Source organism: Vulpes lagopus, chromosome 8, assembly GCF_018345385.1.
Source record: "Vulpes lagopus strain Blue_001 chromosome 8, ASM1834538v1, whole genome shotgun sequence".
NCBI classification, from domain to species: domain Eukaryota; kingdom Metazoa; phylum Chordata; class Mammalia; order Carnivora; family Canidae; genus Vulpes; species Vulpes lagopus.
In genome coordinates, this window is record NC_054831.1 from 108,441,831 (window position 1) to 108,686,184 (window position 244,354).

General features: G+C 46.0%; 6 protein-coding genes across 12 annotated transcripts in view; all 6 read right to left on the reverse strand.

Moving 5' to 3' along the window:
* Window positions 1-3,469, reverse strand: part of HERPUD1 (homocysteine inducible ER protein with ubiquitin like domain 1) — an 11,329-nt gene extending 7,860 nt beyond the window's left edge. The window contains exons 1-3 of one of the 3 annotated variants that reach the window (XM_041767299.1): window positions 3,204-3,469; window positions 367-444; window positions 203-274 (exon numbers count right to left, since the gene is read on the reverse strand). In XM_041767299.1, the coding sequence (XP_041623233.1) occupies window positions 203-274; window positions 367-444; window positions 3,204-3,356 (303 nt within the window). In that variant the 5' untranslated portion in view covers window positions 3,357-3,469. Of the gene's footprint in view, window positions 1-202; window positions 278-366; window positions 445-3,203 lie in introns of all 3 variants that reach the window. The other 2 variants (XM_041767300.1, XM_041767298.1) reach the window with 2 other exon arrangements.
* A 13,678-nt stretch (window positions 3,470-17,147) lies between these two features.
* Window positions 17,148-52,685, reverse strand: SLC12A3 (solute carrier family 12 member 3). 2 transcript variants are annotated; one of them, XM_041766261.1, is made up of 26 exons: window positions 52,365-52,685; window positions 51,814-51,957; window positions 50,388-50,463; window positions 49,602-49,697; window positions 49,196-49,335; window positions 48,712-48,822; window positions 47,596-47,707; window positions 47,273-47,403; window positions 43,046-43,130; window positions 41,973-42,127; window positions 41,649-41,756; window positions 41,148-41,271; window positions 39,375-39,476; window positions 38,336-38,491; window positions 37,444-37,543; window positions 36,628-36,739; window positions 36,105-36,245; window positions 34,994-35,100; window positions 32,988-33,070; window positions 31,773-31,844; window positions 30,983-31,084; window positions 29,958-30,069; window positions 27,190-27,276; window positions 23,982-24,117; window positions 22,527-22,594; window positions 17,148-17,569 (listed from the first exon to the last, which is right to left on the reverse strand). In XM_041766261.1, the coding sequence occupies exons 1-26, from the start codon at window positions 52,644-52,646 to the stop codon at window positions 17,428-17,430; spliced, it is 3,084 nt and encodes a 1,027-aa protein (XP_041622195.1). In that variant the 5' UTR covers window positions 52,647-52,685; the 3' UTR covers window positions 17,148-17,427. The 2 variants fall into 2 exon arrangements, with proteins under 2 accessions (XP_041622195.1, XP_041622194.1); XM_041766260.1 differs by having other exon boundaries at window positions 51,814-51,960.
* Window positions 52,686-68,464: 15,779 nt separating this feature from the next.
* Window positions 68,465-178,143, reverse strand: NUP93 (nucleoporin 93). 3 transcript variants are annotated; one of them, XM_041767374.1, is made up of 22 exons: window positions 178,004-178,143; window positions 158,472-158,664; window positions 146,886-147,003; window positions 108,642-108,704; window positions 103,204-103,332; window positions 91,391-91,465; window positions 89,298-89,387; window positions 87,596-87,735; window positions 83,139-83,271; window positions 81,720-81,877; window positions 80,382-80,547; window positions 80,027-80,120; window positions 78,914-79,105; window positions 78,177-78,303; window positions 77,990-78,062; window positions 77,653-77,697; window positions 75,858-75,974; window positions 74,975-75,093; window positions 73,784-73,901; window positions 73,198-73,281; window positions 71,683-71,811; window positions 68,465-68,737 (listed from the first exon to the last, which is right to left on the reverse strand). In XM_041767374.1, the coding sequence occupies exons 2-22, from the start codon at window positions 158,648-158,650 to the stop codon at window positions 68,627-68,629; spliced, it is 2,460 nt and encodes an 819-aa protein (XP_041623308.1). In that variant the 5' UTR covers window positions 158,651-158,664; window positions 178,004-178,143; the 3' UTR covers window positions 68,465-68,626. The 3 variants fall into 3 exon arrangements, with proteins under 3 accessions (XP_041623308.1, XP_041623311.1, XP_041623309.1); XM_041767377.1 differs by lacking the exons at window positions 146,886-147,003; window positions 158,472-158,664; window positions 178,004-178,143 and adding an exon at window positions 123,591-123,705; XM_041767375.1 differs by lacking the exons at window positions 146,886-147,003; window positions 158,472-158,664; window positions 178,004-178,143 and adding an exon at window positions 109,831-109,850.
* Window positions 178,144-207,230: 29,087 nt separating this feature from the next.
* LOC121498126 (metallothionein-1) lies at window positions 207,231-213,186 on the reverse strand. Of its 2 annotated transcripts, XM_041768146.1 has the most exons (4): window positions 213,140-213,186; window positions 208,220-208,275; window positions 207,581-207,646; window positions 207,231-207,470 (listed from the first exon to the last, which is right to left on the reverse strand). In XM_041768146.1, exons 2-4 carry the CDS (start codon window positions 208,245-208,247, stop codon window positions 207,379-207,381), a joined length of 186 nt encoding a protein of 61 aa, XP_041624080.1. In that variant the 5' UTR covers window positions 208,248-208,275; window positions 213,140-213,186; the 3' UTR covers window positions 207,231-207,378. The 2 variants fall into 2 exon arrangements, with proteins under 2 accessions (XP_041624080.1, XP_041624079.1); XM_041768145.1 differs by lacking the exon at window positions 213,140-213,186 and having other exon boundaries at window positions 208,220-208,372.
* Window positions 211,552-213,238, reverse strand: LOC121498128 (metallothionein-1). Its single transcript, XM_041768147.1, has 3 exons — window positions 213,089-213,238; window positions 212,450-212,515; window positions 211,552-211,798 (listed from the first exon to the last, which is right to left on the reverse strand). The coding sequence occupies exons 1-3, from the start codon at window positions 213,114-213,116 to the stop codon at window positions 211,707-211,709; spliced, it is 186 nt and encodes a 61-aa protein (XP_041624081.1). The 5' UTR covers window positions 213,117-213,238; the 3' UTR covers window positions 211,552-211,706.
* A 3,907-nt stretch (window positions 213,239-217,145) lies between these two features.
* LOC121498129 (metallothionein-2) lies at window positions 217,146-218,130 on the reverse strand. Its single transcript, XM_041768148.1, has 3 exons — window positions 217,984-218,130; window positions 217,626-217,691; window positions 217,146-217,412 (listed from the first exon to the last, which is right to left on the reverse strand). The coding sequence occupies exons 1-3, from the start codon at window positions 218,009-218,011 to the stop codon at window positions 217,321-217,323; spliced, it is 186 nt and encodes a 61-aa protein (XP_041624082.1). The 5' UTR covers window positions 218,012-218,130; the 3' UTR covers window positions 217,146-217,320.
* Between the last annotated feature and the right edge of the window lie 26,224 nt (window positions 218,131-244,354).

A 244,354-nucleotide genomic window follows, 5' to 3' on the forward strand; every position in this document is an offset into this window, starting at 1 on the left:
AACATTGGCATACTACTGTGAGAGTAGACATGCACTTGTATTGGTAAGTTTCTAATTCCTGATTCTCGCTGGGGAAGAAACAAAATATTACTTGATAATAAAAAGGCACTAAAATCTCTTAAGAATTTTTTCCAACTCCCCTTATTTCTACCATGAGAGTCTGAATGACACAGATTGTTATAATCTGGAAAAGCAGACATACCTTTGCGCTGGTGTCTGATGTTTTTGAAGGACCCTTCACATTGCACACCAGATGCAAAACATGCCGTTTTTCCTGCTAACAATAATAAGGAGGTACTTTAGGACCTGAATTTAACCTGGTAAGTGCTTTTAAAACATTCAAAAGTTAACGTGTAAATGATGTACCTTTGGAAGCAAGTCCTTGAGATACTGGTGATCCAACAACAGCTTCCCAGAATAAATTAACCTCTGGTCCTCTGGACGCTACTCATGGAAAGAAAGAGTACCACAGGTCAGCATTTAGCTCCCACAAGTTCCCAAATACAGAAGAAACTTTGATAGAAATAACTTGAATATGGGTGTTTTTCCCTAGAATCACAGGAAAGCATTTTTTTTTCAAAGGTTTCATATACAAAACTCCTCTATAGAAAGTACTGAACTTTGAATTTCTCTTTAACATGCAAATAAATTTAGGATGGCAAATTATCTCCAGTCCACAAAATCTATGGTGACCTACTTGACTTTTAAACTCCCAAGGAAATTCCTTTCTGCCACTAAAAACACAAATTGTATTTGGGGATCCCAGAGCAACTAACTTCAAAACCTGGTTTGGTCTCAGAGAAAACTCAAAGTACTCCCAACCAAGGTCAGCCTTTACCAAAATCACCTAGTATTGTCCTAAGAGAAATTCTTTTTTTTTTTTTTTTAATTTTAAGATTTTATCTATTTATTTGAGACAGTGTGTGTGTATATGTAAGCAAGGGGAGGGGTAGGGGGAAAAACAGACTCCCCACTGAGCAGCTCTATCCCAAGGCCCTGAAATCATGATCTCAGCCCAAGGCAGACACTTAACCAACTGAGCCACCCAGGACCCAAACATAAAGCAATTCTAAATTAAGCTCTCAAAGAGACTTTTCCCAACATACAAATCCAAGTAGAGAGGAAATGGTACGGAGGTAGTATTTCAGAGAACTCTGAGGCTTACTACCGCTATTGAAGGGAGGAAAAGTCTGAAACTGACTTGTCCAAGTTCACCCACCCCGCTGAAGAGTCAAGATTCCAACCGTCATCTCCATTCCAGTGATTTCAAAACCACAGGGACTCTACACATTTTCATATAAATCTCACTTTTAAAATCAACTAGATTTTAAATTCCTTTAAAAACCATACTTAAAAATAACGGCCTCAAATGATACATACCAAAGCCAGTACTCTATAGAGATCACCAACCCAAGGCCAGAACAAACAATTATGCAAAATCTGGAATAAAGCTGCTCCTGCCAAGTAGCTGGAGATTATAAAGCAAACTGTTTAAATAAATCAAAACAATAATTGCATCTATTTATCTGCATAAATCAGGATTTTACACCATGCACCTTGAACTACAGAACCAAATTGGATACTATTCTTCACCATTGTTCTGATTGACTTTACAGGTAATGCTTTGCACATAATCTTGTTAAATGCTAGAGGTGGGGTCCTGCATTACATAAAGAGTTCCACACTAGTAAAGGTTTTGAAAACCATAGATGCCTGTGTTTTTCCCTTTAAAAGGCCTGACCTGACATTCCATCAAATCAGAAGGCTGATTTGAAAAAAGAAATCAAATATGCTAAGCTATTATAAAAGAAACCAAATGACGAGTGCCCCTCCAGTCATAATTTTTATGCACAAATTTACACACCTGAGAGATCTTTTATTTACAATTTTTGGGTCTTCAGACTTAATAGGAGTGATGGTTGTCACCCAAGGAAGCCCTTAAGGGAAGCTCTCCTCCAAAACACTTTTACCAAATGATGCAACTAGGGACCACACCTATCTGTGGACCTAACAGCTACTCTCACAGCACCTCAGCCACCGAGTTTCTTGGAAACAGTTGTGGTGAAACTACGAATAGTCCCAAGGGAATGACAGCTTTTTAGATAAACTAGCAAAATTCAAAGAATAACTCGGAAGGAAAGCTCACTTCTACATTCCATATTCAACAATTAAGGGATAAAAAGCCTGACAACCTACCCCCTCCCCCGCCCCCCCCCCCCCCCCCCCCCCCAGCTACCACACGCTGCAAATTTTCAGGTAAGAGGGAACAATTTCAGTCTTTGTCGCCCAGATGCCTTCTCCTGTTTAAGGCAGAATCGCACTTGTGGGCAGCGGAGCACACGGCTGACACTTACATAATATCAGGGTACAAAGTAAATACAGGAAGGTCCGGCTCGCAGCCTCCGTCACGTGGTGGGGAGGGAAGGGAGGGCGGTGCTAAGGGGGATGTTGACAGATGTGTCAACCAAAACAAAGCGAGGAAGTCTGTAATTGAGGAGCCAAAGTCTTAACGCCCAGACTCTGCCTGCTTCCTTCTAAATCCCTCTAAGCAGAGAGTGCGCGGGGCTCCTCCCCGGGACCAGGCACCGGCCGCGGAGTCCGGCGCGCCGGGCAGGGAGGGGCCGCGGCGGAAGGCGGCGGGCGAGGGGAAGAGCCACGTCTCGCTGCCGGCTGCGGCGCCTTGAGGACACACACACTCCTTGGGCGCTCCCCCGTGTCCCTAGCCACGGCCCGGGGCTGGCCCCGCTGGCCCCCGCCCTCCCGCCCCGCACCGAGACGCTGCTTCGGAAGATCCACTTGGCAGCATTCCTGCGTCCTCGCTTCTACCCAGTCCCCAGTGCGGAACGCCTGTCGCCCTGCTCTTTCGGGGAAACGGAGTTTGGAAGGGTGCAAGGACTCACCCAAGGTCAAGCCGCGGTCTCGGCGGCGGGGCCAAGGCCGGAAGCCAGACCCAGGGGACGGGGCAGTGGTCTGGGGGGCGGGGCGGGAGGGCGACAGCCTTAGGGGCTGGGGGACACGAGACGAGGGGACGGGGGAAGGCAGCCCGTCTGGAGGGCGGAGCGATGGCGGCAGGGCAGGGCGAGACCCCAGCGGGGAGGAGACCTGCGGGGGACCAGCCGTCGGGGCTGGGGGGCGATGGGCGAGCCGCAGGGATGGCGGCCGGGCCGGGGGACGCCGGCAACGGGAGTCGGGGCCCCTCTCACCGGGCGCTCGGGGTAGACGCGGCTCAGGTGGGCCTTGAGGCGGCCCACGCTCCAGCTGCGGTCGCCGCTCAGCTCCAGGTCGCGGTGGCGCTGGTTGGGGCTCTTCACCAGGAGCGTGACGGGCTCAGGCTCGGGTTCGGGCTCGACCTCCATGTCGGCTGCGCTGTGGGCTCGGCGGCGCTCCGAGATGCCAGGCAGGCGGCGTCGGAGCCGCCCACAACCTCCGCAACGACCGCTCGCGTCTCTGGGGCGCGCGCCCCCGCCTCAGGCGCCTTTTATAGGCACCTCGCGCTAGGGCTCTGCGGCGAGGACACTCTGTGGCCGCCGCCCATTGGCTGGGGCGGGGGTCACGGCCCTAACGTGGCCCAATCGGCGCCCGGGTTCGTGGGCGGAAGGGCGGGCCGAGCACGTGGTCGGGGGCTGATGCAACCCGTCGCCCTTGCGTCACTCGGAGTCCCGGCTGCGGCCCCGGAACCCGGGTTCGGCGGCCATGTTTGGGTGCGCTGAGCCCCGCCGGGGCGCTGAGGCCCGGACGGACCGGGGTGCGGCCTTGCTCCAGGCGCCTCTCGGGGGCACGGGCAGGCAGACCCCCGGCTTGCAGGTTTCTGCAAATTGTGTCCTCACAAAGCAGCTCTCCCCGCCCTGTCTGGCCCCGGGTGCCAAGGCTCTCTGCCCCTTTCCCTTCCCCGCGGTGCGGGCGTGCGGGCGGCCTGGACGCCAGGCCCCGCGGCCTGCCCTACGGCGGAGGCTTCCCCACGCCTTCCGCGGCCTCCGCCCGGAGCACGGCGGGCTGGGCCCCGTGTGCGAGTCCCGGGGCCTCGGCAGGGGAGGACGCAGGCTGGACTCCCCCAGCGGCCCCCGCGGGTGCGGGCATCCCCTTTAGGCCGCGCGGTCCAGCTCCGGCCGGGAAGCCCCGCCGCGGCCTTTCACTGGGGCGGAGCCCCGGAGGCGAGGGTTCTCCGTGTTCTACGAGGTGGAGGTGCCGCTGAGGTAGGCCAACCTCCCGCCCTCGCCTCTGTAGGAGAAAAGGTCTTGAGAAACAGCAGTGACGTGGTGCGGCCCATCCCCATGCGGGCGCCTTGGGACGTCTGTCCATGCGGGTGCCGGGAGCCCGGCAAGGGCAGGCGGCTGACGCGAGGAGCCTGGTCTGGGCGGAGGCTGCAGGCCGCGGACCGCGCGGCCCGAGGGACAGAACGTGCTGTGCCCTGGGCCAGGAGGCCGGAGCACACATCGAGGTGCTGGGCCGGGGTTGCTGCCGATGAGCGCTGTGACAGGGAGTCTGTTCAGTGCGTTTCCTGCTTCTGGTAGTTTGTGGCAATGTTTGCAGTTCTGGGTGTGCGGCTACAGCATCCCAGCTCGGCCTGCGCCGTCAGAGTGCGTTCTCCCTGTGTGCGCGCTTTTTCACATCATTTTCCCTCCATGCAGGTCTGTTTCTGCGTCTCAACACCCCCCTTTATTATTTATTTACTTATTTGTTTGTTTGTTTAAGAGAGAGTGTGAGCACAAGTGGGGATCAGGGGGCGAGGCGGAGACTCTCAAGCAGACTCCATTCACTCAGCAGAGCCAGACCTGAGGCTCCATCCCACAACCCTGAAATGATGACCTGAGCCAAAATCAAAAGTTGGACCTCCAACAGACTGAGCCACCCAGGCACCCCCACACCACCCTTTTTATTAGGAAGCCAGTCATACTGGTTTAGTCCACCCAAATGATTTCAGTTTAGCTTGATCTTGTGCAAAGACCACATTTCCACATTCATAGGTACTGGGGGTCAGGACTTGAACATCCTTTTACACAATTCGATCCATAACAGTCAGCCTTAATGTAACACAGAACTAGGGTGGCTTCTTTTTCAGCAGTCTTTATGTTAAGAAGAGGAAGTGGAGGGCTTTACAATTTATTTTTTTTAGATTTATTTATTTATTTATTTATTTATTTATTTATTTATTTATTCACAGAGACACAGAGAAAGAGAGAGGCAGAGACACAGGCAGAGGGAGAAGCAGGCCCCATGCAGGGAGCCTGATGTGGGACTCGATCCTGGATCTCCAGGATCCTACCCTGGGCCAAAGGTGGCACTAAACTGCTGAGCCACCCGGGCTGTCCCAGTGGAGGGCTTTAGAGATAAAGTGTGCCCATGCTCAGCTTTCTGTGATTGGTTTTCATCTGCTGAGGAGGGCTGTGTTGCTTCTCATCACAGGTGTGGGACCTGTGCAATCACACGGGACTCCACTCTTGCTTTAATGCTCTGCTGTTACCATCTGATATTCTTATACATTTTGAACAAGAAGTTTTGCATTTTCATTTTTCACTATGTCCTCACAAATTGTGTAGCTGGTCCTGCTTTTCATATATAAGATGGGAGGAAATGACTGATTATGATCTGGTAGTCTTGGAACTAGCTAGAAGCTGACCAGTGGGGCCAGGCCATATAAAAAATAGCAGAAGCTTTAAAAGAGGCAGCCAGACAGGAGATAATGATGTTACTGGGAAATTAAATATGGCACATGGCATGGTTTCCTCTAGCCTGCAGTGACAAGCATCAGATGCACGTCCACTTCCACTCAGTAAAAAAGTAAAGCGGTGTGTTCTTTTCCTTAATCTAATTTCTAATTTTTTTTAAAAAAAGTTATCTCCCAAGAAGAGAGCTCCTTTGTAAGGACTTTGGTGATTCTTCCCATAGCATATTTAGAAAAACATTATATTCAAGTCCACAAACATTCCAGGAATAGAAAGATGAACATGGAGTGACCCTATTCTCAGTAACCTTACAAATATAAGGGATGGGTGATAAGACAGTACCAAAATACAGGAATAAAGGACATTTCTGAAGGATGCTATTCTCAGTAACCTTACAATTCTCGGTAACCTTACAAATATAAGGGGTGGATGATAAGACAGTACCAAAATACAGGAATAAAGGACATTTCTGAAGGATGCATGATTACACTGAGGGATTCCATAGCAGCAGGAAGAGAAGAAGGGGAGTCAAAGATAACTTGGAAAAGGTGAAATCTGAGCCGAACTTCGAAGGATGTGTAGGATTTGAATTACAATAATAATGTCAGCAATTACTGATTAAGCCCAATAGGATGACTGCATACAAAATTTGTATGGGCAAGTATAACTCAGTGGTTAAATGTATGGTCTCAGAGCCAGACTGCCTGTTTTCAAGCCTAGCTTTTGCCACTTATAAGCTATGTGACCTTTGGCAAGTTACTTAACTTCTCTGTACCTAATTTTCCCCTTCTGCAAAATTAGAAGAATAATAGTATCTATCTCATAGGGTTGTTGTGAGTCTTACATGATAGAACATTGCTGAAGGTCTTGGGACAGATCCAGATAGTAAATGTTCAATAAATGTTAGCCATTAGTATTTAGTAAACTGAAACCAGTCCAGGCCAGTGGCCCCTGAACCTGGCTGTAAAATGAAATCACCCAAGGCACTCCATTTTTAAAGATCCTTGGGTTCCTGGGTCGGTTAAGAGTCTGACTCCGGATTTTGGCTCAGGTCAGGATCTTAGGGTTGTGAGATTGAGCCCTGCATCGGGTTCGGTGCTGGGCATGGAGCCTGGGCTTAAGATTCTATCTCTCTCTCTCTCTCTACTCCTCACTCTACCTCCCCCTCCTCTGAAAAAAAAAAAAAAAAAAGTGAAGATCCCTATAACCCTGAGTATTGGCAAAGTTATGGTGCAACTGGAACTCTCATGTGTGGCTGATGGGAGTGTAAAAATGGTACAATCCTTTTGGAAATCGGTCTGGCAGTTTCTCATAAAGTGAAACACCTACCTACAACCTAGCCATTAGCATCACCAGTATTTACCCAAAAGAAATGAAAGATTTGCACAAGAATGTTCATGGCAGCTTTATTCATAATAGCTCTCAACACTGGGAACAATCCAGGCGTCCATCACCAGGAGACTGGATGAACAAACTGTAGAACATTCATATAATGGAATACTACTCAGTAAAAACAAAAATGAAAAAAGAACCAACTACTGATACATGCAGCAGCATGAATGAATCTCAAAACCATGCTGAGTGAAAGAAACAGAGTACTGTATTTTAAGATTCCATTCACATGAAACTCTAGGATAAGTAAAGTTAATCTATGGTGAGAGAAAAGAGCTTCATGGTAGCCGGGGGATGGGGGCAGAATCAGCAGGAATTGACTTGATTTGGAAGGGGCACAGCAGTGGTGTGCTAAAGTTGGCTGGTACTGACTGGCTCACAAGGACCAACTGGGAGCCTCTTCAGTAACAACTCTTTCAGTGACATCATATCGATGGCTTGAAACTGGCCATGCCGGGAATACTGCCACCACAGAGACCAGTAAATGCTCCAAAGCAGAGCTTTGTTTATCCCAGAGCATCAGTTGTTAAACTTTTACCAACACACCACTGGGCATGAAGAAATCTTCTGGGGTATTGAAATGTTCTAGCTTGGTAGGGTGTGGGTTATGCAGGTATAGACATTTGTCAAAACAGATCAAGCTGTTCACTTAGGATTTATGCCTTTCCCTGTGTGCACGTTATGCCTCCACTAAACACGTAAATGAGCAAACAAAAAACCCAGGATGGGTGTCTGGGTCCCATTCTGTCAAATGGGGCCTGATGCATCCAAGTTGGTACTCGTTCAAAGGCCAGGTTTGGAAACCAGTGGTCAAGTTTGACAGTAAGTACAGGGTTTATTAAAAAAAAAAAAAAAAAAAGTGATGAGGGGCACTTGGGTGGCTCAGTCTGTTGAGTACCTGCTTTTGGCTCAGTTCATGATCTTGGGGTCTTGGGATCAAGCCCCGAATTAAGCTCCCAACTTAGCAGGGTGTCTGCTTCTCCCCTTCCCTTTCCCTCTGCTCTCCTCCCCTGCTCATGCACTCGCTCTCTCTCTCTCTTCCTCTCAAATAAATAAGATATTTTAAAAAATAAAATAAGGGGTGCTTGGGTGGTTCATTTGGTGAAGTGTCTTTCTTTGGCTTAGGTCATGATCCCAGGGTCCTGGGACTGAGCTCCACATTGGACTCTGGCTCAGTGGGGAGCCTGCTTCTCTCTCTCCTTCTGCCTGCCACTCCCCCTGCTTGTATTATTTCTGTCAAATAAATAAGTAAAATATTTAAAAATAAAAATTGTAATGATAAACCTCAGCAAGAGGTTAAGACTGGAAAGAATTCTTAGGACCACCTCAGGAAAGACTTTATATAGTCACACTTGAGAGTTGGAGTCTTTTTTTATGGGCAGTGGGAGGTTTTTGAGCAGTAGTAGAGATATGATCACAATCAGTGTGGATCCATATCATCATGGAGGCTGCATTTGAGGGGGAGAGACTTGGGGCCAGAAGACCAACTGATTTATTCAAGGAGAAATTCAGATTGGCACTAGGATAGACCAAAAAGGGAAAGATGGGAAAAATGGAAAATAAGACAATGCAGAAATAAAGCAGGGGGGAATGAAGGTTGGTTCATGAGTGGAGCTGATGGTGAACACTGTGGCGTACTTACAACATGCCACACACACAGCTTCGAGAACCTTGTGTGATGTATTCACTTACTCCTCACAGCGACCTTATGAGGTAGGATGCTATCATCATTTCCATCTTACAGCTGAGGAAACTGAGGCATGGAGAGTTTAAGGAATTTGCTCAAGGTCACAGAGTTGATAACTCTTTGAAATTATTAGCTTTTAATGAACTGTACTGAGGTATAATTTACATACAGTAAAATACACAGATGTCAAGTGCACCATTCAAAGAGTTTTGGCAAGTGTATTTGCCTGTGTAACCCACACCCAAGTGTATTTGCCTGTGTAACCCACACCCTAGCAAGATATAGAACATTCCCGTCACTCCAGAAAGTTCCCTAGTGCCCTTTCCCAGTCAACCACTCCCCCGTCCCCCACAATCCTGGTCCCTGGCATCACTGATCGGCTTTCTGCCACTCCAGGTCTGTTGCACCTGTTCCGAAGTCCATACAAATGGAATCATACAATACAGATTTTGTGCCTTTCAAAGATAGAAACTCAAACCATTCAGAAAAAGAAATACAATGAGCTAAAGGGAACTCCATATTCTTCAATGAGATTTCTCGAAGTGTGGCAATGAAAGGACTATGGAGGTTTTTAAACTTGATTGTAGTAGCACTTCTGTGGTGCTATGTCTCTGCTGTGATCTAATTCACCTTTAAATTCTGAGAAGGGGAAATGGAAGAATGAGCCAAGATAAGATCTGATTTACTTTACAGTCGGGATGTGAAGGTCTGGAAGGGTCCTTTGCATATCTTGAATAGGCAAAAGGTCACTGATAGAGCACATGCTTTGCTTTAAATAAGCTGCTGGTTAGGCCCTGTTGTACCTCGATACTTTGTTCTTGAAACTCTTATTTTATTGGGTTTTCAGAGCTCCCCTCCCCCAAGCTCCAGCCAGAAATCTTGCCTTTAATGATCATTTCTGAAGTCCCAATTTGGCCACACACACTCCACCTTCTGCCTTTGCCCAGGAAATGGACATCCTGTTTTATACTCATGAAATCCATCCCACAGCACCTCTGGTACCCATGCTGGGCCAAGAGAGAAGCAACTGTCTTTCTTCACCAGAAACATCCCCCAAGGCAAATCCTCCCCTATGATGTGGCCAGGGTTAGGGAAGAGTCTTTGCTTGATCAAGAAAAGAGGTATCTCAGACTGTGGTTCTCAGCCTTTGAGGAGTGTGACACCCACTTCCTGTTATTACCCAACCATGTGTCTGATCTCTTAAAAGTGCTCATTCCATAACTTTTTTATTCAAAGAAAATTGAAACAGAGCTGGTTTTTGAAAACCCCAAGTGTCTCTTGAATAAGAGACACCAAGGGGTATGGCCAGCCAAGATTGACAATTGGAGCCAACAACGGGCCTGATAGTTAACTGCATGATGGATGCACTTCTAAACTTGGCCCTTACAAGGTTAAAAATGTACCCAAGCTTTATTTACTGGATAACTTAAACATACAGTTACTATATGCCCCAGCAGTGCCACTCTTTTTTTTTTTAAGATTTTTTTAATTTTTTATTTATTCATGAGAGATACAGAGCAAGAGAGAGAGAGGCAGAGACACTGGCAGAGGGAGAAGCAGGCCCCATGCAGGGAGCCCGATGTGGGACTTGATCCCGGGTCTCCAGGATCACACCCCGGGCTGCAGGCGGCACTAAACTGCTGCACCACCAGGGCTGCCCAGCAATGCCACTCTTAAGTATATATCCAAAGCAATTGAAAATAGGAGTTTAAACAAAAACTTGTCCATGAATATTCATAGCAGCACTATTCACAATAGCCAAAAGGTAGGAAAAAACTCAAATGTCCATCAACTGATGAGTGGATAAACAAAATGGAATATTATTCTGCTATAAAAAGGCATGAAGTACAATGCCTGGTGCCACATGGATGAGCCTCGAAAACATTATTCTTAGTCAAAGAAGCCAGACACAAAGACCACATATTACATGATTCTATTTATATGGAATATCCAGAAGAGTCAAATTCATAGAGTCAGAAAGCAGATTAGTGGTTGCCAGGGGTCAGTGGGGAGGGATTGCTTAAGGGGCTCAGATTTCCTTTTCAAGATGGCGAAAATGTTTTGGAGGTAGATGGTAGTGATGACCACACAACAATGTAAAGGTACTAGATGTCACTGAAAGATACACTTTAACGCCAAGCCCTGTGCTGGGTGCTGGGGTGCAAAGATGAGTCAGACATGGTGGCCATTGTGGCTGACATGCACTCATTCAGCTCTCTCGGTAGTTAGAATATTGAAATATCCCACACCAGTTGGTAAACAGCCACCATCCTGAGTACCCTCCAGCTGCCCTGGCCCCTCCCCTGAGACTTCTAGATCTCACTACCATCTGATAACCCAAATGTTCATCCCAGTTACTACCTTCGTAGATGTCATAGTCATGGTGGACACTCTAGATTTTGCTCGAGAATGATTACCTCCTGCAGAATCTCACACCTTGAAGTGCACACATACTGACCACAAACTACCCCTTTTCTTCTCTGTTTCCCTCTCTCCCACTCCCACCGATCACCCTTTCTGTCCTCACACTACCAGCCCTGCAAAATCTCCTCAACTCTTGCTGTTCACTTCTGGCCTCTCTAACCACCTTGGAGCTCATGGTCAGCCATCTCCGTGTATTTTTATCATTCTCCTTGACTCCCTCTTGCCTTGGCCTTCCATTCTTTTTGTTGGCCAGCCCCATCGCTGGGGAATGTCTCACCTGTCTTCTGCATGTTTGTTTTCTGCCCTGGTGTTCAGGAGTCCTGCTGGGAAAGTCACAAGGGCAGGCGTCCTAAGAGTTTTGCACCCTCAGGCTGGCAGATGTCAGCTCTGCCTTTCCTGCTGACAGGCAAAATATCTCCCATATTTTGTTGATTCCCCATTACTACCTCTTCGTCAATTAATTTCCTTCTTGCATCCTAAATCTTTCTGGTCTGACCTATAAATACTCCCAGTCTCTGTTACTCACCCTTACCTCGTAATAGAGATATTTATTGCTCAATGAATATTCAAATGTTCCCCTCAGTTTCCCAGCACTCTTGCAGTTAGGTGGAGCCATGAGATTGATTTGGCTAGTGGACTTCTAGTGGATGTGACATGTCACTTTTGGGCTGAAGCATTTGGAAGCCAGCACATGACATTCCAGCTCTCTTTTCATTTCCTCAATGAGTTGGAAGCTACTGGCTGAGGTGGTGTCCTCACTAAATGGGAGTAGTTTTGATCACGGGGTGTTGACGAGGAGAAGAGAGGCATGGAAGAGTTGCCCAACCAGCCCAGAGATATTTGTAAAAGAGAAATCAAACTTTGCCACATGAATCACTAATATTTAGGGGGCAATTTGTTACTGCAGCATAGCCTAGCTTTGTACTGCCTGATACACACTCAAGATAATTATAATAGGAACACATAGAATCTGCTTCTCCCTCAAGTTTCCAACTCATTTTTCCCCCACTTTATTTTCCAAATGTTCTCTCCATTGCTGGGTTTCTTGTATGTAAGTTCTGTATGCACATATGCTGCTTTCAAAATCTCCACAAATTATTCCTCAATCCCTGGTTCCTGATTCAACACTATTCCAAAGTATTCTCTGCAAAGCTCCTAATGATGTCAATACCCCAAAATTCAACAGCATTCTTAGCAGCTTCAGCTCCTCTGCAGACGGCTGCTCTGAGAATCCACTCTGTTTCTTCGTCCCTTTCTCTGGTGTCTTCTGAGAGCTTGATTACCCAGGTTCTCCTCCCCCTATCCCATCAATGCTGGTTTTTAGGTTGCTTTGCTGGCTGCCCCTCCTTCCTGCCCCCTAAATATAGCCCATCTCAAGGTCTAGCCTGAAACCCTCTCCACTCACTGTACTTTCTCTCTTGATGAGCTCACTCAAACTTTGGCTTTAATGTTTCTGTTCATGAGTGTGACTCCCAAATCTATGTAAGGTCTCTGCTCTTAGAGAGCACCCAGCTCACAGTAGACACCTAAAGGTGTCTCTCTGAGCTCCAGGACCACAATTCGGCCCACTGGGATGACTTCGCACTTCCAAGTATCCTAAAACAGACCCACTTACTCTCTCTCCCTCCAGCAGGAAGCCTGTTACCTTGCCCTCCACATTACATGGTTTCTCCATCTTACAGCTGCCCAGGCTCATCCTTTTTGGGGCCCTATTTCCAAACACTATACATCTAGGAAATTCCTAGTTCTGGAAGGTACAATTTCTTCACCCTCTCCTCCACCTCCTCCCTCTTTTCCATGCCCTCTGCTACTCTTAAGAGTGTTGGGCCTCACTGATTTACCTTTGTAGTCTACACAACTTCCTCCCTGGGTGCCCTGCCTTTTCTATTCCAGCCTCCTCCATCTCTTATCCAGTCAAGCTTCCTAAAGCTCAGATCTGCCCCTTCACCTTCAGTGGCTCCCCAGTGCTTCTGAGTCAGTTATGAGCTCCCCAGCCTCAAAGTGGGGGCTTTCCACATTATGGCTCTCCTGATCTTATTTACCCACCTATACAGCCCTCATACTCCAGGAAAACTAGCTTTTTTCTTGTTCTCCAAACAAGGGCTTTCCTTATTCAGATCCTTGCTCAAACTACTCCTGCCACCTGTCTGTAGAATCCTACCAATCATTCACACCTATTCAAAATACCATTTTCTCTAGAGAGACTAGCCCAATTCCCTTGATCTTATGTGTTTGCTCCCTCTTTCACATCCTTAGAGCATTTTATTTGTAACTCTCTTATAAGCTGGGACAAAAACCACATGTTCTCTCTTGACACCATCCTTCATCTGTATGACATTCTGCTATCTGTCCTTTAAGCCAGGTGGCTCTTCTCAAGACTCTACCCACATGATATTTTTAGAAACTGAATATATTTTGGCTCCATTTCAGGAAGTGGGGCTTATATGATGCTTGTTCTTTCAATCATAAGATTAACCTTCACTTGAAGTGGAGAATTACCAATGAAGCAGCACCTGGGCTTTCCCACATCCCGCTTCTATGAACATTTCTGAATTTTGCAGCTTTTTTGGTGACTTCCTGTGCTAACCGTAGCTACAAGCCAAACCTGACTGCTTTGCATGTGCTAGGGGGCCTCCCAGTCAGGTGGTTCTTCTGGAACATTCCAGCTAGTCTCAGCCCTGTAAAAGTCACCTCTCCCTCACCACACAAGAGAGGCCAGGCAGATGCGTAAAAGAGAAATGTGGACTCTCCATGTGATAATGAGGCCCACTGTTTTGTGCCTGGGAGGTAGAACTCAGCAAGCCTATTGGGTGAAAAATAGGCCATACTATGATTACTTCAAAGCCACAAGTCTGAGCAGGAATTGAAGGAAGATGTGAAATCTGGAGGCTGAAATGCTGAGGAGAAAATTGAGAGCTGACTAGACAGTGGCTCCCAGGGGACATAGGTGAGGTCCCCCTGCTGGGGTGGCCAGTGTGGCTGTTGGCTGCTGCTGGGCCCTGTTCCATGCACCATGCAAGGGAAGACTATATGGGAAATACTTCGCACTGCTGAAACTCATGAAGGTGGAGGATTTTTAGCACCCAAAGGGAAAGAGAGAGAGAGATACAGTGGGGATTGAAATCTGTTACCTTTTTGGTGCCCTATAGGACCAACAATGACTGGGAGAGCCTTCAAGAGCCCCCAGCAGGGCAGTAGGAAGTAGCAGCCAAGCGTGGGGCATGACTGCAGAATGTGTTCTCCATCCTACCCCCAGCACCCACCAGTTTGATCAACCATGTGTGGGACAAACCACAGTCATCAGCAGGCCAGCTGGCTATTGACACCTGTTCTGGCCTAGCTCTCTCATTTCACAGACAGAGGCCCAGAGGGGTGAAGAGGTATCTGAGGCTGCACAGCCAATTTTTAGGGGAGACAGAGATTCAGGTCCAAGTCTCTTGGTGGCGAGGCTGTGACTCTTTCCACTTAACCCCTCCACCTCTCAGTTTGAGACAAACTTGAGAATACTCAGGCACTTTTATCAAAACAGAAGAAAATGAGTTCCCTGTGAGTCTGCAAACACATGAAAGAGAAGCAAAGGGAATATAAGTGGCTCCTATGAATGTTCATGTGGAAATCTGGCAATATGACCTAAAGAACCAGTGAAAGCTCAGGGAAAAGTTCCAGCCAGGGTTGAGAAAACAACACAGTTAATTTTTTCAAAACACTCAGCAGAGTTGAGAAACAGTATGTTCCAAAACAAATAAATTCTGTTGACTGAGTGAACATATTTTTTATTCATTGTTTTTGACCTTACTGTTAACTCAAGCCTTTTTTTTTTTTTTAACAAAGCTATTATCATTGTTCAAAATGTAGTTTCCAAGAGAGCAAAAATTGGTGGGTTTTTCTGTTTGTTTGCTTTTAATGCCCTAAGCTGGAGCATTCTCTGACCTTGGATCAGGGTCTCATCAATCTATTTATAAACTATTTGTCAGGAAGCAGTTTTCGATGTGGCTCTAGAAAGGCAAGACTTCCCTGAGTGAGGTTTCACCTATCTGGGGTTGGGAGTTGGTCGCAGGTCTATAGAATGGCTCAGAGGCAGGACACTTCTCTGGTCTCTCAAGAACAGAGGAGCCATCCCTAGTGAGCTCAGCCAGGCACTTGGTCACTCTCAACATGTTCTGATACGTGAAATGACCTATAACAAGCCTGGGGGCCCAGAGCCTTTGGTCTCTGCAGCGAGAGCGCCTGCAAGACACTAAAGTCCTTTGCGTCTGGACACCAGAAAAGAGATTTCTGCCTTTGTGACTAAGTGGGCACTGCAGTGGGCTTGGAGGTGGCCTACCGGACCCAAAGATGCCTCCTTCCTTCATCCACCCTGAAGAAAGCGGCTATTGCAAGAAGGCCTGGCCAGTGGTATCCCTCTAGGAACCCACTTGTCTACTGCTGGGGTGCATCTAGAGCTGAAATGCCTTTTCAGTGAGCCTTGCCCACATCTCCTAATATACATTCTGCTCTTGTGTCCCAGCTTGGTTGGTGCAAAAACTCTGAGGGTATCCAAACATCCTTCTTCCCCAGGTTCCCTGCAATCCCCATGCTACACTCACCCCCACTGCAGCCTCTTCTGCCTCCATCTTTTGCTGGTAGTTCCTCCTCCCCTGTTCTTTTCTCCAGCCTGGGGTGGGCTGTGGGCATTTCTGATCCTTTGCCAATCTGGTCACCTTTATGCCCCTTCTCAGCTTCTCCATTCCTGACCCACCAGACCTGCATCCCTAACCATACCTCTATCCTCTGTCTCCACTCAAACTTGAAAGTGAGCATCCTTCCATGAGACACCCTAAATCTTGCCCCTCCTTTGAAGCTCTTTTTTTAAAGATATTATTTATTTATTCATGAGACACACACACACACACACACACACACACACACAGAGAGAGAGAGAGAGAGAGAGAGAGGCAGAGACATAGGCAGAGGGAGAAGCAGACTCCATGCAGGGAGCCTGATGTGGGACTAGATCCTGGGATTCCGGGATCACGTCCTGAGCCAAAGGCAGATGCTCAACTGCTGAGCCACCCACGCATCCCTTCTTTGTAGCTCTTCCTCAGTGTGCCCACCAACCATACCCTGTCCTCGCATATGCTATTCATTCCCTTTCCTTCTCTGGAGGACATGCTGGGGAAATGACAATGATCCCTAACATGGCCTTTCTACATATCGTGAGTCACCAGCCATTTGTGGATTGCAACCAACATTATAAAGAAAAAAAGAGGGGCACCTAGGTGGGTCAGTGGTTGAGCACCTGCCTTTGGCTCAGGTCGTGATCCCAAGGTCCTGGGATTGAGTTCTGCATCGGGCTCCCCACAGGGAGCCTGCTTCTCCCTCTGCCTATGTCTCTGCCTCTCTCTGTGTCTCTCATGAATAGATAAATAAAAATCTTTAAAAAGAGAAAAAGAAACAGCAAAATATCAGAGTGCATCACCCACAGTATTGTTTTGTGACACGTTTATCATTTCAGTATATGTTTGTTTCAAGTCTCAACATAAAAGATATTTCTTACCATGGGTTGCGACCTAAATGAGTTTAAGAGTCCCTGGTTTACCAAAGAACCAACCCAAACGCTGAAGACACATTATGGAAAGTGAAGAGAGTGAGAAGTGGTTAAAGAAATTTGCATCATGGAGGCTCAAAGGGCTCTGTGATTCCTCCTTTGTAAGGGCTGCAGGGGTCAGCCATCCTCCTGACTGGCAGCCACATGCACACTAAGCACTCTAACTTACATTTGCATGTAAATCAAAGACTGGGGGCACCTGAGTGACTCAGTTGGTTAGGCATCTGCCTTCTGCTCAGGTCATGATTCCAGAGTCCTGGGATCAAGCCCCGTGTTGGGCTCCCTGTTCAGTGGGGTGCTCTCTCCTTCTTCTCCCTCTGCGTCTCCCCCAGCTCATGCTCTCTTTGTCTCTCTCAAATAAACAAATAAAATCTTAAAAAAAAAAATCAAAGACTGGAATCTTAATTCGTTGTAATCAAGATCAAAAGAAAACTTAAAAGGAAAATGGAACCACCAGAGAATTTTCCACACAATTTCATCTACTACTTCTCTAGCCCATACAAACAAAGCCCAGAGGACAGGTCCACTGGGAGTGGGGTCCAGCCAAAGTTTGGAAATCTATCAGCTTCTTCAGTCAGATCATCAGATGCTTAAGCACAACAGGACATGTATCTTGTCCCCACGGATGGGTGGATGTCCCAGGCACCCTCAGCTTTGGGCATCCTAGCCTGGAATTACTGGCAGTAAAAGGTGAGCACGTTTTCCTGGTTTCCTCGGATCAGGATGACCGGCGGTCTGAGGTCTTGGGACAGCGTCTCCAGCCAGGCCATGTACAGCGAGCTCGGGCACTTCCCCTTCCTCCCTATAGGCAAGGTACTGCAAGGCAGGAAGAAGCAGCAGATAAGACTTATCGGGAGCCCTTCCCCACGCAGCCCAGCTTTCTGATCAGGAATGCTTGTTGACTGACTCCTTCACTGCTCCTTCTTCCTAGCTACCCTAAGAATGACCTCTTGCTCTCCTTAAAAGCACGACTCCAAATGTACCTTCAGCCACAAAGCTGGTGGCCAAACAAAGCCATGGCCTGTAAGACTCACACAATCTGGTCTCCACCAACACCCACAACCTCTCCTCCTCCTACCCTTGTCCTCGCTCACAACCCGACAGCCATAATGGCTTTCTTTCCATTCCTGAAAAAAAGAATGGCAAGCTTGCTCCTGCCCCAGGGCCTCTGCGGTGATGCTCTCCCCACCCCGAAGGCAGTGCCTCCCACTCTCCACCTGGTTGGCTCCTTCAGATCACTCAGGCCTTGGCTCACCGGTGCCTCCTTCTCGGGTCAACCCCCGCGGAACAGGCTTGCGCCAGGTGTTCGCGGAGGGGCCTTCCAGAGCAGGCCTGCTTGTCTCCCTGTCTCATTGTCCTCACAACCCTTCCCACTCTCCAAACTCTTTTCATTTGTTTGTTGTTGGTCTCCCCCTGCGGACGGTATGTCCGGGCCAGGTCTGTCTCGCTCGCCACCCTTTCCCTGGGCCTAGAGCACAGTCTGATGGAGTGCGTGGTCTTGCCCCCTCAGGCCACCCGCTGACGCCGGCCTGTGGCCACCACGATGTGATGTGTGTCCCTGCCCAGCCTCCTGCCATGTATGGGGGCCCTGGGAGCAGCTCTCCACCCTGGGGGGCGGGCCTGGTCCACACTGCAGTGCCGTGCAGATCACGAGGTGCCTGGGGCTGCCGTTCGGCCACATAATCTCGACCTTTCAGGAGGTGACTTTCTCACCATCTTGCGATTCCAAAAATGCTGTTCAGGACGACCGACCGCAGCCGCCCTGCTCCTGACTGCGGGACAAGGGCAGGATCTCACAGGCACCGGCACCTCCCTGGGGCTGCACTTTCCAGGCTGTTCTCCTAGCGGGACACCCCTGGCCACTATTTCATCTGAAGCTCAGCACAACCGTGGGGAACGGGGCGGTGCCTGCAGGACTGGCCTTCTTCCCCGCCGAGGGCCCGGGGACAAAGGACGGCGCTGGGTGACTCTTGCCGCAGGGAAGCGTGGGAGAGGCCCGCCCCTCCTCGGCCACGTGGCTCTGGCAGGTGGCTCCCTGCCTTCAGCTTGTGTCTTCTCCTGCCTGGAGTGAGGACATACACACCTCCCTCCTAGGGTGTTGGTGAGCCCTAGAGAGGACAAAGCACACACAGGGCATGGCGCAGGGCCTGGCTCCTGGCAAGGTGGCAAGCACCTCCCCTCCGTAAGCTGTTGTCACACTGACTGCTGTTTGGCAGCAGGACATAAGCTGGTGAGCGGCAGAGCTGGGACTCCACCCAAGGTCCTGGGATCCTCCCTCCCCGGCCACCTCTGCTCACAGTGACCCTCATCTCTGCTGAGCAGGCCAACAGGGGTCCCTGAACTCCTGTCCCTGCCTTAAAATTCCATCCTTGAAGCCTCCCCTGGGATCACCTCTACCCTCCTGTAGAAAGGAAGGACCTAGGGGCGCCTGAGTGGCTCAGTCGGTTCAGCATCTGACTCTTGATTTCAGCTCAGGTCGTGATCTCAGGGTTCTGGGATCGAGCCCCACATCAGGCTCTGCGCTCAGCATGGAGTCTGCTTGTCTGTCTTCCTCTGCTCCTCCTCCCCCTACTTTCTTTCTCTCTCAAATAAATAAAATCTTTTTTTTTTTTAAGAGCAAGATCCCCACGACGGGGAAAGGCCACAGGAACGGGGGTATTTCATTAAGCTAGTGTCACCTTAATTAGAACATGTTTGTGTCTGGTGACTCTCAAGGAGAAAGGGAAGTGGAAAGATGGAAACCAAGCTTTCCTGATTTCACAGTGATGCTGAGGTTTCGGTTACGTTGACAAAGCTCTCCGGGAACTCCTGCCTCATTCTCAGACATTGAATTCAGAAATTTCAAAGGCCGAGAGGGGGCCAGTGGCTGCATTCTCAGGGGCAGGGGACACCCATCCCTCATGCTGTGGCCTTGCAGGCTTCAGCATCATGTTCCCTTCCTCAGCTGAGCCTATCCGCCTGTCCACCTGTCTGCCTGTCCACCTGTTCACCCGTCCAAGGAAGAGACTTACTTTGCACTCCGCCCCTGTGGCAGTCAATGACATTCGACTCCTGCTCCCAGGATGTGTGCCCTGGCAGCTACTAATCTTCAGAAACAAAGCCGCTCCAGAACAGAGGAACATTTTGTTCAGATTCGCAACTCTTGGCCACAACTCTTGGCAGCCTTGGACCTAACCTGGACCCAGAGCTTCAAAAACCCAATCCCCACTTCACGGCTGTAGGATCATCCCAGGCAAGTTGCCTGACTCCTCTGAGATTCAGTTTCCCTCTTTCCAAAGTGTGTGTGTTGTGGGCGAGGCGGGGGGGGGGGGGTGGTAAAACAGAACCAACACAGAGAGTTTTGAAAATTACTAAGGCCTGATGCCTCAAGTGTGGCTCAATCAGTAAAATGTAATGCTGATTTTTATTATTTCATTACTAATATTTGCCTTTGAAGAGGGCATCTTTATAGAAAAAGAGAGGGGTCTAGACCCAAAAGTGAGACCAGAAATAGGTTGTTCATCTAGGCAAAGGTTGTTGGGTTGGTTTATTATCTTACAAGGCTGGTCTATCAGCTGCTCAGATTAAGCTGAACTCAAACACGGGCCATTAACCAGATAAACTGCTGATGGGTAGACAACAACCAACCAAGTTCTGCCCCAAACCTGCTCTAGAAAATGGTCTGAGTACACACCTCAAAATGCCGCAAAGTGTAATTTTATCTTTCCCTTCGAGGCTGGGGAGAATTTTTTTCCTTCCTCAGAATTTCTGGGGAATGCAATTTCCTCCACCTCAGACCCTGATCTGGAAGGAACTGAAGAATTTGTTAGATCCTGGTGCCAATGAAAGTGATCCTGACAACTTTTAGAAACACTGGGTGGGCATGTCTCTGGGTTGGAGACTGGCAATGCAAAGATGCAACTGCTGTGCCCTCCTGGTGAAGGTGGCCCGACAGCCGGGGCCTCCTCGGGCAGTAGCTGTAGTTGGTGTCATGACCATGGGGTGGGATGCCGTGTGCAGGCCTCTTTCTAGAGTGACTAGACTTGGGGCGCTTGGGTGGCTCATTTGGTGAAGTGTCTGCCTTTGGCTCAGGTCATAATCTAGGGCTTGTGAGACTGAGCCCCACATCAGGCTCCCTACTGAGCAGGGAGTCTGCTTTTCCCTTTCCTTCTGATTGCACACACTCTCTCTCTCTCTCAAATAAATAAATAAATAAATAAATAATCTTAAAAAAATAGTGACGGACTCATGATTATTTGTGTTGACTACTCTCCCAAAGGCTGGTAGGTGGGGACTGGCTTTCTGTCTGAAATCTGGGGGGTAGGGGAGTGGGGTGGAAGAGGTCCAGCAGATGCTCACCTCTCAGGATGAAATTTCTCATCTTATGGCTTGAGAGACTGATTTACTTTAGCGGCAAATAAACTTAAAATCACAGCATGTAAGAGTGAAGGAGAATCTTGGAAATAATTGGGCTGAACTCGTCTTCATAATCAGGGAGACTGAGATGCGGAGAAATAGGATTACTTGCCCAAGGCCACACAGTGAGCAAAGACAAAGTGCAAACCTGCTTCTCTGAACATGGGTGGTACTCAAGAAGAGGCTATTTGGCACATTCCAGGTACCACACTCAAGGAAAGTTCTGGAGAGTCGTCCCATCTCGCGCTCTGACCCAGTCCACAACCTAGGCCAGCCTTGCCCTAGGAACACTCTGCTCACAGAGAAACGCAGCCCTTTCTCTTACTACAGTTCCCACATCAAGGGAACATGAGGTACTTTCTCTACAAAAAAGTAATCTCCCTCCGAGCCCCAGGGAGCACTGTTCCGGCAGAGCCAGCTTCATGGGGGTGCAGGCTATGCAGTCACATGCCCCTACCCCTTCCCCTGGACTTAGAAGGCTCCCGGGCTGGGTTCAATCCTCTGCTGCTGCCATCTTGCCATTCTTAGTAATTTTTTAACAAGAGGCCCCACATTTTCATTGTGCACTGGGGCCATAAATGGTGAGCTTGATCCTGGTTTCAGGGTAGGAGGAAACAGGTTCTGCAGGCTTCTTGGCTGTCCTGAGGAACTCCCAGGTGGCCAGCCCTCAGGAAATGTAAGCCAGGTCAGGAACACGCCTTGCCAACTACCCCCGACCCCCTGAGCTAGGCTGCTCTGGGAGAGGGGCCTCAGAGGGCTTGGCTGACCGTGGCCTCTGAGAATAGAGCCACCTCGAGGCCCTCTCCGCCACTGCCACCTTTAGCCTCACCTTGCACCTACCCAGTTTCGGCCCGTATCCCCCTGGAGTGGCTCAGAGCTTGACACAAGGAGCAGCGGTGGCAGAGGCCGGAGGGCCTGGCAGGCATGGAGCCTGGCACCGCGGGCCTCTGCCTCTGCTGCCCAGGCTTGGCGCCAACATCAATCAGGGCTGGCCCGTGGCCAAAGAGGGCTGGGTGATTCCCAAATAACCAGGAATCAATTTTCTTCTGGAACAAGCGGGGTCCTCCCTTGCCAAGCTGAGTTTGGCAGGAAAAGGTGGTGAACAGAGGAAAAATGGTGGTGAGGAGGGTTGGTGAGGCCTGGGTTGTGTGAGGTCCTCGACCTCTGCCAGCTGGCACTCAGGCGAGGGGTGTGGAGCCGAGCAGGCCCGGCCACTGGCCAAGAAGCCACCTAGGCTGTCTCCTGGGGCTTTGGGCCCTTCGGCCTCGCGGGGAAGGGCTCGGGTTCTCAGCCGGGGAGCACTTCCCGAGCCCCTTCCCAGAGTGGACATCCTGGGCTTCTGTGCTGGGCTCCCCCCGCCCTCCCAGGGGCTACTTACATGACCACCAGAGCAGCATCCCGGGAGGAATCCAGTAGAATCTCATTCAGCCTCACTTGCCGAAGGGACTGGAGAAATTGAGAAGCCATGTGGTCACTGCCCACAACGTCAGGAGGGGCCCCCGATAAGTCTGGGGGCTTCCTTTAACACGTCACACCAGATGCCTGAACTGTTCCCCTAAATTGTCACAGACTCTCCTTCCTCCGAGATGGAAGGGGACCCCCAGAGTAACTGAGTACCAAGTTCACCTCCTTGGGAGACCCTCCTTGGTTTTTCCTTATTTCCACGACTGGGGAGCATAGTTGGGAGAGAGAGCACCTGCCATGGTGTGGGGTGAGCTCACAGCCCCGATAGCTCACAGCAGAGGGAACCTGAGCAAGGCACGTGGCCTCCCTGAGCCTCACTGTTTTCACTGTAAAATGGGTACAATAACCTCCCCTCCAGGGGAATTTGGGCAGCATCGAGGGAGATAGCTCATGCAAAAGCCCATGGATGTCGAGGGCCTGGCACATGGAAGGCCCCGGATAAGGTCGACTCAGAGCAGAAGTGGGACGTGCTTCCTGCCCCACCCCCACCCCCACCCCCCGCAACAGGGCAGGCCACAGCCTTCTTTGGATGCTACCCCTGAATCCAGTATTTTCCAAGGGCTGTGAGCCCTCAAGGGCAGGGCCTCAGGGCTGACGGATCAGAGTTCCCCAAAGCTTTGTGTGAGGTTGGGCTGTGGGGGAGACTCCTTCCCACCCTAAGGCCTGTTTCCAGAGTGTTCAGAAATGACTGATGCTCGGAGTCTGATCGTGGGAGGTCATCCCCTTTGAGAGAAGAGAAAACTTTGGGGAAGCGAGTTCACTGAGATCACAGGCTCCAGAGCCTGTGCTGATGACATTCTAGGGGGAACAATTCTTCATGGTGGAAACTGCCCTGCAGGTTGTAGGATGTTTAATAGCGTCCCAGGGCCTCTACTCACTAAGTGACAGTAGCAATCCCGCCTTCCAGTGGTGACAGCCAGAAATGTTCCCAAAGCTGCCAAATATCCTCTGGGGGGTAAGGTGGGGTGAGGGGATCACTGACCTGGAGCACACAGGGAGTGGAACTGTGACACACACACCTCCCCCAGCTCCCTAACCACTCGCCTCATCTTCAAGCGGCCACAGCAGCCACTACTGTTCTTGTAGGCCTTAAAGAATCTGGAAGACAATGTCTGGCCAGGGGTGGCCATGGCTTCAGGCTACATATAGGGTGGGGTCCACTGGCTAAGGACCAAGAATGGCTCTGAGTTCCACAACCAGTTTACCCCGCATCTGTGGCTGGAGGTTACCTCAGAGGCTGGGGCATGGTGGAGGGGGACGGTCAAGGGGAAGGCGTTAAGGAAGTTCAGGACAGATGGGGCACATGGCCCTGACCCAGAGGAGCGCCCTGACCCCCATCCCACCCCAGCCAGGCCCTTCTCTCTCATACCTTGACTCTGTTCTTGTTAATCTCCTCATCTGAGATCTTCCAGGGACAGTCCCGCCTCATCTCCGAGACAGTGGCCTCGTCTTTGAAACCGTCATTCAGGCGGAAGGGTGCAATCATGTCCTCAAAACGCTTGGTGCTAGAGACAGAGAGAGCAGCTGAGACCGGGTGAGATGGCCCAATTTCCAGGGAAACCAGGTTCCCTGAGGTAGATGGAGATGGGCGCCACAGGGAGGGACACCCTTTTTAGGCTGAACCCATTCTGCCCCTGTGGTTTCCATCAAAGCAACTTCCATGTAGAAATCAGCACAGGCAGCTGGGTCTGGCATTCAACCGGACTTGCACCAGTTGTCCGCAATGCTGCCCTGGGATCCACCTCCTCCCACCCAACCGCTCCCTGAGTAGTGCCTGAGCACGATCCTGTGCCAGGCTCTGTGCTACACACCAGTGCACAAACCCTACAATGCCCCCTATTTACGGCGCTCACAGTCTGCTGGGCAGTAACTAGGCAAGTCCAGATCACAAGTTTTATGAAGGCACAAACCAGGTATCAGGACATGAAATATTTGGGGCAGGGAAGGCCTCCCTGAGGCTTGAAGGATGCCTGTCTTTCTGCAGCTAGCTCTTCACAGGCCAGCAGGTGCTGGGCCACACAGAACTGAAGGTGCAAAGGTCCTGGGGCAAGTGTGTCTGGTCTATTTGAGGAGCAGTGAAGGAGCCAGTCTGGCCAGAGCAAGGTGAGTGCAGAGGAAAGTGGGGTGAGGTGAGGACACAGAAGTGTGAGAGCCCAGACCAGGCAGGCTTTCCCTATTTGCCCTGAGTGAGATGGAAAGCTGTTGGAGGCTGTTCTGTGTGACTTGACTTCCATGATTAGAAATAGGAATTTGAGGGGGCACCTAGTGGCCCAGTTAGTTAAGCATCTGCCTTCTGCGCAGGTCATAGGTTCCTGGGAGGGAGCTCTCCAAAGGGGAGTCTGTTCCTCCCTCTCCCTCTGCTCTTCCCCTCACTGTGTGCTCTCTCTCTCTTTCAAATAAATAAGTAAAATCTTTAAAAAATATATAGAAATTTGGACTGGTCGGCCTTCAGAGGAAGGCACCTGCAGCCACGTGGATGGATGAGCTCACACTGGGGACAGGCATGAGAAAAGAGTCCAGGGCCAAATCCCAAGGGTCCTGGCAAGTGTCGGTCAGAGAAAGGAGGAAGGGCCGGTAATTGGAACCGAAAGAAGGGCCACTGCCTCAGGAGGAATCCTGTGGAGGCTGAGGGCTCTGGAGCCAAAGGAAGAGCTGTCTCAAGAAGGATTGCTGTGTGGGATACAGCGGGGAGGGAGAGGGAGGGACTCTGCAGGTGATGACGCCCCAGTGAGGGGAGCGCGGTGGTGGGGGCTCCGGGAGGAAGTGGCCACAGTGGGTGTGGATGTCTCTGAAGAAGTTTGCCCGAAGGAAGAGAGAGCAGGCCAGGAAGTGGAGGCAGGGAAGGGCCAAGGCCGGGGTTTTAAGGATCAGGGCTGCTGGATGGGGTTCTCGGCTCCCTGGGCCTCCCCCACCCGGAAGGTATTCCCAGCTGCCTCTGTTCCGGGCCTGTCTCCAGCCTTTGCTCCTAGGCCAACAAGACAGCCGCATCCTCTCGCACATTCTAGTGCATCTCTGCAGCGCTCCCCGTGGCTCTGGACTTCCTCCAGCCTGTGTGGGGCCTGCGGAAACGCTGGTGGCCCCGGGGCTGGGATTTACTCATCCCCCCCCCACCCCCCCCACCCCCCGACCCTGGCACAGGGTAGGAGCCCCAGTGTCCATCACCACTGACGAGTTCCTTTCTTCTCCTCTTGAGTTCCTTCCGTCTCCAGATAATGGGGACTATAAGGGAGACGTAGAGGTCAGGATAGACCTTATGTTATGGAGGAGATGGAGTCCCGGAAAACCTCGTTCACATGGATTTACATAAAGCAAGTCCGATTATAAATGTTAGTTTCAGAATAGGGATTGAATCATTGAGCAAGTGAGGCGTCATCCCTCTGATCCTGCCATTGAGCCTAGCTACACGTTCTCACGGGGGTTTGCTTAAAGTCCATGCGTAGAGGGAAGAGGAGAGTTGTGGCCCAGACCCTCCAACATTTTTCCCACCCCTAGGACCCGTGTGTTCATATAAATAACATCAGGACTGTAGCGGCCACGCTTCTGCCTCAGGGCCTTTGCACGTTTGGTTCTGTTTGCTCTAGAACCCCTCAGCCCCATGGAAGGGACAAGCCTGTGCCATGGCCCCTGACCTCCAGCCTTGTGTCTCTGAGCACATGACTGTGCCAACCCTGGCCATGGCCAACTGCAGCAAAGGTAGACATGAAATGGGCTTTGCCGCAACCTCTTCGTTGACCTAGCAGGAAAGGATGAGCTGGGCCAGTCACAGTTCCTGTTTCAGGAACTTAAGTTGGGCAAGGCTCAAAGAAGGAAGCAAGTCTGTAGTGGAGCCGAGACCTCACGAAAGGGTCAAGGTCTAGAGCTCAGAAGCCACAAGTAGACAGAAGCCATCGATGCAGCATTTACTCTGGGCTGGACACTGTGGCACTGTAAGCACTTTACACGGACTGTCTTTAGGACGGTGGTTCTCCACGTGAAGTGCCTGGACCAGCACCTGAGAGCTTGCTAGGAATGCAGGTTCTCAGGCCCTGCCCCAGACCTACTGACTCAAGAATCTTGGGGTGGGGCGGGAGGAGGGGGACTCAGCGAGCTGTTTTCATAAGCCCTCCCTGAGTTTCTGACACAGGCCGAAGTTTGAGAACCACGGCTTTATGAAAACCTTCAGGGTGTTGGCTAAACTCTAGAAATGTTTGAGTAGCAAGCAAGACCCCTCCCCCACTCCCCACAGGTCCAAGGGGTCCCTTGAGGACGAAACACCTGCCTTCACTTGAGCAGCAGAACAGCCCAGACGAGCACCAGCTTTAAAACACTTGCTCTAAGAAAAGCACAAACGGGAACTTTCCTTGTCCCTGTCAACCAGCCCAGGTGTGTTTCAGGCAAAGGCCAGAGCTGTGATCTGATATGCAAAGGAAGAAACCCCTAACAGGAAAATAAAGGGCTGAAAACTCCTACCCTTCCCCCCCGCCCCCCCCATCTGGGTGGCTGAAGGACGAAGCCTTTGCCTGGCTCCGCAGACAGACAGAAAGGGGACACACAGCTGGCCCTTCTGCCTGGGAAGTACATCAACACAGAGAACTTACTGCTCAGCCCGCGGCTTCTGGTTGATGTCGGGAAGGACGTGAACTTCATGGAATCCCAGTCGGAACTTGCTCAACAGGGAAATGATCCTGGAAGATGGAGATTTTTAAATACTTTTTTTTTTTTTTAAGATTTTGTTTATTCATTTGAGAGAGAGAGTGTGTGTGCAGCAGGGAAGGGAGGGAGAGGGAGAGAGACAAGCAAATTCCTCGCTGAGCAGGGAGTCCAACGAGGGCCTCAATCCCGGGACCCTGAGATCATGACCTGAGCCGAAGGCAGACACTCAACTGACCGAGCCACCCAGGTGCCCCTAAATACGTATTATTCCATTCAATGAATTTGTGCTGTGTCTACTGAGGATCCAGCAGGGAGTACAACAGATCAAATCCTGGCCTCAGGGAGTTTACATTCTCTCCTGGGCGGGGGTGGACAGAAAACGAATATTGATAAAGTAGATCAGAGGATGACAAGCGATGTGGAAAAGTAACTGAGCAGTATTTCCCCCAAGGACCTGGTGGCCATCTCTGGACTAGCACACCTTACATCCCGATGTCTATACGTCTGCCGGGGACCTGGTTACAATACAGTCTGATTCATCTGCCCTGGGGTAGGGCCTGGGATCCTGCATTCTGACAGGCTCCGAGGCGGTGTGATGCTGCTCATCCATGGAGAACACTTTGAGGAGCAAGGGTCTAAGGGATGGGAAGGTAAACCACAGGAAACTGCAGGGTGGACCGCGGAAACAGAGATGACACACGTGAACTAGGTATAGAACGAGGAGTAGAGAGCCACATGGCACTGACTTTGCATGCAACAGGGGAGGAGATGCCATCTGCGGGTGGTGGCAGTCAGGAAAGTCTTCACAGAGGAGGTGGCAGTCTAGCTGGATGGTGGATGGTGTGCAAGATTATTATAGGCCAAAGAGGGTGTGTGGGGGGGTATCCATGTGGAATGAGCCAAGGAGCCTTCTAGATGATAAACCTGCCTTGGCTCTATCCTACCCAGTGCATTAGAATGACTGGGCAGGACATGGCTTTGGGGATACCCCCAGAACAAGTACGTAGGGTTGAGTGTGTGGGGGTGGGAAGTCCAGACGAATGAGGGGATGGGGGTACAGAAGGTAGAGCGGGAGCAGTGAGGGGCTGGCCGGGGTTGAGGGGTGCAGGAGCTGGGGATAAACCGTAAGGACCAGGCCATGGCCAGCCATCAAGCCATGGCTGGTCCTCCTGAACTTGAGAGCAAAATTAGGAAAGCAGAGCCATGGGCAGATGTGCTGGTATGCAGCGTGGGGGTGGCAGGCCTGGGCAGGGCCCGGGCCAGAGGCAGCGCCAGCTTGGCCACAGAGTCACAAGGAGGCCAGAGGGCTTGGCCTGGCTGTGGGACAGTTGGGAGGCAGAGGACATCCCACAACCTTCACATGCGGGACACCCCAGGACCCCATGGTGCCATGGCCTTGAACGAAACTAAACCTGCTGAGCCCGGCTTCCATTCAGGGCTGGAATGGAAAGCTGAGCCAGCAAAGCAGCCCTCCTGACTTCTTTATCTTCTGGAGATCACAGAGAGGCCACATGCTGCTTTTCTCAAGCAACGCTTTTCTCAGCACTTGCTGAGAAGGGCCTTCTGGGCCAGAGGTTCTCCGCGGGGGTGAGGGCCAGGAGATGGGATTGCTGGTCGCCCTTAACCAGCAATCGGTCACCAGGGGGTGACCGAGAAGCGGTCCCGGGGATGTGCTCCTGGTGGCACACGCCCTAGGGTCCTGACCCCCGGCATCATGGCCGGGGTTGCTGTAGAGCTCACCCGGGGCTGGGCAGAGCTTCTTCTCTTTGGCTAATTCATCCCACTACCTAGAGCAAGCCCCGCCCCCCACCCCCCCAGCAGTCTTCCATCCTACAACCTTCAAGCTCATTTGACCTTGCTCTAAGCAAAGCCGTTGGCCAGCTCCAGACACACATGGGCCACCTGCCCGACCCCACACCTGTCTACCTGCCTTACCGTTTCCTTCCTTTTCAGCTTAAATCAACTCACATTCTCACTTAGCCACATCTCGAAAGGAAATTTCACGTGGCAATTTTCAACAGAAAACCAGCGTCTCTTGCCAGAAAGAAGTGATCCATGGAACCCAAGTAAATAAACCAATGCGACTACATTCTGGCTGGCTGCTGTTGCCTGCCAAGCTCCCCGCCTGGCCCGTCCTCTCTGGTTGAGACAGATCAGCATGGGTTCCCGAGCAGAGAGCCCTTCTGCAGAATGAGCTTCACGGTTGGAAGAGAATCAAAAGTCACTTCTCACCTACAAATTCAGTGGGATTTGCTGCCCCAACCCCTGGCCACTAAAGTCACCTCCTGTCTCACCAGGAAGAGCACCCCAAGCTCCCTAGGGGGAGGGGGAGGACATTGCCCTGAAGGATCCTCAGCCGCACCTTGTTTTGCAGCAGGAAGGGCATTCTCCATCCTTCAAGGTTTCTCTTGAGCAGATTTCAAATGGTGGTTTTAAAATTTAACACTCCTCTCTGTTGTGGCTGGAACTAGGGCATCTGGATCTTATTAAAGGTAGGATGGGTCAGCAAAACAACTTCCAGAATGAACAGAACCTGCTCCTGCCAAGAGGTCCCTCACTACTGCTGTGACCTGGAGAGAGCTGAATCTGTCATGGCCTGGAGTGGGGCGGGGGTGGGGCGGGTGCAGGTGGGGGAAAGCAGGAGGGGACACACTTGGGCAGAGCTGGGATGGCACTGGTCCTGTGTGGCCCCCCACCAGTACTCCCCACTCACGCCTTTCTCTCCTGGTCCATCCTGTTGATCTGCCCCCCCACGAACACGCGGATCTTGCATTTGCTCCATCTCTTCTTGCGGCCGAGAAGATAGGGGATGAGGAGGGTGAGGCCTGGCAAGGAGGGTCCCCATCAATCACAAGGGAGCTGCTCTCAGGACAGAGCACCCTCTGGGTCCCCTCCCCACTCTGCCATTGGCACACCTTTTCCCCTCTGTGGGCCTCTGTTTACCCATCTGTGTAATGAGGGTGCTAGACTATACCTGAGTGGCACACAGGCTCTGCGGGCTGGGGTTCATGTGGCCTGCATGATGTTTTTAAATAAGTGAGCTGACATTTAATAGCTGGGGGGTTTTCATGTGAAAATCTGTATTTCCAGCATTTTTTTTTTGAAGATTAAAGATTTGACCAGTGGGTAGGAACCCTCATCCCTCCTTGTCCTCTCTCCAGATGATGTCAAAGCTGTCATTTATCACTATGTAACCCAGGACAAATTACTTCACTGCTCTATGCCTCAGTTTCCTTATTTGTAAAGGAGTCTCATAATAGTTCCTGTCTAGCGCTTGGACTTAGTGTCAAGTATATAGTAAATGTTCGGTCTATGTAAGCTGTCATCAATGAGATACATGCTACTGGAACAGAAGCATTTTCTGTCTATGTAGGGCTCTCTCAGAGGTAAAACGATAAAGCATGTGTCTTAAGAAAAATGCGAGAGGGCGTATTTTGGGGGAAAGTGAAGAACATCCCTACAGCTTCCCCCATGTATGGGCCTATGACCCTGAGGTCCGTCTTGACTGAACGTTCCATCCCATGCTGGCCTCAGCTCTTCCTATAAAGTTCCCCATTTTATAGCCAAGCAGAGGAGCTCAGCCAGGCTTCCCCCAGCCCAGAGGTGAACCCAAAGGCCCCTCTTCTGCTTTGCTGGGCCTCAAGGTCCCTCCAGGTGCCTTGTCCAGAGCGGCCAGGAAGGGCAGGCCGTGGAGGGGAGACAATCCCGGGGAGAGCTGGTGACCCGGGGGCCACTCACCTCCATCATCAAACAACCAGTAGATGTCTATGCTCTTCTTGCCCTGCTCAGACTGGAAGATGGTGCTGGCCTGCTCCTCCCTCACCAGGGCGTCGGGGTCCACTGCAGGAGCAGAGGGCCGGGTCACCGTGGAGATGCCTGATCCTGACAATGGAGCCAGCTTCCCCGAGAGGTGCACTCGCTGTCACCCAGGCCAAGCACACAGCAGCAGGAAGCCCCCACTGCAGGTGTGCGTGGGGGGGACTGGCCCAGAGCAGCACCACCAGCTCTTCAGACAGTGAGAACCTGCAACCTGGTTCTCAGGCAGTGGACCAGGAGCAGGGCTATGCGCCCCTGCCTTGCTCCCAGTGTCTGTCTCCCCGGATTCTGGTGGGCACTGGAGAGCAGGGACCCTTCTCTTAGACATTCCTCTGTGCCCCTCAACCCACAGGATGCCGCTGGCGCCAGCACTGTTCCCTGCTTCCCAGCACACCGTGGGAAAGGGCTGGAGGAGCTACTCCCGCCTCCCCGCCTGTAACATTTGAACATGGCCAGGCAGCCTGGGAGGGGTGGGGCATGGGCCCCCGCGTCAGCTGGGTGGGTCCCCACAGTGCCAGGACCCCGAATTCCCAAGGAGGGCTAGAAGGCTGAATGCCGCCCAAGCCTATCACCCTGGTTCCCAGTTACCCGGAGCCCAGGGGTCTCGGACACTTCCCACCCGTGTGACCAGGCTCCCTTACGGCCCACCACCAGCTGCCCCACGGGATGAGAGCGCCCTGAGCCTCAGAGTGGGGTGCAGACGGACGCGTGCCTGAGACAGATGGCCTGGCCCCATTGGTGCTGGCTTCTTTGCTGTCCTCTGCTGGGTCAAACACAGGGTTAACTGCAAGAGAAGGGTAGCTTGGCTCCCGAGATCTCCTTGACCTGGGGCACTTCTGGGCTCCTTCTCTGGGCCACCCACTATGCTGTCCTGACTCGTCACCTTCCCCTGATCTGGCCCCTGCCCCTCCCCCCCACCACTGGCCCTGCATGCTGCAGCCCCACCTGGCTTCCTCCTACCCCTGCATCAGTCCCCTGAGCTGGGAGCACTCACAGCCCTCCCCTGCTCCGCAGACGTCCCCCTCGTCCAGGGGCCTGTCTGGCCACTTGCCCTGTGTCAGTGTCCCTGTCTGAAATGAATTATGGGGCCACTGCATTTCCTATGGGAACCCCAGCTTCCCCGGGGGGCAGATCTGGCCTTGTTCCCGGCTGCACCCCCAGCACCTAGCGCAGCATCCAACGGGAGCACAGCCGCTGCTCTGTGAATACCAGTTGCGCCAATTTTCATTGAACAGCTGCTGTGTGCCAGGCATGCTGTCTGCCCAGGGTGACCCGGATCAACACCACCCGGGCCCCATGTGCCAGAAATGTGGCTTCCACGTCTCTAACCCACCTCCCACATCCCACCCCCATTTGTTTCCTATATTATCTGTGATTTCTTTCAGCCACACAGGAGCAGCGCCATCCCAGCTGTGCCCAGGTGTGTCCCTTCCTGCTCCTCCCACCCCCGACCTGCGCATTCCTGTGTGACTAAATGTAAAACACATCCCTACTCAGCAGCCCAGATGGTCTTAGGGACCAAAGGATCCAGGCTCTGGTCTCTATGTATTTTCATGCTCTGGCATCTTTACATGGGCACGCTCCTTTCTCTTCTCTTGTCCTTCCTCTCTATTAGACCCTCTTTATCCCATCTGGTTATAAAAAACCCTTATAGTGGTTGGGGAGCTCTGAGGTCCAGTGTTGATTCTGCCCCCAGATGGAAGCATTACCTTGAACCAGTCATGTCCCCGTTCTGGGCTTCAGTGTCTTCATTTGGAAACTCGAGGAACTCTGAGACTCCATCAAAAGCCAACTTTTTAGGCTTTTATTCCTTACTAATTCCCCCCTCTCTTCCTTCCACCACTTACAAAATATCAGGTTCTAGAACTCTCTGGGATGCTGTTCTGGTTTTGAACAGGGGTGCCAAGCATGTGGGGCATGTACTCACTGTGTGCCTGCATCACCTCTGATATGTTGAGCCCCTCTCGCATCCTCATGACACACACACCATAGTTGAAATCAAAAGCATCGCTGGAAAGACAAGAGATGGGGTCAGGCTCCTCTGGCCCCCAGCCCCTAGACACTAGATGTCTAGAGCTGGCCCCGCCTCCCACCATACCCTCCTCTCTCGGCACCTTGATCTTCCCACCTGTGTAACATGCAAGCAGAGCTGGGGAGGCCCCCAGAACCCTCCTAGCTCTACAGTTTGTGGCACTAGGGATGCTCTGGACCCTGTACTCAGGGGAAACCGAGTCAGGCCAGTCTTCAAGGCAAGCCCTGTCCTCCTGATATGCTCGGATAATCTGCACAGGCCGCCAACAGAGGTGGGATGGGAATCCTTACCCTTATTTTACAGAAGCAAGACTTGAGTTTCACTGAGTAACTTGCCTGTGGTCCATGCTAAGGAAGTGGCCAGCTGGCTTAGAATCAAATAGCTGAGACTGATCCCCGAGGGCCGGCACACACAGGAATGGCCTTGCTCAGGAGGGCAACAACAGCTTGTCTAAAGGGAATGTCTAGAAGACTCCAACCTCAGAAGTCTATTCACTGCCCAGTGGACAGAGGTCCCCAGAGACCAGTCAGGCTTGATCTGATGGGCTAAGCATTGCCTCCATGGCCTCCTTTATTTATTTTTTTAAGATTTTATTTATTTATTCATGAGAGATACAGAGAGAGAGAGAGAAGCAGAGACATAGGCAGAGGGAGAAGCAGGCTTCATGTAGGGAGCCCGACGCGGACTCGATCCCGGGTCTCCAGGACCATACCCTGGGCTGAAAGCAGCACTAAACCGCTGAGCCACCCAGGGATCCCCATGGCCTCCTTTAGCTAGACATCTCTGGGGCAGGCGCTTCTCAGGTCCCAGCATTTTGGGGTCTTGGGGCACTGGAGCCGGGGGGGATGGTGAAGGACAGATGTTCCACCACTGCCTGTTGTCCTTGTCAGAGGCAGCTGAGATGCACGGCTCAGGGTCAGGGAGCTGGGTCATAGCAGACCTGGAAGCAGGTCCCTGGAAGCAGGTCCCAGGTCCCCAACACTCCCTCAGTTTGTTCTTTTTCTTTCTTTCAATTTATTTACTAATTTTTAAAAGATTTTTATTTTATTTTATTTAATTTGAGAAAGAGAGAGAGAGACAGAGAAAGCACACACGAGAAGGTTGGGAGGGGCAGAGGGAGAGGGAGAGAGAGAATCCCAAGCTGACTCCCCACTGAGCGTGGAGCTCGATCCCATGACCCTGAGATCATGACCTGAGCCAAAATTAAGAGTTAGATGCTCAACCAACTGAGCCACCCAGGTGCCCTAGCCTTTGTTCTTTACACGCTACTACACGCAGCCTCTCTGTACCATGTCAACACAGAAAAGCAACTCAGGCAGGCATTTTCAGGAGGTTGCACAGGAGGAGCTAAAGGAGAAAGGGTTTGGGGTGCACCCTGAAATCCCTGGGGAGTTTATCCTCCTGGTCCCCTTCCTCACACTACTGCCTCCTGGGAGGCCTGGTTTTGTTTCTTGCTCAGTAGCACCACCTCACAGCTTGAAAGCTGGCTGTCAGCAGGCCTTCTAGAGTTCACAGGTGGGCACAAGGTTTTCACCTAAAAACCTACCTTTTCAATTTCTCTGAGAAGCCAGAAGATCTGGCAACACTGGGCTCACATTTCTGTGTGCACACAACTGGCTGGAGCCAAGTAGCAGCTTTACTGCAGCTTGCCACAGTCCTCACTGCTCCCTGTTGTCCCACACCTGGTCCCCTTCACTGTGTTCCCTGCCTGTTCCCTGCCCACCTTGGTGTCCACAGGCCATAGGTCAGAGTGGCGAGCCCTCAGTGGGTCTGTTCCTTTCTCAGGTTTGGACCAATTTCTTATAACATCCACTGCTTCCCCTCTGCTTCCCAAGGCCCAGGAAACTCCAAAGGCCCAAATAACAGACCCCAGGCCCTGCCTCCCTCACGCCCTCACTCACTGCAAGATGCCAATGTAATCTTCCACCGTGGCCGGGTGAGCCGACTGCCAGTTCTTCTTGAATCCAACCACCAGAATGTTTGGCTTCATTCTCCCAAGACCTGCGGCCTGCAAAAGGGTGTGGGGGGAGGTGAGGGACTAGGCCTCATGCCCCACAGGGGCGCTGTTCTCTCAGTCCCACCTGCCCTCCTCACCAGGTGGTGAGGGCTCAGGAATCACATCCTGAGGGTCAGGGTCCTGCTGGCCTGGACACACCCATGAGAATGGTGAAGCTACAGCCAGAAGCTACAATGACTGGACTGTCCCCATGAGCTCTGGATTATCCCACTTCCTGCTTCTCTAGCAAATAATTTCTCATCACAAGGGACTTAAATTTGGATACCAAGCTTAGCATATCCCCAGGCCATCTTACCCATACATTTTTCATATTTCTTTTTTTAATGTTTCAAAATGTTAAAAAAATTTTTGAAGTGAAATTCACATGACACAAAATTAACCATTTTAAAGGGTATAATTCAGTAGAATTTTAGTATATTTATAATGCTGTGCAACCATTACTTCTATCCACTCCCAAAATATTTTCATACTCCCAAAAGAAGACCCTGTATGTTCTTTTCTTTAAAAAATGAGAAATATTTGGAATTATTAGAGAGACTTTTGATATGTTGGCTCAGAATCGACAACTGTTATTTTATCTATGCATCCCATTTTACAGCTGAGAAAACTGAGCAGTAAAATGAATTGCCCAATGGAACGTTCTAGAACTTGATCTCAGTGGGGGTTTCACACCGCTGGGTGTATCTGCATACGTAAACATTTATCAGATGATACACTTAATATTTTTCACTTTGCTGTCTGTATATTATATTTAACAATAATAATAAAAAAGAATTGTTCAAGGTCACGCAGGCCTCACAGGCTTCCAGGTCAGTTTCCCCTAGGCCCTTGGGCACCCGAAGAAAGTGCCGTGAATCAGCATATCTGGAGAGACAAGAAAGGCAAGGACCCCTGCTGCAGCAAAAGGAGCTTTAACTAGCCTCTCAGGACGTCCAGCCTTCCAGATTGTCACATCAAGTAATACGTCCTGTGGCGAAGCCCCAACCCCGTGGCACCTGCATCAGAATCTGAACGCCGCTGCGGAGGTCCTCAGCGATGACATCTGAGTAGAAAGCCTTGATCTTCCTCTTGTTCAGCCACTTGGTGTGCCCATTGGCAATGAGCCGGAGCTCGGGCATCCTCTGTTTGCGGGGTCCCTGTGGGCGGTGGTGGCCGTGACATCAGGGGCTGCCTTCACCCTCTGGGCCTGGTGAGATTCAGCAACTCTCCTCCCTGGAGGCTGCCCCATGGGCTCAGCCACCCCCAGAGGTGCCCATTTCCCCACTGGAGTCAGAGCAGAGAGGGAAAGAAGAGGAGGAGGGAGGAGAGGGGAAGATGGAGGGAACAAGCAAGAGGCAGGGCAGCGGGGAGAAACCTAGGGTTGGGGCAAGGGAGGGGAGACGGCCGGGCCCACAGCTTGCTCCACTGCCCCTTTTGCCCCCCACTCCTCCCCACACTCTCTGCCCCCCATGCAAGGTGGACTTCACGCCCAGGGGCGCCTCCAAGGGTACACCTCCCCCACCTATAGGGGCCACTCACAATAAGCACGTGGCCACAGATCATCAGGCTGAGATTCCGGGTGAAGGTGCCCACAAAGTCAACCAGGGCAGGGCGGAAGTTGGGGGGCCCCGTGAGCACTAGGCACTGGGGGCTGAGGAGGGGGAGGCAAAAGCGCATGAGCCACCTGGACAGAGCCCACGGGCGTCTGGGAGCAGAAGGCAGGTGCAGGGGAGAACAAAGACTGGGACAGGGAGGCACGGCACATGCAAGATCCCTGTGCCACGTGGGTGGGTGACTCGGCCTCTGGATGAAGAGGCTGCCAAGGGTCATGGTCTGGGGCCACTACCAGACTCCGTTGGAGCCAGAAAAAAATTGGTCACCCATCAGCTGTGTGACCTCGGGGCAGTTACTTAATCTCTGTGCGTTGGTGTTCTCATGGGTGACGGGGTCAGTGACCTCACCCCCCCAGGGGGTCGTGGCAAGGTGGCCTAAGGCCCTCCGCACAGCAGTGCAACATAAATCCACGCGGCCGACGGTTGGCACGAGCTCTGGTGGGAGGGCTTCCCGGACACTGTCCTCGCTAAGGAGTCAGCCTGGCAGATGACTGCGACGGGACCACAAGACCAGATCGTCCTGACATGGCCCTCTGCGTCTCCAGGAGCATATTCTGCTGTGAAAACTCAGGTACCGAGAGGTCACCAGACTCGCTTGCTCCCTGCGGAGCAACGTCAGCGCTGGCCCCTGACCGCAGGCGCTCCGGCTCTGGGCCCTCTTGGAGCCTGGGCGGGGCCCACCCCGGGGTCTGCCCAGTTGGGGACAGGAGCCCTCCCAGAGCAGGGATGTGGCTGCGCTCACCGGTAGTTCTTGATATGGTCCTCCACCTCGTTGAGGCCAACTGAGTAGCTCAGGGCCAGGTTGTAGGAGCCGGCCTGGACTGAGGAGCCCCAGTTCACCTCTGGGGGGGGGGGGCACAAGATTAGAAAGCCCCCGGGAGAGGGGCACCTGGGTGGCTCAGGGCTTGAGCATCTGGGGTTTGGCTCAGGTCATGGTCCTGGGGTCCTGGGATTGTGTCTCCCTCTGCCTGTGTCTCTGCCTCTCTCTGCGTCTCTCATGAATAAATAAATAAAATCTTGGCGGGGAAGAAAACAAAAGCAAGGCCCCGGAGAAACCAGCCAACCAGCCGTGCAGAGGGAGGGAGCGTTGACCTTGTTTAGAAATCAAGCACCGTGGAAGCGGGGCCACCTGGCCGGTGGACAGCCTGCAGATCTCTTCCTGACCTTTGCACCTATCGTATGGCTACATGTTTAAAAGTTACACTTCCAAGTATTAAACTCTACAAAACATTCTCCTCCCTTGACAAACAGACAATGCCCTGGAAAGCCAGGTTCGAACTGAGAATTCTAGGCTTTCCTGGAGTTCCATATCCTGTCCCCAACCGGGCACTGTCACCCTGGGATCCTTGTTTGCGTGCATGTAGACACCACACCGTGTCCATCTGCCCTTTGGTCAGCCAGGGCTAGGTGCGTACCCCAGTGGGCTGGCCACTTCAAGAGGATGGCCCTGGGCAGGCAATTTCATGGTCGTGGGTGGCAGGAGGACAGTCCAGAATGTTCCCATAGGCTCCTCACCCCATGAGGCTGGAGGGTGATGCAGGCCCCCTGGCTGGGCTGAAGGGCAGGATGGCTGGCTTGGCACCCCCCGGGAAAAGGAGAGCCCAAGCTTCTGGGCGACCTGAGAGACTGCACACCTGGCTTCTTGTAGATCACATAGAGCAGAAGAAAGAGGACGACGCCGATGGCAATGAGGGCTGCCCACCAGGTGAGAAGGAACATGATGACCACAGAGATGACCGCTCCAAATAGTGCCGACCACTTGCTGTAGTATCGGAATGAGGGTCTCCACCCTGGGTGGAGGACGCAGGTCTGTGGGCACACTCTGGAACATCCTTGTGGGCCAGCGCTGCTGGGTGGCAATGCCAGCAGTGCCCAGAGCCAGGGTCCCAGCCTGTGCCCACGTTCCCCACCCCGGGCTCTCCTGGGGCTGGGCCTGGAGGCTCTGGGGAGGACCACACGCCTGCCTTGGCTGGCATTTGGCCACGTTGACAGGCTACGCCAAGGAGGAGGTGTCCAGCTGCTGCCAAATATGGCCATACGTCAGCACCAGCCCCGGGCCCTGTGTGTCTCACAGAGCCAAGGGGGTGAGAGGGCAGGGAAGGACCTGATTCTGCCTGGCTCCCCAGCACAGGGCCATGCCGGGGCCACCACTAGTGACAGCTGCCCCATGGACAACTGTGGGGCATCAGGTCCCTGGTCTAAGGAAAAGGTGGCCTGGGAGACCGACCCATTGACGATTTGGGGGTCATCAGAAAAGAGAGATACTTTACTGTCATCTGCCAGAAAATTTTCAGAATAACATACAAATCGATGGCCTATATGAGCAGCACCCCCAGAGTTGTGCAATGTGCAACCTGCAACAACCTGTGACTTTGGCCAATTCTCTCCCTTTTCTGGGGAGTCAGGAATTCCTGACTCCCGTAAGTTGGGGCGGAGGGCACCAGGGAACTCCTCGCCCCCTGTAGACAGCGTATGAATCCCTGTTCAGGGTATACCGTAAGTGCTTAAGGAATCAGAGCTGCTATTATTATGATTATGACTTGAATGGTCCCTTAGATTGGTTTCCATTGGAGAGGTGACCTTGGTGGGCTCACCTGCACCCGTGCCTTCCCCTCCCTCCTCCTGCCCTGGCCCCACACGCCTCCTCCCTGGAGCCGTGAGGGGGCTGCCTACCAGGTGAGTTGGTGATGGAGGCGTGGAAACAGCTGAAGTTGATGAGCGCGTAGGAGCACAGGAAGAAGTTGGAGATGATGGGGGCAATGGTGTTGAGCTCAGCTTCAGGGACCCGGGGGAGAAAGAGGACAGTCTGTTGGGCAACCCGCCCAGGAGCCGCCCGGTGCCCTTCCTCGCAGCTGGGGGATTCCAAACGGGCTCCAGAGGCTCAGTGCATCTCAACCTTCTCATCTGTGAAATGGGCCCATCATTTTGTGAAACTGATGGGCTGATGTTTTGTTTACCATAAAATGCCGGCTTTTACGAGGATGGGGAGCAGTGGGAGACATTAGGGGATAACCAAGGACAATGGCTGTCACATTTTTCTGTAACCACAAATTACAGTAAGAAATACATTTTACAATGTGACCCAAGACATATATCATCTTTTATCTGAAACCCCAAGACCATAGGACACGCACAGTTCCATCCACAGTGGAAACCCACTCAAGAACTAGTCCCTTCCCTTCCCTGTCTCACTGGGCTGCCACTGCCCCTGGCACCCCAGACAAACTTCTACATGTGTGTCCTTGTCTTGGGGCCTGCTTCTGGGGAATCCCACAAGACAAGCACCTCTCAAGTGTCAGGACTTCTGTGCGTGATTTCATTGAATTGTCACAAGAACCCTGTCCCAGAGCATCTGGGATCATGGTTCTCAGACTGAAGTGCAGTCAGATCCATAAAGTCTGAGCTGGGGGTAGACTGCAGGATGAACAGGAAGCAGAGATATGTTTGGAGAACATCAGTCTAGACATTCCCATCCCCTGGGGGTGGCCCTGCTACCTCTTCATCTGGTTCAGGATCCAGAAGTCTCCAATGTCTGGAAAGGCTCCCCTGAGTGGAAGTGAGTAGACTGGTAGGGTTAGTCCTAGGATTGGTGATGCCAGCATGACTGGGAGGGATTGTGCTATGGCAGGCCCACGGGGCCACCAGCAGCCAGCCCCCACCCTGCTCCTACATAGAGAGCAGGGGCCAGAGGGTCATCATGCTGTAGCACAGCCACTGTCCTTGCCTGGTGAGGCTACCTATCTGCCTTGTTGGCTAAGGAATTCAGGAAGTACTGGGGAGTATGTGCGTGTATGAACGCAATGCATGTGTGTGCGTGTACACAAGTCACTTCCTGCCCACCTGTGACACACCTGTTATTGCTCCCATTCTGCAGACGAAGAAACCGAGGCTCAGGAAGGTAAGGCAACACAGTGGGCATATGGAAATAGCCAGGATAGAAAGCCAATCTAACTAACTGGTTAACTGGGATCCTTCTCCTGGGGGCCTCCTTTACTGTGAAGTCCAAGGAATCTGGCAGCTCAAGGTCTGGGAAATGAGACCGTCTAGTTTATACACCTACGGAGATATCGATCCAGCTATTTGTGTCAGCTCCCAAGAGCTGTCCTGCGCTCTGAAGTTGTCCTGGAGACTAATTCGGACCAGCTTGGGGCCGGGGGGTGGGGGGCAACTTGCCAGGATACAGGAATGGGGAACCAGAAGAGCATGTAGGGTCCCTTCAAACAAAATAGAACGGTCCACCCACCTGGCGTGGTGTGGGAGCCACCCCACCTGGAGGCGGGGGCAGTGGGGACCCCATGACCAGCCCCACTTACTCAGGGATTACTCACTGAGTGCCCACTCCCTGCCTGGCCAGGCTGGGCACTGGGCGCCAGGGTGAGCAGCACGAGGAGGAGCCCTGGCATGTGGCCCCCCGGGCCCCGGCCCCCCGGCCTCGCAGCCTCTCACCGATGATGATGAAAGCCACGGCGATGGCATAGGCCAGCAGGTAGCCGCGCACCGGCTCCTTGTTCTTGCCGTAGCCTTTCCCGAAGAAGCCGATCAGCGGGTACAGCTGGTCCTGGCACAGGCACTGTGGGCACAGGAAGATGTGTTCACTGCGGGCTGGGCCCCACTCCCCCTCCCCACCCTGCAGCCCCCCCTCCCCGGGCCCTGTTTGCTCCCTCCACCTCACCAGGGAGATAGCAAACGGGGTGGGTGTCAACCACGTCCAGGCAAAAGTGGGTCCCCAGGCTGCACAGCAGACCCTCTGGGGTGGGAAATGCAGGTGCTCTTCAAGCACACCTCGGGAAGGGGCTGCTTCCTGCAGGAGTTTGCTCACTGACCCCCTGTTCCCTTCAGTCTGCACATCCATGTCCCATGCCAGACCTCAGTAGCTGTCACCCGGGGACCCTTGCCCCTGGGCCTCCCAGACACCACCTTCCCACCCTCCCCGTTCTGCAGCCTCACCTGGAAGACCTTGGCAGCAGACACAAGGCAGGCCAAGGCAGAAGAAAGGGTGGCCCCAAAAATGCCAGCCGTGATGAGGGGCGCGAAGCCGGACACCATGCTCATGGTCTGCAGGGACACGGGGTCTGGGTCGCTCATGGTGGTGCCCCTCATGCCTGGAGCCCAGGGCACCCCAGTGCCCCCTGTAGGCAGGGGCTAGGTCCCAAGGCCTCTGAGTCCACACCCCTTGCCTGGGGATCCCAGGGGCCGCAGAGGCAGGGACTGGCCCCGGGCCCCCCACCCGAGCTCTGCTGGGGCAGACTCCCCGGCAGAGGCCGCGTGCACCTGGTAGTAGTTGATGAGGCCATAGCGGCAGCTGCCCTGGTGAGCACACTCGGTGAAGTTCCAGCCATAGCCGCAGGCCAGCCCCTCGCAGGCGCCCGAGCCCGCGGTCACCGTGTCATTCAGGACCCCGGAGGCATCTCGAACCACGCAGGAGCCTGAAGGGGGAGCAGGGCTTGGGGAAGCTCCTCCCTCCTCTCCTCCCACCTCCCCAACACTGGCCACTTCTGCAGAGGGCGAGATGCTGCAGAAGGGCCAGCTCCCCCTGTAGCATGTAATAATACTTAATAATAACAATAATAACGCCAATGCAAATAGCTAAATGCAGGAGCACTGACGATGTGCCAGGCACCATGCTAAGGACTTCAAACAACCCTGGGAAGCAAGCCTCCCTATTGCTTTCGTTGTTGCTCTACAGAGGCACAGTGACCTAAAGTGACCTGTTAAGATCACCATGTCGTCCTTAAAGCAGAGGCCAGAATAGGCCACGTCCCTTGGCCGTCTGTGAGCACCTTACCTAACAAGGTGGTTACTGGGAGCAAGAGCACCTGAGAGGACCTCAGTGAGAGGCAAGTGTCAACAGCCCAGGCCTGGGTTCAAAGCCCGGCCCCACCATCAGTGGCTGTGTGACCCTGGGCAGGTCACTTAACCTCTCTGAGCTCTGGTTTAGTCCTCTGTAAAGTGGCGGGAATGGCAGTGTCCCAGATTGAATGTGATGAGGCACGTAAAGGGCTGGGCCTATAGTTTAAGTCCATGGCTGCCATCATCTTCACCACCACCATCATCCTTATTGTTATTATGAGTCCTCAACTCAGAGTATAATTTGTCCTCTAGGATTTTCCCACCCTTGAATCTGTGACTTAAGGTTTGAAGGGACCAGAGAGCCTGGGCTGACCACCCCCACCCCCACCACAAACTACCACCTCCCATGAAGCTGTTCTAGTCACCACCAGTTGTCCCCAGTATAGGGTTTGAGGCTCCACTTCCTGAGGTTGCCATGTTGTCGTGGTCCAGCTCTTCCTGTTGGAGAGCCAAGTACCCTGTGCCCCTTCCAGCGATCTGGGCTGGCTACTCACCGATGGTGGCTGAGATGGCCAGGTAGGAGACAGTGGTCCAGAAAATGGCCATGAGCGTTCCTTTGGGGATGGCTACAGCAGGGTCCTGGGGATGGGGGAGGGACGGAAGGAGGGCAGGCTCTGGGCTTTCTTCCAGGTCCTGCCCTTGTCTGGGGCCAGAGGTGGACCAGCAACCCCTGACCTGGCCTCTCAGAGCCCCCTTCCCCAGGGCCCAGGGAGGAAGGACCCTCACGACTGCAACCCACAGAACAGGATGGGACACAAGAACATGGGGCTGAGAATACATCTAGGCTCTGGGAGCCCAGGTGACTGGCTGGATGGGGGGCATGGTCTCTTACGCCTCAGCCCCTGCAGCCCCACAGGACTGCTGGCTGGGTGAATTAATCTGCATCAGGCTCCTAGATCAGGGCCCGGCTCACCGGCCACGCTGGTTGCAAGTTGATCACTATTATGCACTGATTGGTTTGTGTGGTACCACAGCAATTAATATACAGACAAGCCCCAAATTCTCCCCTCTGAGGAAAAATTGGTCCTGGGTGGAGTAACACAGGCTGGGATTTTTACCTCAGGTTCCTCCCTCCAGGCATAGACCCCAACCCCATGGCAGGCCACATGGGCATTGGGAGTAAACCCATGCACCTCCCCAGCTTTTCCCGGGCCATTCTGCACAGCTGGCAGGTAGGACCACAAATTACAGAGCTGGGGGGACCATGACATGGTTCAGCATCTCAGGCAGGTCCAAACAAGGCTGGCAACAACCCGGTTCTCTGCCTCAAACACTCAGGAGCCTGATTTGGAACCAACAGTCGCTCAGTGATGGCCAAATCCTGGCCCCACCTTGAGGACCCTGGGCCCAGGGGGAAGAGGTACAGGCAAGATCCTGCCAACACAGGGCAGACTGGGGTGTGCTGCAGAACAAGGGCAGGGAGAGAGCACGACAGGTTGCAGGAACCACGGGAGGCCTCATGGTGAAGGAGACCACCAACCAACCGACCAACTGACCGATGAGGTAGCTCTGAAGGCAGGGGATGGGAGGAGGGGAGTGGCAGGCCAGAGCAAAGTAGACACAGAGGTGCAGAGCGGGAGGGAGGCCAAGGTCTCTGCTTTGGGGGCCCTGCAGCCCTGTTGTGTACCAGGATGGAGTGACTAGGTAAAGCACACAGAGTCCCTGGTCCCTAGGCCAGCAGACTGGCCTAACTTCCCATCCCACCTAGAGTGGCTTGAATGGAGTCTCCAAAAATTCCTGTTCACCCAGAACCTCAGAATCTGACCTTATTTGGAAATAGGGTCTTTGCAAAAGTAATTAGTTAATATGAGGTCCTGCCCAGTTAGGCAGGTCTTAAATCCAGAGACCAGTCTTGCTGAAAGAAGAGGCAAGGACACACGGAGGGAAGAAAGCCACAGGAAGGCAGGGGCAGGGACTGCAGAGAGGCAGCTCCATGCCAGGGAAGGCTGGGGCTTGTTAGAGCCACCAGAAGCTGGGAGAAGAGAGGAAGGACCCCCCACCCCAACCCCCTAGACACCCCAAGCCTGGCCACCCCAAGCCTGGCCCTTGACACCTTTGTTGTGGACGTTTGACTTCCCAAATCATATGCCAGAATAAATGTCTGTTGTTTTAAGTGCCAGTGTTCGTGGTGGTTGGTGTCAGTGTCCCCAGGAGATGGCTCCACCCGGCATCCATCAGGCCCCCACCTCTTGGCCTGAAATCTCTGTCCCTGGCTCATAAGTCAGGCACATCTGAGTCTACATCCCAGCATCTCTTCTCAGCCATGAGAGAGGGACAAGCCCCTGAACCTCATGATGCCTCAGGATGACACGCGGCAGGCAATAAGCACCCATAAATGGGAGCACTCAGGAGTGGGAACCGTGTTGTGCTGAGGGACCTGCCCTGGGGCCACACCAGGCAAGGAATTGACCCCACATCACTAGGAAGTCCCTTGTCTCTGAGCCTCAGCCTCCCCATTGTAAAATTAAGCTAGTAAAGCTTTCTTCGGCCATAGCACAGGGGGACGGTCACAAGATTGCTCTGTAAGCACTAGGGGGCTGGGGAGGTGTGAGGGATTAATAGTGATGATGGGAACTCTGACATCACCCCCTTAGGTCCTGGCTCCTATGTCACCTTCTAGGGTGGCCTCTGGCCACCTTGTCTGACTTTGCTCCACGCCCCCAGGGGTGACCTACCCTCCTCTGCGCTCCATCTCCACCATCGAGCGAACGCCACATCCTATTTACTTATTGGTCGATTGTCTCTCTTTCTCGCTAGAATGTCAGCTCCACGAGGGCAGGACCTTGTGTCTGTTTTGTTTACTGCTGTATCCACAAGACCCTGGCACAAAGCAGGTGCTCAAAAAATATTTGTTGAATGGTAAGTTTATGATGAAGTTGAGGCCTCTTTGTTCTAGAAGCTTGCATTCCAGTCCCTCTGCCCACTGTGGGTGTGTGGCCCTGGGCAACCCCCAGCCCTCTCTGAGCTTGGTTTGCTCTGGGTGACATCTGGGTGACGATGGTATGAGCCCTCACAGTCACCCCCGAGGATAACCTTTGTGAAGAATGAGCCACCCTGCAGCCACATGGAAAAAATTACCATGACCTTGACTACCAGCCCTTGGTACTTCCTCCCTGCTAGGCACTGTTCAAAGCAGGGAATCCTCATTCTCTGCTTTGCAATAGGAAGGGATGGTGTCGGTTTTACCATTGGCAAAGCTGAAGCCCCGAGATATTTTAAGGGGCTTGCCTCAAGTCTCCATGGAAAGGAGCTACTCTTCTGCTGAGGACACCCTGTCTCACAGAACAGGCTGAGGGCTGGATTCAGGAGGGAAGGTCCCCTTTAAGGCTTGAGGGCATTTAGGACAGAGCAAAGGTGCACCCCCTGCCCCACCTGCAGCTCCAGAACAGCTGCCTGGCCCCTGACACCTGTACACCCCGATGGTTGGAAGAGGCTGCACGAAGCGTCTGGATGAATCGCGAGGCTACGATGCTCTGTGATAGAGCTGGCAGGGGAACCGGGCTGAGCACAAGGACGGCCTCTGCAGGGACCTCGGGGCAGGCAGGCAGGCAGGCAGGCCTCTGCTGGCTGCTCCCCAGAGAGAAGACAGGAGCCGGGCTAATGTGGCCAGCTCTGATTTCCAGGCCATGCCCTGTTCCCCCTGGGCACACTCACTCAGAGCCAGGTGGGGTGGAGACTGTCTCCAAGGCACAATTCTTAATTCATTTAAGAAAATGAATCAAGGAACCCTTTTCAAGTGGGACTGGAGGCTGGGTGTGGGAGGAAGGGTTCCCAGCACCGAGCCAGGCTCTCCGCCTTCACCCCACTTGCACACCATCTCTCTCCTTGACACTGCCCTAGCCCAGACACCACTGGACCTCTTGGCTTTCAAAGTCCAGCTCCGGCCCCACCTCCACCCAGGAGTTTGGCTGGAGCCCCTGCCAACGTCCCTCTCTCCTCCCCTGCTTTATAGTACTTTTTGCTTCTTCTCTAAATCTCCCATTCAATACATTTCACCACTATTCACTCAACAAACATGGACTGAGCACCTAGTAGGTGTCTGCCTCTCAGCTGGGAGTGGAGACATTGAGGTAGGCCTCAGCTCTCCAGATAAAGAGAACTGGAAGGGGGAAGAGACTCATAAATGGCCTGACGTCCACATGCAAGGGGACCCATGACTCTGGCAGAAGGGCTGGGAAAGATTTTAGGATGGAGGTGTTATTTCAACGAGGAACAGAACTTCTCAAGGTAAAGAAACATCCCAGGGAGAAAGCGCAGCAGAGATAAAAATGTGGAGGAGAGACAGGCAACATGGAGGAAATAGCAGATCCTGGGGGCTGGGGCAGGGGACGTGGGGACAGGGGACAGAGGCGATGGTGGACGGGAGCCTGGACCTCTGAGCAGTGGAGAGGGAGAGCCCGGGGCGGGGGGGGGGGGTGCGGGAGGGATGTCAACCCAGCAAGGAGGTGCACAAACCAGTCTGACCTGGCCCAGTCTTCCCTCTGAGGCTGAGAGACCCTGGGAACTAGGGAGGAGACCCGCCCGCCCGTTTCAGGGTGGTCCTCCAGGCCTAGCCGGTGTCAATCAACAACTTCAGAATGGAGGGGAATGAACAGAGTTGGTTTGCTTGGCTGGGACTGAGTTGAGTTGGACTCGACTGGGGTTTAGAAGCTCTGGCCCCACGGTCTTGGAGATCCTGGGAGGACAGGGCCAGGAAGCAGGGGGACAAGTGTCCCACTCACCTTGAGGTCCCCAGAGATGTTGGCACCTGCCAGGATGCCTGTGGCGGAGGGGAAGAAGATGGAGAACATCCCGAAGAAGCTGCCGTCTGCACCCCGCCAGTCGGGTACCAAGTTCTGGACAAAAATGTCTCCTGCAAGACCAAAGCCTGAGTCAGGCCCCCTGGAAGTCTGGGCCCAGCCGGACAGGCAGGAGGCTCCCCCTCTCTGGCAGCTTCTGTGGTCCTAGGAGTTGGGGGTCGTGTCCTCCCACTGCCCACAGAATGGCCCAGTTGGGTGGACAAGCTGTACCTGTCTCCAGAGCCATGGACCCAACCTGCACGTACCCCGGTAGCTGAAGAAGCCTTTGGAAGCCTTGTCCTCAGATGGGGGGATTAGCGTCCCCACCAAGTAGTTGGCAAAGGAGACCATGATGACAAGGAAGAAAAGCACCTGGGCCTAGGGATAAAAGACCCTAGAGGTCAGACGGCCTGGCCTCACGCTCAGGGAGCCCCAGCAGGACAGGACCTGCCCAGGGCCCCTCATTCATTCATTCATTCATTCATTCATTCATTCATTCATTCATCTACACCCCTTAGGCTGCCAGCCCCGTTCTAGGAGTTGGCAATACAGCAAGGCTTTTGTGTTGCTGATAAATACGGAACATGACTCTAGGGTCAGAACGAGGGTGTGAGAGGGACCGTGTGGGGGCTACTTTAGCAGAGCAGCTGACGAAGGTATCTCAAGGATCCAAAGGAGGCAGAGGAGTGAGCAGCAGAGGGCATAAGCTGGGGACACTCAAAGAGCAGCGAGGAGGCCAGCGGAGCTGGAGGCCAGACTGAGAGAGAGAGAGGAGACACAGGGGTGGGGGGTGGAGGCCAGATCTGGCAAGTCTGCCCACTGACGCCCCATATTTATTCAGCCCTCCTTCTCTGCTAAGCTCTGAATTTTGGCTGGATACAGGTTCCCGTGAGCATGCATCTCTCCTCCCTGCCTGTACCTTAGGTGTGGCCATGAGACCAAGTTCTGGCTGATGGGATGTGAGCAGAGGGATGTGTGCAACTCCAGGGTGGTGCCCGAAAAAGAAAAGGAAAAAGAAGTTCCTCCTTTTTGCCCTCTCCCCTCCCTGCTGACTGGGCGGTCGCCCTGGTGGCCCTGGTGGCCCTGGTGGCCGCCATGGAGCAGGTGCATGAAGGGCACACCCAAGGAGAGAGAGAGAGAGGCCATAGGATGGAAGTGGTCTGGGTGCTTGAGCTGCAGGAACCACACACACCTGGACTGTTACGGGAGAGAGAAACACACCACTCTTGCTCAAGACCCTGATCCCTAGGCCTATTTGTCACAGCAGCAGAGCTGAAAGCCTAGCTGATACACCAAGAAGACTGGGACTCGCTCCTGGACTGGGAGCGAGGCCTCACAACTCCCACCTCTCCACCTCACCACTCCCAACATCCCCTCCTCACCTTGGACTCCCACTCCATGCCAGCCAGGGAGATAGCCAGCAGCACGGTGACGGTGACCACGCCGATGATGCGAATGTCATTGATGGGGTCCACAATGGGTGTGCCATGCTCCTGGGGAGGGGGACAGGCCAGGCTGCAGGCTGCCCTCGGAACAGCCCACCCTCCAGACTCCTCCACCTGGATTCACCCCAACTATGGGCGCCCTCTCATAGCAACACACAAACACAAGCAACTTCCCTGCCAGCAGAGCCTCCACAGTGGCTGCTGTCTCGGCCTGGACAATTTGACCCTAAAGGCAACACACACCCTTGAAGGGGACTCAAGGAATGGTCTTTATTTGATGATATCATCATGGTCACCCACAGTGGATCAGACTGTGGCCTCGGTCCCTGACTAGGAAAATTGGGCAGACGGGAGGGAGGGCCCGGCCCAGTCGGGGTTGGAGGGGAGCAAGGTAGGCTGCCCAGGTTCCCTCTGGCTTCACCTGGAGCAGGTCCCTCACGGTCTCCGCGAAGCCCACGGTGTGCATGGCTACACCCACAGCGTTGGCAAAAGCAAAAATGAGGCCAATGGAGCCCCCTAGTTCTGGGCCAAGACTCCGGGAGATGAGGAAGTAGGTGCCACCTATTGGGGACAGAGCCAAGAGCCATGAAACCAGAGGAGTCAGCTGGCTGGGGTGGGCTTGGGGCAAGCAGACACGGAGGTTAGGAGAGGGTAACCATGGGACCCCCAGCCCATCCATGGGGGCCCAAAGCCTTCACCTGGAACCAAGGGGAGCAAGCTGGGGCATCCCCATTTTGATAGGGAGTGGCTCAGAGGCCCATTCCCAGGGTGAAGACCTGGGGGAGTGACAGGAATGAGGAGGGTCTTTGGGGTGGGGTGGGGCCCACCTGACTTGACCCTGCCGTTGGTGGAGATAGCTGAGATGGAGAGGCCGGTGATGGAGGTCACGGTGACAGACAGCAGGATGATGATCCAGGTCAGGACTGTGGGGTGGGTGGGGATGTGGTCACCAAAAAACTCAGCTGGGGCATTTCCCAGGTGAGGAGTCACATGAGGAACCTGAGTCAGCCAACTGGTTTGCCATACCACCTAAGTCACCTCCCTTCTCTGGGCCTCAGTTTTCTCATCTGAGAAATGAGTCTCTGTCTCCCACCTGGTATATTCTGAACAGCCAGGGAGCTGATGAGCCCATGGGAAGTCACCCTCCTTTAGGAATAAAAAAGTCACCACTCAATAAGCACCTTTGGTGCCAAGTCCTATGCTGTTTTACATACATCATAGAAATCCCACAATAGGTCTGTGAGGTAGGGACACTTATCACATCCATTTTACTGATGAGGAAACTAAGGCTCAGAGAGATTAAGAAACTTGTGCAAGGTCGCACAGCATGAGAGCTAGCAACTGAACCTTGGTGTCTGTCCAGAGCACAAGTTTCTAACCTGGATGCTATGCAGTAGAGATTTACTCCAAGAGGCTGAGTGACCCACTGAGGGCAAACAGAGCTGGGGAGAGTCCCCAGGCCTGATTACTCCATGTCTAGACTCCTCTGTCACACTTCCCTGACCTCTGTCACTGGAGGAGCCTGTGGTCTCTGTACCCCAAATTCAGGATGGAGGTCTGGGAGGATCAGGTCTCAGGCATACCCTCGCCTTCCCTCCAGAGGTGGCACTCACCAATGCCTGCCTGGGCTGTAATCCAGGGGAGCCGTAGGTAGAGAATCACGCCCCAGATGTTGAGCATGCAACGGATCTGGGATGAGAGAGGGGTCAGAGGCCACCTGGGTGGGCTGGATATCCCAAAGTCAAACACACAAGTCCCTGTCCCCAGTCATGGCATGGCATCGGAACTTTGACCTAGGGGACCCTGGGTCCTTTCTTTGCTCTACTTACATCAGTGGGTTCCTACCTCAGTGCCCCTCTAGTTCTGTGGGGCAGGGAGGGCAGGCATACCCAGAGATCCACCTGCCCCTCCCACCCAGGAGGTGGGGATCCTGTGTCTGCCAGCCCCAGCCATGGTCCCAGTGGCCAGCTGTTGGCCCAGGGCCTGGCATCTCTGGGGAGCACAGCAAATGCCAGCTGAGCCAAGGCCCCACACACAAGCAGAAACAACGCTCGTGTTGCTGTGGCTTCAGCTTCCAAATTTAAAGCAAAGACAGAGGCTACAGCTAAGACTGAATTCCAGGGAGGTGGGGATGCTGCTGTGGTCTTTGGCTCCAGCCAAGTTCTTGGGGTGGGGCAGGAGCATGTGGGATTTACAAGGCGGGGAGACTTCTAAGGCCCTCTGTGTGCTCCGAGATACTGAACACGGCCCACAGCCTGGAGGGAAGATCCATACTCCATATATGAGCTGCTGGGGTGGAGGGGAGCTCACAGTTCAGATGGAAACAAGGAAGCACAGCCAGTGGGCAGAGTAAGGTCGGAATCCAGGCCTCCTGCGCCCACCCCTCCCGAAGCAGGACCAAAGCCTTCTAGGGATGCGATCCCCTCTGAAAAGTCCCATAATGCCTTCCAAAGCCAAGTTCATTTGATTCTCTGCTGGTGCTCTACCCTGCAGGACGCCTTCCCCTTCCCATCACCGGGAAGGACAAAACACGCTCCTGGAGTTGTGTCTAGTGCTGCCCCCTGGTGGCTACAGGGGAAAACAGTTTCTTTTAATAATTCCTAGGAAGGCATTGATCCAAGCCGGTCTGGTCTTTTTTTTTTTTTTTTTTTTTTTTGATACGCAAATTTTTTAAAAATTTAAATTCAACTTGCCAACATATAGTATAACACCCAGTGTTCGTCTATTAACTCATTTAATTCTCATCATTTCGCAGGTGAAGAAACTGAGACACAGGTTAACTAACTTGTCCAATGCCACAGGACAAGCAGGTATCCAGAGATCCTTCCCAGGGTGAGATATCAACCTGGGGAATACATGGGGCTGGAGAAGCACAAAACCAGGGAAAATTGGAGGTCGCTCTGCAGATGGGGAAACTGTGGCCCAGGCTGGCCCTTGGGTCTACCCTGGCCACTAAGACCTGAGAGTCAGAGCTGCCCCTGGACAGAGCCATGTCTCCCGCACTTGCATTCCTGGGCATCCCATCCACACCCTACTTACCATCACCCCCTTGACCCAGCCAAAGCGCACGGGCTCCCCAGGCTGCTTCTCACTGTTCGTGCCTGCCTCATCCTCCACCAGCCCGTCTGTCATCTCATGGCTGGGCCGGGTATCAAAGGCCAGGGCATGCAGGTGGCTGCCTTCCTGCTGGAGCCCAGAGGCCACAGGTCAGGCAGGCACCAACAATCTGGCTCCCCATCCACACCCTCCACGGTCCAGCCTCCCCTCTGCTGCAGACCTCCCTCCGTCCCATGTCCCTTTCTCTTTCAGGTGTGTGCAGCCTCTGTGCACTGCCACGCCCGGGAGCTCATTACCTCTGTAGGAGGCCAAGACTGATGATTGTGTTGCCAATGGCTGGACAATAAACACTACAATACGTGTCCGGATCTTTATGGTTTCCATGCCCGCATTTCATTCAGGCCTCTCAACCCATGAAGAAGACAACTGTCTGTCCCCACAGCACAGATGACAGAGCCAAGGCTCAGAGAAGTTAGGTAACTGGGTCAAGGTCACACAGCAGGAAAGTGGCCAGGCTTTGAGATGGTGCCTACCTTGAGGAAGGAGTGCAGATCGGCCAGCGTGGGCCGGACCTTCCGGGGCTCTCCGGGCAGGGCGCTGTTGGCATAGTGCTCGTAGGCTGGCACCACATCGATAGTGTTGTAGCCAAAGGTACGCATGTAGAAGGTGCTGCCGTGGGTCAGGTGGCTGGGGTGGCTGCTATCACAGGCAGCCGGCGGTGGGGGCTCATCGCCCCCCAGCAGCGTGCTGATGATGAAGCGCCCACTGCACAGTGCGGGGTCCCCTGGCATCTCTGACACCGGCAGCTCTGCCATTGTGGCTCTGGGTGTCAGGGGAGGGGGCCAGGGGCGGCGGGGACGTCCTGGGTGGCTTTATAGGCTGGGCCCACAGCAGGGAGGAGGAGGAAGTTTGGTCCAAACCGCCCACGGCTGGCTGGCGAGCAGGGTCCCCGGACAGGGTGGGAGGCCGAGCACGTGCCCACTGCTGTCCTGCCCACCCCTTGATCACGGAGATAGCAGCCCTGCCTGGGACCAGAGCCAGGCACAGAGCGGGAAAGGGGGAAACACGCCTCACCCCCGGGTCCCCGAGAGGCTTTTCTGAGTCCGAGAGCAGAGGACATCTGTGGGACCCTGGGAAGGAGTACTCGCCAGAGGACACTCAGGAAGCCTGTGAGGGGCCCCAGAGACACCTAATGACCTGAGGCTCCACCCTACGTGGTTCAAAAGCCTCTTATTTGAGTACATAGTATTTTGTTTTATTTTTTAGGTACTTAGCACTGTGACTAAATGACTGGCATGACACTTAAAAATGTAGTTTATATATACACACATATATAGGAAAGGTTAGTCTCTCTCACTTAGACCTCTGACTCCCATTGGGCATGTCCTTCCAAAGACATCTCAGAGAGTATGAGCCAGTATGTGCAAGCACCCCCAATCCAGAGTTCAGCATGTGCCCAGTGTGATGTGTAGCCCCCCACCCCGACCCTTGTCGACTGGCAAGGCCCACAGGGCAGCTGGGTACCACTCCCACACTCACAGCACAGCCTCCCAGGCTCTGCCTCCAGGACACTGCTTATAGAGCCCCAGGAGATAGCCAGCACAGGCAGGGAGGCCCCAGCGTCCCTGGCAGGCAGGGGGGCAAAGACCCCACCCTGGTGCGGAGTCAGATCAGGCTCCGATTTTGCCAGCAGCCCTGAGGCCACCCTTCGAATGCATGGGGGGCTGTAGGAGGGACCCCTCTGGTCACCAGAGGTGCCTGAGACATTGCGGGGGCGAGGGTTGAAATCTGAGCTGAAACCAGGCAGGGGTCAGGAGAGAGGGGTTAGCAGTTAGCATGGTGCCACCATGTGATGTGCCACCAGCGGGATGTGCCACCAGCTGATGTGCCACCAGTGGGAAGGTGTGCCTGCGCTCACGATGCTGCTGAGTAAGTGGGGGAAAGGGACATGGAGACAGCCCAGCCCACTGCGTAGCGAGGGCAGCAATGGGAGAGACGCCCCTGAGGAGGGTCAGGGTGGGGACAGCAGGATGGGACAACCCCTGACCAGGAGTCTTGGAGGATGAGCTACTTCTCTGGAGGCAGGGGATAGATGGAGGCCATCGCCAGCGCCAGCCATCCTCAGGAGGGACACGGGAGACACATTTCTTCTCCCCCTCTGCCCTGCCCCTCAGACTTGGGCTGAGATGCCTGGAGTTCTCTGGACTCCATGACTTCTACCGGCAAGCCAGGCCTAGTTGACCGAGGACTTACAGGGGGGCCCGCCTGTCCCCTCTCACTCTGGCCCAGGGGGGCCCAGGATAGGTGTGCCCAGCTGCAGGCCCGGGCAGAAGGGGGCAGCTGGGAATGCTTCACCTGTGTCGGAGCCGCAAACTGCGTTAGGGGCTCAGGCTCCAAGATGAGTGTGCTTGGCCTGGGCTCCAGGAGCCCGCAAAATTGTGGACAAGTTTGCACACCTAAGTGCATTTTTCTGGGAAGGGGGACATAAGTTTTGCCTAATCTTCTAGAAGGCAAGCCCATGGGGGCAGGGATCTGGGCCTATCCTGTCCATTGATAGCCTGAAGCAACTAGAACAGCAGACAGTAGGTCCTCAATAAATGTCTGTTGAATGAATGATGAAGGGGAGCCAGAAGCAGAGGCCAAAGAGCAGCTGCCACAGAAACCCTCGGTGTCACCCCGGGTCAGGGGGCAAGGGGCAGCTCCTGGGCATTCTCCTGGCTCAAACAGGCATAGAGGTGAGCCGGGGAAGACAGGCCCTCGGTGACAGGCCCAGAAGATTATGATCACTGTGTAGCTTTTTGCAGTTTAGATATTCTTCATATGTGTTAAATTTTTAAAAAGATTTTATTTATTCATGAGAGACAGAGAGGCAGAGACACAGGCACAGGCAGAGGAAGAAGCAGGCTCCCCACAGGGAGCCCGATGTGGGACTTGACCCCAGAACTCCGGGATCATGTCCTGAGCCAAAGGCAGAGGCTCAACCGCTGAGCCACCCAGGTGCCCCATGCATGTTAATTTTTTAAAAGACTTTTCTTGGGGCTCCTCCTAATTCCCCCAAGGCCTGCCTACCCCCTTGCCAGGATTTCTAGGTCCCCCTCTAGCTTCTGGAGAAGTGTGTCTGCAGCCCCCACACAGGCTGCCAGTGGGGCTGAGGGCTAGGAGGTGAGACTCCAGGTCAGTGTTCCACCTTCCGGGCAGCCCCCACCCGGTCAGGTTAGGGAGAAGGGGGCAGTTCACTCATTCCCTCCCATGACGCCTCTGGGCAGATCTTATCATTCTCTCACTTTTAAACTGCCACCTGACTGGCCCAAGTCACAGCTGCCCAACAGCCCCTTCCACTAATCCACACACCCTGTCCCCGGAGCAACTGTGGAAATTTCCTGATTAACATCCTGGGAGAGGAAGGGGCCAGAAGGGGCAAGGGCTGATTCCCAGGAGCATGGGGACCACAGAGAGGGAGGAGCCACAGATCTGTCGGTGACCTTGGGCAAGTCATTTCTTCCTCCCTCCATGAAAGCCAGGCCCGGGGCAGCTCCAAGGTCCCTCCCAGCCCCAGAGGGAGAACTGCTGCTTCAAGAAAATTTTCCTGTCCCTCTTCATCTCTCTGTGGGGAGGAGAGAGATAAACAGGACCCCTTAAAGGCCTTAGCAATAGAATAAGAGGAAGAGACTGTCGGCAATACCTTGCGCCAAAGCACAAGCCCCTAGGAACGGGGATTCTTACATGTGGACGGAATATCGTCCAGTTGCAGACACTCTTCAGGATGCTGGCAGAGACACAGTGCTCTCAGGTTTCAGCTCTCACGAGGCTCTCAGAGCCCTGAAGGTCCAGGAGCCAGGACTCAGAATCGAGTGGACCCCAAACAAAGCCCTGAGATTGAGTCTCAAGCTCGCATCTCAGACTTCAGTTTCCATGGGACTTGGGACAAATCCTTTGACTGGGATGAGCCTCAGCAGCAAAATGGAATCAAAGGCTGCACCAGTGTCAGTGGTGACTCACCTTGCCAGTGTCAGCCACTGGTGGAGAGACTCAGGGCTCCTTAAGTCTCCTACTTCTCAGGGGGACGGAGAAGTTCCTTCTCAGCTTCTAGACCGAGAGGAAAGCACGTGCAAAGGCCCTGGGATCAGAGTGCAGTTGGAGCTTCAAGATAGCAGGAAGGCCATTATGGTGGAGCAGAGGGACCAAGGAGATGGGATTTTGGACTTGGGCCCCTTGAGTCTCCCGCTTCTCAAGGGAATGGAGAATTTCCTTTATCTAAGGAACTAAGGACTCAGTGGTTGGGAAATTCCCTAGAAGTGGAAACCTGAGGCCCAGGGCTAACATGGTCAGGACAGGGCGGGGCCTGCTGCAACCTCTGGATCTCAGAGCCTCCTATCTTCATGGCCACAGAGGCATTTATTTAAGCATTCATTGGGCCCTTCCTGTGTACAAGCACTGGAACTCACAACCTTGCCTGGCAGACAAGACAGCAAGGTGACTGTGGCAACTGGCTAGGAGAGAGGGAAGGGATTCTCGGGTACAGGGTCAACACAAGGGAAGAGGTGACCGGGTCTGGAACACAAAATGCCATGGGGTCAGGGAGGAGGGAAGGAAGGGGGGAATATGAGGTGTTTCTTCATTCACACGCATTTATTGAGTGCCTACCACATATTATGCCCCGTGCTAGGCAAGGAAGGCACCATGGAGAACAAGACAAAGACCTTGCCCTCCTGGAGCTCACATTCTAGTGGGGAGACAGTAAATAAGCAAACAATCATTATAATACATTTAATGATAAGTGCTATTAAGAAAACAAAGCTTTAAAAAAAAAAAGTTAGGAGGGGCATTTAGGCCTCTCTGAAAATGAGGAATTTGAGATGAGTTCCAACAGTGAAAAGGAGCTGCCCATATGCAGGCAGGTATGAGTTCAGGGCTTTTAGACCGAGAGGAGAGCATGTGCAAAGGCCCTGGGATCAGAGTGCAGTTGGAGCTTCAAGATAGCAGGAAGGCCAGTATGGTGGAGCAGAGAGACCAAGGAGATGGGGTTTGAGACATGAAAGGGGAAACGTAGGGCCTCAGAAACTAGGGTCCAAAGTTTTTTTGTCCATCATGTGATGATCAGGTTTCTATTTGTCAAAGATCACTTTGGCTGTCGTATGGAAGATGGACTGTGGAGGCAAGGCTGGTCAGGGGCTGCGGCGGGTGCACCGTGGGGTGGTCAGGCCAGAGGAGCGGGCTGTGGGTGGCGGGGTGGTGAGCGGTGTTGGGTGCTGAGGTATATTGTAAAGGCAGAGCTGAGAGAGCCAGCATGTGGATTCACGCAGGGCAGGTGTTTGTGAAGAAGGGAGCACCCTGTGGGGGAAGTGGCAGCATCATCTCTGAGCAAGGAAACCTGGCAATGCCAGGGTAAGGAGCCTGGCCTTCCCTGGAGTGTCGGATACCACCTATTTCTGGAATGCTGCTGAGGAGTGGCAGATGTGTGGTGAGCCGTGCAAGGCAGAAAGAATAGGGCCAGGGAGGGCCAGGTGGGCTGTGGGAACAGCCAGGCTGGACAGACCGCCCCCACTAGGGCTCTTGAGCGCGCAGGCTGGCGCATAGCCCGGGAATCCCTAGCCAGGGCTGCCTCGGTGGCCCCACCCCGGGGACTCCAGGGGCATGCGGCACAGGAGGGGGCGATGGGCCAGCCTCAGTATTTTCGGGAGGCTCGACAGGTGATCCTGAGGGGTGTGCTGACCAAGACGCGGGAACCAGAGAGAACAGTCTTACACACAAACCGCCCGCCTCCCCACCCCATCCCCGCGTCCGTGGCCCCGGTCCCACGAGGCTCGCCTGGAGAGGATGGGTATGATGCAACCCTGGTGTCGTGAAATAGCCGGGTAAGAGGATGCGCTGCTCGTCGGCCTGATTCACAACACCAGCTGCAGCAACACACCAGGGGTCGGCGGCTTCCTCCTCTGGATGTGGCTCCGCGGCTGACAGTGCGGCCCCGCGCACCCCCGCCCGCCCAGTGGCCGCAGCTGTGAACGAGGGGGCGGGCTCCCTGCCCGCGGGGGGGCTCACAGGCTTGAGGGCGGCGGGGAAGGGGAGAGCACACACAAACGCTGTGGGCGCCGGGGCGGGGGGTGCGGAACAACTAGGGAGGTGCCAGGCCCTGGGAAGGCTCTGGGGAGCAACGCCTCCAGCAGCGGGCCGAGAAACGAGCGGACCACGTAAGCGTGCCTGTGGCAGTCCTGCTCCTTCTAGCAGACAACATTCTAGCAGTAGACACTGCTGGCAGCTAAAGCAGAAAGGGGGAACATTGCTTGATATTTGATCGTTAAAGGAGGGAGTCCTTGCTCTTTTCCTTCATGGTCAGACTTGCTTTTCTTTTTTTAACCAATTGAGCCAACATTCATTCTACAAGTAACTGTAAATTTTCATGTTTTAGAAACAGTCTGACTAGTTTGGAGGATACAGAAGGACAAGGCATGATCACTGTCCTCAAGAGGCATATAGTTCATCAGAAGAGGCAAAGCCAACAGTAACCATAACCCAAGGCATGACACCATAAACCCCCGGATTCAGAGAAGGGATGATTACCCTCTGGCTGGGGCAATGGAGTGTAATGTACAAAATAGCACAGTTAGAACAAAGGTAAAAAGAATCATTTAAGGAGGGAGTGTCATACGTCAGCTTGGAGCTTCCCGGCAGGCAAGGCAAAAAGCAGGATTATGATCAGTGGTCACTATCTGATGAAAGAGTGAGATTTCATATCTCCCCTCTTCCCTTTCTCATAAAGAAAAGGAATCTCCATCAACTCTTTACCTCTCCATCGGGTTTAGCTGAGCAGATCACCAATGCAAGGGCAGTCCAAGCTCAGTTTGGCCACACCAATGCAGACTGAAGCTGTGATTCTAACAAAAATTCAGTCCTGTAGTAACTGATATGACCACAATTCCTTCTATCCCGATGGCTCTGCCAGGGTGCTCTCCAAGCAACCAAGAAGCCAAACCCATGGGGTCTCCTGCCCCCAGCCTTTCACTTTTATAAGTGCTCTAACCCCTGAGCTCTAGAGACTAAACTTTCATTTTTCAATACATCTTTAGCTTTCCTAACTTTACTGTAACTTGTTTTGCCTTTCTTGAAAGCAATAGGAGAAACATAGTTATTCTGCTCAATTTTGAAATCCATGGTATATTTCTAATCAGAATCCTTTTTTTTTTTTTCCCAGAATACTCTTTAATAGGCTCTTTCATGGAGCCCAGGAGCTCCCACAGCTAAGATCAAGGGACCTAGAACCACAGAACTGTCTTTAAAAGCGCAGCTCTTCCATCCTGTCCCCCAAGCCGGGCCAGCCCTGGACACTCAGTGGTCAAGGGGAGGATGTGAGCCAAAATCAGCCTGGCTCTGGCTCTGTACCACCTACCTTATGACCACTATCCCTATACACCTTAGTTTCATCATCAAACAGGTTATTCCTCTTAGTCAATGGGTCTTTTGATGATCAAGAGAGGGAGTGAAGGAAGTATTTTAGAGGATATTACTGGCGTTCTACAATGTAAATGATATGATTATAATTTTAGCTCAGCTCTTCCACTATCAGGGAAAAAAAAAGTGGGAGAAAATTAACCCATCCTTGACTGCTTATGACACTGCTTTCTGGTATGGGCAGTTGCTAGAGTTGATTAAGCAACAAAAAAGTTGGGGCAGGGGAGAAGTGGTGGGAAGAGTTGCTCAGAATTAGGAAGCAGAAACCCAAAAGAGCTGGCTTTGGTCTTTTGCAGTCATCAGAGCGCAGGCTTTGACCAAAGCTGTGTATAAAGCAGGACATATTAAGAGGATCCTAGAGGCTCAAAGTGGGACTGGCTTCTCCTTCCATGGTTGCCTCTTCACCAGATACTTGAAATAAGCTGCTGATTGCCTTAATACCCCAAGGTCGAATCCCAAAGGACCACTGGCTATGGTCACCCTGCACCCCAGGGACAAGTGCAAGATGACACTTGCCTCTGAGGTTGCATTTGTGCTAACGTGGGGAAGGGGTTTGGGTGCAAGGGGAATCTCCCCTCCAGATTGGGTCACTCTGGCTGGGTGGTGGTCCCGCAGGGTATAGAGATCCACAGCAGGAAGTGTGAGGGGCTGCATGTAGAACATAAGTTGGGTCCTTATTCCTAGTGGGTTGTTAGCAGCACCACTGAGCACGTGCATGAGAGAGGCTCAGGGCAAGCCTTGTCACAATGTGGGCCTGCCAGTGATGGACACAGAAAGGCTGGGGGCTGGTGGGACACTACCAGGGATTTGGTTAGAGTTGTCAGGTGGTCAATCACTTGTGATTTCCTGCAAAATGTCCACCCAACCCTCCTGTCCCTCCGATAGTGATATTCTTCAGCTGATGTCATTTTTACTGGTTAACCCTCTACCATGAAAGACTGTGTTAGCCCTTGACCTTGGTGGGTACATGATGGGCAAGCTGACCCAATGGGCTTGAGTGCAATGCATACTTTTCCTAATTAGAATTTTTATTTTCCTATTTGGTGCATTTCAGACATTCTGGGATTTTTTGAAAATCTGTGTTGAGAGGTGGGGGAGCGGCTTCTACACTTGGAGACGCCTAGAGACAACTTCTGTACTGTTTTCAATCGGAACAGAGGTTCCTGACCCAAGGAAAATAATCTGGGGAGCTTTTTAAAAAAACTTCAATCGCTGTGTAGGGCCCTCCCCAGGCCAACTAAGACAGGAAGGAGCTCAGGGAACAGGGCCTCAGATACCTGTGGTTTTAAGAGCTCCTTGGGTGACTCAAATGTGTACCAGGGCTGAAACTGGCAGAGCCAGAGCTATAAGCTAGAGGAAAATGTGTTGACCGAGGCTGTGTGCAGCACAAAGTCTGGCTCTTCTTCATAAAGGTAATGATGATTCAGTCTCTTAAAAACCATCTTCTGTGTTGTACAAAGTTTTTAAAGAGCTTTTTCTCCTGGGTGGACATGTGGATACATCAGCAGGCCGCCAGCCCTTTGTGCTGAATTCATTGCCCAAGGCCAGCAAGTAGCCTTTAAATTATTGATTTGTACAGACAAGTGTGTGCCCTCAAATCAGACACCCCTGCCCCCATCTCTCTGCTTTACGGACCACACCTCCCCCAGGTGCCCCACCCAGTCCCACACACTCACCTCTTAAACAAAGAGCTTGGCCAGGAAGGGTTGAACACGAAGCCTAGGGCCCCTGGCAGTTCACCTGGCTCCAGGGTCCCTCAACTCACCTGAGTCCTGCTGTTGCTCCTGCTTCAAGGTCATAGGAGAGATGAACAGCTGCATGACACTGCTGGCGGGGGCCGGGCTAAGAGGGGAGCTGGGGTTCACTGTGTCCTGGGCTAGCATGACAGCCAACCCCCACCCCCACCCCCGCCACCATGTCTGTGGGTCTGAATCCTGGTCACTTGCAGATAGCTCCCGCACCCCTTAGCCACAGGAAATCCTGCCTGGTATCTTCTGTATCTGGCTTTTTCTTGCAGCATTTCTTAGGGCTTCCTATTTTATTATGGTGGGTCTGTGGGTACATGCACACATACCTGTTTATCTCTTTTCCCCAACCACACTGTGAGCTTAAGCAGGGATTGTGCCTCAGTTTCAAAAATCATCCCAAACCTCTTAGCCCCGAGGCCTCTGGTGGGTGCTGAGTGGCTGAGGGAAGCTACAGGAAGAGGATCTTTGCTGTAGGTCTCACTGGCTCCAGTAAAATGTAACTTCCTTGAGGGCAGGGACATGGGTTCTCTTCACTACCGTGTGCCCGGGGCACAGGGTAGATGCTCCCACATTCTCCATTTAGCAGCCACTGAACCAACAGGAATCACAAGCTGAACTTGGCATGTCAAACAACGTCTGTTGCCTAATAGTGAAGCTTTAGCCTACCAATTTGACCTAATTTTGTTTCTTGAAAAAAGAAAAAGAAAAGCCATCCTCCCTGCAGTGGGAGTAACTGGTCTACCCTGCACCCATGTGAAGAACCTTGTGAAGGACAGAAGCCAAATGGCAGAGGACATACCTGAAGCCCCAGAGACTCGTCTAAAGGAGGCTGGGAGCAGGGTGGCCAACGTTAACTTTTATGGAGGGCCACTGTGACAGGCAGTAGGAACGTGACTTCCATAAGCTCTATCCCTGCCTTATACCTGAGCAAACTGGTTCAGGGTGGTCAGATGACTTGCCCTCAGTCATTTGATCACCCAGAGGTGAAGGGGCTTTAACCCAACTGCCAGCCTAGCCCCAAAGTTTGTGGCTGTCTCTCGAAAACGCCAGGGCCTGAGGCCTGGTGGCGCTGCTGTGGGCTCGTTCCATTCAGGGCTCTGTGCTCTACAAGCCTTTGCTCTTGAGGGTGTTTTCCCCTTCTGCCTCGCCCTGCCCTGCCCTCTCCCCACCCACCCTGGTGCAGAGCTCTTTCCCTTCAGGGTGGAGTTGTGGGGATGCGGGGGTGGTGGATCTAGAAATCCTTCTGAGGCCGTTTGTGCTAATGATAGCTGCTGGCCAGTAGAGGGCCACATCTCAAACATCCGTATTGGAGAAACCAAAGTGCCCTTCTATGGTTTGGCTTAATTTTCCTGAAAATACAAGCCAGTTTATCTATCAGGCTGATTAGCATGAAGACACACCCACAGACCCACAGTGGTTCCTCATTTGGGGTGACAAATGGCCCTGTCCTCTTTCACTGCCACCTGGGTGGCGTTTTACAAGGTTTTAATAGAGGGCTCCACTCTAGAGCCTTGAACTCTGAGGCCTGGACAACAGGGCCACACTGACCCAGAGGTGAGCTCTCCATCTGTCTTCACCCCCTAGATATTTTTCCTCGCCAGCCACAGGCTCACTTGTGCCTGTACTGGGAAGTGATGCAGAGTCCTGGGAGAGACCAGTAAGCCTAACAAAGGAATGTGAAGCACTTGTATGAAGGCCAAATTCCCAAGTGATTTATCAGAAAATGGCTTCTCATCAGCCCTAGGGGTCAGAACAAGCTGAGGGACCCCATGCAAAGGGAGTGGGCTAAAACTCTCCCTTCAGGGACAGAACACTCGGGCCACCATGCAGTTGGAGTGGAATCACTTCAGAGCCCCTCACCAGGACAAGGTCCCCCTGGTGGAGAGAGATGAGCACCTCCTACCTCCTCAGTCTTTTGCATATGGATCCCCAAATGGAATCCCAAGCCCAGATTCTGAAAAATGCCCTTCCTGGTCAGAAATGCAGGCAGATACCATCCAAGAGAGCAGGACACATGCGTCCTATGTCCAGGCCAAAGTCTCTCCCACCATCTGACCAATACGTAGCCCCCAATCCTGGAGGCCTATAATTCCCCTTTCCCAAGGCCAATAACTAGCTCTCAATCCCCATTTAAAACACTTTTCACTGAGAGTCTGAAATAAAGCGTCACAGACTGTTACCAGTTCCCACAGTCCCAGAATGCATGCCACATGCTGGGTAGATCAGCAAGGCTTCTTATCATCACCCCACCACACCTCCAGCCAGACTCTGACCTTCCTCAGACCCCTGACCAAGGAACTGAATTCTGAGACCAGGAGGGGAGAACAAGACTTCAGAGCTGGGATGGGAGTCCTGTACTTACACAGACCTGTAGGGGACTTTGCAGACCCAGGGACCTGGGAGGCTACAGCCTTCCTTGCAAGGAGAGGGGGCATGGCTCAATCACCCTCGAAGGCTGACAAGAGGTGCTTCTGCTGCCCTATGAGGAGTCCCAGGCTGAGCCTCAGCCAAGAACATTCCCAGGAAAGAAGACCCAAGAGAGGTTTCTGCTCCACTGAAGAACTCAACAAAGGGAGCACATGGCATTTTGAGAGAACATTCCAGAAATTTACTGGCTATGGACAGGGGTGGTGGTGAAAGAACCATCCTAAACAGAGTAAATGCAGAAGTTACTGTACAAAGAGCAACATGCAGAACACATACACTGACTCCTGCCTGTCCCTTCTCCCCACAAACACCACACAGCAACAATGTCAGAAAAGCAAAGACAAAAGGAAATAACTTAATAAAGCAAAGAATTCTCCCCACTGCATTTCTAATAAAAGTTACTGACCAAGTGAGAAAAGCCTGTATGTATTTTGCCTCCTTGTTCTCTTTATAAAATACACATTTGAAATTCCTGATGGAAAAATACCCAGTAGATGATAGCAGCTGGGGTCAACCGGGGCCCAGTCATCCCACGCAGCCAGCCTGCCTGCCTCTTCGAAACTGAATTCTAGTTACAGCCCTCTCTCAAGTGACTTCATATCTCACTGTCATTTCCACTGCCCACAGAAGCACAAACAGTGCAACAAATCAGGGTAATCCAATTTAGCTGGAGAGCTCCCAGAGCCTCGGCCAAACCTGGATGCCTCTAGGCAGCAAAAGCCAGCAGAGGCTAGCCTGGATAGGGCAGCCAAATAAAAGTAGGACATACTTGTAACTAAGAACTTATTCACTGTTTATGGGAAATTTAAATTTAACTGGACATGGCCCAAATGAAGGGGGCTTTCTTAGCTATAAGCCCTGCAGCCTCGGATACCACCTGAGAGCCCAAGGCCAGGTAGGCCGGAACCACTGAAGGGGCTACGGTATGTCAGCTTCTCTCCTAGTCCTGAGATCACTGGCTCCCTGCTTCCTGCTCAAATAGAAGTCACTGCCTGAAGTACTTTACCCTCTCATCTCTCCACAGATCCTTAAAAACCCCAGGGATAAAGGCAACACGGAGGAGAGTGTGCTAATGCAATGCTAGGATTCTGGCCAGCCATCCATAACCCATTTGTCCCTAAGATCTGACCTTTATTGTTAATAGTGAATCAAAGTTCTACCCCTTTCCTCTCAACATCTCCCTGCATACTGTACAGCTCTGCACCTTTCCTTGAGGGATAAGCTCTGTTTCATCTAACCCCCAGAGATACTCCTCTCTACTTTCTTTCAGATTGAATGCCTATTAAAGGCCTCCAATCTGAGACAAGGAGTCTGAATCCAGGCACGTGGAGCTGGTACTGAGGATGTGGCATAGGAAGCCAAAGCAAAGAATCTGCTTGATTTGCTGAGCAATCCATTGTGGGCTATATACCCAGAAGGCAACCAGAAGCAATTTCAAAAATCAAGGTTAGGACAAAAACTTTTCTATGCTTCTAGGTTAGCAACTTCAAACTACCAGTATTTCCACTTAGATGTGGCAAAGAGGAGTGTATGTGGGGGTGAGGCCACTTTCTTAGACTTGTGAACAATTTTAGAAGGGTGACTTGATACCCCTGGCTATCCCCAGTCACCTAGCAGGGCCCAGAACATGCAGGGGCTCTTTAGCTGCTAGCTGAGCCTGGGCTGGCACATGGACCCTCGGGGCCTGTTCAGCCAGGCCCCGGACTCTAGCCAGCCACATGAGCCATATAACAAGGCAAGGAGAGGTGCAAGTTGTTTAAGTAGTTTTAGTTAGTGCTTTTAAGTTTTTTCCCACTAACCTTTTCAGTTAGAAAGGTTAGTGGCAGGAAGACAGACTTCTTTCCCCTCCTCTCCCTGCCCTGTGATACTAGGAATACTAGTTTACTATGAAATGGTCAGAAGATGGGCTGGACACAGGTGACATCTGATGTCAGCCTAGAATGAAGAAAAGGGAGACATGCAGAACCGCCCCACCCACCCACCCAAAAGCCTTTTTTTTTTTTTTTTTTTTTTTTGATCTCCGGGGCAGACTGATACTGAATGAGAGTCCAGTCATTGGGGGAGGGGGGGGGGGGGCTTGCCAGCACTTTGGCAGGCCTGGGGCAACCCACCAGCCTGGGGTTTTATTCAGGCATCTGGCATGTGGGAGTCACTTCCTGAGTAGTGTGAGGAACTTTGGCAATGATGTGAACTACCTAATTAGCTAGACAAAAGTTCTGATGCCTAATGGAGAAACAAGGACTGTGGAGATCTAGTCTATGGTAGCAGTATGTCGGCATATCCACACGTAGTTGTTAGATATAGTATTAAAAGTTTGGCCCAGAGAGTTTACTCAGAGCAGGCAGGAGTGATAATCCAGAGTGAATAGTCCTCAATTTTTTGGTTGGGGGTGGGTGAGTTCATCAGCAAATACTGGATACTGCGGGGGAAAAGTTTGTAATACTGTGCATTAAGTAACCCAAGCCCCTATTTAAAATTGCATCAAGAGTTAACAATTTAACTGGCATGTTAAATTGTTAACAATTTAACAGCCGTACTGCCATGAAGTCTCTGATGAGACACTCAGTTCTAAAGGGGCAGGGGCAGGGGCAGGACCCACATTCCAGTCCCAGTGTGAACTAGCGCTTCCTGCTTTTTGATGAGCCTGTCCATCTCAGAAGTGATAAAACCAAAGGACCTGCTCTCAGAGAGCTCACCAGTTCCTCTTGTTTTCCCTTTGAAGTTAGGCAGCCAGAGCTGTTTTACTTAAAAATAGATAGATAAATAAAAAGAACAGAATCCTTGAAATACAATCTCAAGGCCTCTGAAAAGGACCCTGATCAAGTCAGTACTTCTCTTTGAGTGTCTCAGTGAGTTGATTATGAGCCATTCTGAGGCAGGCACTAACCCTGTCAATCTCCAACTGCCCTTGATTTTGTTAGAAAGATTGGAATCATCCATGGAATGTGAGACTCCCAGTGCCTTTCTCTGCATCTCTGTATAAATGGTCCTAAAATCATGGATGGCCATCAAGGGAAAGGATTTAGTTCCCTGAATGGGTGAGCTGAGGATGACTTTTACCTAATGGCCTGTCACAGGACCATGGTTTCTGGGCACAAGCTGTAACCATGGATATAGGGGAACCTGTTATATTGCGGCCTTGCAAACTCAGCCTGTTTCCTGTGTCTCTACACCAAACAGGCCACGTGTCACCACAGAACAGGCCTTAGGGCAAGCCCTGGGATTTGCTCTGGGAGTCTGGCCTTTCTGGAATGAACCCAGTTATCTTATTTCTCCTACAGATGGCTCTTACTGGGCAAGTCCTCAGAGCCAACCAGGGACAGCTTTCCTCTCAACTCCATTCAGCTCCCCCATCTGGGCAGTTCAAGGTCTGGTTGCTTTTCTCCTGATATTATGTCTCATCCACAGGTCAAAGGGCTGAGGACCCAACCCCTTATGTGGGGCTCATGGGCAGCTCTCCTATTTGGAGCTAGAGGAACGGTATGATGCAAGGAAAGGCAAATTCACAACGATAAACAAGTGGTGAGGCAGGGAGCAAATACATATTTAAAGAATGTAAGCCCTTACATTGGTGTTACAGGTCTATCTATGAGGAAGATCTAATATTTAAAAGTAGATCACAAAGTCACACTTTATGCTAAGTCTGCTGTGTACTCTTTTTGTAAAGCACTGTTAAGGTGAACTGTGGGACTTGTGTAAAATATAAATCAGCACATATAAACAGTACAGCTTGCTAAATCAAGTTCCCTGCAGGGCTCATCTTCTGAGACTTTCTTAGTGAAGCTCAACTGGAGGTGGGTGCTCCAGGGTGAATAGGTGGGACAGAATGAAGGCAGAGGCAGCCCCTGCCGACCCTCAGGCCACGTCCTTGATGGATCATGGAATCCAACTGACAAACAGCAGATGGTCCCATTATTATTTTGGGGAAGATTGGTGCTTTCCCAAAAGGAAAGTTAACAACTATTTTAACCACCACAGGACAGTGAGGGTATCCATGCCCTGTGGCAAAGAACTTCTAAGAGGAAAAGCACATTTGGAGACTCTGGCATCTTAACATCTTCCTGGGAGAGCTGGCCTCCAAAACAGTCGGTAAAACCAGCATGGCTGACTGCTGCCTGATTTCCGGAAGTTCACTTGGCCCTTTCAGGAACAAACAATCATCCTCATCCTCTCTAGTTTAGTACAGGGCTTCAGGACTGGTGGCAGGAGAAACCGAGCCAATGATGGGGGACAACCTCTGCTCAGGAACCAGGCACTCAGTGCTGATGCCCAGTGGCATCTGGATTCTGTACATCAGCACTCAGAACATGACCCAGGAGCTTGCCTGGCCAGTGGGCCTCATGAGTGGAGCAGCTGGAAAGGTGGGTTGTCCAACAGGAACCAACCACCAGAGAAAGGAAGACTGAGCTTAGAAGTGTTCTGGAGGAGGGGAGTGCACAGGCCCATGCAGGCAATTACAGAGGGAGAAACACAGAGGCCTGCCCTTCCTTACATTCCAGCTGAGGTACCTATAATGTTCCTTTTTAAAAAAGCTATTTTTCTAGGTCTATTTTCATCTCCAGTGGGATTTCACCAGAAGAGCAAACTAATTAATCCTGGAATAGAGCAGATGATTTGGAGGATGGTCTTAGACCATCCAGACCCCAAGGCACGCCCAAGAGAAAAGAGGGGCAAGGCTGAGGGTGGCTTTCACAAATGAAAATGTGAAAAAAAAAAAAAAAAAAAAAAACAAGAAAAAAAAGAAAAAGAAAAAAAAAGAAAAGAACCGTGGCCCTGCCATATGGAATACTCTATCTAAATAAAAGCAACTCCCAAAGGCTTCATTTCCTTGCTCATTTTGGGTGAATGTTTAATCATTTAAGGTCAACTTTAACCAAATCACAGATGCCTATGTAAGCCTATCATTCTCTGGCCCAAGCACTAGTAAAGACATTTCCTCCCACACAAATAAAAATCTAAAAAAAATTTCAAAGTAAAAAAAAAAGAAAAAGAAAAAAAAAAAGAATGTGAAAAGAAATACAAATCAAAGAAATTTATTGGTGCTGACAAAAATACATAATACAAAAAAACAAAACAAAACACAACAGAAACAAACCAGAAACTCCACCCCAGTGGGCCCATGCGCCCGAGGTACTGACAGCGTGCAGTCCCAGAAGCCCCTCAAAGCATCACACTTAATTCATGAGGACCTCCATCTGCACCAGCCTTGCATTGGTGTCCCCAGACGTCCGGTAGGGTATCATCCCAGCAAAGGTGATTAGGGCTCGGGCTTGGCTTCGGAGTTGCTGAGAGAAAGGGAAAGAAGAGAAGAAAACTGATGAACTTCCAAGTGAGGGCACTATACTGGGAGCAACCACCATCATCTTCCATGTTCTACCCCTTGGTGTCAGGGCCAGATTTTTGGTGGGTGGATGACAGTCTTACCCCCAACTGTCATGCCGCCCCCATGGTGCAGAGTTAGCAAAGCTCATCCACTGGGGCCCAGTCTACTAAGCAAAAGACAGATGAGGTTGCCAGACAAGCTGCCTCGCCTGCCACATGTGATCAGTTCTGACACAGCCCTGTGCTTCAGGCAGCCAACTCTACATCTCTGTCTCTCTCGGTCTCTCTCTCTCTCTCTCCTGGCTGGTTTCTGTCCACCTGGCTCTGTGGCGATCTGAAGTTCTCAGGCCCCCACAAAGGCAGCTAATCCCATTCCAGCTCTCTTCCTCTCCTGCTTCTTTTCTTCCCTTTTCCTTTCTTTTACTCCTCCCATTTCTTCCCTCCTGACATAAGTGCTGGGCCCTCTTTTCCTAGGCAGTAGTATTTATGAAATTCCTAGCTTGTTCTGGGAGGAAAAAAGATTTTAACTCAGGTGATTTCAGTAACAGGAAAACAAAAACAAAAACAAAAACGGGACAACCTTCACAGTGGCTTCCAGGTGATAAATCACTAAATATGAAATAAAGAAACTTACAAGAATAGTTTCAGGTTGCCCTATTTTGAGATGTGTTGGGTGCTTATAACAGCTAGGAAGGAAAACTGTATCTGGAGTAGAAAGGGAGAGTCTACAAACATCTCTTAGACCACTAACAACTTTTAAGGAAGGTCCAAGGGTCACTTACTAGGCTTCCTAAGGACTATTCAAAAAGAAAACTGAAAGCCAATTTTTTTTTTTTTACCTGATATGTGAAATAAACTGGCAAGTATATGTCCTAATGACTGTCCAAACCAGCAGGAATTTTTAATTTATGATGAAAATGCCCATTAGATTTTCTTTAAAACTGTATTAAAGTACATGGGTGGGATGCCTGGGTGGCTCAGCAGTTGAGCATCTGCCTTCAGCTCAGGGCGTGATCCTGGAGTCCCGGGATTGAGTCCCACTTCGGGCTCCCCACAGGGAGCCTGCTTCTCCCTCTGCCTGTGTCTCTGCCTCTCTCTCTCTCTGTGTCTCTTATGAATAAATAAAATCTTAAAAAAAAAAAGTACATGGGCTTTCATGCCTGATTTGAAGCTACTTTAAATGAACTTTCAGGGTGTTCAGGCAAAGGGACTCACTCCTTGGGCAGGTAGTTTTTACATTTAAGTCTCTCCTTGATCTTACTCATCCCTATCTATCATAAAAAAGGAGTAGTGAGTGAGAGAAAGATAGGAGAATGGCTTTATTCGTGATAAAACCTAAGTGCCTTTTAAAAAAAGAGAACTTAAGACACAGAGAATGTGAGTTCAGCTGGTCTTAGAACAGTTCCCTTCAAATGTGGGAAAAGGGCCTGCCAGGCCACTGCTCTACTCTCTGTACAAGCCCTCCTCTGGCCCGTGAGCAGCACACGGAACATCAGAAATGTCCACCACTTCAACACTCGCCTGCCAAGGCCCAGGCACAGTGAGTCCACTGCTGGCATGTCTCCTGACATTTAGTTTCAGGCTCGTGCCTGTCCAATGGTGCATGGCAGATCAGTAGCTGCCTGGTGGGTGGATGACACAAGAATAGGCCCACCACTGAGTGGACCCCTCGGAGCACCACCAGCTACACTGCTGAAGGTGAACATTTTCACCATCGCTCACTAGTCAGCAGTTCGGTTATGACAGTGCCTGCGGGGTCACAGCTAAGAAAGCCCACAAAGGACAGGATTTCAACATTAAGTGGGAAGTTAAGGGAAAGGGACTTTTAATTGTGTCAAACCCCTTGGCCCTTCTGTCCAATTTACTGGACAACATATGTCGTGCAAGTCCTAGGACTCTATCTACCTGGACTTGGCCTGCCCCATACAATGCTGGAGGGCCCACAGGCAGCAGAAAGGGGCACTGGCTTCATGTCAGATGACTTTGTTTTCAGATATGGCTCCTTCACCTCCACCGAAGGGGCCCACAAAAGGAAACTGCTTCCTGACTCTGGGCTTCCGTTTCCTCAGTTGTCAAATGGGGATAATGATGCCTGCCATAGGTACCTCTCTGGGGTCACTAAGAGCAGAAACAAGGGTTTGCATCAAATTCATGTGTTGACCAAAAGTACTCATGGTTCTGATGAAAGTGCTGAGCAGAGATTTATAAGATAATCTTCCTTTTTTATTTACTTATTTTTTAAAAGATTTTTATTTATTTATTTGAGACAGAGAGCACAAGCAGGGAGGAAGACCAGAGGGAGAGGGAGAAGCAGGCTCCCCACGGAGCAGGGAACCCAATGTGGGGCTCAATCTCAGGACCCTGGGACCATGACCTGAGCCAAAGACAGATGCTTAACGGACTGAGCTCCCCTGGCACCCCATAACCTTCCTATTTTAAAACGCATAGGAAATTCCTACGGAAACATTATGAATTGGTATTGTCTGATTTTTTTAAAGGTGATTATTTGCATGGGGTGCTTGGTTTGTGCTCAGGTCATGATCTCAGCGTGAGATCAAGGCCTGTGTGAGACTGAGCCCTGTGTCGGGCTCCACAGTACACATGGAGCCTGCTTAAGATTCTCTCTCCTTCTGCCCCTGCCCCCCCACCAGAAGCTCACATGTACTCTCTCTTAAAAAAAAAGTGGTATTTGCAGACTTCACATCTGTTTGTTTTAAAGCTTGAGAAGAACGGCCATGCCATTACTGTTGGACTTCTTCTGAGAGACTCCTGACACAGGGTTTACCCAGCTGCTAAGCAGTAAGAAAAAAAGAGCATCTGGGGCTTGAGCAGGGTCATGAGGTGGCACGGGACGGCAGACCAGAAAGGTGGTTCTCAGCGATGGTTCTGGCCACCGCTGGGATCTTACAGAGTCACGGTCCTCGATGACTCGCTGGGGCCTGGATGCCGAGGATGGACTTGTCCCCTTGAGCCTCTTAAATTGTGTGAACAAGATGTTCATGGTGGCGAGAAGCACTTCTGAGAGGTTGTGCCTGACCTGCACGGAGGAAACACACAAAGTGAGGAGGAGGAACCGGCCTGGGCACACCATGGCTAGGTGGCTACCGGGTCACCAAAAGGAGCCAGTGGCACTGAAACGGCAAGCGTGAGAGCAAAGCCCAGGCTTCCTAGCTGAGGCAGGTCACTCGTCTGCTCCTGTCTTTATGCCATCCCTCCTAAGTGGGGCAGTGGCCCACAGCATGCTGCCATCTGGCCACTATGTACGCAGATCGGCCAACAGAGTGCCTGCCAACACAAGTCTGGACTTCAGAGTCAGCACATCAGTTCTCTAGTCCTCAGGAGCCCCTCTATCTTAGTGCTGCCAGACTGTCTCCATCAGATGTGCATAGCCCTAGTAGAGTCCTTGGGGCTGTCTACAAGGGACGCCCTGGGCACCACTTTAGTCCTGAACGCAATGAATACGTTCCATGGAAGGCGAGAAACAACAAAAGGGCAAGTGGCTGGGGTAGAACTGACAGCAAATAGGAAGGGCAGGTGGGCAAGGGGCAAGATGTTCTACATTTTGAGTACCACAGCAGGCAGCCTCCCCAGCACATGTGCAGAAGGTGGTCTTGCCTTCTTCCTCTAAAATAGAAACATGTTTGCATAAAAGGTATTTGCTTCTGGAGTTTAACAGTTTCAAATGGAAACACTGTTAATGACATTAATGACATCCCAGAAGCAGACAGTGGGACCTGAGTGTCTAGGGTTCCAGAGAAGAGTTTTACACCAGCTGCATGTGGGAACAAGCAGACAAGTTCTGGGCCAGTCCAGATCAGAGAAACTACAATTTCAGGGGCAGGGGGGTAGGGAGGGTCTGGGCATGACGATTTTTTAAAGTTTTCTTAGTAATCCCAGTGTGTAGCTCAAATGAGTACTCACAAGCTAGATGGTGGTGATGTGCTAGAAACCTTTCAGAGACAGTTGCTCTGGGGGTCATGGGCTCATGATAACTGTGTCTATGGTCAGTGCTCTGCTTCTCAAGACAAAATAGTTCAGAGAAGGGAAGGAAGGAAGTGTATCATGGTGCAGGTTTCATATACTCAAGGGAATTACTTAAAATCAGAGTTAAGCACCAAGACCCTCAAGAACAAGTAGACAATACAAAATTAAAACAGATTTCACAGGATCAACCAGAAATCTGTTCCCCCAAGGAAATGTCAAGTAACTAAAGTGACTGTTCTGCATCAGGAATCTGGACAATAATCTGATGGGGATATGTTTACTCACAGAAAAACCAACCCAAGATACCTGAAATTGGACTCGCCTTAGAAAACTCAGTCTGAGTGGTGTGAGGGCTCTTAATGTTATCAGCTACATTAAAACAAAAGCTTTCAGCAGAAGTGGGGAAAAAAATCCGTAAGGCAAGAAGAAAAGGACTCACTTCATCACTGAAATTTCTGAAGGCAGCCACTCTCTCTTCCACACTTTCCTGATTCAGGGGCACGAGCTTCAAACGATCAATTATCTGTTTAAAACAAAACCCCACCAGCCCCATATGATACAACCATCACAGGCATTTCATCTCCTTAAACAGACGGTTGGCATCTAACATGTTAAAAATGGCTTCTTAAGAGAAAATGCTGCTCCCTCATATACACAAAGGCTCTGATTCTAATTTGCTAACTTAATTCCTGACCTCATTTTCTGAGACAATTATAAAATTCAGATATTTCAAGTTACTCTGAGAAACCTCCACTTTCAAACTAATGGGGAAAGGAATAGGGGAGAAAAAGAAAAAAAGAGAAACAGAGAAATCCCTTTTCAATTCCCAGGATCATGCTTGTCTTCTTCGCTTAACAGGTGAAGAATGTGGTAACACTTCCTTTATTTATTTATTTATTTATTTATTTATTTATTTATTTATTTATTTATTTTACTTCCTTTGTTTTAAATGAATCCCATGATGGGCTTTGAATTTCCAAGGGCATATATTAACTTGCACTTCAAACATTCCTCTTGAAACTTACATCAAAGGCTCTGTCGATATGACCACTGTGATACTCGTCAAAAAAGGTGATCAAGTCCAACAGAAGATAGAATGTGGAGTCCACAAACTTATTTGCACTGATTCCCTGAGCCCTATACCTGAAAGACAAAAAAGCAGCAAGGGGGGACAGAAATTATGAATTTCTGTATAAATGTCTAACTTTAAAACATTTGAAAAAAGCCAAAAAGCTCGTGAAATCTCTAGATGAGGTGATTAAGGTGTGGAAAGTAGTTCTTTTTAAATGGCCACGAAGTTGATGGTGGATTTGGTATGACTCCATCTGTAAATATTTTGCATGAAGGATGGTCCTATAGCCCCAGCTACCATCTCAAGCATCCAAATCTACAGGAAGGGTGAAAGGTTCTGATGGGCCAAAAGCCCAGCAGCCACCACTGAAGACTGTTTGCTAAATGGATTATTTGATAAGGAGTGTTCTGTGCTACTCTAGGAATGCATCTCCAACCCAATTTTCTCTGGTTCACTTTTTTAGGAGTATCTGTAGAGGGCACAAAAAGTAGTGACTATTGCCTCAGCCTGGGAGTTCATCAGTTAAAGTCTGATAACTCAGTTATCTCACTGAGGAAGAAAGCCAGATTCTTAAACATTGGCCACTACCACCTTTAAGAATTCCCCCATCCAGCCATCACTAGCTTTGTTCCAAAATGTCTTTGAGACGGTTGCTAACAGTATATTGATGAGTACAATGCCTAGAATTTTTTTTTTTTAAATTTTTTTTTATTTATTTATGATAGTGAGAGAGAGAGAGAGAGAGAGAGAGAGACAGGCGGAGGGAGAAGCAGGCTCCATGCACCGGGAGCCCGATGTGGGATTCGATCCCGGGTCTCCAGGATCGTGCCCTGGGCCAAAGGCAGGCGCCAAACCGCTGCGCCACCCAGGGATCCCGCCTAGAATTAAACCCAATGTGCAGGATTAGAATGTGAGATACGCTTTCATACCCTTCTTTCTAGCAAAACTCTCAAAGTCTGATAGTATCAAGTATTGGTTATGATGTGGGGAAACAGGAAGTCTCAACAGTGCTACAGGGATGGGGAGTTTCTGGGAAACTACTTGATGTGACTGGTAAAGCTAAAGATGGATTTGGTGGGCACTGGCACCCTGGCACCCTGGTACGGGGCCCCCACAGAGCCTGGGAGCCAGCTCTCAGCCTTACCGTTCAGCAATGGAGAGCGCCATGTTCTTCAGCCTCTCCTTGTTGGACTGCGGTGCGCTGATCTGGGGGACGACAGGGCTGAGCAGTCTGTTCATCAGCTCCAGTACCTTGTCAGCATTCTGCTCAATTTTTTTTAAAATTAAGGAAGGACTCAATTAAATAATCAGCAAAAGGCAAAAGGGAAAACCACCAAAAGAGGAAACTTTCTGAGATGATGGATAAAAATGGTTCTGTATCTTGATCTGGATGATGGTTACAGATATATACCTACAGAAAATTCACCAAGCTGTACACTTAATGTTTGTACATTTACCTATGTCTTAATGAGAACTGCATCAAAACATCTTTAAATTCAAGAAAATGAATTATAAATCTTCTTTTGGCCTACTTTTCTCAGTTTATTAAAAATAAAAAAAAAGAACATAATCTTTTTTGGGCCACACAATGATCAGTAGTCACCATATGTTATGTCGACATACTTATTCTAGTTCTCTCCAAACGCCTTAGCTGTCACTCCCTTCCCTAACACACAGTGCTCACTAGCATGTCTGCAGCTACCAGAAGGGTGAGCACAAAGGGATTTTCACCCAAAGCTTCACCATCAAAATGTGATGGACGCTTATTCTGCTGCCAAGTGAGACTAGAGCTCAGTGCCTGCAGGATATCCTTGCAATATGTTCCTCTTGTTTGGCCAGAAATACCTTGTGGCAGGAATAATTCTGTAAAATGGGAATTTCACCCTGACAGGACCATTAGTTGCCTAAGCACTAGGAGAAAAGGCCTCAGCAGGAAAGTGGTGTAGCAGTGGTGTCATCAAAATGTTTGTGTACTGAATGCCAAAAGGCCGACATCTATTAAGGAGAAAGAAAAGGGTATACTTTACCTTGGCAAGGTCATAGAGCTTTGCTGCTTCTTCAAACAGTCCTTTATTTTCTGCCACCGAAGCAACTTTGTTGATAATAGGCTTTGTGTCACTAGTAAACTTATCTATGACTCCAGGCTGACAAGACAAATTATGAAGGGGGAGGAGAAGAGAGGTGCACAGAGATGTTACTTTAAACACAGAGAAGCAGTTGGGATCTGAAAACTACTTTCACTGAAAATGTTTGCTCTGGGCAATGCATATATGTCATCAGTTAGACACTGGCTTTCTTGAAGATGTAAGGTCCTATTAAACATATGAAAGGGACCAAGGAAACGACACATGAAGGAGAGTCAGGGGTGGCACAGAGGAGCCAGCAAATAAGACATCTGTGCTTGCTAATTGTCCAAGATGATCCAAAGGGTAGGAGAAATAGTCAATGATCATACATTTGCTGATGAGTAGGCACTAGGTGGAAAAATCAGGAGGCTCAGAGGAAATTTCTGAAAGATTTTGGATTTGCTTTCTAAGACAGATGGCAAAAGAAACTCAGTGCTGAAAAAATACGTGGCAAGGGGTGTCAGGATATTTTTTTTTTAAATCACCATCCACATTCACCAGCAACCAAATGGTCAGGAGCATGTGAGAGGCCATAGGAAGAATGGAAGAGCTAGGGCGGCCAGAGTGACCTGTCTGGCTGTTCTGATTCTCCCTCAGCACTGGACCTAGTAGGGGTGACCTGTTCCTGCCACCTCAGGGGCACACAGGAGAAGAGTGAAGGGCATGGGCTCCGGGTCAAGAAGGCCTGGGTCAAATTCCAGTTTCCCTTCTTACTAGCTGTGTGATCCCGAAGAAAATAACCTTTCTTGCCTCCATTTCCTCACTTGAAAAACACCTTGTTGGATTATCATTGTGGTGATTGAATTAGAAAACACCTGTACAGCATTCAGCACAGTGCCTGGCAAATGTCACTGCTCAAGAAGCATGGCCACTGTCATCAGTACGGTCACTGGCCTTTCTTCTGAGCTGGAGAGTGTGAGCCCTGTGAGTTCATCTTGAGATTCTGGTTCTAAGCCACCCATATTTTTACCAGTGAGGAAAATGAGTGCCTGAGAGAGGCAGGTGACTTCCCTAAGTCCACATGGAGAATGCCCAAGGGATGTCAGTACTCGTTTCTGACACCTGGGCCTCTGCCCATCTGTAGGCATGTGATACGGCTCAGGGAATCACCAAGGTTCACAGCCACTGCATCTTCAGGGACAGTGTGACGTTCTGAGCCCTCAGAAACTACCTTCTGAAAGAGGTCAAACATAATGCTAACTTTTCTATCTGGAGAGAGTAGGTGCAGGAAACAACTTCTTTTCTTGCATATTTTTGGAGCCAAGAATGACAGAAAGGTAGCCTTCTCAACTCAAAATATGGCAGGCATGAACAGATGGAGTCCTCTGGACATAATAAAAAAGCTATCTAATCAGGCACCTGGCGGGCTCAGTCAGAAGAGTGTGTGATTCTTGATCTCTGGGTCACTCTTAATTTTGAGCCTGTGAGTTTGAGCCCTACATTGCTGGGTGTAGAGATTACCAAAAACCAAACTCATCATAAATTTACATATGTTAAAGAGAAATGTAAATGTGTGTTAAAATAAAGGGCATCAACTGTGGCCTGTGATTTTCATCCTTTGTTTGTTAAACTAAGCCATTTCACTCAGATCTGCATCTTTGTCACCCTGAATCCTAAAGTCTTAACTACACTCTTTGGACAGTTTATACATCCCCCACTGCAAACTAACACATCACCAGGGGCACATTTAACTCACCTTTCTACTTCCATCATTCTCTAGTTTGCCAAGAATCATATCGAACTGTGGAGACAAAAAAAGTTTACTCCATTTACTGGACAAGGATATACACAAGCCACAATTCTCTGGAGATGAAGGAGGGCAAGAAAGTAGGGGAGGCAGGAGGAATTTTACATAAACCAGGAAAGCAGTAAGATTGACACAGTATTTTCAGGATCAGAAGCCAAGAAACCAGAGAACTGAAACCTCCCTGGGCTATATCCACCACAGCCATGTTGGAGTGACCAGAAATATCATGTTAGCATGGATATGTGCACTGCAAATCATGGGTGGGAAAGAAGAGGGACTGACATACCTCTCGACTTTCTATCACGAGCTCACTCACACAGCGCAAAAACATGTTTTCTCCTTGACTATCTTTCTCATCCCTGGAAGGGGACAAAAAGCAACACGGTTTCTGGCATGGGCTTGAGGTCTCTAATAGTCCTCAGGATGGCAGAAATCAAAACCAGCTTAAGAAAACGGTCAAAAGTGAGTTTTACCTGAGGAAGTAAAAATACTGGAGCGCCTCCCTCGGGTCTGTAGACTCAAACTTCCGGGTGTAGAGCATGAGGAGCCGCACAAAGTTCAGCCGCCGTACGCAGGGAGGGTCACCAGGCTCATGGCTGACTGCACCATGGGGGACAGGAGTGGTCACAACCACACTGCCCCTCTGACCCAGGAAACCAGGAACTATGGGAGCTGAATCCAAAGACCCAGCAGTATCTACTCCTGCAGCCTGGCCAACTTTGCCAATGTCAGCTTCACTACCCTATCCTCAATTTCTTTCCAAGTAGAGTGGAGGAAACAGCATTTTGCAGTAAATTACTAGGATGCTGGTCTCTGAATGAAAAGATGAAGACAACTGACAATTATGGCATGTGCTCTGGGGCAATTCTGCTGCATTGCTAAGGAAACTGCAGGCATTCATTCGCATTTATCTCCTGCCCCTCTTCTGACTCTCCCACCCCAGGTGGGCATGTGCAGAAGGTGGCTGCTGGGGTTTCCAGTGAGGACCCTAATAGGAACATGACTCATGACTCTAGAGACTGCATCTTCTGCTCCTCTCTCCAGGCAGTCTGACTGACGGGCCACAGGGCTGGTACTCTACACAGTGCTGTCTACAACGCTCTAAAACGATTCATACCACTTGTCAAAATCCCTGCCAGTGGTAGTTATGTGTCTGCTGCCGCCAGACGGGGAGTGTGTTATGGGGATGCCACTGCCGACAAATACTCACGGAGCTGAGCACTCTGTCCCGAGGATTTTAAAAGCAGCTTCAGCTCAAAGAGCACCAGTGCCACATGGACAGCGTGGCAGCGCAGCCGCTCCATGCGGAAGAGGAAAGCAATGGCAGCCTCGAACTGTGCCGTCAGGAAGAGGACTTGGAAGTACAGGAAGGGCTGCTGGTTCACTGTGAAGTGAGACTCACCTGGGGAACAGGAGACACAGCCGACCATTAGCAGCCGCCCTGACCCCAGGCAGAAGCCCCTGCTGGTGGGACGACACGGTGGGCTGCCATGAGAAGTATGACCTGGCTCTACCACCTCTTCCAGGCCCCATGACACAACTGGCAAGGAGAGTTGTGCTGCTTGCACAAGGTGGGAGAGAAATGGAGTTCAAGACCTTAAAATGATATACTAAAAAGGCTGTTTTCCTTTGCCCTGATAAGAGTCACTCAACAAGGAGAGTAACAAAGATTTCAAAGAAGCTTCAGTTCACTCAGATTCATAGGTGTGTGAATTCCACAAATGCTGACTACTTGGTATCTTTTCTTCCCAGAATTCTTCAAGAGGGAGGAGGGGGGAATCCCTGGGTGGCGCAGCGGTTTGGCGCCTGCCTTTGGCCCAGGGCGCGATCCTGGAGACCCGGGATTGAATCCCACGTTGGGCTCCCAGTGCATGGGGCCTGCTTCTCCCTCTGCCTGTGTCTCTGCCTCTCTCTCTCTCTCTCTCTCTGTGTGACTATCATAAAAAAAAAAAAAAAAAAAAAAGAGGGAGGAGGGGAAGCTTTTTCCCCCTCATCTGTGCTCAGATACAGTATCTTACAATATCCACAAGGAAGTAATACCCAAGTCCTCTCAATGTCTCTCCCTGAGCAGTTCAATGTCTACCAGAGCAGTTCAAAGAACTAGGGAAAAGAGCTTACTGGATAGTACAGTGTATTAGTTACATACATTGCTGAAGCTCACATGGCCTCTACTTGAATTTAAAATCACTGTTTCATTGTGTTGTGTTTTGAAGATCCAGAGTTCAGTGATGAACTCTGTGATGAAGGAATTTCCCAGAGGAAAGCTAAGCTGTGACCTTAGGTGGACAAGACAGAGAGGGTGGTTCTGTTCAGGATATCTTACCATAGTCTTCCAACAACTGTTTCTGGAACTGTGAAAGAGTGAGTCTGTCTTGTGGGGAGCTGGTGCCATCATCATCGAAACACACTTGGTTCAACTAAACCCCCAAGAGAAACACACGCATTGGTACAAATGACTTCCTGAGCCAGGCATGCAGAGCTGTGGCTGCTGGAGGCTGTGCTAATGGCTGTGGTGACTGGTGAGGAATTACATAACAAACAATGGGGTCAGGAGACAGGAAATCTACTAGCCCTAGCACCCTGCTGGCATTGCACATTAAGCAGGTGCGATCTGTGTGCAGGGCACAAGCAGAGGGAGGGGGCTAATGCTCTGCTCAGGCAAGGGAAGCAGTGCCTGCCTTCAGCCACAGGTAGTCCTCGGTTTTGTCAGCCACTTCACTCTGGTTGTCAGTGATGTCACATCTGCCAATGATACAGTACACGGCCCGCTTGTAGGGGTCTGTATTGTTCCTGAGGGCCCTGCGGTAATGCAGTCGGAGCTTGTTTTCAGTGGCTGGGGACAACCTAAAGACACAAGGGAACAGAAAGATCCACACATATACTAAAGACCCTCAAGGGTACTGGAAAGAACCCCAGGTCCCAACCATGTAACACAGTTATGAAGGCTTCCTTCACAGACACTGTCTGCAAGCATACTGCTCCCCTGGGTACAACCACTTTACTGCAGCTACCAGCACCTGCATCTCTCTGTCTGCTGGTTTCCTCCAGTCGAGGCCTTCAGGGGTAGATCAGAAATGCTGGAGAATTAATAATACTCCACCCCACTCCCTAGCAGCCCTCAAGCAGTGATAGACAAGAGTGAGTCCTTCCTTCAACTGTTTCAGCCTCTTGTACATGGAAGATCACCTCCCAGATAAACTACCTGCAGTCATATCCTTGCTTCAGGGTATCCTTCTAGGGGAAGGGAACCCTAAGCCATTAACCTTACTCTAAACTCTCTAATACAAGCAAGACAGGGGCTTATGGTTTAAGACAATCTCTGGACATGGCATTATTCACACTGCCTTAAAAAAACTGCCTTGAAAAGTATTCCTAGTACTCCATAAGAGAAAATGGAGTGAGCACCATTTTTTCTTTCAAATACATGTACATATATTTACTGTGAGTTTGAGTGAATACGAACTTAAGTCTAATTACATTAACAAAATCCAGAGGAAAATTAATCCTTAGCATTTCCCTAATGGAACAGAACTAAAAACAAACAAAACCAAAAAAACTCCTCACTTAGTTTCAATGATTACATTTCAAAATTATTTACTTCTCATTTGAGCTACAAAGTGTGTGACAACATATTTTCATATTGGGCCAACTGGAAAAACACCAAATGTTAAATGAAGTGGAATTCAACAGTTTCATTTCATAAAGTATCCTTGATATGCCTGGGATTTACAGAATAAGTCAAATCATGCTCCCAGCCACAGTCCCTCCCACTGGAACAGAAAAATCCCCAAATACAAACACATGTAAGCCTAGATATCAGTGTCAGAGTGGGGCTCTTTTTTATGCTCTCAACTACTATTCTAAAGACAGCTCTACTCGCTTTGTAAACTTCATTTTTTTTTTCCCCAAGCAGGAACTTATTTGAGCCATGCACAGGTTAAAAGGGCAATGCCAGTGGGGGCCGCCCTGCTGATTCCATGTGGCTTCTTCTGGATGCACCATCTCATTCACCATACCTTCTGTCCTTGCTGTTCATGTACTCCTGGAACCAGGTTTTAAACTCTCCCAGCTGGTGCTGGGCTCGGTTAACCACCTGTGAAGCAGCAAACAGGTCCCCACAGCGCATGCAGTAATAAATTAATGCCCACACAGGATGGCCTTCCACCTCTCCATCCTAGAAGAGGAAAGATGCTCAAATAAACAGGCAAACAAAGCTAAGTGGTGGCTTTCTGATGCACTCACCTCTCCTCACATTAAGTCCCTTCAGCTTTACAACAACCCTGTTATATGGGGACCATTAACAGCCTCCTCTTCCCTGTTTTACAAACAAGGAAACTGAGGCACAGGGATGGTAAGTAACTTGTCCAGGTAAGCAGGTAAATGTAGTATGGCTGTAGAGCTTTTCCTTGGGAGCACTACATGCCCCATGTGACTGACAGCCAACCTGTGGGTTCACCATAGAATCCCAGTAGCCAGTAACTGGGTTTCATGTTCTGTGACAATTCACAGACAAACATTCTTATAACCCCTGCGAAGCCAGGGCTAAAGATGTTTACTGAGCAGTAACAGATCATTATTGTACATGGAGCTAGACACCAGTGAGATGAGAAGGTGGCCCTGTTCCTACTCTTCCTATACTAGAGTTTATCTATCCTCAAACTGGTATTGTCATCATCTGCACAGCAGCCTGTGATTACTTTTCTCTCTGCTTCTCCCCAGCTCCTCCAGAGAGGTGGCCCTGAGACTTCCTTGCATGGTCCCTCAACCCTTCCCCCCACAAGACCCTTTCTAAAACCAGATCTCATTGTGTCACTTCTCCATTTAAACACCTTTGAGCTCTTTACATCCAGAATGCTCACCCTGGTACTTCAGGCCTTCACCTGCTGGCCTCGTGTTTGCCAAGCCCTACTACACACCTGATCTGCTAGATACTCTTTCCTGCCTCCAAGCATGTATTCATGCTGTTCCCTCTACCTGAAATACCCTTTTCTAAGACCTTTGGCAGGTGAGCTCCTATTCTTTGAGTGCAGCGTGAACCTCACCTCCTTTGCACACGGTATAAAAAAGTGTAAGATAATTCACACTGGACTATGAGCTAAAAACAGTCACATTCTGAGAACTATAACTCCAATCTTCCAGATGTTACAGCCAACAATCTCTCAAGAGTCATCCCCAATTCTGCCTGTCACATCCACATCAAAATCATCAAGAACCCAATGACATCCTCCCCCGGACCTTCCCCGACTCTGAGCTGAGCAGCAACCACCAGCTCAATACTAGCCCTTTGAGGTCCCCCAGTCTCTCCCCCAGCCCCACACTCTGATCTCTTTTCCATATAGCAGTTTGCAGACATTCCCTCATTTTAACTGCAAATGCCTATCTGAGAGAGACTGCTGCAGGCGTGTAACTCATCACACAGAGAAAGATGCCAGTACCTGAAGCCCAGGCAAGGGAGCTGGAAGTTTGATGTTCAAGAAACTTCGAACCAACTGGTAAGTCCCAGGCACCCCACCTAGCTGGGCCTGATGCAAGTTTCCAAAGACAGTCACAAGGGTGTAATTCTTGTAACTGGAAAAATTGAAAAGGAAAAAAAAAGGTTGAAAACACATACACATATCTATATCCACATCCATATCATTAGACTGTGAACTCCATAGGGCAGAGCCTAGACTTCCAACTTCACATGGAAGAGGAAACCGTGCATGCTTAGTCAAACAAACTACATCATTTATTCAGTGGGGAGCACACCATTATAAAGATTTCTCATTGCTATGGATACACAAAAGAATCCCTAGAGGGACATAATTGTGGACTTCCACTGTATTAAGGCCTATTGTGCAGACTGCTTCAGCTCACAGCTGAGTGCTTTGATGGATTCTTTTTAAACTTTTTATTTTGAAAAATTTCAGACCTACAGAAAATTAAAACAGCCCACTGAATGGTCTTATACCCTTTACCTAGGTTCATCAGTTATGAACATTTGTGTACATGTTTTTTCTCTAAGTAGATATGTACACACACACACATATACATCCACTTTTTTTCTGAACCATTTGAAATCCGCAAAACAGAAAACAAAAAAACACAACCAAAAACATCCTTCTGCAAAAATACAGAAATACTTCATCTATCTATAAAGACTGCACTATGCATGTCCAAAGAACTAGGACATTTTCCTATCCAACCTCAACACCATTATGATACCAAGAAACTGAACATTAATATATTGTTATTATCTAAAATATAACCCATGTTCCAATTTTCCAATGTCCTTTATAGCTTGTGTGTCTGCCTTCACTTTCAGGATCCAAGCAAGGAAATGAATGCATGGCACTTAGCTATCATGCCACTTTTAGTCCCTTTAATCCAGAGTAACTCTACCACCATTTTTCACAACACTGACCTTTTAGAAAGAATCCAGGCTAGCTGTCTAATAGCATGTCCCACAAGCTGGACAGTTTCCTCATGATCTGATTTATGTTCAACTTTTTTGCCAAGAATCCCGCACAGCTGATGCTGGTACTACCCATGGAGCCCCACCACAAGGCAGGTAATATTTGGATGATCACCTTGTTAAAAGTGTCATTCACCAGATTTCACTACTGTAAAAGTACTTTTCCCTTTGAAACTGGTAAGTACCCTGTGAGCTAATACTTGGAAGTCATGTGGATATCCTGTTCACTATTAATCTTCTCAATTTGTTTCCACTGGTGTCCTTGCTGAACCAATTATCAAAACTGATGGCTGCCAATGATTTTCTATCATTCCCTCTTCACTTATTTGCTAGTATGCTTCTTAAAACTCTGCAAAAATCCTTAAAATCTGTAGTGGTTTTAAAGTATTTCCATAGTAAGATGAAATGGTTCTAGTTAAAGATATCCAAATATGGGATTAATATAATAACTTTCTAAATATGTTTCTTATCCAAAGCAAAACAGGATGACTCAAAAAAGTCAGGTGCCCCATATGCACAAAGATAGTCAACACCAGATTAAATAAAATAACAGAATGAGAGAGTGTGAGAGAGAAACATCTAAAAGTCAATTACAAAAAAATAGACTCAATGGAATGTTACATAAATGATACTGACAAAGAATTTAAAAAGCAAACTACAAAAACCACATACTGTACACATTTGGATCATAACTGTAAAAAACAAAAAAAATATTCATATATCAAAAACAGGGGAAAAGGAAATTGAAAAGGTACAGGAGCCTCTGGATGTGGTACAGGAGACCTCTTCCCTTTTTGTCAGGTCTTTTGGCATTTCCCCACATTTCTATAATGAGCATGTAGTATTTCTGTAGTGAAAAATAAACAAAATTCAATTAACAAGTATAGTAAGTCCCCCATCAGTGAGAGTATTTAAAAGCAGAGGTTGGAAAAGAGATTAGAGAACTGAGTCCCATAGCAGCCAGAACAAACATGCCCACTACAGTCTCTTTCGGCTTGAATTAAGACAACTCGTGTGCTCAGGCCTAAACTGAAGCAGCTGGAATCCCTTCAGGACTTAAAAAATATGTATCCTGTTTTGAATCTGAAATGTAGCAGGGAACACATCAACCAACCCTGTATTTTCAGCCTTATATGCAAAAATCATTTACGTCTCTGTTTACTATGTTGTCTATGGATCTGCATCGGCAAAAATACTTTAAGAGTGAGTACAGGGATCCCTGGGTGGCGCAGCGGTTTGGCGCCTGCCTTTGGCCCAGGGCGCGATCCTGGAGACCCGGGATCGAATCCCACGTCGGGCTCCCGGTGCATGGAGCCTGCTTCTCCCTCTGCCTGTGTCTCTGGCTCTGTCTCTGCCTGTGTCTCTGGATCTGTCTCTCCTTCTATCTCTCAAGAATAAATAAATAAATAAATAAATAAATAAATAAATAAATAAATAAATAAATAAATAAATAAATATTAAAAAAAAAAGAGTGAGTACAATTGGGGTGCTGGGTGGCTCAGTCAGTTAAGCATCTGACTCTTGGTTTTGGCTCAGGTCATGATCTCAGGGTTGTGGGATCAAGCTCTGCATCAGGCTCTACACTCTGCACTGAGTGTGAAGCCTGCTTGGGACTCTCTCTCCTTCTCCCTCTGATCGCACTCCCCCCACCCACAATCTCTTCTTAAAAAAAAAAAAAAAAAAGAAAAGAAAAAGTGAGTATAATTATCCTGAAATAATCCCTTCATCAAAAGATGACAATTCTTAAAAAGCATGCCACCAGGGAGTGACACCACTAGAACGAAAGGACAATAAAGTTACAATAAATATGGACAGGAAACTCCCAAGTAGCTCTAAGTGCTGCCAAAGGAATTAAGGGGGAAAATTTTTTTTAAGACAAATAAATAAATAAAATAAGTGAAATGAAAATAATAATAAAAGACATGGAATGGCTTACCAGATATAAAACTAAGGAATGCTTAGTACCACTGGTGAAGTCAAGCACCAATGTTAAAGAGTAGGTTTACTAAAGAAAAAAGTCATGAGCAGTCATACCTAAAGGTTTTTATATATTGTAAAAAAATTTTGACTCTTTTGCTGCATGTAGCGATACTACAATATACATTAGGATCTTTATGGCTGCAGATCAATATACCCAAAACTTACATTACAAAAATTTAGCAAAAGCCTAATAAAATACGTTATGAGGGATCCCTGGGTGGCGCAGCGGTTTGTTGCCTGCCTTTGGCCCGGGGCGCGATCCTGGAGGCCCAGGATCGAATCCCACATCGGGCTCCCTGCATGAAGCCTGCTTCTCCCTCTGCCTGTGTCTCTGCCTCTCTGTCTCTCTCTGTGTGACTATCATGAATAAATAAATAAAATCTTTAAAAAAAAAAAAAAAAGTTATGAACTTTTTTGTGCCTATGCAAAAAAAGAATAAAGACAAAAAAAAAATTGGAGTTCTAGATTTTTCTTAACCAGGGAATGTAGGCTAGTGAGCTTATGTCTGATGGTGTTCATCTCATGTATAATGATTGTATAATTATTACAGTATTCAGTATAAAAGTACCTATTCTCTGAGGTACAGAGTCTAAATTACCTCAGTTAATTCACAAGGAAATCTTATGGCTTTCTAACACAGTATTATTTTGTTGATAAAGGGCAACCACACTACATGGGCACTAGCAGCCACATGGGCTCATTGGAAAGAGGTGTAATTGAACAAGTGTATTCAACTCTGCTTTCTCTTTTCCACCTAGCAGACGGGAGCCCAGCACCCTGTCTCTGAAATAAAGAGAGTCTGTTGCACATTTGGGACAACTCCTGCTGGCAAATTCAGAGCTGGAAGGAATGTCTGCAGGGAGGAATGAATGGCACAGGTCCTACCAACGAAGGGGACAATAGTTAGGACACAAGCGCCCAACAACAACCCCCTCAGTGACTGAACTCCAGTTAGGGAGGAGGTGGCAAAGCCTCCCAGCACCAACTACAGGCATTAGCAGCTGGGAAGGATCCAGACACATAGGGATTAATGGAATAGAGCCAGAAGGAAAATAAAGGCTCAAGGACTCTTCCTAAGGCTTGAAAATGGTAATATTGCCAGATGTAAAGATTAAAATGCTGAAAGAAGACAAAGCCTAAGGACTCATGGCTAAACCTCACTAGGAAACAGGTCGTGACCTAAGGCAATGGCCTAATAATCATGATGTCTCCATACTAAGGGACAGAGAGAGGAGAAAGAGAAAATAAAAAGTCTAACAATGCTCCCACTTGCCATGATTTTTTATTGTTGCAGAAACAGTCCTAGTAAAGAAGTGTTTCTGAAAACAGGAGGGGATCTCTCAAGCCTTACTCAACCCTGTACTATGGAGCACTTAGACACAAGACTACTGAACACTTGAGAAACAGCTGACTTCCAGGGATTCTGAAGCCAGCCCCACTGTGCCAGGGCTGCCTTACCTCTGCTCGAGGTATGCCAAGGCCTGCCTGACAAACTCCATGCGCACTTCCACGCTGCTGCGGCTCTTCAGGGCATCAGTCGCTGGTACCAACAACACATCTGTCATTTGTTTTACCATGGTCCACATGTCAGAGATGTTCTGCACATAAATGAGACTGTGCGTGACAATGCTGCAGGGCTAGAGAAATGGTCTGGCTCTTCGTGGCTCTGATCTCAAAGGCAGAGAAGGTAAGGTAGAGGAAGAAGTTTAATGTCTTCTGTCTAAGGCCTTCAGGCTTAAGCTCAGTACAGAAGATGCACCTCTGCCCTGCCAGTTGCTGATGAGCACCCTCCTGCCCCAAGCTGGTTTTCAGATCAATTACTATTCCAGGTCTGACATAACCACCCACATAATTAAGACCACAGAATAGTAAAAGAAACACTGAATCTCAGTGGGTTATCCCTTATGAGAGTGAATACATTTATAATTGTCCAAAGCTCTAGGAGTTTAAACTCAAGTAGCTGCATTTCAGTCCTTACAAGGTCATGTGCGTTTCTTAAGGCTTAAAATAAAGAGTTTAACCTAAATAATAAAGGTTTTGTCCTCCCAAAGATTCTCCAAGGGCCACTGCTCTTACCCCATTTTGTGAGTGTCGCAACCTCCCATTTTCCTTCCCACTCATTCCCTTTAAAAGACGCCTCCATGACAGCCTCCCAGGAAAAGAACAGGCATTCTCTCCTTTGTGTTACCACCACACAGATGGGACTCCCTCTCCCCAGAATCCTTCTAGCTGTAAATCTCCCCTTAAAAATGGATCCCCTGAACACTTCGCAATATTCTAAAGTTAAGAATCCTTGGGAGATAGCACTGATTGGAGAAAAGCAGGTTTACTTTTTTCAAAGGAAGAGAGAAAATCCTGTTCTCACTGTCTCCCTCAGAAATTAAAACTAGAAAATCCCCAAATGTGACTCTTTCTAAGTGGTGAGATGGTAGGTGGATTCTTAACTTTCTTCTTTGGATTCATTTGCATTGCCTTATATTTCACTATTAAAAAAAAAAGCTGGATGCAACTTTAAGGACTAAAATCATCATCATCACCATCTGTATATGAGTATTTGCTTCCATTTGCTTCCATCCTGCTCTGTTTTTCCCATTCCTCCTGGTCATTTACCAATCCACGCATCCACTTTCTTTCCCCTAGGGGGAGAAAACTTGCCATGGGTAAGAACTGAGGAAGGAATTAAGAAATAAAAATGAGGAGTCACAGAGGAAGGGGACCAGCAGCATACAAAGAATGCTTCTAAAGATCACACCTGAGTCAAGTTCAAGGGGCTCCCTGATGTGAAAACATCACCTTTATAATTCAGCTTTTGTAAAAGAGTCCCTTAGTCTATCTAAGGAGGAAAACTGGTGAGGGAAGGGTTGAGGCCTGACAGGACTTCAAAGCAATACAGCTCAAGGAGACCTCCTGTGACCATTAATTGATCCTGGCTGGGCCTTCTGAAGATGCATTAAAAATACATGTATGTGGCATCACCATAAAAAAACAAAACAAAACAAAACAAAAAAAACACCTCAAAGTTATTTAAAATAAAACTCTGAAGGACAGTAACATTTTATTCCACAGGGCAGGGTGTCTCTTGAGCACATTTCTGCCCAGTCAGCAAGCTGCTAATCTCATCTGATGGCACATTTCTCCTTGGGTTAGCTCCAAGCACTACCTTATCATCCAGCTCCGCAACCGAAGCACAGAGTTCCACGAGGTTAGGCTGCAGGTGCCCATTTACAATCTTCTCATTATAGATATATATCTGAAAAGAAAAGCAAAATAAGTGGCACAATTTTTTTCTCCTCTTCTCTTTAAAACCTCTTGAGAATGTTCTGAAGCCAGCTTCTGCTCAATGGTCAGCAGCAGCTTCAGCCAACCTTTCCTTCTTCAGTGTGGCTGAGCCATCCATCCTGCCTAGAGGGCAAAGCTTCTGGCCAGCTTCCCAGATGTGCCTTTGAAATTTGGGTGGCAGTATCAATACACCAAAGATAACTGCTGCCCCATCTTCCTAACAGCTGAAGAACAGAAAGAGAGTGGTCCTGGTAGAGGAGGGCCACAGGCATTTCTGCACCTCTCTGCCCAGCATACCCTCCGTCCCAGCAAGCAAGGACCAAAGGGAAAGATGGGACAATGGGAAGATTTCCACTGCTGCTTCCTAAGAACCAGAGGCAGAATCTGGTAATCCTCCTGGCAAAAGGGCTGAATGGCCCTAAGCCACAGCTGGTGAACTGAGTAAGGAGTGTCAGGCTGCAGCCCTCCACATGGGTTAGAAGAGCCATTGCTGCATTGTCTGGAGTATCCATTTCTCCAGGAAAGAATCCCTGCTCCTTAGGAAAATTTTAAGGAAAGGGAACTATGTGATGTTTTAAGTTACGGAAAAATCACTTATTACTTTGATTTTTATTTTAAAATACCTAAAGTAAATGATTTATTTAAAATAGCTAAAGTAATGGTAAGTTTTGTCTTACCAAAACACTGAACAAGGTAGTAAGGTTAGACAAATTTGGACCCTGCTGAACCTTACTTCCCTCTGCTTTATATATCTATCACATAGCCTCCAGGGACATTACAAAGATGAAATAAAATGGTCTTTAAACTACAAGCTGGTGTTTATTCACTAATGTGCATTTCTTATGGGCCTTCCCTTTGCAAAGTATTTTACTTTGTTCAACACAGGACATAAAGATTCTCTCTCCACTGCAGGGGACAGCCCTGTAAACAGATATATGACATAGTATCCGAATCTAGAAACTAAATTAGTTTCATGGAGTCTTAATTTCACAGATACAGAAGAGACAGTTTCTTTATTCACAAGCTTGTCATTGCATTAGGCCTGAACTCTGGTGGTGGCTGCGGCAATGGGAGGAGTCAGCCACATAATGAAGGTGAAATGTAAAGGATGGAGATGTAATGGGGAGAGAGAAATCTAAAACTTGGAGAAGAAAATAAATGAAGGCCACTAGTCAAACACAAGGGAGTTGAAAGGAGACTTAAAAAAAAAAAAAGGCATTTAGAAAATTTTTCTCAACAAGGGGTACAAGAGGGACAGAAGCCCACAACCCTCAATTCTAGAAACAAGACTTTTCCCTTCTTGATATTATTTTGTGTGGAAAAGCAGCAAATTACAATAAAACACACAAGCAGCCAGAACTGTTTTATTCCAAAAGTCAATTCCATGTTTGTATTGTCCCCTCAGGGCAGTTTCAGTCCAACAGCCCCTGTGCTCACCACAGAGTATCTCAATTCATCTCCATGCTACTGCATACCCATGATATGTAACCAGAACCACAACCCCCAAAATATCATTAGCTTCTCCAGGACAGTATCTGAGAGTGGTAAGTACATTATGCTTACCAAGGCAGAAAAACATTTAGAAAATTTCTATCAACAACAAGAGGTAAAAAAAGATTTCCGATAACACCAACAGCCTACCAAGTAATTCAGTTAATAGAGAACTCCATTTGCTAAGCAGTGCAATTACTCGAGGCTTTACTGTACACGGGCTACTGCCAAATGGAAAATGAAATGTCTTGGTCAGTGTAAAGGGGAGATTTCCATTTCCCTAAGTCAAATATGAGTCATTCTATTACCCAATTTGATGGAATTCTCCAGTGACCTACGTGGTAAAATATTAACCAGTCCTCTCAATGAAAATCCAGCTTGTTTTCAGGGTCTGACTTTCACATGAGGTCTTGGTTCTCTTTTACTCCCCAGGGCACTCACATAGATTTTCCTGGGTTCAATCCTCTCTGAGAGCATGCTCACCTGCCGGGCGTAGGCCATCTCAATGCTATCCAGTGAACTTCGACCTGGGAGTCCCACATCACTGATATAACTTGGCTGTAGGTAAACAAACATGTAGAATTATGATTAAGAACAGCATTTAGTCATGTAAAGAAAAAAAAAATCTACAAACATATACTTGTCTTTTAAAAAGCTATGAGAAGTTGCTTTCTTACTAAGATTTTCTCAAAACGATGAATTTAGGGGTTTCATTAGAACAAAACTCTCTTCTCATGAATACACAAGAATGGAGCAGGCATGAGATCCAACTCAAAAATAATGGGAGGCTTGGGGATCCCTGGGTGGCGCAGTGGTTTGGCGCCTGCCTTTGGCCCAGGGCGCGATCCTGGAGACCCGGGATCGAATCCCACGTCTGGCTCCCAGTGCATGGAGCCTGCTTCTCCCTCTGCCTGTGTCTCTGCCTCTCTCTCTCTCTCTCTCTGTGACTATCATAAATTAAAAAAAAAAAAAAAAAAATTAAAAAAAAAAATTCAAAAATAATGGGAGGCTAGACAGGCTATAAGGATATCTCAATGACTGTTCCTAGAAATGCACATCTTTCCAATATTCGGATCAATCTCAAGCCCCATCTCCACCCCATTCTCTCCCTCCGTATCTTCACACCAGTAAAGCTGTTAGTTATGGGCTTCCTGTTTCCATCAGTCATATCAGAGAGCTGAGGGATCGGAGCGTAAAGGGTTACAATTCAAACATTTCCAATGCAAAGCCCACACTAAGAGAACAGCTGCAGATTAACTTTCTCTATCTGAAGATATAAAGCTTGTCTAAGTTGGGCAACCACTGATTCATTGAGCAAACGTATGCTAAGTGCCTGCTACATGCATAGCTGTGTGCAGGTGTATCCCCACAGGGCTGACAACAGGGCAGTCCACAAATCCTGTCTCCAAAGAGTTTACCATCTATGGGGAGAGTGCGACACAAACATATGAAAAAGTTTATTAGACTTTTTTTAAAGAAAGACTAAAGTTAATCTTTAGTTAAGCTTCATTCCCTACTATAAACAAATATGGGTCAAGATTAGGTATGTCTTATTAGGTGTAGTCTTAAGTTTGTACTACATAAGTTAATGCTGTACTAAAGGAAATTCTTTAAGTTTCTGCATTGAAAAAAATGCAATGTTGTATTCTCTAAAACAAACAAAAAGGAGTTTAAAGCAGGCAGGTTTTCTGGTAAACCAACAGAAGACAGAAGCAAAACTTCCTGGCACCACCAAAGCTGGCAAAAGGAATATTTGTGTGCACAAGCCCTGAGAGTAGGTAGACAGGAGTGGGGCAGGAGGCAGAAAGGTGAGATGAAGTCCTCAAGTTCTAAAAAATGAATGCTGAGCTGTCAGGACACCTGGGTTCCAGAAGGGCCACTCCACTCCCTGGCTTTGGGATCTAGGGCAGGGCACATTCTCTTAGAGCCTCAGGTTCCCATCAGTTGAATGAAGGTGTTCTAGACAACCTCAGAAAGTCCTCCGCAGCTCTTATTTTTGAAATCACTGCTCTTAAAAGCTTTAAACAGTTTACTGAGCTTGACAGATGTTGCTAGCTGGCTAACCAATGACCATTTCAAATCGCTACTTCTTACCTCCAATCCCTGCCACCTTTCAGTTCAACATATGGAGTTAAAGATACCTAATGGTGTGTTGATAAATGCTTAACAACGGGCTTGCGGAAGGGACCTGATGTGTAGCGTTTGCTGGTTTCTGTGATGTAAAGACTCCCACCGGGATCCCTGAGTGGCGCAGCGGTTTGGCGCCTGCCTTTGGCCCAGGGCGCGATCCTGGAGACCCAGGATCGAGTCCCACGTCGGGCTCCCGGTGCATGGAGCCTGCTTCTCCCTCTGCCTGTGTCTCTGCCCCTCTCTCTCTCTCTCTCTCTGTGACTATCATAAATAAATAAAAATTAAAAAAAAAAAAAAAAAAAAGACTCCCACCATGGCAGATTTCAAACTATCCCAAGGAGAATGAGCTAGACTGCAACCTTTCTGAAAATTTAACAATAGGCCTTTATGAGCTGACCTCTTCGTGATACTGAATATACCCTTCCACAGCTTCCAATGCAGGTGGGAGTGGTGGTAAACTCTGGTTCTAGCCTATGAGATGAAGTACAAGTCTGAGTACATTCTGGGGACAGCTTCTGCCCTTCCTATAAAGAGAAAATGAAGAGCCTGGCACGGCTTTTCAATCCCCTTCGACTCCCCCCAATATAAACAGGATGCAAAGAGCTACAGCAGCCATCCTGTGAGCCTGAAGCAGGTGATGCACTAAGGATGGTAGTGTACCAGGACAGAGAGGCACTGGGTCACTGATGGCACCGCAGAATCACTGAATGAAGGCCCACACTCTCCACACTCACAGACTTCTTGTTAGGTGAGAAAAATGTATCCTTACTCAAGCCGCTAAAACTGGTATTCTGTTACTAGCAGCTGAAAATATTCCTATCTAAAATACCGATTAGCGAAAACCATCAGTTTATAATAACAGCTATACTTATTGAGCACTACTATATGCCAAGCACTGTCTTAATTCTTACAACCCTATAAGATAATGTACTTTGACTCTCAATTTTATAAATGAAAACACCAGAGCACACAAGAGAACAGCTTGATCAAGGTCACTCCAATAGGAGGCAGTGGGGCTATGCTTTAAGTGCACAGTCTGGCTCCACAATGTCTGTCCGGGAGCCCAGGGCAACTTTCCAGAGACAGCCAGCCATCAAAGAACAAGACAGTAGTGGTTAGAAATCCTAGCTCCACTACTCACTAACCATGTGATCTTGACTGCATATAGTGCTTCTTGCGAGCCTCGGTTTCTTTAGCTGTAAAACGAGTGGTAATGGTATCCACCCCAGGTCTATGATCACTATTAAGGAAGGAGCAAAACAGCACCTACATCACAGCATTGTTGTGAGAAATAAGTAGACAGAACTCAGCACAGGGGCCAATAGTTGGCCAAAAAACACTAGCTATTAACACTATGTAAACAAAAAATAAACCACCATAATTAACAGAGGAATAAACCCTATTACTGAATGACAATGGATGGATACAGACACTACAGAAACATAACCTAAAATATTTTAATTTGTGCTGGCTAGAACCTCTCATCTCATTTTTCTACAACAAACACAGAACTCCCCAGTAGCTCATTCTCTCCTTCTGGACTAATTCTGAGTGTTCCCAGTAACAGAGTTCTATTAGACAGCCAGCACTCTTCTGGAACAGAACTAACCATATGAAAGTTGATGATCCAAAAGTCTTTTTTAAAAAATAGAGCACTAAATCTACTTAACTCCAGTAGCCTACCTAAGGGGAATGAGTAAGAGGGTACAAAGGAGAACATAACACTAAAAACATAGGACACAGGACAAGGACACAGTTGTTTCAGCTACATATACGTAAACAGGCTTGAGAAACATTTTCCAGTACTAAAACCTAATTTTTAAAATAATCCATTTAAAAAGTAGTTGGTTTTCAGTCTCCAAATTTCCATTTAAATTAATTTTGCCTAATGTTGTTTTCAAAGTTACCTTTCCTTCATTTGCCCTTGGCCAAGTCTCCATCACACCACACATAAAGTCAATTATCCCAGCAAAAGGATGTGTACATGCACATTCCTGAGGAGAGGAGCCAGTAAACATTCACTAGAATTTCAAACCCGGGGGCTGCCTGAGGGTTGGGAAAGCAGCTGCCAATATGTTGTGTGGGAGCAACATTCCAGATCCCTTGGACATTTGGGTCTCTCTATACTGGGACCTGATGGCACAACTGGAATGACAGGGGCAGGGAATCAGAGACCAAAAAGGCAGGGAAAATGGGAGGGCAGGGCCAGAGAGGGCAGCAAGGGGCTCACCCGAAGTCTGGAGACATGGTAAGTGAAGAAACAGCAGCCTCTGGGAGCACAGATATGAGAAGAGTCTTCTCAGAGTAGACAGTATTTCCAAAACAGTAAGAAAGCATTCCAGACCAGGTATGAGGTGATGGAGGGTGGCAGCAGAGAATCACAAGCTTTGTTAAACAACTACTTTTATACAAAGAATATCCAGATATAAATAAAACTCTTCTCCCAAGGAAGACACATTCTGGTTAGGAAGAAAAGAATGTAACTAGCATTCTTAGCAAAATAAGTATGGAGTAAAAAATATATATACATTTTAGAAAGAAGAGTTTTCAATTTCCAAGTATAATATTTGGTTTATAGTATATAAGCGAAATAGAACCAAAGTCCAACTGGGGACCAGAATATCCAGGTTCTTTTTTTTTTTTTTTTTAAGATTTTATTTATTTATTCATGAGAGACAGAGAGAGAGGCAGAGACACAGGCAGAGGGAGAAGAAGGCTCCTCACAGGGAGCCCGATGTGGGCCTGGATCTCGCAACCCCAGGATCATGCCCTGAACCAAAGACAGTGCTCAGTCGCTGAGCCACCCATCCCAAGACCCAGGTTCTAAATGCAACCCAAATGTGTGACCTTCAGTAATGACATCTAACTTCTCTGGAGCCTCATTCTTCATAGACATATTGGCAGTGGGAAGGAATTCTTGGGCCATTTAGACAATGAAACCTATAGAGCCACTAAAAAATGGCTGATACCTACACATACTAACCTACAGAAGGCTACAAAATAAGTTTAAAAAAATCAAAACATAATGCTAAGTTGTAGAATCTAATATATAAAATGGCATCACTTATGGAATAAATTGGTAGTGATCAGATGAACTTCTATATAGAAAAGAGCACATGAATACGGACAGGGAACTGGCAGGCCAGCATGTGTGCCACTGTCAGAGGTTATGTTTGGGTGGGAGGAGAAGAGAGGCAAAATTTTAGAAAGTCCATCTACGTACCCCTACTATCAAATACTGTGCAAGAAGGTGCTCATGTATAATACATCATGACATAAAAATGAAGAGTCTGTTTGGGTTTTTTAAACTTCTTTTTGAAAGAAGAGCAGAGTACTTTCTATACTTGAAATCCTACTCACATTCCAATATGCGAAACAAATCTCACTCCAGGAAATGACCAGGGAGCCATAAAGTACAGTATGGAATCATCTAGTTGAGTTTTCCAGTTCAAACTCTGTTGGTCTCTATTTGACTATAATCCACTGAATCTAAAACATCACATATTATAAGACATTTATGTAGGTACCACCAGGAAAGGAAAAATTCTGTCAACTAAATTATGACACTAAATTTAAGACATACTCTGATTTCAGAAATGTTAAATGTAGAAAAGTTTTGTGACAGGGAATTGATGAAATTTGGTCTTAAGTCAATTATCAAAATAAATTATATTCGACACTCACTGTTCATGTATCAGAGGTGAAATGATACCTTCACTACCTGTAATTAAGCTCAACTTAGCTTCTCAATGGAGTCTGTTGCTTGCTAGGCTCCATCATTCGCCAGAGGATGCATTAAAGAACCATCTTCTGGGGTGCCTGGGTGGCTCAGTCAGTTAAGCATCTGATTCTTAGTTTTGGTCAGGTCATGATCTCCCAGATAGAGCTCCCAACTCAGCAAGGAGTCAGCCTCCCCTCCTTTGCACCCCCCGGCTCACGGTGCACACGTGCTTTCTAATAAATAAATCTTTGGGGGAAAAAAAACCTATCTATTAACTATATCTAATACCAACCCAGGCACTAGACTGGACTAAAGTTAGATAAAAATGGACTTTTCAATACTGTTTTAAAAGTTGGCTAAAAAATATCAGGGATTTCCAAGACTCCTCAAACCCCATGTGCTTTCACAAGAGCAGTGCGCACTGGGGGTGTTTGTTCTTCCTCCCACTAACCACATGCAAGGATGGCACAGAGGTTCCAGAAGTCTCTTTTTTGCTTCAAAGCACATGGTTTTTATTCAGACCACAGCTTGAAAAGTTATTAACAATCTTTCAATCCCTCTCTTCCTTTAAAAATTATACCTTTCTTCAATCATATCCTAAGGAAAGCAATTTTCCAAATTGAATTTGTGCTATGGAAACATCATTTCCCTCATTAAAACTTGCGGGAAACGGTTATCACCAATGTGTCATTGCTCTTCTGTTATCATAAGGCTTAGAGGTAAAAGGTTTCAGGAATCCACCATATCTTAGTTCACTTTTGCTTTTAAAAAAAGGTCCCAAGGAGGCACCCGGGTGGTACGGTTGGTTAAGTGTCTGACTCTTGATTTCAGCTCAGTTCATAATCTCAGGGTTGTGAGATCAAGCCCTACAACAGGCCCCACTCTCAGCATGGAGTCTGCTTAAAATTCTCCCTCCCTCTCTGCCCCTTCTCCCACGTTCTTGATCTCTCTAAAATAAATAAACCTAAAAAAAAAAAAAAAGTCTCCAGTGTCTCTTTATATTAAATTATCCAATGTAAACATTTTCCTTCAAATGTATGTAAGGTCAGTTCAAAATGATCAAAAGCCTCCTTCCTAATGACTCCGGATGCCAACAACCTTATTCCGGACCATAAAGTGCCCAGAAAAGAATGGTGTAGATGGCAAGTCATACTTCTTTAATTATTTTTTTCTACCTATACACAAAGATTTCTTTCATTCCTAGAGATACTTTCTTTATAAACAAAGGGAAATCCCTAAAAGGGGTCTCCTAAGGGACATATCAATCCTGAAGTGATTATAAAATTTGATGTGCTTACCACATACTAATACCCACCAAATACACCCACCATAAACACTGCTAGAACGTGCTGTGTATACATTCTTTGCTGTCACTGGCAAAGCACTTCATGTGTTCCACATTCCTTAGGATGCTTCTTCCAGAGAGGCCACTTATAAAAAAGACACCCAGGCCCGGAATTCCAAAGTCTACTATCTCTGGCCTTCAAGCTATGTGGTTTCCTATAAATAGGGTAGAGGAAAAGCCTGCCCAAGTGGAGATAACATTACCTTTCCATTATTTTGAAGAACATTATAAGGAAAAAGCCTGTAGAAATGGTTAAAATTTAAAAAGGTGAAAAATACCAGGTGTGGCAAGGATATGGAACAAATGGAATTCTCACATACTAGTAGATGGTGGGAGGGTACATGGATACAACCATTCTGGAAAATCGTTTGGCAGTATCCACCAACAATGAACACATGCATATCCTCTGACCCAGCAATTCCCCCCTTAGCTGTACCCAACAGAGATGAAAACATATGTTCACCATAAGACACGTACAAGAATCTTCACAATAGTACTATTTATAAAAGCAAAGAACTGGAAACTATCCAAATGTCATCAGACCAAGAATGAATAAGCATATTGTAGTTATACTGTTCACCCATGAGAATGAATGGCCACAAACGATATACAAATTGTTCAGCAAAAGAAGCCAGAAACAAGAGTACATACTGTATGACTTTATTTACATAAAGTTCAAAAAGAGCCAAAATTAATCTATGATGTTAGAAGTTAGGACCATGGTTCCCTTGGCGGTGGTGGTAGCTAGTGGTGAGAGGTGGCAGGGAACATAAGGAGGATTGTTGGGGTGCTGGTAATAATCTGTCTTTAACTCAGTGCGTTCCATTTGTGATAATTCACTGAGCTGCATACTTATAATGTATGCACTTTTCTGTACTTATGTTCTACTTCAGGAAAAAAGTTCAAAACAATAGCAACAAGCTGACAAGGTTCCAGAAAATGGCGATTCCCTAGGTAACCTGAAAAGAGAACAATCTGCATCCCTTGCCAGTTTTAATAGCAAAGCTATCCATTCTGCTAGGTATCACAATAGAGAATAGCAAAAGTATCAATAACTCTCTTCCAAGGGGACTTGAGGTCAAGAAAGAAAAGTCTACTAAATAGACTAATCTATTTTTAAGAGAAGAGCAATCAAAAAAGAACATCTCATTAGCAGCTTATAATTACTTCCAAATCCCAATACAGACCACAACCTATTAACACCATTTCAAAAAATGAAGCTTATAAAACCATGAGCTGTTCTACTTATCTGTCCAAACTCACAGGAAGTTAAGAAACATTGGGCTGGCCAAGGGTTTTATACATTAGTTCTTTCCCAAAGATCTGATCTTAGTCTTTGAAGTCTCTGAGTTTAAGAAATGTGCCACAGGGTCCTTAACAAGTAATTTCCTGAGACAAATGTCTTTAGCATTTGTTTGGGGGCTAATTTAATAGAAAAAAAAAACTGGTTTTTAAATCAGGAGCAGGCACCTGGGTGGCTCACTGGTTGAGCATCTGCCTTTGGCTCAGGTCGTGATCCCAGGGTCCTGGGACTGAGTCCCACATTGGGGTCCCTGAAGGGAACCTGCTTCTCCCTCTACCTATGTCTCTGCCTCTCTCTCTGTGTCTCTCATGAATAAATAAATAAAACCTTTTCAAAAAAATTGATAAATAAATCAGGAGCAGATGTGTGGATACAGGATTATGAAGTTACCCTGCAGGAATGACACTGCCGAGCTATCCACCTTTGACCCACACTTCAACAGAATGATGGTATAGAAGTCAACAGTCCGGGCAGCCTGGGTGGTTCAGTGGTTTAGCGCCTGCCTTCAGCCCAGGGCCTGATCCTGAAGACCCCAGATCGAGTCCTATGTCGGGCTCCCTGCATGGAGCCTGCTTCTCCCTCTGCCTGTGTCTCTGCCTCTCTCTCTCTCCTCTCTCTCTCTTTCTGTTTCTCATGAATAAATAAATAAATAAAATATTAAAAAAAAGAAGAAGAAGAAGAAGTCAACAGTCCTGGGTCTCACCAGTGTATTATATGTTTCTCTAGGTCTCAGTTGTCCTAGCTGTAGTGAGAAAAGAATGCTAGCTAGCCATGAAACAAATTCCAGAAAAAAGACTTACCAGGAAGTGTTGGTAGTATTACTTGAAATGTCTTACACCATAATTTTTATAACACTGTAATTTTTAATCCACTCTCTAAATCATCTGAAATGATTTTTTAAATAACAATAGTAAAGGATGGCCATTATGGGTCAGTTGCTTACATGATCACTAATCTTCCCCATAAAAGATACCATTTCACCAGTAAAGATACTGATAGTCTGCAGGGTTAAGTCATAACCTGCATAAAGTCTAACTTTGCTTAGTCTAACTCTGCTTAAAGTATAACATAACTAGTCAGTGATGAAACCAGGATTTGACCTCCAGATCTCTTCACTCCCTAAACCAGAGTGGTAACTGTGTGACAAGTCACAGCTCCCCATGTCATAAAAGCAGACATGAATGATCAAGCAAGATGCTTTTTCCTGCCAATCATACCAAGATGCAGCCTCAAAGTCCCTCTCAGAAAGATTTCTAGCATACATGAAGTGGAAAAAGCAAGATACAGAACAGAGCATTTAGAAAGCTAACTTTTGTATAAGAAGGAGCGAGAGAGGTAAGAATGCACAATGTCATTAATATACCTGTGTTGATATAAGGAACAATGGAAATAAACACAAGAAACTAATAATAATGATTACATCGGGGGGGGGGCGGGGGGGGGCAAAGCAAGGAGGGAATGAGCTTTTGGAGACAGGGTACTTTAATTCTTGAATCATATAAATAAATACACTGCCTCTTTAAAAATCAGATTTTAGGGACACCTGGCTGGCTCAGCGGTTGAGTGTCTGCCTTCGGCTCAGGACATGATCCTGGAGTTCTGGGATCGAGTCCCACATCGGGCTCCCCCCGCAGGGAGCCTGCTTCTCCCTCTGCCTATGTTTCTGCCTCTCTCTGTGTCTCTCATGAATAAATAAATAAAATCTTTAAAAAAAAAATCAGATTTTAAAGAGAAGAAAACCCTCAACTTAGCACTACCACCAATCAATAAACACTGGCAATTAAAACAAACCCTATTAACATACCCACTCTAAAAATCACAATTTCACCATATCTCTACTACTTCAGCTAGCACAAAGTTAGCCAGAGGCCAAAGATTTGATCAGCGAATATTTCTGGAGCATCTACCATGTTCCAGGTACTCATCTAGGTATTGGAGGTATAAGTAAAATCAAGACATAGAGCAGTCCTTATCTTCAAGGAGCTTACCTTCTACCATCAGAAACAGGCACTAAGCAGTGTAAAGACATAAAATATACACAATAGTGTGTGGAAGAAAATGCTGAAAAGAAAAATACAGCAAGAAAAGGGGATACAGAAGTGTTGAATGGGGAGAGGCTGTGTTAGAGTGCAGGTGTCAAGACCTCAGAAGGCCTCATTGAGATGGCACTCAGTAAATACTTAAAGAAGTGAGGGAGAGGGCCACACAGCTATTTGGGTAAAGAATATTCTTGGCAGAATGCAAGAGGAAGCACAGAAGACCTGAGGCAGGAGCAAGCCTGCAGGCTTTGTTCAAGAAAGAGGAGCTTGCATGGCTGGAGCAAAAAGAACAGTGGGAAGAGTAGTAGGAGATAAGTTTGGAGAGATAGCAACACCAGGTCAGGTGGGGACAGAGAGGTTATGGTAAAGACTTTGGCTTTCAGTCCAGGCAGGGTAGGTGTCACTGGAGGATCCTAAGCAGAGGAGTGACATGATTTAACCCATGTTTTAACGGGGTTATTCTAGCTGCTATGTTGAGAAGAGATTGTACAGGGCAAAAGCAGGGAGACTAGCGTGGTTGACCACCTCTCAAATGGTCTCCCCCAGATCCCCACCTCCTAGGATTCAAGCTCTTATATAATCTTTTCTCCACGAGTATAGGCTGGATTTTATTACTTACTCTGAACAAACAGGGGTAAGATAACTACTTCCATGATGAAGTCATAGAAAGATTGGTTTCTGTGTAGGGAACACTTTAGCTCTCCTTCAGATTCCCCAATCTTGCTCCAGGGGAAGCAAGTTTTATGCTGTGAGCAGCACAACAGAGAGACCCACATGACAAGAAACTGATATTCTGGCCAAAGGCCCGGAAAAATCTGAGGCTTGCTGAGAGCCACACTGAGGGAGCTTAGGGGTGGATCCTCCCTGAGTTGAGCCCTGAAATGAGTATACCTTCAGCTAATACTCTTCAAGAAACCCTGAGCCAAAAATACCCAGCTAAGCTAAACACTTGTTTTCAGCCACTATGGTTTGGAGTAATTTGTTAGACAGCAATAGATAAGTAAAACCAGCAGTTAAGAGGCTAGTTCAATAATATGAGTGAGAGGTGATGGTAGTCTGGACCAGAGTGCTAACACTGGAGTAATAAGAAGTGGTTGGAATTTGGGTATATTTTGAGAGTAAGGTTAATTGGACTTGTGAACATGTGAGAAAGACTAGGTGGGAGAAGGAGAGGACAAAAATGAATCTGAAGTTTTTGATCTGAATAAGTGAAACACTGGAACTGCCATTTAAAAAGATGATAAATTCTGTGAAAAGAGAGGGCTGGAAGGCTGGCATGGAAGGGGGATGGCCGGCAGTTGCTATCATGACACAATTATAGACATGTAGAATTTGAGATGACTATTAAAGACATCCAAGTAGAGCCAAGAAGACTACTAGAAAAATGAGTCTAGGATTTAGGGCTGCAAGGTATGTCTGCCTCTTCAGCATAGAAATGGTATGTAAAGCTATAAGCCCAGATGAAATCAAAATGGCAATGATTGAGGGAGAAAGAACAGATCAAGGATTGATCCCTGGAACACTCAAATATCTAGGGGTCAAGGAGTTTGAGGAAGACTCAGCATAGGAAGCTGAGCAGAAATAACCGACAGGCTAGAGGAAATCCCAGCAAATGTGGGCATTCTGGAGGCCAGGGAAAGCTAAGTGTCTCCAGGGGGAGGCAGTGATCATCTGCACCAAGACTGCCAGTAGTCGAGTAGATAAGTATTCCCTGACCTCACATTTTTATTAGTGGCTTATCTTCTGGATTCAACCTACCTCACTTTCTTGAGTAAAGTCCAGGGCATCTTCTCCTGATGCCAGCAGTGTATGGAGAATTCGCTGTTTCACTTGCTCCCACTCAACCAGCATGGACTCTCGATGGTACTCCTCAGCCATGCCAAAGGTCTGTCAGAAAGGAACAGAAGGAGATGACCCAAATGGGAAAACAACAGTTTCCTTAAAAGTTCAACAGAAAACGAAAGCCCCTCAAGAGCAAAAGTTACTTACTTTAAAAATTATCCTTAGTCTAACCCGTTTAAAAAAAAAAAGTTTTAATACTGGTAAAATACACATAAAATTTACTTAACCATTTTTGACTGTACAGTTCAGTGATATTAGTACATTCAGACTGTCATGTGGCTGCCACCACCATACAACTCCACAATTCTTTTCATCTTGCAAAACTGAAATTCTATTCCGTTAAACACTGACTCCCCACTCTCCTTCCCCCAGCCCCTGGGAATCACCACTCTATTCTCTGTTTTCAACTACTTCTAGGTACCTCACATAAGTGCAATCATACAGCATTTGTCTTTTTTTGTGATTGGTTTATTCCATTTAATAGAACATCCTCAAGGTTCATCTGTTTTGTAGCATATGCAGAATTTCTTTTTTTTCTCCTAAGATTTTATTTATTTATTCATAAGAGACACAGAGAGAGAGAGGCAGAGACATAGGTAGAGGGAGAAGCAGGCTCCACGCAGGGAGCCCAATGTGGGACTCGATCCTGGGTCTCCAGGATCACGCCCTGGGCTGAAGGCAGGTGCCAAACCGCTGAGCCACCCAGGGATCCCCGAATTTCCTTCCTTTTTAAGGCTGAATAATATTCCATTGTTTTGTATTCCACATTTTGCCATCCATCCATGGACACTTGAGTTGCTTCCACCTTTGATTATTGTGAGTAATGCTGCTTATAAACATGGATGTACAATTATCTCTTCAAGCTCCTGCTTTCAATTTTTCCGGGTATAAATACAGTGTTTAATTTCTTGGACTGGACTGAAAACTGTTTCCATAGAGGATGGGCCGTTTTACATTCCCACCAACAGTGCACAAAGGTTCCAGTTTCTCTACACCCCTGCCAACACTATATTCTGAGTTGTTTTCCTTTCTTTTCTTTTTTTAAAAATTTATTTATTTATTTATAAGAGAGAGCGAGAGAGAGAGGCAGGCAGAAACACAGGCAGAGGGAGAAGCAGGCTCCATGCCGGGAGCCCGACACGGGACTTGATCCCGGGACTCCAAGATCGCGCCCTGGGCCAAAGGCAGGCGCCAAACCGCTGAGCCACCCAGGGATCCCCTCTGAGTTGTTTTCTTTCTTTCTTTGGGCAAGTAGCCATTGTAATGGGGTTGAGTTGATTTCTCATGGTTTTGATTTATTTACATTTCCCTAATGATTAGTGATGTTGAACATCTTTTCATGCGCTCATTAAGATAAATACCCTTTAAATCTCTGAAATTAGGCTGCATATTACAAGTGATAGCACATCACAGTTTAAACTGAAGTACTTTTTCTTGGATTACAAAAATCAATGGTTTTTAGTAAACATCTAAGAAAAGACAAAAACAACAGTCTCCCAATGTCTTTATTTTTAAAGAGACAGCAATATTTTCACAGAAGGAAGCAAACCAGTAAAAGAAAAGTGGCCCCTTCTATGATTAGGTCTCCTACCACTCTACCCAAAGTCACCACTGAAAATGTCTGGCAAACCTCAAGCCTGTCTAGAGGTAACAGTGCAGGTTGTTGCCAAAACAAAGGTGCTCAGAAAGAAAAGGAAAAAGAGAAAAAGAAAGAAAGAAAACAAAGAAGGAAGGACGTGAGGGAAGGAAAAGGCACAACAAAACCTTCTGAAGAAATGAAAGCCACTTAACAGACACAGAATCATGACCGTTCTTAGCCTGTTACTCTTTAACTGGCAGACCAGGTTTCCCAACAGCTTCGGCCCACTTTTCCAAAAGCCACTTCATTTATAATCAGACTGGCATCTAATTAGGCAGCACCAAGGGAATGAGTATTAGTAATGCCTACTTTATTTTTGGCAACACAGATAGTTTATACTGATAATATCCATATATATGAGCCCTGGGAAACTGTCAGAAAAACCATATATACTCTTCCTACAAATGGATGTTTGAGTATGGACCAATATTTATTAAAATGTGAAAAAGACAGACACCAGACACATACAAAAAAAATGTTTAGGAAGAAAGCTGACATATCCTGCAAGTGTGATTTTGGTCCATCAATCAATGAATTCCTTCTCTAATATGTATTCTGAAGACACAAAGAGATGGTAATGACAAAAATTTAAAAAGTCTTCCACCTGTTTGCTTCTCACTACAGTCAGGCAGAATGGACCATATTCCAGTTAGTTAGCCTAGGATGAAAAAATACCCGAGGGAAAAATCATTTTCTCTTGTTCCGTTAGTGACCTTCAATATGAGAGCTATGCATTTTGAATGGAGAGAAGCATACTGGAACAGAAAGGCAGCGTCAGGCGTAGGAAAGGGGATGGTTTCCCCAGAAGATATCTAGAAATGGTGCACAAGTGAACTACAAATTCTTCAACACTTTAGTGATCAACCCAAAAATGTCCTCAGCCTTGAACCTCTCCTAGCAAGGGAAAATGAAAGGCTATATAGCACGAGGACCAGATGGGACAGAAATAAGGAGGTGGGGGAAGGCTGGCATACCATACAGCTTTCTGAGCTTGCTACAGGGGGTGAGGCACTGCCTAAGCTGTGGTATTGACTGAGGATTCCAGAGTGTCACAAGATTTTTCTTAAGGATAAGTCTCTGGCTGATAAAGAACGGCAGAAGAATAAAAGCAACTGAAGATAACAGATAGTATACTACCCAGAGACACTGTCGATGAGGACAGTGGGGACAGACTTCCAGCATCATTTAAAGGGTTAGAGTGACAAGAGTGGGAATTAACCAACACCTGTTAATCAGGCTGCCCACCTATGTGCCAAGAACTCCTATTTCAAGAACACAGGAAGTACTCTGAAAACTGGCAGCTTTCTGGGTTCAAATCCTCAGATATTCCTGAGCAGTATGCCAGGCTTCTCCTTTAGAAACAGCCCCACAACCTGAATGAACAGCACTGTGGTTCCATTCATCATTAGTGTGATAAGGAGCTTCAAATTAAAAAAAAAAAAATGGCCCAGCATTAAAATTCTCTTCCTTTGACCTTGCAACCCCTAGCTTATTTTAATTACATTAGAGCTAATGAACATCTAATTTGTGGGCTAATCAGGTATGATCAGCCACCCATCTGCCCTATTCCAGCCTATTCCCTTTAGATCCACAACTGAACCACTGGATTAGGTGCAAAGAAGAATGTCAACAGAAGAGCTAATGAGCGAGAATCAACAAAGCTACCAACAACTAAGAGGAGAGAAAGACAGTAAGGGTCTGAGACAAGGTGAAAGGCAGGAACAGGAGGGACAAGAAGGAAAGGAATCCAAGGGAAGAGAAAAGGGATAACCTGAAGGGTGTGCAGATGTGTAAAAATTGAAAGGAAGGAAAAACAAACTGCAGAAAAAGACAAAGCAGTGGAGAAATTACAAATTAAATTGGACTCTTCTGAGTTATGTGTGGACATCTATCTCTCTGCACACAGTTAAGAAAGGAAGGCAGCAAGGGAACTGGGCAACTGAATTAAAAACAGGTGGGGATCACATGAACCCCATTTTCAAAAAGGGAATAGGGCAATATGCTTTGACTTCACACCCGCATATTATTGAGCTGTTGCTGGCTTTTAGAAACTCTACATATGTTCTGATAATGTTGTTCTGTTTTTGCTGGGATGCACCAAATGGAAAAAGATAGGACATATTTGTGGTTTTGTAGCTTGTTTTCTTGGCATTTCAGCAGGACATTGGCAAGTTATTCAGACATGAAATTACCACCAAAATGCCAGGAAACCACTCACCTTTTGTTTGAAAATAATTCTCGCTCAGTGGTAGTCTCCTGCTGTCCAGACAGGTGAAAGGTCTCCCCCCATGACAGCTCCCAACACCGGAACATCTCCCTCACAAACACATATGCACACATTTTGCACTGTGGTATGTCACTTAAATGTTTTGGCTGGCTGCACATTTAGTCTCAGTATGGCACAATGTTCAGAGACTGCCAATTCCAGAAACACATTCCGCAGGGTAAATGGATTAATAAGGCTCAGTGGCATCCGACAATCCTAATTTAATTTCACTGGTCCTTTACAGCAGGAAAATCAATGTTGGTGAGTTCCTCAAAGTGTGAACAAAAAAGCCGTTTAAAACAATTTTTTTTTTCAAATCTGAATCAAGTGAATTTCTCTAATAAATACTATTGCCAAAAATATACTTAATAAAATTTTAGGGATTATTTTTTTACTCTGATAATTAAATATACCAATCATTTAAATAAATTGCCTTTGGATCATCTTATAAATTAGAGCTCGCAAGCCCTCCTGCTGCCCTATCTCACATCAGCCTTCCTGAGGTATTCTCACCTGCACAGAATATTTTAATAAAGCACACTGAGAAGCAATTTATTTAATCATTTTTAAAATGTAATTTATTTTAAATTACATATTTCACTTGATATAAGAGTTATAAAGTAAACAACAGAGGACAGCTCTGAAGAGGTTTCCCCTTTACCCCTATTCACTTTTGCAGAGACAGCCACTGCTAGCAGACTAGAGTGAACCCTCCCCGGCCTCCTTACTGGGAAGAGCGACATTTTAAAAAATCGACTTCACATGACTGCTGACATTCCTCCCTCCCCACCCCAAAGGACTCCAGGGACCTAAAAAATCTCTTACTCTGTCATGGGATCTTTTGGAAAGGTTTTGATCTTCTAACTCTTGACAGAAACAAATGGAGATAACACATGTTGGGAAACAATGTTTGAATATCTTGAGGGAATGCTAATGTAAAATATTGGTGCATGTATAATGGCAGCTCTGGCTGGCTTCCTTATCATCTTTTGGAGCACCAAGCTAGTTTCTTTCCTTTCCTTTTATTTATTTAAAGAGCCTGGGAAAATTGTTCATATAAAGGGTAACACAAAAAAATCAAATTGTATGATAAAAAGAAAAATTAAGGAAAATTATCAATGATCCTAACTGCTTTTCTGAACTGCTGTTTCAACAGAAATTGAAATACCTATTTTATACGTAACAATGAAACCAAAGAACTATCTGGCCTTCCACTTTAAGATTAATTTAATAATTAATTGGCCATTCGGTTTCAGATATATTTCAGTCCCTAACTACATGTAGAGTATGATATCTTCCTCAAAACAGTTCCTGTAGAACTCCCTCTGGTGAATTAACTAAGTAGGAAAGCTGGGCCTGGACACAGGCTCCAGCTTCCAAAACTTGCACTCCCTGTATAAACTGCTGCCCTCACAATGGTGCACATCCTCATGACGGTCCCTTTCTTACCCTCTTCCGAGACTCTTCAATGGCAGATAGCAGGGCATTGTCCTTCTCGTTCTTCAGGAAGCCCTAGGAAAGGGGGAAAAAAATGACGAAACTTAGGTTAAAATCAACCTTCAGATAATCAAAACTACACTGTAAGGAAAAAAATAACCATAAAGATATCTAGCATCCTCTCCATTTTCACCCTGACAGAAATTTCTTAACTCAAAAACATCAAAATAGATGGTTTTTCTAGGTGTTTCCTAGTTTCTTTCATGCTGGGAGCACATGATGACTCTTAGGAGCTGAAGTCCCAATGAAACAGTAGATTGAGTCACATATCCTATAAACATATAAAACAGAACTGTCAAGATTGGCCTTCCGTATTTCTGAATGGCCCAGATTAGAGACACAGCTTTGCCGACACAACAGTCACAGTGCTTCTAACTCTTCGTTAGCCTATATTTCTCTGTTGCTTTTAATTTGTTCTTCAATTTCTTCCTAACGTTGCAGAAGCAGCACCATCCACTTGTCTGGGTGTTTTCCACTTATTTGTCAATGGCTGGGACACTCCCCAAAACAAAACACAAATAAACAGAAAAACTACACATTTCTTTTGGGGTTTGCACCTGCACTCCCTATTTCAGTCCTGATGACACTCACTGCTTGATTAATATAGATGGGATGAAGAGAAGACAGTCAAGTCTGGTTTAATGTGCACACAGCTAAATGCCTACAAAATGCAACTACACAGTAACATAATGAGACTTAGTTTCAAATCATGGTGTCTCAATTTACTGATGGTATGAATTTAGCCAAGTCGCTCAAACTCTTTCAACCTTAGTTTACCTGTATGTAAAATGAATAGTAAATGAGATAATGCAATCAAGCACTAGACTCAAGGTTCAATTACATGTAGCTCTATTATCAGAATCAATTGGATTTAGGGGCACCTGAGGGGCTTAGTCAGTTAAGCATCCAAATATTGATCTCAGAGTCATGGGTTCAAGCCCCATGCCCAGCATGGGGCCTATTTAAAAAATAAATAAATAAAAAGTAAAAGAATCAATTAGATTTAGATCTGTTAATGACATCAGAGGGAAACGCCCAGGAATATGAACTCTGGGGGAATATAATACAAAGTAGAATTAAGCTCAAGTTTTGAAGACAGGCTAAATTTTAAAACCATTATTTGACAGTTTTGAAAACTTACTGTCATGGTTAATTTTTGATCATCTATGATATCTTAACAACCATAACATTTTAATATATATATGTTGTTCAAGCAGTCCCAGATACAAAGTTGCTGCTGATTTTCTAAAACAAAACAAAACAAAAACATGAGAGAAGGCCACTACAATTGGAAATATAAATTTAAATAAAATATTATTATTCTTCATAGATTCCTGATTTCTTACTTATTAGCCCATGATTCTCCCACATGCTGTCACACCCGAAGCTGGCAGTGCACTAGAATGAACACAGGCAATGGCGAGCAGCCAAGGAAACAGTTCCCTCACACAGGCTCCTCCAGGGCAGTCCCTGAGGCAGCTCTTCAGCAGCTCTGAGGGCACATGAAGACTGCTCCAAATGCCCACACTGCTGTTTGGTGTTGGGGTGGAGTGGGGAGAGGCATTAGTCACTTGCCTACTAATGCAATGGCCTTGATAAACCAGAGCACATAAAGTTAGTACCCCATGTGGTCCATTCAGGAGGCAGCTTGTTACCACATCCCTGCTTCTGGCCATCTCAGGGGAGCCAGACATGAAATGATGGGGAGGATTTTAACAGACCCTGTTTATGCCCTTCACAGCAAATGAATCAAGTCAACAAACCTTTATTGTAATTTCATTTTTCCAAGTAGTCTTTAATGGCTAATACTAAAGGTTTCAGTATTACAGTTCATAAATAAAGCTATGGAATTATCATTGAACGCTGCTCCTGAGCAAAGGGTATGCATAGATTGTGTTTTGTGGCACCCTTTCCTGGCTGCTATGGGAGGTGGACTGTCTACACAAGCCATCTTTGGAATGGGGGTGGGAGGGTGATAACCACTGCTTGACAAGGTCTGGTCTTTCTTCTTTCTGGTTGGTGTGGGAGGGGCCATGCCAAGTGCCCCATGCCCTCTATGGTCTTCCTCTGCTCTTCTCAATGACCAGCCTGTGCCATTCCTTTAATGTACCCGTGTCTACATGTAACTCGTGTGTGTGCACACACACACAATTAAAACACAAACGCAAAACAATAATCAGACATATTTGTTTAAAGGCAACATAATATTCTGTAAGAAACACAATTCCAAATTTTCTAAGAGATGAAATGTCAAATAGTGATGAAACAAAGAAAAAAATGCTGGCTTAGGAACAGATTACTCTCTTCTTGAAAATATTCATTACAGGGGTGCCTGGGTGGCTCAGTCGGTTAAGCATCTGCCTTCAGCTGAGGTCATGATCCCAGGGTCCTGGGATTCTCCCTCTCCTCTCTGGTCCTGCTCACGCGTGCGCTCGCTCTCTCAAATAAGTAAATAAAATATTTAAAGAAATATATTCATTATAAACCCAGATTCCAAAAGTCTCACTAATAAGTAAATTGAACACCTGTGCATGAGATTCAGATTTTAGACAGTGTCTCCCTATGAACAAAGACCATGAGCCATATGTACTTCAACAGTTGGGCTTTCTCGATAGCACAAACATAAAATACATAGATTTTGGATTTCAATTTTTCATCCTTTATTCGTCTCCAAAATAGCCTACATTATCACATTTTATTTTAAAAAACAACACATTAGTGGCCTATCTTTTGAAAAGAATCTTTAAAAGAACTATTAATACATACAAGTTGCAACAGTCCCGGGGCCTGGGTGCCATCTAGTGGCAGACAGTTACTTTCTTTCAAAGAACCGACACCTAGAGGGAACTAAATCGTTGGGCAGATAAATACTTGACTTGGTCCAAGTTTCCCGGGGACCTCTCCCTCGACTTCCCTTTTCTACGTGTGTTTCCTTTCCTTCCCACCACTTCTGGGAGGTGCCTCTCACACCCCACATCCCAGAGAGATACTTTTCTAGCTCATCAGAAAATGGGTTTTCTATAGGACTGAGGGCGTGAAGGGTGACCTGGGAGGTGCCTTTTCTCACTGGGCAGGGCTCCCTGCCACAATGAAGACTCTGGACAGACAAGACAAAACAGCCCATCTCCCTGCTCGAAGATGCCAGCCGTTTAACTGTGACCCACAGAGCACTGCATCACTAATGTCCCCTCTTCTTGCCAACAAGCACTTTTTAATTGCTCACAGGCTCCCACCTGACCTGTCTACTGCTGGCCCACTCAATAAAGAACATTCCACAAACATCTGCAGGCCTGCTAAGTAAGATTACTACTCCTGACTTCCCCATCTGTATACTGCTCCTCCTGCCAGAGTCTTGGAAACAGACCCTCTTCTAACTGGCTCCTTGAATGGGTTTTGGTTTCAAGCTTTCTATAACATATAATAGCTCCCATTCAGGAAGCAATTAAGGGCCAGACACTGCCTAACCAATTCAAAGACATTACTGCTAATCTTTTAACAATACAGAAGAAAAGACATGATCACTCCACTCTCTCCCATCCACCCCCTTTCCATTTTACAGGTAAGAAACAGAATCTCCGCATTTAACTAATTGGACCAGTTTCCCAATTAGGAAAAGACACAGAATTCACTCAGCACAGCTCTAACTCTCAAGAGATCCCATGTTTCTCAGATACTTATAAAACAATACACTTTTAAATCAAGAATATAAAGAAAAAATTCCTTTTCTCTCTAAAAAAGCAGAGTCCAAGAAGGAAGCAAAATATCTTTAAATTTGTTTTCTTCGTCCATTATCAGATCCTCTTTAAAAATAAAGCTGAAGGGGGCGCCTGGGTGGCTCTGCGGTGGCGCCTGCCTCGGGCCCAGGTCGTGATCCCAGGGTCCCAGGGTCAAGTCCCGCATCGAGCTCCCTGCAGGGAGGCTGCTTCTCCCATCCTTGCCTCTCTCTGCCTCTCCCTGTGTGTCTCTCATGAATAAGTAAATAAAATCTTTTTAAAAATAAATAAATAAATAAATAAATAAATAAATAATAAATAAATAATAAATAAATAAAAATAAATAAAACTGAAGCCTCAGAGAGTACCAGCTCTTATACCAGTACTAACAAGGGCTAACCCTTTCACTGCTATGGGGCTTACTCTGTACTAGGTGTGTGTTAAACACCTAGTCCTCGCTTTAACCCAATACTAAAACCATCTCTTGGTGCTACTTAACCGGATCATACTTTACGTTACGTCCTTAATATAGATTTAAACACTGAAAGGACCTTTCAAGATGATTTCTAGAGCTTCTACCAACTTTACAATGCTGTGGGTCCGTATTAAGAATACCTAGTTCATAGAATCCAAATTTTCTGACCCCTTTACTTTTTTCCGTTCTACCATACGGTTTCTTTTCTTTTTTCTTTTTTCTTTTTTTTTTTACCATACGGTTTCTATCACAGCAAATCAAGGTAGAATAAACAGATATTTTATGGTTACATATTTATTACTTTTTTCCCCCTACCTCATATAGTTAGGAGGAGGAATGAGACAATAAATATCAGGTTTTTGGCATTCCTTTAAACAGTGTTTTTCAAAATGTGGGTCAGAACTCATAATTGGGTCATAAAATTGATCAGCATTTGTTTTTTTAAGATTTTATTTATTTATTCATGAGATACACAGAGAGAGGGCCAGAGACACAGGCAGAAGGAGAAGCAGGCTCCCTGTAGGGAGCCCGATGTGGGACTTGATCCCAGGTCTCCAGGATCACGCCCTGAGCCAAAGGCAGGTGCTAAACCGCTGAGCCACCCAGGGATCCCCTGATCAGCATTTTTTTTTTAAATGAAATAAAATGCAACAGAGACATGTGGTATGGGTAAATACTATTCTCTGAAACTTGGTTCTTTCAATTATGTTTACATATTTCTATGTATGAGGTGGGTCATGGTGTAAAATATAAAAGCTGGAAATTACTGCTCTAGATGTCAACTTTTTGGCATCCCAAAATATTGTTACTATTTATTGCTGTGGAGCATATATCTGCCCAAGCATTATCTCCAGCCATGTGTTCCTTTTTTTTTTTTTTAAAGGAGGCCCCATGCCCAGCGTGGAGCCCAGTGCGGGGCTCAAACTCATGCCCCTGAGATTAAGACCTGAGCTGAGACCAAGAGTCAGATGCTTAACCAACTAAGCCGCCCAGGCACCCCCGACCCCATGTGTTCCATCTTTAATAGAGGAAGTGGGATGCCTTGTAATGTATAAAGGTTTCCCCCACCATCTGAAAGCAGAACATTCCTTTGAAACCTTTCGTAAGCCAGAAAGACATAAAGCAAAGAAGCAATTGCCATTAATACCTATGAAAAAACTTTTTTGTGTTCCCAGACCCCAAAATAACCTCTCTTTGGCTTTTCTGGTACCTTAGAGCACATCTTGTTAATGGATGCACAAAATAAAACATGATAGAGCACAGATGCTCACAGATACAGTTCAAAGCACTGGCAGCTGAGGCTGAGATACTGAGCGTGGCTCTCAGGGAAGGAGTTTGCATGGTGCTGCCTCTGCTACAAAACAAATACTGAAGGCTTTTTTTGCTTTTCACCTTTTTCGTAAAAACAGAAGTCTGCTTTGGATTTCTTTTGTTAGCAAAAACAGGTACTAATGTGGGCCTTCTGTAAAAGCAAAGTGGCTTAACACAAACTTCTGAATAGTGCAGGGGATACCTGTACTAATCAAGAACAACCCAGAACATAACCACAGGTAAGCCAATTCTCCTATCAAACATGTGGTTAGATCTCAGGGACCTGACCAGCCAATCTGTCTTTTAAATGGCTCACGTTGGAAAAGACAGGCATGAAATGGCCTTATTTTTAGTCACCAGGCAGCCGGGGTTTCAGAATGCAAGTGGCAGCTAACTCCTACTGCAGAAGAAGGGAGTGGGCACAAGGATGTTTGTTTTTGTCAAATGGCCAAATTCTCTTAGCTTATTTGCTTTCCAAAAGTGAAAACTGTAAGAAATAAGGGTCTCTGTGAGAAAAATTTCTATATCTACTTTAGCTAGAAAAGTAAGATGGCAAAAAAAGAGCTTACAGTGACTCTTTCACAAATCTTTGCTTCCCATCTACAACAAATAAGTGATTTGCTGGACAGTTACATAAACAGTTTGAAGATCTTGAATATAGATTTCCTGACCATTTAAAAATAAAACAAAAAATATAGAATAATAGTCTAGCATGGTCCCACAAAGCAAAAGCCATATTTTACATGGTCGTCAAAACACTAAAGATGATTCCATGTCTCTTCCCTTTCAACAGATCAACTGACAATCTACTCTGACAAAATCTAAAGTGAGCCACCCACAGCGGGCCAGATGCTCTATAAAAAGGTATGTGAGGTAAGACAAAAACACATGGTGAGTGCTTTAAAAGTCTTCTCTCATTTGATACATAATGATATACAAATTAACAGGAAATCTGTAACCAACATTACAAATCAAAATACTAACAAGTAAGCAGTGACAGTAGAAAATGGTCAATCTGGATGGAAAAAACATTGCAAGGACAAAAGCAACCGCTAGGAAGGCAATGAAGAAGGAAAAGAAAACCAAGCAGATAAAATAAATAAATAAATAAACTTAAAAACTAGAATAATCAAGAGGCTCTGCTCCAAGATGGAAACAAGACTTCCAATAACCACTGCAAGTAGCCGTTATAACCTTAGATAGTGAAAGGGAGAAGTGTCTGATTTCTAGAAAGACAGGTGTGTGAGTTGTATCCACTACTGTGCTTCAGATCATTCTGAATACCTACTACTCCCTTAACCATGCCTAAATTTTCCTTCTTTTCAATTTCTGAACAAATGACCTCTTCCGAAACCTTCTCTTGGGTAAGCTACTTCAGGAGAAAGTGAGGAAGGACAAAACGATATATTGTGTTCAGACGGGCACAACAGAAACCCTGCCAGTACTTGGAGCCGCTGGGCTTATCAGATGGTGTGGACACGCTTTTCATTAGCTCCCTTTGTGGTGCCTACAGAGAATGCCTCAAGGAATTTTCAGGTGCAGAGATGTTCATTACTGATAAAGCCTAAAAGATGAATGGAGAAATTTTTAAATTTAAACATTTTTAAGATTTGGGGGGACTTTCATATGGCTTTATAGCATGCTTGGTTATTTTATCAGAGCAAAATTTAATGTAATACAGTAAGAATACATAAAATGTCAGCCTAAAATACCCAAGAGATAGTGAATCTCCTTTTGCAAGGAATACAGACAGAACAGCAAATCCAGGCTTTACTCTGCAATTCAGGTATTTAGAGTAAATCCCACAGCTTGTTTTCTACAAAAGTTTAATACTTTAGATTGTTTCTTCACAGACTGCATTAAATTTTCAAAAGTAGATATATAGATATCTTAAAAAAAAAATCCCCCTTCAGAAAGCAGTACTAAGCTGGCAGCTGACATAATCAATTGTAACATATTTTTAATGTTGTTGTATGATTTCTCACTGTGTTTATGCAAAAGCCTAGCCGCTCTCATTCAGCAGGTGGCAGCAGACCCTGCAAGAGTGGCTATGGAGTTCCACCATTTGCCAGCTCAGCAGATCCACAGGCCTCCAGGCAGCTCTGCAGCCACAGGTGGCAAACCTTGTCACTAGAACATGGCGCTGCATGGGCACCAGGCCATCTGTCACTGTCAGGCTGCAGGGTACCATTTTGTACAGTTTCTACTACACTGGGCTAAACAAAGGGTCACACAATTAGGTGATGGATTTGGGTCCCATTAAGACAAAATAAATCACTTATTCCCATAATTCAAATTGGTTTAAAGGATGGTCTAACAAATTCTCACAGATTTAAGCTAACGCAATGTGTCCAAGGAGATTCTAAACCTAAAAATACACAGATCTGAGAAAGTGTCTCCTCCTGCATCCACCCAGGGCAGCACGGACTTAAGTGTGCTGGCATGCCTGGTCTCTTCAAGGGCATGCCAGTCCAGGCGTGATGAAATTCCACCTTACTTGTGCCTTCTGGAAAAGCCACAGGCCTTTGAGAGAGCCAAGCCCACTAACTGCCTTTTGTGGACCCCTTCCTATTATCCTCCCCAACCCACAAAGTGAGGAGGAGGAGGAAGAGGGAAATAACTACCATATAACAAAAACCCAACTTCTGAGACTTTCAGTATTGACTAAAGAAAGCATGTCAGAGGCAGGACTCGCCACGACCCAGAGGGGATGTCTTTGAGGATGGGGACATGCCATTCCTGTGTGAGGCAGAGAGGGGTGCAGAGTATTAACATTGTTAATACAATGAGGCATGTAACTACGAGATGCCTCTTCCTATTTCTATGCCAAGTCATAAAGCTATGGTTGCTTCTGAGCACACTGGGGTACTGTCCTTGCAAAGTAAGGCTGAGGTTAAGAGCTGCACCCTTGTGAGGGACAGTTAAATCTCTTGTGCTACTGCTACAAAACAAGCTGCACCCTTTTAGGGAGTCCAGGGCATTCTGTTATATGTTCCCTATCTCTGGCCATCCAGGAAAGAAAGCAATCTGTTCAACTCAGTCACTGGGAGACTACGTGCAGAGGGGGAACAAGTTGTAAGACCATAAGAGAAATGAGTAAAAGAATAAATGATGGCCATTTAGGCACTGGTGAGAAAAAAATGTTTTCAGAACTCCCCCTTCCTCCCAAATCCAGCAAAGCCCTGAAAGTGACCTTTTGGGGTTGCATTAGTAACTTTCTTCTGGTGGTCACAGGAGGTCTGGGAGAGGACGTGGCTTGTTCAGTACTGACAATCTTACCACTTCTATGAAAAACAAGCAAGAGCCTGGGTCCTCATGAGAGGGACCATGATACAGCAGGATGCGCCATGCTGCAGCGGTTGGGCCTCTGCTGGCCATCTTCGCCCTCCACTCCTAGAAGTGGGACAGGAAGGAACAGGAACACTAGAAGCCAAGACAAAGATGGAGGGAGGGCAGCCAGCCAACTGTCCTCAGACTGCTGAGATGGCCCCATAGGAGAAAGCAAGGACATAACTGAACATTTTATCTCCCTGCCCCCCCCATACCCAGACCTGTAAAAAACCCCTGTAAAAAACTAGTACACTAGCTAGGGCTAACCTCTGGATACACAAGAATAGGGAGGATACTAAAGAGAAAACTGAAATCTAGTTTTGCAAGTAATATATAATAGTGTGGCAAAGCATGTCTGGCTTCAAAAACCAGTACTGGAACCCTCTCCTTGCCCAAAGGTATGAAGGGATCTAAAAAATATTAATGCCATAGTCATTCGAAGTGATGATAAGATAAGGAGGATATACATTAAGGGGCGATAAAAATGATTTAGTATGTCTTTGGGGAACTGATTTCCATTTTGGAGATGGATCAATCCACATTCAAAGAACTTTGGGTACTAAGACCGCACTGCAGTATAAAACGGGAATGCATCAATCATGCCCTTTTATCATGGCCAATATCCTCTGCCACTGTCCCCCAAACCCACTCTAAAAGGACTCATTAAAACAACCTTGTATTATGTTAGAAAACACAGATTCCCTACTTTGCTGTCTAGTGTCTTTTCCCTTTGGAAATGGAAAACAAAAAAGCAAGATTTGGCAGCTGTGAGAACAGATAGCAGAGGGTGTGTCTCTGAGGTGGTCAGGTGGGAACTGAGTGGTTTGTGCCAAGCTGGTTTCTACAGCACTCAGGATTAAGTTCTACTTAGCAAGCACAAGGAGCGCTGTTAGTCAAGACAATGTTTGAGAACCACGTGTCATATTAATTCCCTGCTGGTACATGGTGTCAGTCATTTACACTGCAGTTGAAAATCACAGCTCCTCCCGCTATGCAGCATTGCTTATGCCGATGGGATTGGAGCACTAATCATCATGGCTGTCAGAGGAAAGAGAGCTTTGGTTTTGCTGCAGTTTCTTTTTATTCAGAAATTATTTTTCAAACATTTGTCTGGAGTCCACTAAAACAAGCAAGAGACTTTTATAACTTCCGGTTGTCTTACATGGAATTTGTCATGGTACACCTCTGCTCTGCTAACAGTACTTGGGATTTCACTCTCCAAAACCTTTAATGTGGAAACGTTTTGACTGTACCCTGTCACAGCTGAAGGAATACCACAGGATACACCACTCACCATTGATCACCACGGGTACATAAAATAGAAAACAATGCCTAGGTGAGGTGGCAAATACAAACTACAGGAGGAGACAGCAAGACCATTTTATGAATATAGTCTAAAATTGACAGGGAACCAAAACCTTTGACTCAGCCCATCCATACTAGGAAAAGGACAAACCTGCACTATGGGATCCCTAATACCTACAGCTGAAGGTGTGATCCGCTGGGAGGGCACATCAAAATGCTCGGCTCCATCCTAGCTCAGGGCACGCAGATATGATGCCCATCCCAGATGAGTACTTCATCCTTCAAACTGAGTCAACACGATGGATGATCTAAAAGTTCAACCTTCAAATATGTCTTATTTTTAAATGTTTATAAATGATAAATCTGTAAATGCATATCTACTACAACACAGGCCCAGGAAGACTCCAGGCATAGCTCAATTAAGCCACATCTGGCAAGATCAAGAAGAAACATCTCTGTGAGTTAGGCTGCTCAAGTAAAGACAGGCTCTGCTGAAAGCTCAATCAATTAGGCCCATCAGTCACCAGCAAGCCCACAAAGAGAACAACATGGAGTCAGATGCAGACAGAGGCATAGCATAGCCCAGATAAAGAGTCAGTTGGCCTGAATTTGGGGCAAAATCAACTGCTTTGCAGATGTATGACCTTGAGAAAGTTATTTAACTACACTAAGGCCTCGCTTTATCTAACTGTAAGATGAGCTGATTACACTTCATCAACTCAGAGGCCAGCTCTGAAATTCCAACTCCAGGAGAGATAGGAACAGGTAAGAAATTAGCACTGTCACTACCACTATGACTACAGTTTGCTTCCAAATCAATCCATACTTTGAACGACAAAAATACAATAAACTTTGTTTTGAAGATGACATGTATTTTTACACATAAAATAACCTAAGTCCACAAGAGCTAGAATGAAAACCAGTATCAAAGACCAATAACATCTTTTCATGGGAATGCTAGTTTCATCTTGCCATAAAGGAGATTCATACTGTCCTGTCTTCTAAAAATCCATCCTATATTGGTAGGAGTTATGTTTCTACATTAAAAAAGAAGAAGAAAACACAAAGCAACAACTGTCAGTGTTGATATAAAATACCTATTTAAAATTTATTCATATCTGTCACTAATTTCTTAAAAGTAAAAATTGGAAGCTATTTAGATATAAATGCTAATTAAGTCTTTTACTTCAGGAAAATCTCAAAATTTCTCTCTTCTAACAGAATAAGAAGTAACTGCAAATTGGCAAAGCAGTGCTACTAGAGGTGTCTCCGAACTTGATTGAAGAAAAACGACTCATGCGGTGCACCTCTTATCACAGCATTCCTGGTGACGCCATTTTACTCCTTCCTCACTGCCATCTTAGTGCCACGGAAAGCTTCTAGCGGGCTGGCCGACATGCTTGCTTATCTACATTATGGCATTGCCAGAGCATTCAAAGGTTTGATACGAATACATTTTTTTTTTTTTTTTTGTAGCAAAGAGCCAGCCCTGACCCTTTACTACCAGGAAAGCTAAAACTGTATGAGAAAATCAAAGTTTCCAGTTTGAAGAGATTTGGGAATCTCCTACAAGTACTGGAAAGGAGAGCCTCTTCCCAGTAACCAAACTTGAGTAGACCATGGTAGAGGCAAATAAATAAATAAATAAATTGGAAAGCAACTGGGTCTCAGCTATCTTCCCAGAGTACCTCCGTACGTGGCTTCCATAAAGCCAGAGAAAGAAAACAAGACCAGAATCTTCAACCAAGTTTTACTCTAAAAATTTCAAAGGAAGGCTTTGTGACATCCTTCATGCCATCCAACCAAACATTTTATGCAAGCAAAGCTGCAGTTAAAATGGTGTGCTAATTTGCTGCCCTAAAACTCTTTTATTTCAAAGAGCAAGCCTTATAAAAACCAAGGGGAAAGAATCTCTTTGCACTCTACCATATATCTAAACAACGAATATATTAAATGTCCTTCCCAGGATTAAAATAATTACATTGAGATCTAGGCTCTTATACTGCAACCCTAAGATTTATGTAAGATTTATGGAATCTTTGTAGGATTCTGAACAGGGCTTAGGATAACTGAGCTTTCCTATTTCAATTAAAAGACTGATGTGAAAATCTTCCTCTCCCTTAGTTTCAAAAACAGCTATTAATTAGAGAAAACCAGCATTCAGTTAGTAGGATGAATAACAGCTAGTGCAACAAGACCTGGAAGAACAGCTGGCTTTATAAATTTGATATCAAGTGAAAAGGATTCCCAGATTCTCAGTTCTGTTAAGATTCAACTCCTCAAACGGCTACTAAAGGATTTTGAACAAATTCTTCATGATATAGTTTACTGTAAGATACACTTACTACAAATTCTGCAGGGTTAAGTGCCGTTAAAAAATAAACACACAAATCAAAGTTAAAATCCACTTATTTCCTCTCAGTAACAGCATAAAGGAACAAAGGAATAAGCCAAGTCAAATCCAATTAATTTTAAGAATCAAGATTTCTAAGCTTACAATCACAAACAAGAGTTTTCCATAAGTAGCTTTGAAGTCACAACTATTAATTAACAGAAGGCACTAAGAATCATCCCCATTAATGAGAGTGAAAGTCTCAATCTATTGATCTTTTTAGGAGAAAAATCTTGTTTTGTTAAAACATTTTTTCTTATATATTTCAATCGGTTACTATAGATCATTAACACGGAAAGCTTTTCTTCTAAAAACAAAAAACAAAAACAAAATCTAAACTAAAATCCAGCAATTTTCTTCAGGAATGGAAAATAAACTGTTTGTAAAAGACAGTGAAAAGAAGCTTGACCTCTTAAATATATCATATTTGGATTTTTTTTTTTCTCCCAAGTGTCATTTTCACCTTTTGCCTGGTGATAAACTCATACCTCTCATTAACTTATATTACCAGAGAAGAATTAATTTAAAGCATGTGTTAAAATCACTCACAGAACCTATATTCCAAACATACATGTATCACACTTGGTTTCTGACACATGAAAACATACATCCAAGAACATCTGTCTTACACCTTTAATATCTGCAGCGTTCATTCTAAAGTCTATTTTGCCCATTCAACCAAAGACAAATTTTCAACCTCTCCCCGCTATGAGTATATGAGAAATACTTACTGTAGACAAAAGGATTCCATTTTCTTTCTGGAAATATTCTCCACCCTCCTAGAGAACTCTTCTATGCAGTGTGCAAATTCATTTTCTGAGTTTTACAGTCACAAAGCTCTTGTGCCACAGAGCCGAATGTAAATGAAATGGCCCTGCAGCTGCCTTTAGAGCGCAGCTCACCTCAACCATGATACAGCTAATTGTTAAAAATGGTGGCTGAGACATTTTCCATACATTAAATTAAGGAGCTCTGATGAAGACGCTGGCATCCACCCACTTCAGACAAAGGAAAATAATTTGCAACTGTACCAAGGCACAGATAATTGAGTCATCTCTCATACAGGGTCAGTGTTAGAGGTTTCCTCCATCTTTACAAAATGCAAACCACAGCTCATTGTCTCATCTCAGAAATCAATTCCTTGCAAGGCTGCACTGGGTCAGAGTTTTAAAGGAATCTTAGTAATGGGGAAATCCAGACCTCCAAAGCCGAGATGAACAAAATTCTCAGTTCCTCTCCCTTCCCTGAGCAGCTCTCCTCCATTCCCTACTTGACAGCTCCTCAAGTCTTCCCATTGTTAAGAGTACAGAAAGTCACCCACCTCTGAAGGGAGCTAAATCTCTCAACTAGGTGAGCAATTTCCAAGTCCCTGCTTCAGAAAGAAGTCCAGACCCTACAGGTCCCATGATACAAATACATTCCTTGGGATAAAAAGCTATACATCACCGTCTTCTCCTGTTATTTGTACGGGAAGACAACAAGCAAGCTGCTTTTTAACACTGAATCAAAAGCATTTTCATCTCTGATATTAATCAAGGTATTAAAAGTGTTATAGGCAACATTTATCATTTCATTACCCTCCAGATAATGCTTACATGACTTAGGAAGTTTCCATCTCATGTACAGAAATCACATTCTCTACACCAAAAATGTGAAATATACTTAAAGGACTTGTACTCTTTTGAAGATAAATATAAGAAAGAAAAAGTATCATAAATGAAATTATCTACATTTGATAATACTTAAAAATCCACATCTTGGGTGTTACTATTTAATTATTCTCATTTAAAGCCTTATGCTAAAGCATTTCCTATGAGATAACCCCAAATACTTCCAATAGTACTTTTTCTCTATAACAAAATATAAATGACTGAATTAAGACATCCTACACACACACACACACACACACACACACACACACACACACACACGGTCACCTACAATCCCAAAGGATCTGGTTTTAGTAAGGAAAGGAAATTCTATTTTAATGCTTTAATTTTTTTAATTTAAGAATTCTGTGCTTTACAATGCATCTTTTAAAAAAAATCCTAGAGTCCATACTACTTACTTAAAAATGAAGTCTGCAAAAATCAAAAATAACCAACTCTTTAAATCTTTAAGCAATTATTTCTCTGCCCCACCCAACTTTTTTTTTTTTTTTTTTAAGAATAATATTAGAATGACAAGGCACAAATCTGAACAATTCTTGGGAGAGTAAAGTACCTTTTTTCTATCAAATAAATCTTCTGAATTTATCTTAAAATTTTAAACAAGCCAAGATCTTGTCTTTCAAAGGTACTGCAGCAACATGCTGTCGCTCTATTTACTAGGGTGCATTTATCTGAATTTCTTTACAAAACATAGACAAATCCTACCTGCAGCTCTCAAATTTTAGGAGTTACAGACCAGTCGATGCTGTTGGTCACTGCAGCTCTTGCACCACCTTCTATGTGGGATGAGCTCCACCGGACCGGTGCTCAAGTTTTTCCCACTCCAGACAGCCAGAATGGGGGGGGGGGGGGGGCGGGGGTGAGGAGAGGGAGGGAGAGGAGAGAGAGAGAAAGAAGAAAAAGCAAAAGAGAACGCCCTGCAAATGTTGATATGACTGAAGCATTAAAGACTCCAATTAGACAATGAGATTGCAGGGTCCCCTTAAAAAGGGGGGCACTGCAGCCCCTAGGGCACAACACCCATCACTTGTGCTGCTCCACACAAATTCAGAGAAGTCAGCCATCAGTTTGAAAGCACAAACTGATGGGAGTAACAGTTTATAGGTTACAGAAGGGTATTTTATTGTTAACGGACTGTACCAAGTTAAGATTTAAGAGGGGGAGAGACAACATGTAGGCAAGGAATGCTATGATACTTTTTTTTTTCCAGCCCAAGCCACTGCAATTACTCTGATGTGAATTTTTGATGACTTCCGACATCTTGCATGGTTAATAATCGCTTCAGCTGTCATGTTTGGTTAATGTGGAAAATGCATTTGCTGCATTGTGATGCAGTGCTGTGGCCACAGATTGTAACACCAGTTGTGAAGCTGGTCCCTTAACTGAGCAGCAGGAATTTGCACATGCCATGATGCTAAAATAAATGGTAGTTAAAAGATTTTATACAGCAGCAGATAGATTCTGCCATTTTAGCCTACAGAATGTGTAGATCCAATATACACAAGCATCTCAGATCACTGTGCCCTCATCAATTGTACTGTCCTTCAAACAGAACAGTAAATTCACCATCTTAAGTGTTTGGCCTCTCAGTAGTTAAAAGATTTCAATACTGTTTAAATAACTATTCAGATTAATTATAGCTTTGAACAGAACTGAGGCTATTTGCATTTCAGGAATATACAGCCAATGAAACTGTCAGTGACACAGGAAAATGCAGACCTTTTATTAACATATGCTCGGCTCAACTGTCACTTCTCTGTACAACATTTAGAGAAAAATATATGATGTGTAAGTAATGAATATTCCCATTCTGCCGTAATGGTTTTTAAAAGAGCTCCTCAGACAGGGAATTTTTTCCCCCTGTGTTTTAATGTATAACCTGAAAATTAAAGACTACATTAAAATACCAACATATGCTTTTCATTGTCACTAAAAGAAACTCAACGCAGCAAACAACTGTGCAATTGCAGAAAAGCCTGTGAAAAAGCAAGAATCAAACCACACGAAGAATCAGGCATCAGATGATTAAAGTCAAGCCAGTCAGGTAGTAAACCGTCATTATGGTGCAGATTGAAGAAAAAAAAAGGGGGGGGGGGGGGAGAAAGAAAGAAAGAAAAAAGAAGAGGAAAAAAATGTGAGAAACACCCCTCCATCTTCAAAAACAAAACCCACAAACCCTACGATTGCAATCTGTAGGTTTGCAAAACCACCACCTATACTGCAGAACCAGAATGACACATGATATTTACTAACTTTGTAATATATTTTTATACAAATATTAACTTGGCTACTTAGCGTCAAGAATTTGGCTACTTAAGCTTCTTATTCATCTACAATCATCATTTTGGTATTTAAAGAAGCAGAACCAAGACTTTGGCTTTAAAAGAAAAACAAAATAATTAACTTATATTTCTTACATCAGAACTTTAGCCAATTAAATGCTCAGAGTTGAAATGTTGCAGACATTTCTGCCTTTATAAAAAAAATTACCAAAAAAGAATGAACATAGGAACACACGGGTATCTGAACAGTGCATAACAATGAAAGAAACTTCTGCGACTAACATAAAAATCAACTCATGATTTCCTTTGTTTTATTCATTGTGATAGCACCAAATGCATAATTTGGAGGTGCATGTGCTAACAAGCGCTGTAAAGTGTAAGAGCATTCTAGTTTTGTTTTCTTCCCCTAACTTAAAATTAACTGCATGAACAGTGCTATTAGGTGCCATAGCAGATATCACAGTGTGGAAGCTAACATGCAACAATTCAAGTTTTTTTTTTTTTTTTTGTTCCAGACCCAATACACGGTACCACTAGCAGCTCAGAAAGTGCACAAGGAAGGAAGGAGGGAACATGTATTGGGGGTAGCTTTGAAATTAACCAGGCTCAGCTTATGCTCCAATTACCCAACAAAAGACAATCCTGGGGGACCTCTCTCTAAACCAGTTCAAGAAGCAAACTCTTTTGTTTCTGATCAAATAAATACTGCATTGGAGCAGAGTCCCTATGTAATAGAGGAGTCTCTGCCTGGGGATGGAAGGGGCACGAAGAAAAAAAAAAGAACCCCAAAACTCCCTTGTGGTTAAGTCAAACCATTACAGTGATGGTTTAAAACCTATTCCTGAGGGAGACATCTGAAGTTCACTAGAGGAGAGAAAACCCCTTTATTACCAAAACAAAACAAAAAAATCTTTGAGTCCCTATTAAGACATTTCTCTCCAACAGTAGAGCCAACAAATAAATTAAATTTATGCTAGGATCAATTGTAAACCAGCTTGGACTCTGTCTTCTTCCAATCTAGGAGTATGCCAAGGAAACCAGATGAGTTGCAGAATATTCTGACTACAAAAGATCCTGGAACAGAGGGTATGAGAAGTGTTAACTAAGCTGCCTCACACCCCAGGTGCCTGAATATATATACATGGAGGTCATAAAAATACTGAAAAGAAGCCACTTTACAAAGGAGGTACTTCTCCCATGTTTTGTCACTAGCTGAACATAAAGTGATCAATTCCTAAACATTCATTCAGTAGTCCCTTATTTATGTTTGTTTTGGCTTTATATAGACCTAAGCATCAAAACCTAGAAGAAAAAAGGGTAGGTAACTAGTACACCTAGCATTTACTAATATAAGAAATAAAAATGGGCTTGCTTATACAAATGGAGATAATATCTGATCCTTTCTACCAAAGGGATGGATACCACATTTCAAAATCCTCTGTGCACTGCGCACCATTCTTAACTACAACAGCTAGTTGTACATCAGATACACCCTATATAAAAAACCTAGACACCTAAAAGTATAAAGACAGATGGAGCTTACTATCACAAAGTGGATTAAGGTCTCTGTGTATTTGAAAAATCTCTGAATTTCAGGTGAGGGCCTGAATTCTTAAACAGCATTCTATGCAAAATCCAACAAAGCATGCCTTTACACAGTTCCTCAGAATTCACTGTAATGAAAATCTTCAATAGAAAAGCTTCAAGTTTATTTCTATTTCCATCTCTCTACAGATTCTAGCAATCAATCCATTAAAGAGCTTCTTAGCCAAGCACACATATAGGAGAAAGTAGGACACTTTACCCAACTTAAGGTATCCAGATTCCAAAGACTCTCTGACCTTCATGTAGTTAACTGGTTTGAAGATCTCTGAGCAAGAAAAAAGAGTGGAGGGGAAGCTAGTTCCAAATTCCTTAGGCCCACACTCGAAACGTACCAAGGATGAGACATTCTTGAAGATGTGACATTAGTACTCTTTATTTTCTACCTATTATCATTGATAAGATTATAGAACAGAAAAAGGAAGCCATTGAAATTATGTGGCTTAGGTAGAATTATAATCATAATTGCCAGGTGAAATTATCATGTTCACTCGAACAACTATAAAGCTCTAATGTACCCTGACAATATGCATGGCTTTATCCAGGAATCAAACTCTGACAGATCCCTGGTGAGCTCTGTTCTACCTTCTGCCAGGTTCACTGGGCTGGTAGGAAGATAAAGTAATATCACTGGTGCGTAAGTGCTTTTAAGAGTTAAGAATGAGAGGCCATGTGAGGTTGGGCAATTACTGTGCCCTACCCCCTAGCCTTCTGAGGCATAGCTGGATCCCATTTCCCATCGCCCTCATCATCAATGTCCTCCTGGCTACTTTCTTCTCACTGAGACCTTGTTCCCTTGCCCCACACCATACACTTTCCCCTCCCATATGTTCATTTTCACTGCCACAATTCTTACCTCTACACCAGTGGCTCTGGAAAATTCTGTCTGGAGCTATTTCCTGAACAGTACTTATCCTATCTCTAGATGTTTCGGGGGCATTTCCACAGGATATCTTGCCAGAACATCAAAAATTGAAATGAAATCTCAATTCTCAATCCAGTTAATCTTCCTAATTCTCTGCCTCGACCAATAGCACCAACCCTTCTCCTCGTTACAAACTTCAAGTTATTTCTGAACATCCTCTTAAGCCCATCAGGCACGAAGTGTGGCAGATGTTTTATTCCAGCATCTCTCACACATCTTTTCCTCTGTGCATTTTCTCACCCACCAACCTGGTCCTGGTGTCACCACCATGGCTGGATTATTACAATGATCTCTGGACAACACCTCAGCAGGTATCTCTTCTACTGGCCAAGCCAACTTCCATGTTTCCACACACTCCCCCCTTTCTTCTTGACATTTACCTGCTCCAAAACTTTCGACAGCATGTACTGCCTACACTATACTGCTTGGCAGCCACTCCTTCCACATTTGATACTCCCTCCCTGACAGATTTTATTTCTTAGCACATAACTTCTGTTCTCACCTCCCTGACTTTGGTCAGGCTATTATTCTCATATCCTCTTTCACTTGCCGCAAGCTAAGCCCGTTTAATCTTTCAAAGCCCCATTCAAATCCTGTCTGTTCCAGGTGGTCTTCCACAACTATTCCAGAATTCACTCATCATTACCCATTCCTCTCCTCTGAAGTCCTATTTCATCGGGAACCTCATTTCATCAGGAACCTCGTATCATTCCCACTCAATTCTGTCATTTTGCACACTCTTGGACAGTTTGATTCTATTATAGCAACATTAGTCAGTCTTGACTCTCCAGGTAGAAGACAATGGACTTATGAATTTATGTTTATTCTAATTATCATCAGGGCCTACTATTGTGTTGTCCTTAATGGGCACTCAACAATACCATTTTGTTGATTTTTATTAGTGTTCACTATACCCCACCCAGGTAGACACAGGCAAAGACTTCAAGGGGAGCTAAATATTACTTCTCTGTGTTGTTTGTTCTTTCAAATTTCTTTAGCTCCCTGAGATCACTGTAGCCTTAGGTAGGAAGACAGATGCTGAGGTAGTTCTTGGCCAACGTGCAGAGGCACCAAGCTCTTGTCTATGACTAAGCATCATTACCAATAATATTCAATTCCCAAAGTCGGCTTTCTTCTCAGTTGCATCCAGTGCCAAGGAGGTTCAGGGAAGATGAGATGGTCCTGGCCCAAAGTCAGTGGTGTGGCACTCACAGCTGATCTGTCCTGACAAATCAGCTGAGAAGGAAAAAGCAATCTGCTAATTTTATCAATGACATTTCACCTTGAATACTGTTTTAAGTGAGGGCCGCTAGATTTAAGCAGTCAATAAAAATCAGCTGATATCTGCTTGTCATTATTTAGCAGTAAAACAAACAGAAGTTCCATCTCTGTTACTCATATACAAACTCGTCTACCCAGGGGTCAAGAAAAAAGAGGGAAAAGAAAGCTCCCTTTGCATTAAGAAGCTGATGAGTTTCCTCTGCCCCAGAGCACGGTTCTGCCACTGGTATGCCTATAAATTGGAAAGGATGGAAGCAGGGTTTAAAAGGAGGCCAAAACTTAATGCACAAGGGTGAAAGTATTTCACAAGTAAGATTTCCATTTTAAATACGTTTTCAGGAAGCAGTGCCCCAGTCAATGCAGTTACTAATGGGAATGGGCTAACATGGGAGATGGAAGCATCTCTCCTCAAAAATTCCTCCAGGGCAATTCACTGTAGTCCCAGATTTCAGAAAATCAGAATGAGGAGAGCTCTCAGTCAGTCAATCTGTCTCTCACACACACACACACTCACAGTATCTATCAGGCCTCAGTATTTATATAGAGGTAACAAGTGATTTTGGCAAGAACTTGTAGTCTATATAAAGAAGGTCTATCTCAATAAAAAATATGAAATAATAAAGTATATGAAGACTCAGAGTCACAGCCATGAAATTTCAGGGGTAATTCATTTCCCTTGTGGCACAGATTAAGAAATTAGTCCCTTGTTTTCTTAAACTGTGCCACAAGGGAAAGAGAAACCCAGATTCTGGCCAAGGTCACACAGTGACCTGGTCTAGGTCCTGGGTTCAGGTTCTGAGTTTCTTGCTTACAGAACTCTTTGCACAGCATAATGGGACACTATGTGTCTTTAGTATGTGCCTGAACCGCAGACTCCAGGGAATCTTAAGTTATCACATGGGATAATGGTGGATACAAAAGAAAGGCTTCTAGCTTACTAGTTCTTGTTACAAATGTGTTCTATTCAACAGATGTATTTCTTACCAGGTTGATTGTAAATAGAATTCTGTTAAATTCTATTTTAAATTCAGTAGAGAAGCTGTTATTTGAAGGAATACTAAAGCTAAATATCACCCCAAAATTTCTTCTATATATGCAGATATTCAGAGCTTGCATTTGCTTATTGAAGCAAGGTTTATAATATTATTATTATTTTAGAGAAGAGACACTAATCTTGATGCAATTTTTTCTGCATAATTTTCTATTTCTGATATCAATAAAAAAAAAGGATTTCTCAATAAAAAGAAAAGGATTACTAAAAATTATCCACTCCTCAATAACTTACACAGGAAAAAACTGCATTCTGTTATCTGGTCAGATTTTCAAATTCACTGCCATACAAAACAGAGTTCTTGAAATTTTTCTATGAAGGAAATTGTAGTCCAAGATTCTATTTTCTCATTAATCCTTATAAAGTTGAATATGGCATTCTTCAAAGCAAGAAATAAATTTTGGTATTAAGTCCTAATAAAATTATACTCAGGGATGCAATCCCTAAGAAAATTATAAAATATGAGAAGAGCAGCAAAATGACTGTGAAAAAGAAAATATGCTGATGCCCCACAGGATTCTGGCCATGCAAGAGAGGCCGGGATTGGTGAGGAGGCCCTGCCTTCCATCTCCCACCACTTCAAATCAGGACAGACAACTAAGGCAAGCCAGAACTTATGTTGCCTTATGAGAGGCAGGTTTCATCTCTTTTCAGTCAGGTTTTCATCTCTGTATTTTTCACTTCTACAGTAGGAACTCAAGGATCTGCAATTCTAAAAGTTTTATGAAAATTAGGGTGATTTTAAAACCTGCTTTTCCCACACCATTCTTTTCTCCACCAGCCTTCCAACAGTGACACCAGTGGAAATCATTTCAAAAACAATGGTCCGGTTTTATTAACATGCCTCTTACCACTAAGTCCTCCAGCAAACTACTTGAGGTGACTAAAACATTTCCAGTTCTAGTACTTTGCCATCACTCGTCCTTAAGTTGATGCTGGGGTATTCCAAGTAGCCAACCCCCCCTGAGGTAAACCGAAAAACACTGAAAATCTACTAAGGATGGTGACCATATTATATTCACTTAGGGAGCTTAACAAAGATTCATGCATAGGGTCAAGTGCTCAAAATATATTTATTGATTAGCCTATGAATTATTGAGGGCTGTTACTCAGAAACTCTAGAAATGTCTACACAAGTACAGACTGTCATCAACATTCTGACTGCGGTGCTTCATGGAAAATTTACACCTAGAATGCAATCAAGTGTTCCTGTGAAGCTAGCTACCTATATACTATTCGAACTTAATCTAATTAAGTACTATTTAAGCCTTACTAGTGAAATGAGTATGGTGAAATATGGGTAAAATGCCTTCTTAAGGCTACTTACATACAATTTCTAAAAGGAAGAGGTAATGAAGTCTAGTAGAAAGCATACTGATGTTGGAGAGAGAAGTGGGTTCTAGGTAGCCGTGCACAAGTCATTCATTCACTACACATCTCAGTTCCCCCATCTATAAAATGGAGAACTTCACCAGACCTACCTGAAGTAAGAACACTGTATCTTCAGCTACCTATACAATAGAATTACTCTTCAAAACAAAGAGAAGCCATTTCAAATGATTTCTAAGACACAGGCTTTGCACATTTTAATACATTTTTCAAATATGCAGACTGATTTAGACATTTCCAAGGAAATAGTTATTCTGCCTCTCTGCTTTCTCTCATGGCATCTGTTGTTACCAGCATTGAAGGAAAAGTAAAATCTAATGTCATTAACAGTAGACCCAAGATCCCCAGCACTCAATGCAGGAGGAGGGCACAAAGAGAAGCAAATGAAAAGGTAAACAAAATGAGGTCGAGAGAAGCTAAGAGAAAGGCAGAGAAAATCAGGTTAATGAATAAAAACAAGTCCATCTTTCATCTCTCCTGGCTCCTACTGATGGCAGACGGTGTATTTAATCTGCTGAGAGACCAGATTTAAGGCCTCCCTTTGGCATAGTCCATCCATGAATTATTAACGTTTGCAGAAGCAACAGCACATCCGCTCACAGCGATCAGAGAGGATAATGATAATTAACCAAGATGGGATTATTAATCCCTTCACTTCCCTTTCCTGTCTCCCTCTCTTCATTCCCCTCTGGGCTCTGACTGCTTTTCAGGCTATGTATTTTGAGCTACAGCCTCAGTAGCTCAGAAGTTGATAACTTCATAGTGAATGAGTAATCAATGACCAATTATAAGTTTTTAATATATACACATTTTTCAGATATAGTTTACTGACCAATGTATCCGTGATGAAGCAAAGACACAAACAAGGGTCGTTACAAATTCTTTATGGACTCAAACACTCAAAAGATAAACACACTCCTTTGCAGGCTCAAAGTTCAGGGCTGGTACACAGGTGGATGAAGTTTAAAAGTTAGCAAAGATGGCTAGAAAAGCAGGATTTACCTACACTAGACCTCTGCCATCATTTACTCCAGTTGACCTCAAAGTGGAGGGCTTGTTAAACAGATTCTGGGTCTCACTTTCAGAAATCTGGATTCAGTGGATCTGGGGCAGGGCCTGAGAATCTGCATTTCTATTAAGTTTTTGGTAATGCTGATGTTGCTAGTCTGGGTACCACACTTCAGAATAACCAACAAAGAGCTTCTTTCTGTTTGTCAAAGGCATTCAGGGCGTGAGAAGGATGGAGCAGGAAATTAAAACCAACCTGAGGCAGAAAGCTAATACAAAAACAGATGAGATTTGCAGCTCCTTTCCCTTCTTAACTCCCAGGGAAAAACCTAGATGCTCTGCAATATGTCTGCTGCTCCAAAATAAACCTCGTTCCATAACACTCCTCCTCCCCCAACAAAAAATGAGCTAGTAGGATGAATAGTTAACAAATGGTGAAGAACACATATGAAACTGGGAGCTGAGGGATCCCTGGGTGGCGCAGCGGTTTAGCGCCTGCCTTTGGCCCAGGACGCGATCCTGGAGACCCGGGATCGAATCCCATGTCGGGCTCCCGGTGCATTGAGCCTGCTTCTCCCTCTGCCTATGTCTCTGCGTCTCTCTCTCTCTCCCTGTGTGACTATCATAAATAAGTAAAAATTTAAAAAAAAATGAAACTGGGAGCTGGATTAATTTATAACTTAATTCCTAAAACATGAGAAACAAAATCAAATATTCCTCTTTCCTTGGTCATTTTTTTTCCCTATCACTCCCTCTTCTTAGGATTTTGCTTTAATGTATAATCAATCCTCAAAAAGAGTAAGTTGTAACACTCTCACCCAAAACCTTAGTTTGCTGTGTACAGAAAATTCTTACAAGTCCTCAATATCAAGCTGAGTCAGGCACCAAAAAAACGAAAGCATAGTATTAGCAGAGTCCATAGGAAAGGGCCCAAAATAAAGAAACATACTTCAGGGCACCCATTAGAAGAGCAAAACATAAGCAAGTTATATATATGGATAAAACTAAATATCACTTCTTTGGAGTTTGCAAATGCAATTGAAAACACAAGTAATGAGAACACATGAGGAAGAGGCAGCCAGCAAGGCCAGGCTGGCACACAACGCATCTCTCCACCTGGCCCAGCTCAACCACACACCTAAACCGGGCTCACTCTACATGGCCAGACAGCTGTGGTAGTGAACGCTATGAGGCTGGAGGAACCATTTAAGAGCCATGATTTCACAACTAAGAGATGCTCAGAAAAAAGGAGGTACACTCCCCCGTTAGCAATAACTGCTCTGGATGGGACAGCCAGTCTAAAAGGGGGGGGGGGGGTAGTAGAAGGGGCAGAGAGAGAGGGATGCAAAAGATAAAAGGAAACTGAGAATGAAAGGAAGACAGGAGAAAAGATACAAAGAACAGACAAAAGGAATGTAAGGGAAAACAGCCTAAAGAAAAGAAGGAAACCCCATCTTCTCTAAACCCTGACAGTCTAGTCCACCCAAAGTTCCAAATATGACATGTGTTCTAGTTTGCCACTCTCCATTTGCTTGCCACCAATGACCTACTCAGAGAGCATAAACCACACTGATCAGCTCTATCCAGTACAAGTTTCCAGAGACTCAAGCCCCTTCACATAAAGGGCACCTGAAAACTATTCACCAGCAGCAACAAACATTGGTATTGTTTTTGTTCCAAAGTGTACCTCGGATGGGAAAAGTGAGGCTTGCTACAACTCAGTTTATGGTATTACTCTTCTAAGTAGCATTTTCCTCACTACAACTGATTTAGACCAGCAAAGCTTTCGCACGGAAGGGAATAAATGGAAATGTCACTTCAAAGAAATAGGTAAGAGAAGGTCTGGGAGGAAAGACAAAACCAAAACATCAAGAAATGACCAGTGGCAAAAGAACGAGCTTAGTGTCTTTGCAGAAAGACAAAATAATAAGGATACAAGGCAAGGCATTAAGAAGTATCTGGGTTCAAGTTCAACCTTTGATTCTAAGTAATCTCTCCATCTTGGTTTCAGGATCTTTCCCTTCTAAATAAAGATGATGCCAACACCCATTCAACACATTCCACCGTGAGGAATAAAGACAGTGATGGGCAAAGCCCACTGCAAAATATTACAAGATGGAAGAAGTATTATGGTGTGCCACTCAAAGTTCACATATTTCAGGCCTGTCACTTTTCCCTACATCTTCCAAATTAGGACAGAGTCACAGATAACCATTCTTTCAAATGGTTTGAGGGGAGTGGCAAAATGACTAATTATTCATGAAACCGGCATGTCTCAGATCCCTTTCCACACATTAGGAAGCTTTTCCATTACAGAATAAAGGAAAAGACTGTACATCGTTTTTTAGGAACTGACCAATTCTGAACTCTGGGGGTCATCTTTATAGCTGATCTCTTATACACACTTTATGGACTAGTTCCTCATCTTCCTGTTAAATCAACTTTCCCTGTCACTTCAAACAAATGTTCCATAGCCTCAAGTACCTAGGTCCAGACAATTTAATACTTCCAAAATGGTGGCTGTTCGGACAACTTCGAGGGGCAATGTGGCAGTCAAGATGTGTACTTGGGGGGCATGTTCCAAGTTCTCTGAATTAAGCATGTCTTACCTTTGTAATTAGGGGGGATAGTGAATCTTCTCTCCTAAAGCCATTTAGTTCCGACTCACACTTTCAAAATCCCAAATTTAATGTCTCCTTGTCATCTAACTCCCTCGGCCCTCATCTTCTCTTCCAGTCAAGATGTGTCCACGTTGTGAAAGAAGAGGGGGAAAGTCTTTTGCAGACAGTGATTCCTTCTCCTCTAACCACTCTGAGCCAAGCTCCTTCTGTAAGCAGAACACCTTAGCAGCCCCTTGGCTAGATTTGAATTCCAACTTTATGCTAGGAGAGTGGCACCAGGCACATGCTGAGGGCCATTTACATGGGAGTGCCTGTGACCTACTCTGAACACTATCATGCCTTTTCAGTTCTCTACTTGGTCTTCTCCTCAAGACTGTTATGTTAGTCTGCATTTATTAGTAAAAGCCAGTTAGTCCACATAGTACCAATTTGCGTGACTCCAGGTCACCTCACTTTTATGTTGTCTCCTAGAAGTGAATAATTTTGCTGTAGAGAAATTATTTCCTGTATTCTGGAGCACACACAAAGTCGAGGGCCTTGTCTGTGTCTATAAAAACCAACACACATAATACCCTTAGACAGCCAAATCATATTATAAGATGCAAGATTTCAACATTCCGGCACACTGCCAGAGCTTAATGGCCAGTCAGACGCTAAGTAAGGAAATGGGTCTGCATTAAACCTACAAATAAGTCAACAATCAATAGTTCAGGATTACAGTAAAAAACTTGATGTGCCCTTTAAATTGCTTCTAGCATCATTCTTCTAACTCAAGCTCAGCTTCAGAAGCAAAACAAAACAAAGATGATCAAGCAAGAAGCTGAACACAACCTATTTTCACAAGCACAAAGCCTTGGCATTTTGAAACTAAAAGCTGCTCCAAGATTTCACAGAAACCCTTTACAATATACCTGTAGGGCAGCAAACCTGAGAAATAATAGGCTGAGCTTTAGACAGTAAATTAAACTGACAGCTCAGTAAGCACAAAACTAATGCAAAAAAGCAAGCACCTGGAGATAAACGGGTAAAGGTTTGGCCTTCCTGCAAAACTCATCTTCCTCACCCCACCCAAAACCAGCAGGGGTTGGTATAAAGGTTTAGGAAGTATGTTCCAGCTTTTTCCTCAATCAAGATTATTTTACTACTACACATATGTAAATAAGAGCAATGCTCGCACACTCATTCACGGTGGGCTTTCTACTCTTTATTTTGCTCTAAATGAGCAATCAATGAGCAATACTTCTATTTAAACACTTCTACTTTCCTTTCAAACAGATCTTGAAAATTCACTTCTTTACTAAACAGTCCTGATATACAATGAAATTTAAAACCTAGGAGACTAAGGGCACGGTACTGAATTCAAACCAACAGAAGGGAGTTCAAGCCTGGCATATCTAGCCTCTTGCAGGCCTTAGGTTTCCCATCAGTGAAGAGGGTTAACAAGAATATCTACTTCAAATAGTTACCAGAAACCTGGAAGTGTTCAGTGCAGTATCTTGACGCAATAAATGTTCAGTAAACCTTAGTTCTGATTCCTCGATTTTAGCTGGGATAAAACAGAAGACAAGGGAACTCAAACTTATCCTTAGTGCCACTATTCATTGCACCAGCAGGGATAGTTAAAGGAAGAAGGGAAGGAAAGGGAGAAAGAAGAAAGGTGAGATGGGGGTGGGGGGAACATAACTATTTAAACTAGTCTACTCAAAGTGTGGTTGAAGGAGTAACAGATCCCAAATAGCTGGTGCCCTGTCTGCAGCAGACAGGTACAAAAACGGAGAATAAGCATTTAGAAAATTTTAGAGCAAGCTGATGGAGTAATTTTGTGGACTGAATTTAATTTGAAAAACTAAGGCTTGTATTTTGTATGTCTTTTATTTTGGCTGTTCCCCCCCCCCCCCCCTAGTAATTCATTTTTACTGTATTTTTCTAAGAGTATCTCTCAGCCTGAGATGAACTGAAAAAAAAAAAAAAAAAAAAACTTATTTGAGAAGCACTGATTCAGTAGGCACCTTCTCAATGAAGAACACCCACCACCATACTCATTCAACATGAAGACCTCTGGGGCATTTTGGACCTCATCACTGTACCATATACTATTGTGAATGCCGGTAAATCTTCAAAGATCCACAAGGCAGGGCACGTGGGTGACTTCATACTCTTGATCTAAGCTCAGGGTCATGAGGTCAAGCCCCAAGTTGGGCTCCATGCTGGGTATGGAGCTTACCTTTAAAAAAAAAAAAAAAAAAAGACCAAGTCCTGTGCTGGTCCTTCAGAGACAGACTGATAAATACTGTGGATAAGAGAGAACCTAGTAAGAAGGTACTCCCAGAAAATATCACACCAGAGTGTTTTGGCACCTTAAACAAATCAAGCACATTATAACCTTCAATGGCCATTTCTACCTGTCCCTAAGATAGTGACAGAACCTAAAAATAGATAATTTTTTTCTTTTTAAAAGAAAAGAGAGCAGAGGAAACTCTCCCTCACATCCTTCTGCTCATGCCAGTCAACGAAATAAAGCAAATCAGGTAGTAATCACAAAAATCAGCCAGTAAATCTGCACTCCCACTTCCATTCTGCTGACCCAATCCTCCCCTTTGTTTTATAAATGAAAGGAATGGCCCAGTACTGGTTGTAAATATATTCTGTAAGACAAGGCTACTTTCTGTACAAGTTCTCAGAAGCTTTATCGGCCCAGTTCTGCTCAGCAGACCCTGCTGCGGTCCTTCAAGAACGGTGGCTCTCAGAAAAGCAGGGGCAGGATTTGGCTGTGTCTGCGATGAGGAGAGGCCTCACCTTTCTGTCCTCCAAGATAATTCAAGTGGCACGTGCACTGCTGCTGATTGTTAGTGTTACAGACCCGGAGGCTGTCAGAATTGAGGGCCTGAGCCTTGGCTTGGCTGCCAGCAACCCGAGCTTAAGGGACTCACTCAACCTCTCTATATCTGAAGTACACGATGGAAGACAAGCATCTGGGTAATAGGGGGAAAAAAGCTTTTAAAAAAAAGCAATACGTACTAGCTCTAAGAGCTCTGCAGCAAAAGAAAGTCTAATACAGGTCTTGTCTGTAGAGGACACTACCTATCCTTTCTCCCAGCTTCTGTTCCTGGTCCCCAGCAAATAAAAAAAACCAGGAGTCTTCCCTGTCTAAGCCCCCTCTCACTTCCTTCACAGAATGTGGATTTTTAGTGGAGACAGTGGGAACCTGGGTCCCACAGTTTTAGAACTAAGGAGCCACATTTTGCCACCCCCAACAATGCAAGGAACCACATCAGGCTACAGGCCTGGAAAGCTCTGAGATCGAACACACCAAAACGGAAATAAGAGATCACAGGGTGCTGAAGCAGCGGATCAAAGTGGTGCACAGGGTCAAGAGCTGCCACCTGAGAATGACAGGCTGGTCTACAGTAATGCATTCAATATTCAACCAGGTTTTAACCCCCATTTAAATTACATCCACTCCAGTATCAAATGGTTCAGCAGATAAAAAGACATGCCTATTTCTGGTTCCTGAAGTCAAATGATTTAAAGACACCAGATTGCAGATGACAATACGTGCCCCCCCACCTCCAGAGTGCTGGGACATCGATAGATATTGGCAGGTTAAGAGACAGCTCAGGGAGGAGGGAGGGCAAGACTCAAACCGGTTCAAAGACAACAGGGCCTGGCCCATATGTGAAGTGCTCTAGTAAACTGTTAGATAAATATTTTAGCCATCAGCTTCTTCCAAAACACTCTTAACGGAACCATTCCAACTTCTTTCTTCTTTAGTTGGTAATTGATATTCCTTTGCTCAGTACAGGATATAAGAAACCTCTGAGAAGACAAAAAAGCCTGTCATTTCCTGCTTGCTCAGAAGGCATTCAGCATCCATTTACTTGCTTGTTCTGAAAGCCCTGCATTCAGGAGTAAGTGTGAATGGATAAGTAAAAAAGGCTGAAATCTTATATCCTTGGCTCACATAAAAGCAGTTTTTCACATTTTCCACAGACGATGCCTTTAACACCCATTTTTATTCCAAAGTCACCATTTTTAATTCCATTCACAGGATACTTTAATGTAATTGCATACCACAATGCCTACCTTTTCCCTTATCACAGACAGGCAGAAAAATTAAATCATTTCAGTACTTACCCAGCAATCAGTATCAGACTACCTAATTACAAACACAAAACAGGATGGTACATTAATTTGTCTCTGGGAAGACACTATTTTTTCTTTTCTTACATGTTTACTGGTTTTCACCAGCTCTGAGATTTATACTGGGTCAAGGTTTAATGACAAGAAACAGCAAATATGTTTGTTAAGCAGGGGTGATGTGGACACTGCAGTGTTCACAAAACAGACAAAGCCTGGTACCATGACTGCCCTAACAGGAAGACGGGGGAGATGTAGGTGTTTGGCCACATGCGTTTGGCTACTACAACTGACTGCTGGCCCAAAATGTACCTGGTGTTTGTTCCAGGAAAGTGTTTCTCACTAACTAGCAAGCTTAGGATCCAGTGAGAATTGGGTTCGTTATCTAATGAACCCAAGAGCATTAACTATAGGTTGTTTAATTTAAGTCCAGGATAAGCTTCGTAAGGGCAAGATTCAAATATCCATTAAAGTTTTCTAAAAACTCAAAAGAAAGGTTACCATGAACTGCCCACTGACTCTCTTAGGGGCAAGAGGAATATAAGCAAGGAGGTCAATAAACACAAATGCTTAACTAAAAACCTTCACACTGTTTAGATTCTTGTATTTTTATATGCGGGCTAGATCACTGCCGCAGAAACTCCTGCCCGGGCATATTAAGAACAGAAACACCATAGGAGATAGGTATGTTTTTCACACTTCAAACATATCTCAGGACTTATATGATGATCAGCACGGAAACAGATGCAACTCTTGATGAATGAACCCCACCTCTTCTTCAAATTTACTAAAGCAACTCTGTTAAGACCTCTCCTCAGTATACATGCTTAGCAGTTTCAACTTCTAGAAACAAATGAAAATGACTACTTAAAAATAACCTTAGAGTTCAGGTATTGTTCATCCATTCAGACACACTCTCTTGCAGCAAATTTGAGCAAGGGAAAGCTTACTGCACTTCTCCCTCAATATTAATATTTTGCCAGTAATATCCCTGAAGAGCTGCTATTAGCACACTAATCATTCTAGGCAAGGCTGACCCTCTTTCCAACAAACAAACAGCCACAGGATTTCTGGAACCGATTCCCCACTAACAACTTGCCAGTACTACAAACACACAATTAGCAAGCACCACAACCACTTTTCCGCTTAGCTGTTATATATAGCTGTATTTAAGCAGCAGTCTCTTAATTCTGAAGATATAAAATTAAAAGATAAATCACGAAAATAACAATTTAGGTGATAAGGGGTTACACAAGCAGTGATTCATTTTTAAACTTATCAAAGCTATTTAGTTCTTATTATTTAAAAGATAAGCTAAGAGTAGTCCCAGCATATTCTATATTTCAAGGCCAAGGAGAATAAAAACGAAAGAAATAATGAATATTTTATTATTATCAGTGTGATAAACAAAATAAATTTCTAACAAGTGAATTATTATTGCATCATTATCTTGTATGTGATAAATCAGTTTCCCTGATTCTAACTTTTTTATAGTTATTTTATCCACTATTTAAGATTCTTTTGATCTTTACTCATACAGGACAGGACAGATTTCCATCTGGAAATTTATAGGTTATAAAGACCTTCAGAATAGGATCTTTCTTTTTTGGCTGAAGAGATAAGAGATAAGATTTACTTATCTAAGATTTGAATGGGCTACTAAGTTAATTCCAACAGCATAAGCCAAATTTCTGTTAATTTTGTGGGGAAACATTTGGAAAGTTTTGTTTTTTCCTAAGCAGCAAAACCGACACCCTGTATTTGAAGGCTGCAGAGAGAGAGAATCTGAGAAGACCATGAAAAGAGGCGGTGTATGAGGAGAGCCTCAAAAGGTTAGACTGAAATGAGGGCTCAGACATTTCAGAGGTGCTACTCCAGGCTAAATGAAGGTGATAAGCAAAGATTTAACATATAAAAGAAAAAGAGGGGATCCCTGGGGGCGCAGTGGTTTGGCGCCTGCCTTTGGCCCAGGGTGTGATCCTGGAGACCTGGGATCGAATCCCACATCAGGCTCCCGGTGCATGGAGCCTGCTTCTCCCTCTGCCTGTGTCTCTGCCTCCCTCTCTCTCTCTCTCTGTGACTATCATAAATAAATGAAAATTAAAAAAAAAAAAAAAAGAGGCAACCTGGTGGCTAAAGTACAAATGCTTGCGCATGTACACACACACACACACACACACACACACACACACACGATAAGATAGCACCTCCTACTACAGGAAAGTATCGCAATTTAGTCCCACCTTTACATACCCCAAACACTAGTTATTTAATACTTTAGAAAAGCAGACAGTTTCTATTTTTAAAATGTCTCTATAGAAATCTCTTAAACAGGGGCAGCCTGAGTGGCTCAGCAGTTTGGCGCCGCCATCAGCCCAGGGTATGATCCTGGAGACCCAGGATTGAATCCCACGTCAGGCTCCCGGCATGGAGCCTGCTTCTTCCTCTGCCTGTGCCTCTCTCCTGTCTCTCATGATTAAATAAATAAAATCTTTGAGGAGAAAAAAAAAAAAAGAAATCTCTTAAACACATTACAGAGTGTTAGCCTGTTTGGAAACAGTAACTACCACTTAACTTGAATCAGATATGGGTCTTCCCACAGCCCGGAAAGAGAATGTTGAGGATGAGATCAGATAACTGGGTAAGGTCTGCAGTCACTGAACAACTAGCAACAGATGCCTTAGCCTAATACTCCATACAGCTGTGAAAGAGTGAGATTTGATGATGTTTCATTAATTACAATTAATTTATGGTCTTAAGATTTCTGGCATTCTAAGTGTAGTCAGTTGACATGTGTCTCCCACCAAATGTAGAAGTCCTAACTCCTAGTACCTGTGCATATGATCTTATTTGGAAATATGATCTTTGCAAATGTTATTAAGTTAAGGATCTCAAGATGAGATCATCCTGGATTTGGGATAGGCCCTACTTCCAATGACTGGAGTCTTTCTAAGAGACTAAACCATAAAGGAGATAAACCTTGTGGAGATAGAAGCAGAGACTAAAGTTAAGGAAGGGCTGGTGCCACCAAAAGTTAGAAGCAGAAAGATTCTCCCTAAAGCCTTCAAGGGGAATATAGTACTGCCAACACTGATTTCAAAGTTGTAGACTCCAAAACTGCAAGAGGATAAATTTCTAATGTTTTAGGCCAGAGTTTGTGGAAACTTCTTGTGGCAGCCCCAGGAATCTAATACAGAAAGTTTAGCAATATCATTTTTTTTTTAAGATTTTATTTATTCATGAGAGACCCAGAGAGAGAGGCAGAGACATAGGAAGAGGAAGGAGAAACAGGTGCCATGCATAGAGCCCAATGCAGAACTCAATCCCAGGACTCTGGGATCACGCCTTGAGCCAAAGGTAGATGTTCAACCACTAAGCCACCCAGGCGTCCCACCAATAGTATTATTATACTTTGATCTAACACCATTTAGAAATAATACAGCTTAATGTAGAGAAACTGCAGCTCCCATTTTTATGGCCAACTCAGGCAATTTCTGCAGAGCTTTCTTGAAATATACATGCAATGTAGTGAAAAAGCCCACAATGTAACTGAACTATGTAAATTAGCAGTTTATTACTACATAATACACATCACCCATGGTACATTGGGTCTTTGCAACTCATAGTAAAGATGTGCAATCTGCCCTTGATATTTTTTTTTCTGAAGACAGATTTGAGCCAAGTGAACATCTTTCAGAGGACTTGTGCTTACAAGCACCACGAAGTCACTTAGAGCAGTACAGTCATTTCAGTGCCATGCCCTATTAATAACTGTTCTTTACATAATTACATCTCTATTACACAAATGTATAGATAGGCCTTCTTTATGACCATTTCCAAAAAATAAAATAAACATTTTAAAAAATTCTCCTAGCATCAGCCATATATATTTAAGTAAATCTTTTTAAGTATGTTACCTTTGCTGGTCACAGTAATCTTTCAAAAATGCATTCGCAATGCATGCCAACATCATCAATTATGACAAACAACAGTTAACAAAGGAAAATCTGTATTAATTTCAAGCTTTCCATTAAAAAAAAGAGAATATAATCAATGTCTACCAAACAGAAAAGGACTACACACATATCTGTATATGTATCTATACACAGGGAAATGCCTTTTCAAGCTTTTAAGTAACCCAAAACAATGGATGGTACAAAGTCTTGGATAGCATCTATCAAAGGATCCTTCAGCATTTCCTTCTATGAATTTATAAACTCACATAATAAATTCATTCTGATTGAGACGTGGGATTAGGATGCATTCTCATCTCTATAACTGCACTGGTTGGAAAAATTTATACACAAGAATCCATTAGATTTATAGTATGTGAATCATATATCTCAAAAAAGCTGTAAAAGTAAATGAGGAAAAAAAGGTCCATGAAAAAATATATATGGCTTTTCTAAAAACAAACAATAAAAGTAACTAAGTTAACTCTTCTTGGATAATCAACACACGATGAGAAGAATTAAAAGGAAGATTGCTCCAAGCTCAGGGCAAAAGGCAACCTGGCTCATATGTACTAAATAAGAAATCAGGCAAAGGATATATTGATACTGTGTATATGGGGGGCTTAAGCACAGGTCAGGTAAGCCCCACAATACAACCTAAAACTTCCAATCCCTATCAATAACCAGAACCATTTCAGATTATGCCAAAGCCTCAGCCCTTTAAAACTTAAATTTTCTCCATTAAGCTTTTGTTGGCAAGAAGATGAAATCAACAGAACAAGTATTTTGGAACTAATAAGTCTTTTTTTTCTTTGAGCAACCAGGGAAAGGGCAGAGGGAGAGAGAGAATTTTTTTTAAGATCTTATTTATTTATTTTAGAGATAGCGAGAGCAAGCATGAGTGGTGGGGAGAAGCAGAGGAAGAGGGACAAGCAGACTTTGCACTGAGCTCAGAGATCAATGCAGGGCTTGATCGCTGGACCCTGAGATCATGACCTGAGCCGAAACCAAGAGTCAGATTTCATACCAACTGGGTCATCCAGGTGCCCCAAAGTGGGGGTGGGAGGGGGGAGAGAGAGAGAGAGAGAGAGAATGAGTCTTAAGTAGGTTCCACATCCAGCATGGAGCCCAAAGTGGGGCTTGATCTCACAACTTTGAGATCATGACCTGAGCCAAAATCAAGAGTGAGGCGCTTATGATCCTCACCCAGATGCCCCAAAACTAATAAGTCTTAAATCTTTACGTTAGATGCCAAAATCAAGAGTGAGGCGCTTATGATCAAGCCACCCAGATGCCCCAAAACTAGTAAGTCTTAAATCTTTATGTTAGATCTAGATGATCAATTCCTAGTTAATCAAAAGTCACCTTGGACTGACCATTTTGCATTTCTGAAGCTATTCTGGAAAAACCTGAAAGGTAAAATTTTTTTTTTTTTTTTTGAAAGGTAAAATTTTAAAATGAAAGCATCCTTCCTCTCAAAGTTCAAAGATTTCCCTGTGGTACAGGACCAAAATTCTTAGCAATGCTCATTACAAATTAAGAAACTCTCTTTGCTGTGACTAAGCATGCACTACTGGGAAACCATCTAATGGGGGTGCTGAAGGAGTGTTCGTGCATTAAACAGGTTAGAAGAGAATATCATGACTTGATACATTTATAAACCTGTCAATATCTCAAAGCAGAAAATGGAGTACCATATCAGAGGGAATTCATGAAGTACATCACTAAGTGTACTGACGATTCCAAATAAGTATAACAAATATGCCAAGGAACATTTAAAAACAGTTGGTTTGGGGATCCCTGGGTGGCTCAGCGGTTTGGCGCCTGCCCTTGGTCCAGGGCATGATCCTGGAGTCCCAGGATTGAGTCCTATGTCGGGCTCCTGGCATGGAGCCTGCTTCTCCCTCTGCCTGTGTCTCTGCCTCTCTCTCTATGTCTATCATGAATGAATAAATAAAATCTTTAATAAATAAATAAATAAATAATAAATAAATAAAAGCAGTTGGTTTTAAAAATAAACAAGTTCTTCAGGGGGCATGTGGGTGGTTCAGTCAGTGTCACCTCCGACTCTTGGTTTCAGCTCAGATCATGATCTCATGGGTTGTGTGACTTGAGCCCCCAGTTGGGCTCAGGCAGGAGTCTGCTTGAGATTGTCCCCCTCTGCCCCTACCCCTACACTTGCATGTACGCACACCAAATAAATAAATAATTTTTTTAAAAAATAAAAATAACGGATTTGCTATTTTAAACATTAAAAACAACCAACCTTTCAGCGAGTGCCATTTCTTCCCCACTATTAGGGATACTACCCAAAATACATGATTATTCAAACTTTTTAGCTCTATTCCTTTTGCTCACCCCATCCTTGTTAAAAGTATTGGTTTACAGAGTATCAAGCAGTAAAACAAAAGGAACAACAACAACAAAAAAAAGACAGGTAAAAGTAAACAAAATAAAAACAGTTAAGTATACATGCCATTTTAAGATTTCATGGAAATGAGCAGGCATCCTTAAGGTGACAAATTAATACAATTTAGTACACAAAATTAAAAAAAAAAAAACTAGAGACTATGGGAACATATCAGTAACAGGAAAAATAATGAGTATTTACTTAAATAAGACAGTTATTTAAGTCTCAATACAAACATAGAGTTTTCAGTTATGTTGAACTGGAATAAATACTATGAGACTATGTAGGACTATGGCCATTAGATGGATAAAAATAGTTCTTGGGAAGACAGTAGAGTTAATTCAAACTAAGCCCAAGTAATAACACAATTAGTAACTATCTGTAGAATGTTGCCTTCTGGGGATCCCTGGGTGGCTCAGTGGTTTAGTGCCTGCCTTTGGCCCAGGGCGCGATCCTGGAGTCCCGGGATCAAGTCCTGTGTTGGGCTCCCAACGTGGAGCTGCTTCTCTCTCCTCCTGTGTCTCTGCCTCTCTCTCTCTCTCTCTCTCTCTCTCTCTCATGAATAAATAAATAAATCTTAAAAAAAAAAAAAGAACGTTGCCTTCTTAGAACCTGTTTCCTTTCATTTCAAAGGTAAATCAACAATTAAAATGGCAGCTCACTGCCCCTTCACTCTAACATGAACACAGCACCCCAATTCCTTAAAACTAAATGAGTCCAAGTTTTTTCCTTAACAATGTGTATGTGCATATCCACACACACAAAGCAGTTTCTGATTAGATTAAAATAGCAATCAATTATGCCAGTGGCATGTTAGGTTAAATGAGACTAGAGTGCTTTATTAGACCATTTCCTGGTGCCACTAATGCGGCCAAATACTTCCTAGAAATCGATGAGTAGGTTTCAGTAAATAGTACTCTAAGTTTTTCCCAGCTCTTTGCCAACCAATACAAGCAAGCTGTAAAAAAGAAATGTGGAAGACGAAGAGTAAAATTATTTGAGATCCAGCAAAGAAAGCAAGACAAACTTAAAACTAATGTCTCTGTGCCTTGGATTAAGCCCAAGGAAGGAAGAAAAATCTGTTCTCATAATTATAATAATCTAAGAAGTGCAGGTTGGAACTGCTTTCCTAAATTCAGCCTCTCAGAGCACTCTGAAAGTAATCTATGTTCCCCACTATACCTCCAAAGCTGAATCACCCATTCTCTTAATATCTCAGGAAGAGAATTAACAAAGAAATCTAGAACTCCTAATCAGCTGGTCAACAAAGGACCAGGGACTTCAGTCTGGTTTGCATACTCAAGGTTACCTGCAGCAGTACTGGCACCTGGTAGCCCTTACCTGGATGTCTGTGTCCTTAACAGGCTCAAGAGGCTCAAAGGTGGTGGCTGCACTCAGACTCTCCAATCGCTGGGAGATGTGGGATATGTCAAGTCCCCGAGAACCGAGAAGAACAGATCTATATGAGGATATAGGGCAAGGAGAAAAAAGCAGGATTAGGACATCTAATATGCTTCATAAAACACCACAGACTATTTTTTTTATTTTTAAACTTCAAAACTTTTTTTTTTCCAAAACTTCCTACATACTGCCCAGATACTTTTATATGTTTTTTTTTTTTTTTTATCTCTCCATAAGATTTATTACACAGAATAACAGACACAAATTGTACCCGGTAATAAGAGTTCTGATCATTCTGAGTTAGAATGAAGAACTTGCTAGAATAAAATGATAATATATCAGTAAAATGATAGGCTAGACTACTCCCCACATTTTACAGTAAAAATCATAAAGTAGATGCTATTCTCAATCTCTGTTTTACAGACAGGGGAAATAAGGTACAAAGAAGTTAACTGACTTATCCAAAGTCACAGAGCCAGGAAATGACAGAGCCAGGTCATCAGGCTCCAGAGCACAAACTCTTAACCACCATATTGTATTCCCAGCTTCTGTAAAGACAGATACAGTGAACCACAACATTTGAGAAGCTTCAGTCCAAACTTTATTAGTTGAAGAAGCTAAAAGTCTAGGACCATCGATGATATGCAAAGGGCAGTCAGACCAAGTCCAAGGCCAATTTTCCATGGCTTCTCTTTAAAAGCCTAACATATCTAGCACCTTTTTAAGTCCCCTTTCTGCTGTCCAGTCCAGTAATACAGGAGCCTGTCACCTAATAAATGCTTTGCAGAGAGATGGGAATAATACAGCTAATAATAATAAAATCACAGTCTCACTAATATCTAGAACACTCCCTGGAAAAAATTTAGGGGAATTAGATGCTTTTGGATTATAATTTAGTATCCAAAAATCCCACTGACAAAATTTACATTCCCTCTGAGTAACTCAGAAGCTAGACCACTGGGCAACACAAGTAACCCTAACACCTATGGCTGTCACACCTAAGATGTCTACTCCTGAACTAACAGACTTATTGGAGAAGAGAAAGGACTTTGTGTTTATTTCTATTCTACTAAGTACTACAGAAATAGATGATGTGCACCCAGAGGGTTCCTCATTATGGATTTTTGTCTCTTTCATGTAGACAGGTCAACTACAATGCATGTCATCCCTGGGGCTTCTCCTTCAGGCTACCAGGTAAATAAGATAATCTGGCCTCTCTTTTAACAATCTTTAAAGCTAACTTTCTAATACGGTAGTTACATCAGAATCACCTAGGCAACTTTCCTTCCAACGATCCTGAATAGTGCTAGGTGAAGCTGAAGAAATGGGTATCAGTGTAACATATTTTTTCCTTTTTTTTTCTTTCCTTTTTTAATAATAGCTTTACTGAGATATAATTCATATACCATACAATTCATCCATTTAAAGTGTACAATTCAGTAAGTTTTAGTATATTTACAGAGTTGTACAACCATCACCACAATCAACTCTATAACATTTTCATCAACCCACAAACAAATCCCTACCCACTAGCGGTCATTTCCCATGTCTTTTTCCAAACTCCTCTCATCCTCTGACAATCATTAATCTCTTTTGTTTCTATAAATTTGCCTATTCTGGACATTTCATATAAATTGATTCATACAATAGTGGGGTTATTTTTATTTTTTAAAAGGTTTTACTTATTCACAAGAGATAGGGAGAGACATAGGCAGGAGGAGGAGAAGCAGGCTCCAGGCAGGGAGCCACCCAGGCGTCCCAATACATGGGTATTTGTGTGACTACCCTTTTTCATTTAGCATAATGCTTGTCAAAATTCATCCATGTTGTAGTGTATATCGGTACTTCATTTCTTTTTATAATTGAACAATATTGGATTAAAGGGATACATCATAGTTTATCAATGTATCTATTCATCAGGTGATAGACATTTGGGCTATTTCCACTTTGAGATCGAAAAATGCTGCCCTGAACATTCATGTACAAGTTTTTGGGTGAATATAAAGGTTTGTGTGTGTGTGTGTGTGTATTAGCAGATACTGATGGTCACTGCTTAGTCATTAATTCCTTAGAGGTTGCAAAATGGTGGTATTTTTTTTCCTAAGATTTATTTGAGAGAAAGAGTACGCATGGAGGGGTGGGGATGGGGGATCTCTAGCAGACTGCCCGCTGAGTATGGAACCCAATCTCAAAACCCAGAGATAACGACCTGAGCCAAAACCAAGAGTCAGATGCTTTTAACCGACTGAGCCACCCAGATGCCCCAGATATTCTATTTTTATTAGCCAGACTATTCCCTTTCAGAAAAACTCGTCATCCACTATGTGGTTACTCTGAATAATGAGATGGTTCTCCAGCATCCTCAAAGTGATGGATGAGTTTTGTTATCATTATGAATTCATGAATTTAAACATAGTCATAAACATATGAAATGAAACATAATAAATACTTATTGATGTGTTTCAATTCATTGCAGGAACTATCCTTAAGATACTCAAATCTTCTCCTTCAGCTAGTAGAAACCTTTTGAGGACGGTTTCTGAGTTCTTTTGACATGACTCAAGTAGACCTTCATAACTTCTCTATCTGGTATGACAAAATGTTTCATTTTCATCTTATACAGACTTGGGAGTCAGTCAACTCTCCAAAGAGCCCCCATTGTTTTATTAAGAGATGGATTTTACAAGTGGCTATCTGAGCTCTAGGCCTGCTCACTGCTACACTGTTTCTAGGCTTTTTAAGTAGAGCTAGAAATTAAGTTTTTACTTTTGTTTCAGTTTTAAGATAAATTACATGGTGAGTTTATACTAATACTTCCAATTCAAATTTAAAACACAAAATTTTGGGTTAACCTCATAAATTTTTCTATCTGAATCTCCTTTTTCTCACACCAAAAGTCCTAGTCCTCAGCATAACCACCATAACTATTTATTTGCTCTATCCTACACTATACACACAAAAGTCTCAAAACAGCTGTAACAACACCTCCAACTGCTGACTGATGACAGATTAAGAATCACTTGGAACTGTTCCTCTCTGTGTGGTATGTCACCTACTAGATTAAGCATTTATTTTCCTTTTTAAAGAACTTTTTTGATATTAATTTTGTTTTATAATGATGTATTTGTACAATTCCAAAGTCAATTTTATTTTTTAAAACATTCCCATCTTTTTCACCTTATTTAAGGTTACTTAAACCTTTTGTTTACCTTCTGTATTAATCATGTCTTTTTAGGGAAGGAGGAAGACCTATTATAAATGAGCTCTTGGGAACAGTGCTAGGATGGGGAAAAGTCCAGAGTACCAGTGCAGAGTAGGGGTAGATTGGCACAGTTTATCAGGAAGGAGAAACCATAAAATTAAAACAAAAACAAAAACAGAAACACCTGAAAAAATAAAACTCTAAAAGCAAGAATTTAGAATGGAAACTAGGGTAGCCCAGGTGGCTCAGAGGTTTAGTGCCGCCTTTGGCCCAGAGTGTGATCCTGGAGACCTGGGATCCAGTCCCATGTCAGGTTCCCAGCATGGAGCCTGCTTCTCCCTCTGCCTGTGTCTCTCTCTCTCTCCCCCAGCATGGAGCCTGCTTCTCCCTCTGCCTGTGTCTCTCTCTGTCTCTGTCTTTGTCTCTCTCTCTCTGTGTGCCTCTCATGAATAAATAAATAAAATCTTTAAAAAAAAATAGAATGGAAACTAATGGACAAAAGGTAGAACCTCGGGCACCTGGCTGATTCAGTCAGTTAAGCATCTGCCTTCGGCTCAGGTCATGATCCCAGGGTCCTGGGATGGAATCCGGCATCAGGCTCCCTGTTCAGCAAGGAGTCTGCTTCTCCCTCTCCTCCCCCCCTCCCCAACTCATGCATGCACACAGGTGCACACACATGCACATGCTCTCTCGCAAAAATAAATAAAATCTTTAAAAAATAAATTTTAAAAAAGGGGTAGAACCGCCTTGTGTACATACAGTACCTCATTTTATATATTTGTCCACAGACTCGTAAATATTTTGCATCAATTTAAAATATTAATTTTAAAACTCACAACTCTTAACACCCAAGACTTAGATTTCATGAACCTCTAAATCTGAATTCAAATGCACCTTGAAAATAATTATTAAAGCAATTGCATTGTGAGCAGTGACTGAACTATTTTATATTAACGAATTTAAAAATTTTAGTTGTAATTATGGTGCTGTGTTTTATTTTTGGAGTCATTACTTAGAGATATATTTGATGTCTAAAATCTGTTTCTAAATCCGAGTGGGATTACAGATGAAACAAACTGGGTGATGAGCAATGGAGTTTCATTAAACTTTTGTCTCTTTTTCTGTATGTAAAACACTTTTAGTAATGAAATTATTTAAGGAAAAACAAGTCACATGAATCTACTTACTAGAAATAACTACAAAATTAACAGTACTTATAGGGAAGAGGAACCTACTATGTGAGAGTATGCAAAGCCAGACTGTGGGAAATTCTGTAAGGACAAATGAGTTCAGTCCTTCATTACAAAATAGCTCCAAGGGAAAAGACGAAGTGAGTACTTACTGAATAAAAGAAATTTTAAAAGATTTATCAAGGATTCACAATACACAGGGGATATTTGGATTTTGAGTCAAGCGAAATGATAAACATGTAAGATATCTGAACAGACTAAAAATTTGATATTAATGTATATTTACTTATTTTAGTTTTTTTTATTTTTTTATTTATTTTTATTTTAATTATGATAGTCGCACAGAGAGAGAGAGAGAGAGGCAGAGACACAGGCAGAGGGAGAAGCAGGCTTCACGCACCGGGAGCCCGATGTGGGACTTGATCCCGGGTCTCCAGTACCGCGCCCTGGGCCAAAGGCAGGCGCTAAACCGCTGCGCCACCCAGGGATCCCCTTTACTTATTTTAGATACAGAACTATAGTTATGTTTAAAAGTAAAGGAATCTTTAAAAAGGGGGGGGGGCAGCCCTGGTGGCGCAGGGGTTTAGCACCGCCTGCAGCCTGGGGTATGATCCTGGAGACCCAGATCGGGTCCCACAGCGGGCTCCCTGCATGGAGCCCGCTTCTCCCTCTGCCTGTGTCTCCGCCTCTCTCTCTCTCTCTATGAATAAATAAATAAAATCTTAAAAAAAAAAAAAAGTAAAGGAATTAGTTTCTAGAGATTCACTTGGCAGTATCTGTGGGTCAAATAGTGTACTAGCTGGGATTTGCTTAAAAATTATTAGGTGGGGGGATATAAAACAAAAAGGAAAAACTGTCCCTGACTGGTAATTGAAATGAGTGCTCAGATTCAAAATCTAGCCATCCCATGGAACGTGAGTTACAGGCACTAAAAACTCGTGATTTCAAGAGAAGTAAAACAATATTCTGAAGAAAAGTTAAGCCACAAAATTGGCTGGTTTTTGGAAAGAGTATCTCCACAGAACTGAGGTATCTTGACTGCTTCATAAGCATTTATTTCACTTCTTAAAAATCTCCTCAAGGGGATCCTGAGTGGCTCAGCGGTTTAGTGCCTGCCTTTGGCCCAGGGCGCAATCCTGGAGTCCCAGGATCGAGTCCCACGTCAGGCTCCTGGCATGAGGCCTGCTGCCTCACTCTCTCTCTCTCTCTCTATCATAAATAAATAATAAATCTTTTTAAAAAAATTTTAGAAAAAAAAATCTCCTCAAAATATATACTTGGTAATCTAAAAAAAAATCATGCCTTTTTATTTTCTGTATCTGATGCTTTGACAACTATAGCCTTGCTGACATTGGCCTTTCCGAATTAGCTCACCTTGCAAGGCAGCCCTTCCAGTGAGCACAAATTTCAAATGCAAACTAATGAATCCAAAGCCCATACCCCAACTTGAATGGGCCACTTACCACCCCACAGCTAGGTAAAGACAACTAGAGACAGCTCCTATACCCCAGAGCCTGTTGAGGTTATTCAAACTAGGCAATCCTAAGTTTGTTGACCCAGCCCTGCCTTGCTTTCCCATGGAAACCAGAATACAGGCTCCTGCCCACATTTTCCCCTTGCTCTCACAGCATCTTGACTGACCCCGTGCTGACCTATGACGTGCCCTGCCTCATTTCTAGACAACTGTAAACAGAAACTCCCTCCTTCATGACAGTCATTTTCTTGTCTGCATATCTTACCATACCTGATTCAAGCAAATCCCAGGTACTTTTAAAACACTTATCTTTATATGGATAACTGTTTTCATCTCTCTTGGGTATACCCCTAGGGGTGAAATTGCTAAGTCATATGGTCACGCTGTTTAACTTTTGAGGAACCGCTCGCCTGTTTCCCAAAGTGGCTGCAATACTTTACATCCCACCAACAGGATATGAGTCTCCATTTTTTCCACCTCCTCAATACAGGGCTGAGGGTCTTTTGATTATGGCCATTCTAGTGTGTTAATGAAGTGATATGTCATGGAGGTTTGGGTTTGTGTTTCCCTGATGGCTGGTGATGTTGAATGTCTTGTCATTTGCTTGTTAACCATGTGTACATCATCTTTGGAGAAACAGCTATTCACATCTTTTGTTCATTTTTAAATCAAATCCCTTATCAGATAAATAATTTGCAAATATTTTCTCCCATTCTGTGGGCTATTTTCTCACTTTAATAGTGTCCTTAAATGTACAAAAGTTTTTTTAATTTTTTTTTTTTAATTTTTATTTATTTATGATAGTCACACAGGGAGAGAGAGAGAGAGGCAGAGACACAGGCAGAGGGAGAAGCAGGCTCCATGCACCGGGAGCCCGATGTGGGATTCGATCCCGGGTCTCCAGGATCGCGCCCTGGGCCAAAGGCAGGCGCCAAACCGCTGCGCCACCCAGGGATCCCAAGTTTTTTTAATTTTGATGAAGTTCAATTTGTCTATTTTTTATTCTGTCACTTGTGCTTTCAGTTTCATGTCTAACAAGGTTCTGCCTAACTTAAGGTCAGAAAGATTTATACCTGTTCTAAGAGTTTTAAAGTTTGGCTCTTACATTCAAGTCTGTTACATTTAGAATTAAGGTGCACAACTTCATTCTTTTGCATATAGATATCCAGTTGCCCCAGTATCATTTGTTGAAAAAACACTAAATGCTCTTGGCATTTGCTGAAAATCAGCTGATGACAGACACATGGATTTATTTCTGGACTCATAATTCTACTCGATTATCTATTCTTATGCCAGTAGCACACAGTCTCGATTATGGTAGCTTTGTTTAAAGTTATGAAATTAGAAATGTGAGCCTTCCAACTTTCTTCTGCCTTTTAAAGATTGTTTTGGCAACTCTAGGTGTCTTTTTATTTCCATATGGATTTTAAGATCAACTTGTCAATTTCTGCAAAAAAGCCAGCTGGAATTTTGATAAGGATTCCACTGAATCTGCAGATCAATATGGGCAGTATTAATATCTTAATAATAAAATTAAGTCTTGGGATCCCTGGGTGGCGCAGCGGTTTGGCGCCTGCCTTTGGCCCAGGGCGCGATCCTGGAGACTCGGGATCGAATCCCACGTCGGGCTCCTGGTGCATGGAGCCTGCTTCTCCCTCTGCCTATGTCTCTGCCTCTCTCTCTCTCTCACTGTGTGCCTATCATAAATAAATAAAATAAAATTAAAAAAAAAAATTAAGTCTTCTGAATTGTGAACATTGACTGTCTTTTACTTGTTTTCTTAAATAAGAGAACTGTACGCTTTTTTTCCACCTCGTATGTTTTTACTTTACTACACAATATGTCCTGGAGTCATTCTACAGTAGTGTACATTCTCATTCTCTAGCGTTACTGAAAGTATTCCACTGCCAAGATGTACCACACCTATCCTACTAATCCCCTACTGATGGATGTTTGAGTTGTTTTTAATTTTTGCTATTGCAAGTAATGCCACAATGGATATCGTTATGCACATCTCTTTCACTTTTGCCAGTGTGTCTTTGGAATTGATCCTTAGAAGGATTGCTGGGTAAAGGATAAATTCACTAGATATTGCCAAATTCTGTCCCACAGGTGCCTTATCTGCACCAGTGATATGTGAGAATGCACCCAGCACCCAGGCAATTTTAAGGTGTACCAGGGCTGAGAGCCTTGAAATAAAAAAACTAGCTATTATAGTAATCAGAAGAGTGAAGTCATCCGAGTGGGTGGTGCCTGCGGGAATTGTCCAGTGCATAGACAGATTTGATGGGGAAAAGTGGACATAGAACTGAGGGAAAACAACAGAGAATCCAGGGTAAGGGATGGCTTTACAAATAAAGTCTATATCAGAAACTTCCAGCTTTTTAAGAGTAGAGAAATCCAAAGGCTCCCTGATTTCTACTTGCCCCAATTTCCATAAACCAGGCAGCTTCTCCTGAGCAAAAAGCCAGAAAGGCTGGAGTCAAACACTCTGCTCTCAGGAGAAGAGGAAGACAAAAGGTGTCCTCAGTACACATGGGGAGCAGAAACAAAGTCAGGAGGTCTGAGTTCAAGTCTCATCTGTCTCTTACTGCCTGAAAATTTTAAATGCATCAGTTTTCTAAGCTTAATTTTCTCCCTCTGGTTGTTTTCGTTTTTTCCCCTCTGTTAAATCTGGAGAAAAATCCCTGCCTCGCTCACCTCTCAAGGCTTGTGAAGACCAGTCAGGAGAACACCTTTGACAATTCTTTGGAAATTAAAAAGTGCCATAAAAATAGGAGAGTCTTAACTGAGCAACTTGGATTTGAATCTGGCACGGCCATTTGCTATCTGATGTTTCTCAATTATAAAACAGAGATAATAACACTTATTTCATAAGGTTATTTTAAGAAGATATTATATAATGCATATAAAGTGTTTGGCACAGTGCCTGACAAAGAGCAAGTGCTCAAAAGGTTGCTTAGTAGTATTGCTACAAGTAAAGTTATAATTTACTGTAAAACTTTGGGCAAATTAATGTTCGTATATGCTTTGCATGAATATGGAGAAAAGTGATCAATAACCCTGGTTACCTTGGGGGATAAAGTTAAGGAGAGTGATTGCTGGCTTTTTCTTTGTACAACTCTTAAGTTGTTTGGCTTCTGAACCTGACTGGAAAAATCCAATGGGGCATCTGTGATGGGAACAGAGGGGGGATGCAATTGAAAATGGGTACCCAGGGAGGGCTTCATGGCTACTGATGATACTCTATGTCTTCACTGTGCAATGTGCAATTCATTTTATTATTATTTACACCAGGAGTCAGCAAACTTACCCTGTAAAAAGCAGACAGTAAATATTTCAGGCTCTGCAGGCCATACGGTCTCTGTCATAACTATTCAACTCTGCTATTGTAGCACAAAAGCAGCACAGACAATACATAAATAAGTGTGGCCATGTTCCAATAAGACTTTAACAGGCAGCGGGCTGGATCTGGCTCATGGATCATAGGCTGACAACCCCTGATTTACACCTTTATATATGTTATGCATATCCCTCTTTATGTGTGAAGAAATTTAACAGTTTAAAAATATCAAACACACATGCAAAAAAGCCTTCAAATCTGTTCTCTAAAATGAAAAATCCAACAAAGTATATTTAAACAAATGAATTCAGCACAGAACAATTCAATCTTAAATCTACAATCTAATCTTAACTAAAATCTTAAGGACACATTTTCTTCCAAAATTTATTTCATGCAAGAAAATTTTTCCTACTCAGTTCTCTCCTCTGCCTTCACCCTGTACTAAAATATTCACATCACATTTTAATGTCTGCCTATCAAGGTGGAAAAATACAGTCATTAGTCCTTTGGTTTTTTTTAAGCACCTGCCCCACCCCATACCCATTCTTTCAATGTTCAACTTCCTCCTCCCTAAAATAATGAATTTAAGGTAGAAAGAGATGAAGAAGAATGGAAATTTACAAGAAAGAGAGCATGACTGATAATTGTTACCAAGAAAACAGTTTCCCTTTTTGCTCTTAATAGGCTGTAAAGCTGATGCAATTAAATTATAACTATAGCAACTCAGCTGGCATCACGGTCCTTTTGCTCCCGCAGCATCCTTGCACACAAGCGCAGAGCCCGCATGCTCAAGACTGAGGGTAACTGCAGACAATCCGCAGCAACAGTAAGGAGCCTGCAGGGAGGACAAATAAGCAGATATGGCCAAAGGCTGGCGGGGGTGTTGGGGAATGATGTACTGGAGCAACTAGCTGGATTAAAAAAAAAAAAAAAAGTTCCTGCTGGGGTTCCCCTGATTTGCCTTTATCAATACCAATGAAACCAAAACTAACTGGTATTTTAAAAATAAAACTCTGGGAAGGCCTACAGAAGAATTCCTACAACATCTTTACTAATTCAGCAGAGCAGCCAGAGCACTGAGCTTTCAAGATCAGCTGGGAAAAGAATGTAGCCCTTATACTTACTCCTGTGACATTTATTACAAACCCAAAATAACATCCCCGTGGAAACATCAGCACTTAGGTCTTTCTCAAGTTCAAGGAATGAAGACTGAGCAGACGACTGACAATTTCCCACATCTCCCACACAGAATCTCAGTGATTTTCCAGACTCACTGAGGTCACGAGTACCAGCACCCCTCCATCCTCCCACAGCCCTTCCTTTGGGGCTAGAAGAGCATGTGCTCTCTGGAGTCAGCCTCCCGAGGTTGGAGTCCTGGTTCAACACTCACTGGCTGTGCAATCTGACAGTTACCCTGCCCACTCTGAGCCTTAGCTGCTCAACTGTAAGGGGACATAATCCTAATATTCATTGTGAGGACTAAGCAAACTCTGAAGTCTAGCCAAGTTTCTGACACACAGTAAATCACATTTCTCATGGAAAGCAGCAACGGGTTTTTTTTTTTTTCTGTCTCCCCAAATTACAAGCTCCTTGAGGGCAGACACCATGTCTATATATCATGGTTGTAGCCCCAGACACAGCCCAGGACTGGGGTTCCCAACACATGACTGTGGAATCCACAGCCCACTGGATGCTGTGTGTCAGCAGATGCCACTGGCTGGACAGACAGACAGTACTTTTCTTCAGCTGCAGTCTCTTGGGGCTGCCCACTCTCCCATTCTATGGTCACCTGGCAGGCACTATGTGTCCAGGGCATTGTAGCAGCAGCTGTTGGGGTCACTAAGGATGACCAGATAGAACCACCCCTCGCTTGGCTTTTCACCACTGGCTGCTCGTCAATTTCTTCCACGTGCACTTAAAAAGAGTGCTCATTTCTGAATGTTCCCTGGCTTTGACGGTCATACTTATTTGGATAACCACACTTACTAATATAGTTTTGGGAGCCATTTATGACCCAATGATCAGCAAACCCAATCAGGAACTACCGTAATGAGTTTCTATGTGATAAAGCTCTTCACTCTTTCCCATCCTGATCATCTCTGCCAGTGATATGAGCTCACAGCTTGGTCAGGCAGAAAGGCTGTAAAACCTGAGGGCAGGGAGACAGAACAAGGCTGCTGACCCGTTTACAAAACCTGAGTTCCCAAGAATTAGGCTGTGTCTGTTACTCACAGACTGTATCCTAATTCAAGGGAGGAAAGAATCGGATCCTGCCCGAGCCATGCAGTAGCAGCACTGCCTCCCCACCAATACTCACGCCTTGACATCTGCTGTCTCCTGGGACGTGCGTGTGAGGGTACGGGAACGCAGGCGCTCACCCGCCTGCTGGATCTCCTGTAGGTTCCGTTCCACATGGGGAAGCTCTGAGATGCCCTCAGTCTCAGCAGCAAGCTGTTCAGCTTGCTGAAGGAGCTCACCAAACCCCTCAGTATCCATTGGAGTTGCAAATCCTAGATGGGGGAGGAAAAGGAGAGACCTAAATCAAGGGGAGGACAGGCTTCAAATGCTGCCCGAGTCTGTTACAAACTAAACGGAACACAAGGACTTTTTGTAAACAGACAAAGAGACAGCTCATCAACAAGCAGGATTTGTTCCTGAACAGAGCCCAAGAACAGGCCTGACAGAGAAAATGAGTCAGACTGTGAAGAAATAGATAATTTCTGTGCATATTGACAACCCCAAGATTGATTCCTGCCACCAGACCAAATGCAAATATATTAAGCTACAGACCAGAATTCCTGCCTCCTTCCACACACACTCAAAGTTGACAAGGAAATGGAAATGACAGTGGCAATCTCTGGGAGATTAAAGAAACACCACCCTGCACCTCCTATTCCTCTACCTGTCTTAGAAAAATCCCACCATCCATATAGGTTGGGGGCAATTTATAAGGTCCTAATCTCATATGATTCTCAACAACTCTATGAGGCTCCAGAGTGGATAGGAGAAGCAACTCCAATCCACAGAGCTGTTAGGCATCCAGGGTACTCTGGTGGCATTGTGGCTGGATGGACAAAAGAACACAGGTCTCCTGACTAACCCCGTGTTATTCTCACATATTTGCTCCTTCGCCAACAAAAGACAGTCTTTTAAAATTCATGTTTCCATTCACACATTCTTTAGCTTTACAAGGTTACTGAGAGCAGATATCTATGTCTGCTGGTTACAGATGACATTCAGAATATTAGACTTAACTGTTACTATACCTACTACTTTTAGAAATGCCATTGCTGGGGCACCTGGGTGGCTAGGTGTCTGACTCTTGATTTTGGATCACATCATGATCACAGGGTCATGAGACTAAGGCCCTCATGTGGCCCTGGAGCCTGCTCTCTCCCTCTCCCGCTGCCCTTCCCTCATCCTTTCTCTAAAAAGAAAAAGAAAAAGAAAAAGAAAAAGAAAAAGAAAAAGAAAAAGAAAAAGAAAAAGAAAAAGAAAAAGAAAAAGAAAAAGAAAAAGAAAAAGAAAAAGAAAAAGAAAAAGAAAAGAAAAAGAAAAAGAAAAAGAAAAAGAAAAAGAAAAAGAAAAAGAAAAAGAAAAAGAAATGCCATTGCTACTAATAATTATACTAATATAAATAGCAGCTGGCTTCTAGACCATAAATATTAACAAGACCACCTGTTTCTCCAACAGTTGACAGAGCAAAGTCATATGAACAGTATTGCCATTTAAAAGATATTACACATTTATGAATCTTACATATACTGTACCATCCTTGTATAAGATTCTTAACCAACAGAATGTTTTTAACTCTACCACTATTTAAAACAGAACATAAACATTATCACCATCAATTTTTTTTTTAAATTTACATTGTTAAAAGGTTAACAAAATTATTACTTATTGAAAAAATAAGGGCAACCCCGGTGGCTAAGCGGTTTAGCGCCGCCTACAGCTCAGGGCGTGATCCTGGAGACCCGGGATCGAGTCCCACATCAGGCTGCATGGAGCCTGCTTCTCCCTCTGCCTGTGTCTCTGCCTCTCTCTCTCTCTCCTCTCTGTGTATTCTCATGAATAAATAAATAAATAAAATCTTTAAAAAGAAAAAAGAAAATTCCTTAAATAGTAGCTCTTGTTAATCATACTTTTCTTCTTTGTTTTAAACTCATGCCTTCCCACTGCACCTTTGAAATACCACTGGTCTAATATGGTAGTTACGATGGTGATGCAATATGTATCTCAGCTACAAAGCACAAGTTAATGTTAAAAGGGCATGTCATCACCATAAATTCAGAGCAGGAGAATGAGGACTTTTTAAAATGGACATTAAAAGACATTAACTTAAAATAAATAAATAAATAAATAAATAAATAAATAAATAAATAAATAAATTAACTTTAAAGGTAAAGGCACCAGGTTAAAACAAAAATAGTTCAGCTGGGGTAAACACAAAAACACTTTGGTATTCTTTAATCTTTAGAGACAAAAAGTCATATATACACTAACTTTTTTCCTAAAATTTCTAGATAATCATTGTTTTGACCCAGCAGAATGAGGCTGTAACTGGCCATTTCTACCTGTGGGAATATCAGGACGGCAGGACAAGGAATGAGTATTCTCTTGGACAGAAGAAGAAAGAAATGAGTATTTTTAAACAACACGGCTCCTGTCTGATACAGAAATGTTTTTCCTCAGAAACCAACAGGGCCAGTAACATTCTACTAACAGAAACATGGTCACTCATCAGAAAAAGGAAAGAAAAGTAATATACTACCTCTTCCCCCCACCCCTTTTAACTCTAAGATAAAAATAATGAACAGAGCTAAGGAGTAGGAAATACTTTCTTTCATAAGGAAAATTTTAGGCCTCCTTGAATAAAGGACTGAATAAAACAAACTTTTCTAAGTTTAAAAAAGAAGGAAAAAACAAAAAAGAAATACATCTAACATTTCATATCCATGCCAAATTCAGACAAAAGAAATGCTCAACTTCTCAAATGACCTGCCCCACAAAGACTTAGAGTAATTAATCTGAATATAAATAATAAATGCAAAATAAAAATCACGATTTACTTTAATAGGGTCCAATAAATAAGATTTTTTTAAAGTTAACAGAATTATTTGACTACAGTAAAATAAAAGCTGAATCTCTAAACACCATCTTAAAGTTAACATGCCCAAAACTGAACTCTATTGTCAACAAAACCCATTCCTCAGTCTTCTCAGTGTGGAGCCACCACTACTCAGCTGCTTGGGATAAAATCCTTGAAAGCCTTCACAACGAATCCAGGACCAACAGAGCCTTTCAAATCTACCCGCAAAACGCACCCAGAATCTACCCACTCAAGTCACTACCCTGGGCCTCCCTGCTTCAGCTCTTGCCTCCTACGTTCCACGTGATCCTTTCAAAGAACCCTTCCTCTGCCTAAACCTCTTGTACAGAGCAAAGCCCTACAGAAGCAGCCTCACCTCCTCTTACCTCCGGACTTGGACTCATTTCCAGCCCTGCCTCCTTTCCCTTTCCTGGGCTCCAGTCACCCTGGAGCCTCCATGTTAGCCCCCCAATGACTTAGGCACATTTCTGCTCTAGCGCCTTTGTACTCCTTGTTTCCTCTATCTGGAACACTCCTCTCCCAGATACGCTACTGACTGATTTCTCTGTTTCAGCTGAACTGTCATCTTGCCTTTGATTCTAACCTAGAACAAAATATTTAAGAGTGCAACCTGCAACCACACCCAGCACTCCCTCATCTCCCTTACTGTAAACCCATGCCAGAATGTAAGCTGCACAAGGACAGGGATTTTGTGTGTTTTATTCACTGATATATCCCAAGCTTCTAGAACAGCACCTGGCACATAGTAGGTGCTCATTTGTTGAATGAATAGGAATTTTATTCTTGCATTTGTGGAGAGTCTGTTCTTCCTGCACTCTCCTGCCAAATTAGCACCCACTGGCAAGCAAAGACCAGAGCAAAAACATTCCCTTCCGACTACCAACTGATACTTAACATTTCTGAGGCTGCACAGCATAAGGCAGTGACAGTATAAATGGCATGAATTCAGATCACACTTGGTCCAGACTAGTACTTTCCCTCTGAATATCCAGACAAAAACCAGTGGTATTTTAGAAGAAAAAAAAAAAAAAAGGCCTAGTTTTCAGGTGAACAGAATTTCAAATCAAAAGAATAAATAAGTATATGTATAGAAAGAATTTCATTATAAAACTTCAGAGTACAAAATAAGTTTGTTCCATGTCTGTCTGAGAGAAAGTTATATACTTAATACAATACTTGGGAAAAACTGGATCTGTCCTGCATTATAACTCACCCACTGGAAATTAATTTATAAAAAAATTACTGGGGGATCCCCGGGTGGCGCAGCAGTTTGGCGCCTGCCTTTGGCCCAGGGCGCGATCCTGGAGACCCGGGATCGAATCCCACATCGGGCTCCCGGTGCATGGAGCCTGCTTCTCCCTCTGCCTATGTCTCTGCCTCTCTCTTTCTCTCTCTGTGACTATCATAAATAAATAAAAATTAAAAAAAAAATTACTGAAGTTTCATGATGAGGTCATCATCCCATTTCATTAAAAATTTTAAATTTATGATTAATTTCATAAAAGGACAATTTTTACCCCCTCTACAAAATAAATATCAATTTAACCACAATTAAACCAACGAAGTTATCAGTTTTGACCCCAGATACTGAAAGTTCATCATGAAAATAACCTTACTAGCTTTGTCCAAGAGAGAACTGGGGTGGCAGCAAGGGGGTTTAAGTCCAAACTTTGTTGGAAAATCTGGCCAGGACACAAGACAGAGACTGGATGACAGGTGTACCCTTGGTGAGCTATGGAGGAGGAGGCCAGGAAGAAACCACATGAAGGACCCACAGAAGTGGAATGTGGAACAGCCAATGCAACAAGATTGGGGCTGGATGGAAAGAGGACAGCACTAGGGCTCTGCCATCAATGACTGAGCCTGACGGTAAGAGGTAAGAGGCCTTTGGAAACACTGAGAGGTGCTTCAGAGAGCATCACAGGGTACCAAGGCCCTGGGCATCAAACCTCTCCCATGTCACTTAGCAGAAGTCCCACTGAGCCTCCACAGACCTCCTCAAACACCAGCAACCAAAAGCTTTAAAATGAAAGGTAAAGGTTATCACACTGCTGTTAGAAAACAAGACTGGAAACTGGGGGGAGGAAGGGGCAGACACTGTGACAGAAGGGAGAGTTCTGAGAAGCTGGTAATTTTCTGGGTTTTTGTTTTGTTTTGTTTGAGGGGGTTAGCTCAGTGCTGCTTAACAGTGTGTTCACTTTGAGAAAATTCACTGAGCGGGACTCATGATTTATGCACTTTTCTGTGTATCATACTTCAATAAAAAAGTTACTCCCAAAATGAAAAATAATAACCCATGGCTTTTCAGAAGCTCCAGTAGGACACCCCACAATGTTAGATATAAGGAATGCTTAGTGCAAAGTTCCTGTGATCCAGATCTCTTCACCGTACATAGAGGATGCTGAGAAAATTAACCAGAGAAAAAATTAAAGCCCACAGCTTTAGAGAGACAGCTTCTACCTATAGCTAAAATCAAAGGCTGAACAGACTTCCCATTTCCTCAAATTAGTCAGCACTCAGCTGTCATTCTGTGTCCAAAAACTGCCCCTTCTAGGCACACAGAGAGGGTGAAAAAAAAAAATGTCCAAATTGCATACAGGAGGAAATAAACAAGATAAAAAGGCAGAGCAAAAATACAAATAATTTCAGTTCACTTACTACTAATATGTGTCTTAATTATAAAAAATATGGTGATTTTCATTCTCAATATAACCATGTTAAATATTTAATCAAGCCAGAAAAGAGTAGTGTAGTATAATAAAAAATTTATCTGGTCTTTGTCCCAGTTCCTGACACAAAGCTCCTAAACTCCTTGGAATATCCTTGAAGTTGCAAGCCTTTTGTAACTTAAAAGGAGCCCCTTACAAGGAGCTCCCTTATTAGGAGCACATCTGAGCTTAAGTTAAGGAGGTAACTTGGAGTGGGATGGGAGCCTGGATAGCCTCGGGATGGGGCCAGTCACCAGAAAGACCAAATGATCAGAGGGTTAGAGCTCTCAGCCCCAGCCACCAACCTCTGGGAAGGAGAAAGGGGACTACAGATCAAGGTCTACAAAACTCTTCAACAACTAGATATGATGAGCTTCTAGGTTGGTGACCACATGCTGGAAAGTGGCACACTCCAGTTCCACAGGGACAGAAGCTCCTGTGCTCAGGGTCATTCCAGACCCCACGCTATGTATCTATCAGAATGCTCATCTGTATTCTTTATAATAAACTGGTAAACATAAGTAAATGTTTCTCTAAGCTCTGTGAGCCTCTCTAGCAAATTAATGGAAAAGAGGGTTGTGGGAACCTCCGATCTACAGCCAGGAGGTCAGAAGCACAGGTAACAACTTGGCCTTGCGACTGCCTTCTCAAAGGGGGTGGGGGTGGGGGTGTGTGCAGAGTCTTGTGGGACTGAACCCTTAGCCAGGGAGATCTGATGCTAATCTCCAGGTACACAGTGTCAGAAGTGAGTTAAACTGTAATAGCCAGCTGGTGTAGAGAGAATCTGAGAATTGCCTAATGTGTGGAAAACCCACACATTGGGTGTCAAAAGTGAAGCACTGTGGTGGTGAAGTAGAGTAATGTGAGAGTGAAGGAAACACACCAAGAGTATCTTTCCCTTGCAAATGGGTAATTAAATATTCAAACTGCTCAACACTTCTAGACCATTTTACATCAGTATTCTCAGAGTGGCCCCTTCAGGATTTTGCAGATGGTCTGATTCTTAGTTTCTTACAGCATTCATGCTTATTGTATTAAAATGTCTACACATCTGTTTTCTGGTATTAATTATTAGTTCATTAGTGTCTTTTCTTCTAAAGCACACCCACAAGTAGAACACATCTTCCCACTTTCCCAAGGCTTTGTGGGCTCCCGAGCTGGGGAACCACTAAGGGCTTTAAAGACCACTGGGTCGTCTCAGAAATGCCTGTCACGCACTAGTTCCTTTGACATAAGCCCATGTGACTTCCAGGGTATACTTATAAAAATTATCACCTTCAGTGCCTCAAAGCTGACAGAAAACAAAGGACCGTATGAAAGAGCCTCACAGCCATCTTTCCTAAACCTGTCTACCAAACTCTTTTCCAGCTTCTAGTCTTTGAGTCTGGCATCCTAGGGCAAGGATCAGCAAGCTGGACAGCAAATTATTTTACGCTTTTTGGGGTGGTTCTCTGTTGCAACTGTACAATTGCGCTTGAAACTGGATAATATGTAAACAAATGAACATGGCTGTGCTCCAATACAATTTTAATCATGGCCAAACATGAATTTCATATAACTTTCACTTGCTACAAAATATTCTTCTTTGGATTTTTTCACCAACAATTTAAAGATGTAAAAATCCTTGTTAGCTTCTCAGGCCTACTACAGGTTATATAGTTCATCAACTCCTAACTTTGCCTAGAATATCTGAGTTAAACTTGGTAAGTAAATCCTGGTTCAGCGCTTATTGGCTATGTGCCACTGGCAGAGCCACCTACAATAGACCTGAGCAGTGAAAAGATTGTTGTAAAGATTAACACAACAGGCCCATTGTCATTCCCCTTCCCTCTTTAAACTGTTTATTTAGAGACTACATTTGGGGGAAGACATCTGTTTTGTAAATGATGAAATCTATCCAGAAAATATTCTTTTGACCTAATTCACAAAATGCTAGAAGAACTCTCTGCCCTTTTCAAATACAGTGAAACATATCAAACCCATGTGCATTTTTCCTTTTCCTTATCAATACAGTTATCCAAGGAATACAAAGAGGTAGCAAAGAGACAAAAGATAAAGCAAGGACATCTAGCTGCCTTTCCTTCAGTGATGAAGGAATCTCTCTCAGTTCACTAACTTCACGGGGGAATTGACACCAACCATTTTCCCTGCAGAATTTCAATACACTCAAGCAATACTTATAAGTAGTCATTATGAAATTCTAATCTTACCACACACCTAAATATTATCTCTTCCAACTATAAAGACCCTGCAATCTAAAAAATGCACTTTTAGCACTGCTATGTTTTTATGGATGCTGGGGGGGGGGGGGTATACACTTCAGAGGAAATAACTAGTGCTAGTTCTACCTTTTTTCTTCAAAATATATAACAATGTTATTCCTTTTACCAATTATTTTTGAAAGTTATGTGACAGTAAAACAAGTAACATCTACATATATATTTTTTTATTTTTATTTTTACACAGAATGGGTAAACAAGAGAAGACTGGACTTTGAATCTCCTGGTTTGAATCTACAATGTTCAATTACTAGCTAAAGTGGGTCAATTTACCCCTGGGATAAAATCCAAATCTCTCCTCTTAATTTCCTCATCTATAAAAAGGAGATGATAATCCCTATCTACTTCTAGGAGTTGATGATACACAGAAAGGATTTTATAAAAACTCTACTAATTTATATCATTGTAAACGTTCTTTAAGCTTTGATTCCAAAGTTGCCAATTTGGCAACATTTTGTCATTCAATTATAAACATCTCTGCTTTAAAAAATCTTCCAGTAAATATTGGATACTAAATTATAACTCATTTAAGCACAAATTCATATCATTCAGTAAGAACTTCTGGAAGACAGTTACAATTCTTAAATGTATTTACCTACTATTAAATGTTGTGGGGGTTTTTGTTGTTGTTTTTAAGATTTTATTTATTTATTCATGAGAGACAGAGAGGGACGCCTGGGTGGCTCAGTGGCTGGGCGCCTGCCTTCGGCTCAGGGCATGATCCTGGAGTGCCAGGATCAAGTCCCACGTCGGGCTCCCCATATGGGGCCTGCTTGTGTCTCTCATGAATAAATAAAATCTTTTAAAAAGAGAGAGAGAGAGAGAGGCAGAGACATAGGCAGAGGGACTCCATCCCAGGACTCCAGGGTCATGCCCTAAGCCGAAGGCAGACGCTCAACCACTGAGCCACCCAGGTGCCCCTCAAATACTGTTATTAGAACTCCAAATCTCCACAATGAAAGTGTGATTCAAAGGAAATTTAGCACTGAATTTGGAGTAGAAATCTTGCCCTCAAACCTTATTAATTGGACTTAATGGGATTGAAACACAAGAAAAGTGTGCAATATTTAACACCAAAAATTAATGAGTAAAGCCTCACTTGAGGTATCAAGAGTTTAATACTGATTCTGCTCTCCTCTAAACGTCTGAAAATGTAAACTATGTTTCAATGACTGGATCATTCCACTTTCTCCTGTATCTGTCAGCTGTCAATTATAACAACAGCCGGGCAGCCCAGGTGGCTCAGTGGTTTAGTGCCGCCTTCAGCCCAGGGTGTGATCCTGGAGACCCGGGGTCGAGTCCCACGTCGGGCTCCCTGCATGGAGCCTGCTTCTCCCTCTGCCTGTGTCTCTGCCTCTGTGTGTGTGTGTGTGTGTGTGTGTGTGTGTGTGTGTGTCTCATGAATAAATAAATAAAATCTTTAAAAAAAAAATTATAACAACAACCAAAGAGAAAATGACATCTTAACATACTGTTTCAGGTGCCTTTAGGATAAGGGGGAAAAAGGATGAAAAAAAATCTGTTTTTGGATAATTCTTTCTAGTTCTGTGAGACTAAGTAAAAGAGACTTGGATCTAATCATAATTCAGAAGGTAGACTTCTGGAAAAAAAAAAAAAAAAACAAAGAACTAAAATAAATTATCCTAGACAGAAAAGGAATTAAAGACCTGGATGATTCAGTACTAGTACTGGCCTGCGTGACTCAGTGTTTGCAGTAAGGAAGGCAAAGTATCAGCTTTCCTGATACATAAAATGCCACTTGTATTATTTCCTCTCCAACGAGCAAAGAGGAGCAATCTGGCATCACAAAGAAATATAAAGTACACACATAGGGACCTTTCTGATAAACTCTCAACTCTCCAGAGGGCTGACCAGTCCTATAGCAGAGTTGAAGTTGGGCCTGGAATGGAAGAAGTGTGCATCATACCCTAGCTTTGCCCCATAGCAGTTTCTGACCCTGGGGCTGGCCCTTCCCCTGACCCTGGCTTAACCAACTGAGCTACCCAGGTGCCCCTTAAGTCAGTCTTTACAATCATTTCCTGTGTCCTTGAAAGGAGCAGCCTCGGGCACCTAGATGGCTCAGTTGGTTAAGCACCTGCCTTCAGGTCAGGTCATCATCCCAGCATCCTGGGATCCAGCCCCTCAAAGGGCTCCCTGTTCAATGGGAAGCTTGCTTCTCCATCTGCCACTCCCTCTGCTAGTGCTTTCTCTCTCTGTCAAATAATAAAACCTAAAAAAAGAAAGAAAGAAAGTAGCATTTCAGTGGTGATGGAAATTATCTGTATATAGAACCTTATGAATGACACTAGCTCCATCTTACAACTGGCATAAGCAGGGAAAGATCACTAAAAGGTCTCTGGCTCTGGCTCTTTTCTAAACCAATGTTTCTCAAATGGGGGCAAATTTGCCTCCCCAGGGGTCACTGGCAAAATCTAGAGACACTTTTGGTTGTCCTAATTCAGGGAGATGGGCCACAGGCTACTGACATCTAGAGGGTAGAGGCCAAGGGTGCTCCTAAACATCTTACAATACACAGCACAGCCCCCACAACAAAGAATTACCTAGCGCAAAATATCAATAGTGCAGAGGCTGAGAAGCACTCCTATAAACCAAAGAACACTTCTTGTCCTTGTCCTGAGGGTATCATATCAAAGGTACTAGAAACCTCTGCAAATATATGCATATTGTTTTCCTTAATATAAGAAAAGCACTACAGCTTTTACCAGATTCTTTTTTGTTTTAAAGATTTTATTTATTCATGAGAGACACAGACAGAGAGGCAGAGAGAGAAGCAGGCTCCTCACAGGGAGCCCAACACGGGACTGGATCCCTGGACCGGGATCACGCCCTGAGCCAAAGGCAGACAGACGCTCAACTGCTAAACCACCCATGCATCCCAGATTTTATCAGATTCTAATAAAAGTCTGAGTCCACCACCGCCACCACCAAACAATATTAAAACCACTATATATACAGAATTATCTCATTTGGGATTTTTATGGTGGTATATTCATACCCTGGTATACCACACAGCAACAGAAGAGACTGAACTACAGCTACATGGAATATGGATAAATTTTGCAGACATAGTGGTTAACTAAAGCAGCCAGATTTATTTTTAAAAACAAACAAACAAACATACTGCATGATCCCACTTAAACGGATTTTAAGAACAGAAACACTAAGTCTATGGTGATAGAAATCAGAACCTTAGTTATTCTGGGGTGGGGGCAACCAACTGGAAAGGAGCACAACAAAACTTCCTGGGTGCTATGGACTGTAATGTGCCCCTCCAAAATTCCTAGGTCAAAGCCCTAAGACCCAATATGATGGTGTATGGAAAAGGGGGCCTTTGGAAGGTAACTAGGTTTAGATGAGCTCGTGAAGATGGGTTCCTTATGAAGGGATTAGTGTCCCACTAAGAGAGACCAGAGGGCTTGCTTCCTACCCAGCCCCCTCCAGTACATTCACCCAGAAAAGAACATGCGAGCACACAGTGAGACAGCAGCCATCTAAAAACCAGGAAGCAGATCCTCACCAGGACCCAACCATGTTGGCTGGTACTCTGATCTTGACTTCCAGCCTTCAGAACTGTGGCAAAATAAACGGAGCCATCCAATCTATGGCAGCTCACTCTAAGACACTAGGGTATTGAAAATGTTTCATATCTCAACATGACCGGTAGACACATGAATGAATAAATACATAAAAATTCACTGTATACACTTAAAGCCTGTTCACAGATAATTTACAGAAAAGCAAGAAACATGGCAAGAAACTTAACTTAGCCTTGCCTCCAGAAAGCTAAGGAAAGAATTGGGACTTTTCATTTTATACCCCACCCCCATCAGTATGAATTATTTTCCATGGCTATATGTGACCTTGTCTGATTTTAAATCATTTGTTACTTTCTTTTTTAGAGAAGATTTTATTTATTTATTTGACAGAGCACATGAGAGCCAGAGAGCACAAGCAGGGGGAACAGAGGAGGCAGAGGGAGAAGCACGTGGGGCTCAATCCCAGGACCCTGAGATCATGACCTGAGCCAAAGGCAAATGCTTAACTGACTGAACCACCCAGGCACCCCAACTTGTTAATTTTTAAATTGCTCTAAACCCTCTGCTTCAGTATGTCTCACCACTGCCCTGAATCCTTGATGGCAATGACTATCAAATCCACACTCCCACTCTGCTCCCCGCACTTACACTCCAACCCAGAGTGCTTCCAGGCACTGCCTACGCATTTCTACTCAAGCACATAACTGTCACACCTGGCACGTCTCAAAATGCATTTACCACTCCCCACCACCACCTGCCCTAATCGCCGCCTCTCTGTTCCCTGGTTTCTCCCTCTCTCTCTCTCTGGTTCTAACTCATTCTTCTCCTTTAAATCTGGACATGACCTCAGACTGTTTAGTTACAGGTATTCTCCACTCTCCAGGCTTAAAAACCAATGAGATGAAGATACATTTTTTGAGAGAAAACAGGTAAGTATTCCTCATTATCCAAACTATTGCTCCTAACAAAAATTCAGGAAACCAAATACTTTATATTCAGCTGACAGGACATCCTTCACTCTCCAAACTCGCTACCCAAACTCTCATTACCTAACAGATTTAAACAGCTAGAGATATTTGTATTTTTGCAGCAGCTTCTAATTATCGCCTTTTCCCTCCAGCTTTATTCAGAGATAACTGATACATAACATGGTGTAAACTTAAGACATACAGCATAACATATATATTTCTGCATGTGTTAGAAAATGATTACAATAAAGTTAGTCTAACTGTTGCTTCCATCTTCCTCACCAGGAGGCCAGACTTCCATCCCTTTAAACCCAAGTTCTTGAGAGACCCCAGGACATGTCTTCGAGCTCCTCCTGCTCCATGTCATTCTGCTTGCTGTGGTCACCTCAATCTTTCCAGCACTTTCCCTATGTTGCTCTCAAAAGTCCTCAAACCTTCCACTAAAAGGATCCAGATGAGGCCCTGCTTTTGATGAAACCCTATGTACCAGTTACCCAATCTACTCTGCCCCTAACCATCCTTATTCATGCCCTGCTGTTTGGCCTTGCTCGTGCCATTTTTCCCAACCAGGAATATCTAATCACTTCCATTGTACCCCTGAGCTCCAGCCAGCAACTCCACTCCAGTGGGGCGACTGTAGACAAGTAAATTACACTTGCTGGGCCCATCTGTGAAATGAAAAAAGAGCTGCATCTCCTTCACAGGCCCCACAGCAACCATTTAGGAAACCCTGGCTATTATTTTTACCACCAGTTCAAGTCCTGCCTACCAGATGGTTTTCTTCATCACCCACCCCACAAGAGCTCCCCTCAACAAAATTCTTTTCTACTCCATTATCTGCCAGTTTTCCATGTGGCTAATCCACAGTTGTGGTGCTCCACAGGGTTTCTGCAGCCTCCTTATTTCACTTTGGAGCTCTTTTTCCACCAATATGTAGTTGTCTGTTGGTGGTTGTGCTATTTTTATGTGGGGACAAGCATCAGGACCTCTTAGCTTACCATCCTGCTGACACTGACCTCCTTTATTTGTTTCACATTATCGTCTGTTAATACCTAGACCTCCACCTCCCTCAAATAGCCTAAAACTTAAAGCCTCTTGTAGCTTTACTTCTTTTTTTTAAACCTCCAACAATGTCCTCAAACAGTAGTTAATCCCCAACACAGTCACCGACAGAATAAGCTTCTGCAAATTTTGCCAAGAATGTCTAATTGAGATAGGGAAATCAAAGGGACCCCATCAGAGACTGTTCTGCTGCCTTTATTCTTGCTAGGACCTGCACCACCACCTTATACATGCCTTATAGTACAGATAATGTATGTCTCCCTCGTGAAGGTCAAGGAGTCAATGTGCACAGTAAAGCACATCTAAGGAGTGACCGGTCAGGGGCATCACGTATGTTTTCCAGATCACTGCTTCACCAAGACCCCTGGCTCCAGGGCATAAGTGACTTATGGAAGACACCTAAACATTCATCCATTTTAACCTGTTCCTGGATACCTAAAAAGGCACCTTAAAACAGATCTCAATCCTCAATAATAACCCCAGCCCCCAAGCAAAGACAAGATTCACTCTTCTTTTCTCAGGCTCCCAGATGCTCTGTCTGTAACGGCACTCTCTCTTTCTCTCTGTCTTCAATTAACTCTGCTCTCACTTCTTCTCGGCTCACATTTGATTTCTATTTCACACAAAGACGAGAACCCTCTTGGCTGGTCTTATAGGACCTCCTCTGGGTCCTCGAACCAAGCTAGCCTGCACCATAATGACTCCTTATTTTTTAAATTCCTATGCTGACCTTGTGAGGGCCACCAAAGTTAGAGCCCCATCTTCTTTCCTTCAACAAATATTTATTAAACATCTCCCATATGCTACGTATTATCTGTTCAAGACACTGGAGATGGAGCTGTGAAAAAACCAGACATTTCCCAGACTCAAAGAACTCATAGCTGTTAGAAGACAATTAAAGTACATAAACAGGAATGCCTGGGTGGCTAAGCAGTTGGGCATCTTCGGCTCAGGGCATGATCTCGGGAGTCACGGATCAAGTCCCACACCGGGCTCCCTGCATGGAGTCTGCTCCTCCCTCTGTCTGTGCCTCTGCCTCCCTCTCTCTGTCTCTCATGAATAAATAAAATCTTAAAATATATATATATATATATAAACAAATAGACACATGACGCCAGGTATTGATAAATGCTACAAAAAGATGAAACAGGGAGATGTGGGAGAGTGGATAGTGGGAATGCTTTTGAAGGGGTGTTCTATGAAGCTTCTCTAAAAAAGAAACTGGTGGGAACACCTGGGTGGCTCAGTGGTTGAGCGTCTGCCTTCGGTTCAGGGAATGATCCCAGGGTCCTGGGATCGAGTTCCCTATTGGGCTCCCTGTGAGGAACCTGCTTCTCCCTTTGTCTGGGTCTCTCTCTCTCTCTCTCTCTCTCTCTCTCTCTCTCTCTCTGTCTCATGAATGAATAAATAAAATCTTTTAAAAAATAAATAAAAAGGAAATTCCTGAAAAAAGACCTGAATGAAGTAAGGGAGTGAGCTATGTTGGTATCTGGGAAGAATGTTCTTGCAAAGGAAACAGTGAAAGCAAAAGCTTCAAAGCAGACACACATTTAGCATATGGGAAGAAGAGCAGGAGGCCTGATGGCTGAAGCACACAATCACAGGGAAGAGTGGTGGGAGAAGGAGTTAGGGCAGGGGCTGGATGGTACAGGCTTCACAGCACAAGGTAATAAGAACATTGGATTTTAGTCTATGTGTATTGGGAACTACTGAAGGATTAAGGCTTTTCACTTCTGCATGGAGAAGAGACTGAGGAGAGGAAGGGCACAAAGTGAAACCCAGGAGAGCAGTCAAGAGGCTGCTCTATCACCCAGATGTGATACATGAGAGTGGTGTGGACCAGAATAATACTGGTGGAAGAGACAAAAGTGGGTATGACTCATGTATACATTTTAAGCACAAATTTCATGTAGGTATGAATCCTGTATGTAGAGTGTGAGAGAAAAGAAGTCAAAGACAAAGACAAGGTTTTAGGCCTGAATACCTTGGGAGCATGGAGATGCCACTTACTGGAACAAGGAAGACCAGGAAGGGAGAAGATTTAGACACCAGAGGGCTGCTGTGATGATGACATTAGATTATACAAGCAAAGGGATGCCCAGGTGGCTCAGCAGTTGAGTGTGCCTGCCTTCGGCCCAGGGCGTGATCCTGAAGTCCCGGGATCCAGTCCCACATTGGGCTCCCTGCATGGAGCCTGCTTCTCTCTCTGCCTGTGCCTCTGCCTCTCTCTGTGTCTCTCATGAATAAATAAATAAAATCTTAAAAAAAAAAAAAAAGATTATACAAGTAGAGGCCATGGCAGGGACTCACACACAGCCAGAGCTTGGGAAATGACGGCTGTCCTTATTTCCAATGTCTTTGGCTCCTTTTCCTAGAGTTCAGGTCTTTTCTTTCCTAAAATTCTTCATCAATAGGGGAAACTGGGTGAGGGGCACAGGGTACTCTGTACTAACCTGGCATATTTTCTGTAAACCTAAAACTATTCTAAAATTAAAAGCTTATTTAAAAAATCTTCAACCCCAAATGCTCCTTTAGCTCCTGCTCTATTTACAAAGAGACAGCCATCCTTTGTCACACCTCATCCATTCATCACCCACTATAATGTAATTTCTGCTTGCCCTCCCAATTACTGATTTCCTCTGCAGCCACCAATGACCTAAATGCTAAGTCCAATGGACTTTCAACCCTTCCTCTCTCACAGCCTCTGATACCCTAACCATTCCTGAAGCACTCTCCCCTAACTTGAAGATACCGCCTTTTCCTGGTTCTCCTCCTGCTTTTCCAATTCTTCCCTCTCTCAAGCCTCCTCTGCTATGGTTTCTACATCTACCCATCCTTTAAATGCCAAGCTTCTATCCTTGGACCTCCTCTTCTCACGCTGCATATTTCTCTAGATAAGATCCACCTTTGGCCATGGCTTCAATTAGAATCCCTGCCAGTGGTTATCAATCTTTTGGATGGCCACAGACCTCTATGAATCTAATGTTTATGTACATACGTGCACACAAAAGAACTACACACATATTCTTAAAGATGCACTGTCAGGAAGCTCATAGGACCCCTCCCCAGAAAGGCTACCCAAAGACCTCTGAGGACTTTCTGAGCCCAGGTGAGAATGCTGATTTATTAAAACAAAAATTTGGTAGAAACTATTCTATGTTCAGGCCAGCTCTCTCACCTGAGCTAGTATCTCCAACTGCCCCCCTGACAACTGCAATTGGATGACCCATGGGTACATCAAACTACCTGTGTCCCAAACCAAACTCATCATTTCTCTCTCCTTTCAGCTGCCAACACCCCCACTTCCTCCTCCTGGGTGCCCCGTCTCTTAGTAAAACTACTAGCATCCAGCATCTCAGCCAGAAACCACCCAGGAGTCACTTCAGAGTTCCCTTCCTCGGCTCCATGTCTACCTCTCAAACCTTTTGCAAAAGGGAATCCCCATCTCTCTTGCTTTCACTCTGACCCTCATGCTTTTCTCCTAACTACCTCAAAAATCTAAGCCTTTGAGCTCCTCTAACTCACCCTCCCCTTGGCAAGAGGTCTTTCTGAAATGCTCCACTCCTTCAGTCCTACCAGGGACACCTTCCAGGTCCCCTCCAGGAGGAAGTGCCTGCGATTTGACACTGTCACTCTTACCATTCACATCTCTCAATATCCTCCCCTAAAGATACCCTAGTAAATCTCTAATGCTAGGGGTGCTTTGCGCGGTTTCTTCTCTTTCTACTCCTGCACACGTAGCTGCACATTCTCCTATAACGCATCCCACACCTACACTGTCACATGGGGAACTCTCATATATCCTGCAAAGTCAGCTAGGGCAGTACTCCTCACCCCAAACCCTTCCCGTACTATTCTGAACCTTCTATTTCTGTTTTTCTCTGGTGGAATAGTTTTAATTATTTCTTCCTTCTCTACACAGCAAACTCCTGTAAGTCACACTGCTCACCTCTAAATCCTCAGCAGCCAAGTTTAGCATTAAATAGGTACCAAATAAATATTTAATGAATTAAAGTGGCTCGTTCCCTGAATACACCTTGGGCCTCACCCCTGGGTCTTTGCTGACCTCTCCTCCGCCTTAGAACATCCATATTTCCCTCTACCTTATTTTCTACTTCAGTCCATCAAGAAGCAGATTCAGAGCTCAGCTTCAGACTCAAATTCACCACTTCTCCAACTGTTCCCATCTTAGGGTCTTTGCACTTGCTATTCCCCTCCCATGAATGCTCTCACCTCAGCTATTCCCATAACTCGCTCTCTTATTTCAATCAGGTCCCAATTTAGATATACTTGTCCTCCTTTAAAAACAGCCCTGACACTACATCCTACACTTGTGTGTTCATTGTTGGTGGTGTCCTCCATAGGAACATTACTTCAATGGGGGCAGGCCTGTTTCATTCACCATTGTATTCCCAAACCTGTAGCAGTTCCAGGAACATCCCTTTATTTTGTATTTATTGAGTACCTACTGTGTGCCAAGTCTAGGTGCTGAAGATCTATCAGGGAACAAAACATAAAAACCTCCCCCCACTTCATATTCTGGAAGGGAAAAATACATGAGGCAAATAACTAAAATACAGCTAAGAAGAACTAAGGCAGTAAAGGAAAATAGGAACTGAGGAAAGCCTCACTAGGTGACCCCTAGAAATAAAAACCTGAAAAAAAGGAAGGAAGCAAACCACATGAGTATTGAACTGCAAGCACAAATGCCCTGAGGCCAAAGCATGTCTGAGGCCATGGAAGGGGAGTGTAGCAGAAAATGAGAGTGGGAAAGTAATGGCAGGTCAGATTACGTAAAGCCTTAAGGCTCACTATAAGGTATTTGTCTTTAAATGAGATGAAAACCATTGTAGAGTTTTTGCGTAAAGGAGTGATATGATCTGACCTGTGTTTCAAAAGGATCCTTCTAGCTGCTGAAAATAGGGCATGAATGCAAGGGCAGAAGCAAGGAGACCAACTGGGAGACTATTTCAATAATCCAGGTGAGAGGTGGTTGTGAATTGGCCCAGGGTGGCAAGCACTGGATATGGAGAAAAAAAGAGAGCAGACAAGGGTGACTCCAAGGTTATTGGCTAGAGCCTTTTATATTACTCAGACAGAAAAAACACCAAGAGGAGCAGTTTGGGAGGGAAGATAGATGGAAAGCTTGCTAGGCCTATCTTGACATGTTCAGTCTGAGTTCCCTATCAACCATCTCAGTTGAGAAAGAAGAGGCAGCTGGGTATAGGTCGAGGGAGAGGCCCATTCTGGAGATACAAATATAGGATCTGTTAGCCTAATATATGCGTATTTAAAACTATGAGCCTTGAATAACAATTCACCATGAATGAAAAATCAAAATGTCCAAAATACAAAGAACAGAGGAAAGAGAAACGCTATTACGTCCAAGGGCACCTTCTCAGGTTCCGGACAGAATACAGAAGGTGACCCCTGCTCATGCTGAAAGGCAATTCGGCCAAAACAAAAACAAGAATCTCACAAGCGACAGGGGCAAACCCATAGCAGCGAATGGGTGGTCAAACTTTGGCCGAAGATCCTTGGGGTCCGCCCCGTAATTTTTTAAAGAGACTCCGCAAGCGGAGGCATTGCCCCTGCAGAGGATGGGGTGCTGTGAGCCCCGAGAAGGTGCAGGCCACCTCCAGGTTCTAATCTCCAGCATGTCCCTAGATGGGGAGTAGCATTCCCCTGATGGCGGTACAGGAAACAGGCCAAGGACTGAGCGAGGCTAACGGGGTCGTCACCGTCACCCCAAAGACCTCCGCCCTCGGAAGGCAGGGTGTGTCGCAGGAGAGCAGCGAGAAGGCGGGGTGCTGCGGCGGGGAGCGGCGCCGACCCAGCCCAGGGTGGGCGGGGGCGTGGGCGTGGCGCGCCGCTGCAGAGCGCCCAAGTGGGGGGAAGAGGCCAGTCAGGAAGCCGAAGCCCCGTGCTCGGAAAGAGGGCAGCAGGCACGCCCAGGGCGCAGCCCGGCGCTAGGATGCGGGGCTGTCGGACCGGGCGCGGAGTCGCCAGTGCCAGGCGTGCTGGGCTACCAGGAGGCGAACGGGAAGCGCGGGCAGCATGGCTCCGAGCGTGCGGCCCCGGCTCCGGCCGGCCTCGGGGCCCCGGGTTCAAGGACAAGCCGCCAAGTAGGAAGGACAGGGACAGGGAGAGAGACGCCCTTACCTGACACCGCAGCCTTCTCAGCCGCCCCGGTCCCGGGTGGAGAACGCGGCCGCCGCTTCTCGCGCCGCTCGCCCGCACTTCCTGATTGGTCCAGGCCGGCCCTCCCAGAAGCCCTCGCGCGGCGCGCTGCCAAAAAAACTTTATGGAGACGCGCAGAGGAGAACAAGGACACGGGCGGGGCGGGGGGCGGGGCCTCCGACGGAGCTGCCACGCCCCCCTCGCCGGCGGCCACCGCCCTCACCCGTCCCTCGCGGCGGGAGGCAGCTCGGACCCGAGGAAGCGAGCGCGCAGCCCGGCGGGCCCATCCCTTGCCCGGTGCTGAGCGCCGTCCTAGCGCCAGGTACTCTTCGAGGCGCTGGGGGCACAGTGGCCACCGCGACAGACAAGATCCCCGCGAGCTGGTGGGAGAAACAGACTAGGATAAATAACTGCCAGTTTGTAAGGCGGGCTATGGTGCACAAAAAGCAGGATAATGGGACAAAGAATGCCTTTGTGGTCCCAAGGCCTCTGAAGAGGGGCTGTCCGAGCGGAAACAATGATGAGAAAGGGTCAGTCTTGCAGAGCCTTGGCTGCAGAGCTTTCCAAGCAAAGGAACAAGAGTGAAGGCTCCGTGGGTAAACAAGCTTGGGGTGTGGAGAATAGGAATGTAGGAATGCAAAATGGTACAGCCTCTTTGGAAAAGAGCATGGAGGCTCCTAAAAGATTAAAAATAGAATTTCCATACAATCCAGCAAGTCCACCCCTGGGTATATGCCCAAAAGAATTGAGGGTCTCACAAAGAGGTATGTGTACACCCATGGTCATTGCCGCATGATTCACAACAGGCAAAACGTGGAAGCAACCCAAGAGTCCATCCACAGGTGAATGGATAATCAGATGTGGCCTATACAGTGGAATGTTATTCATCCTTTAAAAGAAAGGAAATTCGGACATATTCTACAATGTGGATAAAACTTGAGGACATGCTAAGTGCAATAAGCCTGTCACATAAAGATTAATACTGTGGTTCTATTTAGAGAGTACTTAGAGGAGCCAAAATTCTGGACAGAAGTCTGGTGGTTCCCAGGGGCTGGGATGAGGGAAGGAGAATCATGGGTTATTGCTTAATGACTACAGTTGCAGTTTATAAAATGAAGAGTTATGGAGATGGATGGTGGTAAGGTGGCACATTATAAAAATATTTAATATCCCTGAGCTGTACACTTGAAGATGGTTAAGACGGTATATTTTATATTATGTGTATCTTAATACAAGAGTAAAGTTTTTTTGGGATCCCTGGGTGGCTCAGCGGTTTAGCGCCTGCCTTTGGCTCAGGGCGCGGTCCTGGAGTCCCAGGATCGAGTCCCACGTCAAGCTCCCTGCATGGAGCCTGCTTCTCCCTCCTCTTGTGTCTCTGCCTCTCTCTCTCTCTATGTCTATCGTAAATAAATAAATAAATCTTAAAAAAAAAAAAGAATAAAGTTTTTCAAAAGATTGTGGAGCAACTTGGACCATCGTATACTGTTGAGAGGGTTGGAAAAAGGGACAACCTTTTTGGAAAACTGGCAAAATATATGAAAGCTAAATGTACACATACTCTATGACCCAACAATTCTACATGTGTGTGCATATGTGTGTGTGTGTGATCTCTCTCTCTCTCTATTCCCAGCATAAATGTGTACATTTTTTTTCACCAAAAGCCAAGTACAACAACATTCATAGCACCCTAATCCAAAAGTGGAAACAACCCAAATGTCCATTAATGGAAGAATGGATAAATAAATGATGGTACGGGCATATAGCAAAATACTACAGTAGCTAAGAGAATGAACCACACCCACAAACAACAACATGAATGAATCTCACAGACTTAATGGTAAGCAAAGGAAGCCAGATCCAAAAGTAGGACTCCATTTATATAAAGTTCAAATCAGGCAAAACTAACTTATGGTGACAGATGTCAGAATAGTGGTGATTTTGAAGGGCGGAAAGGCTGTTGACTGGGAAGGGAAATGAGAGAATCTTCTGAGGTCTGTTAATGTTCTGTTTCTTAATCTGGGTGCTGAGTGCATGGATGTATTCACTTTTTAAAAATTCATTGAGCTGCACATTTAAGATTTGTGCACTTTGCCACACATATATTATTCATTACACTACAATAAAAAAGTAAAAAATAAAGTGAAATATTCTCTGTGCTGTGGAATGTTAAATGTTTTGCTATCCAGAATTCATAGCACTTCCCTCTCCCAACTGTTTGCAGTCTGGAACCTTGTTTTATTTCTTTGGTCTTCCCCACAATCCCCAGCATGTGGTACTGGGAAGGAAGGAAGGCAAGAAATATTTCTTAAATGACAGACAAAAATCCAGCATCATGATCACCCCTTATCCTGAACTGAGCTGTCAGAGATGGGTTTTGGTGGGGGCAGCAAATTACATAAAGCTTCTCGAACTGTGGCTGAGTGATCAGCAATATTCTTTATAAGTCATTAAAATCTTAAAAGGGAAGCTTCTTACCATGCACCTCAGATGAGTTTTTAAGATTTGTGCACTTTACTAGATGAAATTATTTCTCAATAAAAAGATCAATATGCTTTTCAAATTAAAGAAAAAAATGATTCACATCTAGTATTGCACTTGAACCTTGCAATAACCCAGTGTTGAGCAGAGCAGGGCTGATTGTCATCATGTATTCTGTGGGGAATCTAAACTCCAGGAGGATTAAATGACTTATCCAAGCTTACATAGGGAAGTAGTGTCAGACCAGAGCCTATACTCTCTAGTCTGGAGATGTCAAGGCCAGTGTTTCCTAGTCCAGGAAAGCCTCAGAGGTGAGCTAAGAAGCCCTCATAAACCATAATAATAAGAGCTATCGAGTGAAGTCCTTAAATGGACTTTACTACCGACTTCCTGAATTGGGATTGAAACAAATACCACATTTCTCATTAACCAGCAGCAGCTAATTATCAGATGACATCGTGAAGGTGGTAGGATTTATTAAACATCTGGTTGTTTTATTTGTTATTAAACATACTGACTGTTGAGTGAAAAAAAAAAACCATCCTACATGTCTCTGCATTGCTGCTGTTTTAAAACAGCTTTGCTGACATCTATCAACTTTGTTTATGTCAAATTGTGCAATTTGTCACTGATGCCGCATTTGCCAAAAGAAAAGTGAATTTGATTGACAAGGCCCCAGGGCTTCTCTGTCTTCCTTTTCAACATTCCAGATGCTTTTTTTTTTTTTTTTTTAAGTTGGATCCACCCCCAGGAAGGCTCATCTACCGGTGAAAAACACCAAAGGAGCTTGAGGAATGTGGTTTCAGTTTTTGTAGAAACTTTGCCTCCAAGAGACCCCATCTTCTTGATTGGTTCAAATTACCCTCCATTTTCAATTGCTGCCTTTCAATGGAGCCATCTGTTTCAAGGCCCATCTGTCAGGGGCTCTGTTGTAGTTGATTATTAGATGTGTTTGCAGCTGGAGGGGTGGGGGCGGGGGAGACTTAAGTCACAAAAGAAAAGTGTCTCCAAGAATGAAAGTAGAAAACAGAAGCAGACTTCTAGCTATTCCCACTCTTAGAAAACAGAAGGCTTCATCCTTCCCTTCAAACCCAGGAAAAAATTAATATTAGCAAACAAACATGGTGAATGATAGCAAACGGGGGTAGCTTTGGGGCTTTCCACCATTCGTTCTCCCTTCTTTAGTAACCACACCCAGGGGGCATCTGGATGGCTCAGTGATTGAGCATCTGCCTTTGGCTCAGGTCGTGATCCCGGGGGTCCTGGGATTGAGTCCCGCATCAGGCTCCCCTCAGGATTGAGTCCTGCATCAGGCTCCCCGCAGGGAGCCTGCTTCTCCCTCTGCCTATGTCTCTGCCTTTCTTTGTCTCTCATGAATAAATGAATAAAATCTTTAAAAATTTTTAAAAAGTAACCATACCCAAGAACACCGCAATTTACTTTGGGGGATTACCTGTTTCGCATTGTGGGTATTCTTGCAGGGACAATAATAATCTACCATGAAGGATTGTTCTAAGTCTTAAAGTAGTGAATATATGTTAAAGCTTTAGAGCAGAGTTTTGAGCATAGTAGGTGCCCCATATTTCTGTTGAGGCCTCAATACTCTAGAATTTTCTTTAAAAGATTTTATTTATTTGACAGAGAGATAGAGAAAGCACAAGCTGGGGAGTGGCAGAGGAAGAGGGAGAAGCAGATTCTCCACTAAGCAAGGAGCCCAGTGTGGGGCTAGATCCCAGGACTCTGGGATCATGACCTGAGTTAGCAGACGCTTCACTGACTGAGGCCCCCCAGGCACCCCCACAATCCTCTAGAATTGAGTGGAGTCTTCTCTGGCCCACCAGGACACAAATACTTAGCCGGGTCGTAGCACACCAGGACATTGCAATCGTCCAAAACTCTGACCAGATTGGAAGCCCTGGAGGGCAGTGCAGGGCAGCGGCACCTTTGTGTCCCAGGAGGCCCTCAGTGAATAATGCTAATTGAGAAGGATCCCACATCACTTACCTGCCAGGGGCCTCTCAAAATGGAGGCTCCAGCCCCGCCCCCAAGTTATCAACTATGCTTGAAGGCAGGCCCTGATTTTCTCAAATAGAATTGGCACCTCCAGCATTTGACCCGAATGGGGAATAACAGTTGGTGTGTGTGGCATTGTGCGGTGGGGCCAGCCCTGTGTGTGGTCTCACTGGTCAGCCAGTTCAGCGGTTCTGTAACATTGCTGGACACTGGAAGCATTTGTCTGGTCAAACCTTGTCTAATCTTTTTTTTTTTTTTTTTAAGATACACCATACTTTACTTATTTATTCATGAGAGACACAGAGAGAGAGGCAGAGACACAGGCAGAGGGAGAAGTGGGCTCCCTGCGGGGAGCCAAATGCAGGACCCTGGGATCATGCCCGGAGCCAAAGGCAGACACTCAACCACTGAGCCACCCAGGGGTCCCAAATCTTGTCTAGTCTTAAGAGATAAAATTACTAAATACTGGCCACCCAGCAGACCTCAGACTGTAGTGGGCCAACGCCAGAGTTCACCTTTGTGAAAACTATCCCATTCATATTCACCAGGCTGCAGCCCCTGGCTGATGGCTATCTTAGATGTCTTTTATTTTTATTTTTTTTAAAGAGCTTATGTATTTATTCATGAGAGAGACACAGCGAGAGGCAGAGAGGCAGAGGCATAGGCAGAGGGAGAAGCAGGCTCCCTGCAGGGAGCCCGATGTGGGACTCGATCCCAGGGTCCTGGGATCATGCCCTGAGCCAAAGGCAGACCCTCAGGCACTGAGCCATCCAGGTGCCCCATTAGATGTCTCATTTAGAAGTAAAAAATTAAAAATCATCCTTAGAAAGTCAAGGAAGAGGGCACTCAGATATTTATCCATCTGGGTGATAATTTTTCACTGGAAAAATACGTTTGCCTTTTTGATCCATGTCTTCACAGAATTTTTGTTTTTATGATGCATTTGATTTTGTATTATGAGAAGTCTGATCTTCAGCTTCATGGTTCAGCTTAAACGGGAAGATCTGAAAGGGAGAGTTGTTATCCAATATGGTCCCGATTTTTATTTTTAGTTGTTTTTTTAAAGATTTTATTTATTTATTTTAGAGGGAGAGAGAGAGTGCGTGCGAGTGAGCAAGAAAAGGGTGAGAAGCAGAGGAAGAGGGAAAGAAAATCTCAAACAGACTCTACTCTGACCATGGAGCCCAACAGGGGGCTTGATCCCATGACCCTGAGATCATGACCTGAGCCAAAATCAAGAGTTGGACGCTTAACCAACTGAGCCACCCAGGTGCCCTGGTCCTGATTTTGAAAATTATCAATTTCTTTGGGGTTTTTGTACTATCTATCCTGGCAAGAAACAGCTTTTCTGGGGGTTTTTTCCCTAAAATGCATTACTGCAAATAAAATTAAAATATGTTCACTTCAATGCAAGGCCTTGTATAGAATGAGCACTTAATAAATGTGTCAAATGAATGGAAGAAAGTAAAGAACCTGAGAACAGGAATAAATTCTGGGTTGTAAGTGTGAATGGGCTTGACTTACCCCATTGGTGCATTTTGCCATCTGGCAACATTTAGGGAGAGTCTATTGCCATTTTTTTTTAAAGATTTTATTTATTTTTTTATGAGAGACACAGAGAGAGAGGCAGAGACACAGGCAGAGGGAGAAGCAGGCTCCACGCAGGGAGCCCAATGTGGGACTCAATCCTGGTACTCCAGGATCACACCCTGGGCCGAAGGCAGACGCTCAACCATTGAGCCACCCAGGCATCCCATCTATTGCCATTTACTTTGGCAAAGAATGCTCTTTGCTCCCTGCCTTCCATTCAGCAAATTGGGAGCATGGGTGTTTGAGCAACCAGAGCTGCTCCTTCCTGGATTGCTGGATCGGGGCTGCTTTATCTCTAGCTAGCGAATAATCTTAGCACCATACTTTACACCCAGAAGGGTGCATAATTAGAATATATTGAATTAACAGTTTCTCACTTCTCAGGGACAAGGAACACTGGAGAACCCTATTATAATAAAGGGAAAGTTAAGGAGAAGGAACTCCATATGCCAAAAACTTTATTTATGCTGTTTAATTTAATCCTGCCAAGAACCCTTTCAAAGCATCCCATGTTTCAGAGGAGGAAAGGAGGCTGAGTGGAAGAAGTTGCCCAAGGTCACATGGCTAAGGAACCACAAAAGGATTTGAAACCCAGGCTGGTCTAATGTTGCAGCCCTGGGTCTTGCCATCATACTATTTTCTTTTTAGAACTGATTTTGGGGAATGAGCGTCTGCTGTTTAGAGAGGCGTTGAGCAGCACACCCCACAGCAAGGCCGGGTGAGGCTAGAGAGGCAATGGGGGTCATGTCTCTCCCCAGTTCTGGCCCTGGCACATCCTACTCTGAATGAGGGAACCGGATTTCATCTTTTTTTTTTTTTTTAAGATTTTATTTATTCATAGAGACACAGCTAGAGAGAGAGAGGCAGAGGGAGAAGCAGGCACCATGCAGGGAGCCCGACGTGGGACTCGATCCCGGGTCTCCAGGATCACGCTCTGGGCTGCAGGGAGTGCTAAACCGCTGCGCCACTGGGGCCGCCCCGGATTTCATCTTTATCCCCTGAGGCACTACATTTCCAGGCCTCATTGTACCATTGTGGTTCCCAGATATTTCTGTTGTGCCCTGGGGAAAAAGTCAGAGGATCCAAATTCTACCCATGGCCTGTTTGGGAAAGGGGGCAAGACATCTTGCCTTCTGAATCTCAGCCCCTATCATGTGTCAGGGGGAGTCAGTAATGCTTATCCAGATCCAGCCCACCTGGCAGGACTCCAAGAGGAAACGTGTACAGGCTGTAGGAATGTTTCAGAGAAATTACTTGGTGAGAATTACTTCAGAGAATTACTTGGCTTTGGTTTTGGTTTAGCTTTGTGTTGCCTTTTTTTATGGTGGGGGGTGGGGGTGTCACAACCATTAATCAAAGAATGAAAAGTTGACTTTCTTCACGCCCCCCCCCCAAGGGAAGCAGCCAAGTGTTAGTATTTGATTCAACTGCATAAAACAAACCAAAAATAATAACAACAACACCAGCACCTATTGGCTTAAACGAGATGAGACATCATTTCTCTATCACTTAAGAGAAGTCTGAAGAGATGCCATGCAGATGAGATGGTGGCTCCTGAATCATCAAAGACCTAGGGCCTTCTACATTCTTGCTCCAAAATCCTTAGCATCCTGCCTCACTGCCCAAAATGTTTGCTTAAGCTCTAGCTCTTATGCCCAGGTTCTAGCCAGCAGGAAGAAGAACAGAAAGAAACCTGAAGGAGCACCTCATCCCTTTTAAGAATACATTTGTAAAGTGTTTTTTTAAAGATTTATTTATTTATTTATCTATTTATTTTTAAAGATTTTATTTATTTATTCATGAGAGACACAGGGAGAAAGGCAGAGAAATAGACAGAGGGAGAGGCAGGCTCCTCACAGGAAGCCCAACATGGGACTCGATCCAGGGACCGGAATCACACCCTAAGCCAAAGGCAGACGCTCAACCACTGAACCACCCAGGCATCCCAAGATTGATTGATTGATTAATTGATTGATTTGAGAGGGGAGGAGGAGGGTCAGAGGGAAAGGGAGAGAATTCGCAAGTAGACTCCCCACTGAGCACAGATTCCCAATGCAGGGCTTGATGCCAGGACCCTGAGTTCATGACCCAAGCGAAAATCAAGAGTCAAACACTTGACCAATTGCACCACCCAGGTGCCTCTCTGAAGTTTTATATCTGCTTCCATATACTAGTCATTGAACAAAATTTAGTCACATTGGCTACCCGTGGTTGCAAGATAGGTTGGGAAATGTCTTAACTGGAGGTACATGTTTCAAATACTTGAATCCCTATTACTAAAAAGAAATGGGTATGGATATTGGGGGAAAACCCATTGTTTCTGACCCATCTCATCATGGATCCTGAAGTTCTGAGTTCCTTGTTCCGTGTGTCAGATTGTGTGTGTGTGTGTGTGTCTATGCATGCGTGTATTAGAGGAGTGGTGCCTGAGGGGAGAAAATACCCAACAATGCACCATTATTTGTTAAAAATATGGTCAACAGGCAATGATTCCTAGACAGAAAACTAGCCCTAATCAAAAGGAACAAGACAGCCAACTGGTTTTCATCAATAATTAAAATTTCCGATCATCAAAAGATACCATTAAGAAAATGAAAAGGCAAGCCACAGACTGAAAGGAAATTTTTCTAGTACCTGTATGAGACAGAGGACACATATCAAGAATACATAAAGAACTTCTGCAAGTTAATAATAAAAAGACAACCCAATTTTTAAAAATGGTCAAATTTTAAAACATAGGCACTTCATGACATACCAATAAACACATTAAAAAAAAAAGTCAACCTTGTTAGTCACCAGAGAACTCTAAATTAAAACTGCAATGAGATACTACTTCACACCCACTCAAATGGCTACAATTTAAAAGCCTGACAACACCCAGTGCTGGCAAGAATGTGAAGCAACTAGAACTCTCATATTTGGCTGGTGAGAGTACAAAATGCTACAACCACTTTGGAAAACAGTTTGGCAGACTCGAATAAAGGCCTAGCGATCCTACCGCTAGGTTTCTACCAGGGAGAGATGCAAGCATATGTCCACACAACGCCTTGTACAAGAATGCTCATAGCAGCTTTCTTCGTAACAGCCCCAAACTAGAAACAAGTGTCTATCAAAGAACAGACAAGGAAATGGTGGGGCATGCACACAGTAGAATAGTACTCAGAGATAAAAAGGAACAAACTAGTGATACATGCAACAATATGGATGAACTACAAACCCTGGGCTGAGAAAAAAAGAAGCCAGAAGAAGTACATAGCATACGATGCCACCTATTTGAAGTTCATAAAGCAGACAAAACTAATATGGGGTAGAAATTGGAATAGTGGGTGGGAGAGGCAGTGTATTATAAGAGCAAGATGGGAACTGTGGGGGGATGTCCATGTTCTGTCTTGACTGGGGTATGAGATACATGGGGGTCAGGACTCATCGAGCTGCACAGTTAAGATTTGTGCCTTTTGCTGAACGTGAGTGTAATTTTATCTCGAAAACTGTGGATGCCTGGGTGGCTCAGTGGTTAAGCATCTGCCTTCAGCTCAGGGCATGGTCCTGGGGTCTCAGGATCGAGTCCCACATCAGGCTCCCCATAGGGAGCCTGCTTCTCCCTCTGCCTGTGTCTCTGCATCTCTCTGTGTGTTTCTCATGAATAAATAAATAACATCTTTTAAAAAAGAAAGAAAACTGTGTGTCTGTGTGTGTTCATGTGTATGAATTGCCATCCCTGACCTCAGAGATTCTGATTCATGGGAGTCAGGGAATTGACATTTCCTGGCCTAGAAATTGGCCTTGGTAACACTTTCCCACCTCAGGGTCTCCCAGTGCAGGTGGACAGGACAGAGGTGATTGTTGGAACTGGGGAGGGAGGAGTGGCTCTGAAGGCAGTGGCCTCCTGAGATCCAAAGGACAACAAAGTAGTGGCAGGATGCCGGGGAAGGAGCCTAGGTCCACTACACGCAGTGCCCTAGAAGGGGTCCCTCCCATGGAAATGGCACAAGGATGCTTGGGACTCTGGTACCTCCTGCTGGGGCTCTGGGGAACCTGGCAGGGACCATGGTGGAGGCCTGTGGTCATGCTGAGCATGGCTGTGAGAACATCTCTAACTGCCTAGAGCAGCTCTAACAGCCCATGGAAACACATTCTTGGGAGTGACCTTGTGTCACATGGTGACATCAGTGTCCGGGGCTAACAATCACAATAATACCTAACATTTATTGAGCACTTTATCACTGCTAAGAGCTCTATATGCATTTATTTGTTTCACTATTCTCATTTTATAGATGAGAAGACTGAGACCCCAGAGGGGAGGAGGGAGTTTTAGCAACTTCCCAAGCTCACACAGCTGGTACTGGGACCAGGATTTGAACACAGACGGTCCAGTTCCAGGGCTCATATCCTTACCCTCAATGCTGGTCTTGTTCCTCCACGGCCTCCACCCATCGTTGCTTTCCTGGATATCACACCAATTGCTCTAGCGAGAGGTAGGGAATGAAGCCTCAAAAGACGATCGAAAAGAAAAAAGATGATTTGAGGTTAGACTTCTCAAAGCCTTCATGAGTGGGAAGCCTTAAACCCCTGCAGGGCCACCCACATCTTGCAAATGAGTAAAACAGGCAGGCATGAGGCCCTAGGGAGTAATGGGGGCAGTGGCATGCACACTTCAAAGGTGGTAGCCATTACTGAGATAGTCCCATTGAAACCATGCAGGACACTGGTCTGATGCTCCTGGAGACTCAGATTTTTAAAGATTTTTTATTTTTAAGGTCCATTTCCCAATCAAATGAAATATGTGTGGATACAATGCAGCTCAGAGGTAGCAGCTGCAATGTCTGCTTCCCTCTGCATCCTGTCTCTCATGCAGCAGGATGGACAGCAGGCCAGTGTCCTTCAGAAGGTCAGGCCTCAGTCTTCCAAAGATGAAGATATTTAATCCCTTAAGAGCCCACCCTCACCTGCATATGGAACCTGATCTTGGTGAGTCAGCCAGGCGAGTCCCATGCTACCATCCTGTGTGTACCTATCTTCCTGGCAAACAGTAGCTTCATCTCAGAACCTCATTATCCATCCCTCTCAGAGGCTCCTTTGCCCCCTTGCCAGCCTTTTCCAAAGACCCATAAATCTGCCAAAGCTTAGGATAATCTTCCCTCTGCTTTCCCCTTTGCCCCCATCCCCCACAGCCTCCTGCAGCTCTTTGACTGATTTTTTTGTTTATGTCTTAAATTCTATTTGAGCCATCATGTGGCCCAATCTTTCATCTCGTTCCATATCTAGCCGCAGCCTGAGCTTGGGCGTTTGTGGGCTTTGCAGCCAGATATGAAAAGAGAAGAGATTCATTTCCTGCCTCCCGCCTCTCCAACCCCAAATCTTCCAGTTTAATCCAAGAACTCTGAAGATTTGCTTTAAGCCCACATATGCTTATTATGAAACCTCACTCATCAATAGGTATCAACAAGGGTCTCGGGATGCAGCATGTGGGTGTTTGGGCGTTCCACACCCCCTCACAGGCTGTCACTCTCCTCTACCTGACCCTGTGACCTCTGCCTCCCCCTAAAATGCCTGGGAGGTACATCCCAATCCCTTGACAGCCAGGGTCTGATAAATGTAAGGAAGCAAAAGCTCACCTCCCTGCCCATAGCAGAATAAATTGGTGGTATGAGTTTTACCCCAAGCACCCGGGTGGGAAAGGTCAGGCTAGACTAAAGGGTCCCTGACTATACTTCCTTGCTCAGCCCTTCCTTCCCTTCCCTTCCCTTCCCTTCCCTTCCCTTCCCTTCCCTTCCCCTCCCCTCCCTTCCCTTCCCTTCCCTACCCTATTCTGCTTTCTTCCATCCTTCGAGAAGTCACATGCACAGAATCCTTGTCTCCAGCTCTGCATCTGAGAAACCCGTGGGCAGAAGAGGATCAGTGCTAGGCTAAGCAAGGAGCGGGGCAATACCTAAAACAGAATGGCAAAACATTCCTTTATTCTATCATTAAATCTGAGACTTTTTTATTTATTTAAAGATTTTGTTTATTTATTTGAGAGAGAATAAGCAGGCAAGAGGGCTAGACAGAGAGGGAGACGGAGAAGAAGGCTCCCTCCCAGGACCCTGGGATCATGACCCGAGTCTAAGTCAGATGCTTAACCGACCAAGCCATTCAGACACCCATAAATGTGAGACTTCTAAATCCTATTATTATAGTGAAAAAATAAAATCTGAATTTTCCAACAGTAAGGAATAAGGCTCAATAAATTATAGCACAAGCTTACAATGCATATTAAGCCATTATTAACAGTGCAGCAAAATGTTGACATTTATTGAGGCTGGGGGATGGTTTGTTTTACTATTCTTTCTACTTTTGTATATATTTGCAATTTTCCATAATGGCTTTAAAAAGATGGATGAAGAAAATGCTTCAAGTATTCAATGATATTTGGAAATTATTCACACTGTATGGTTAAGTGAAAAAACTGACACTACTAATCTATTTAAAACAGTAAATTTATATGTGCCTTTTAAAAATTTTCTTCAGTTAGGAAATTGAAATGTACATACACAGTGACCCAGAACTTCTTCTTCTGGGCAGAGAAACAAGGACAAACAAGGAGATGGGTAAATGGCCTAAATATCTATTAATAGAAAAATGACTTTTTAAACTACTATAGTAATTATTTGAAATATTAGGTAGGGGCAGCCCTGGTGGCGCAGCGGTTTAGTGCTGCCTGCAGCCCAGGGCCTGATCCTGGAGATCAGGGATCGAGTCCCACGTCAGGCTCCCTGCATGGAGCCTGCTTCTCCCTCTGCCTGTGTCTCTGCCTCTCTCTCTCTCTCTCTCACTCTCTCTCTCTGTCTCTCATGAATAAATAAATAAAATTTAAAAAATAATAAAAAAATAAAAATAAATAAAAAAATAGAAAAATTAAGAAACTGGCCCTAAGTTTATCAGCCCAGGGATAGTCCTGGGGTTTAAACCCAGGTGGCAATCACCCTGGCTCCAAGCTCTTAGCCATTATGCTATTTTACCACTTAAGAATGAGATAATCCCATAGGTATTAACAAATTTATCAGATCTAACATATATTTGTAACATCCCACATGGCGGCGACTGCTTTTATTTTGTTGTAAGACGTGGGACTCGATCCCTGGTCTCCAGGATCACACCCCAGGCCGAAGGTGGCACTAAACCGCTGGGCCACCAGGGCCGCCCTGCGACTGCCTTTAATAGCTGGTATGTATTATTTCACTGGCCCTCAAAACAGCTCTTTGAGGAAGTAAGATACTAACTACTAAAAGCTTTCTTTCACAAAGAAGGCAGTTGAAACAGAGAGGGTAAGTAACCCACCCAAGTTCGCACAGCTAGGAAGTGGTAGAAACAGGATTGGAATGTATGTAATCGGCTTCCAGGGCCTCCACTCTCAACCTTTTGCCTTGAATCATTAAATCGCACAAGCTGCACATCAGTATGAGCAATATAGTTCAAACAAATTTTAAAACCTACAAAATAGCAGCCCAGGTGGCTCAGAGGTTTAGCGCCAGGGGCCTGATCCTGGAGATCTGGGATCGATTCCTGAGCCAAAGTCAGACACCCAAGTGCTGAGCCACCCAGGTGCCCCTATCAAAAAGGAGTTTAATCACTAATGTTTTTAGCGCCTGATACTCTAGGGTCAGTGTTGGATGAGGTCTCTGAAGGCCTGGTGTCAAGCTAATAGGCATGTCACTGTGGGCCAACCTAGTGCCCAGAATAGCACCCAGCACATAGTAGGTGCTCAGTGAGCAGGAAGCTGGAGTTGGCAGTGCACTCCTGGAGGCAGTGGAGGTGAGAAGGGTTGTCAGAAGACCCTGGGGACTCATAAGTCCCACGTCCAGCTCCCTGCATGGAGACTGCTTCTCTCTCTCTGCCTCTCTCTCTCTCTCTCTCTCTCTCTCTCTCATGAATATATAAATAAAACCTACAAAATAATATATTTTCTTTAAATACATATAAAAGTATATTGAAAAAGTACTCACATGTGAAGTAAAACAAATACAGCCACAAAGCTGAATTTGCAATATAAAATATAATTCCAACTAAAAATAGGTCTCTAAATCTGCACACACATAGAGAACAGTCTGGAATGACATTTATTACCCTGGGGCAGGAGGTAGAAGGAAAGGACCAGGGGTGGGGCTGCCTGAGGGGACCTGAGACCCATCTGTAATGTCTTAATTTTATACAAGAATATATTTATGTATTATGCATAATCAAAAATTAATGATGTCAAAAATAGACTACATGGTCAGGACCTGAAAATGTTAACAAGGACCATCTCTGGGTATAAGATTTTCTTAGTTCTTTTCTATAATTTCTAAATTTTCTACTACCAGGAAATGTACGACTTCAGCCATCAAGGTGAGGGGTTGAAGGAAGGGAGAAAAAAAGAAACTAAAACATCATTATCACCCCAAGATAGGTTCCCCTCGCCCAGCCCTCTCCTTCTGGTTGTATCCAGTTCATTCTCACAGGTCACATCAGGACTTCCTGGTTTCCAGCCTCTCCTTCCCAGAGCAGAGGCTCCCCCCCACCTTGGTGGAGAGTGAGGCATCTATCACCTGTGCTTGGCTGTGAACTCCACGGTGGGCCGTCTGTACTGACTGACCTCCCTGCAGGCTCTGCTCACCCTACACCTTGACACTGGCCCTAGGCATCTCAATACTTTGGTGGAATTTACATCATGCAGAGTCCCTCAAAAGAGAAGAGAAGCGTGTCCTTCTTGTTCACTGTCTCCTCCCCCCCCCCCCCCCCCGTACCTGGGACTCCTTATGAGTCCCCAGGGTCTTCTGACAACCCTTCTCACCTCCACTGCCTCCAGGAGTGCACTGCCAACTCCAGCTTCCTGCTCACTGAGCACCTACTATGTGCTGGGCGCTATTCTGGGCACTAGGTTGGCCCACAGTGACATGCCTATTAGCTTGACACCAGGCCTTCAGAGACCGCATCCAACACTGACCCTAGAGTATCAGGCGCTAGAAGCATTCGTGATTAAACTCCTTTTTGATAGGGGCACCTGGGTGGCTCAACACTTGGGTGCCTAGCTTTGGCTCGGGGCGTGATCCCGGGGTCTTGGGATCAAGTCCCACATCGGGCTCCCTGCAGGAAGCTTACTTTTCCCTCTGCCTATGTCTCTGCCTTTGTGTGTGTGTCTCTCATGGATAAATAAACAAAATCATTTAAAAGTAAAATAAACTCATTTTTGTTAGAATCACTGCAGCAATCATGGTCATTTCTTGCCACTTGTTCTCCAATGTGGATGTTCCCAAGTCCAGGACAACTACCCCACAACTGCCCTTCACTGTTCATCTTTCTTCCTAGATGGAATAAACCCTCAAGGTACCAAGCAGGGGAAATGTAGGTCAGATCTCATCTAAGCCTATAAAACCAAAATGTGAAATTATTACATTGCTTCATGGACTATGTAAAAAAGATTGAACGTTGTTACCATCATTATAAGATATCTTTTTATAAGACATATTTATGCAATGGCTTATAAATGGTTTCCTTCAAATAATGTCCCTATTTCCAAAGAAAGAGTTCTTTAATTTGCAAGTCCGCCTTGTCTGCCTTATTGTGGATATACACACCCTGCCAATGAAGGTCTGCAGTTAGCAAGAATTCTTCCAATAAAAGAAGTCCCTGCCCTCACGGAGCATGCATTCTGTTACGGGGTGATAGACAAAATGTTGAAAAAATATGGGAGATGAGACAACAGGTGTTCAAAAATAAAACCGGGACGGGTGGTGGGGTGGGATGAGTTCTGAGGGGGAAGGGGCTGAGAGAAGACTTGAAAAAGATGGAATGGGGAGCCAATCTGACAGAGCATCCCAGGCATTGGGGGACAGGAGGTGCAAAGGCCCTGAGACAGAACATTCATGATGCTCATGAAGAATAGGACTGGGTGAATGGAGCTAATAGGCTAATGGGAGAGAGTCCCTTAGGGCCTGTGGGCCAATGTGAGGACTTGGCTTTTACTCTGAGAGACATGATAAGTCATTAGGGGGTTTGGAACAGAGGAGTGACGTGTCCTACCAGAATGTGTCTGGCTGCTGTGTTAAAAACAGACAAATGTCTCACTCTCTCGAATTCTCTATGTCTCTTGAAACTTTGTTCTTATTGCTATTAAATAGCATCCATATTCACAGTCATGGGACTTGGCCTCTGCCCAAGCCTGAGCCCTGATTAATAGTTTTATCTGGCTTCAGAAGGACCACAGGTAGCGCAAACCTGAAAACTGAGTCTCAGGGATATTCATCATCCTTCAGGTCAGACAGCAGACCGGATCACCAGGGCGACAGCTATGACGCGTCTGACACTGAGGGTTCCAGCTCTCCTTGCTGCTAACAGTCACTGGAGGGCCCTACTTCAGACCTCTTTAGTTTCTAATTCAGTCAAATTTGGAAAATACAGCTTTATTCATTCATTCATTCATTCATTCATTCATTCGTGAGAGACACAGAGAAGCAGAGACAAAGACAGAGGGAGAAGTAGGCTCCCCGCAGGGAGCCTGATGCAGGACTCGATCCCAGGACCCCAGGATTATACCCTGAGCCGAAGGTAGACACAACCACTGAGCCACCCAGGTGCCCCAGAAAACACTGCTTTAAGAGAAGATGCCCCCATTGTATGATGTCCTAAATATGTCTAATTATCTCCAAGTGAACTATGAAATTCTCAAAAATATCTCCATAAAATGAATTCAGATGATCGTAAATTATAAACACATTCCAAACAGGACCTTTCGTAGTAGGAAAAGTGGGGGCAAAGTCAGTGTACCCCAAATTCAAGCTAAGGCCCCAGAAAATTGGCAGGTCATCGCTCATACCATCTCCTGATAACTCCAAACTACTTTCTAAAGGGCCTGTCTCAGCTGTGAATTTAGAACAACTTTCTATTATCTGAGAAAAGAAAGCAAGTCAAGGTTTTGGTGTTTGACTAGTGAAACTAAATTGAACTCCCTCCAGCTTGCAATGAACAAAATGACCACCAGGTGCCAGCAAACATTCAGTAAGGGAAGTCAATCTTTTTTAAAAATACAGGGCTCAGACTTGCAGATTTGAGCAGAAGAGCAGGGATTTATGACCCTGGGAAGAAGGACACTTATTATTCTGGGTAACCATAGCTAAAGTATACTGTTAATTTTTTTTAAAAATGTATCCAGCTTTCAACCTGCCTATGATCTCCCCTACCCTGGTCTTCAATCTTCATTTGAAGAAAGCACTTATTAGGTAAATGAATTGATGAATTATACCAGTTCTCAACTGGGGATTATTTTGGTACCCAGGGGACATTTGGAAATAACTGGAAATATTTTTTTAAGATTTTATTTATTTATTCATGATAAAGAGAGATAGAGAGAGGCAGAGACACAGGCAGAGGGAGAAGCAGGCTCCATGCAGGGAGCCCGACACGGGACTCGATCCGGGTCTCCAGGATCACACCCCAGGCGGTGCTAAACCACTGCGCCACCGGGGCGGCCCCCTGGAAATATTTTTGATTGTCACAACTACTACTGGTATCTAGTGATACTGCCAAAGGGAAGCTGCCAAACAACCTACGATACACAGGACAGCCCCCACCACAAGGGTCAAAATGTCAGTGGGGCCCCGATGGCACACCCGGATTAAGCCAACAAACAGCAAAATCCTACGACCCCTGATGAAGTGAGACTGGGATTCCCTGGGTCTCTCCTCTTGATAGCTGGGCCCTTGGCCCCACATCTGGCAGAGAGGAGTCACTCAATAATGCTGCAGCACTGAATTGTGTGAAAACATGGGAAAACAGATCTTATCACTGTCCCCAAGGAACTGACAGCCCATGGAGAGTGAAATATCAGATACCTACATGGCCAATGAATTAACAAAATGGGGTGAAGTGGACCAGGAGACAAGAAAATGGGGTAGGAGCTGTGGTGGCTTGGAGAATGTGGCTCTCAAGGGGCTTCCAGCAGCCAGGCAATAGAGTGGCCTCAACGTTGTTGGACCTTCAGCCCTGGGGAATGAAAAAAGGTGACATTTGAGCCAATTCTTGAAGGATGAGCAGAATTTGGGTAGGTGGAAGGGAAACGGGCCAGACTTAGCATTCCAAATAGGGATATACCAACCAAGAGTTGCAAATTGACCAAATCTGGTCCTCTGACTTCTGTTTGGTCCACACAATTTTTTTTCCTTTCTGTCTTTTCTTTTAATACAATTTATTTTTACTGTAGTAAAATATACATAACATATAATTAATCATTTTAGCCATTTTTAGGAAGATTTTATTTCTTTGAGAGTGAGCACGAGTAGGGGTGAGGTTGGGCAGAGGGAGAGGGAGAAGCAGACTCCCTGCTAAGCAGAGAGCCCAACAACTGGGAGCTCTATCCCAGGACCCTGGGATCATGACCTGAGCCTAAGGCAGAGGCTTCACTGACTGAGCCACCTAGGCACCCCCGTTTTAACCATTTTAAAGTGTGCAATTCAGTGGCATTGAGAATATTCATGCTGTGCATCCATTTCCAGAATTTCTTCATCTTCCCAAAAAGAAAGGCGTTACCCATTAAACAGTAACTCCCCATCCCTCTCTTCCCCTAACCCCCAATAACCTCTATTCTGTTTTATGTCTTAATCAAGTTACCTATTCAAGGTACTTCATGTAAGTGGAATCATACAATTTTGTCTATTTGTGTCTGGCTGTTTCAGTTAGCATAATGCTCTTGAGTTTCCACACAATCTCCTAAAAACCTGGATATTTTACATAAAAAGTTTAATTTCTGATTCTACCTGAAAATTTGCAAGGTCTGGCCCTACTGAACCCACATTCCACAGGACAAGGGCTGGAGCCAATATGTGATTGCCCTTTAGAGAGATGCTCTGAGGACAACCAGGCCAGGAGTTGGGGGCCTCTGGAGTATTTATCCACCTTGTGGCCTCAGAACGCTGTAGGTAAGTCAAAAGGCTCTGTGGTCTTTCAAAGCAGTCGACAAGCATTCTCATTTGATACTGTCAAACTTTAAAACCCATGTTCTTCGGTGGAAAACAACACATCTGTATCATTAGACTATCTGCCATTTATTGAGCACTTCCTATATGCTGGGCATTGGTATTTAATCTTCAAAGTCCCATTTGATGGATGAACAAACTGAGGCTCAGAGAAGCTAAATATCTTGTCCAACATCACATAGGTGGTAAGTGGCATAAGCCAGAACTAAAGGCCAGAGCTGGCTACTCCATGCCCCATGCTCTTTCCTGTTAGCTTTCCTGCGTCATCAGTGGGTGGTCACAACAAACTTCTGTATCACACCAGAAAGCTGTAGAAGAGAAAACATTTATTGATGAGTCATTACAGGATGGCTCATTCCATGATTGGCTACCAGGAGCTCTCCCTGTTGAATGCAGATGAACTGATAGGAGGAAAAATACTGTGAGCACTTTGGGGAAGGAGCTTCTAATTAACTCTGCTGGTCTCTGCAAACCTTTAAGAACAGACAACAGATGGGGAAACTGAAGTCCCAAGAGCAGAATGAAGTGACTTGAGGTCAGGCCCTCAAAAGGGGGTAAATCCGGAATAGGACACTGATCTCCTGATGCCTGGTCCCTTATACATTCCTCATAGTCTAGCTTGTCTGCACCTTCCGGATACAGCAGGAACTGCAGCTCAGGATCTGGAATGGGCCATTTCAAAGACTCCCCTGAAAGAATCAAACAGCCCAACTCAGACTGGCTTCAGTGAAAGAGTGTAATCCTGTATTGTCTCACTTAATGGAAAATCCAGGAAAATCCTATGCAGTCCCATGGGATGTGGGTATCCCAGCAACGAGATCAGGACTCCTTCCAGATCTTGGCCCTGCCCTCCTCTGTCGGCTTCACACTCAGATGGGTCTTTTCCCTGCTGTGGCCCCAGCAGCTTGGCAACCCCAGCAGAAATAGAGGAAAGGTCTCAGAATTCACTCATGGCCATTGAGTCATGTGACATACACCCCTGCTGCTCCCCACCCTCCCTGCTGCCTCCATAATTCAGATCAGATCATGTACCTACACCTGGTATAAGGCAGGGCTACTCTGCACTGGGAGATGAGGGTCCCAATACTGGAAGGTGTATGTTGCAACTCTCATTGTTCATTAAAATAATGAGTGATTTCTTTGCTGAAGATTCTTTTCCCTTAATTCTTTATCTACTCATAGGAATGGTTATATATTTTAGGTTTGATTTGCATTATCAACACTTACTGCATGACTTTTTAGTCTAGACAATCAACAAACAATAAATCAAGCCTTGGTTTGCAGTGTTTGCCACTCAAGACAGTGTAAACACTGCCCATTTTCTAGCCACCAATTTGATGTCACTGAACACAAAGTTGGGAAGAGAGGCACACAATATACCACTGTATAGTGTTTTCACCCATCAGATACAATAGATGTAAACGATCTCAAGAATATAGACCAAGGGTCGTTCAGTTATGGCCAGTGAGTCAAACTGAGCCAAAGCTTGTCTTTGAGCGGCCTAGGAGTGATTCTGTATTTTTAAAAGGTTGTTTTGTTTTTTGTTTTTGTTTTTGTTTTTGTTTTTTTTAAAGGATAGAGACGCCTGGGTGGTTCAGTGGTTGAGCATCTGCCTTTGGCTCAGGGCGTAATCCTGGGGTCCAAGATGGAGTCTGGTGTCAGGCTACTCATGGGGAGCCTGCTTCTCCCTCTGCCTATGTCTCTGCCTTTCTCTGTGTGTCTCTCATGAATAAATAAATTAAATCTTTTAAAGAAAAAAAAAGAAGAAGGATAAAAAAAGAAGAGGAAGAAGGGTATACAACAGAAGTCATTTGTGGCTTTCATCTTATTAATGAAACAAAAAAAGTGAACCTGCATTCATACTGGAACTATATTTACTCATCAATTGCAAACCATCGATTAGTGGTGGATCCAAGTGTTCAGCAAAAACCAGTGAAAGCATTCTGTGAAAATCAATAGACTATATGGACAATACAGAGTCAGATAAGGAGTCTTGTATGTTTTGTTTTTTTTCTAAGTTGTGTGCTACCTATTCTTTATATCATTAAAATTTATAATAAATGTATGTATTCACGTGTAAGAATGCATTTCCCCCCTGAAGAACTGGTCATTAAACATTTACCAGCTTTTCCCTGAAGTTATAGCATCTCGTGATAGGAAGGTTTAATATTCTAAAGATGTCTGCTCTCACTCTTTCTCTGCCATGTGAGGACACAGCGAGAAGGCAGCTGTCTGCAAGCTAGGACGCGAGCTCCCTCCAGAACCCGATCATGCTGGCACTCTGATCTCAAACTTCTGGCCTCCAGAACTGTGAGAAAATAAATTTCTGTTGTATGAGAGGGAAAAAAGTCTGCTTTCCCCAAATTGATGTAGATTCAATGCAATTCTGATCAGAATCTACAGGAACTTTTCCATAGAACTATAATAAGGTGATTCTAAAATGTATGTGGAAGAACGAAGAGCCAGGGATAGCCAGGATATTTCTGAAGAACAGCAGGGACTTGGAAATAGAGGCATGGGGAGACGTCAGGGCTTATTATAAAGTTTTAGAAAAGAGGGGCGCCTGGCTGGCTTAGTCAGAAGAACATGCAAACTCTTGATCTCGGGTTTGTGAGTTCGAGCCCCACATTGGGTGTAAATCTTACTTAAAAATAAAATCTTTTTATTTTTTTAAAGAGACCTCAAAAATGGATCCACATATCTATGGAACTTTGGCACATAACAAAAGCAGCAAGTCAGGTCAGTGGGGAAAAGAAGGAACATGCAATAAACGGACCTGATTACTCACCAGGAAAAAGATGAAATTGGATCCTTGTCTCAAAACTATATACAGAAATTCTATTCTAGATGGATGAAGGACTTCAATTTAAAAACAAAACTTTAGAAGATATATTTCAGATATTTTTAGGTATTCAAATATCTTTTAGACTTCACAGTAGCAAAAGATTTCCTAAATGAGCCACAAAAGAACTGATTATATAATAAAATTTGATAAGTTTAAAAGTAAGAATGCTTGCCCATCAAAAGACTCAAGGATGAATTTCAAGAGTGTACAGTAAACACCTGTAACATGATAAGAAGGATAAAAACAATCCATGGAAAAATAGGCACAAATGGAAAGTAATGAAGTGATTATGAAAGAGAAAACTCACAATGATAGGGGTAGGTCAAAAGGGCCCAGGCGCCAACTGAAAGAGTTGTCAGTGACCAGGACTAAAACAATTTGAGCAACAAAATAAATAAAGTGTACTGGATTATAACCCAAAGTATAAATATCCACGAACCCACGCTGATATAAATAAGTAATTGAGCTAACAAATAAGTAGAAAAGTTACAAATCTCCTGTGTGGAATTTCAAATAATTTATGTAGATACTTGCCCTCGAGGAGCATAACTTCCCACTCCTTAAGTGTGGAAGTACAAAGTGACTTCTTCCAAAGAGTAAAGCACAGAAATGGGGGTAAAAAAAAAGAATAACCTGACAGTAGAGGCACCTGACCAATACTACCTTGGCCAGGTGCTCAAGGTCAACATCAACAGTGGTAAGTCTAAGGACACTTGATGGTTAGATGCAAGGTGGTATCTTCCCTGGAACAGAAAAAGAAGCTTAGGTAAAAATTAAGGAAATTGGAATAAAAATGGATTTTAGGCTTTTTTTTTTAAACAAGCACAAGATACAGACAGGCATTTTTCAGAAAAAGAAACACATATGGCAACAAACATATGAAGATGTTTCACATCAACGGTGATCAAGAAAATGCAAAATAAAGTCACAGTGAGATATCATTTTGCACCCATTTCATTGGCAGAAATTTAAAAATCTAAGGTTCCAAGAGAGGATGTGCATCCATAGGTAGATTCCATTATGACCCTGTGGGTCCTTCTGAGAACTTGTACAGAGTGAGATGGAGACCAATGTTGGGTTTTGAGCAGAAGATCCTTCTGGCTGCTGGCCTGAAGATAGACTACAGGGGGCCAAAGCAGATGTAAGGAGACCAGGTAGGAGACCAGGGCAAGAGCAGACGGCAGCTTGGACCAGCATGGCTGCAGTGGAGGTGACAACAAGAGGTGGGAGTCTACTCAATGCCCTACTGCCTTCTGTGACACTATGGTGAATTTATTTGTGTACTTGATTCCACTCACACACCTCCAATGGACTGAAGACTGCTAGAAGGCAAAGGCTGTGTAAGTCATCATTACAAATCAGTCCTTGTCATTGCCCCAACACAGAGTGAATAAATGAACAGCTGCAGTCATATTGTTCAGTCCTTGTTCAGTCATATTGTTCAGTCCTTGTTCAGTCATATTGTTCAGTCCTTGTCATTGCCCCAACACTAGTGAATAAATGAACAGCTGCAGTCATATTGTTTCTTTGCTTCTTAACCCTCTATGGCTCCCTTTTATCTGGGAAATGATCAAACAAGGCTCTTTTACCGCAAGCCTTTTCTTATACTGTCCCCTTCTCCAGGACAAGCAAGGGCCCACATTGTGTTAGGCATCCCGAGAGGGGAGTCAGGGGTGCTAAGGGGCCTGTACAAATACCCTCTTTGGGCACTTTCCTTCCAAGAGAGTTTGCCTTGGGGGTTTATTTTTATTTATTTATTTATTTATTTATTTATTTATTTATTTATTTGTTTATTTCATCTCTACCAAGGACTCAATACCATGTGACCCCTAGGGATATGAAGAGCCTCATCTGACTGGTATAAATTTTGAATCCCTGCCAGGAAAGTAATTTTCCCAGGCCTGAGAGTAGCAGCCCCAAGGGCAGGAAATGCCTACTGCCCAAAGAAAACCTCACCCATGGGTGTGTCTTACAGGCCCAGGCAAGAAGGAACGTGGTCCAGGATGCCAGATGACATAGGCCCCTAGACTTGTTCTGCCCTCAGAGTCCCAGGACCTGGAGGTCTGGTGAGGCCAATCTTGGGAACTTGGGGTGATCCTATGATACCACAGAGGAAGCCCCCCTGCCCTACCAACATCTTCCCCAGACTCTTTCTTTCTTTTTTTTTTTTTTTTTTAATTCTAAACCCTTAATTAAGCAAAACGTTATTCACTGGAATGAAAAAAGGTTTGAGGGGAGGGTGGCACCATGAAATCAGGTTTGGAAAGAGGCAGGAACAAAGGAAATGTCATAGGTTGGGACACAGAATCCACAAGCCTGGTGTCAGGGCCCAAAAAATCTGGTCAGGGCATGTGTCTATGAGGGACATCCTCAGAACCTATTCTAGCCCATGTTTCAGTTCCAGAGGAGAACCTTTGATTGGTTGGGCTCTTTAGAGGACAAGAGTCTGAACTTCTAGCTTTTTAAACTAGACTCCTGAATCTCTACCAACTCCCACCTCCAGGGCTGGGCAAAGGGGGTTGCCCAGAAAGCAGTTTGAGAATGCATATCAGACAGCCAAACTTGAATGCACCCCAGAGCGTCACTTTTCTGGGTGAAGCATTGCCTTCTCTCTCTGAAGAACAATGTGAATCTGTCAAAGTTTCCCAGTTGGGGTGACCCTGGATCACTAAATGGCTTCCTGGTGGAGGGTATAGCTTAGCTTTGCTGGGGGCTGGGGGTGGGTAGGACACAGGAGGTGTCTTGGAGAGAGAGCAGAGTCCAGCGGTTTGCATATGGCAGCACCCCTACCCTCAGCCATGATAATGATGTGTCAGGCAGGCCAAAGTGGCTGGTGATGGGGCCCAGATCCCATGCCCCAGTCTGCTAGGCAACCTCTGGAATCCCCTGGGGGCTAGTCCACCGGGGAGTCTTTCACATCCCCCAAGCCTCAGTGACAACACCAACTCTCCAACCTTGCCTCAACCTTCTTCCTTGACAGCTTAAGAATCACGGAGTCTGTGCAGGGAAAGGCAGAGGCCAGGAAAGATCTCTGACTCCCGGGATGTCCCCACTGCTTGCTACAGGGCAAAAACCCACCAACTTCTATACCAAACTCCCCATCCCTGCTAGATAGAAGAGTCTGCAGAGGGAGGGAGAGGGGTAGGAAGGAACTGGGTATGGTGGTGGGATGGGGGCTGGTGGGTGAGGGAAGCGAGGCAGCCTCAATCAAAGACTTCATGGCTTTGCCTCCAGGGTGGGAGGCTGGTGTGGGCCTTCAGCCAGCCAGGAGTGGCCTCAGGGATCACTCTGAAAGGGCGGCTTAGTGGGTATTGTGATGCCGTAGGCGGGGCCTGGGGAGTGTCCCATGGGGATACTGGTGATTCAGTCTCTCCTCCACCCTCCTCCCTGGGGCTCTGAGCAGACTTGCTTGATCGCACCTGCACGCGGGCACTCTGAGAGACCTCCAGTGAGCCCCCTCATACCTCTTCCCCACTACTGGGCTTCTACCATTATCCTGGACCCCCCTCTCTCCCTCTAGCTCCAGGAGCTGAAATCATCCTCAGATTAGCGAGATTCTCCCAAGGTGCAAGGAAGAAACATGGCTTTTGTTGATGGCAGCAGGGTGTGCTTATCTGCAGGGTGTGCCAAGTATTTCCCCATCCACTGTCCACCCTCCCCTCCATCAGCCAGGCAGAGGGTGAGGACCCAATAGCATCTGGTTGGAGAGGGCAGGAGGCCACTGGATGTGTTCCCCAGGTTCCCTTGCAAGGTTGGATGCCACCTGAAGGTCACAGCTCTTGCTGGGGCATCCTCTTCTTCAGCTACAGCTATTCTCTGTCCAGGGGCAGCGCTTCCTCTGGCTTTTCAGGTGTGAGCCTAATGATGCCTCCACTGCTTCACATCTTTTCTTCAGTTTTCTTCATTCTTCCAACTCCTTGGGGCACCTGGTGGCTCAGTGGTTGAGTGTCTGCCTTCGGCTCGAGTAGTGATCCCTGGGGTCCCAGTATCGAGTCCCACATCTGGCTCCCCACAGGGAGCCTGCTTCTCCCTCTGCCTATGTCTCTGCCTCTCTCTCTCTCTCTCTCTCTCTCGAATACATAAATAAAATCTTTTTAAAAATTCTTACAAGTCCTTGCTTCAAAAAAAAACAAAAACAAAAACAAAAACAAAAACCAAAACAAAAAAACCCTCTTTATAAAATTCTCCCAAATGGCTCACTGGTTTCCTGCCTGGGATTTACTGGCATCTAACCCACAGAGTCAGTCTGGGATCTCTACAGGGGCCCACCTCCCACTAGGAAATCCAACGGTGACCAGCTATGCCTCCTCCCCACCCCAGCCTGCTGGGGCCTTTGGGTCTGGGACAAGAAGTGAAGACCTTAGGGGACAGGCTAGAATTCATTCACAAGAGCCTGTGGCCAGTGGCAGAGATGGGGGTGTCTGAGGGCAGCAGAAGCAGTGATAACAGTTGTGCCAACTGTGGCAGTCCAGCCAGATTGCTCCTGGGACAGAACCTGCTGTTTGCCTTCCCCCAGCACCATGGCTCCTGCCCCATTCTCAGGGCCTTATTCTCCATCCTTCTGATCAGTTCCAAAGTCCCCATTTACCCTTTCAATGAATTTCTTTGTTACCTAATTTGGCTAGAATCCATTTCTGTTGCTGTCATTGAAGGGGTCCTAATTGATACAGGATTCCCTTTTAGGATTCAAAGGGACATAAATTGTTACCCAGGACTCTTCCGAACAGCAGGTGTTCAGCTCTCTGATCCCTGGAAGACTGAGATGAACAGCAATCTCATAGAAAACAAATCTGTAGGGGCACCTGGGTGGCTCAATTGGTTGAGCATCCAACTCTTGATTTTGGTTCAGGTCATGATCTCAGGATCTTGAGATTGAGCCCGACATTGCGCTCCTCACTCAGCACAGAGTCTGCTTGAGATTCTCTCCCTCTCCCTCTGCCTGTCCCTCCTGCTCATGCTCCCCCCCACTAACAAATAAATAAATAAAGTCTTAAAGAAAAAGAAATGAAAACAAATCTGTAGCTTGGTCTAATCATCCTCATGGCTCCTATTAAGGTGGGTTTTTTATTGTTCCCATAACATAGCTCCAGTTATGGTATGAGCCATAAAACAAAAGTTACCTTTTGTTCCTGCCAACTTCATCTTGAATTTCTGCTTCTCAGGGGGAGAGGATCTGACTGGTTCATCTAATACTAAGCATCTGCATTGGTCAGGGGTGTCATGCCAGCCTCCCCCTCTTCCCCTGAAGAGTTAACTCTCTACTTGTCCAGCCTACCCACCAGTTTTCCAATTAGTTCTGGCCAAAAAAGTACCCATATGAAGGAAGGAAGGAAGGAAGGAAGGAAGGAAGGAAGGAAGGAAGGAAGGAAGGAAGGAAGGGAGGTTTTCTATCTCCCAGTCAGATTGAATCACACCCTCCTCCAAAGCTTTCACACCTCTAAGCTTGTCTCACACTTGACCTATCCCAGAGTCTTCTCTGTCTTCTCCAAAAGGCAGATACATGGACTCCTTGTCACTCTGCCCCAGTTCAGCAACTGCATCTTGAAATGGTAAATAAATGCTCCCTGAATTCAACAGGGACTTGAATAAGCCTTCCTCCAGCAAAGGGATTGGGATGTGTGTGTGTGTGTGTGTGTGTGTGTGTGTGTGTGTGTGTGTCTTCCTCTACACCCAGCACAATGGTTTACTTATAGTAGGAGTCCAATAAGTGCTCTTTGAATCTAGTAGAGAGCATTTATGGATCACCTACTGATTGTCAGATACCGTGCCTGGCTCAGAGGGAAGTAGCACCTTCTGAGCACTTATTTTGTACCAGGGACTGTGCCAGCCACGTTTAACCTCACAACAACCCTATGGGTAGGCACTATTACTGCCTCCACTTTACAGATGAGAAATATGAGGCACCAACAGACCATATAACTTGCCTAAGTATTAGAGCTATGGTCCTAGCCAGGCAGTCTGGCCCCAGAGCAGCCATGCTTAACTGCTTTACCATCATCAAGGTATTAACTTCTAGAATTAAATGAGGCATTCTGATGTGGCCATATCATTAAAAAAAAATCTATTCTACATTAATCTGTCTAACTGACACCATAATGGTCATGTCCCCACCCATCTCTTGGGAAGATAGGGCTGAAGTAAGGATGCCACTTCACACATGACTTAAAAAATAAAAAGCTGCAAGCCGGGTCATGGTGTTTATGAGGCCAAATGAAAACATTCTGTACCCTTCCATGGAGCAGATTAGCAGCTGTGAGTCCCAAAAGCAGAGTTGTGAAATATCTGGGCACATTTGTGCCTGTGGCACCAGGAGTTCCAGACCAAAGAAGGCACTAGCCCATTACACTGCTGCCCAAGAGCCACAAGGTCTGTGCCAGGCTCTCCCCAGGAAACGGTGGCAGGGACACCATCTCACCCACACTGGGGTGGTGTTTCCGTAGTAAGAGCCTCCAAGGGGGCTGGCTGCCTTTTCAGCCTGATTTGGTCTCTGTGAAAACATTTCCCACATCCTGTGGGGCAAGGCCTGCTCGCCTCTCCTTCCATAGACTGACAAGAACTGGGAACCTTCAAGTCCCCTGGGCCCCCAGGAGGACAGCCACATCTTGGAGTTGGCTTCACATTCATTTGGGGTGGAAAGATCTACCGGCAGAGGCTCATTTCATTCGCTAAATGTTCCATGTGCCACCCTCAGTGGGCTAGGAACTTAGGTACTTCTTAGAATCCAAGTTCCCCAGCCCATCTTACACCTAAGAAATAGAAATGGTAAGGGGGAAATGGGACAGTGGTGTGGCACTCCCAACCTAAGCATTTGTAGCGCAACCAGGTTGCAAGTCAAGCAGATGAATGAGACATATGGTCTCTGCTCTCTCTTTTCCAAAGTGAACTTAGAACATCCCCTCACATGCTTATCCACACATCAGGATCTCTGCTTCAGTTGTCACCTCAGACAGGAACGCAGCTCTCCGTACCAGGTCTCCTGGCTTGGGCTCACCCAACAGCATTGTTACATTCTGTGATTTTTTGATTCAGTGATGATCTGTCCTCAGCAGTCTGTAAGCGCCAGGTTACCTCAACACTGAGAACCCAATGCTTATGTATCCAGTAGATGCACCATAGGTGGCCGTGGAGTGAGTGTAGGCAGTGACACAGATACTGACACAGATGCCAGACCACAGAAAACCTTGCCCTGTCCCCACTTCCTATGCCTACCCCACCCCTAACTTCCCCCAAAGCAGTTTCACCTACACCCCAACTAGAATCAAGTCCCATCTTCCCAACACACCACCAGACACTTGGAGCCAGAAAAGTCTAGATGAATTTATTGTCGTTCAAAGATTTCATAGAAACAGGAATGTAGCAACTGGATCAGGGTAGAATGAAAAAGTAAAAAACTGCAGGTTTATGCATGTTGCTCTATTTACATCAGGAACGGATGTTCTCACACATCAGGCACAGCAGCTGCACTTGTCCGATGCGCCTTTGCAGATGCAGCCCTGGGCACACTTGGCACAGCCCACAGGGCAGCAGGAGCAGCAGCCTGGGGCAGAAAGGCCAGAGGGTCAAAGCATTGTCAGGGACCCTCTCCAGCCCCACCACCTCCTGACCCAGTCCAGTCCCCAGATCCCTACAAGACCCCACCAGACTCACTCTTCTTGCAGGAGGTGCATTTGCACTCCTTGCATTTGCAGGAGCCAGCGCACGTGCAGGAGCCACCTGCAAGGGAGAGAGGAGCAGTGAGCAGGGGAGCCATGTAGAAGCCACAGCAGTCGGGTTGCAAAGCCTCCCTGCAGCCTTGGGTCAGTGCCCAGGACTGGAGCACCTTTCTCACTGGGCGCAGGTAATGGAAGCCAGGGAAGGAAGCCCCACTCGCTCGCTCCTGGAGCTAGGAAGGGTAGGTCCCCTCCGGAGAGGGCTCCTCAAGGCTGAGGCTGGCGGCCAGGACCCCGGTCTTGAACCCTGAGGAGGCAAAGTCCCCACCTGCCATCAAGTCTCGGCAGCCCCGAGACCTGGACAGGGCACTGGGTCCCAGGCCAGCAGCCATCCTCCCCCCCCCCCCCAGCAGGGGACCTCGACGTGACCGCAGCACCCCCAACTCTCTACAGCCTAGGCGACGGGAGGAGAGACATGCTCTGCGGAGCTGGGCGAAGGCGCGGAGACCAGCTCGTGCGGACTCAGGAGTCGACTTCGGCCCCAGCTCAAACACCTGCCCCGCCCGCCCCAGGACGCAGGTCCGGGCCCGGGAAGCGTGGCTCCCCGGAGGAGCTTTGCAGAGCCCGGGGTCCGTACCGGTGGAGCAGGAGCAGTCGGGGTCCATCTCGAGCCGAGGCGAGGCGAGGCGAGGCCGCAGGTCCCAGGCAGACGACACGGAGAGGCAGCGCCCGGGCCGGAGACAGGGTGCAGCGGGCCCCGCCGGCGGCCTTTATGGGCGGCGCGGGCGGCCCGGGCGCAGAGGCCCCGCCCCCGGCCTTGCACCCGCCCCGCGGGGAGCGCGCGGCCCGCCGCGTCCTTGGCCGCGCTGAGTGCAGCCCCGCGGGCCGGGCGCACGAGTCCCCGCGGGCGGCTGAGCTCGCTGCGCCGCGTGCCCGGGGGCTGCGCGCCGGGTGGCCCGCGGGGGCCCGGCCCCGACGCCGCCCGCCGGTCGGCGTCCCGGGGTCGGCAGCGGGCCCCGGTCCCGGGTGTTCCGGGCCCCCGGCGCCTGGGTCCTCGCCGCCCTCCCCGCCTCGGCCCCCGTGCACCTGGTGTCCCCGGGGTCGCCGTTTCCCGGATCCGTGTGCAAACCCGGCCTCCCCCTCGTGACCTGGGCCTGGGGTGGGGGTGGGGGTGGGAGGGGGGGGCCGGGGGAGGAGGGTGGGCGTGCGGAGCGACCCGAGAGAGCTGTGTGCAGAGGACTCGTGGCGATGTGACCTTTGCCTCCCCTGGCGTGTCTTCTCCGTGTCCCCACGTGGGGCTGGCCTTTCAGGACCTTTCATCCTGTACACCGTGGGGACTGGACCGCTGCCTCTTTCCGTTCTGCACGGCCCAACGGATTGTGCAGGTCCTTCTTTGCGTTAAAACTAATGCTGCCCGGGGGCTGCCCTCTGGGGCATCTGACTCCTGGCCCGTTCCCAAAGAATGAGGTAACCACAAAGGAGGGATCCTTTTAGGTGATATAGAGACCTGGCTTTAAATAACAAAGTAAGAACAGTGGTTATTTCCCTTTCAACATTCCAAGAATTACATAGTGTTTAGTGACCCCCTCCTCCTCCTCTCCCTGCTGGGCATAGCCTGTCTAGGTCCCTACCTTGCACCCTCTCCAGCCTCTCTTGTAGCCATCATCCCGGTGAGCTCAGGCTTCTGGCTCCCTTCCTTTCCTTCTACCCACCAAGGTTGAAGAGATGTGTGGGCACGTTTGTCCTGGTTCTCCTATGCCTAAACTTCTAGGTGCTTTCCTGAGCCCTGCTAGTTCACCCCACTCAGGATGGAGGTTCCCCAAGCACGGGGTACCCCCCCCCCCCCAGAAAAGGGTTCTTTTTAGATGATAGGCCAACCTGGCCTCAAATAACAAACCAAAACAACTGGTTCTGTCTCTTTCAGTATTCCTGACAACTACATAGTGTTTAGTCTGTTCGAGTCTTTTGCTTATCACTTGGCTATTTGAACCCTAACAGCAATCCTAAAGAGTACAATAGTTATGAGCCAGTTTCCCAAAGGCAAAAGTTTAAGCCTAAGGAGTTTAAGACTACTAACCCAGGGTCACAGTGCTGGAAGGTGGTACCCTAGATCTGCTTCCAGCCATTCCAGGAAGGAAGGAAATTAAATGATAAAGCTTCCCTTGCACCTGGAGGTATGTCTTTTGTACCTCTCTACTGTTTCAAGCTCAATCCTGGGAATGACAAAGTGATACAAAAGGTAGATAGATAGATAGATAGATAGATAGATAGATAGATGATAGATAGATATGATTTTGTAGCAACTTTCAGTGACATGAGCAGCCAGTTGAGGCGAGCAGGTGAGATCAGCTGTAGTATATAGGTTTACAACTCTGACTAGGAGCTGTGTGACCTTGGGTAGTTTGTTTAACCTCTCTGGAAACTGGCACAGTCACTTCAGCCCCTGCATGTTCACTCTCTTGCTGGTTCTTGTACAGATCAAATGACATAAAGGATAGGAAAGACTCTTGTGTCTGTCCAAACGCTGTGGCACCATCCTGTCCCTAGCGGCTTATTGCTGGTCATCCACACTCCTCCTGACCCCAGGTCAGCAAGTTTCCAATTCCATCTCTAGCCTCTAACCCAGGATAATACTTCCAAACCAATGAGCCTTCCCCTGGAGTTTGTTGTGAGCTAAAAGTAGTCTCTCTCCACAAATGTCAGTGTGAATGTATTAGTGACCATAATAGCCAGTGTTTATTAAACCCTAGTTAGAAGCCAGGCCACTATCTCATTGAATTTCCCACATTGCAATATAATCTCCTTTCTATAAATGAAGAAATGGAAGCTCGGCTGTACCAACAAGTTGCCTAGTTTGTATGGCCAGGAAGAGGAAAAGAAGGCTGTGAACCTGGCTTGCCTGACACCAGAGCCCATGCCCTGGACACACACCACCTCCTGAAATCCCCATTCATACCAGGCACCTGTGGGCAAGCACGGTCCTGACTCCAGGTCATATGATGCCTTTTCCCTTTGATTGAACATCAAATAGCAATTCCCTCCACAAATAGCCAGGAGGACTAACCGTTGGCATTAATTACAAGTCACTCTGGGCCTCACTCCTGCCTAATGAACATCACCACCCCCTCAAGTGCAGAATCCGCCATCACCCTGGGGAGGCAGACAAAGTACTTATCTGCAACTAGTTCTCGGGTACCCTCCCTCTTGCTGGGAAATGGCTGGCCACCAGCCAAAACCCGCAGATGCCCTCAGTAGTACTGAGGACAGTGCTACTTGAGGTGGTCACACATCCTGTGAATTGTTTCTAGTGCTCAATGCACACCTTCAATGAATAAATATGCACTTCACAATTTTAAATGTTATTGTTTCTCATATTTACCGAAATTTATTGAATAAAAAAATGAGTTTCACTTATTGTGCCTTTAAAATTTTTGTTTAGTAATTTATTTTGCCAAAGTTTAAATCTGCTAGAAAATAAAAATGGGTCCCGAGTGTTTTAGAAGCAAGCCCTGTATATAAAAGTCTCACAAGTGGAGAATTGGATTCCATCCCAAGCACTTTAAGATTTTAAGTAATCTCTCCACCCAACATGGGTCTTTAACTTAGAACCCCAAGATCAAGAGTCCCACACTCCAACTGAGCCAGCCAGGTGCCTCTCCTGAGTACTTTTGCTGAGGATCTAAGTGTGGCAAGGAATCCTGAGAATAAAAGAGAAATTGAATTCTAGATCAACACTTCCAAGGAGAGTAGAGGGAAACCGTGTCCACCCCATAACCCTATGTCATCCAAATGCTTCATTTTCAGTCAAGAAACTGCTGGAAAGGTAACTTGACTTGCATAAAGCAGTTTGTTAGGGGCCAATACAGGAGTCCAGAACCCAGGTATCTGTGCTTCCAGTCCAATGCCCCCCCCCACCACAATGGGTTTGAAGTCCCTATTTCCAAAGCACACAAAGGAAAACAGCCAGAATAAATTCAACAATTTTTAATTTAATTCATGTATTTTATACAAACAGGAATGTAGAAAACAAGTCAGAGTAATATGAAAAAAATGCTTTAAAACTGCAGGTTTGTACATGTTGCTTGCTCTATATACATCAGGAACAGGTGTTCTCACACATCACATCAGGCACAGCAGCTGCACTTGTCCGATGCACCCTTGCAGATGCAGCCCTGGGCACACTTGGCACAGCCCACCGGGCAGCAGGAGCAGCAACCTGAGGGAGAAAGACCAGAACGTCAGAGCATGCCAGAGATCACCACACCCCCCTGCAGGCCCAGCCCAGGTCCTGCCCCCAGCCCCGGAGGACCCTGGCTTGAGGATGGCATGCTGTCCCTAGACACCTGGGTCTTACCCATTAGGAAAAGGCTGCCCTGCCCCCATCAAATAGCAGGACAGAGCAGAATGCCTGGACACAGTGACAGGGTTTCCAGGGACAATGTAGGTTAGTCCCTTGTCCCTAGGACCACAGTGAAGTGAGGAAGTCCTCAAGAGAGGGGGCACCCCCTGCCTAGCAGCTCCCAGGAGGGCCAGGGAAGTACTGCAGTCACCAAACTCACAAAGTGCTTCAGTATGAAAGGGATTAAGAAAGCTGAATGGGCAGGCAGGAGACCTAGTTCTAGTACCAGGTCATTGCCTTGATTGGTGGGAACCTTCTGGGCTTGCTTTGTTTCCCCGTTCTAGGTTCTAGAACGGGATTGGGACTCAATCATGTACATGCCCTTTGGGCTCCAATTCTGGAGTCAAGGGCTCAAGGCAGGGGAAGCAGAGAGGCTGGATCAGCTCTTGCCTGCTGACCTCTGTGCTCCCCCACGTCCCCGACCCAGACATCACCGCAAATCCCCACCCAAGACCCCACCAGACTCACTCTTCTTGCAGGAGGTGCATTTGCACTCCTTGCATTTGCAGGAGCCAGCGCACGTGCAGGAGCCACCTGCAAGGGAGAGAGGAGCAGTGAGCAGGGGAGCCATGTAGAAGCCACAGCAGTCGGGTTGCAAAGCCTCCCTGCAGCCTTGGGTCAGTGCCCAGGACTGGAGCACCTTTCTCACTGGGCGCAGGTAATGGAAGCCAGGGAAGGAAGCCCCACTCGCTCGCTCCTGGAGCTAGGAAGGGTAGGTCCCCTCCGGAGAGGGCTCCTCAAGGCTGAGGCTGGCGGCCAGGACCCCGGTCTTGAACCCTGAGGAGGCAAGATCCCCACCTGCCATCAAGTCTCGGCAGCCCCGAGATCTGGACAGGGCACTGGGTCCCAGGCCAGCAGCCATCCTCCCCCCCCCCCCAGCAGGGGACCTCGACGTGACCGCAGCACCCCCAACTCTCTACAGCCTAGGCGACGGGAGGAGAGACATGCTCTGCGGAGCTGGGCGAAGGCGCGGCGACCAGCTCGTGCGGACTCGGGAGTCGACTTCGGCCCCAGCTCCAAACACCTGCCCCGCCCGCCCCAGGACGCAGGTCCGGGCCCGGGAAGCGTGGCTCCCCGGAGGAGCTTTGCAGAGCCCGGGGTCCGTACCGGTGGAGCAGGAGCAGTCGGGGTCCATCTCGAGCCGAGGTGAGCCGAGGCGAGGCGAGGCCGGAGGTCCCAGGCAGACGACACGGAGAGGCAGCGCCCGGGCCGGAGACAGGGTGCAGCGGGCCCCGCCGGCGGCCTTTATGGGCGGCGCGGGCGGCCCGGGCGCAGAGGCCCCGCCCCCGGCCTTGCACCCGCCCCGCGGGGAGCGCGCGGCCCGCCGCGTCCTTGGCCGCGCTGAGTGCAGCCCCGCGGGCCGGGCGCACGAGTCCCCGCGGGCGGCTGAGCTCGCTGCGCCGCGTGCCCGGGGACTGCCCGCCGGTCGGCGTCCCGGGGTCGGCAGCGGGCCCCGGTCCCGGGTGTTCCGGGCCCCCGGCGCCTGGGTCCTTCCTCGCCGCCCTCCCCGCCTCGGCCCCCGTGCACCTGGTGTCCCCGGGGTCGCCGTTTCCCGGATCCGTGTGCAAACCCGGCCTCCCCCTCGCGACCTTTGCCTCCCCTGGCGTGTCTTCTCCGTGTCCCCACGGGGGGGGGGGGCTGTCGTTATTTCTGTTTCAACGTTAGAGAATTACATAGCATTTAGTATGTGCCAGGCCGTGTTATATTCACTTTTGATTTGTGTGCCCTCCCAAAGACCCCAAAAGGGAATTACTACTTTTGAGCCCTTTTTGTTAACGGATAACTACAACACAGAAGTCTAAATTACTTGCACAAAGTCCTACAACTAGGAAGTTGTACACTGTTGAGTCCAGTCAGCTTCCCAAGGGAAAGAGAACGTCTGTGATAAGCCTGATTTTGGCCTAGGAATGTCTACACTTCTCTCTCTACTGCTTGAAACCTTTTCAAATAAGAGTAGGCTCTATGGACTCCTGGGTGGCTCAGTGGTTGAGCATCTGTGCTCAGCCCAGGGCGTGGTCCCGGGATCAAGCCCCACTTTGGACTCCCTGCATGGAGCCTGCTTCTCCCTCTCCCGTGTCTCTGCCTCTCTCTGTGTGTGTCTTTCATGAATAAATAAATAAACCTTAATAAAAAAAGAGTAGGCTCTATGTGAACTGTGAGTAGCACAAAAAGTGATCCATAAGTGAAATATATATATATTTATATATTGTATTAGTATATACTAGATATGCTTTTCTGGCTATCTTCTATGTCTAGAATAAGACTGATTCTCATTTTTGGTAATGATGAACAGTTTGCTTTTAATATAAATTAAAGAAAATATGGATCATTTCAAAGTACAATGTTAAAATATGGTGTAGGTAGTAAAAGCATTGGTGGGTATCTTTTGGTATCTGATATAAGGCAGAGAGCATCTTCCTTGTGACGTTATAAATGTAAAGCAGATCACAATGTTGTGGGGGAGATTGAATGATTCTCTCTGGCCCATAGGTCATATTCTTATGTGGTTGATAAAGACCACACAGGAAACAAAACTGGGCACCCCAGCCGGGCTTATTTGTCTGGAGGTAAATAAATATCCCTTATGCTATACATAATAATAATAAAGTAATAGCTAATATTAATAGACACTTATCACATTTGAGGCACTGTTCTAAGTGTATTAATTCACTCAATCCTTTGAATCAGATCACCCCCTTTTTTTGCCCTTTTTAGAGTGAAGGAAGCTAAACCAGCCATAGAGGTTTATTTTCTTAAATTTTAAAAAATATTTTATTTGGTTATTTGAGAGAGTGAGCATGAGAGTGAAGCAGCAGGGGGAGAGGCTGACGGAGAGGGAGAAGCAGATACCCTGCTGAGCAGAAAGCTCAATGCTATGGGGGGTTGGATCCCAGGACCTTGGGATCCCGATCAGAGCCAAAGGCAGACCCTTAACTGACTGAGCCACCCAGGCACTCCTCAGAGAGGTTTGTGTCACCCAGCTATAAGTGACTCAGGTGGGACTTACACTCTTATGGACTGACTGCAGCATCATGCTCTCACCCACCCCCTGCACCGTGACTTCATGTGAAAGGTGAGGACACTGAACATCTGGTACAGAGGCTGTGGGAAGAGCACTGAGCTGGCAGTCAGATCTTCTCTATTAGCTTTGTGACCTCGCTGGACTTCAGTTCCCCATCTGTCAACTATGGGCATAAGTGGCCCATCTCCAAAGGCCCTTCCACCTTTCAATAATGAGAAGCAATATTTAGCACCCAGTGACAGGGCATGAGGCCAGTTGCCTAGGTTCAGACCCCTGACTTGGACCTGTGTGACCTCAGGCAGGTTGCTTAACCTCTCTGAAGACAGCACAATGACTACAGCCCCTGCATGTTCACTCTTTCACTGGTTTCTGTACAGATAAAATGACATAATGGATGGGAAAGACTTCTGTGTCTGTCCAAATGCTTGTCCCTGGGGACATTGTGTAGGGGTACCTACACTCTCCCTAGATTTTCATTCCAATTCTTAACCTCCAACCCAGAATAATGCTTCCAAATTAATGACCCTTTCCTCAATAGCTTGTTGGAATCCAACAGGATTCCCTCTTCATAAATGTCAGTGTGGACATAATGACCAGTTTATTAAGCCCTGGCCAGGAGCCAGGACCCTGTCATTTGATCCCCACATAGAGATAGATTCTCCTTTCTACAAATGAAGAAATGGAGGTTCAGTGAGTTTGAGCAGCTTGCTTGGGCCATACCACCTGTGGCATAATAGGCTGTGAACCCATCTTGCCTGACACCAGAGCCCATGCCCTGGACACACGCTGCCTTCTGAAATCCCTATCACACCAGGCACCAGTGGGCAAGCACGGTCCTGACTCTGGGCCACATGACTCCTTTGATTGAACATCAAGTAACAATTCCCTCCACAAATAGCCAGGAGGACTAACCGTTGGCATTAATTACAAGTCACTCTGGGCTCACTCCTGCCTAAATGAACACCACCGCCCCCTCCAAACACAGAATCGGCCACCATCCTGCAGAGGCAGACATGAAGTGCCTCATCTGAAACTAGTTCTCAGGTACCCTCCCTCTTACTGGCAAATGGCTGGGCACTTCCCTCCAGTTCCTTGGTCACTTTGTTGGTTTCAAGTTGCCAAGGACAACTGGATCTGGGAGGGACAGAGTCCAGCCTGACCTAGGGAGGAACTTCCAAAGTTTCAGAGCCAGGTCACAACAGGGAGCTCTCAGGGGTACTGGGTGTCTCCAGTCAGTGGCACAGTGGCAGGGAGAAGCCAAGTTCCCTGGGCCTGCGGTATGTGTGTGTGTGTGTGTGTGTGGGGGGGGGGTTGTTATCCAGGATAGTGCTACTCAAGGTGTGAGTGGTCAATAGTACTTGGGCATTATGTGAATTCTAATGTTCAATGGACACATTCAGTGAACATATATTATTTGCAGTGTTTTAAAATCTCTAACTTTACTCGTTCAGATTATTTTTTTTAAGTTATGTATGCTGGATAGAGTAAAAAAAAAAAAATCACTCCGTTACAACAGGCATTTTTTAATAAGCCCAGGTAGGATTCAAACAGGTGAAGAGGGATCCCTGGGTGGCGCAGCGGTTTGGCGCCTGCCTTTGGCCCAGGGCGCGATCCTGGAGACCCGGGATCGAATCCCATGTCAGGCTCCCGGTGCATGGAGCCTGCTTCTCCCTCTGCCTGTGTCTCTGCCTCTCTCTCTCTCTCTGTGTGTGTGACTGTCGTAAATAGATAAAAATTTAAAAAAAAAAAAAAAACAGGTGAAGAGTTATTTTCACCTCCTGTAGTCACTTTCAAGCCCAAAATCCGTAAGTAACTGAGGTTGGGCAGGGAAACCACTGGGCATAAAGTCTGAATTGACAGGGCAGCTGTCTGGCTAGGGTATAGGACTCTTGATCTCTGGGTCAGGAGTTCAAGCCTCACGTTCGGAATAGAGATTAAATAAAATTGGCACCATGCCTTCTACCCGCTGGCATAATCCTCTTCCATTTTACAGAAGGTTTAGCTTAGTTAAGTCACCTGCTTGCCCTAAGGCACTCAGTTTATTAGCAATTAACATTTGTGTACAGAAAACCGGTTTCTGCAATTCCAGTCCAATTCCCCACCGCAGCCCTCATGCGCACGCAAAAGAAAACAGAGCAAGAATAAAGTCGACAGCTTTTATTATAATTCACGTATTATTTCATAGGGAAAATAACTAGGAATGTAGTAGCAAACGGGTCAGAGTTGGACCCAAGACAAAAAGCACCAAAAAACCCCCCACAAACTGTAGGTTTGTACACGTCGCTCTATTTACATCAGGAATAGGCTCTCCCCCACATCAGGCACAGCAGCTGCACTTGTCCGATGCGCCCTTGCAGATGCAGCCCTGGGCACACTTGGCACAGCCCACGGGGCAGCAGGAGCAGCAGCCTAGGAAAGAGGCGGCAGAGATGAGTGCTGGGCACACAGGATCAAGGATTCCGGTCCCCCCCCCCCCACACACACACACAGGGCGCACTGGGGAAGGCAGCACCTTCCCTAAGGAGAGGGCGTCGGCTGTTCTGTTTAAACTCCCCGCGGGGATATAGAGGGTGGAGGTGGGAGGGGGTGGGCAGGGGGTGTATTAAGAAAGATTCCACTTACTTTTCTTGCAGGAGGTGCATCTGCACTCTTTGCATTTGCAGGAGCCGGCGCACGTGCAGGAGCCCCCTGCAAGGAGAAAGGCAGGCGGTGAGAACCGTCTCTGGAGACGACTCGAACCGGGGAATGGGTGCTGGCGGCCCGGCCCGGGTTCGAGTCTCAGCCCCACCCGGACAAGCAATCAAGTCCGACCCCTTAATTGGCAAAAGGGGGGCTCGATTAACCTCGGGAGGGGTCCACCGAAAGGCTTTGGGAGAGAGCATCTAGCACCCCGAAACTGAGTGACCAAGAGAAGGCGGGGCGACAGAGACAGCTCCTCCAGCTCCGAGCCGGCACGCGGCCCCGAGCCAGATCTCCTCACCCGCGGCGCAGGAGCAGTTGGGATCCATGGCGAGAAGAGGCGGCTGGAGTCCGGGACAGCGCGCGGAGAGACGGCGGCGCTTCGGCGAGGCGTGGTGAGCGGCGCGCGGCGGGCCGCCCTTATAAGCGGCCGGGAGCCGGGGCGAGTGCAAAAGCCCGCCCGCCGCCGCCTGCGCACGCCCCGCGCTGGGTCCGGGCGGCCGCGCGGCGCGCGGGGCTGTGCACACGGCCCCGCCCCTTCGCCCCAGGTGCCGGGAAGCCGCCCCCGGGGGCCCCGGGCCACCGCGCACGAGGGAGGGCCGGGTGCAGACGGCGGCCGCCGCGGGCCCACGAGGGAGGGCCGGGTGCAGACGGCGGCCGCCGCGGGCCCAGCCCCCTCCCCCCTTCGTCTGCGTGCACACCTGGCGCCCCCCTGACCTGGGCGTGAACTCTAGTTGGCTGGGACGGGGTGGAAAGCTGGGGTGGGGGCGGGGGACGGGTTTTGGGGACGCTGCTTGGACAGAAAGATCCGTTGGGAGTGCACACAGGTTACCAACTCCTCAGTGCCTGGCACGGCTTGGCAGCTGACGCGCAGTGAGCCCAGGGGACGGTTCCGGACCGCGGGCGGCGAGTCGGGCCGGTGTCCACCGAGGGCTTTCTTACGCGGCACAGACTAGCAAGCACGGCATCAGCTGACTCTCAGTCATTCCCCTAACGAGTGTTGAAACGGTGTCACTTAGGCCGGGTCCCCAAAGCGGGCTCAATACCTAACCTAACTGCAGTTTCAGCCTCTCCCAGAAATGTGAGCCCGAAGGGTCGGTCAGGAATGTTCTGGTCAGCGTCACGCTCACGAGGCTTCTGTCCCGGGGTCCTTTCTAGTTCCCCAGGGAAGAGGAAGTAATCCACCTAATGAGACCCCCCCCCCCCCCGCCCTTCTACCTCAGGGACTAAAACAATCTTTTCCTTTCCTTTGCTCAAAACATTCTTGCCCCACTCTCTTTCCTATAAAAACTTTCCATTTTGTACAGAGTTGCCTCAGAGTTCCCCTGCACTTGCAAGATGAAATGCTGCCTGATGAATGAATCCTTAACAAAGCCAATTGGATCTTCAGATGGACTCAGTGGAATTTTGTTTTTTTTTTTTTAATTTATGATAGTCACAGAGAGAGAGAGGCAGAGACACAGGCAGAGGGAGAAGCAGGCTCCATGCACCGGGAGCCCGATGTGGGATTCGATCCCAGGTCTCCAGGATCGCGCCCTGGGCCAAAGGCAGGCGCCAAACCGCTGCGCCACCCAGGGATCCCCGGAATTTTGTTTTTAAACACAACCCTGGGGGCACCTGGGTGGCTCAGTGGTTGAGTCTGCCTTTGTCTTAGGTGGTGATCTCGGGTCTTGGGATCACGTCCTGTCCCGGCATAGGACTCCCAAGGCAGTGGGAGGGGAGGGTCCATGTAGGGAGCCCGTTGTGGGACTCAATCCCGGGTCTCCAGGATCACGCCCTGGGCCAAAGGCAGCACTAAACCACTGAGCCACCCAGGCTGCGCATAAATAAAGAATCTTAAAAAAAAATAAACACAACCCTGTGAGGTAAGGACTATCCCTTAGTCTTATTTTAAAGAGGAAGAAATGGAGGCCCAGAGAAATAAGTTGCTTGCCCAACGTCACAGAGCTAGTGCATAGCAGAGCCCGGTGATTCAAATCAGTCTCTAGCAGATGCTAAGGGAAGATCATCTTAGGGTAGATATCACCAATAGGAGAGAGTATGGATCAAGAAACTACAAGCCTGGTGCTCAGGAAACTCAAGAGTTAAGGGGGTGGCCCCACAGGTGCATAGGGAAAGGTGACACCACGGTGATGGCTAGGATGGAGGTTGCATTCAGGGGCAGAGGGAGCAGAGGGGAGGAAAGTCAGTCCAGGCTAGAAGAGGGCTGGGCCATCGAGGTAAGGAAGGTGAGAAGGTCTTTGCCAGGCAGAGGAGTGGGGAGGAGTTGTATTCCAGCCTGCAGAAGAAGTAGCCAGTTGGAAAGTTGGCATCACCGTGGGACATTTGGAAGGGAAAACCCCACAAGAACTTTCTTCCCTGGTGTAGCTGAGGAGAAGAATGGAAGTAGCGTCCAAATTCCAATCTGAGGAATCCTGCTTCCCTGCTCATGTGTGTCTGGCTGCTGGGTAACGGATCTTAGATCATCATCCTCAGAATGCCCAGAGTGTGTCATCAGAGGAGTCAGCAACCTCTGGTTACTGGAAGCTTCCTGGCAGCTGAGGGAATGCCGGTTGCTGCAGCAGGGAGTTTAGTGAGGAGGCGGGCAAGGACAGGCTGTTCTTGTAGCATTTACTGTAAGGTCCTGTGGACATGTCTTCATAGCTCAGCTCAAACGTCACTTCCTCGGAACCGTCCTGAATCCCATGCTCAGTCAGGATACCAGTAAACATCCTGTCCTTTTCCTTCCTGGCACTTTCCATGTCTGTAATATGTCGGAACTTGTGTGATTCTTGGATTGATGTCTGTCCCTCCCCATTCCAGCCTGCCGCTGAAAACAAGAACGGTCATTGCTCCCAAAATGTGGCTCTGGCCCTGGGCACAGGGCCAAATCTGCAGTGGGTACTAATAAATATCTGTCAGATGAATGAATGGGGGTAGTCCCCTTAATGTCCCCTCCCTCCCTAGCCCCCACCATACATTAAGGCCAATTACAAAATGAAAGTAAAAAAACTCCTTTTGGCTGCCCTGGGACTGGTGTGCTCACTCCAATAAAAACACCAAGCAGGGCGGGAGAGTGGAGCCATCAGGGGACTAACTTCCTTTTTTTAAAAGATTTTATTTAGGGATCCCTGGGTGGCGCAGTGGTTTAGCGCCTGTCTTTGGCCCAGGGTGCGATCCTGGAGACCTGGGATCGAATCCCACATCGGGCTCCTGGTGCATGGAGCCTGCTTCTCCCTCTGCCTGTGTCTCTGCCTCTCTCTCTCTCTCTCTCTGTGACTATCATAAAGAAAAAAATAAAAGATTTTATTTATTCATGAGAGACACACAGAGAGAGGAAGAGACACAGACAGAGGGAGAACCAGGCTCCCTGCAGGGAGCCCGATGTGGGACAATCCTGGGACCCTGGGATCAGGACCTGAGCCGAAGGCAGAAACTCAACCACTGAGCCACCCAGGTGCCAAGGGAGACTAAATTCTAATGTCACTGCCACTCACTTGCTGAGTGACCTGGGGGCAGTTGCGTGCCAGGACTCCTCTGAGCCTCAGTTTACTTATCCTGTCAAATGATCCAATTGTACTAGAACTTGGGGGTCACATGCAAACTCTCTCTGATTTTATTTTATTTTTAAAGATTTTATTTATTTATTCATGAGAAACAGAGAGAGGCAGAGACATAGGCAGAGGGAGAAGCAGGCTCCATGCAGGGAGCCTGATGTGGGACTCAATCCCAGATCGCCAGGATCACACCCTGGGCTGAAGGCCGTGGTAAACCGCTGAGCCACCCAGGCTGCCCTCTCTCTGATTTTAGAGCCAGGGTCTCAGAAGTCTCACTGTGTCTGACAGCCCTGTGGACTAGAGCACTGACGGTCTGCTCTTGGGGCAGTGGACGGATTTTGTTGTTGTTATTATTTACATATACATACATATTATATACAAAAGTCCTGGCTTCTAATCAGGTGGTCACTGGTCCCCTCAGGGGAAACAATCCAAGTCTATGAAGAGACAATAGGGCTTGTTTTTGCCCCAAAAGTCTTGAATCTAGCCTTGGGTTTGGGCTGTCCATGTTAGTGAAATTTGCTTCCAGGCCTTAGCTGTCTGCCTTGAGTCATTCTGACTCATTGAGGGGAGGGATGACCAATCAGCAAAGGGGGACCTGGCCCTAATCTTGCTCATGCCCCTGAAAGCCTCACTGGGCTGGGGAGAGAGCTGGAGAGGAAGGAGGTCCAATGTCTGTATCCCTGGCATGGTAGAGGGTGAGGGAGATGAAGCCAAGCAGCATTGAATGAGGAAAAATAACCCTGCGATAATCTGATGGGTCATTAGTGTGAGGCAATGATGTGGCCCTAGCTTGCATTAATAGAAGTATGCCATCTAGAATGAAGGAGGTGAATTTTCACTCCCCTTTTAACCATAGAGGTGGATGTTTATAGATCTGCTGCCCAGCCGTCCACTTATCCTTCCCCTGTGGCAGTACCCTTAGTTCTCCTTTGTAGAATCTCCCCTCCCCACTCTTGGTCCATATGGTTTAGTTCTCCACCATCCAGGATGGGATCCCAGGCCATTCCGCCTCCCTGGCCATGGGGATGGGCTCTGATTTGTTCACCTAGCCACAAACCAAAGAAAATCACTGAAACTTGCTGGGAATGCTGAGAAAATGAAATTCCTTTTCCATCTACACTTGAACCTGAGAGGAGTGAAGTTTCTAAAGCCTTTTGTCTCCAGGAGAAGAGCCTGAAAACAAAGCCATGACAAAGGAAATGGAGACTGACCTCACTGGAGCACCTGGACCCAGCCATCCCTGAAGCCACTGTGAGTCAATTGTTTCCTTTTTTGTGAAATCATTATGGATGAAGTCCTAACTGGCAGTGTTGGCCAGACCATCCTGAGGCTTGTGTTTGCTGTCAGGCTTCAGCTGTCCAGGAGATGGTTGATCACATGGTCCTAAGGCTCAAAAGCCATCTCGTGAATGACAGTTGAGAGAGAGAGGTGGACAGGTTCATTCTGGAAGAAAAGTTACCTTCAAATATTTGGACAGTGGTTGCTCTGATTATCTACAGCTGTGTGACAGATGACCCAAAATTTAGTAGCTCAAACACTACCATTTTATTGTCTCTGGTTTGGGGGGGTCAGGAATTCCAACAGGGGTCGTTTGGGTAATTCTTTTGTTCCCTGCATCATTGACTAAGGCCACTTGGTGGCATTCAGTTGGTGAATGGGCTGGTCTGGAAGAACTAAGACAGCTTCACTCACATATCTGGCACCTGGCAGGGAAGGCTGGAGGGCTGAACTCACTGGAAGGTATTGACAAGAGCTATTGACTGGAACTCCCACATGTGACATCTTCAGCACAATAGCCTCAGGGCAGTTAGGCTCCTTCCATTCATCTCAGTGATCCAAAGGCATGGGGACCAGGAGGCAGGCATGGTAGCTGCATGTCTCAAATCCTGGGCCCCGAAACCAGCACATGTCAGTTTCACCACATTCTGCTTGTCAAGCAGTCACAGATCCTGCTGCCCAGATTCAAGGGTTAAGGATGAAGGCCTCATGTATTGCCGGGAGGAATGAGTGGCTTTGCAGGCATCTCTAATCCGCCAGAGTAGTTGTGGAGAATAATATACATAATGTAATATATAATAATATATGTGTATGTATAATATTAACATTAATATATATTATGTATAATAGTATATATCCAATTGTATATATATACACACTTGAAGATATAGATAGATATAGATAGATATAGATATAGATATAGATTTTTTTTTTTGAGAGAGAGAAAGAGAGAGTGAGAGCATATGAGCAGGGAGTAGAGGGAGAGGGAGACAGAGAATCTTAATTTAAGTAGGCTCTACACTCAGTGTGGAACCCAACTTGGGGTTATCTCATGCCCCTGAGATCATGACCCAAGACAAAATTAAGAGTTGGACGCTTAACCAACTGAGCCGCCCAGGTGCCCCATGGGGAATAATACTGAGCACCTGTTATGCACCAGGCCTGATGCTGAGAACATCCTGAGTTTATCTCACTTAGACCTCAGCATAGCTCATCGAAATCTAAGTGAGATAAACTTTTATAGATGAGACCCTAGAGTTTTATGGCCTGCTCAGGGTCACAGCTATAAACAGCAGCACTCGGATTTGAACACAGGACTTTCTGACTCCACACTTATGTGTGTATGCCATGCCGAAAAGAAAAAATTAGGCTTGTCCTCTGTGGTCCCAAGGGCAGACCCTGGGCAAGGATGGGGCTGCATAGATAAAGGTTCTGCTCCAGATGGGAAAGGCCTTTTTTTTTTTTTTTTAAAGATTTTATTTATTTATTCATGAGGGACACACAGAGAGAGGCAGAGACACAGGCAGAGGGAGAAGCAGGTTCCATGCAGGGAGCCCGATGTGGAACTTGATCCCGGGACTCCAGGATCAGGCCCTGGGCCGAAGGCAGGCGCCCAACTGCTGAGCCACCCAGGCATCCCGAGAAAGGCCTTCCTTGCAATTAGAGCTGGCCATGACTGAAAAGGACCAGATTGGCAGATAGTTTCCTGTCACCATAGCAATAGAAACAGAGGCTGGTGATTCTAGCAGGAGATAGGGGGATGGAAAGAAGTTAGGTCCCTCTTCCCAGGGATCCTAGAATTCCACAGTCCTTGTCACAGGTGTCATTCATGTGATCTTAGATCTTCCTTCTCTTTTTACTGACCCTGCCTTCCTTTTGGAGGTATCTTAGTTATCTAATACTGCAAAATAAATTTAGCAGCTACAATAGCACATGTTAATGTCATAGTTTCCGTGGGTCAGGAATGCAGGCAAGGTTCAGCTAAGCACTCAGTCTCAGGTTCTCTCGTGGACAGTAAGTGGGGTGTCAGGCAGGGCCACAGTCAACATTAAGAGTGAACTGGGACAGGATTGGCTTCCAAGCTCCCTCACGGGGTTGTTGGCAGGATTTGGGTCCCTGGGGGCTACTGTGCTGAGGCCTTGGCTCCTCACAATCTGTTGGCCAGAGGTCTCCCTTGGCTCCTGGCCACATGGGCCTCCCCCAGAACATCACACAACAGGACAGTGAACAAGCCAGACAGAGCACCAATAGCAAAGTGTGGTCAGACGTCAATCACGGTCATTTTAACATAGAGTGACATCCAGTGGCTTTTGTAGTATTGTATTTGTGAGAAGAAGTTTCTAGGTCCCAGCCACACTCAAGGGGAGGGGACACACAGGGGCATGAGGAGTAGCATGTGGCATCACAGAGGCCATCTTAAAGTCTGGCTACCCTGGGAGGCGAAGGCAGTGGAGTGCTTTCTGCCCTTTATGCAGATTCTTTTCTTTGCCTAAAATGCTCTCTCCACCCCTGTCCCCTTCATTTGTTGGGTCTCAGCTTAAAGGTCACTTCCTCAGAAAAGCCTTCCCAGAACCCAAAATATCAGAGTCTCTCGGTCATCTGCAAAAACGTCTGCCCTCTCTGTGGCATGTATTACAATGACAGGTAGTAGTTGTAAAGCCGCTGATGGTTACATACTCCAGATCCTGAGCCAGGTGCTCAGGACTTTATGTGTGTGAACTCACTTGATTCTTCTGACCCTTCCCCCACGTGGATGACTGTTATCATCCACATTTTACAGGGGGAGAAACCAAGGCTCAGAGAGGCTGAGTGACATTGCTGAAAGCCACTTGCTAGTAAAGGGCCCAACCAGGCCGTCTTTCTCCAGAGCCTGTGCACTTAGGCCCTCTGCCACGCAGACTGTCAGCAGCTAGTGTGGTGTGTGACTTTTTTTTTTTTTTTTTTAATCTTTGACTCCCAGCTAGGCTGTGGGCTGTCTGCTGTGCTCACTGAGCTAGCTCTGGCACCTGGCACAGTGCCCAGCTCCTGGTGGGTGCTTAATAATGCAGAGGAATGGAGAAAATTGAGTCTTTCCAGCAGCCAATAAGGAGACTCCTTAAAGGGCAAGACCTGCGTTGTGGAGAGTCAGCTTTGAAAGCTTGCATTCAGGGAGAAACTAAACACTCTCTGGCATCACTCCCTTCTTACTAATCTGGCCTCCACTTCCCTTTACTCTCCCCTGGCACTTCTACCCCAGTATCAGGGCATCCCACCCCCTCCTCCAAACACATGTGACACTCCGCACTCCACGTGTTTCCTCCCTCCTACCATCCCCAAAAACCTGTTTCACAAGCCTTCTCTAAGGAGTCTTCCTTCATCTCCCAACACAGTGGAATCTCTCCCTTCTGAAAGCCACCAGAGTTTTTGCTTGTACCGCCTCACCCTCCCTGGGCCTCAGCCTCCTAAACTCTAAAATGAGGAAAGCCTGGGTGCCGTGGTCTGTTTCTTCCAGCTTCTAAAGCATCCAAAATTAACAAGGGCACATGATGAAATAAGCACTGGGTGTTATATAAGACTGATGCATCACTGACTTCTACCTCTGAAACTAATCATACACTTATGTTAATTAATCAAATTTAAATTTAAAAAAATGAGGGGCCCAGGATTCCACTCCGGATTCTTGCAATGGCTTTACCCTCCCCACTGGTCTGTGAGTTCCTTGAAGGGCTGAGACCATTTCTTTTCATTTCTCCTCAGAGAGCACAGTGATTTTTAGGCATTCATAAGTATTTTTGTGAGGAAATGGTTAGTGGGGGCTGGGTTGGTATGGCAGCTCACTGGAGATGTGTTTCTCCTGTGTCTGCTCAAAATCCCATGGAAAGGGAGAAAAGATCATTCATTAAAAGGCTAAATAATGGAAAACTCTAAAGAATTCCACCAGAAGGCATCATGCTCTCTGATTCCAAAGTATATTACAAAGCTGTAGTAATCAAAACAGTATGGTATTGGCATAAAACCAGTCAAATAGATGAATGGAAGGGAATAGAAAGCCCATAAATAAGCCCACATATATATGGTCAATTAATTTATAGCAAAGGAGCCAAGAATATACAACAGGGAAAGGGCAGTCTCTCCAATAAATGGTGTTGGGAAAATTGGACAGTCGCATGCAAAAAGAATGAATCTGGACCACTATCTCACACCACACACAAAAAATAACTCAAACTGGATTAAAGATTTGAATGTAAGGCTTGAAACCATAAGACTCCTAGAAGGAGCATGGGCAAAAAGCTCCTTGACATCGGCCTTATTGATGTTTTTTTTATTTGACACCAAAAGCAAAGGCAATAAGAGCAAAAATAAACAAATAGGACTCCATTAAACTAAAAAGCTTTTGCACAGCAAAATGAAAAGGCAACCTACTAAATGGGAAAAAATGTCTGCAAATCATTTATCTGATAAGGGGTTAATATTCAAAATATATACAACTCATATAACCCAACTAAGATCCAAACAATCCGACTAAAGAATGGTCAGAGGACACATTTCTCCAAAGAAGACATAGAGATGGCTAACAGGTACATGGAAAAATGCTCACCATCCCATAATCATCAGGAAAATGCAAATCAAAACCACAATGAGGTATCACCTTACACCTGTTAGAATGGCTATTATCAAAAAAGAAAAGAAATAATGAGAGTTGGTGAGGATGTGGAGAAAAGGGAACCCTGGTTCATTGTTGGTGGGAATGTAAACTGGTACAGCCACTGTGGAAAACAGTATGGAGGGTCCACAAAAACTCAGAAATAAAACTACCATATAATCCAGCAATTCCACTTCTGGGTATTTATGAGAGGAAAATGAAAACACTAAATCGAGAAGATATATGCACCCTCATGTTCATTGCATTATTTACAGTAGCCAAAAAGTGGAAACAATCCAAATGTCCACTGTTGGGTGAACGTATAAACAAAGTGTGGTATGCAATTACGATGGAAAAGTTATTCAGCCTTAAAAAGGGATGAAATTCTGACAAATGTTACAACATGAATGAACTTTAAAGACATTACGCTAAATGAAATAAGACATGAAAGGACAAATAAATATTATATGAATCCACTTACATGAGACACCTAGAGTAGTCAAATTCATAGAATAGAATGGTGGTTTTCAGAAGCTAGAGAGAGATAAGAAAGAGGAGTTCTTGTTTAATGGGAACAGCATTTAGTTTGGGAAGATGGAAAAGTTCTGGAGATGGATGGTGATAATGGTTGTACAACTATGTGAATGTATCCAAGGCTATACACTTAAAAATTGTTAAAATGGTAAATTTTATGTTAGATATATCTTACCACCATAAGACATTTTATAGAGGGCAAAATATTTAAATTGACATGCCAGCAAAGAAGATACACGAATGGCTATTAAGCACATGAAAAGATGCTGAACATCATTTGTATTAGAGAAACGCAAATTGAGACCGCAATGAGATACCACTTTACACCTACTAGGAATAGTAGGGTGAAAAATTCAGACATCTAAGAGGGCTGGTGAGGATGTGGAAAATGTGTAACCTCTGCACACTGCTAGCGGAAATGTAAAATGGTACAGCCAAAGTGGAAGTAATTTGACAATTTCCCCAAAAAGTAAACACAGAGCTACCATAAGACCCAGCAATTACACCCCTAAATATCTAACCAAGAGAAATAAAAACGTATGTCCACATGTCCACACAAAGACTCCTGCACAAATGTTCACAGCCATCTCTGAATATAGCTATTATTTGAAGTAGCCAAAAAATACAAACAACTCAAATGTTCATCAACTGATGAATGGATAAATACACTCTGGTATATCCATACACTGAAACACCTATTCAGCAAAATAAATAAATAAAATAATAAATAAACAAATAAAATGAATTTCTAGGCAGGCAATACATGGCATGAATCTCAAAGACATTATGCTAAGTGAAGAATAAAAAGAATACATAGGATTCCATTCATATGAAATATCTATAAAAGGCAAACTCATAGAGACAAAAGGGAGGTGATTGTTTGCCTAGGGTTGGTGGTGGGAGCAGGAGTAAACTACAAATAGATACAGTAGAACTTCTGGATGGTGAAAATATTTTAAAGCTGTATTGTGGTGGTGATGGCACAACTCTAAAAACTTGTTAATGTAATTGAATTATACACTTACAATCAGTGAATTTTATGTAAACTACATCTTGAAAAAGGGGTTAAAAAACAATATTGAATTTCATCAGAAGTCCTAAACCTTTGAGAACTTCCTGAAAAAGAAAAAAACAGATCAAAGGATCAATGTCCAACATATATAAAATAGCTTCTACAAATCAATGAGAACATAACAGACAAATGAAGTAAAAAAAGGACAAAGGACATAAATCAGTAGTTCTCAGAAAATGGCAACTAGTAGCCAAGAAACCATTGGAAGAATGCTCAACCTTACTGTTCAAAGGAAAGGTTTAATTTAAAATATAAGATGTCATTTTTTTCATCCATTAGGTTGACAAAAAAATTCAAGGTTAATACCCAGGGTGGATGAAGGAATGGAGCACTGAACACTCTCAGACACTGCTGGTGGAATGCAAACTAGAACAGAACCAGTAGAGGACTTTTGGCAAGGTCTGTTAAAAGAGCTGTTTCTTGTACTCCAATAATTTGACATATCAGCTACAAGTCAGAGAAACTCACTGACACAATGTCCATAAGAAGGAGGGACAGTCTACATATTGGAAAAAGGTGGAATTCACCTAAATATCCATCCATTAGTCTGTAAGAAAATTTTATTTTTTTTTATTTTTTTATTTTTTTTTAATTAATTAATTAATTTATTTATGATAGTCACAGAGAGAGAGAGAGGCAGAGACACAGGCGGAGGGAGAAGCAGGCTCCATGCACCGGGAGCCCGATGTGGGATTCGATCCCGGGTCTCCAGGATCGCGCCCTGGGCCAAAGGCAGGCGCCAAACTGCTGCGCCACCCAGGGATCCCTGTAAGAAAATTTTAAAATGAACTTTTATGTCATCATTCCATGATATACTCTATAGCAGTTATTAGCTATCTATGTCCTAACATAAAATATCCTATGTCCTAATGTCCTAACATAAAATATCTCCAAGGCAGATTGTTGACTGAAAAAAAAAAAGTAAGTTGTGGTATTCACTTGCATATATAAAAATTAGCCAAACAGAAATGAATGCAGTCTTTTTGTAAAAGGTTAATATGAGTAAAGCAAAAGATCCCCTTGATTGGGAAAATCCCACTCTATATAGACATAGATATAGATAGATATAGATATAGATATAGATATAGATATAGATATGTGAAGTTTTTAAAAAGATTTTATTAATTTATTTGAGAGAGAGAGCATGCACATGAGAAAGCGAGAGAGCAAGAGTGAGAGAGCATGAGCTGGGGGTCATGGGGCAGAGGAGAAAGGAGAGAGAGAAAAGCAGACTCCCTTTTGAGGAGAAAGCCCCATGTGGAACTCCATCCCAGGACCCTGGGATCATGACCTGAGTCAAAGGCAGACAGATACTCAACCGACTGAGCCACCCCCGTGCCCCTATATGTGAGGTTTTAATTTCCCTTTTTTATGCGATTAGCATTATACCATATGTACTGTTTTACATGTTTGGTTCTGGGTTTTCTTAATTGCTTTATTGTTTGTTTGTTTTTACTTAATGATAGGTTATGGTGGTCTTTCCATAGTCCAGAACCTTACACCATCCTTTTTATTAGATATTTGTTATGACCAATTTTATACTTCCCTACTAAAGGATATTTAGCTTGTTTTGAGGCTTCTGTAATATGATGATGGTACGGTGAACTTCCTGGGTTGAAGATATACACGTTTTAAGTTTGACTAGCTACTGTTAAAGTTTTAGCCCTCCACAGTGGCTGTACCAATTTACACTCCCTCCAGCAGAGGGTTAGGGTTCATAACCATTCCCCTACCACTATTGTTGTAGTATTAACAAATAAAAAAGGAGGTTAAAAATAATATTCACTTCATTATTAATAAAAAAATAAGTCTTTCACCCTTTTGCCAAACCGGTGGGCAAAACATCATTTAATTTGCATTTCCTTGATAAAATGAGATTGAATATTATTTCATTTGTTCTTTGGCCTTTCATTTTCCCATAAATTGCTTATTTATATCCTTGGAAAGTTTTAGACCATGTTCTCCATTTCTTATTAATTTGTATTAACTATTACATATTGTACATGTTAGTTTTCTCTCTGTCTCTCCTACACACACACACACACACACACACACACACTGTATTCGACAGTTCAGGTTGCCATGACAAAATATCATGGGCGGTTTAAACGACAGACATTTACTTTCTTGCAGTTATGGAGGCTGGGAATCCCAGATGAGGATGAAGCTAGGGTTCATTTCCCAAGAGAGCCTTCTTCCTGGTTTGTAGGCAGCCACTGTCTTGAAAGAGAACTCTGGTGTTTCACCTGAGGACACTAATCCTACTCCTACCATATCAAGGCCTCATCCCTATGATCTTGTTCAACCTTAATTACCTCCTTACTGGCCCTGTCTCCAAATATAGTCACATAGAGGGTTCAGGCTTCAGCATATGAATTTGAGGGGGATAGTATTCAGTCCATAGTGCACATATATACAACTGTCTTATATTGCCATCTAGCTTTGTTTATTTTATTTTATTTTTTAAAAGATTTTATTTATTTATTCATGAGGGACACACAGAGGGAGAAAGAGAAGCAGAGATACAGGCAGAAGGAGAAGTTGGCTCCACGCAGGGAGCCCGATGCAGGACTCGATCCTGGGACTCCAGGATCACGCCTAGGGCCGAAGGCAGGTGCTAAACCGCTGAGCCACCCAGAGATCCCTGTTTATTTTATTTTTAATTGTGGTAAAATGTACAGAACATAAAAATTGACCATCTTAAACATTTTTATTTTATTTTTAAAACTTTATTTATATTTTTAGTGATCTCTCCACCCAATGTGGGGCTTGAACTCACCACCCTGAGATCAAGAGTCACATGCTTCCAGACTGAGCCAGCCAGGCGCCCCTCTTAACCATTTTGAAGTGTACAGTTCAGTAATGTTAAGTACATTTAGATCGTCATGCCACCAATCTCCAGAGTTCTTTTCATCTTGCAGAAATGAAACTCTGTACCCTCTAAAACAACTTCCCATTCCTCCCTCCACATCCCCTGGTAAACATCATTCTACTTTCTATGTATTTGGCTACTCTAGGTGTCTCATATAATTGGAATCATACAGTTTTGTCTCTTTAAAAAAAATTTCCTCTAGTATTTTTTAAAAGTGTTTTTTATTTATTTGAGGGAAAGAGCTTGAGTGGAGGGAGGAGCAGAGTGACAGGGCAAGCAGACTCCAAGAACTGAGCAGGGCTCAAGGCAGGGCTTAATCTCACGACCCTGAGATCATGACCCTGAGATCATGACCCTGAGTCAGACACTTAACTGACTGAGCCACAAGGCAACCCCAGTGTTGCCTTTTTTTTGTGACTGGCTTACAACTTCACATTGTAGCACAGATCAGAATTTCCTTTCAGTGGATGAATATCTCACTGTATGTTTTTACCACATTTTGTTTACCCATTCATCTGTCAATGGATATCTACATTGCTTCCACCTTTTGGCTATCATGAATAATACTGCTATGAACATGGGTTTACAGATATCTCTTTGAGGACCTGCTTTCAATACTTTTGGGTCTATACCCAAAGGTAGAATTGGTGGGTCATATGGAAATTCTATCTTTCATTTTTTGAAGAGCTGCCATACTGTTTCCATAGTGGCTGCACCATTGTACATTTCTACCAGGAGTGCACAAGGATTCCAGTTTCTCCACATCCTTGCCAACACTTGTTATTTTGGTTTTTTTTTTGATAGTAGTCATCTGCTATGGTCTGAGTGTTTGCGTTTCTTGGGGCCTTTGGAAGATGCTTTGGTCATGAGGTGGAGCTCTCATGAATGGGACTAGTGCTCTTATAAAGGAGACCCCACAGAGCTCCTTAGTTCCTTCTGCCAAGTGAGGATGCAATGAGAAGTGTTTGACCCAGAGAGGGCCTTCACTCGGCCATGTTGGCACGCTGATCTTAGACTTCTCAGCTCCAGAATTTTAAGAAATACATTTCTGTTGTTTATGTGGTACTCAAGTCTGTAATATTTTGTTATAGTAGCTCCAACAGACAAAAACATCATCCTAATGAGTATGAGATGAGTCAGGTTTGTTTTGATACATTTTGTAACACAAGGCAAGCCAGACCCAAGAGAACAAGCATGGGGAAGTTTAAGGGCTGATCTTAGTCAGTTAGCCTGGGTTCTGACTCTATCACATTCTAGCTCTATGGAAGGTGGAAGCAGTGGGATCCTGAGATCATGACCTTGAGATCATGACCTGAACCTATTTCTTTTCTCCTTTTTCTTTTTCTTCTTCTTCTTCTTCTTTTTTGGCCTGTTATAATTTCACTGATCCTGTTCCCTCCTGCCCCATAAGTCTTTTATTTTGTGCTGTTCCTTGGAGTTCCTTTCTATCTGCCAGACTGGAGACTGCCTGATTAGGATTAATTTTTGCTCAAATAAATACATATGTCTCAGTTTATCTTTTAACAGACCTCATGTAGAGGACCCTCAGCTCTACTGCCCCATCTGTAAAATAGGCATAATAATCACACCATTCCTTTAGAGTTTAAGGATCAAGTAAGATAATGTACTTAAGGGGACTTAGCACAAGGTAATCTCGAATGTATCAGTCTTTTACATCTTATTTCAAAGAATCATCTCCACCCCAGAGTAATCAACATCCTATTTTCCCCTTCTAATTCTTTTATAGCTTTGATTTTACTCCTAGGTGTTTTAAGTCACTTGAAAAATACTCTTTACGTGATATGCAAAAGGATAGCCAATTGTTCCAATACTTCTCACTGACTAGTATATCCTTTTGCCACTGACTTGATCATTCCTTACTCCCAGCTACACCGGGAGTGTCTGTTTTTGGACCCTCCTCTCTGTCCAATGGATCTATTCCTGAGCTGACACTCCTTCCTAGAGTTTTAGAACAAGTAATGCTAGCAGTTAGAGCAAACCCTTTTTGTTGTTCCTTTTCAAAATGAGTTTGGCTTTTCTTGTGCTCTGTTTTTCTAAACTCAGCCTATGAGGACTTAAAGATAAATCCTGGTGGACTTTTGAAGGTACTGGACTGAAAAACTAACTTGGGGAAAGTGGATGTGTTTACAGCATTGTATCCTCTTGCTGGGAAACTTTTGTCTCCCAGAATTCTGTTTCTCCCTTCCCAGCCAACCCAGGTAGATCTGAGTGTTCTCTTTCACCAAGGACTGGATCACAATGGCAGTGGATAAAAGCTCTTATTACCCTACTTGCCCTTGAAGAAAAAGGGGCTGGAGACAAACTGCCAAATGAGATGATTTGAAAGGAGCTGAACAGTCTGTTTCGGGGAGACAGGCTATTCAGGGTGGTGACCTTGGAAACGCAGCTGACAGTTTGCCAAGACAGGCCCTGGGCCTCCTCGACTCTCTCCTCTGATGGCTCTGACAACAGGCAGCTTTGCAGGAGCAACTAGAACATTCCAGGAATCACAGGACTTTGGGACTGGGCCTGGTTTTAACTCCCCCCCCCCCCCCGGTCCAATCCCATTGTACAGATGAAGAATGTGAGGTTGAGAGGTGGGAGCAGAAGACAAACATATGGGTCTGGTCTCTCCTCTGTCTTCAGAGTTGGGCTTGACTTAGCAGGAGGCTCAAGAGCCATCTAAAGGTGGGGGGAATGTACTCTGCCTCCAGAGCTCCATCCCAGCCCCAAAGAGAACAGTGGCTGTGTCTCAGGATTTCACTCTTCAACTGGGCAGTTCCCTTAGACTCCCCCTACCTCCATCTTTCCCCTTTAAGAAGAGACCAATCCTTGGCTTATGCCATTCATAGGATTTATTGTCACTTGCCAGGGGCTGGCAGAAGAAGGGGACACACAGACAAGCCTCAGCACAGGAGAGTGCCACCCGGCACTCTTCACACCTGGTTCATAGGGAGGCACATGTCCTCACTGGCAGCAGCTACACTTCTCGGCCTCAGCTTCCGTCCCTTCTCCGCCTTTGCACACACAATCCTTGGCGCATTTCTCACATTCTGCAGGGCAGCAGGAGCAGCAGCCTGCAGATAAAATAGAGAGCGACAAGTCTGATGGCCTCTCCCTGCATCTGTCTCCATCAAAAGGGAGGGGGGAAAGGAGGGGTGCTAGGAGTCTAGTCTCTGCCCCTTTCCTAGCCTCACCCCTGGTGTGACTCAGCATCTATGGTGTATCAGCTGCATGCTGGGCTACCATGGGACAGGAGTACCCAGTAGTAGCCCACAGCCCTGTTGGTGGGTGCAGGGGAGCCCCAGGGATGGTGGGTAGTGCTGGCCCTTACGGAGAAAGCATCACAGGGTAAATGGCCTTGAAAAGGGACTTGAAGGATAAACTTGGAGGAGCGGAGATGGTACAGGTATAGGGGTTCCAAGAGATCTGTGGGAGGATCTATGGCTAGTCTTACACACCAGGGAGGAAGGAAACCTTGCTCCCAAGTCCTGCTCCCTAAGCATATTATATTGCTCTGTGGAGACTCGGGAAGGTCAACTTGAGGCCCTCAAAGGCCTGAGAGGGACCAAGGGACCAGAACTCCAGAGCTCGCCCCCAGCCTCGCCACTGGCTTCCGCAGGCACTCAGGTTTTGAGGTGAGGGTTTAGACCAAGCTGCCCATTAGCATCTGGGAATTTACAAAAACATCTTGCCCCAGGCCTACTGGACCAATTACTGGGGGTGGGGCCTGGGGGACTGTATTTTATGGCCCTGTATTTTATGGTTCTGTCCCAGTTAGAGTCAGAAGAATGTAATAGGGGACCTCTGGGTCTCTCCTTCTTGGGTAGACAGATGCTGACTTCAGGGAGCAGAGGGGGCAGGGAAGGGGGTCCCCACACTCACTCTTCTTGCAGGAGGTGCATTTGCATCCCTCACACTTGCAGGAGCCATCGCAGGTACAGGAACCACCTAGAGGGGGGACGCCACAGGAAGGGTTAATGTGCTAAGGCTGGGGTGCAGCCAGGCCTAAAGGAGGAGATGGGGTGCCGAATCTCAGTGCCCTCTGGGATATAGCCACGTCCACCCTTCCATGAGGTTAAGAATGGCAGATATGGAGGGTCCCTTCCCCCAAATGTCCTTGAGCGGGTCCGCAGGGTGTGGGATTCTTTGCAAGTGAGGGGCGCGCTGTGCGGCGGGCTGGGGCGGGGGCTCACCAGTAGGGCAAGGGCAGGTCTCAGGGTCCATGTCCAGAGGAGGTGCCGCTGGAGGAGGTGAATTGGCTGCTCCGGGCAACTGGATGCACTAGTGGCAGCAGGTGGCGAGGCTTTTATAGCCCCGGGCGCGGGCGCGCAGGCACAGCCGGCTCGCGCACGGCGCCCCCTCTCTCCATCTGGGCGCCCGGGCCGAGGCGGAGGCGCGCATTGCGGCAGCGGTCCCCGTCCTCGCCCCACCCTGCTGCGGCGGGCACCGCCGGCTGCGCGCGTGCTCCCCGACTCCCCTCCGGGGGCCGCCAGCCGCTGCGCGCGCGGGGGACGCCCTCCCCGCTCGGCCCTGAGCGCGCGGCCGTGCGCCCCGCGGGAGGCGCGTCCGCCGCGGCAGTCGTCCCCGCAGAAGGAGCGCGCTTCCCCCGTCGGAAAGCCGAGATGCTTGTGTCCCAGCCTTCCCTGCCTCTGATCTCCTTTTATAGTAGGATTCTGGGGCGACAGACTCATCTAAGCGGGGTGCCGAGCACCCTGCTGCTCTACGACCCCATCCCCTCATCCTTCGTGAAATGGGGAAAGACTCATAACACCAATGAAAGGGCCTTGCAAACTGGATTTGGGAGGGGCGGGCTTGGGAAGCCTAAAGGGCCGGGCTGGGGTGACAGGTGGGAGTCGGGGGAGGGGGTGGTACTAGATGGCTGCATCCCAGCTTCAAAGGGAAGCAGCTCTCCTTTTAACTTTCCTTCTGTTGAGTCCCTTGTGCCTGTGGTAGGCTGAAGAAATGACCCCCGGGACACTTGGGGGGCTCAGTGGTTGAGCATCTGCCTTCCGCTCAGGTCATGATCCCGGGTCCTGGGATCGGGTCTCCCATCGGGCTCCCCGCAGGGAGCCTGCTTCTCCCTCTACCTGTGTCTCGGCCTCTTTTTCTGTGCCTCTCATGAATAAATAAATAAAGTCTTAAAAAAAAAAAGAAAGAAAGAAAGAAATGGCCCCCAAGAGATATTCCTGTCAAATCCCAGAACCTGTAACTATTACCTTATTGGGAAAAAAAGAGTCTTTGTGGATGTCATTAAATTAAAGGTCTTGAGATGAGATCATCCTGTATTGGGCCCTAAATGCAATGACAAATGTCCTTATAGGACACACAGAGAATAGACAGAAGAGGAGGCACTGTGACCACAGAGAGAGATGGGAGTGACATAGCCCGAAGCCACCAGAAGCTGGACCCCAAACAGTTCATATCCTTCCTTTGAGCCCCACCGTCCTGGTTCAGCAAAGGAACACACCTAATCCCCAGGAAACAGAGGAGCAAAGGGAAGCCTTAGATAACTGGCTAAGGGCTATCAAAGTAGAAGAAAGAATTGCTAATAGGTGGCATTTTGGACAATCACCTGGTGACTCCCAATGGGGAGGCCTTGCTCTACCCACTCATGGTGCAAGTGCCTTTCACATAGTTGTACTGGGTTTCACAGGGACAAGGCTTATCTAGAGACAAAGTCAGTTTTATTTTTTTAAAGATCTGATTTATTTATTTGAGAGACAGAGTACAACTTGGTGGTGATGGGGGGTTGAGGGGGAGACACAGTGAGAGGGATCAGCAGACTCGCTGACTGAGAAGGGACGGGGATCCTGAGACCACAAGATCATGACTTTGAGCTGAAGGCAGACACATACTGAATCAACTGAGCCACTCAGGCCTTCCTGGAGACAGAGTTTTTAAAAAAAGAGAATAATAGGAAGGAAGGAAGGAAGAAAGGAAGGAAGGAAGGAAGGAAGGAAGGAAGGAAGGAAGGAAGGAAGGAAGGAGAGAGAAAAGAAAAAAGAAAAGAAAAGAAAAAAAAAAGAAAAAAAATCCACAATCCCTGCAATAAAATGTTAGAAAAGCAGAGGTCAGAGGGGAGCACTGCTGCCCTCCCCAAGAATGGAAGTTCCCCCATAAGCCCTCCCAAAGGGTTCTTATCACATCTTTCACCCTAGCTTCAATCTCTTTCAAGGAGACACCCCCTTGGGGACCTACATCCCTCCCTCTGCAGAGGTGATCCCTCGGCTGCCTCCCAAGGAAGGCAGGTCTGGTGAGCTTTCACACTTCGGTTTTGAGGACTGAGACTCTGGAGCAGAAACTGAGCACTGCTCCAAATGTCCCCCATGCAGAGCGAGCCTCTGCTCTAAATCAGAGCTGGACAAGCACTATCAGATGTTAGGTGGAAACCCTCCCTCCCCCAAAGATGAGTGACCCCAGGGGCCTCCAAATGGCCTCATCTGAGAGGGTGGAGCTAGCTGGTTCCTCCAGGCTTTGCAGGCAGGTCCCAGGTGTGTGGGTCTGTGAGTCTAAGCTTCAGTAGTGGTGAAAGAAGAGAAAAACAGAAGAGGAGAACCCAGAGTCTTGGGAGATGCTATGGTGTGATCTATGAAGGTATTTATTTATTTATTTATTTATTTATTTATTTATTTATTTTTAAAAGATTTTATTTATTTATTCATGAGACACACACACACACACACACACACACACACACACACACACACACAGAGATACAGGCAGAGGGAGAAGCAGGCTCCATTCAGGGAGCCGATGTGGGACTCAATCCCAGGTCGCCAGAATCAGGCCCTGGACTGAAGGTGGCGCTAAACCGCTGAGCCACCTGGGCTGTCCTATGAAGGTATTTATAATGTGACATCCACGTTCGTTCTCAACATTGGCTTCATGCGGTTTCAGGTGACGGAGCTCACCAACTCTTGCACTGCAGTTTATTTCCTGTTTGTTTTCATTTTGCCTAAGGCTACTCTGGCTCCACGTCGGGGTCTGGCATTGCCTGTAGCCCTCAAGGCCTCAGTATCTAGGACTTTCCGTGCCCAGTGAAGCGTGCATACCAACACACTCAGCCAGAGCTGTCCCGCTCTCTTCCCCTCGAGCCTCTTAGACTTCCTTGGGATTGAGGCATCAGAGAGGGGAGAGCCATCTCCCCGCACCTCTCCCTGTGATGAGTAATTTTATATGTGAACTTGACTGGGCTAAAACATGTCCAGACAGCTGTAAAATATTATTTCTAAGTGTGTCTATGAGGATGTTTCCAGAAGAGATTAGTATTTGTTTTTTTTTTAAGATTTTATTTATTTATTCATGAGAGACAGAGAGAGAGAGAGAGAGAGAGAGAGAGAAGGAGAATGAGACACAGGTAGAGGGAGAAGCAGGCTCCATGCAGGGAGCCCAACACGGGACTCGATCCCGGGACCCCCAGGATCATGCCCTGGGCTGAAGGCAGCACTCAACCGCTGAGCCACCCAGGGATCCCCAAGAGATTAGTCTTTGAATTGGAAGAGCGAGTGAAGAAGATTGCTCTCACCAGTGTGGATGGGCATCATCTGATCTGCTCCGGGCACCAATAGAGCAAAAAAGCAGGGAGAAGGCGAATTTGCTCTCTGCCTAAGGGGCGACACCCACCTTCTCCTGGCCTCAGACATCGGTGTTCCTGGTTCTCAGGCACCTGGTTCCTGGTTCCAGACTCAGACTGAATTATACCTCGGCTTTCCTGGTTCTCCAGCTTTCAGAGGCCAGACTGTGGGGCTTCTTAGCTTTCATAATTGTGTGAGCCCATTCCTATAATAAGAAATATATGAACATATATGTTTATACAAAAATGTAGCAAGATCCATGTATGTATTGTTGTGTTCTGTACACACACACACACACACACACACACCCCATATATACACTGGTTCTGTTTCTTTGGAGAACCCTGACTGATGCACTTGCCACACCCAAGGGTTGCCAGGATATTTTGGGGTCTGAAAAATGAAACATCCTTCTGAAACACATTACTTACCCTCCCCCATTCTTCACACGGCTGGCCCTCATCCTTCATTTCTCAGCCTCTGTGAGCTCCAAAGAACATTTCATATAGGTGTGTCCCTCCAGAGGGTCCTCCTCATGTCCACCTTTATTCCCCTCCGACTCTTCATTAATTCTCACAGCCAAAAATGGTTTTGCCTATGCTCCTGCCTGTGCTACTCCTCCTCCTGGAAAATCCACAGGACTCCTTCCTTTTCTTTTTTGCTTCTAAGTCTTTGCTCAAGTCTTGCTGCCTCCATGAAGCCCACCGTGATCACCCTACTTTAAATTGCAAACCTCACCTCAAACCACTAGGACTCCTGATCCCCAATATCTTGCTCTATCTTTTCCTTTTTTTTGTAACATTTAACACATTCTGACAAACTAAATAATTGACTTACTTGTAAAGCTCATGTGCAGTCTGTCTTCCATGCTAGAATGTAAGCACCATGAGCCTATGAGAGATCGTTGTTTTGTTCACTGTGAACAACATGAACAACATGTCTGAAGTGCCTAGAACAGTGTCCCATACATGGGAGACATTCAGGACACATTTATTAAATGAATAAATAAATAAATGGCTCTCAAGCTAAGCTGGCTGGGTTCATAGTCTGTCCCTGTCATTTATTAGTGATATGTTAAGTTACTAGCAAGCTGCTTAATATTTTTGGGCCTTAGGTCACTCAAGGGTTCCCATTTATTACTCATTTTTTGTTTTTTAAGATTTTATTTATTTATTTATTTATTTATTTATTTATTTATGAGAGACACACACACACAGAGGCAGAGACACAGGCAGAGGGAAAAGCAGGGTCCCTGTAGGGAGCCTGATGTGGGACTTGATCCCAGGACCCCGGGATCATGCCCTGAGCTGAAGGCAGATGCTCAACCACTGAGCCATGCAGGCATCTCCCCATTTATTACTCCTAATTGAGAATAATAGTAATTTCTACCTCATAGGTTTGCCAGAGGCTCAAATTGGATGACACTTGGAAAGCGTTCAGAGCAAGGGCCTAGTCTTGCTGGCTTTTCCCATTGAGACTGGGGATGTCAGGTGAGGATGCTACAGGGAGCCTGGGATCCCTATAACTCCTGCTTGACACCCGGCTCAATTGTCCACCCCAGCTCTGTGCTTCCTGAATTACAACTGCCTTCAACTGACACAGGACTCCAGGTGTCAGCTTGGACCAGCTGAGTCATGGCCATCAGTTCTCACTCTGGGCCCTGTACCCAAATGCAGTGCTTCCTGGGAGAAAGGAATTCACAGAGACTTTCTTTCTAATTGGATGGGGGCCAGGAGGCAGGACCAGGTAAGCCAAGGGATGGGGATCACTCAGGGTCCCACCAACTAATGGACAGAAAATCCCCCGATGATCTCAGAAAAAAGCAAGGGGTCTGGCAAGCCCCAGCCCTGGCTGAAATTGGTCCAGTGCAGCACTGGACTGTTGCAGTGCCCTCAAAAGGTCTCCTAATTTACTATCCTGGGGCTGAACATTGACCGAGAGTTTAGGAGCCTGGGTAAATGGTGGCGCCCTGAAAGAATTTGCAAATGTGCTTATCTGCAAGTAGAGTCATTTCTTGAACAGATCTGGGGTCATAGAGAGGGTAGGGAGTCAGGGTAAGGATGGGGAAGGAGCCTCAGCCTGCCATAGAACAACTTAGCTAGAAATGTAATAACCTTCTGTCTCCATGGTAACCTCCTGTTTATGGCAAATGATTCAGTTTCTCCTCTACAGTAGTGACACAAGACCTCCTTTTAAAATAAACTTAAGTATAATAATAGACCAGGTTATATGTGATTATGCCTAAAATTACGTAGGTGGTTCTAGAAGGACAGGGAAATATTGCCCTACACTGGGCTGATCCCCTGAGTGCTTGAGTCCAACTGGCTGCTGGTTCTGTCTCCCCTGCCCTCTGCATCCTTCCTAGCCAGGCGTTGGCACCTTTTGCATGGGTTCCAAAGGCCACGGGAAGTTTCTGTCCTTCTCTCTGATCACTGGTGGGACGAGAAGCCTTGGAGGAGGAGGCAGGGAAGGGCAGCCTCCGTGCTTCCAGGTTTCAGAAAGTGGCCAGTTTGACCCCAGCAACCTCACCAATACCTTGGTTCCTGGGGTTTACTCCTCGCTCTATGGACTATAATGCAGAGTTTTCCCCCAGGGGCTCCTCAGTAGAATAGGAACAGACGTGGCCTACCATCCTCTCTAGGTGAGGGGCCTAGGGAGGGGCAGGCCTCAGGCTGAGCTGATTTGGACAGTTCTCGCCCGTGGTGGGGGCAGGGGCTCCATGGCTCCAGGGGAGAGGGTTATGACAAGGGAAGGGTCCCTTTTAGCTGGGGCACCAGGAGAAACCCCTCAGAGCTCCCGCCCTGCAGGAGATACTCTGGGTGTCTGCTGGGCTTCCACAGACTGGCTTTGGTGTCAGACAGACCTGATTTTGAATCTCACCAGTTTCTCTCAGCTGTTCACTGGGGATAATCATACTCCTTACCTCTCTGGTTATGGTGGACATTCGGGAGCTTCTTCACGCAGATTGCTCAACCACTCCCAGGTGCTCAACACACAGTGCTTCAATGCCACCTCCTTCAGAAGTCTTCACTCCTGCCTGCAGCCAGACGTAACCATCCTTTTTGGGACCTCTATGGGGTTTTGTCTAGATATTTTCTTCGCTGTATGAGAGGTGAGAGAGCAGTCCAGTAGTCTTCCTGAAACACTCTGAGATCCCTAAAGGCAGAGGCTGAGCAAGGAGGTTCTTTCCTCTCCTCCCTTCCATGCTTAGCAAAGCTCTCTGCACACCTGAGATGTCTTTGAATGTTGAGTGAATGAATCGATGTGAGAACTGAGAGTCTGACTTTGGGCTCACCCTTTTTTATGGGACCCTTGAAGGCTGAGTCATGAAGAGTCAAGTTAAACTACATATGTCTCGATGAAGTTACCCTGTGGCCCTCACCATCCTGCTTTGCGTAATGAGTAACGTGGTTGGGAATTCTCTCCTTCTCTAGCACAGATGTCTAACGAACACTGCCTTAATCCAGCCATTGTGCTAGGAACGGCAGGTACAAAGGTGAGCAGGACAGTGACAATGTCTGTCTTTTCTGAGAGCCCACTATCTGGGCAAGGAGGCATTTAATAAGAAATCCATACGGATGGGTGCCTGTGTGGCTCAGTCGATTCAGTGTCTACCTTCAGCTCAGGTCACGATCCTGGGGTCCTGGAGCCCACATTGGGCTCCCTACTCAGCAGAGAGCCTGCTTCTCCCTTTCCTCCTGCTCCTCCCCACCCCAATCTTGCTCTATCTCTCTCAAAATAAATACATAAAATCTCAAAAAAAAAAAAAAAAAACACGTAGTAAACAAGTACTGCCAGGAAGATACATAACATGGTGGTACCTGTGCTTCCTGCATAAACCAATCTCCTCTCTCTCCCTTCCTCATTGGGTGCCTTCCCCCACTACCCGCCCCCGCCCAAGTCTGGGGACACGCAGCATCCCTGCTCCCAGAAACAACCCCAGACCAGGTTGACCTATGTTAAGGTTCTGTCTCACATCACCTTCCTTACGCTGCTCCTCTGCCTCCGGCAGTTTTGCCCTCAGGAGGATATCTGGCAAGGCCTGAGAGCTTGGGTTGGGTTTGGGTTGTCACAACAGGGCGGCATCTACTGGGTAGAGGCCAGGCCTGCTAGCAGGCATCCTGCAATGCACAGGCCAGCCTCCCCCAAAGAATGATCTGGCCTAACGTGTCAGTAGTGCCAAGCTTGCGAAACACTGTTTTACTTTATCCTATAACAACCCCAGAATGACTTTTAGCAACTCCATCATGTAGGGAAGGGAGCCAGGGGAATCAGAACCCCTGCCTTATCACCATTTTGCGTCCTTGGACCTCTGGTTCATCCTCTGTCAGACGTGGCTAGTCATGCCCAGCCCTGCCTCCTTGACAGAAGTGTTTGGGGACTGAAATATGAGAAAGTAAATGAGAGCACTTGCCAGGGAAGGTGGATGATTGATGAGGTTGGGCACGGAGATGGAGGGAAGCCTCCATTGAGCCAATGTGTGTTGGAGTCACACGGCCGGAATGTTCCAAGATTGTTTCAGTTTTAAGTACTCTGCCTTTTCTTTCCTTGCCTCTAAAAATAAATTGTACAATTTAGGCCATCTGTATTCAGGTTAAAAAATTTAAAAAACATCTGTGTCAGGCACCTGGATGGCTCAGTGGTTGAACGTCTGCCTTTGGTTCGGGTTGTGATCCCGGGGTCCTGAGATCGAGTCCCGCATCAGGCTTCCTGCAGGGAGCCTGCTTCTCCGTCTGCCTGTGTCTCTGCCTCTCTCTCATGAATAAATAAATAAAATCTTTTTTTTTTTTTAATCTGGGCCTAGCTCCCCTTTCCCTCTTCTTTCTTCTTTGTTGCTGAAATTTTGAAAAAGTAAAAAAGTATATGATTCTTTCAAACATAAAAACAGAAGCCTAGAGTATACACTGATTTATAAATAACTTTTTTCCTTCCTTATCAGATTATGAACATCAGCCCATGAAATTAGTTTCACTTCTACAATTTTATTTTAGTAGATTCATTGCACAATTTATTGAACTTGTCCCCTACCTTGGCACATTTTTGTCATTTCCAAATCTTCATTATTCTACCCCGTGATATGGTAAACATCTTGGTAGTTTTTGTGTGTTTTTATTCATAATTTTTTCCCTGAGGATACAACATTCCTCACCCTAGAATTTCTGGCTCAAAGGATACATTT

Bases quoted from the DNA above. Each gene is read 5' to 3' on its own strand.
- LOC121498129 (XM_041768148.1), bottom strand. From the start codon at position 218,011: ATGGATCCCAACTGCTCCTGCGCCGCGG. The intron at 217,692-217,983 runs GTGAGGAGATCT...TTCTCCTTGCAG, and splicing joins CAACTGCTCCTGCGCCGCGG to GGGGCTCCTGCACGTGCGCC. The intron at 217,413-217,625 runs GTAAGTGGAATC...CCTCTTTCCTAG, and splicing joins ATGCACCTCCTGCAAGAAAA to GCTGCTGCTCCTGCTGCCCC.
- SLC12A3 (XM_041766260.1), bottom strand. From the start codon at position 52,646: ATGGCAGAGCTGCCGGTGTCAGAGATGCCAGGGGACCCCGCACTGTGC. The intron at 36,246-36,627 runs GTGAGTGGCCCC...CACCGCCCACAG, and splicing joins TCTGTGGCCACGTGCTTATT to GGACCCCGCAAACAGAGGAT. The intron at 27,277-29,957 runs GTGAGTGGGGAG...TCCATCTTCCAG, and splicing joins ATGGACCAGGAGAGAAAGGC to GATCATTTCCCTGTTGAGCA.
- LOC121498128 (XM_041768147.1), bottom strand. From the start codon at position 213,116: ATGGACCCCGACTGCTCCTGCTCCACCG. The intron at 212,516-213,088 runs GTACGGACCCCG...TCTCCCTTGCAG, and splicing joins CGACTGCTCCTGCTCCACCG to GTGGCTCCTGCACGTGCGCT. The intron at 211,799-212,449 runs GTGAGTCTGGTG...TTTCTCCCTCAG, and splicing joins ATGCACCTCCTGCAAGAAGA to GTTGCTGCTCCTGCTGCCCG.
- LOC121498126 (XM_041768146.1), bottom strand. From the start codon at position 208,247: ATGGACCCCGACTGCTCCTGCTCCACCG. The intron at 207,647-208,219 runs GTACGGACCCCG...TCTCCCTTGCAG, and splicing joins CGACTGCTCCTGCTCCACCG to GTGGCTCCTGCACGTGCGCT. The intron at 207,471-207,580 runs GTGAGTCTGGTG...TTTCTGCCCCAG, and splicing joins ATGCACCTCCTGCAAGAAGA to GCTGCTGCTCCTGCTGCCCT.
- NUP93 (XM_041767374.1), bottom strand. From the start codon at position 158,650: ATGGATACTGAGGGGTTTGGTGAGCTCCTTCAGCAAGCTGAACAGCTT. The intron at 89,388-91,390 runs GTGAGCATGCTC...TTTTCTTTTCAG, and splicing joins AGATGGCCTACGCCCGGCAG to ATATATATCTATAATGAGAA. The intron at 83,272-87,595 runs GTAAGGCAGCCC...CAATTTTTCCAG, and splicing joins TTGGCATACCTCGAGCAGAG to TTACAAGAATTACACCCTTG.